General features: G+C 39.3%; 3 protein-coding genes, 2 long non-coding RNA genes, 2 other non-coding genes and 2 pseudogenes across 21 annotated transcripts; 3 read left to right on the top strand and 6 right to left on the bottom strand.

Moving 5' to 3' along the window:
• Positions 1-15,994: 15,994 nt before the first annotated feature.
• LGALS3 (galectin 3) lies at positions 15,995-33,730 on the top strand. The gene is made up of 6 exons (XM_042943304.1): positions 15,995-16,082; positions 23,103-23,124; positions 24,811-25,218; positions 27,285-27,373; positions 30,376-30,541; positions 33,518-33,730. Exons 2-6 carry the CDS (start codon positions 23,107-23,109, stop codon positions 33,671-33,673), a joined length of 837 nt encoding a protein of 278 aa, XP_042799238.1. The 5' UTR covers positions 15,995-16,082; positions 23,103-23,106; the 3' UTR covers positions 33,674-33,730.
• Positions 33,731-37,286: 3,556 nt separating this feature from the next.
• On the bottom strand, positions 37,287-77,385 carry DLGAP5 (DLG associated protein 5). Of its 4 annotated transcripts, none has more exons than XM_042943306.1 (19): positions 77,246-77,385; positions 75,602-75,840; positions 70,292-70,476; positions 68,400-68,462; positions 66,578-66,662; positions 66,364-66,483; positions 65,541-65,611; positions 63,706-63,980; positions 62,443-62,570; positions 61,970-62,093; positions 59,009-59,094; positions 58,084-58,244; positions 52,748-52,840; positions 48,258-48,474; positions 43,939-44,131; positions 42,150-42,201; positions 41,321-41,567; positions 40,038-40,087; positions 37,287-37,722 (listed from the first exon to the last, which is right to left on the bottom strand). In XM_042943306.1, the coding sequence occupies exons 2-19, from the start codon at positions 75,837-75,839 to the stop codon at positions 37,615-37,617; spliced, it is 2,496 nt and encodes an 831-aa protein (XP_042799240.1). In that variant the 5' UTR covers position 75,840; positions 77,246-77,385; the 3' UTR covers positions 37,287-37,614. The 4 variants fall into 4 exon arrangements, with proteins under 4 accessions (XP_042799240.1, XP_042799239.1, XP_042799242.1 ...); XM_042943305.1 differs by having other exon boundaries at positions 37,288-37,755; XM_042943307.1 differs by having other exon boundaries at positions 37,685-37,751.
• LOC122222740 lies at positions 56,815-71,244 on the top strand. 2 transcript variants are annotated; one of them, XR_006203833.1, is made up of 5 exons: positions 56,815-56,876; positions 59,424-59,489; positions 61,953-62,113; positions 62,349-62,412; positions 70,819-71,244. It is a non-coding gene; the product is annotated as an uncharacterized LOC122222740 (long non-coding RNA). The 2 variants fall into 2 exon arrangements; XR_006203834.1 differs by lacking the exon at positions 70,819-71,244 and adding an exon at positions 64,742-65,026.
• LOC122223279 lies at positions 66,976-67,082 on the bottom strand. The gene has a single exon (XR_006204164.1). It is a non-coding gene; the product is annotated as a U6 spliceosomal RNA (small nuclear RNA).
• A 14,611-nt stretch (positions 77,386-91,996) lies between the features above and the next one.
• Positions 91,997-148,253, bottom strand: LOC122222739. The gene is made up of 4 exons (XR_006203832.1): positions 148,062-148,253; positions 137,524-137,579; positions 111,740-111,818; positions 91,997-92,661 (listed from the first exon to the last, which is right to left on the bottom strand). It is a non-coding gene; the product is annotated as an uncharacterized LOC122222739 (long non-coding RNA).
• Positions 118,103-118,187, bottom strand: TRNAQ-UUG. The gene has a single exon. It is a non-coding gene; the product is annotated as a tRNA-Gln (tRNA).
• LOC122222737 lies at positions 139,835-141,296 on the bottom strand (annotated as a pseudogene).
• FBXO34 (F-box protein 34) lies at positions 147,524-235,336 on the top strand. Of its 11 annotated transcripts, none has more exons than XM_042943312.1 (3): positions 147,616-147,691; positions 203,963-204,044; positions 232,061-235,336. In XM_042943312.1, exon 3 carries the CDS (start codon positions 232,071-232,073, stop codon positions 234,207-234,209), a length of 2,139 nt encoding a protein of 712 aa, XP_042799246.1. In that variant the 5' UTR covers positions 147,616-147,691; positions 203,963-204,044; positions 232,061-232,070; the 3' UTR covers positions 234,210-235,336. The 11 variants fall into 11 exon arrangements, with proteins under 11 accessions (XP_042799243.1, XP_042799246.1, XP_042799245.1 ...); XM_042943311.1 differs by lacking the exon at positions 147,616-147,691 and adding an exon at positions 148,390-148,464; XM_042943313.1 differs by lacking the exon at positions 147,616-147,691 and adding an exon at positions 180,287-180,719.
• On the bottom strand, positions 174,614-175,639 carry LOC122222738 (annotated as a pseudogene).
• Positions 235,337-241,598: the final 6,262 nt, after the last annotated feature.

Below are 241,598 nucleotides of genomic sequence, written 5' to 3' on the forward strand. Positions count from 1 at the left end.
ACAAGAAGGGATTTCCCCAGAGATACTCTTGCTTGGGCACATAACAAACGACTCTAAACCCACTGAGCGAGTAATAGGAGGTGCCCTGATGTCCAAACACAGAAGCACATGATTTGATTTCCACTGTGATAATATGGGGGAACTGCCAGCACCAGCTTTTAAAAAACATCCAAAGAGGGGCACCTGGGTGGCTCAGTGGGTTGAATGTCAGACTTTGGCTCAGGTCATGATCTCATGGTTCATGATTTCATGGTTCATGAGTTAGAGCCCCATGACGGGCTTTGTGTCAACAGCTCAGAGCCTGGAGCCTGCTTTGGATTTGGTGTCTCCCTCTCTTTGCCCCTCCGCCACTTACTCTCTGTCTCTCTCTCTCTCTCAAAAAACAAAAAAAAAAAAACAGCCAGAGACCTAACCCAAAGCATTGACACATCTTTTCTATAGGGTATTGGCTTTGGGGAACAATGGTCAAGGAACCCATTTCTTTGGACTCTGCTTCTTCTCCAGCTTTGGGAGGACTGAAGCTGGAGGCCTCTGTAAGGCCAACTGACCTCTGAGTCAAAACTTTGTTGGGTTTTCCTTACTCAAACTTGTCCTCTAAGAATTTCATACCCGTTTCAAGAGAATAAAGGAGTTAGCACTCAACCATACAATCCCCATAAGGAACAGGGGTTCTATCCCTTCTAGAAGTGGGAAGTCTGAGGCCCTAGGGCCTGCTCTGTGTCCTTGAGGTGCCACTGATTCCTGTCCCAGAATTCACTGACGTTTGAAAATATAAAGAGGTGGTGAGGAACAGGCAGTGACACAGTTAGAGAGAGCTGTCTAAAATAACTCGGGAGCCTGGAAATGATTGATGTATTAAAGTGTCTACCCTTCAGAAAAAGCAGATAAGCAGATGAGAAAGAGCAGAAGCAATAACATAGAATTTACAGTATCATTAAAGGAATAAAAATATTTTTTCATATCAATCTCATCTTAATTATAAAGAGGCACAAATTGATGATGTCACTGCCACTATTGTGTTTTTTGGCAAACAGCTATATAATTGTTTCCTCACAGGCTATGGCAAAGGGAAAACATTAAAAAAAATTTTTTTTTAATCCCAAGGGGAAAAAAGACACAAGCAGAAGGAACATTTTTTTCCCCAGACTTGACCATACTTATATTTTAAAAAGTAGTGCTTCTCTAAGCGTATTTCTTCTAGAAAGCTTCTGCTGACCAGATAAATGCTAGAAAACTGAGCTGGTTACTCTGTATGTATCTTGGGTGTTACTTCTTACTGTTTGTTTTTGTTTTTGTTTCTTGAAAGAGAGAGACAGAGTGTGAGCAGACGAGGGGCAGAGAGAGAGGGAGTCACAGATTCTGAAGCAGGCTCCAGGCTCAGAGCTGTCAGCACAGAGCCCAACATGGGGCTGAACTCACAAGCCATGAGATCATGACCTGAGCTAAAGTTGGACCCTCAACCAACTGAGCCACTGAGGTGCCCCTTGTTAGTTCTGGAAATGAGAAAATTATAAAGAAAGTACCACCTCCATCACTAATTACTGATGTCACAAATCCTCCCACGACTTTGTGTATTTCTTAAAGGAAATAATGACCGTTGCCTTCCCTCTCTTTCTTTACCTTTAAAAGTAAAAATTCTAGGGGCACCTGGGTGGCTCAGTCAGTTAAGCATCTGCCTTTGGCTCAGGTCATGATTTCATGGTTCGTGAGTTCAAGCTCCGTATCAGGTTCTCTGCTGCAGCATGGAGCCCACTTCGGACCACTTCAAAAAAATAAATAAACTTTGAAAAAAAAAAAAAAGAGTGATAATTCTGGTATAGCTTTTATATGAATTCTGCTGAATTCATTTATCACCAGCTAAAAATGATTTTCTCCAACCCCTACTACCAAGAACATTAGTCCAGTGACTCCTTCCTTCAGGTCTAAGAAGAAGCAATGTCATGCAGCCATTTATTCACTCTATGGAGCGCATATTTATTCAGTGGCTGGTGTTTTACTGGGCCCTGAGGATAAAATAGTGACCAAAAGAGAGCCTTGGACTCGTGGTAAGAATCACACCAATAAATGTAAAATTACACTCTGTGATAAATGTCTGTTGTTTCCAAGAATTCCTCCTTGTTCTTAGTTCTTAATTAATCTCTTCTTGCTTCTGTGTGTACCTGCTGCCTCCCCTCTTCAACTTCTATCTCCTCCTATTCACTTGATCCTTCCTGCTCATGCTCTGGTTTACACCCTTAACCCCGCCTTCAGAGCTCTTGACAGAGTAGTTTTATATTCCTCACCTTCTTTTCAGCCACTGAACGACATAAGTTGTTCCTACTTGGTTCCTACCAAACCCATACTACTGAAAATGCTCTCTCAAGATGGGCACCAAGGATCTCCCCATTACCAAATCCTCACTGCAACTTTCAACATTGCTCTTGACCTCTCCTCAGTGTCTAACACCCCTGACTACCTCCATCTGTTAATGTTCTTTCCCTATCAGACAGTGCACTCTTCTTTCTCCTTACAATGCTGAGGGATTGGGGTTCCCAGGGTTCTATCCTTAGCCCTCCTCCCTTCTATTCATTCTGGGAGATGGCATTCACTTTCCACACCTCAATGACACTTTCTCTTCCTTCCTTCCTTCCTTCCTTCCTTCCTTCCTTCCTTCCTTTCATTCTTTCTTCCTCTCTTTCTCTCTTTCTTGTGTGAGAGAGAATCTTAGGGAGGCACCACACCCCTCAAGGAGTATTTGAGTATCTCAGATTTGAGATCTGAGTATCTACAAAACAAAGCTCATGGTTTTCCCTCCTAACCTGTTTCTCCTTTGTTCTCTGTCTGAACAAATAACATCACTTTCCATTCAGGCACCCAAGTCAGAAGCCTGAAAGTTATCTGTGACTCTCCTCTTTTCCTCATTCAGGCATTCCATGTGCCATTGAGTCCTATTAGAGTTCACACCTGAAATGTCCCTTCCAACAAAGGATGGCAAATAGGTTTCATGTAATATACTGGCTCTGATCAATTAGTAGTTGCTACTACTATGTTGAGAGCGCTGTGTTGGGAAGGATTCTGAGGCAGCTTCTGATCTCACCAGCATCTGACCTCAGTTCCTGGCTTCGCTGTGGGTGGTGGTATACATGCCAGGTATTCGCCATCCAGCTCTAAAACTTCTTTGGTAAACAAATGGAGATAACCTCTTCCTTCTCCCATTGCCACTGCTCTGGATGGTCTCTCGGAGTTTTACAATAGTCTCTTATGTCTCTTTGTCCCTTTCGGCCCCTCTTTCCCCTGATTCATCATTCATCCAGCCTGTGCTTTATCCCTCTAAAACAAAGATATATCTAATCATGTCTGTTTAAAAAGGGTCCCCATGGGGCACCTGGCTGGTTCATTTGGTTAAGCATCCAACTCTTGGTTTCAGTCAGGTCATGATCTCATGGTTCGTGAGTTTGAGCCCCGCATCCGACTCTGTGCTGGCAGTGCGAGGCCTGCTTGGGATTCTCTCTCTCTCTCTCTCTCTCTCTCTCTCTCTGCCCCTCCCCCTCTCACTCTTTCTCTCTCAAAATAAATAAATAAACTTAAAAAAATAATAAAGCATAGGCATTAATGGCCATTCAGAATCTGACTAGAGCGCACCCACCTCCCCCTACACTTCCCTGAGCTCTCTCGGGCAGCACAGAATAGCACCACGGTTCACAGCATGGACTCAAACCCCACATCAGCCACTTCTTAGTTGTATGACTCTCAGCAAGTTATTTGACTTTGTGAGCCTCAGTTTCCTTATTAGCAAAATGGAGGAAAATAGGGTTGTTGTGAGGATGAAAGGAGTTAAGTGATAGAAAGTGCCTGGCAGACCTCTGGTGCACAATAAACCAACGTAAGTGTTCTCTCCCATTGCCCGCATGGGCACACTTGGCCCTCACTGGATCTGGTCGGGCTGTTTCCATTGGTCCTCCCCCATCTTTCTGCACTTCCTGGAAGAATACCTTGTCCCTTGCTCCATCCTCCTATAGCACGCACCCTGTTCCGCTGCTCCAGCAGTCATTACACTGTACCGTAGTTATGTATGTGGGTGTCTGACCCAACAGTTGGGACTTCCCTGAGGGCAGGAAACATGTCTTACCTGTGTGTCCTCTACAGGAGACAGGTTATGCCTAACTGATGACGTGATGAACAAGTTGGCAGCGGAGGCAGGATGAGCAGTGGGTAGTGATAATGGTTATAGTTGAAACTGTTGTTTATCTGGAAGGGAGGTAATAAATAACAGTTAATCTCCTGGAATGCTATACCAGTAGTGGGTAGACTTTTCTTGCTTTTATATGAAGACATCAAGAGGAATCAATCCCTCAGCTCTTTTTCTTTGCCCCCAGGAAGGGCTTTTACTAACTTCAAGGTTATAATGCCCACTCTCATCTCTATAAACATGAACTGTACTTTTCATGGCCTAATTCCTACCCCACCTTCAGTTCAATGCTAGATGTAGAGCAAACAGAAGCTTCTTATTGAATTGTAAGACCCTTGACATCTACTCCTGATTGGATCATGGGCAGGTAGCTCTGAGTGTCCCATGATCAGAGTTATTACAGCTAATGATAATAAGGGATTTGGAGAGGTTTGATTTACAACTTGGATTAGAAGGAATTAGCCTTCCCCTGAGAAATACCTATCACCATTTTCTGCCTCATGCTCTGATATGATTTAAAATGTGATTTTGTGGGCAACAGACTTCCACAGTTTATAGTAAACAGTCAGCTGTAACTAGGTGCCTCTAAGCTTCTCTTCAAGGCTCATGACCTTGATTCTGTCCTTGTGCATTCAGAGTACATGGCATGCCCTACAAAGTTTCAGAAAGGGGAAAATCCTCCTTCACATTCTCCTATTTTCTACACAAACCAGATCTCCCCAGTTCATTCCACAGAGATATTTATGGTTGCTGACTAGCAAATGCATTGAAAATATGCACAGCACGTTGCCAATGGATCTCCGCAAGAGCCTGTCAGTCCTGCTCTGCCCGACCTGCCACCACCCTGCGATGTCCAGAGTTCTGTTTGCACTGAGAGCTCTGGGGCTCCAGGGAGGCGATGCCTATCAACAGGGTCAGATGCACTTTCCAGCTGGCCTCCTCACCTCTGCTTTCCCCAACCTGGCAGACTAGTGGGTTGGAGAGGTTGCAGTCAGTGTGTTTGGACTGCTTCAGCTTCAGTAAAGGCCCATATATGCTTTATATGGGAAATCCATATAAAGCAAGCAATGTATTTTTTTGTGAGGGAAAGCATGATTTGTGGGGGAGAGAGGAGGAAAGAATCTGTTGAGGGATGCGTGGGAAGCAGAATATAGCACGATGGAGGCCAGAACTCCTGGGGATTTGTTAGGGATGAAGACCAGAAAATTGTGGATCTGAGCAAGCCTGAGCTGACAGTGGACAGGCTGCCTAGCAGAGAAAGTGCAACCCAAGGCCAAGTTCCCAGAAAAGTCTTCCCAATAGTAGAGTGTCTCCCATGCCCCTGGGTGGGCAGTGTGCATTCAAGTGAAGACATCCTGGAATAGGAATCAAACAGCAGTAGCTATGGCGACATCACCAGAAGCCAGTTCTCTCCAGTGCAACTCTAGAGCAGCACACAAGGAGGATGCAGGCTTCCACAATCAATGCAGACTCTCCGGGGAGTTCCCTGAGGGCCTACATTCTGTGTTAGGGTGTGACTTGGTGGCTTGTGACAGAAACCCGTTCCAGGAAGCCCAAGAAGAAAAAAGGATTTTAAAAGCCATGGGGTGTGGGGTGGTGGCAAGAGTAACATATAAAATCCAAATGCAGAAATGAGACTAGCCCTTTGAAAAGGCCTGGAACCAGGAGTTGAAGTACTTTCTTGTCTCACAGCCACACGTACCAAGTGACTGATGGTCTCTCAGGGGCTGAAATCCCAGCTCCCAGGTGAGAAACTCCAAGTGCTCAGCTTGTTTCAATAGTTCACTCCTGATTCTATCAACTCTGGCTCGGGTGAGAGGTCATGAGGTGCTAACATAGCTGCTGGGAGCCGCCCTGTGAGTATGGCAAGGAGAGGGCTTCCAGGGCAGGAGACGTGCAATAGATATCTATTCCAGCCATTGTCTCCGTTGCGTTGTCCCCTCTTTCCTCTGATCTTTACATGGCTGCCCCCTTCTTGTTATCTCAGCTCAAACATGACCTCCTTGGAGGAATGTTCCTTGACCACACCAACTAAAATAACAATTGTCCTCTCCCCGTTCCTTCCCATTCGCTCTCTGTTGTGGGCTGAAGTGTGTCTCCCCAAATTCTGTATGTTGAAATCCTAACCCTCGGTGCCTCAGAATGACTGTATTTGGAGATAAGGTCTTTAAGGAGGTAATTAAGTTAAAATTAGGTCATTAAGGTGGGCCTTACTCCAATAAGAGTGGTATCCTTATAAGAGGAAATTTGGACAAAGACATATACAGAGGAAAGAACACGTGAGGACACAGGGAGGAGACAGCTATCTAGAAGTCAGGGACAGAGGCCTTTCAGAAGAAACCAACCCTGTAGACACCTTGATCTCAGACTTACAGCCTCTAAAATTGTGGGAAGATGAATCTGTTATTTGAGCCTCCCCATCCGGGAGAGCTGCCTCTCCTAGGGCTCTTGCCTTTGCATCATGGTCCTAAAATCTCTGTACCTGTATAAATCAGCCAACCTATTGTCTGAGGATTAATACTGGGCTTCTCCCTGATTTCAAACAGCACAGTGATCTGTACATAGAAGTTACTCCTTGATGTTTTTAATGATTTTATTAGACTGCTTTTTTTTTTTTTTTTTTTAGGGAGAGAGAGAGCCAGGGAGAGGTGCAGAGGAAAGAGAGAGACAGAGAGAGAGAGAGAGACAGAGAGAGAGAGAGAGAGAGAGAGAGAGAGAATCCCAAGCAGACTCCACACTCAGCCTGGAGCCAGATGCAGGGCTCCATCCCTCAACCCTGGGATCACCACATGAGCTAAAATCAAGAGTTGGACACTCAACTGACTGAGCCACCCAGATGCCCCTAGATTGCATTTTACACTTATCTTGGAAGAGTTTGTAAAGGCTTCAGGTTGGGTACTAATGAGTCCTTTTTACTGCATGTATAGAAGTTATAAATTCCCTGGGCACACCTTGATCACAGCAAAATCCTTCTGTTAGTTTTAAGAAGCATTAAATTGGCACCGAAGGGGACATGTGAGTAAGGAGGTGAAGCCAAAAGCATGTCTGATCCCACCATTAGATGTAAGCCCGCTAAGTAGTGAGGCATGAGCTTTATCTATCTCTGAAATGACTCAAGATAACCAGAAAGAAAGGCAAGAGGGTGACTCATCCCTTGTCTCTATAACAACTCTTTTGGCTATCCCAGCAGCTAACCCCTTAAGGGAAGTGGTGCGTTGCTGTTGCTGGGCCACAGGCCTCATGACTCAAAGTCTTAAGACTTATGTGTTTACTCATTTTCTTAAAGAGACAAAGGCCATTCCTGTGGGTAACTCTTTTTTAATGTCCATTAGTTAGTCATTTACTATGGATGACCCATTCAAGTAAATTGGCTGCCAGATTCCCTCTTCAGAGAAAGGATTATATTTTCATAACTAATTCCTAGCCACACAGTGATTCATCCCCAACACACAGTAACTTCTCTGTGCAAGCCTAAAGACAAGAGAATCTCATATATAGGGAACCATCTGTGAAGGATGCTGTATTGGAGTGAGTCTTATAATCAAGGAGGAAGAGCTAGCAGGCCCTTGTGGCCAGGGTCAGGTAAGTGAGAGGGAGAGTGCTGGGAGGGACAGTCCAAGTTAAACTCTAAATTTGAATGTTTGCTTCCTCCAATTTCCTTCTTAGCAATACAGTTTTATATACATCACATATCCATTGTTCTTGGACATCATAGGATCCCAAGTAGCTCATATTATAAGTCTACTTGGGTTGCTTGACATAATTTCTAAGTTTATAAGAACCCTGAAACCCATCTTACATTTTTAAAATATTTATTTATTTATTCATTTATTTTATTTTATTTTATTTTATTTTATTTTATTTTATTTTATGAGAGAGAGAGAGAGAGAGAGAGTGCAAGCGGGGGAGGGGCAAGAGTGAGGGAGACACAGAATCCCAAGAAGGCTTCAGGCTCTGAGCTGTCAGCACAGAGCCCAATGCAGGGCTTTAAACCACGAACTGTGTGAACACGACCTGAGCTGAAGTCTGATGCTCAACTGACTGAGCCACCCAGGTGCCCCTAAAGGTTTTTTTTTTAATGTTTATTTATTTATTTTTGAGAGAGAGAGTGAGAGCAGGGGAGGGGCAGAGAGACAGAGAGGGAGACAGACAATCCAAAGCAGGCTCAGAGCTGTCAGAGCAGAGCCAGATGTGGAACTAGAACTCACAAACCATAAGATCATGACCTGAGCCAAAGTCGGATGCTTAACCAACTGAGCCACCCAGGTTCCCCAAACACATTTATTTTAAAAATTTAAAAATTATAGGGGTGCCTGGGTGGTTCAACCAGTTAAGCGTTTGACTCTTGATTTCAGTTCAGGTCATGATCTCACTGTCATGGGATCAAGCCCCGAGTTGGGCTCTGTGCTGAGTGGGGAGCCTGCCTCGGATTCTCTCTCTCTCCTCTGTCTCTGCCCCTCCCCAGCTATGCTCTCTCTCAAAAAATAATATAACATACAATTAAAATAAAATAAAATAAAATATTTTAAAATATCTTATTTTTGGAGTTATTTATAGATGTGTATATATATATATATATATATATATATATATATATATATATATACACACACACACTAAATATACCTGTATATCTGTATCTATATATTTTTTTGGTAAACTGTAATTTGGACTTTTCATTAATTTCCACCCTTCGATCCCATTGTATTCATGAGATTATACCACAATACCACATTTCCAATTTTCCATTTTGGTTTGCTGAGTGAAGTCATTACCCAAAACATAGAACATGTGTGACTGCATCACTAGTTTACATCATAACCACCAGCTGGCCAGTTCAAACCAGGCTTCCTTTGTCCCACCGAGGTTATTTATAAGCTCCCCATAGTCTTGTTCTTACATGAGCAGCCTCTCCCCTGCTCAGTTCTTCTGCTAAAGAAAGTAGTGTGCCACCCCCGTCAGTGGCAGTATCTGCCCCATCCCTTGGGAAAGGTCCATTATCTCCTTGAGAGAACTCTCAGTGACACTAGGAGAACCTAGTGAGAACCCTAATGTCTGTCCCAGGAATCTGCTCTGGAAATCCCTGAAGAGCCAGCACAGCCTAGGGTATATGCAGAAGGGGAAGGAATGGCTGCCTCCCAGGGGAGGACTGTTTCTTGTCTTGTCTTGGGCCTGATACAGCTTCTCTCAACGCTTTCTCAAAGACAGTCCATTCTTTCCTCCCTGGGGCTCCAACCCCGCAAGAGAGGCTGGGCAGAGATTGGTTCCAATATCCTCTTCATTCTTTAGCACAAAACCCCTTCCTTCTCTAGCCCAAAACCCAAAAGCTCCAAGATATAGGTCAAGCACATACAGAGGCTTTCTCATACATACTATTAGCCAGACACAATCCAGTATGAGACAGGAAAACCATTCCTTAGAATTAAAACATGAATCCACAGAGCAACTCTCCTCCTTTGTTCTCTCAGAGATCATTTCACCTTGTGGTCAATTCCATTTCTGAATGACCCCTTCCAACTTTAAAATCTACCAACTTGGGGCGCCTGGGTGGCTCAGTCGGTTAAGCATCCGACTTCAGCTCAGGTCACGATCTTGCGGTCCGTGGGTTCGAGCCCCGCGTCGGGCTCTGGGCTGATGGCTCAGAGCCTGGAGCCTGCTTCCGATTCTGTGTCTCCCTCTCTCTCTGCCCCTCCCCCGTTCATGCTGTGTCTCTCTCTGTCTCAAAAATAAATAAACGTTAAAAAAATAATTTAAAAAAAAAATCTACCAACTTTTGGTGACATGTTCTTGGTAGTGTTTTTTTTTTCTTCTTTCCACATCTCTCTCCTTCATGTCCTCCCCCTCCTCTTTCCCTCTGTTCCCTTCCTTCCTTCCTTCCTTCCACTCTTTAGTTCTTTCTGTTGTGTTCTTTGCCTCAATTTATTGAATGGCAAATATCCTATTTCCAGACACTTATTTCTCAGACCCTGATGTACTTTCCACTTGATCTATGTTGTGATCTTGGTCATATTGAATACTCTGTGCCTCAGGTTTCTCATCTTTAAAATGGAGATAAAAATTACCAGTAAAGAAATTGAATCAGCAATCAAAAAACTCCCAACAAACAAAAGTCCAGGACCAGATGGCTTCACAGGTGAATTCTACCAAACATTTAAAGAATAGTTAATACCTATTCTTCTCAAAGAAGAATATTTCAAAAAATAGAAAAGGAAGAAAAACTTCCAAATTCATACTATGAAGCTAGCATTACCCTGGTACCAAAATCAAATAAAGACATTACAAAAAAAAAAAAAAAAAAAAAAGAAAAGAAAAGAAAAGAGAAAGAAAGAAAGAAAGAGAAAAAAGAAAAAAAAAGAACTACAGGCTAATATCCCTGAAGAACAGAGATGCAAAAATCTTCAACAAAATATTAGCAACCCAAATCCAACAATACATTAAAAAAATAATTCACTGAGATCAAGTGAGATTTATTCCTGGGTTATGAGTGAGGGTGGTTCAATATTCACAAATCAATCAAAGTGATACATCACATCAATAAGAGAAAGGACAAGAACCAAATGATCATTTCAATAGCTGCAAAGAAAGCATTTGAAAGTACAACATCCATTCATGATTAGAAACCCTCAACAAAGTAGGTTTAGAGGGAACACACCTCAACATAATAAAGGCTATATATGAAAAGCCCACAGCTAACATCATCCTCAGTGGGGAAAAACTGAGAACCTTTCCCCTAATGTCAGGAACAAGACAAGGATGTCCACTCTTAACACTTTTATTCAACATAGTACTGGAAGTCATCGCTATAGTAATCAGACAACAAAAAGAAAAGGCACCCAAATCAGTAAGGAAGAAGCGAAACGTTCACTATTGCAGATGACATGACACTATATATAGAAAACCTGAAAGACTCCACCAAAAAACTGCTAGAGCTGACAAATTCAGTAAAGTCACAGGATACAAAATCAATGTACAGAAATCTGTTGCATTTCTATATACCAATAATGAAGCAGCAGGAAAAGAAATTAAGAAAATAATCCCATTTACAATTACACCAAAAATAAGATATCTAGAAATAAACCTAATCAAAGAGGTGAAAGACCTGTACTCTGAAAACTATAAAACACTGATAAAAGAAATTGAAGATGACACAAAGAAATGGAAAGATACTCCATGCTCATGGATTGGAAAAACAAATATTGTTAAAATGTCTATACTACCCAAAGCAATCTACACATGTAATGTAATCCCTATCAGAATACCAACAGGGTTTTTCACAGAGCTAGAACAGAGTCTGAAAATTTGTATAGACCACAAAAAACCCTGAATAGTCAAAGGAACTTGAAAAAGCAAAACAAAGGTGAAGGCATCACAATTCTGGACTTCAAGTTGTATTACAAAACCATAGTAATGAAAACAGTATGGTGCTAGTACAAAAATAGATACATAGATCAATGGAACAGAATAGAAAGCCCAGAAAAGAACCCATAACGTGGTAAATTAACCTTCGACAAAGCAGGAAAGAATATACAATGGGAAAAAAGAATATCTCTTCATCAAATGGTTCTGGGGAAACTGGACAGCAACATGCAAAAGAATGAAACTGGACCACTTTCCTAAGCCATATACCAAAATGAACTCAAAATGTACTAAGACATAAATGTAAGACCTCAAACCATAAAAATTATGGAAGAGAACATCGGCAGTAACTTCTTTGACATCGACCACAGCAACTTCTTTCTGGATATGTCTCTGAGGCAATGGAAACAAAAGCAAAAAGAAACTATTGGAACAACATCAAAATAAAAAGCTTCTGCACAGCCAAGGAAACAATCAACAAAACTAAAAGGCAACCTACACAATGGGAGAAGATATCTGCATATGACATATCTGATAAAGAGCTAGTATATAAAATATATAAAGAATTTATAAAACTCAATGCTCCAAAAAACAAATAATCCAATTAAAAAATGGGCAGAAGGTAAGAATAATTTTCCAAAGAAGACATACAGACAGCTAACAGACACATGAAAAGATGCTCATCATCACTTATCATCAGGGAAATGCAAATCAAAATTATAACGTGATATCACCTCACACCTGTCAGTGTCCAGAGTGTTAACCATTACACCATGGAACGCCACTCACCTCACACCTGTCAGAATGGCTAAAATAAAAAACACAAGAAACAACAGGTGTTGGCGAGGATGTGGAGGAAAAGGAACCCTTTTGTACTGTTGGTGGGAATGCAAACCGGTGCAGCCACTCTGGAAAACAATATGGAGTTTCCTCAAAAAGTTAAAAATACAACTACCCTATGATCCAGCAATCACACTACTGAGTATTTATTCAAAGAATACAAAAGCACTTCAAAGGGATACATATACCCTGATGTTTACAGCTGCATTACTTATACTAGCCAAGATATGGAAACAGCCTAAGTGTCCATCAACTGATAAATGTATAAAGAAGATGTTTTACATATCACAGTGGAATATTATTCAGCTATAAAAAGGCATTAAAATCTTGCCATGTTGTAACAACATGGATGGAGCTAGACAGTATAATGCTAACTGGTATATAACAAATATCATATGATTTCACTCATGTGGAATTTAAGAAACAAAACAAATGAGCAAAGGGAAAAAGAGAGAGAGATAACCCAAGAAACAGACTTTAACTATAGAGACAAACTGATGGTTACCAGAGAGGAGGTAGGTGGGGGAATGGGTGAAATAAGGGATGGGAATTAAGGAGTGCACTTGTCCTGATCACCACAGGGAGATTTAAAAAACTTGGGAGGGGTGCCTGCATGGCTCAGTCGGTTGAGCGGTCACCTCAGGTCATGATCTCACGGTTTGTGAGATCGGGCCGCGCATCCAGCTCTGCAACTGACAGCATGGAGCCTGCTTGGGATTTTCTCTCTCTCTCCCTCTCTCTCTGCCCCTCCCCCACTCACTCTTTCTCTCCCAAAATAAAAAATAAACATTTTTAAAACCTTGGGAAAAACTAAATAAAAATAAATAAATAAATAAATAAATAAATAAATAAATAAAATGGGGACAAAAATTCCTGCTCCCATATATATATGTAAAGCACTAAGCATAGTACACAGCACATTATAAGTGCTCAGTGAATATTAGCTCTTATTACTCCTAACATTATTTTTTGATATACACATATGTTGTGAAATGATTACCACAGTAAAATTAGTTCACATATTCATCACCTCACACATTACCATTTTTTGTGTGTGTGGTGAGAACATTTAAGACTACTCTCTTAGCAACCATCAAATATGTGATCTAGTATTTTTTTTTTTTAATTTTTTTATTTTTGAGACAGAGAGAGACAGAGCATGAACAGGGGAGGGGCAGAGAGAGAGGGAGACACAGAATCTGAAACAGGCTCCAGGCTCTGAGCTGTCAGCACAGAGCCCAACGCGGGGCTCGAACTCACGGACCGCGAGATCATGACCTGAGCCGAAGTCAGATGCTTAACCGACTGAGCCACCCAGGCGCCCCTGTGATCTAGTATTTTTAACAATAGTCATCATGCCATACATTAAATTCCCAGAACTTATTCATCTTGTAACTAAAAGTTTTTACCCTTTGACCAACATCTCCCCATTTTCTCCCACACCCCTAGACCCTGGTAACCATCATTCTACTCAGTTTCTATGAGTTCTTTTAGATTCCATATATAAGTAAGATCATATGGTATTTGTTTATCTCTGCTTGGCTTCCTTCAGTTAGCATAATACCCTGAAGGTCCATCCATGTTGTTGAAATGGCAGGATTTCCTTCTTTCTCACAGCTGAATATTTCCGTGTGTGTGTGTGTGTGTGACATTTTTTTAATCCATTCTTCCATCAACAGACACTTAGGTTGTTTCCATGTCTTGACTGTTGTGAACAATGCTGCAATAAACATGGGAATGCAGATATCTCTTCAAGATAGTGATTTCATTTCCTACCCAGAAAGTAGGATTGCTGAATCATATGGTCATTCTATTTTTAATTTCTTGAGGAACCTCCATATTGTTTTCCATAATGGCTGTACCAATTTACATTCCAACCAACAATACACAAAGCGTTCCTTTGTTTGCACCCTTGCCCACACTTATCTCTTGTCCTTTTGATGATAGCCATTCTAACAGGTATGAAGTGATGCCCCATTGTGGTATGGACCTGCTTTTCCCTGATAATTAGTGATGCTGGGTGCCCTTTCAGGTACCTGTTGGTCAGATGTTTTCTTTGGAAAACTGTCTGGTTCAGGTCCTTTGCCCATTCTTTAAATAGGGTTATTTGTTTTTTGTTGTTGTTGTTTGTTTTTGTTATTGTTGTTTGCTATAGAGTTCTAGGAGATCCTTATATATTTTGAAGACTAACTCTTATCAGATACATAGTTTACAAATATTTTCTCTCATTTTGTAGGCTGTTTTTTCATTTACTGATTATTTCTTTTGCTGTGCAGCTTGCTAGTTTGATGTAGTCCCACTTGTTTATTTTTGCTTTTGTTGCTGGTACTTTGGAGTCTTACCCAAAAAAATATTGCCATAACCAATGTCAAGGAGCTTTTCCCTTGTTTCCTTCTAGGAATTTTGTTTTGAGGTCTTACAATTAAGTCTTTAATCCATTTTGAGTTGATTTTTGTTGAGTAGATATCAGAACTTTAAAAAATTCATCTTAGGCATCCTTAACCATTTCACTCAGCTATTATTCAGTGAAATGATACCAAATAAATACCTTTTCTCTTGCAAGAATCACTATTTGTTGTAAGAAGTTTTCTTAGAGTGGTAGCTTTATCCTATTCCTGCCTCTACCAAAGACTTTTGTGTTTAAACTGTTCCTCCTTCAGGGGCGCCTGGGTGTAACAGTCGGTTAAGCCGCTGACTTTGACACAGGTCATGATGTCAAGGTTCATGGACTCAAGCCCCACTTCAGGCTCTGCGCTGACAGCTCAGAGCCTGGAGCCTGCTTGGGATTCTCTGTCTCCCCCTCTCTCTGCCCCTCCCCCACTAATTCTTCTTCTGTCTCTCTCTCTCTCTCTCTCTCAAAAATGAGTAAATATTAAAAAAATAAAATAAAACGTTCCTCCTTCATCAGGATCGTGCCCAACCTTTGGAGAAACAAAGACTTTCTAGGAAGGCATTCATTATTTCATTCATTCATGAAAAAAATATTTAGGGAGAACTTATTACACACCAAACACTGGGTAAGATGTGGGGAGCAAACAAGCCAAAGTAATTTAGGGCCGTCAGAGCGAGGTGGGTACCCACCTCACAGTTCAGAAAGTGAATGAATGCAGGGCCAAGAACCGGGACCTCCGCCCGCGGCCCTCCCTCCCTCCCACCTATCTCACCCAGCACCTCAGAAAACTTGCCAGCGCCCTCCCAGTGACACGAGTCACCGTGCACTTCTAGGAAAGGCTTTGATAGTGAGAGAGGGTTTAGGGAAAATAAATGCAGAGAGGAGGAGAGTGTCCGCAATTCAGGCAGCAAATAAGCAAACATGGTTAAAACAAGCCAGCAAGCAAAGCGTTAAATAAGCATACTCTGAAAGCTTCGCAGACTCTGTCTTGGTCTGAGGAGTGACCAGGTGAATCTGGAGAGAGGGCGGTGAACGTGGCCACAATTCCAGGTCTCGAGGGGGGCGGGCGCAGGAGACCGACTGGAGGCTGCGGGGCTGGGGGTCTCTCCAGGTCAGGAGCCACTGCGGCGCCGGGTGTGCGGTGGGGCAGCGCCCGGCCCCACGGCAGGGAGAGGCCCGGGTGTGTGTGGGTGGAGGTCCCGCCCCGGGAGAGGCGGGCCGGCCGGGACTATTTGAGGCGCGGAGCCACCGCCCCGCCAGGGATCGTACCAGCTCGCCTGAAGTTGCCCCCCGCAGCAAGCTAACTAGGGAGCTCTGGGCTGTGGGGTGAGTGGCGGGGGCGCCTGGGGACGGGGGACGGGGACGGAACCTGCTGACGGCCCCGACGGGGCAGGGGCGAGAGCGCCCGCGCGGGGGTCGGGGGTCGGGGGCCGGGGGTCGGGGGCCGGGGGCCGCGGCTGGGCGCGGAGAGGCGGAGGGCCGCGGGCGGAGCTGGGGGAGCCGTCCTGGGCAGGGGCCGTAACCTGCGAGCCCTGGAAGGAGCGGTGTGCGACTCCGGGAAAGTTAGCGGCGCTTTGCACACACTCACGCACTTTGCTGGGCGGGCCCTGGGTGTGTCCGCGGACCACCCGCTGGGGCGCAGGTCACCCTCCGCAGAGACTGGGAGGCTCGACCACGGCGTCCCGCCTTCCCGCCGCGCGCCCGGGTTCCAGTTCGGGGTTAGGAAGCCGGTCCCCCTTCGCAGGAGGTGGGGAGCCTGCCCAGGGACTCTGGAGGCGGCTTCTGCGCCCCGGGACTGGGCTGCGCGGCCGCTGCATCTGGCTGTGGGGCGCTGGGGCTCTTCCAGCAGGCCTGGCGGCGGCAGGGGCTGCAGCGGCTCTCGGGGTGCTGATCCCTCAGAAAATGGTGATGCCCCGGGGCCTGAGTGGGCATGTGCCCGGCTTGGCGAAGACCGCACATCCTAAGCTTTTGCAAATCAGTGACTCATCCCTGCCCAGATTGGCTAGCTTGGGCATTAACATCCCGGATCTGTGCTGAGGACGTGTTGGGTGTGGCAGAATGGTAGCCCAAAAGTGCAGAGCTCCAGCTGGGGGCAGCTCTTAAGACATGTATGAAGATGTATTCTGAATTATCAGTTCCTTACATAAAAACACTAAGATGTGTCCATTCTGAGGAGTAGGACCTTAATGCCAGAGAGTCACATAGGGCACACGTAAGGTGAGACCCCCCCCCCCCCTTCAAGTTAGTGATTGCTAGTCCAGATACTGTGGAATGTTTGTAAAGTGACTCCTGGGAGATGGGTCTCTGGACAGTAAGGACAGGTGAACCGCAGTGACCCAATCTGTTTCTCGGATTCTGGGAAAGGAATGGAAAAAGTTCATCTGTGTTCTTTGGAAGATTGGAACTGCTTCCTAAATTCATAATGTTTGGGGGTTACACTTAGAATCAGCATGTTCTGGGGAAAAGTTTGATGATGGTTTTTGAATGTTTTGAGCTTAAAAGTGTTAGACGAATGCCTCACCACGTTACTTAAGTAGCAGAAGAGGGGGCACACTGCCTGATAGATTGACCCCCAAAGCTAGCTTTTTTTCAATGGAATAGGCAAGTCTCACTCTGTTCAGAGGTCTTTAATCAATATTTCACTGTGCTACAAATAATACATAAGTGCTTTACTTATTTATGTTTTTAATGTTTTACTTTTGAGAGAGAGAGAGAGAGCAAGTAGGGGAAGGACAGAGAGAGGGAGACACCGAATCCGAAGCAGGCTTCAGGCTCTGAGCTGTTGGCACAAAGCCCAGCATGGGGCTCTAACTCATGAACCATGAAATCCGGAACCATGAGATCATGACCTGAGCCCCAAGAGGTGCTTTAATATAAAGACTTTTTACTTATTGCTAGTGACGTCAAAAGGCCAGTATTGGTCTCTCCTATAACTTAGGTACCTATTTGCCTAGCATCTCATCAGCCAGACTTTAAATCTTTTTTTTTTTTAAGTTTGTTTGTTTATTTACTTATTTATTTAGAGATGGGGCGGGGGGAGGCATGAGTCAGGGAGGGGGCAGAGAGAGAGGTAGGGAATCTCAAGCAGGCTCTGTGCTGTCAGCTCAGGGCCTGATGTGGGGCTTGAACTCAGGAACTATGAGATAATGACCTGAGCTGAAGTCAGATGCTTAACCGGCTGAGCCAGCCAGGTGCCCCTAGACTCTAAATCTTAACTGCAACAGAGACTTATATTAATATGTTATAACTTGAGCATCTCATGTTGACCTTAAATAAGATTGGCTTATAAAGTTAATGTATCCGAGACTCATGGTAACTTATCTAAACCATAGCCTCTCTTTCCTGTGATAGTTTGGGAAACAGGCTCCTCCTGAGGACAGCTGAGTTAACATTTGGTATCTAGTTCCTGAACTGGTTCTTCTCATTAAATTCTGAGTGGTAAGCCTGCCAGAACAGTGCTTGCTATAAACTTCCAATTTGCTGCTGACTAAGTATCATGTGTTCTCTCTTGATTGATGTTCAGCTTTTCCATAGGGGGAAAAATCAGTAACTGAGAGGCGCAAGGTAACTTTAGCTTCCTTGATGCTGAGGAACTATGATAAGGAAATCCTAGTAAAGGACCAGTTTCCTTTATTCCAACTCAGCATCACCAAATTTGGCCTTGGAAAGTGGATTTTCCTCAAGCCCTGCTCCATGTTTCGGCAACTGCCTCCTGTATTCTTCGGAGAGGAGTGTGGGCAGTGCCTTGGGGTTCTGAGGAAATACATTCATGATCCACTTCTCTTTCAGCTCGTATAAAGGTCAAGGCCCTTTGTGAGCAGAAATTTCAGAAGTGCTCCCAGGAACCCTGACTACTGGACTAATTGCTAGGTGGGCCTAGAATAGCATAGTACAGTAGATAGCCACTCTTTATTAGAGGGTAAAGTACAATTAACAGCCAATTAAAATGGTCTGCATTATGACTCATGTTTAAATTCCTTATTCCAAAGCAACACTGAACTACCTCCTGTAGGTTTTTCCAAATATGAAGACCCAGGTAGTATTTCCTCAGTGTTTTGTTTTGTCTTTGATATAGTTTCTTTTCTGGAGCTTCTAAATTCTCTGATTCTGGGAATGGCAGGATAGAGTTCATATATCTATAGCATCTGTAGGGTGAGAAGTTTTTTTTTTTTTTTTTTTTTTTATTATCTCTTTATATAAACAATCCATCTAAAAAGAAAGAAAGAAAGAATTTTTCCAGGCAAGTAAGAAGACTTTTATCCAAATAGTTTTTTTTTTTTTTTTTAATTTCTATGGTTGCTAGATTTCAAAAAAGCATTGGTTATAAACTTTTTCAAAAAAGAGATCTGATGGTTAAGAATTAAAATAGCAAAACAGTGCATACCCAGTTTTTGGAAAAGTACACTTTATTGGTTTAAATATGGTTATAATTAGTAAAATGACTGTGCAAAATGGCATCGTTGTATTCAGTATTGGATACAGTGAGTGTTGGAGCTCACTGAATGAGTCACCCAGCTTTTTCTGACAAAAACATGATCGTTTTAAATTTGTTTATAATTTCAACATGTTATGTAGTCCTGAGTGAATAAGCCAGAGAATTAATTTCTAAGTGAAGTAATAAATTCTTTTTAAGGACTATATTTTAACATTTCAAAGAGTGAAGATTTTACATTAGTATAAAATGAGTTTGAATTAAGAGTGAGGGTCCTTGGACCCTTGGTTGTTGGCCTGCCAAGGACGGAATGACTTTAGGCCACCACATTAGCTCTCTAAGCCTCTGTTTCCTCACCTCTAGAGTGGGAATATTAACCTTCCCGTGAAAATCTTGTAAGATTATTATCAGAATGAAAATAGGAAAGGTATGGGAAAGTGCTTCATAAACCAAAAAGTACCACACTAATGCAGGATTTCATTATTCTAATGGGCTTGTCTAATGTGTCACAACACAATCCAAACTGTCACCCAAGGCTTTATGTGAAACGCAGTGGAAAGAAATTGAAATCTGCTTTGTTTCTCAAATTGTTTTGGTTGGAGATGGAAATAAGCTGAATATGCTCCAGCAGAGACTTTAGGAAGAAATGTTAAATTTTGGAAATGCTGTCTTTTTTTTTTGGAAATGCTGTCTTTAGTTTCTGGCTTTAATCAGCCTTTAAACACATGTTAGTTTGATAGGTGTTATATTAATAAGATACTTTATAAGGCCAATGGTACAGATTTAGCTAGTTTTTTTTTTTTTTAAGTTTATTTATTTATTTGTAGAGAGAGAGCAAGTGCGAGCAGGAGAGGGTCAGAGAGAGAGGGAGAGAGAGAATCCTAAGCAGGCCCCAGGTTGACTGTCAGCACAGAGCCAGATGTGGGCTCCATCCCACAAACCAGGAGATCATGACCTGAGCCGAGATCAAGAATCAGACGCTTAGCTGACTGAACCACCCAGGCACCCCCAGATTTAGCTGGTTTTAACTATTGAAAATAACTTTTTGGCTTTTACTGATCTGTATATCTACATTTCTGGAGGGATATACACACTAATCAGCTTAAAGTGTTTACTCAACCAGGCACAATTTTGCCCTCCCTCCCTTGCCCCCAGGATATTTGGTAATGTCTGAAGACATTTCTGGTTGTCACAATGGGGAGGGGGGGTATTGTGCTGCTGACATCTTGTATATTGAAGCCAAGAATGCTGTTCTACATCCTGTAATGTTCAGGGCAGCTCTGACTCTGACGGTGTATCTGACCTGAAACGTTAGTGGTGCTGAGGCTGTGAAAAAGCCTTTACCGAATGGGGATATTTAAGAGAAGTCAACAATATGTATAAAGTTATAAATATGGGTCTTTGGCATGTTGCCTAGGAATGGCAGAAAAGTTTGTGTGATCAAAGGAACTGAACTCTCTGCCCACCTTGAAGTTCAAGATTATTTCCTACTGCTGTCCAAAACGAGAGTCTTTGCTTTCTTAAGAAATATCCCTTCTAGGGCGCCTGGCTGGCTCAGTCAGTAGAGCATGCAGCCCTTGATCTCAGAATTGTGAGTTTGAGCCCCACTTTGGGTGTAGAGAGTCCTAAAAATAAAATCTTTAGGGGCATCTGGGTGACTCGGTCAGTAAACGTCCGACTTCAGCTCAGGTCATGATCTCACGGTCTGTGAGTTCGAGCCCTCTGTGCTGTAGCTCAGAGCCTGGAGGCTGTTTTGGATTCTGTGTCTCCCTCTCTGTGCCCCTCCCCTGCTCGCTCTCTCTCTCTCTCTCTCTCTCTCTCAAAAAACATTAAAAAAATAAAAATAAATAAAAAAAATTAAAAATAAGAGACATCCTTTTTTCCCCCTTTTCTGTAACAACTCTTCTCTCAAGTTCCTCTTGCGGTGGCAGCACACTTTTCTAAGCAGTGGTAGCCTTTTAAGGAAGGAACACCAGCAGAGGAGCACCTGACTTCTGCTTTAAAAGATCAAATGCCGGGCGCCTGGGTGGCTCAGTCGGTTAAGCGTCCGACTTCAGCTCAGGTCACGATCTCAAGGTCTGTGAGTTCGAGCCCCACATCGGGCTCTGGGCTGACGGCTCAGAGCCTGGAGCCTGTTTCCGATTCTGTGTCTCCTTCTCTCTGCCCCTCCCCCGTTCATGCTCTGTCTCTCTCTGTCTCAAAAATAAATAAACGTTAAAAAAAAAAAATAAAAGATCAAATGCTACAAGAAACACATGAATATAAGCCCTGGGAGCATCACTGTGACTTCCTAGCCAAACTGCCAGCAGTTTTCCACTTTAGAAGATGGACACGGTGATATGCTTAAACTGCTTCCAAATATGTTTGAGAATGCTGAGATTAAAAAGGAGATGTGCAGAAAAAATTAGTAGGAGGTAACATTTAACTGGGTATAAGTAACAGCAGAGTTTGATAAGGTATCTGGTATGTATAAATGAAGGACATTAAGTCCTAGGAGGGGCTCTGCCTTTTTTTTTTTTTTTAACCAAAAAGTGTAATATTTTACAATTTTAGGACATATCAATTAGGATCTCTTGGGGTAATGTCATTTCTTAAAATAATTTAGTAAATCTCACAAGTGAGCAACTCAAGGAAAAAGAGAGTCTGATTGTTTAAGGGCCAGGTCACTTTGGCAGATGATCCTGATCCGAGAAAACTCACCCAGGCCTCAGGAGTCCCAGGTTGTCCTCCTCCCCTCACTGCCAGAGCACCTGCAGCAGGGACAGGTGTGAAATATCTTCTATGGTTAGAGCCATGGCTCAGGGAGAGGAGCAGGAGAAAGCAGGAGTGATATGTCAAGGCCTCCCCTGGAGTCAGCTTTGGGCAAAGCCAACTCTGTTTGGTATCATACTACCCAAAAATATTTTCCTCCACATTGTCTGACTCTCCTCTCATCTCCTCTCCTCTTTTTTTTTTTTTTTTTTTTTTCCCACACCCTTGTTTGTTATACTGCTGGAGTTTCATTTGGAATAAAAAATCTCTTGAAATAAAAAAAGGAAGAAAGGGGGAAGAAAAGAGGCATCTTGTGCCTGCCTTTCATTTTCATTGCTCCACATCTGATCTCACCTCTCAAGGCTTAGCTCAAACAATACCACCTCTTCCCCTCTTAGAAGTAATAGTTCTACTTGAGATGCCCCATCACACAGTCTGGCTCACAGTATTGATCCCTTGTGATCCCTGCTGGCCTGTGAGCCCTTTGACCATACAGATCTTGGCCTATCCATCTTCAAACCCAGACAAGAGCCCACACAGTGCCTGACCCAGAGCAGGCATAAATATGTGCCATTGGAGGAATAAATGATTGGCAGTAGCTACACATAGGGGCACTGGTTTTCAAATCTCAGTAGAAATCAGTCAACTCTGCTTTCCTCCTAAAACCCTGAAGATGGCATGGGGGCTGATCTTGGGACCGGGAAGGGAGGTGGGTGATTACCCTTTGTAGGAGGCTGAACCCTTTGTAAGAGGTGGTGGAAAAAGCGCCCAGGAAGGAAGGTGTGGAGGATCACTGATGAACCAGGACTGTTTGTGTTTTTACCAAAGAAAGGGGCAGAACATTTTCTTCCTTGTTCTTCTCTCTCCTGTCTTGTAGGCCCCAGGATTCAGAACACAGGCTAGTATGATTAGAGTTTAAAGTTATGAATTAAATAGGGCTTGGTAATCTAGCTGCAGTGCATCCCTGCCCTTTGATGAGCTGTTTTGGTAGTTCCAACACCACTGATTTAGGCGTGTCTAGGGAATAAACTGGCTAGGGAATAAAATGCCTGCCTGTAGATTGTCTAGAACTGCCCAATGAACTATTTGTGATGTTGTGTTGATATGGAAACTGGTCAAATCTAGGATCAAATGATAACCTATCTTTTTTTTCCTCCTTTCAGGAAAATGGCAGACAGTTTTTCAGTAAGTGTTTTATGTTTATTTTCTTAATATATATTCCATGTAGGTTGAGGACTTTTTTTTTTTTCTTTACCACCAGACATTCCCTTCTAATTTTCTCACCATTTGCCTTCTGGCTTTAACTGCCCAATGAGGGCTTATTAGCTGAAGTCTTGTTTTTCCAGAAGCAGATTCAAGAAGAAAGGGAAGCAGATAGAGGCCTGAGACTCACTAATAGTAACTCCTTTACTGAAAAGCCTGGGGCAGAAGCAAGTGGATTTCATGCTCAGGAGCTGAGAAATAATATGAGCAATGGGAAGTGTGGTGCAGTCTGAGCATCCTAATTTCTGTGATTGTTTTTCTCACATCAGTTAGTATGTGCTTTTACATAGAGGAAGGCTAGCTCCTGACTTTGGCAAATTATGAATGGCAGCCCTCCATGCTCTGAAATGATGGAGGCAAGAATAAAGTGATACAGGAAATGTAGCAGCTGCGCAGACGTCCCATGAGGCAGAGAGGAAAAGAGATACCCTGGCTTCTCACTTCTTCCCACTCTTTAATCTCTTGCCAGTACTGCCCCTTAGCCAGACTCTGGAAGCCTGGCAAACACCATCTGCAGGGGTCAATTTCCCTGAGATCAGGGCAAGGGAAGGAAGAGGGATGGATTCGACCAGCACATTGGGAATATGGCAGGGCTGACTCTTTGCTATCAAACATGGAATTCACTGAACTATGGGAACTCAGGCCCACCACCCTGACCACCTGCTATAGGGCATCTTTTCATCTGAACCATGTAGTTGTTTGATTTTGATAAGCCATGATCATCAAAATGCAGATAAGGCAAGTACAGACCTGTATCAGACACCACTGTGCATGCCCATGCACCTATTGTGCCTGCCTGGGCCAGGCTTGTGGTTCTGCTAGAAATTAGAAATGGGACTAGGAGCCCTTTGAGAGCTGCTAAGAATGTAACTACCCCTTTCCAAAGTCCTCTTCTGGAATGGTCTTGTGAAATGGGATGGAGACTCTTATTAAGCTATCCTGGTTCTCTCCAAGGAAAAGTCTGTGCCATTGGATAGATGTGCTAACTTTACCACGTAGTTAATATATTGACCCACTATGGCCAAGAAAGTATAGCAATCATTATTAGAATAACAATCAATCAATAAAATGCATTCTTTATGGCAAGACGATTCATGTTGAGAACTGTAAATTGTTTTACTTTCCATTTTCTGTATGGCTCCCCTCCTCCCCAGACACTAATCAACCTGGAATCCCACTTACTTAATGGCATGATCGGGCCTTTTAAAAAAAACCTAAACTTTAAAATTTTTAAATAGTCCTAGATTTACAGAAAAATTGCAACGATAGTACAAAGAGTTCCAGTATACCCTACGCTCACTTTTCTCTATTGTTAATGTCTTACATTAGTATGGTACACTTGTTAGAAATAATGAACCAGTGCTGATACATTCTTACTAAAAAAAAAAAAAAAGAAAAAGAATAAAGTGATGAAGCATATGTAATCTCAAAGTCTCATTTTAGTCTTAGGAACTGCAGACTATTTAATAGGTGGAAAAAGTTTGGTTGATATGAATTTCATACCTTCACCATATCCCTCTACTTCTTAGATCACATATTCCTGTTTCCTGAAAATTCTGTTTTTGTGAATGTTTTTCCTGCTGTAATTGTTTACGTCTTTCTTTCCAGCTTAATGATGCTTTGTCTGGATCTGGAAACCCAAACCCTCAAGGATGGCCTGCCGCATGGGGAAACCAACCTGCTGGGGCAGGGGGCTACCCAGGGGCCGCCTATCCTGGTGCCTACCCTGGACAGGCACCTCCAGGCACCTACCCTGGACAGGCACCTCCAGGAGCCTACCCTGGACAGGCACCTCCAGGAGCCTACCCTGGACAGGCGCCTCCAGGAGCCTACCCTGGACAGGTGCCTCCAGGAGCCTACCCTGGCCCCACAGCACCTGCTTATCCTGCACCAACTGCACCAGGAGCCCACCCTGGGCAACCAAGTGGGCCTGGGGTCTACCCTCCTCCTGGACAGCCAAGTGCTCCTGGAGCCTACCCTGCTGCTGGCCCCTTTGGCGTCCCTGCTGGACTACTGGTAAGATGGAGTTAGTTGTTTCATATACTTGATTGTGATCAGGACAAAGCTAATGAAGAAAGAACACAACAATTGTCTGGAGCGTTGGTGCCATTACTTTGCTGTGCTGTGGCTGGGAGCTGGCTCTGCACACTGACATGCAAAGGGCTTCAGAGAGACCTGAAGCTTTAAATTCACTGGTTAGAGCCACTTTTCGAGGACCAGCCATGATGTATATCAGTCCAATAGAAAAAAAATAGTTATTTGTATTGCGTTTAGTATGCATACTGTTACTATAAAGAGAAGTCAGTGTATCTTTTGAAGACATTTGTAAAGCAGCTTTAATATAAATGAAGTCAAGATCATAGTAATGGGGGAACATTTTGGTTACTATTATTAATATACACTGAGTACATAACATGCACCAGCAGTGTGCTTCTATGTGAATGATTTCATTTAGCCCCATAACCACCCTAGAGGATATGTTATTATCCCTACTTTACACTTGAGGAAATGGGACAATAGTCATACAACTTGCTCAGGGTCATAGAGGGAATGTGTAGGGAAACCAAGGTAATGTGGTTTTGAAAAACCTTCTAAAGGTAATTTTGTGATCTAAGGATTGAATTTCCCTTTATGTTAAAACCCACTTTAGTAAATGAATTCTAAATGTAAAATCTAACTGTGGGGCTCCAGACACATCTCAGACACAGATCCTTCCCTTCCAGATGTATAGACTAGTTGGGGGATAACATACAGATGTGAGGCAAGTGTTTAGTAGTAGCATGGGACCAGACCCTTCCAGGACTATGTGGTTGCTGGCACAGGTAGCGTCTGACCTGCTTTTAGGTCACCTTAGAGGAGAGTGCAGAGAAGGTGTTGGGAGTGTGGGAGGCATTGAACAGGGCCTTGACCACAGTTAGTCATTTGTAGACAGATGGGGACGTGGAGGCTGTGGAAAGGAAGAGGCAGATGTGAGAGAGGTTACAAAAGAAGCCCAGGAGCTAGTGGTTAGGTCTTAGGAGTCAGAGATGACTGGGTTTTTGATAATGGACAACTATAGCACCGGCCAAGGGACAACCCCAAACAGGAAGTCGGGAATGAGACCTGATGGGGGATGGGGAAGAAGAGACAATTCCAGCTCACACCTGTTGGATATGAGGCATTGTAGCAAATTCAGGAGGAAGTATAAGGCCTGGAGAGAAAAGACTTGGGTGGTGGTTGAACCCAGGAGGAAGAAATTATGAAGGGAAAAGAGAAGAGCCAAGAGAGTTTTGGGAATATTTACAGCACCTTAAACATAGATGGTCAATAAATTTTTGTGGAAGAACTAGGGAATGTATTAAATAAAAAAGTGTTCATTTAATACATAAATTATCTGCCTTTAAAAAAAACTAAACTTTAAAATTTTAAAGTTCTAGATTTACAAAAAAATTGCAAAGGTAGTACAAAGAGTTCCTGTATACCCTACACCCACTTTCCTCTGTTGTTAACGTCTTAAATCAGTAAGTATCTGCTAAGTATCTGCCACATTCAAAGCACCCTGTTGACGTCATGTAAGTAGAATTTAGGAGAACTCACAAGTCCCCAAATGTGACACAATGTCTGCCCTCAGGGAGCAAAATAACCATGGTGAAGTACATTATGTGACAAAGGTCTTAAGAGTGGCACAAAGTTGTGTATCTAAAATTGATACAATTATATCTCAATAAAAATAATAAAAAAAGAAGAGTAGCTAGCAAAAAATGTTAGTGTTGATTGCAAGGTCTAGCTTAAGCCTTTCCAAAAAATAGTCCAAGTGAATGAATTATAGATTGGGATGTCTTAGTAATTACTGAGAAATACAGTGCTCCAAAGGGGAATATGTTCTGTCTTTGGCACCAATTAACTGATGGTTTTATTCTTGATTATTGCTTGTGCATGGAGGAAGCCTTATTTCTTCAGGCCCTGTGCAGGGTGGCCTGAGAGTCTGGAAAAATGGCTTAAATTAGGATTATATGTTATTCACATTCAGCAACACACTTTTCTTTCTTTCCCCAAGAAAATATGACTCTTTATTAACACATACGTGTTTTTTTTATCCCCAGACTGTGCCTTATGACCTGCCTTTGCCTGGAGGAGTCATGCCTCGCATGCTGATAACAATTCTGGGCACCGTAAAGCCCAATGCAAACAGGTAAAGAGCAAAATTAGCAACTCAAACATATTTGTCAATTGCCTCTTGAATAAAGAATGATCTATTTTGGATTTTAATGAAAATTCTAAAGCTACACATTTAGAATTCTATCCCATAGAATTGGGATTATCCCATAAGTCAGTGTATGTTCCCACCAAGGGACAAAGTGTCCCTCGCTCAATCTTGTTTTTCTCCCAGAACCACAAGGAAACAGTTCTCCTTTGTGAGCACAAAGAGAAAGAGCAGAAAACCCATTCAGAAAAAACTAGCTTTTCCCTCACAATGAGAGCCTTAGAATTTAAGGGAAGTAGAGCCTCAGTAATGTAATGCTTGGCCATCCCTCCACTCTGAGCCATATATTGTCTAAAAAACCAAGCATGCATTTCATGTCTAGATGCCCATCAAAAATTGGGGTGAGGAGCACCTGGGTGGCTCGGTCAGTTGGGTATCCAACTTTGGCTCAGGTCATGATCTCGCGGTTTGAATTCGAGCTCTGCGTTGGGCTGTGTGCTGACAGCTCAGACCTGGAGTCTGCTTCAGATTCTGTCTCCCTCTGCCTCTCCCCTGCTCACGCTTTCTCTCTCTGTCTCTCTCTCAAAAATAAACATTAAAACAATAAATAAATAAAAATGAAAAATTAGGGTCAAGACCACAAAGATCACACTGGATGTGATTTTGAGTTAGTGAGAGCTTGCGTATCATACCACTCTCTCCTCATACTTGTACAGATCACCCTGCAGTCGTGCATGGCACAGTGCAGTCTAAGATCTGGTGAGCTTCACTGCCATTTCCGCCTTCCTACTGGGCACATCAGGAGAGTCCCAGATTCCCATGGTGTCAGCCTGGTCTACAGATGTTAAGTGGCTGGATGGGGGAACACTAGTCTTCTGAGTAGACACTATTTACTTAAAGATTTGGAAAGAAGTTAAAGACTTCATCAAAATAAGTCAGCCTTTGCCATTGGAACTGGTTTGATGGAGGTGAGCTAGGATGGAGTAAGACTTTGAGCTAATTTAGGAAAATCCATGCTGATTTATGGCTGCCCTGGAATGCCTGGCTCTGGTTATCACCACTAGTTATTTACATGTAATATGAGCAGGTTAAGGATATCCTGAAGACATCCAGTATACCTGTCCCTGAGAGTGGTACCATTAAAGCTCCTGCAGCCATAAATTAATCTGTGTTTCTGGGTTTTGTAAACAGTGCACAAAAGGTACAAATTCAAGCTATGTATACAGGTATACAAGAATCCATAAGCAGCCTCTGTCTGTCACCTTGCTCCTCGTGGATTAATGGGAACCACCTTGTCTGTTACCAGGAATTGGACTCCGCCTCCAGCTTAATCATTTACATTCAGGTAGCTCATTTACTCTACCTCCAGCCAGTTTTCCCTGGTTCTGTGTGGTAGCCACTACCCTTTCCACCCAGCCTATACAGCTTCTCTAAACACAGTGCTTACCTGAACAATAAAGCTTGTCTCACAGCCAGTTATAAAACGTATATATCCTCTGCCTACGTCCTTATCCATCTTTCTTCCCCAAATACCACACAGAACCCAGCACACGTGATCCTGTGCGTATGGCACTCATGATTTGTGAATATCTGCCCTCCTTCCTCAGCCGCTATCACACAGAATCACACTGGTATGTTTGCCTTATTTAGGGTTATTGCATTAGAAACTTCAGCTCCAATAACACTAGAGATGTAGACAGAGCCTGTGGCAGATTAAAACTAATTTTGGTTGAAATGATTAAGAGGATAGTAAACAGAAAAAAAATGGTTGCTTGCTTCTGCAAAATCTGTGTGAGGAATTACATAAAAAAAAGAATGCTTAAGGTGGCAGAGATGGCAAGATCTTCCTTTTCACTGTAGAGAAAATACAGCCATTGGAATTTTTAGTCAAATACAAATTCTGTTGTCTATTTTGACCCTCTCCCTGTGAATTTAATATTGGAAGATACATTTGTGGTTGTATATGTCTGTTACTGGGTAAATGAAACAACCCAAGGAATCATTGTTAATAGGTCTAGAGTGTAGACCTTGCTTTAAAACAAGAATACCAGCTGATTCTGATGTTAGTACTCTAGGGAGCACACTTTGAGAAGCTGAGGGATAGAGTTAATACTCTAACAGTCCGAGGACTTGTGTTTGCATTAACAGCCAAGGAGAAGGAATAAGGTCAAAAAGTTAAGCCAGGACTTCCATTAATTCCACTTCACATCATGGAATGTTTAACACATTTATCGCCATGACCTCACAACTTAGCAACAGGATACCGAACATTATGTTGTCTCATTCTTGTTATTTTAGGACTTAGGTTTTTGGTTAACTATAAGGAAGGCAGGTATTCGATAGCTTTTATTTATTTGACTGGCCTGCCTTTCACAGGTATTAAAAGTAGCTTGGGAGGGCAGGGAAGAGGTAAGCATTATTATTTGCCATGTAAAGCATAAAGTGGCCCTAAACTTACATAAGGAAACCTTGAAGAGTTTTCATAGTAGAGGCAGTAAAGAGGGAATGATAGCTGAATGCAATGATGTGACCAAAGACAATGAGGTAAAACAATGGAACACATACTGCCTTACTTACTTTCAGATACTACAAGAGTACATCAAATACTTGGCCTAGTATACTTTCCAATTTGAAGCCATACTCTGGTTTATTTACTTCCTGTTTAGAAAATATCCCTGAATTTATAAACTGATTTGCTCTTTAGAAAATTGTATGTTCTTTGGGGCGCCTAGGTGGCTCAGTTGGTTGAGTGTCTGACTCTTGGTTTCTGCTCAGGTCATGATCTCAAGGTTCATAGGTTTGAGCCCTATGTCAGGCTCTGTGTTGACGGCACAGAGCCTGGAATTCTCATTGTCCTCTCCCCTTCTCATGCCCCCTCTCTCTCTGTGTGTCTCAAAAATAAATAAACATTAAAAAAACCCTATGTTCTTCACTTGATACATATGTACAACTTGAATCATTTTACTAATTCTGGTCTTTGGTTTAAACAGACTTGCTTTAGATTTCAAGAGAGGGAATGATGTTGCTTTCCACTTTAACCCACGCTTCAATGAGGACAACAAGAGAGTCATTGTTTGCAATACAAAGCTGGAGAATTTATGGGGAAAGGAAGAAAGACAATCAACTTTTCCATTTGAAAGTGGTAAACCATTCAAAGTAAGTTATTGCTACTATTATATATTGATAATGTATATTTTTCATGGGGAATCACTCTAAAACCACAATGCATTTGAACTGAATTTTTTATCAACTGTCCCGGGAGACCTAACTAGGACATATGCTCCTCATCTCAGGACCAGGCTCAGCAGGACTCGCACACTCCCCAACTCCATTCACGCATTTCACCATTGTCCCTGTTGCTACACCTTTGAGTTTAAGCTTTTCTGGAAATGAGAAAAATAGCGTCTTTAATAAAAAAGGCAGAAAGTCTTGATGGTACAGTTGGGCTGAGATTTAGTTCTTTAATACAGTGTAGTTGGCATAGCAATCAAAACTAATTTTGTTAAGTTCTAAAATTAATGCATGTTTGCTTTATGAAAAAATGTATAGGTTTTCAAATTAAAAAGTTCTCCATCGTTTCTCCTTTCCCCCAACCTCACAAAGGTTGCAACTTGGTCAGTAACTTTCTAGTATTTTCTATGACATACAACACACTATTTATCTACTTTATTTAAAAAAACTTTTATTTATTAAGTAATCTCTACCCCTGAACTCATGACCCTGAGATCAAGAGTCCCATGCTCTACTGCCTAAGCCAACCAGGCATCCCAACATACTTTTCATTTTTAAGCACTGCTGTAACAAAATATTAGGACCACAGTGTTGCGTTGAGAGTAGAGTGGTTTGTAGAGAGTCTACTAATAGCTAGACTGTAAACTCCTCAAGGGCAGGGTCTTATAAGGACCATATTCTATATTTGGTGGACATCTTTTCATAGTAGAACATTTTTACTTAGGGGCACTTAGATGGCTCAGTCAGTTAAGTGTCTGACTCTTGATCTCAGCTCAGGTCTTAATCTCAGGGTTGTGAGTTCAAGCCCTATGTTGGGCTCTGTGCTGTGGATGTGAAGCCTTCTTTAAAAAACAAAACAAAACAGAGGCTCCTGGGTGGCTCAGTCGGTTAAGTGTCTGCCTCTTGATTTTGGCTCAGGTTATGACCTCAAACTGGGCGTGGAACCTGCTTAAGATTCTCTCTCTTCTTCTCCCTCTGCCCCTCCCCTGCTCATGCTCTCTCACACGCTTTCTTTCAAAAACAAGCAAATAAAACATGGTTACGTAATAGTATTTCAACTGTTGAGATATGTGATAATTCAACAAGTACCCTATTGATAATTTGGAGTATGTAAATATTCTAAATGAATAAAACCTGGAAGGCTTGTTTTACTAAAATACTGTAGTAACTGTCCTTATCTTTGCTTCCTAGAAGAATAATTTTATTCCACGAGTGTACATATTTAAAATTTAGGTAAGATATTGCCAAAGTGCTGCTTCCAAAAGGATGTAAGGATAAATGTGCTCGCTACTAATTATTGGGAAGTGTTCCCACTGCTCTTGCCAGAACTGGTTGTTATCAATCTTCACGACATTTGCCACTTTACTAGAGGAGTTCTACTTTAGTATGTTTATTTATTTATTGAAGTACAGTTGACATACAGTGTTACGTTAATTTCAGGTATACAACATAGTGATCAACATCTCTATGTGTCATGCTGTGCTCACAAATGCAGCTACCATGTGTCACCATACAACACTATTACAGTACCATTGACTGTATTCCCTATGTTGCACCTTTTATCCCAGTGACTTATTCATCTCATAACTGGAAGCCTGTACCTCCCACTCCCCTTCAACCATGTTGCCCATCTCTGTATCCCTCTCCCCTCTGGCAACCACCAGTTTGTTTTCTGTATTTATGGGTCTGTTTCTGCTTTTTGTTCATTTGTTTCTTTCTTTGTTTTTTAGATTGCAATACATGAAATCATGGTATTTGTCTCTCTCTTTTTTTTTTTAATTTTCAACGTTTATTTATTTTTGAGAGAGAGAGAGGCAGCATGAGCAGGGGAGGGGCAGAGAGAGACAGAGACAGAAACCAAAGCAGTCTCCAGGCTCCAAGCTGCCAGCACAGGGCCCGACACGGGGCTCGAACTCCCGAACCGTGAGATCATGACCTGAGCTGAAGTCGGACACTTAACCGCCTGAGCCACCCAGGTGCCCCTGTCTGACTTATTGCATTTAGCATAATACACTCTAGGTCTGTCCGCATTGCTGCAAATAGCAAAATTTCATTCTTTTTAATGGCTGAGTAATATTCTATTGTATATATATACCACATCTTTATCTGTTCATCTATGGATACACACTTGTGTTGCTTCCATATCTTGGCTATTATAAATAATGCTGCAGTAAACATAGGGGTGCATCTATCTTCTCAAACTAGTGTTTTTCATTTTCTTTGGGTAAATACCCAGTAGTGAAATTACTGGATCATATAGTATTTCTGTCTTTAATGTTTTGAGGAACCTCCATAGTGTTTTCCATAGTGGCTGCACCAATTTACATTCCCATGCACAAGGGTTCCTTTTTCTACACATCCTCACCAACACTTGGTGTGTTTATATTTTTATTTTTAGGTGTTGGCCATACAAAAACTTTGTTTTTATGTAGGCACATTATTAAACTTTTCCTTTATAGCTTCACCTTTATCATTTTTTTCATTGTCTTTTGCTTAAATCTTTAAATATCTGGAGTCTATTTTGAAAAAAAAAAATTTTTTTTAACATTTATTTATTTTTGAGACAGAGAGAGACAGAGCATGAACGGGGGAGGGTCAGAGAGAGAGAGAGACACAGAATCTGAAACAGGCTCCAGGCTCTGAGCTGTCAGCACAGAGCCTGATGCGGGGCTCGAACTCACATACCGCAAGATCATGACCTGAGCCGAAGTCGGCCGCTTAACCGACTGAGCCACCCAGGCGCCCCTCTGGAGTCTATTTTGACTGCAAAGTCACTTCTTTGGACTTCAGTCAGTTCCACAGATGATCATACAGATGAACTAAGGGACATTCTGAGCTCAAGCCAGACTGGTTTTGACATAAATGAACATTTCTAACAGTTTCGTGTATGTGCCATTTCAGATACAAGTGCTGGTTGAATCTGACCACTTCAAGGTTGCGGTCAATGATGCTCACTTGTTGCAGTACAATCATCGGATGAAAAATCTCCACGAAATCAGCAAACTGGGAATTTCTGGTGACATAGATCTCACCAGTGCTTCACACACAATGATATAATCTTACAGGGGAAGTTTTAAAAAAATGAAATTGAATATAAACTCTTAGACATTTAAATCTCATGTTTACTGGCTGAAAAATTTTTCCTTTATTCATCAATGTCCTTCTTGTAAATCACTCATTTAATAAACATTCTAAGAGTTACCTGTCTTCATAGGTCATTTAATTGGGGCAATTCTTTTTTTTTTTTTTTTAAGATTTTTTTTTAAGTGATCTCTGCACGCAACATGGGGCTCAAACTCACAACCCTGAGATCAAGAGTCGCATGCTCCACTGGCTGAGCCAGCTAGGCATGGGGCAATTTATTCTTGATAATGCATAATGGACTCAGTGGAAAAGGAATATGTAGCAATATTAATACTGCATTAGAGTCTCCCAAAGTTTCCTATGCTTGCTAAAATAAGAAAATAGTATTTTAACCTCTGTGCGTTTCCATAAAAACCAGAAGATACTGCAAGGAAATCATTCTCCCACTCTCTTACTTAAGGAAATATATATTCAGAAAATAAGAAAAAAACAAAAAGTTTTTTTTGTTTTTTTTTTTTTTTTACTGTTAGCATTCTGGTGTATTTTTCATTCCTATTTTCTCTTTCTAAACTATACTTAGCTGTTTTCAAATATAGCTGTTTTGAAACCTTGCTGTAAGTTCTCTTGGTTTTTAGGAAATATTATATTTATAAAGGAAAAAAGCTCTTAATTGATCTATAATAAGCTTGAGAATTAATAGTTCCCATTGCCAACATTCTCAACCATGCCTTTCTGCCCTTCCTCATTATCAGCAAGCCCAAAGATTAACACAATTTCAAAACTAGGATGTAGTCATAGCACTTCAAAAGATCAAAATATTGTTTGGTCTATTGTTTCTATACTACCACCTCCTAGATATTTTATTATTACAAGGTGGGTTCCTCAGGAAGCAGAGATGAGAACACAATAGGTTTATGGCAGAGAATCTCACAATTAACAACTCGGGATGAGAAAGCACACAACTGGGCAGAAGAAGTTGGGCATCAATGCCTCAGCCCACCCTGCAGGGGTTCTGAAGCTGGGATGATCCTTTGGAGCTGTCAAGAGGACACTGATCAGTGAATAAATACAAGCCATCTGAGAAACAGTATGATCTTGGGTGAAGTGGCTGTCTTCACCTGAGGTAGTTTTCACACAGGGATGGTACCTGAAGCCTGTTTAGAAACACTTCTAGCAATTAAAGGAAAAAAATCTTTCAGTCCTGTGAGCAGCACATCACATCTTATTTGGAAAACTATGTTGGGGCACCTGGGTGGCTCAGTCAGTTAAGCATCCAACTCGATTTTGGCTCAGGTCATGATCTCACAGTTCATGAGTTCGAGCCCCTACATCGGGCTCTACACTGATAGCATGGATCCTGCTTGGAATTCTCTCTCTCCCCCTCTCTCTGCCCCTCCCGTGTGTTCTCTCTCAAAACAAACTTTAAAAAATAATTAAAAAAAAGAAAACTATGTTAATTCCTTACTCTAACATTCTGATCTTGACTATTCCACAGCTATGATTAAGTGGAAAAACTCGCTAAGTGGAAAAGCTATGGAAAAAAGAAGGGACTTGGTTTACACAAAATTACTGAAGTCCTGAGCGTTGGTTCCTTTGTCTATAAAATGGTAATACGTCTTTTGTAGGGTTACTGTGATTGTTGAATAAATATTGTTTGCAAAGGGGTTGTTATATAGTGGTAGGTCCTCAATAAATGGAAATTCCTTTTTTTTTTTCATTTTTGGAAAGATGTTTGTTCTAACCAGCTATATTCCTTCATTGTAACTTTAAGGATTTTCCTAATACCTCATAATTCTAGAGTCCAATAGCCCAAGAACACTGTCTAGTTGTAGGGCAAATTGATGGCTGCTACCCATCCATTCCCTTCTTCCTAATAGTCACAGTTTTATTCAGGTATAATCCTAGATAAAATAGGGAATCCTGATTAGGTAAAGACAATCCCTGGCTAAACTGCAAACGGAGATGTGGCATTAGATGGCCTAACCAGACTAAAGGAAAGAATATACATACTCTGATTACAACTGGCAGCCATTTTGTGACCCCAAAAGGACTCAGCCAAAGATAAGCTGACACCAAGGATAACAGAATGAACTATGAATAGAATGTTTGACTATCATTGAGTTGTTGATTGCAAAGTGTCTGGAATCACCCTGACAACTCATGAAAATAATAAACTTGCTTGTTGGGGCTCCTGGGTGGCTCAGTTTATTAAGCATCTGACTCTTGATTTCGGCTCAGGTCATGATCTCACAGCTATGAGATCAAGCCCCGCATTGGGCTCCACACTGGGCATGGAGCCTGCTTAAGATTCTCTCTCTCTCTCTCTCTCTCTCTCTCTCTCTCTCTCTCTGAAATAAACATTTAAAAATAAATAAACCTCCTTGTTATTAAATTAGTTTGAGTTCATTTTACTATTACTAAACAGCCAAAAGTTCTCTGAACAATAGTACATCTTACTAAATCTACAAAAAAAAAAATCATGTTTACTGCCATTGTTTTTATTCTCATCTGCTTCATTCTTGAGGGCAAATTATTTTATTGTTATGTTGCATATTGCTTTATATAGATTCTAAGTCTTTGGTTTACCTTGCACCAACCTCTTTTGCATGCTTATATGCCTGGGCCCTTAGAAAACATATGTTTCTTTGTTCTGCATGTCTTGCTTGAATTATTCATTAACTGGCTATTGGAGCCACTTTTCTCTTTGGTAAGACTAGGCATTCTAAGGACATTCTTCTAAGCCAACACCTCACATAGCCTAACCGTTCAAATGAACTTGATAATAAATACTATCTTTCCCACAAGCCTAACATACCTTTCTCTGATAACAGAAGTGGATGTGTTTCTTTTCTTTTTGAAAACCCCTAATATTACAAGTTTATCTATAAAGTTGCTGCTTGTTTGGCTAATGCCTCCAATCCTAACTTATTTAGAGGCAGAAATAACTGGAACCAGGTCTGATTACAAGCTTTAGCTACTATGACTCTTCTTGGTACTCTGTTATTCTCATGGCCCTGTTGTCAACAATCTTATAATGAAGAGTTTTATAAAAGAGAAAATATTTCAAACACATTAAGTGATTGATATAATTTTCTTCAAGGGAAGAAGGCACCTCCTTAAGTTGTCAGTCACATCAAGGGGAAAATGAAAACAAAAAGGGAAAGATTTAATGAGCCCCTCTAATAGTTTAAGCATTTGAAACTGCAGCATGTAAACTGACTTTAGATTCCAGAAAGCTCATTTAAAGAAATACAGTACACCCTGGAAAATCCAATATGCAAAGCTGTTTAACATCAACAATTTTTTTTTTTTTTTAACGTTTTATTTTTGAGACAGAGAGAGACAGAGCATGAATGGGGGAGGGTCAGAGAGAGGGAGACACAGAATCTGAAACAGGCTCCAGGCTCTGAGCTGTCAGCACAGAGCCCGACGCGGGGCTCAAACTCACAGACCGCGAGATCATGACCTGAGTCGAAGTCGGACGCTTAACCAACTGAGCCACCCAGGCGCCCCGGACATCAACAAATTTAAGAGTCCAAACTAAAAATAAAGTATAAAAAGATGCAAATATTTCTGTCAAAGTTTAATATTATATTTTGATTAAACTGAAGAATGTTCATAAGCTCTATGTTAGTACACTTAGCTTTAAGCTTATACATTTTAAACAAGAGAGGCGAGGTGATGTACATTTTTTATTCTGCATAGTTAATGTACAAAATATTCCCACTACCCTTGAAAAACACTATAGTATCTAAAACAAACTTTGATGAACACTGAATGTTAAAACATTTTATGACACTATATAAATTGAATAGAAGTGAACACAAATACATACTCTTTAATTTTTCAAAATGCTAAGAATATATCACAGCACTGATAATATGAAAAAAAAATATTTGGATTCATTTTTAAATTCAAAATTCTTCTGGATGTTCTTCACTGAGGGGCCTTAGAGGTGAAAAGGTAATCAAGTTACCACCAAAGGAAATGTGTCTGCCATGATCTGGATGTCTCCTCTCCACCTGAGTGAATGTATTATCACAGTTTAGGCCTGGCTGGAGAATAAATTCAAAGAAGTCACTACATCACGTCTTTCACCAATTAAGTCTTCAACAATGCAATTTAATAGGTTAATTAATAACATAAATAACACGTTTTGTATATAATAATACAATTATTACTAGCACAATGAATTTGCTACTTTCCAGTAGATCTAATTTCAATATATACTTTTTTAATTGAAAAGGTATATCAGGTATATATGTCTTAAAGGTGAGTAGTAATATGTAAATGTACTTCAGCAGTATATGTAGGATGAATAAAATTAAGGCCATATCTTAAGCCACTTACACAGATTCCACAAGTCCTAATCCATATAACTATACTTAATAGGCTTTTTACTAATGTGATCCTGCTAGAATTCGTTTCTTTTGTTCCCCCTTGAGCCCTATTTCAGGTTCAAGTGATGCTACAGACTAATAATCTGGGTCTAAAATACATAGGTGGACCTATAAAAATATAAAAAAAGTCTAAGTTCTAATATTTACGAAAGTGGAAAAGAATTCACAGGGAGACTAAATTATAAAGTACTAAGATTTGGGGCGCCTGGGTGGCTCAGTCGGTTAAGCATCTGACTTTGGCTCAGGTCATGATCTCGCGGTCCGTGAGTTCGAGCCCCACGTGGGGCTCTGTGTTGACAGCTCAGAGCCTGGAGCCTGTTTCAGATTCTGTGTCTCCCTCTTTCTCTCTCCTCCCCTGCTCATGCTCTGTCTCTCTCTTCTCAAAAATAAACGTTAAAAAATAAATAAATAAATAAAGTACTAAGATTTATCAACAAGATAATATAGAAGATAGATAACTGTGAAGCACTTTTAATCATAGTATTAGTACAAAATGAAATATTATGATACATTAATTTCCAGATTTAATTATAATATCATATATGTCAGAACCAAGCATTCGGAGTTCATATCTGGGAACAGGATTATATCAGATTTGTATAAATTGGCCTTATGCTGAAATCCCTGACTCTAAGATCAAGAAAGCACCGAGTATGGGCCATAATGATACACTTTATTCTGCTGAGACACAAGGCGGCACAGAAGCCTGAACATAAAGAGGGCATCTTTGAAAATAATGAAGGCCAACATATACAGAAGTCCTTAAGGAATTAGGGGCTTAAGGAAGCCAAGTATTTGCCAGGCTTCATGAGGTTAACAAAATTATTGTTCTTTTATCCTACATTTGCCTTAATGAATTTTTTATATTCTGAGATCAAAGATTAGCAAACCAAGACCATTTCCTGACCTATTTTAGCAGCTGGCCCTGGAAAATTTCAAGGTAAGGCTATAAACCAGGGTTGTCAACCTGGCTACACATTAGAATCACCTGATAATGGTCCTACTCCAGACTGCTGGAATAAAAATATCTGGGGGTAGGGCTGAAAACCAGTGCCATAAACACTTAGTAAGCAAGAAAGCACTCTTTCATTCATGCCAGTGACAGCATCATGAACATGAATCAGACAGCTCTGCCTAAAGAGGAATTTACAGTTCATAAGGGAAATAGATTCCCCAAATTATAATCTGTTTCAGGAATATAATATATTCATATTACACTATTAATAAGAGATTAAATGTGTGCATTGTACACCTATATCTATATATATAAATCAATAGGGGAGAGATGAGAGCTTTTCTAGGAAGGCTTCATAGAAGGGTCAAGGTTTAAACTAGATACAGAGGCAAGAGGTCAGCAAAAGTAAAGGCTGGGGAGCCTCTAAACAGAATACGACATAAATATAGTAATCTAAAAGAATTAAAATGAAAATAACCAATGATAACTGAAGGTAGGATAGACATTATCTTCCCAACTGTACATTTCTAAAGGCAGAAACCTTGCCTTATTTTTTCTTGCATCACTTAGAATTAGAATATGCTACATTTTAATTTTTTTTTTTTTTTTAACATTTATTTATTTTTGAGACAGAGAGAGACAGAGCATGAACAGGGGAGGGTCAGAGAGAGAGGGAGACACAGAATCGGAAACAGGCTCCAGGCTCTCAGCAGTCAGCACAGAGCCCGACGCGGGGCTCGAACTCACATACCGCGAGATCGTGACCTGAGCCGAAGTCGGACGCTTAACCGACTGAGCCACCCAGGCGCCCCTATATTTTAAAGTATATAAACATAGATAACAAATGGATTTCACAGTACATGCAACAAAAACATGGAAATTTTAAACCAACTTTGCACATATACTGAAAAGTGAGTAGTACCATTTTATAAAACAAATCTAGAATATAAAGGAATTTTTCAAATTAAGTTGGAAAACTTACCGAATCAAGAAGATGGCATTCAGTAGTGAGACTTTTAGTATCAAACAGTACTGAAAAACAAAAAATAATTTTTAACTTTTAAAGAATATCCTCACAGTCAAGGGTTAGAAATGGACAACACCTGAAAAAGACAAAAAGTTCCATATATGAAATGCTATAACAAAAACATAGGTCATCTTATGCTGTGGCATTTTTTTTTTCCTTAATGTTTATTTAATTTTGAGAGAGAGAGACAGAACTTGAGCAGGGGAATGGCAGAGAGAAAGGGAGACACAGAATCTGAAGCAGGCTCCAGGCTCTAAGCTGTCAGCACAGAGACCAACGCAGGCTCGAACCCACGAACCATGAGATCATGACCTGAGCTGAAGTCCGATGCTTAACCGACTGAGCCACCCAGGTGTCCCAGTGCTATGGCATTTTTAAAAATGTACTTGAATTTTTTAGTAAAATTCTTATCCTTAAATTCAGTATAAAGAGTCTTCTACAAACAAATCTCACGTTTGTGATATTAAAGGTACCACTGGGCGTCCAGGTTGGTGAATATCTGGAGATTTGGGGAGAGTGGTGCATTTGGAGGGTATAGAAGCTTTGTACCCTTTCCCCATACCTTGCCCTATGCATCTCTTTCACATGGCTATTCCTGAGTTACATCCTTTTATAATAAACAGGTAATAAACCAAAGTTTAGGGGATTAAAAAAAACAAGGTACCTGAAAGATGCTAGCTGGAGTACATTAAATGTCTGGCCAAGGTTATGTTTATTTTGCTTTAGGCCCCAGCCAGAAAAACACCATTGAGTAGCAGATGAAAACAGCAGGTGAAACTATCGCACATTATACTATAACAAAAATACAAGAGCCATTTCGTATTGCAGAACAATCATAACAAAGTAGATAGGAAAAAGGCAATACGGAAGAAAAATAGGGCATTCTGAAGAAAGGTTTGAGGATGTGCGTTGAAAAGGATGTGAAGTAAAACAGTAATAAACTTCAGGGAATTTCTCTGAGTCTGCACAAACAATGAAGACTGCAAATAGGTCTGATGCAAAATGCTACTTAGTTCCAACATGGATTAGTTTTTAATAGGTCTACTTCAAAAGGTTTGAGGTGTAGAGTGGGATTCTACAACACATACTAATTCTCATAAGGTATTTACTATGAATGTCCAGTTTTTCAACACTTATTCTTAGAAACTGGTACCCTGAAGTATTTACGATAATCTGTGTATTAGTCCAAATTCATTTATTTAACAAAGTGTCATCTAAATATATTTAAAAGACCTCACCTGACTGAGAAATTTTAGTTTCCTCTTCCTGTAAGATATTATTTTGTGATGCTGTATTTTTTTCAGGGCTGCTCATTAAAACATCCTGTGCTGTAACCGAAGAATTTAGTTCCATTCCTTCCACATCATCTGAAATTTCTTCCTTTTTGTTATCATTAATATCATCTCTCACTTCACCAGCAGGTAGAGGCAAACTCATTCTTTCACTGGGTAAACGATCCATCTCAAAGCTTATCTTGTTTGTACCCTGGAAGTAAAAAAATACTTTTACATTTAATTACCAAAAATTGGAACAAAAAGTTTTGTTGCTATTCAAAATAAAAACAGAAGAATGACATTTGGAACATAGGCTAAAGAACATTGTAAATCCCACTATGTTGCTTCTTGAACAATTAGTTCAAAGAATATTATAGCAACAGTATGATTGAAGGAAACTTTCTCAGCAAATGTCTATGATACTCCAATTTAGTGACTGGCAAACATTTTTTTGTGCAGGGCCAGATGATAAGTATGTTAGGCTTTGTGAACCACAGAATCTCTGCCACAACTACTCAACTCTACCGCTGTACTGTGAAAGTAGCCAGATATAATATGTAAGTATGGTTGGGTTATAATAAAACTTTATTTACAATAATAATTTTGATGGCAGTTAAAGAACACAAAATGGCACTATAGTTTCAAACAAGCCAAAGGTCTTTAAAACAAGAATTATCATTTTATATGACTGATTTAGATTTAGATTTCCAGAATGGAAATTCTGGGAGTGGTTTACGGAGTTACTATACATGATGACATAAACTGCTATCTACTACACTGGAATCGAACTTACATAATTTACTTCGATTAAATCTTGTAATCCAGGACACGGAGTATCTTCTATGCTGTTCCAAAAAAAAAGAAAAAAGCAGCACTGTAATCAGATAATTAAACACACTGCTATCTTTTTACTTGTGTTTTGATATTGTCCCTCATGAGTCAAAGATGGATCCGGTCCAAGATCAGACCTGGTCCAAATAGGCTAGTTGTGGACCACAGCTACAAGCACGATGGCCACAAAAACCAGAAAGCTCACAGCCGGTTACCATGCTGTTCAGTCCACCAGCAATCTTTTGAACCTCAGTCAAATCTAGAGCTACACACATACTAGAGAAAGGTTAGAATAAAGCCAACTCCTGGGAGTGTGGAAGCTACAACTCAGTTACCTATAGCTGGAGTTGGCCACATTCACTTGTTCGCTACAGCATAATATATTCCAATCTCAAAGTTCATAACTTGTATTCATTAGAAATATCTGTCTCAACCTCTTGCAAGTCATTTTTTAAAAAAAATATCCTATTTTTCCAGTTTTCAACTTCATGTTGCCTTCACCTCACAAAGTTGTTTATGTGTAAGTTGCTCTTTCAGGATTATTTTTGGGAATTAAGTAAAAGATTTTTTAAAGAGTATTTGTATTATCACTTAAATACAATTATGGACCTTCTCAGCACAAGATAATAAACTAGAGATATATAAAGCAAAGTAAGTTGCATTTAAGAAATGACAATAAATTTGTATTTTATAACCCAGATTTCTAGAATATTTAGTTCCCACAAAGGTTAAATATACCTTGCTTTATACTAAAAATTAGAAATCTTAAAATATGTTCCATGAAATATTTAAGAGCAAAAACTTTCATTTGTTTCCTCTACTTCAATTCGTAGGTGTTCTTTATTTTACTTTTTTGACAGCCTTCTCTGCTGTGATGGCTAAGTATTCAATGCTATCCCGTCTCCAGATTAATAATAAATCCAATAGTCCTCTCTTGGCTCCAGATGATAATTTTATTTCCTACTTACCTTAAAGTATCTTTTTTTCCTATCAGATTTCTGGTATCTTTATGTTCCACCAACAAGGACTATATAGATAATTTTGATGCATTTGTAGCAGAAAGAATACAGGGAGCATCCAATTTTACCAATTATAAGCTGAATTTGGGTAAGTTACTAACTTTTCAAGTTACTAACTTGAAAAATGGAGATCTAATACCTCACAGGGTTGTTTTGAGAATTAAATGAGATAATACATGTTAATAACCTAGAACCATGTCTAGCCCATAATTCTTCAGTACACATTAGCTCTCCCTTATTTATGCTCTGTTATCTGTCAAGATAGCAATCTCAAGGTACTTTCTATAGAAAGTACAAAAGTGCCTACCTCTCAAGGACCCTGTAGGGAGGCATCAAACACTGCTGTTTAGTAAATGATGAAAATGAAGCTAAGTGAGTTAACTTATCCCAAAGTTTCACAGCTAGTATGTATGCCATAGAGCTGGTTTTGAGCTCAGATTTATCAAGCACCAAAGCCACAATGTGTTTAACACCAAAGGACACTGTATTGTTTCCTTTCTTCTTAGTTCTGCAGAATTTATTCTACCCATCTAAATATAACCAATTACCGATCAGAAATTGTAAGCCTTAGTTCCCTCATTTAGGAAACAGAAGTATTTTCTATATGTCACAGGGTCATTGTGAAATCTAATAGAAAATACGGGTCTTGCATATTTTACCAGGTTAACAATCTGAAATGATATTTAATGTCAGCATCTGTTATAGTCTAGATAACAACACATGAAGGAATACCTGTTTTTAGGAGTAGTTGAAAGCAAAGTCTCCTTATCAACATGTCCACATGTGGTACTTGAAGGATCAGGATTCTGCGGTGACACAGTTTGTCTCAGAACGCCCATCTTAGACCTGTTCTCAGACACAGCTTTGCTGACAGACTTAGGTGTCCTAAGTCTTTGAGAAAGACGTTCAGAGGAGATAGAAAGTCCTAGAAGATGAAAGAAATCATCTCAATACCAAAAAGTTCCTTCATTCACTTTTCATTACAACAAGGAAGACAGTGCAAGTTCTTCCTATTACCCTACCAACTAGCCTCCTTCTCCAGTAAAATGTCTGTTAAAGACAAATGCCTGGGACTTTCAGTTAAAGATAGTATTGAACACACACATTAGATTCTGTTTCCTCTTGACATCCCACTACTTGACGCAGAAACAGAGATCATCTTAAAAGGCAGAATGTCACAAGGACAAAGAATCTTTTTTTTTTTTTAAACTCAGTGGCTTTTTAAACCTGAAATACAATTTTCCAGGACAAAGGGAACTAAAAGAGAGACAACAATAGTCAGAAAAATTCAGAAGCTGTAATGTAGATGAGTGAGTAGGATATTACTTACTAGACCCAAGAAAATAAATCCTAAGTCACAGCCAGGAAAGAGGAGAATCAACCCAATTTATACCATAACACGCCTCAAAACAACTGGTGGCCTCAAGCATCTCTGAAAGCAGAGATGAAAATGGAGCTAAAAACAGGAAAAACAAAGTCAGTTTAAAGAACAAGTGGAATCCTTTCCTGATTCTGCACAGGTAGTCAACATGCTCCTTGCCACCACCCAAACCAGAAAAAGAGAGGGTTATTTCCTGAAAAAGGTGGAACAGAAGGTCTCTGAGTTAGGGGATACCAAGTAAGGTTGAGATGGGGAGGGGACTATGTGGAAAAAGGGGATCTGGTGAGTATTTACAAACTATTGAGACATTCAGTTTTTTCCTCCCACCTGGCCCCTGAAAGGCTGGTAGCCAGAATTCTATCTTCTAGGCAGCAGACTGAAAGAATCTTCTCTGGGGAATCTGACTAGCACATGAGAACAGACTTCAATATAGTGATGTGTAGGGTCCCAGTGTTATGGTACAGCTAAATCACATGACAGTAAAGACCACATCACCCAAGTACTGCTGTGCAGAGACCCACTCTTAACCACAAGCAGGCAGTCAATGATCGCCAGACACCCAAGGAAAGCCTCTAATATAAGAGATGGAAACCAAAACCAAACAGACAACGAGCACCTGGGTGGCTCAGTCGGTTAAGCACCCGACTTTGGTTCAGGTCATGATCTTGTAGCTGGTAGGTTCCAGTCCCACATCGGGCTCTGTGCTGACAGCTCAGAGTCTGGAGCCTGCTTCAGATTCTGTGTCTCCCTTTCTGCCCCTCCCCTGCTCACACTGCTTCTCTCTTTCTCTCTAAAAAATAAATCATAAAAAAAAAAACCCAAAACCAAAACCAAAAACAAAAGAAAACACCCCAAACAGACAAAAGTATCTTGGAACAAATACTGACTCTACAGGGGAATGAAAACATAAAAGCTACCATTAACATCCTCAGAAAGGTAAGACAATACACTTACCAAACCAGTACAGAATGTTATAAAATGGAACATTCCGAGAATGAGAAAGAGCTCTTGGGAATTTAAACCATGAGAGGAAAACAAGACAAAACAAAGCATACCACCATGAGAGCCAATATGAAAGTTGAGGAAATCCGGGAAGTAGAAAATGGCAAGTACAGGAAAAATTATAAAAATAGCCTATTTCCCAGGAAAAAAATAAAAATAGGTATTTCTGAAAGAAAGATCCAAGATAACCAAGGAGAGTAAATCATAGGAACAATTCAAGAAAAAAAAAAATCTGTATCTTGTTCAGAGAGAGGGCTTCAAACAACTCAAGATTCCAAGACTCGTAAGAACTAAAAGTGGTTGTCCCTAGGGAGAAACAAATGGGATGAGAGGGGCTTTTGGGGGGGACTTCTGTTCTGTAACAGGCCTCATATGAACTAAGGGCTCTGTAAATAAAACTCAATTTTAACAAGATAGTGTTGGGCCATGAACCTTAACCTCCCCAGTCAGAAGTGCCACACTGGGTCCATGAAAGAACAGACAGTGATGAGTTCATAGTAATGGAAACTAGTAGGATCCTCAGGAAGTTAGTGGCAAGGAGCCACGTTACTAGCAGGAGGCAATTCCTGGGTGGAAGTGAAGCTGCTTAGAGTAAAGCAAACAAGCCAGACTACACCAGGTATGATACCTAAATTGACAGGAAGATTATAATATACTTGCGGTGATAAATTTACATTTTAATGTAAATATCAGATAACAGCTCAAGCTTATTTTCAGAAAACTTCCCAGTAGACACAGTTAAATAGGGAAAAAAACATCCCTTCAGCTGATTAGTACTTGAAGAGGACTTGGACCCTTTCTCCCTGAAAACAAACATCTATGGGCACCTGGGTGGCTCAGTCAGTTAAGCATCCAACTCTTGATTTCAGCTCAGGTCATGATCTCAGGGTTGTGAAACTGAGCCTCATGTAGGGCTCTGCACTGACAGTGAGGGGCCGGCTTGGGATTCTCTCTCTCTCTCTCTCTCTCTCTCTCTCTGCCCCTCCCCTGCTCTCTCTCTCTCTCTCTTTCAAAATAAACAAACATTAAAACAAACATCTAGCACCTAAAGCAGTGATACAAGTTTCTACTGAGATTTACAGATTACTTCAGCTATGACCTCTCGTTACACGATGTATATATAAATAATTTCAATCTAGATATATAAATTCAATCTAATAAAGATAGCCTATGGGGCGATTGGGTGGCTCAATTGGTTGAGCAACAGACTCTTGATTTAGGCTCAGGTCATGATCTCACAGCTAGTGAGTTTGAGCCCTGCATCTGGCTCTGTGCTAACAGCGCAGAGCCTGCTTGGGATTCTCTCTCATTCTCTCTCTCCCTCCTGTGCTCACACACTCTGTCTGTTTCTCAAAATAAAGAAACTTACAGAAGACCATAGGGGAGGGGAAGGAAAAAAAAAAATTAGGGAGAGAGCCAAACCATAAGAGACTCTTAAAAACTGAGAATAAACTGAGGGATGATGGGGGGTGGGAGGGAGGGGTGGGTGGTGATGGGCATTGAGGAAGGCACCTGTTGGGATGAGCACTGGGTGTTGTATGGAAACCAATTTGACAGTAAATTTCATATTAAAAAAAAAAAGTTTAAAGATAGCCTATGAAAAATAGCTATTGGGGGTGCCTGGGTGGTTCAGTCCATTGAGTGACTGACTTTGGCTCAGGTCATGATCTCACAGTTCATGAGTTCAAGCCACACTGTCAGTGTGGAGCCTGCCTGGGATTCTCTCTCTCTCCCCCTCTTTCTGCCCCTCCCCCACTCACATGAGCATGCTTTCTCTCTCTAATAAATAAAAAACTTAAAAAAAAAATAGCTATTAAAAATTGTAAAAGAGGGGCGCCTGGGTGGCGCAGTCGGTTAAGCGTCCAACTTCAGCCAGGTCACGATCTCGCGGTCCGTGACTTCGAGCCCCGCGTCAGGCTCTGGGCTGATGGCTCGGAGCCTGGAGCCTGTTTCCGATTCTGTGTCTCCCTCTCTCTCTGCCCCTCCCCCGTTCATACTCTGTCTCTCTCTGTCCCAAAAATTAAAAAAAAAAAAAAAAAAAAAAAATTGTAAAAGAAAATCATAAGATCAGAGTTAGAAATCAGTTAGAAAATCATAAGAATGGTTTCCTAAAGTATTAAAAGCTGGTTTCACTGGAATGCTTTTAAATTAGGAAATTAGTACATTTATTGTATTTCATAAAATCTGAGCAAAAGTTTTAATACAAATGAAAATTAAACCAAACCCACTTTCCAATGACGCACACACAGTTGTGCTTCATTTTAAAGCACAACTAAAGAAGTGTGATGATTTGATGCCTAAGATGCTTTGCATCTTAAATTCTAATCCAACTACCCTGAAGAAAATCACCTAACTTCTCATGTTTTTATCATGTCCCTTACCGCTTGGGATCCTGTGACCTACCCCACAGGATTGTGGGGTTAAGTGGCAATAACTGATGTGAAATCACTTAGGAAACACAAAATCCATTTTAGAAGATTGGTCACACTTAAAGTAATCTAATCATACACATCACAATGTGCCTTGCATGGGTTTGTGAGAGCATAGTCTATCTTCCAGACCCACAGAGAGTTTATAGGCCTTCATGTGAAAGCTACTTTATACCTCTTATACAAGCTCCCATCTAACCCAAATATTTCTCTCAAGGAGTCTTAGCAAAAAATCTAACCTGAGAAGGATTTAACGGGACTTTCAATTCTGAAAAATCCAGCATCAAACACTATTGTATCAACTTCCTTTGGCATTACAGAGGCCGCTGCCTCCACATGTTCTTCCTTCTTCATTCTCTCTCTCATTGCATTTTTTATGGCAGCTAGGCGATTTCTAGCTGCAATTCTTCCATCATCCTCTTTGGATTTACTTGCTACACCTGAGACAACTTTTTTCTGCAAAGAGAAATTATGACATTTATTAAAGCTACTCATTATCATCTTACAAGAAAAACAAAGCATGCATAGCTATTTAACACATTTGGGGTGCCTGGGTGGCTCAGTCGGTTGAGCGTCGGACTCTTGATTTCGGCTCTGGTGCCAGGGGTCAAAAGGTAAAGGACAAAGTCCCTGCTCTCGAGGAGTTCACAGCTTAAGGGAAGGGCTCGATGTGGACATTAAAAAGAATAAATGTCATGATACAGACAAAATCAGACAACTGTAAGAGAATACCAGGCTATCACCTAAATCAATCCTAAGAGTCATCCAGAAAGGCTTATAGGAAGTAGCACTGAGTTGGAATCACAGTTAGCCAGGCTACAAGACCAGGCGAAGAAAGGGCTGGAACGTGCAAAAAATAGCATGTTTGCAAAGCCAGAAGTGAAAGAAAGCATAGCAGAGCTGGGAGGTAACAACAGATAGATTTTAAAATCCCTTGCATGTAACCATTTTAAAGAGCCACATTTATACAGAGGACAAAGAAATAGAGTTTATCCATGACTTTTAATTTTTTTTTCTTTTTTAACGTTTATTTATTTTTGAGACAGAGAGAGACAGAGCATGAATGGGGGAGGGGCAGAGAGAGAGGGAGACACAGAATGGGAAGCAGGCTCCAGGCTCTGAGCCATCAGCCCAGAGCCCGACGCGGGGCTCGAACTCACGGACCGTGAGATCGTGACCTGAGCTGAAGTCAGATGCTTAACCGACTGAACCACCCAGGCGCCCCATATCCATGACTTTTAATCAGGAGATTAACGTTATCGGCTTTGTGTTTCGAAAGGTCATTCTGGGGGCGCCTGGGTGGCGCAGTCGGTTAAGCGTCCGACTTCAGCCAGGTCACGATCTCGCGGTCCGTGAGTTCGAGCCCCGCGTCAGGCTCTGGGCTGATGGCTCAGAGCCTGGAGCCTGTTTCAGATTCTGTGTCTCCCTCTCTCTGCCCCTCCCCCGTTCATGCTCTGTCTGTCTCTCTCTGTCCCCAAAAAAATAAATAAAAAACGTTGAAAAAAAAAAAAAAGAAAAAAAAAAAAAAAAGAAAGGTCATTCTGTCTATAGCCTGGAGAATGGAGGACTGACTGGAGGTTACAAGTCAGTTAGGAAGGAGACTATTGCACTGATACTGGGTAAAGATGATAGTAATTAGATTAAGGAGGAGAAATGGAAAAGCCATGAATGGCTTCAAGAGATATGTTAAGGGGGAGAACTGAGAGGACTTAGCAATCTGTTGGATGTGTGGAGAGTAGAGATGGTGAAATAGAGAAAAGACTAAAGAAGATACCTCAGACACCTAGTGGGAATATCATTCTCTGAGACAGAAATATCGATGTGTGTGCAGATGACTTCAGTTTGGGATTTTTTTTTTTTTTTAATCGTTTTAATGTTTATTTTTGAGAGAGAGAGACACACACAGAGTGCAAATGGGGGAGGGGCAGAGAGAGAGGCACAGAATCTGAAGCAGGCTGCAGGCTCTGAGCCGTCAGCACAGAGCCCGATGTGGGGCTCAAACCCATGAACCGTGAGATCATGATCTGAGCTGAAGTTGGACGCTTAAGTGACTGAATCACCCAGGTGCCCCGAGGCATACTGATTTTAAGTTTTATGGAGTCAGGATATATAGAGGTAGAGCTTAGCAGTACATGTGTTTTGAAATACAGATTTGGGACTCATCACAGGATGGGGAAGATTGCACAGAAAAAATGTGGAAGGAAAGAAGAGAGTTGAGGTAGGAATAAGGGTATCACAAACATTTAAGGGATAAATGGAAAAACAAACATACAAACATGACTGAAAATGGGCACAGAGACAGGAGGAAAAATTAGAATATAATTTCAAGAAAGAGGGAATCAACTGTATTTAATCCTGCAGAAGGATTAGATTTTATAATTAAGTAAGTGTCTAATAACTCAGCAACTAGAGAATCAATACCCCTGGTGATAACTGTTCTAGAGGCATCAAGAAGGGTGAAGTTGACTTGCAGTGAGTTGGAGAGATAAGTGAGGACCAAAACAGTAACCGCAGAGTACAGACAACTTTTCCAGGAAACTTGTCTGTGATTCGGAGATGGGAACATCACAGGTTTAAGGGTTTTTTTAATGTAAGCGAAGCTAAGACCCTCAAACATGTCTAAAAGCTGATGGAAAAAGAGAGAGGAAGAGAGGGAAAAAAAGGCTAATTGATGGAATGACAGATCGATGAATAAGAGGGAAGAGGATCAAAGTATAGGTATTAATTTTACTTTATTTGTTTGATAATCTTAATAGTAGCCTCTAAAATAGAGTAAGAGGAGAGAGACACCTGGTGATAAGGGACAGAATTACAAGGCTCTGATATAACGCTATCTGCAGCACTGATGATGTTCATGTTTCCAGGACTGAGTACTCAATAAGAAATATCCATGGTAGCTTCAAGTTGTCCCAGTATTCTTCACTGTTTAGCAGATTTGAAATTCATTCAATTAATTTAGTCACTGTCCTCAGCGTCCTTGTCATGAGACTTCATTAGTCAAATAATTTGGTAATAAATTCTTTCAAATTCTTATTTATTTACTTTTGAGAGAGACAGAGAGAGCATGTACACATGTGCGAATACAAGCAGGGGAGGGGCAGAGAGAAAGGGAGAGAGAGTCCCAAGCAGGTTCCACACTCAGCTCGGAGTCTGACGGGACTTGATCTCATGACCATGAGATTGTGACCTGAGCTGAAATCAAGGGTTGGACACTTAACAGACTAAGCCATCCAGGTACCCCTGTAACAGGTTCTTTTAATACTCTACTATCTTAAGTCCCTAAGATAGGATTTAAAACAGACATTTTATTTGGGTTACATAAGAATAAAGTACTAAACTAGAAACCTAATTCTATCACCAAAGGTATTCTTCTAAAATATAAAGAGGGGTGCCTGGATAGCTCAGTTGGTTAAGCACATCTGACTCTTAATTTCGGCTCAGGTCATGATCTCATGGTGGTGAGATCGAGCCCCTCGTTGGGCTCTGCACTGGGCATACAGCCTGCTTGAAATTCTCTCTCTCCCTCTCTCTCCCTGCCCCTCCCCCGCTTGTGCACATGTGCATGCGCACACTCTCTCTCAAAAAAAATACAACTAAGTAAAAATAAAATATAAAGAAACACTGGCAATGCTCTAAGGTGGTTTGAGAAGTATCTATTTGACCAGAAACTCTGAGTTCAAAACATTACTAGAAAAAAAAAGTACTACAAATAGAGAAGAATGGAATCTTTCATGTTAACAAAGCAAATTTTAGAGAAAATAGGAAAATTTACAAGATAAAGCATAGGGAAGAAGACAGACATTCTAAAGAGCCATTGTCCCTCTTTCCTATTTAAAAACTATTTCATTTTGAAATAGAGCACACAAAAGAATATATAAAAACAAAGAGGTGGCATAGCCTACTGATTAAGAACATGGATTCTGGAAAGAGAAGCCTGGCCGTGAAACATAGCTCCACATTTGGCAAGTGATTTAATCTTTCTGGACGTGAGGTTTCTCAACTGTAGCTTGGGGAGAACAGAGCCTACTTCACAGGACTGTTGTGATGATTAAATGAGCTTATACACATTAAATACATAGAACAATACTTGGCACACACTAAGCATTATATCAATTATGTAGTACTCCTGTTATTATTAGAACAAAATGGATGTTTTACAACAAAATGTACAGTTTGAAGTGTAAAACAAACATGCAGGGGTGCCTGAATGGCTCATTCAGTTGAGTGGCCAACTCTTGATTTCAGCTCAGGTCATGATCTCACAGTATGTGGGTTTGAGCCCCGCATCTGGCTCTGTGCTGACAGAAAGGAGCTTGCCTGGGATTCTCTCTCCTTCTCTCTTTGCCCCTTCCCCAATCATGCTGTCTTGCTCTCTCTCTCTAAATAACAAATAAACTTTAAAAATATATTTAAAACAAACAAACATGCATATACCCACTATTTGGTAACTTAGAAGCCCTTTGCGTGTCCCCATTCAATTACAGCCCCTACCTCCTGCCCTCCAGAAAGAATTTAGTGTTTAGCTGAATTTAAGATCTGGCTGATTTAGAATTTAGCTGAATTTCATTGCTTCTTCAAAGGCAATCCAGACGTTGTATGTAATATATGGAACTTTACTGGTAAAAAGATGAAAAATCTGAAGCTAAATGTTTTTAAAGCTGAAAAATAAACATTCATTAAAGTAGAAGAATCTATGTTAGAAATTTGGATATAAAACCCACACACTTACCCGAAAGACTTTTTTGTTTGTATTATTATTGTTCTGCCATCCAGATTCCTCAAGTTTAGTCAAATTGTTGAATTTTTGGTTTACATCTTCTATCTGTTAGTAAATAAAGCACATGTTTATCAGATTAATCCTAACTTTATTAAAATGAAAAACCAGTGAACTGAAGCTTCAAAAAAATTGAGAATGGTGAGTTGGACTGATGGCATATAAAATTAGACAAAGCCATCCTCAATTTAGTATTCAAATTAAGAATTCTTATGGTAAAATTATTTGTGCTTTGACAAACTTCCAAAATCTACAGAAAAGATGTCAAATATGAAGAACCCTCCTAATTTATTTTTGACCATTAAAATGTAGGAGGGATATCCTAGATGTTTGTTTCCTAAACTATACAATGTGAACACGATATGTCTTTTTCTTTTTTTTTTTTTAAACACAATGTCTTTTGCAAATACTTTCAGTCTGTGGCTTGCCTTCTCATTCTCTTGACAGAATCTTATTTTAAAAGATACATGTAATATACCTACTAGCAGGATAAGAATGTATGATCCTTATCCTTCTGGTATGGTCCTCATCTCAACTAGTTATCTAAAGTGGCGCCTTCTGTGCACCACTTTAGGGAAGATCAAAACAAGCCTTCCCGCATTCCAGTCAAGGCTTACGTTCTTACGTTAACCTCCATGGGGCCTAGAAAATGTAGCCCCAAGAGAGGTCATTGTATAGGCGTGGACAAGATGCAGGGTCAAAGATGGAGTCAGTGTTGTCAGTGTATGATGCCTATCTTTCTGGTACTTCCAGTCTCTTCCAAAGAGGAAACCATTGTTAATAATTTAGTAAACATGCTTCAAACCCCCTATTATGCATTTATACACATGTATACTCTCAATTTCTCTCTCCTGAAAAAATGTAAATGTCAAAAAGATCAGGATTACACTATGACCAACTGATGTTCAACAATGTGTCAATGTAATCCAATGAGGAAAGGATAGTCTTTTCAACAACAGTGCTGGGGAAATTGGATATACACACAAAAAAAGATGAATTAAAGTCTTACCTATATCATACACAAAAATGAACTCCAAATGAATCATATACCTAACTGTAGAGCTAGAACTACACTTTTAGAAAAAAACATAAGAAAATCTTTGTGAGCTGACATTTGGCAAAAAAAGAGTTCTTAGACATGGTGTCAAAAATCACAACATAGAAGAAAAAAGTTGATAAGTTGAATATCATCAAAATTAAAAACATTTACACTTCAAAAGACACCATTAAGAAAATTAAGACAAGCTACAAAGTGGGGGAAAATATTTGCAAATAATATTTCTGATAAAAGACTTGTCTTCAGAATATACAAACAGTTAGAACTCAATAACAAAAAGACAAACCCAATTTAAAATGGCCAAAAGATTTGAATAGAAATTTCACCAAAGAAGACATTTAAATGGCTAACAAACACATGAAAAGATAATTATCATAATTCATTAGGGAAATGCAAATCAAAACTACAACAAATACTTCGTACCCACTAGGATGGTTCCACTAGACAGACAGTAACAATACTAGTCAGGATGTGGAGACATAGGAAAACTCATACATTGTTGGCAGGAAAGTAAAATATTACAATCACTTTGGCAAACAGTATGGCAGTTTCTTAAAACTCAAACGTAAATTTACTATATGACCCAGCAATATCTAGATATTTACCTCAAGAGAAATGAAAACTTATGTCCACACTAAGATTTGTATGTGAATATTCAAAGAAGATATTCATAATCACCAAAGTAGAAACAATCCAAGTGTCCTTCAACTGGTGAATAGAGAATGGTGTATTTACCCAAAGAACTACTACTCAGCAATGAAAAGGAACAAAGTACAGATACATCGCACAACGTGCAAGAACCTCAAAAACGTCATGCTAAGTGAAAGAAGCCACATATGAGAGACTACATATGGTATTATTTTACTTAATATGAAGTGTCCAGAAAAGGCAAATCTACGGAGTAAGTTGCTTGGGGCTGGGAGTGGGAATGGGGATTCACTTGCATACAGGAAAGAAAGGTCTTTTAATGCTGAAAATATTCTACACTTGGATTGTGGTGACGGTTGCACAACTCTGCAAATTTACTGAAAATCATTGAACTGTGCATTCAGAACTGGTAAGTTTTATGATATTAAACTTCAGAAAAGCTCTTAAAGGAAAAAAAAAAAAAAAAAAGGTCCCAGAAGGCAACTTGAAGAGGCTCCCAATGGCCAAAGCTGGGAAATGAGTATCAATAGATACTAAATATAAACAATATAAACACATCAAATACCTCAAATCTATCAATTATTAATATTAAAAAACAAAATTGGTTACCATTGAATGATGCTAGTGAAACTCATTATCAAAACTGGAAAATATGTAAAAACTGGTCATAAAGCAATACTTAACATCACCATGACTACCTCAACACTATTCACGTCAGGGCCATACAGCAATGGACATTATCTTTCCTTCACTTTTTCTCTACTCTGAATACTGTTTTTGCTTTTCATTTGCTTGGTTTTTATGTATCTATCATCAATTCACCTCTAAATTTTATAAAAACCTCCTCTGAATACAATTTAAAAAGCAAACAGGGGCGCCTTTGTGGCTTGGTCAGTTGAGCATCTGACTCTGGATTTCAGCTCAGGTCATGATCCCAGGGTCACGTGATGGAGCCCCGCTCAGCCTGGAGCCTGCTTGGGATTCTCTCAATTTCTCCCTCTGCCCCTCTCCCACTTGTCTTTTTTCACTCTCTCTAAAAATAAAAAATAAGTGAAAAAGCTAGCAAACAAATCAGGTATTATATATTTAGCTCAATCTCACACAGACCAATCTCACAGGGACCAGGTCCTCCTGCTCTAATCTCAACCACTGCTTCGTAAACTACACACCTCACCACAACTCAGCCCCAATTCCCTTACCCCTTTCTGACACTCAGTCCCACCTCCTCTCATTTCTTGGTTTACTCCATCATTTTTGTGAGGTACATTCTCACTTGGTTTTATAAGAAAGAGAACATGGGAGGTAAAATTTGAGACTGTGTGTGTCTAAAAAGTGCCTTTTCACCCTCACATATGATTGGTTGGGTACAAAACTCCAAGTTGGAACTTATTTTCCGTCAGAAGTTTGAGGGCATTGTTTTCTCAGCTTTCAGTGTTGCTGTTGAGAAATCCAAGGCTATTCTGATTCTTGATCCTTTGTATAAGACTTGTTTTCTCTCTCTGGAAGTTTCTAGATTTTTCTCTTCATCCCTAAAGTTGTACAATCATATTTAATAATGTGCATTGGTGTGGGCTTACTCTGATTCACAATGCTAGACACTCAATGGCTCCCTTCGATCTGGAATTCAGGTCCTCCAGTTTGGGAAAAAAATTTCAACTATTTCATTGGTTATTTCCTCTCCATTATTTTTTCTGTTCCCTTTTTCTGGAATTCCTATTATTTAGATATTATACTTCCTAGACCAGCCCACTTAATCTTCTTATCTACTTCTTATCTTATTCAATCTCTGCTACTTTACATCTCTCTCTTTGCTCTATTTTATGGGAGATCTTAACTTCATATTCCATCTTTGTACTGAATCTTACATTTCTGCTCTCACAGTGTTTAACTTCAAAGAATAATTTTTGTTGTTCTCTGAATGTTTTTTTAATAGCTGTTCTTAATAGACAGATGAAACATCTGTTCCCTTTGAGAATATTAACACTTGCATGTAAAAGTTCTTTTCTGGGGTGCCTGGGTGGCTCAGTCAGGTAAGCGGCCGACTTCGGCTCAAGTCATGATCTCAAGGTTTGTGAGTTCAAGCCCCGCGTTGGGCTCTGTGCTGACAGCTAAGAGCCTGGAGTCTGCTTCAGATTCTGTGTCTCCCTCTCTCTCTGCCCTTCCCCTGCTTGTGTCCAGTCTTTCTGTCTCTCTCAAAACAAATAAACATTAAAAAAAAAAAAAGTTATTTTCTCCTTGTATTATCTTCATTTTCTTCATCCAAAAAGTTTTCTTCCTGAGAAGAAACTTGCTTTTGACTTTTTTTTTCTTTTTTTCAGATTCAAGGCTGTCCTCAAATGTCTAATGACTTTTGGCTACTGGTTCCTGAAATAATATTTTGTATGTACATCTATAAAATAAGTCAAGAAGCTAGAAAGTGTCATCTCCTCCCATGCTTTTCCTGATCTTCCTAGTGATTCCCTCCACTATAGCACTTTGTACATTAGATTAGAATTATATCCTGTGTCTGACTCACTAATAAACTACAAGCTTCTCTGGGAGAGAGAATGTGCCTTATTTTTCAACTTCTGGTATAATGCCTGGCACACAGTTAGAACTCAATAACTGCTAGATGATCTGAATTAGTAAGGACTAGAGTTGCTCATTTTTCTAAAGTGCAGAATCATTACAGTCTAAACAACATTCCAAACTATCCAGAAATCATCCTGACAACACAAGGAAGAAGTAGACATCATTTATAAAATTTAGACAGTACTTTAATTTTTTTTTCATGTTTATTTATTTTTGAGAGAGAGAGAGAGGGAGCACACATGAGTGAACACGAGCGGGGGAGGGGCAGAGAGAGTGGGAGACACAGAATCCGGAGCAGGCTCCAGGGTCTGAGCTGTTAGCACAGAGCCTGACGCAGGGCTTGAACCCACAAACTGCAAGATCATGATCTGAGCTGAAGTCGGCTGACTCAGTTAACTGACTGAGCCACCTAGGTCCCTCTAGACAGTACTTTACAGTTTATAAAGATGCTGTCTGATATCTCATTTAACATTATTGATACCTAAAAAGCAGTTCCATTACCCCCATTTAATTATTGTTAACCTCTTTTTTTTAGTGTTTATTCACTTTTGAGATACAGAAAGACAGAGCACAAGTGGGGAAGGGCCAGAAAGAGAGGGAGACACAGAATCCGAAGCAGGCTCCAGGCACCAAGCTGTCAGCACAGAGCCCAATGTGGGGTTTGAACTCACAAACTGTGAGATCATGACCTGAGCTGAAATCAGATGCTTAACCGACTAAGCTACCCAGGCGCCCCAACCTCATTTTTTAATCTCATTTTTTTTAATGTTTATTTTATTTTTGAGAAAGAGAGCACAAGCAAGGGAGGGGCAGAGACAGAGGGGGAGAGAGGATCCGAAGCAGGCTCTGTGCTAACAGCAGAGGAGCCCGATGCGGGGCTTGAACTCATGAACCATGAGATCATGACCTGAGCCAAAATAGGAGGCTCAACTGACTGAGCCACCCAGGTGTCCCAACCTCATTTTCAAAAAGATCAGGCTCAGAGTTAATATAATGAAAATGCTTGACCACGTACCTGAAAACTAACCATATCCCAAAATCCATCCAGATCTGTACAGGTCGTCTCCTTCTCACCTCGTTTGTATTCACAATTGTCCACCAGCCCTTCAAACTGCTTGAACCTTTCCTTCATAAGGAGTCTTGTTTGCCCAACTGCTGTGCGAATAAGATCTTTAGCTAGAGGAAAGATGAGGTTTTTAAAAGTTAAAAGACAAAAAAAAAAAAAAACTAGACCTATATTGTCAGCCTACCAATTGATAAGGCCTCACCATAAATTTCAAAATTTTTAACTTAGTGCAAAACAAAAAATAGAACTGCAAAACTGTCCTAAAAATACTGAGCATTAACTGCCTGCTTTAATTCCTGCTAAAAATCAGCAATATTCATTCTCATACACACCGCTGCACAATAAATGGCATTTTACCTCTATTTGTATTTAATAAGAATTCAGCCTCAAACAACTCATCACACAACAGTATCCACGAAGGGCTTCACATTGACAGAACACAAATGACTTTTTTCTAAACAGCTTCCCCAAATAAGTCAAATTAAGGAATTTTTCTGAAAATCTGTGCCATATTGATTTAGGTAGTGATTTCCATATTGATTATTGATTTGGGATTATTTTCATTCAGAAAATATTTTTGTTTAATTAAACAATACCAGTTACAGAGGTCACTCATAGTTACATAAAAAATATCTAATAAGCAAATGTCTAATTTTCAGGAATAATCAATATTCCAATTCCTTGTATCTCTTAAGTCATGTACCAATTTAGCACAGAGATATTAGCAAATGTATGTTGAGATATAAAAAATTCCTGTTTTGAATAACAATGTAACTATGAAGTTGGACACTAGATCTTTATGTTTCAGATAAATGTATAACTATATTTAAAAACACAAAACTAAAACATAAAAAAAATATAAACGTTCCCTCACCATCATCTGGAATGTCCAATTCAAGCTTCCTGTCCCACTCCAAGCAGTGCGAAGTTAATTTCTCAGTTTCTGACTGAAGAATATTTCTAAAATTATGATATACATTTGTTTTACAAATGTTTCTCATACTAATATCTAAGTATTTGCATTATGACACACATAACATTAGAAAGGTGTAAAAGATAGGCACGATGTTAATTTTTCAGCATTGATGCTGATTTTATGAATTGTGATATATTAAATCCATAAATACAAGTTGATACCCTATGTTCATCTTTCTATACCTAGAACTTATGCAAATGGGTTAGTGCCAAGAGCCCACTTTTCACCCTACACTATTATTTCCAACTTCTTCTGTTCTTATTTTTCAGAGACTTCACAGAAATAATCAGATGTTCTTTATCTCTGTTATTAGTTCTCTGTTATTGCCCATGGAATGAAGACCAACTCAACTCTCAAGAGCAAGCTGAAGCCAAACACTGTAAGTATGGAATTACAGTTATAAGGCCCTACAGGTTCTCTGTAATTAGTAGGCTTTGCTTGCCTCTCCAAAGGCAGTGGTTCTCAACAGGGGTCAATTTTGTATCCACCCCCCCCCCCCACCCCGCCCTCCCTGGACATATTTGACACTGTCTAGAGGCATTTTTGTCATGAACTGGAGGGGCACTACTGGCCAAGGATGTTACCAAACAATCTGGAATGCAGAAGATGGTCCCCATGAGAATTATCTAGTCTAAAATGTCAATAGTGCCAAGGTTAAGAAACTGGCCTAAGGTGATCGTAATCTGTTTCTTTATAAAAAGCATCCTAGCAGGAGAAACTGAGGATAGTTTTTGTTTCCTAGAAGAAAAACTTAGCTGTTTATATCTAATAGCATGACAGAGAATGACTTAATTTATGAGAAAGGAGACCTGGCTTAGATCTGATGTTATTAAGTTGGGTAAATTGCTCATTGTCTCAATGTCTCACAGTTGAAAACACAACGGATTAGCTAAATCTCTAAAATTCATTACAGTTCTAAAATCTCAAGCTCTAAAAATAATTGAAGTGGCTTTCAAACACATAAAAAGAAACTTGTTAATAGTAGAATAAACATTAAAACTGCAGCAAGATAGTATCTTACCTACTTATCTATTTGATTGGCAAAGCTCAAAAAATTGTTAATCTTATGTTGAAAAAGGTATGAGAATGTCCTTGCTACATTTACTCAAGAAAAACAGCATCGGGGTGCCTGGGTGGCTCAGTCGGTTGGGCGTCCGACTTCAGCTCAGGTCATGATCTTGCACTTCATGGGTTCAAGCCCTGCATCAGGCTCTGTGCTGACAGCTCAGAGCCTGGAGCCTGCTTCGGATTCTGTGTCTCCCTCTCTCTCTGCCCCTCCACTGCTCATGCTCTGTCTCAAAAATAAATAAAACATTAAAAAAAAAGAAAAACAGCATGTACATAAGCATGTTGTGCTCATGCCTGCGTGTGGATAATTTGGAAAATCTGAATACTGACTGGATATTTTATGACATTAATTATCATTATTACATTAAGCACAATAAATATTGCGGTTAATGTTAACATGAGTTTTCAACTTTGAAAAATACCTACAGAAATATTAATGGGTGAAGTGATATGATTATTTGGGATTTTCTTAAAACATCTTGAGTCAGAAGTATATGTAAATATGAAACAAGATTGACCCTGAGTGATGAGTACAAGGGAGTTCAGTGTACTGTTCCCTGTACTTTCATATGTTTTAAATTTTCCACAATAAGAAGTTTAAAAAAAAAAAAAAAGAAGAGCATGTAATTATTTCCTGTGTGATGTGGAATGTTGGGGCCTTTCTCCAAATGCAGTCCACTGATTTGTTTCCAAGGCCTGTTAAGTGACATGGTTGAGTTTCCCCAAAAGGATGTTAATTTTCACTCTTCACAGATGGAAAAACATAATCCTACTTCATGACTTAGTAGGCCAAAGAGCTTCCTACCATCTCCCACTAACCTTCCTTTGTAAAATAAAGGTTAACTCAGTTTCTTTGTCGAGGGTGTAAACAGTATGAGAAAATAGGAATTCCCATAACTTGCTGAAAGGAATGTAAATTGAGGTTGTTATATATTTTCACATGAGAGAATTGGAATGCATACAAGGTTGTTCCTTGCAGCCTTGATTGTATTAGTAATGGACTGACTTCAGTGTAAATAATGAGCAACAGCAATTTACTATTAAGTAAATAGTGGTACATCACATACTGGATACTATATGGTCATTAAACACACACACACACACACACACACAAACACATACACAAACACACACAAACAACACGAGTGAGCTCTTTAAGTATTAAAATGGAATGTCTCCCACAATGAACATTAAATGAAAGCAGAATAGTAAACTACTGTGTATATTAAAAGTGGGAAAAAATATATATGCTTGTCTACGTATATGTTATCTATCTCTCTGAAAGTTTTCATAAAACATGAGTAACACTGGCCTCCATGGAAGATTAACCATGGGGTTAGGAGACAGTTGAGAAAGGGCTTCTCACTTGTACCTTTTTCTACCTTTTGAACTAGGAACCACATGAATTAAAGTACCAGCTACTGAAAACATAATTAAAAAAAAAATTTTTTTTTGTTTATTTACTTTTGAGAGAAAGACAGAGTGTGAGTGGGGGAAAGACAGAGAGAGAAGGAGAGACAGAATCTGAATCAGGCTCCAGGCTCTGAGCTGTGCCCACAGAGCCAAATGTGGGACTTGAACTCACAGACCATGAGATCTTGACCTGAGCTGAAGTCGGATGCTTAACTGACTGAGCCACCCAGGACGCCCCATAATTAAAATTTAAAAGATAAATAAAAATCACTAAGAGTTTAATTCATCTATTATATAAAGGCTAAAATAGTTTAATTTGGGTTTTAAATATCTAGACATTAATGCAAACATTTTACACTAGGAACAAAATGGACAAACCTGAAATATGGCACATCATGTTGTGGCTGAGATACCTGATCTTCATTTATTTCAAGTGACGGGACTTCTTTTGTTGGGAGGCCATTTGAATTTTTAGTAGTTTCATCTTTATTTAAGACATGTTCTACAAAGAAAACACCACAGGTAAATTTCAAAGCAGCAGTTTTTCTAAAATGCCATCCCCTACAAAAGACAAAATTTTAGAATCCTTCAATTTTTTCTTTGTTGAACTTTAACATTTTATTTCTGCTTCAATGATTTCATTTATCACATCTCCTCTAAAGTGTCTTGACATTTTCATCTCTTCAAATTTGCATTTCCCCCCTTCTCTCAGTCTGCATTCCTCATTCCAATTCTCTGTCTGGATGTCTTTCCCCAGGTTTCCCATCTCTTCTGAGTCTGTGTGGCTCTAAACAAATCTCTGATAAATCATAGTCCGGAGGGTAAGTAAAAATTTAATTAAAATACCATACCTTTATTCCAAACTGTGAGAGAACCCAAAGGACACTGCAGTTTATTTGAATCTTGATGTACTATCTTCGTAGAGGAAGTTTTACACTTTTGGGCCAGAATTTCTTTTGTTGGTTCTTGAGTCTTAGCACTAAAAGCAATAGCAAAAATACACTTTATGAAGCATGAATCCTATATATCTAATTGAAGTATTTCAAAATTACATTGCTTTTTAAAAACCTGGGATAAAATAAAAATATTTATTTTTATTTTCTTTTAAATATTTATTTTTGAGAGAGCACAGCATGAGCGGGGCAGAGAGAGGGTGACAGAGGATACAAAACAGAGTCTGCAGTGATAGCAGCAAGCCCCATGTGGGCTCGAACTCACTGACCACAAACTCATGACCTGAGTTGAAATCAGACGCTCAACCTACTGAGCCACCCAAGTGCCCTGAAATATGTTTATTTTTAAAACAATAGGTCCATTCTGGAGCAGAAAAATTTAAACACCTATGTAGTGGGAATGTTCATATTCACTAATTATAATGAGATCTAAATACTTTGAAGATCTCTTAATGGAATAAACACTTAGCAGTCTTGCTGCTGCCGGGCAGTTTCTAGTAAATCTGCCAACAGCCAGTCTGCAAAACAATCCTGTCTTTTCTTTTAAAGAGTCCAACTGATCCCTCTCCCTGCTCCACTTTGCAAGTTAATCAGTTTTTCTAAAGTGTACTCAGCAAAAGAACACAAACCAAAGCCCATGTCTGAGCTACAGTATTATAGCAACTTTTTTTTTTTAAATGTTTATTTTTGACAGAGAGAGAGAGAGAGAGAGCATGAGCATGGGAGGGGCAGAGAGAAAGGGAGACACAGAATCTGAAGCAGGCTCCAGGCTCTGAGCTGTCAGCACAGCCTGATGCAGGGCTTGAACTCACAAACCACAAGATCATGACCCGAGCCGAAGTCAGACACTTAACTGACTGAGCCACTCAGGTACCCCGGCAACTTCTTCTAAAAATTTATTTCCAAGTGTTATAACAAAGTCACTTATTAAAAGCAATGAAACATAAATTGTACTAGGAAGATAAGGTTAATAACAATGCACAGGAAATATCAAAACTGTCAAATAGATTATTGTAGCCTTCTGAAGAATTTTTTAGCCAAATTTTAATGAGTTATAATTAAATTAACTAAATAATAACTTTTAAAAAGCACAAGCCAAATCTAAGAAAGGCATTTGTTACCATCTTAGCAAGGAATTCATTATTAACATTACATTCTTACATTTCTGTTTCTAAAGGGGTCCAGGTATAACTGGGTGTCAAGAAAGCATTGGCACTTCTGGGAGTCATAGGTGTTACTTGATAGGTCCTCAGACCATCCAATGGCTGAAACATAAAATCTTGAGGTGCGAAGGAATTCTTTCCTTTCATTTTTGCAGTATTTGTCTTAGGTAAGTTTTCCAGTTTTGATAAGACTCCATCTGGATCCATTCCATTTGTTGTACTGGTTTGTGAATCCAAAGTATTTTCTTTACTATCAAGTTTAAAAGAAATGACCTAGTTGTAAGTAAACAGAATAGAGTGAGAATTGCTCTTCTGGGATATATTTGACCAATTTTTACAGGCTGAAAATGTGACAGTTGAGATCTATGTCCCACATACATAATTTAAGAGACGACAAAAACAAATACAATGAAATGTATATAAGGAATCAGAAGACCAGCTATACTAAACCAATGCTAAGATCCAGAAAGAGGGAGAACCAATCCTCATTATAGGAATAAATAATAGGTTTTAGGTATTACAACAAATTAAAATATATGAAAACTAAAATGGAAAAATTACTCACCTAACAAATACAGATCTCTTTTTACTTTGATTATGATGATAATTACAATAGTTTGAGAATCAGAAATCCAACGTTTATTAAATGACTACTACTGTCAAGTACCAAATCATTTCTGTAAATAACCTTGATTATAAATAACCTTGTCATATGAGCAAAATTATTTTTTAAGATTACACAATAAGATGAACCATATAAAATGTGAAGTATATCTTATTTTTCAAGTCAATGTAATTACTTGTTTTTTAATAGAGATGTAATTGACATGTAACATTGTATTAGTTTCAAGTGTATAACATGATTCAATATTTGTATATATTGTGAAAATGATCACCACAGTAAGTCTAGTTAACATGTATCACTATAGTTACAGAATTTTTTGGTGATGAGAACTTTTAAGATCTACTCTAAGCAACTTTCAAATATGCAATACAATATTATTAACTATAGTCATCATGTGATATATCCCCAGGACTTATTTCAACCTGGACAAGAATTTAAGGGTGATACTATCTCTGAGGCCAACATGGAAGTGAAAGTAAAAACCTAGTGATAATCCTTAAAGAGGAAATCAATCTTAAGGGAAGAACATGAGGTCCAGCTGCTTACTCGTGAAGATTCACCCTATACTGTCTTCCTGGAGGATCCAGATTTGATTTTTTAGTAAAATCTAGCCAGGTTTTTTACAGCTTGGCAAAACTTTTATTTTTAAGGTTAAGGAATTATAATGTGGCTTATAAACCAAGGAACTGGGCCCTCAAATTGGTGAATCTTTTTTGAAGACTCTACTAGACTCTATGCTAGATGCTATCAGAAATGTTAGGTTATTTAATTCTTAAAACTACTCCAAGTAAGTATTGCATGTTAGAGATGGGAAAACAAATTCATAACTTGTCCAAAGTTATCTAGCTAATTGGAAGCAGAGACAATATTCAAACTCACACCTAAATGAATCCAAAGTCAATACATTTCACCCTACTACATCTTATCGCTTAGTCAAATCTCATGTGAAGGTTTCTGTCAACTAATGTTATTGTATTTCTCTATCTCCTGTTAACCAAATTATCCTTTCTCTAGCTTATAAAGCTCTGAGGATATAATACCTGAAAGACAACAATATATCCTCTTCATGCTTCTTTATGGTTCAAGATGTTTTAACACACATGTAGGTTAATTCTCTTGAAGCAGCTCTGTATGCTTAATTTCAGCTTTATGCAAGTGGCAATGAGATTTTCAAAGTATCTAGGAATAAACAGATGTTTATACTCTACCTTTTCAGGTTTTGTTTCTATATTTTTGGCAGGTCTTCCTTGATTTGGTGCCTTTCTCTCTATTTCATGATCTAAAATAAAAGTGAAATAAAACAACCATTTTGATTAGATAGAAAATGCTACTTTAAAAGCACTAGGTAATTTGGAAAAGGAAAAAAGGCAGCAATAGGAATATATATCTTAAAGGATTTTTTGATTAAGTCATATTATAAAATGAGATAAAAACAGATGAAATTTCCTGCCAAGTAAAGGCCATCTGTTTTCAAAACCAAGTGTTAAGGTATTTTACTTTACCTTTTGGCTCTGAATATCAAGTACATATTTATTATAGAAAATTAGGAAAATAAAGAAAAGCACAAACACAACAAAATTAAAAATAATCTACGAATACATTACTCAATAACAATCATTAGTGTCACTTTAGTGTATGTTTTTCCAGTTTTACCCTACATTCACATATTCACATACATATTTTAGGATTGTGATCATAGTGTTCAGAATCTGACCTGTTTTTCTTTGCCCACTCAATATATCACGTTCTTTCACAACACTGTCCTTAAATATTTACATTGTATTCCACCAAATGGATGGGCTGTAATTTATTTGGGCCATTAAATGTTCACTTTGAAGCACTGCTTACACCAATTCAGGTACTTCCACCTTTGAGTACCCACAGAATGCTACCTGGATGCTGAGGCATCGAACCTACCTTTAGGAACTGGAATCTCCTATTTCCTCCTCTCCTGCTCAGAGAAGTACATGATGATTTTTAAAATTGAACACAAAAAACCTCAAAGACCAAAACACTCTAGGTCATTCTTACCATTAGCTCTTGTGACTGGCTTTCTTGTTGTAGTAGATGAGACTGTTCTGGCATTCTGCTTTGCTGCTTGAGTGGCTGATCGAGTCATTCTCACCGATGTGGTCGTTACAGGCTGTACGGCTGTGGGAAAAAATAATCAAATCAAATGCTTTTTGTAATCATTAAATTACTGTTGTGGCAACATCAGAGCTTATAGTAACTGCTAAATTCCTACCTTTTCTCTCTTTGTCCAACACTTTTCTTTCAGAAGTTTGTCTTTGACCAGGTCGAATTGCTCGAACATCACTCCCATTATCAATCTATTAAAGAGATTAAGGTGCTATGTGATTTAATTGCATAATGAATCAAATCACCACATTTTTCCCCGAGGGGTTTTCAAGTTATTTTATTAATCCAACCGTAGAGACACCCCCCCATCTCTGCCACCCTCACTTTCTTCTGAAATGTTGTGGAGTGAGAAGAGAAGGATTGAGCAGACCCACTCCCTGAGGAGCCACTTCCAAAAGGTGGAAATAGGGGTGGGGGGAAGACATCACAAAAATAGCAACAGATAAAAGAGGGGCAACAGAAGCACAAGCACAACAGAAAGCCAAGGCAGTGGCGGATGGGGGGAGGAATATGGGATGCTTCAGGAACGTGTGTGTCATCCTTGCACAGGGGCCATGCTAATCTTCTCTGTATCGTTCCAATTTTAGTGTATGTGCGGCTGAAGCAAGCACTCAGTTGCCACATTTTTTATCTATCAATTGACCCCCTCAGCTGAAATCTTACTATTATAAAATGACCTGGCCAAAAAAAAAAAAAAATCACTTCTCCAAATAAAATGAGATGAAGAAAAAAGTTTTCCATGATATAGACTTCTTTATAGGCCTTTTTAGAATCCTAGACTTTAGAAAATGCTAATAACCTAAGCTATGAAAAATAGCTGACTATAATCTTCTGAGAATCCTTAAATAGGCTAGGCATGTTTTCACTTCAAGACCTTGAATTATGTCTAGAAAATTCTTCTCCTGGATAGAAAGCTCTTTCCCATAGTTCACTCTTCCATTCCTTATAAGACTTCAGTCAAAATGCCACCATGTCAGCGAGGCCCTGCTTGACTGCCCCAATCAAAATTCTGCCTGACACCCACTCCAGTACTCCCCTTCTCCCTTCACTTTTTATCCCCTCCATAATACTGATGACCATCTGACATACTATATACCTATTTTTTTACTGCCTAGTTCACATGTAAGCTCAATGAAAACAAGAAATTTTATTTTGTTCACTACTATGCCCTAGAGACTAGAGAAACATGGTAGTGACTCAAACATTCCTGAATACATGAAATTCAGCTTCCTCACCTGATGAAGAGGCATATTATTTCCCTCCTTGCCCACTTCACTTTATTTTAGCAATCTTCCTAGTAACTTTATCCATAATCATGTTTTGAAGGCCCATAAGTTTATCATACCCACCCTATATGCTTTATATCCCTATCTACATTTGGTGATGATGTGGAATGCATAACAGAAGCCCAGTAAACAAAAGAGTGTGACACAAAGTTTGGCATACATCTAATAAGGGATGTTGGACACAGATATTTTAAGTATTTCCTTAGTAACCAGCCAAGATGGCTTTATGTCACCAAAGCACTAATATTGATTTTTGTACTATTAACTCTAGCAAATCAATCACTACACTTAAAGGTGATAATAGACAGGAGTGCCTGGGTGGCTTGGTAGGCTGAGTGTCCGACTTTGGTTCAAGATCCTGATCTCACAGTTCGTAATTTCGAGCCCCATGTAGGGCTCTGTGCTGACAGCTCAGAGCCCAGAGCCTGCTTTGGATTCTGTGTTTCCTCTCTCTGCCCCTCCCCTGCTTGCACTTTGTCTCTCTCTCTCTCAAATAAATAATAAAACATTAAAAAAAAAACTAAAAAAAAAAAAAAGAAAAAGAAAAAAGTGATATTAGATAAAAAAATGGATTTACTTACTCTGAGAAAAAAGTACAATTTGTCATATTAGTAACAATTATCTACTAACAATCAACTATACCTTAGTCTGCTCCATTTGGTCTTTGGCCTTTGACCTTGTAATCCGTACAGAAGATGGAACAGCCTTAAAACAGTCAAAGAAAATAAAGTTAAAAAGTGAACCGGCAAAATTTAATTTCATGTCTCTTTATAAAACAAAGTTTCCATTTTAAGGTTAAATTTTAACTTTAATCATTTATGGCAAAAAGATACTTGCCAACTTTACTACTTTTTCTGGTTCTGGCTTGATTTAAATTACATTTAAGTTAATCACTTCAAAACTTATATTTCTCAGTGAGCTGAAAGAAGAAATTTCAAGCCATATTTTCCAGGTATTTGAATCCTCATTAATATGATTAGTTGGACATATTTAGAAGGGGTAAATGAACAGACTTAAGTATTAGGATTTTTTGTTTGCTGTTTTATGAAAAGATACCACAGAGCTTACTCTAATAGCTTTAACAGTTTGTCTTCAAGTCTCATGATTATGCATTTCTCCATTGTCAATAAGAAAAATGAGACCTAATCACAAAATGTGGGAAAAAAAAAAATCTAGCATGAGAAAGACTGACTAAAAAGTGATATTTGTCAACTCTGTAAAATTTCTTAAGAAGCATAATAAGAATTCTTCCCTAGATAAGAAGTCATTTTCTTCTGTAATCTCAGTGAAAATCTAGTGCTAAAGAAATTAGGCTTTTCTCTAGATTGCATGGAGAAGAGAATTCAACAATGGCTATCTAAATAAAAAAAACAATTATTGGCGAGTCTTATTGTTTAGCACCATGATGGGTCTCCTCTTGTTCCCCCTACATACATACATATATATATATATATATATATATATATACACACATACATATATGTATATGTACATATATATAATTTTTTAAGTGTTTATTTTAATTCTAGTAGAGTTAACATACAGTGTTATATTAGTTTCAGGTGTATAATATAGTGATTCAATGATTTGATACAACACCCAGTGTTGATACAACACCCAGTGATCATCACAAGTGACTCCTTAATCCCCATCACCTATTTCACCCATCCCCCTCCCCTTTGATAACCATCAGTTTGTTCTCTATAGTTAAGAGTCTGTATCTTGGTTTAGTCTTTTTTTTCCCCCTATATTTGTTTCCCCTACGTATATTTTTAACATTTTTAATAGTTGTCTATAGCTTAGACCAATGATTGGTATCCTACATATCTCAAAAAGCCAGCTTAAATCTAACCCCTTCCAAGGTCTTCTTTGACATTCCTCCAAACATAAATAATCTCTCCCTCCTCTAATATACAGAATATATTTATATCTTTTCAATTTGAACTCTATTGTATTAACTTCAGTCTCTTCCACCTTATTCTAAGGTCATATACAGATAATAATCATAGATCGGTTAAAAAAAAATCAATGGGATGCACGAAGCCCAGAAAAATAGGCAATGTCTTGGGCCTTTATATTATTTAATTCTTATCTAAATCAGGAATGAGTATACGGTTTGAGATCTTTTATACATATGTTTAAAACAGCAAATCACCAGTGACTATCTAATTTATAAATCCCACTGCTCCTGTTCAAACTTTATTCTTCTTGACTCATTGACCATTTTCTTTAGATCACACCTCCTTGAGCTTCTATCCCCCGTTTCAGTGCTCCAGCTACTCAGACCAGTCCTTCTCAGCCTATCATTGGAAACGGACTTCTGCCCACTTGTTTTTCCTATCTCAAAAACCTATAGCAACATCAAGAGACCTGATTTTCATCTTCTGAGTTACTATTATGTCATTCCTACCTCATGTCAACTAAATGAATAAAGAGAGTAAGGGGAAATGGTTATTTTAGTTCTTTAAGCTCTTACAGATAATTCCAGTTAAAAGGAACTATTCCTCTATATCAAATTATGATAGTAAATTTACCTTTTTTGGCTCTGTACCCTGGTTTGATAACAGAAAACAAGGCATATCGGGTCTATAAAGGCCTACTTTAAATACTCCTCGTTTAGCTTTCTCTCTCTGCTCTTTCAATTTCTGAAGTTGCTTTTCTTCTTTGTATTTCTGGAGCATTTGCTTTCGTTGATCACCTAGAGCAGTTTTTGTTGACCCTAGACAGAAGAAACCCACAGTATATAAAACATTTCAGATAAAAAGTTAGGCAAATGTCTGACTTCTAACTTCAACTTTGTTAAGAAATGCTTTTAGTAACTTTTGTTCATTTCTTAGAACTCTAACCACAAGTTATTTCAACCTCTATTCTTTTAAAAATTCCTATTTCTTTTGCTTTTGCTTGTTCAAATATCTATTAACTGCTTGCTACATATTGGGTGTTTATTACTTCACTTTTGAATTAATGAACTCATCTGATAGCCAACCTCCAAGCTAACCCCAAGGATTCTCACCTTCTGATAATGATGTCCATGTGTCCTATTCCTTTCCACACTGAATAGGGCTGACTTGGATAACCAACAAAGTACAGTGAAATGATGGAGTGTGACTCCCAAGACTAGGTCATTAATGACACTGCTGTTTGCCTTGCCTTATCTTGGATCACTTGCTCTGGAGGAAGCCAGCGGCCTTGTGGAATCTTAAAGAGACTCGAGTAGCCCTATGGAGGTGTCTACATGACAAAGTTCTAAGGCCTCCTGCCAAAAGCCAGCATCAACTTGCCAGTCATGTGGGTGAGTTATCTGGGGAGCAGATCCCTCTAGTCTCAGTCAAGCATGTAGATACATCCCCAGATGACATCTTGAGTGCAACCTCCAGAACCACCTGCTTAAGCTGCACCCAAATTCCTGAACCACAAATATTGTGTGAAATAATAAATGTTTATTGTCTTAAGCCACCAAGTGTTGGGTTAACTCAGACCCCAATATTAGGGCTACCCGTCAGTTTCTTTAGTTCAACTTGGGTTTCCACCTACATACTCTGTTTGTTTTAACTGGTTTGGGAAATATAAGGGGCTATGTGCAAGACAGTCTTAGGCAGAGAATTTCTGCCCTTGAGAAGCTCATAGTATATTGGAGAAATAAACAGTTTCAGTCTGGTTTAGCATGATATAAATAAGAGACTGCACACAATAGAGAATTAGTATAAACCTCCCCCCCTGGGGAGATCAGGAAAGGTTCCTGAGAAAAGAGAATACCTGAAAAAGGTTCTGAAGAATGAGCATGTTTGTCCGCTGGGTAAGGGCTAAAAGTAATTCAGAAAGGGGCTCAGTCGGTTGGGTGTCTAACAGTTTTGTGAGTTTGAGCCCCGCATCGGGCTCTGTGCTGACAGCTCAGAGCCTGGAGCCTGCTTTGGATTCTGTGCCTCCCTATTTCTCTGCCCCACCCCTGCTTGTGCTCTTGTCTGTCTCTCAAAAATGAATAAATGTTAGGGGCGCCTGGGTGGCTCAGTCTGTTGAGCATCCGACTATGGCTCAGGTCATGATCTCACGGTCTGTGGGTTCAAGCCCCACGTCGGGCTCTGTGCTGTCAGCATGGAGCCTGGAGCCTGCTTCGGATTCTGTGTCTCCCTCTCTCTCTGTCCCTCCCCAGCTCATGCTCTGTCTCTGTCAAAAATAAATAAACATTAAAAAAAAAATGAATAAATGTTAAAAAAAATTTTTTTTAATAATTCAGGTGGATAACTGCACAGCTAAGCAAATTTACTAAAAAAAAAGAAGTATTTTAAATGGGTATTTAAATGTATTTAAAATGGGTAGGTTTTTTTATGCTATGTAAATTATACCTCAATAAAGTTGTTCAAAATAATAGTAAGAAGAAGAAGCTGCCAGAGGACAGAATATGCAAAAGTACACATGATGAAATGGTTAGTCAACAAAACCTCTGTATTCTCAACTTCTTCTCTAAAAGTTTCTTTCATCTCTTGATCAAATTGAAACCTGGCTCCCCGCTGAAGACAGCTTCCCCAGTTGTCCTTTCACGTGGTTGACTTTTTTCTCTCACCCTGGTGGTATCACTGAGGTGTCCTCATTGTTGCTTCCCAATGATTTCCTCCTCCTCACCAAAAGATCCCACCTTTACATTTCATGTCATCAGATCATACTATCCAGTACCCCAGTTTGTCATCTATAGGCCCTCCAGGCTTCCTCTCATTCATTAAAGGCTATAGCTCCTAGCTCACTGTCACTGTCTCCATCACTATCCCTGTATAAATCTTGATGACGTCTCCAATAGCCTGGCTTCTCAATTCTTAGGCTTTCTTTTCTCCAGTGTTCGCCCAATGGTCACATCCATACAGGTATTTCAACCTTTCTCATGTCATGACACACATAACAAGTAACATTTACACACCACACTGGAGCAAACAAACTGCTTATGACCAAACACAACCAGACTAAGAAAGGGTCTGACCAACCCAGGGCCTTCCAGAAACATCAATATTTTGTCACTCCTGTATTCATTCGTGTGACAATTGGCACCCTACTTCTTATGCCATTGTCTTCTTGAAAAAAGCTAGTCAGCTGTCCTACAGAATGTCCTGCACTGTGTATTTGTTTGCTTTCTCATGTTTTTTTACGCATTCCTCTAGCCTTCGTGTTTTCTATAAACTGGAAATTAAATATAAGGTGTTTGTTGTTGTTGTTTTTTTTTTTTTTTAGTTTATTTATTTAGAGAGAGAGAGTGAAGGAGGGGCAGAGAGAGAGGAAGAGAGAGAGAATCCCACGCAGGCTCCACATCATCAGCACAGAGCCTAATGTGGGGCTCGGGCCCACAAACCACAGGATCATGACCTGAGCTGAAATTAAGAGTCAGACACTTAACCGACTGAGTCACCCAAGCAACTCCTCGAAGGTTTTGATTAGATTCAAGTTAAACTTTTAGGGCAAGAATATGTCCTGAATGGTGCCGCCCTTCTCTGAACCCACTCCAATCTGGCTTTCACTCCATCAAAACTCCCCATCAAGATTAGTGACCTCTCATAATAGCAAAGTTTGAAATCTCATGTCAACTATTGTTTGACCTAACAAGCAGCACTGACATAGTCTCTCCCTGATATGCTCGTTTCACTTGGTTTCCAGAATACTACACTCTTCTTGTTGTCCTCCTGCTCTACTTTGCATTGCTCTCCAGTTCTGTGCCAGTTTCCCCTTGTGTCCTCACCCTCTAAATGTTGGAGTGCTGACCCCTCTTCTCTCCTTTTTCCATACCCAAACTCTGGATAATCACATCCAGTCTAATGTCTCCCAACACGGAATATCAGTTGACAATTCCTGAATTTATATCTCAGTGCAGACTTCTCCCCTGAACTCATCTTATATGCAACTACCTTTTCATCAGGTCCACTTACATGTCTAATAACTTTCTTCAATTGGACATGTCCCAAACTGAACTCTTAACCTTATCATTCCCCCCACCCTAAAACTGTTCCTCCCTCGGTCTTTTACAATTTAGTAAATGGCCACTCCATACTTTCAGGTGCTCAAGCCAAAAACCTTGGAATCAATCTTTCTTTATCAACCCTACATCCAATCCATTAGAAAATTCTATTGGTTCAACTTTCTAAGTCTATCCAGAATGCAACCACCAATCTATAATGCTACCACTTTGATCAGGCATCACCTCTCAACTAAATTATTGCAATGGTGTCCTACTTCGTTTTCCTGAGGCTATACTTGTCAGCCTACAATCTATTATTGACATAGCAGCCAAAGCGATGCTTTTGAAACATAAATCAGATTTATATAAACACTCATTAAGCCATTAATGGCTTCTCATTTCACCCAGAGTAAAAGCCAAAGTCCCTATGGTGTCCCCTCAGGGCTCCAGAGGGATGGGAGTTACCCCTTATTCATTCTTCTCTAGCCATGCTAGCACACTTGCTTTCTCTGCAACACACTCACTCACTGCTAACTCTAGGCCTTTGCAGATGGAAAATAAACCAAAGACATTTTAATAGTATTCTGACAGGGTTAGACTTTGATTTGAGATCTGAGTCAAGGAACAGAGCATATGAGGGAGCGAGAGTAGAAGCAAGGAGATGACTTAGGAGGCATAACATCACTGCTTCTCAGACCAAAAAATGTCTAGTTCCTCCTTAAAAAGCCATTTTCTATCATTCTATGACCCAGTTTTCATTTCCTTCCAACTCCTAAGAGATGTTGTTCTTTATTTTCTCCCCTTCAACTACCAGCCCATTTCCTCAGATCAGTTCTTCTCAAAAATAAAAACAAAACCCTATAACACTTTTGTCCAACTCTTTTCTCTTACTTGCCTTTGGAATCACAAAAATGATAAATCCAGAAAAAACCTTTTAGCCCAACCCTCTCTTTTACAGAATCAATTAAGCTCGAATATGTAGAGTATCTTATAAGTGCCACATATTACACTGCTCCTGGAAAATCTTCAAATGAAGCAGTGAACAGTTAAACAACTTGGCATCTCATTTCCTTCTCTACAAAACTTCTCAAAAGACTTTATGTCTTTCTGTCATTTCTTCAGCATTTATCCCTGCTTTACTTCACTGTCATTCAGCTTCTGGGGCCTGCTATATAAATGCAACTAAATTGGAGTCCAGTGACTCCTTGCCTCCTAAGACACTCTATTTTTATTATTTTTATCTTTTGTTGAGATCATTCCTTTCTTCTTTAATTGGTTTTTTCCTTCCTAGTGACCCCAAGCCCTTTTGGCAAACTGCAAGGGCAAATTCTTTGCTCTTCTGAGAAATGTTCCCATTGGTAAAGTATCCTTATTTCATGGATTCTTTAATCACTTCTTTAAGTTTATTTATTTATTTTGAGAGTGTGTGTGCATGTGAGCAGGGGAGGGGCAGAGAGAGAGGGAGAGAGAATCCCGAGCGGGCTCCGCGGGGCTTGAACTCACAAACTGTTGAGATCATGACCTGAGCCAAAATCAAGAGTCTGACGCATAACCGACTGAACTACCCAGGAGCTCCAGTTCTATTTTTAATGTCCTATATCAATTTATCTTGTCAATAGTTACCTTACCAAGCTCCAAAAGTAAGAACTTTAAAAAAAAAAAAAAAAGTAAGAACTTTAGGATTCCTATAAGGCAATATATTACAGTATTATAATACTCCATAGGTGAATGGTTTTAGCCTAGCCAGGGGCATTCACAGCCTTTACCTTTAACAGACAGTATTACCAAATTACTTAGAATGGTGTTTCAAAACTCCATTGCTGTGGTCAGCATTTTTTTAACCTCAGGTATTAAACCAAATTTTTTTCACTCTTCAAAGCATTTAAAGTTACAATAGACCTTTACTTACTTGGCTTGACATTGGCCTTTTCTGGAACAAGATTTCGACATGTCTCATCTAATTCAAGAAGAACTCTACTTTCCAAGGTTGGAATGTTGACATCTTTCAAACCAAAGTGTCTATTTCTTTCATATTCCTTATGTCTGTTTTCTTTTTGAGACAGTGATTTCCTATGAGCAATTTTAGTTCTAATCATGTCGATACTTAAATCCTTTCTGTGTCGACTGGCAAAATGTGATGAAGACATCCTATCAAAGAGAGAGAACAACTTCCATGGATTTTCACTTTAGTATTTAAAAAAATCAAGATTTCAGTTCACCCCCTGTCCTGCCCCAGAGCCTTTGAAAAGAAAAATAAGACACAAAATGGAATAAGTAGGTGACATTGAAGAGAGGGAAGGAGGTTGTCGAAAGATAAAAAACACCAACTTATTTTGGAGTTCTAAATAGGAACTTGCTTGACAGATGAAGTGAGGCCCAGGAAGCTACAGTCCAGTATATAAACCAGAGGCATTAGGAAGTTCAAAGAGTTATAAGCACACTACACTCTTCAACAAGATTAACTAAGAGAGTCTGCTGGAAAACTCCAGTTAAAGGGAAAATCTGCATGAGAAATGCACCAATTAAAATGTTAATGCATTTAAAGCAATCAACAGAGTTTAAAAATGAGAATGCATCTGACCTGGGTGCCAATAAAATTCCTTTTTAAGGGCCCAGGGGAAGTGATAAAAGACTGCTTTTCTTTCTTCCTAAGTAAACCCTAAACCCACAGTGGGGCTTGAACTCCTGATCCCGAGATCAAAAGTTGCAGGCTCTACCAACTGAGCCAGCCAGGCAACCCAGGATTGTGTTTTTCATCATAAATCCTCCTTGGAGTGCCAGGCTGGCTCAGTCGGTGGATCCCGTGCCTCTTAATCTCGGGGTTGTGAGTTCGAGTCCCACACTAGGTTTAGAGATTACTTTAAAATAAAATTTAAAAAACAAACAAACCCTCCTCTACTATTTGATTTGCCCTCTCCTGCCACGTATTAGTTATTTTAAAATACAGCATAGCACTATACACAGCAGAGAGAGAAAAGTAGGGGGGGAGAGGGGGAAAGAACACTAAAGGTGTATTTAATAATTACCTAAATTCTAAAAGGTAGTATTATCGTCAATATACAGATGAGGTAAATTAACTGCCGCGTCAACTGGAGCTGGCATCCCAGGTCAGGCAGCCTGGTTTCTCACACGTCTAAGCGCTGTTCTTTGACTTACTGGAGTTTCTTTCAGCTTGAAAGTCTAGAAATGCCTTAGTCTTGCTTGCCTACAGGTTCTCAACCGGGTTTTTTTTTTCGGTTGTCACGGGATCTGAGAAGCGCTACTGGAATTTAAAGTCGGGGCCAACAATACTCAGCAATACCTACTAAGTACTGTCCCGCCCCAAAGGCTAATTACGCTCCGGTGGTGAAACGCTGGCTACTACACAGGTCAAGGCAACAAATATTTACTCTCTTGGAGGCCTGCGTCATCAGCTACGGGAAGGATGTGTAATACGGTGCTAGAGGAGACTCCCCTGAGCTGTGTCCAGTCCACAACCGCGGTCCCCCCACCCTTCCAGACCTACAACGAAGCAGGCCAACGCCCTCCCTCCAGCTCCCCAGCACCCTCCTACCTGAGGCAGGTTCTGGCGTAAAACCTCAATCGAACTAAAAGTAAAGGAACCCTCCAGGTCTGAAAGACCACTGCCGCCTCCGAAGCAGGAACGCCTACCACCCAGACCTCCGCAAAATTCAAACATCCCGCAGAAAGCTTCTGATTGGAGGGGTTTTAACCAACACTTCCGGAGAAGTGCCCGCCCCTTCCCCTCGATGAGGCTTGCGATTGGTTCGCTCCTTGCGATATTTGAATTGATTGAAAGGTGAGCTGACGGTTTAAAGAATGGGTGTGAGGCGAGTTAATGGGCGGGTCTGCAATTGGTGAGGAGTGGAGTAATCCAGGCTCTGGGACTGGGCCCCGCGGCGCGAGTAACCAGCGGAGGTGGTGACCCTGCGCCGGGCAGGTCCACGTTGCTCCCAGGGTCCTCGGGTATCCAAGGAAGGACAGTGGCACTCGGAGGAGAAGGGGCTTAGAGTTTGCAGGGCTTTTTAATGTCCCTATTTAGTCACAAAAATCCAGCAGAGTTTATTGGAATGTTTTCCTCAACGTTTCGAAGGAAGGACTTAACACAACAAATTTCTGCTAACGTTGTTTAGTGTCTTTTCAAGGTTGCCAGTCTTTTTTATACCCCTCGCCCCCCCCCCCTTTTTTTGAAGTGAGATTTAAATACAGTGGAAAACGTAGTTTTTTAAGTGTAGCCTGGATGAGTTCTGCTAAATATAAACAGCTGTGTAAACACCACCCAAGCGTTCTTTCAAAAGCCAGATTCAAATCTCCCACCTTTTAGACAACCACTCTGATTTCTAACATCATAAAAACAAAGGTGGTAGGTACTTTCAGATGTGCCTTCTTCCTCACATTTTTAAGATCCATCCCTACTGTTGTGTGAATCAGCATTTAGTTGTTTTTATTGCTAAAAAGTATTCCATTGTATACAATCAAGTCTTGTACAACATGAGTTTGAACGGCGTGGGTCCACTTATATATAGATTTTTTATTTATTAAATATGGTACAGTGCTGTAAATGTATTTTCTCTTCCTTCCATAACATTTTATTTTCTCTAGCTTACTTTTTTGTAAGAATATAGTACATAATACCTATACAAAAGATGTTAGGGGCGCCTGGGTGGCTCAGTCAGTTGAGCCTGGGACTCTTGATTTTGGCTCGAGTCATGATCCCAGGGTCATGTGATTGAGCCTTGTGTGGGGCTCCATGCTGAGTATGAAGCCTGCTTATGATTCTCTCTCTTCCCCTCTGCCCCTCTCCCCGATCACGCACTCTCGCTCTAAAAAATCCACAACATATATATGTATATATACACATGTATATGTGTAGACATGTATATATATATATATATATATATATATATATATATATATATACACATGTATATGTGTAGACATGTGTGTATATATATATACACATGTATATGTGTAGACATGTATATAATAAAAGATGTTAAATCAACTGTTTATGTTATTGGTAAGCATCAGCTGTAAGCAATTAGTAAAGTGTTGCGAGAATCAGAAGTTCTACTTGGATTTTCTGCTGTGAGGGGGTTGGCACCCCCAACCCTCTGTAGTTCAAGGATCAAGTGTACTTTGTTTATCCATTCAACGGCTGATGGACATTTGGATTTTTTCCCAGTTTTTATTAATTATGAATAAAGTTGCTATAAACATTCTTAAAATTAACAAGCAGTTTTCCAAAGTGGTTGGATCGTTTTACACTCCCACTAGTGATGTATAAAATTCCAGTTATTCCACATGCTTGCTAGCATTTGGAGTGATCACTGTTTAATTTTAATCCCTCTAGTGGTTGTGAAATGGTATTTAGTCTTAATTTTGTAGTTCCCCAATGTCTATTAATGATGAGCATCTTTTCATGTGCTTATTGACTATTTTTAGATCTTGTGAAATGACTTTTGCCTATATTTTTTAAATTGGGGGTTATCTTTTTAAATTTGGTTGTCTTTTTTTAAATTTTTTTTTAACGTTTATTTATTTTTGAGACAGAGAGAGAGCATGAACGGGGGAGGGTCAGAGAGAGAGGGAGACACAGAATCTGAAACAGGCTCCAGGCTCTGAGCGGTCAGCACAGAGCCCGACGTGGGGCTCGAACTCACGGACCGCAAGATCATGACCTGAGCTGAAGTCGGACGCTTAACCAACTGAGCCACCCAGGCGCCCCAAATTTGGTTGTCTTTTAAGTATTCATTTGTAGGACTTCTATCTCTTCTGGATACAAGTCCTTTGTTATATATATGTATTTTGGGTATATTCTTCTGGGCTGTTGGTTGACTTTTTAAAAATAGTAAACTTTTAGAACAATTTTAGATTAACAGAAAAATTACAAAAATAGTAGAGTGAGTTACCATATGCCCCCACATCCATTTCTCCCTGTTACATTAGTATGGTACATTTGTTACAATTGCAGTGATAATGATACATTATTATTAACTGAAGTACATACTTTATTCTTTGGTTTTATCCACTGATCATTTTCTGCTCCAGGATACCACATTGCATTTAGTCATCAAAAGTTGCATTATGCTCCTTAGACTATAACAGTTTCTCAGAACTTTCTTCTAAACTTGACAATTGTGAGGCGTATTAATAAGGTATTTTGTAGAATGTCCCTCAACTGGAATTTGTCTGATGTTTTCCCCATAATTAGACTGGGGTTATGCGTTCTTGGGAGGAAGACCATAGAGGTGAAGTGATATTGTCATTATATCACATCAAGAGTACATAATATCAACATGATTTTTTGCTGCTAATGTTAAGCTTAATCACTTGGTTGAGGTAGTATTTGTCAGGATTCGCCACTATAAAATTACTATTTCCCCCTTTTCCAGATTGTTCTCTTTGGAAGGAAGTAACTATGGGCAGCCCACACTTAAGAAGAAGTGGGAAGTTATGTTTCATATTATTCGGGATGGTTTACATGGGAGCTTTGTCTCTTCTCCATTATTTATTTATTCAATCATTTATATCAGGATTCATGGATATTTATTTTATACTTTAGATCATACATTAATACTACTTTATTTTTTTGCTCAAATTGTTCTAACTTTGGCCATTGGTAGCCCTTTCAGTTTGTTCCTCTGTCATTTTCACAATCTCCATGATTGAGAGTTTATGTTGTTGTTCATTTGTTTATTTTTGTCTATTTATTTTGGTACTTACTTTCTGGCTCTATAAGACGCTCTGGACATAACATACATTGTATTTTCCCTGACCCACTACTAGGACCAGCCATTTCTCTAAAGAACCCTGGTTCCTTTTATTGGACAATGGTACCAGAAACCAAGATCTGGATATTAAGTGTGCTCCTTGCTACTGGAGAGTCTCTCAGCTGACAGAGTGAAGAAATATACCTGTTTCTATACTAAGATATGTATATACATATCTATAAATATTTCTGTATGTAACCATCTGTATCTATATTAAATTAATCATGGGTTCATGCTGACATCTCCAACTATAATCCATTACCACATGGATCATTCTAGCATCCTCCCATTGCTTATCTGTAACCTCCCAATCCAAGAACAGAAAACTTAACTCTATTGGTTGCTTTTTCATTTTATTCATAGCATCATTGGTGAGTAGAACGTTTTAAATATGATGACGTCTAATTTGTGATTTTTTTTCTTTTATTTTCAGTGCTTTGTTTCTTTAAGAAATACTTGCCTACCACAAGGTCATGAAGTTATTCTCCTGTGTTTTCTTATAGAAATTTGGTAGTTTTAGCTCTTATGTTTAGGTCTGTGATCTCCCTAGAATTAATTTTTGTGTGATGTCTCCAATTTTTTCTCACCTTTCTCACTAGTCCAGCATCACATATAAATGAGACGTGTAAGTGTGGCTGTTAGTGAGAAGAGTTCCCTCTGCAAACCCTCAAGTAATTTTCTGAGTTAACTAAAACTGTAGTACTTTGGTGCATTAAGAAATATATAACAAAACATAACATACAGGAGGGACACAACATTGCATGTGCAATCTGTTTAGCAACAAGGCTGAAATTGGCAATCTTAGTGAAAATAATTTCAGCTGAAAAACTGTGGCAGGAAACCATACTGGAATGAATTGAAGCTTCACTGGGAATTACTGAAACACAGGCAGAGAGTATAAGTGAAAAATCAGTTTTTAGTGATGAAAGGACTTTGAAGATTAATGACTTGTGTTAGATCCCACAGCTAATTAAGTAGCAGAGTCAGAATATATGGCTTATTTCAATGTTGATTTGAGAATGGAAAAGCACATAGGCTTTGGACTCAAATAGATGGGGTTTAAAATTGCAGCTTCACATTGGGCAAGTTCTCTGACTCTCCATTTCCTTATCTACCTCTTAGGAATGTTGGGAAGATTAAATAAAATAATTAGTTCCAGTTCTGCTTCCTACCAAGATGCTGACAAAGCAAAATTGCTGGCTCTCTCCTCCAAGATCAACCTCAAAGCCACAGAGGAGGAAAATATGCCAAGGTACCTAGTAAACACCAAATACCAAGGAAATAGAAATTTGGGGGGCAATGTGGATCTTCTGAACTGGTGTTTATGAGAAGATGGATATAGCTTGGGGCAGAAGACAGTGGAGGATAAAATAGGAAATTATTAGAGTTTGGCTTCACTTCTCCTCTGCCATGCTCTTGGGACAAAATGAGCCTGCTCTTATATAGCAGCAAATAAGATCTCTTGGAGATACCTAGAGAAAAATAAAAACAGATATTTGAAAGTGAGAAAATATATTAGAAATATTTGTTGCTGTTTAAAAACTGCTAAGAAGAAAAGAAAGGGAACATATATTCACAATAACCTAGGATGAAAGTCTCTAGATAATATCAAGATATGGAAGATGAGAGTAAAGAGAAAACAGGGATAAGAGGCTGTACTAAAATTCTCATCTAATAAGGGGCTTTTACATATGGTACTTTTGTAAAAGTAGGACACAGAAAATGGGATAAACTGAAATTACAAATTAAAATGATAGAAAAAGTTATAAATGTATCAAAAATTACAGTAAGTATAAATGGAATAAACTCACCAGTCAGAAGATAGATTGGATTTTAAAGATCCAGGGGCACCTGGGTGGCTCGGTCGGTTAAGCGTCCGACTTCGGCTCAGGTCATGATCTCACGGTCCGTGAGTTTGAGCCCCGCGTCGGGCTCTGTGCTGACAGCTCAGAGCCTGGAGCCTGTTTCAGATTCTGTGTCTCCCTCTCTCTGCCCCTCCCCTGCTCATGCTCTGTCTCTCTCTGTCTCAAAAATAAATAAACGTTAAAAAAAATAAATAAATAAATAAAAAAAAATAAAGATCCAAATACGTGCTGTTTGTAAGATATATACCCAAAGCACATGGATACAGAGTGAAAAATAAAGGAATGGTGTATATTATGTCAGGCAAATACTAACCAAAAAGAAAGCTGATGAACTGTTAGGGATGGATACAGTCACAGTGTCATGACAAAAGGTTCTGTTCACCAAGGTAGAGCAATTTGAAATACGTATACATCTGATAAAATAGATTCACAATGGATGAAGTAAAAGTTTATAGAACTACAGAAAAAACTGATAAACCCACTTTATTGTAAGTGATTCAACACACCTCTGTCATTATTGATAGACCAAACAGACAAAATATTAGCAAGGATATGTGGAAGATCTGATCAAAATAATTCACAAACTTCACCAAATGAACAAGGAACAATCAGAGAATACGTATTTGTCTCAAGTACACATGGAACAGTTACAAATGATCACATACTAGGCCATGAAGAAAACTTCAACAAACTTCAAAGAATAGATATCCTATAAAGTTAGAGCAAAAAGTAAACTAAAAAATTCCTGTTAAATAACTTGTTTTGGGGCACCTGACTGGCTCAGTCCATACAGCATGCAACTCTTGATCTTGGGGTTGTAAGTTTGAGCCCCATATTGGGTGTAGAGGTTACTTAAAAATAGAATCTTTAGGGGCACCTGGGTGACTCAGTCAGTTGAGCATCCAACTTGGTTTCCACTCATGTGGTGTGCGAATAGCATGGAGCCTACTTGGGATTCTCTCTCTCTCTCTCTCTCTGCCCCTCACTTTCTCTCTTTTTCAAAATAAATAAACTTAAAAAAATAAAATATTAAAAAATAACCCTTGGTTTAAGAAGAACTTATGATGGAGGGTAGAAAAAAAGAAAATGCTTAGGGTAGAAAAAAGAAAATGCTTAGGGTAGAAAAAAAGAAAATCTCAAAATTAATAAGCTATGTGTTCCTCTTAGGAAACTAGAAAGAAAACAACAAAGCCAAAGAAAATAGAAGGAAACAGGGGCATCTGGCCAGCTCAGAGAAACATGAGACTCTTGGTCTTGAGGTCATGAGTTTGAGACCTATGTTGGTTGTAGAGGTTACTAAAGGAAAATAAATAAACTTAAAAGGAAAAGAGAAAATATGGGGCACCTGGGTGGCTCAGTCAGTTAAATGTCCGGCTTTGGCTCAGGTCATGATCTTTCAGTCCGTGAGTTTGAGCTTCACGTTGGGCTCTGTGCTGACAGCTCAGAGCCTGGAGCCTCCTTTGGATTCTGTATCTCTTTCTCTCTCTGCCCCTCCCTACTTACTCTCTCTCTTTCAAAAATAAATAAACATTAAAAAAGAAAATAGAAATAATGAAAGAAAAAATGAAAGCAATGAAAAAGAAGGCAAAGGTACAATAAGAAAATCAACACCATTAAAAAAAATCAACATAGTTAAAACTTGATTCTTTGTAAAAATTAGCATAGATAAAACTTAATACAATTGATTTAAAAAAGACACACAAATAATGTCATGAATAATAATATACAAAAGGGACTATACCAGTTACCTACTGCTGTGTAACAAATTATCCCAAAGTTTGTATCATAAAACAATATCCGCTTTATTTGCTCTTGAGTCAGTGGTTCAGGAATTTGGACAAATATCAGTGGGACAGTTCACCTCTGCTTCATGTCTGTGGTTTCAGTTATATTTCTTAAATGTTTTCCATTGCACAGAGGTAAGGGTAGAGAAGTATGGGTGGTATCTCCAGTGGTCTGAGGAAGTAGCCCAGAGTGGTGTATCACATTCTAAAGTTAGTCAAACTCCCATGGTTTTCCTTAAAAGTCATCTTGAAGCATTTTTCTTCATAAAATGTGAAGTCCATATGGAATTTATTTTAATATTAAAGTGGTGTGTTACTCTTGAAATTTTCAGCAAATGTAGATACCCCAGGAGGAAGCCCCATAATTTTCCTGTGATTAGGTGGATGAGATGTTTATCTTTGGGCAAATGATACCTGAACCTTGATGGTTCTGAACCTTCGTTTTCCCATATACAAATCATGGGAGTATTAATGTCTCTCTACATACACACTGGACAGAGTTGTGTTGAAAGTGAAATGGAAATAATGCATGTGAGAGGTGCCTGGGTGGCTCAGTCAGTTGGGTACCTGACTCTCAATCTCAGCTTAGGTCTTGATCTCAGGGTCATGGAGTCAAGTCCACATTGGGCCCTATGCTGGGCATGGAACCTACTTAAAAAAAAAAATGTATGTGAAAATGTTCTGAAAACTCTAAAGTTCTATATAGATAAAACCTGCTTTTGTTGTGAAAGTATTTTTAATTGGCAAAAAAAAAAAAAAAGAGTGATGTTTGTAAAATTACAATCTGTTTACACTATATTCACAAAATGAGTAGGTGGGCTCTTCTGATACAGTGTCTTTGGGAGATCTATGTTTTTTAAGAGTGGGGCACCTGGGTGGCTCAGTCAGTTAAGCATCCGACTTCAGCTCAGGTCATGATCTCGCGGTCCATGGGTTCAAGCCCCACGTTGGGCTCTGTGTTGACAGCTCAGAGCTTGAAGCCTGCTTGGGATTCTGTGTCTCCCTCTCTCTGCCCCTCCCCCACTCACGCTGTCTCTGTCTGTCTCTCAAAAATGATTTAATGTTAAAAAAAATTAAGAGTGATTGTCTGAGGGTAATTATTCCTTTTAACAAATTCGTAAACCATGCTAGTAGTTTCAACAAATGAGATAGGGATAGAAGGGAATAGAACATCTGGAACAAAATGAGTAGTTGGATTTATATGAAATTTTATTTATCTGTGTTCTATTTAAGCATTTCTAGGTTAAACTGCATAAATTGGCAAAGATACCTCAGTTAGTTGAGATTTTTACCATCAGAGGGACACCATCTTCCCAGTTAAAGAAATATTTTTAAGTTAATAAGTACAAGTTTGCAAATTATTGTTCTTTCTATAAACTTTAACTGTGTAACATTTATGATGCATTTTAAATTAAAATAATGATGACTTAAAATCAGAATGATATCTCAGTATTAAAAATTAATGAATCAGCAGTTTTTGTAATTTCAGAAATCCTGAAATAAAAAACTGTCAAGAAAAAGGCTTTAGAAAAGAGGTCATGGTGTCACTTAAAAATATATCAAAATTCCAAAAATAAAATAAATTAAAATAAAATAAAAAATATGTCAAAATTCCATTACTATATATTTTAGGGTAAATGAATACACATATACAGAAGAAAGAATTCTATAAATAAATTGGTGATTTTCTTCTATGTGGCAGGAAATCATGCCAAGATCATATTTATAACAATGAATTCAGGTGTGTAAATGGGGAATTACTTTCACATAGCTGATGACACTGTAAATTAATATAATCTTTTTAGAAAGTACTTGGACAGTATGTGCTAAGAACCATAAAAACTTCAGAGCCTTTTGACCCCAAAATGCCATATCTGATGATTTATCACAAAATCATATGCTTAAAGATGTTCAGCAGTTTCCAATGAAAAACTGTAAGCAATTTAAATGTCAACAATGGGAGAATGGTTTAGTAAACAGTCTAATATGTTTGATGGCATAACATGCAATCACTAAAAACATAACTATGAAAGCCAAACATCACAGAAAAATGCATGTGACGTAGCGTTAGTGTTAATGAAATGTACAACGCTTGTTCACTGTTGAAAAACTGGACAGGAATATAGCAAAATTATGGCCATTTTAAAGAGGAGATGGAGAAGATTTTTTTCTTTCCTCTTTTCTTCAAAATGTTTAATAGCAAGATGCTGTTTCTTTACAATTACAAATGTGTTAAATTATTTTCACAATGTCAATCTTAAGAAAGATCAGAGACTATATTTTAGACATGTTCAGTGGTTATTTGGAGGCTTGGAGAGGATAAGATCTCAATGTGTTGATATAGTTTGGAAAGTGGAGCATGTGTTCCTCCACTCCACTTGCATACTATTTTTAATACCATAAAAGGGTATTGATCAAATGGTAAAGAGTTGCAGTGTAGGAGTATTGATCAAGTGGTAAAGAGTGGTAGTGTAGGAGTCCTGACAGCAATAACTCCGTCTTTGGCCCTCCATCTTGTCCATGCCCTGAAATGACCTCCCTCAGGCCTTTGTGTTCCAGGTCCCTGGGGGTAATGTAAGCCCTGACCACAAGGCTGGAAGTCTTGTTCTGATCTTCCCTAAACTGGCACACAAAAGGTGCCACTTTAGGTAACTATCCTGTGACCTCACCACCGTGCCCTTCTCTCTATAAACGCTGGGGATTAAGGTCAGGACTGGACAGAGAATAACTGAGTGGAGCTTGGATCATTTGCCCACTGGATTCCACCTCACCCCCACCCCAACCCCCATCTGTAAGTTACCCTGGATGAAAGTCTAAACTGGATGGAATGGCTTGCATCATTTTTCAGTCTCAAAGTAACTTCCTGGAGACTGGAGGATACTTCCTGGAGTTTGGAGGATATTTTACTGTCCTTGCTCCACCTTCTAACAGGGAGGATGGCGGGGAGGAGCTCGACAACCCGCAATTAACCACATTGTAGCATTAATTTGTATTTATTTACCTTAAAAAATTGGTTATAGATGGGGCACCTGGGTGGCTCAGTCAGTTAAGCATCCAACTTCGGCTCAGCTCATGATCTCATGGTTCGTGAGTTCAAGCCCCATGTCAGGCTCTATGCAGACAGCTCAGAGCCTGAAGCCTGCTTCAGATTTTGTGTCTCCCTCTCTCTCTACCCTCCCCTGTTCATACTCTTTCTCTCTCGCTCTCAAAAATAAACATTAAAAAAATTTTTTTAAATAAACATTAAAAAGTCATGTATAGAACCCACCAAATTTAGATAATTGGTTATCTTTTAAATATTCTTGTAAAATTTAATTCAACATTCATTGAGCCCTAAATACTAAGTACTGTATTTAAGCATTGCGTACAACATAAATGAGTAAGATACAGTTCTTGCCTTCAAATAGTTCTTCCAGTGGTGAAGAACTTGTAAACACCTTGTAACAAATCCAGAGGAACTATGGTGATCCCATGCAGCATTAATCAAGTTTTTTAGCTAAGCAATCACTTAATCAGCTAAACATCAATTGCTTAGTGAGTGTTGCTGCTAATGACTAAACTAAACTTAGTGAGATTTTAATGCACACCAATAACCTTTGAACATTGTGCTATTCTGAGTATTTTATATTTTTTAATGTCTATTTATTTATTTTGAGAGAGAAAGAGTACGTGTGTACTAGCAGTGGAGGGGCAGAGAGAGAGGGAGAGAAAATCCCAAGCAGACTCCACGCTGGGGCTCCATCCCAAGAACCTTGAGACTGGGAACTGAGCCAAAATCAAGAGTCGGTCACTTAACCGATTGAGCCACCCAGGCGCCCCTATTATCAGTCTTTTAAATCAGAGTAGTTCTTAGGGGTGTCTGGGTGGCTCAGTCAGTTGAGTGGTTGAGCCTCCAACTTTGGCTCAGGTCATGATCTCATGGTTCATGAGTTCAAGCCCCGCACTGAGCTCATTGCTGTCAGTACCAAGCCTGCTTCAGATCTTCTGTCCCCCTCTCTCTCTGCTCCTCCCTCGCTTGTGTTCTCTCAAAAATATATAAAATGTTAAAAAAATCATGGTTAGGGGCTCCTGGGTGGCTCAGTCAGTTAAGCATCTGACTTCAGCTCAGGTCATGATATCACGGTTCGTGAGTTCAAGCCCTGTCGGGCTCTGTACTGACAGCTCAGAGCCTAGAGCCTGCCTCGGGTTCTGTGTCTTCCTCTCTCTCTGCCCCTCCCCTGCTCAGTCTCTCTCCTTCAAAAATAAATAAATGTTAAAAAAATTGTAAAATCATAGTTCTTTCATATTTTATAATAAACATTTTTAAAAATTTTTTTAACGTTTTTATTTATTTTTGAGACAGAGAGAGGCAGAGCATGAACGGGGGAGGGGAAGAGAGAGAGGGAGACACAGAATCAGAAGCAGGCTCCAGGCTCTGAGCCATCAGCCCAGAGCCCAGCGCGGGGCTCGAACTCACGGACCGCGAAATCATGACCTGAGCCGAAGTCGGCCGCCCAACCGACTGAGCCACCCAGGCGCCCCATAAACATTTTTTTTTAAATGAGTACAGTCTCAATTGGATACTGGTGAACTGTCCTCCATAAAAATCTCAAAACCATTCTTCCAAGAAGAAGATTTTGCTGCTCCATGGAGCAATAGCTTTATCAATGAGGCCTTTAAAGATATTTACATTATGGGGTGCCTAGGTGGCTCAGTCAGGTAAGCAACCGACTGTTGGTTTCAGTTCAGGTCACGATCCCATGGTTCATAGGTTCAAGCTCCACATCAGATTCTGCACTTCCAGTGGGGGATTCTCTTTCTCGCTTTCAAAATAAATAAATAAATAACCTTAAAAAAATAAAATCTTTAAAAGAATTTACATTAAAAAAAGAAAGATGGGAAAGTACTATCAAAGTAATGAAAATTTTTCAAAAGCAGAATCCAGAACTATAGAGTTTTAATCCAGTTTTGGAAAATAAAATATCTATACTTAATTATAACGATTGCTCTTGGTTAATAAGCTCTTTCTATGCTGCAGTCACTGCTTTGAAAGTGCTTTACCCATTTAATCCTCACAAGAACCTTATGAGGTAGCTAGGGTTAGGAAACTGAGAAACAGAGGAGTAAGTCATTTGCCTTGAAGTAACCTCCCCCAGGTCACACAGAGAAAGTGGACAAAGAAAAAGTATTTGAAGGAAATGCCAGAATTCTAGATCCAGAGGTAGTTTTCATTTTCTTCTTTGCTTACATATTTTCCTAATTTTTCTGCAGTGAGCCTAAATCAGTTTGTAATATAAAATTGTTTAAAAATAAGATATTCAAGTTTTACAGTCAATAGAATTGCAATAGTAAATGGAGCGCTGCAAGCCAATGTATTTCAGTGAACATGCAAAGAGCATTTGTATTGACTATTTGATAGTTTCTTATAGTTTAAATGGGAACATGAAATGATGTCAGAATATTCCTTTCAGTGACCTTAAAATCCTTAGGCTTGCATTTGGAGCCCGTTTCACACGCACCCCCCACCCCCACCCCATACACACACCATGGGAACACATGCTATATAAAATGTAACTTTACACAAAACTTCTTCAGGGTAAATCTAATACATTTTAATATAATCCTGACCTAAAACAGAGCACTGCAGGGTCAGCAGTCTGCTACTGTAACTGGTTTTTTACTCCAAGTCCCCACTTTAAAGCCACCCTACTGGTCCATCTTAAAGGGATAGCCCTTCTTAATGTCTTGACTACTTGACTACAAATTTGAATCCACACCTCTCTGACTTCAGTGTTTATGCTCTTTCTAGAATACCATGTTGTCTCTCAAAAAGATCATACCAATGCTTTTCTTTGGCTTCTCATATTCTGAAAATTAAAGATGTTCATGCAATATTGAAGTAAATGTCAGGGTACACCTCAGAAAACATGCCAATTGAAATGATTTACCAATGATTCCTATTTAGTGAAAGATAGAACTGAAACATGAATGTGGGTCTACTTTTCCCCCTGTTAAGTCATCATGAGTTACAAACATACCTGATCTCTGAGGCCTTATCCTAACAGACTGAGGTAGACAGGAAGGCTGCCCCTAATCTGGCAAAAGTCTTTAATGCTGACTCAGGGTACTTCTAATTATTTCTATCCCAGGGACCCTGAAGTGTATCTTATTGTAATGGTATCCAATTTCAGGAAGAGCTTTGAAAAACTTCTTCATAATTCCTTTATGCTCTTAGTGATATACCTGGAAGTAGGAGAGAATGCTTCTGGTTCACAATGATGAAGGAATCCCTGCTAAGGGGGGAAAACAGGGCTGATCAGCAGCCCTGAGCTTCATTTTAAGGTGGCTAAGCCTGCCCTGCAGCTGAAGAGAAAAACTGGAATCTAAGAAAATAAGAGTTAATTTAGTGTGGCAGAGAATTTGTGGTTTCCAAAAAAGGAGGGAGTAGTGTGGGGTCTCCGGATTGGGTGGGGACCACCAAATGTGGGATGACTCGATGTAGTGGAGGCTGGTGGCAAGGGCAGTGAAAGAATTTACAGAAGGCAGAACAAAGGAGTTAGAAGTTTATTGAACACACTGCAAGGGAGCAGCAGGCAGGACGACAAAGCAGAGACTGTCTGCCAAGAGGCAGTGTGTGTGAGGGGGAGCTGTAGTTAAAAGAGGCAGGTGAGATGGGGTGCCTGGGTGGCACAGTCGGTTAAGCAGCGGACTCTAGGCTTAGGTCGCGATCTCACAGTGCTTAGGATCCTGTCTCTCATTCTCTTCTGCCCCTTCCCCGTTTGTGCTCGCGCACATGCTCTCTCTCTCTCTCTCTCTCTCTCAAAATAAATAAACATTAAAAATTTTAAAAATAAAAAGAGGAAGGTAAGGAAGTATGGGAACATACGGAATTCTCCTTTTTTGATAACGGTGTCCATGTAAGTAACCCATTGGTCAGCTAGGGCTTATGGCTGTTTTGAGGTGGGTCACTTAATGGCCCTGTTGGCATTCAGCCTGGTGGTCACTGTGGGCCCTTCTACCTTAGTCAGGTTTCCATTGCTCAAGTTGGTTGCCTACAAGTGGCCTCTAAAAATAGGGAGAAAAAAGAGCTAAGGATAATTTTGAACCTGTAAAATCTGCTTTTGTTAGTTACTGTCAAGGGCATGGTAATGAGAAATCTTATTCTCTAAAATCCCAGACCTGAGCTGTCCAAAGTGGTTGCCACCAGCCACATGCAGCTTTTGCACACCTGAACTGGTAACTAGGGTGACTAAGAAATGAATTTTTAATTTTACTTAATCTCGAGTAGTTTAAATTTAAATTTGCGAATTCATACTTCATCCAATTATTAGAAAGCTGTTAGATATGTTTGTAACAACTTGGGTATATGGATATGCTTTCCAACTATAAATTTTATGGCATCTAAATACAGATCAAGCTTTCCAATGAAAATCTAAAGTCCAAATTGAGAGCTGCTATCCTGGACTCAAGAGATGAGGTACAAAAAAGAAAAATATCTAATATTCTGTGTTGAAATATTTCAGATAAATTGTGGATATATTGAGTTAAAACCTATTACTAACATTAATTTCACCTGTTTCTTTTTTAATGTGGCTATTAGAAAAGTTTAAATTGCATGTGTGACTTGCATTACATTTCTATTTGAAGATGCTGTCATATTATAAATATGATATGTTGCCATTTGAAATATCAGTGAGAATGGTATGTCTCATTCCCACTCAGGAGATCTGAGCCCTGGGGTGCCTGGATGGCTCAGTCAGTTAAGTGTCTGACTTACTTTTGGCTCAAGTGATGATCTCACAGTTCATGAATTTGAGCCCTGCCTTAGGCTCTGTGCTTATAGTGTGGAGCCTGCTTAGAATTCTCTCCCTCTCCCTCTGCCCCTCTCCTGCTCTCTCTCATTCAACAAAAATAAATATAGTTAAAAAAAAAAAAATCTGAGTTCTGTGGGTTACTTGAACCCAGGGAAGCAGCCTCAGTTTCCAACCAAGAGCTTCAGATAAGAGGTTTTTAAATTGTAGTTTAAAAGGAAACAGGTAATCAGGATAGAATATTCCTAACAGAACTTCAAAAATGCTTCCAACGGAAGGCCAAGGCCATGTAAACAATGTTTCTCCTCTGGCTATCAAGCCCCTGTCCTTTGGAGTGGTTACTGAGTTTTTTGTTTTTTGTTTTTTTAACCAGTGATATGCATTGTTCTGCTTTGTTCCTGTTGCCTCCAGAACAAAGATTACAGAGAAACCTCAGTTGCTAAACTGTCCCTGCTTCATGACATCACACATTCAGAGCTGATCCCCACTTATCCTGTTCCCTCTTCAGAATTCATCAACACCAGGCTCCAACACTAAGGTAAGCTCCTCCCAAGTGTCTTGTGCCCAGACATCCCAGGGTCCAGGAGAGGCCTTATGCTCCTCTTGTAGTAGCAGCAGGTAAATACACCAAACTTTAAGTACAAGTGTGTTTCTGGTGGTCTTCATCTGATGGGCTTTATCTTGACATGGAGTCTTGAAATCTTGAAATTGATTACATAAAGGAGCAAGACAAATCGTTCATTGATTCCAGAGAAATCTATAATGTAAAGGGTAGAAAGCAGTTTTAGAGTCCAACCAACAAGGCTCTAGTCCTGGAGCTGCTCAGTTTCTGTTCTCAAACTTCATTAATGTGGGTAATAATCAAAACATCTATTTCATAAGGTGGTAAGAATGTAATGAAATACCCTACCTAGAAAGCTTGGCATAGCTGCTGGCATACAGTGAGCACTTTATTAAAAAAAAAAAAATTTTTTTTAAAGGTTTGCTTATTTCTGAGAGAGACAGTGCAAGCGGAGGAGGGACAGAGAAAGAGGGAAACACAGAATCTTAGGCAGGCTCTAGGCTCTAAGCTGTCAGCACAGAGCCCAACATGGGGCTTGAACCCACAAACTGTGAGATCATGACTTGAGCCAAAGTCAGTCACTTAACCGCTTAACTGACACCCAGGCACCCCTAGTGAGCACTTTTTTTTTTTTTTTAACATTTATTTTTGAGACAGAGAGAGACAGAGCACGAATGGGGGAGGGTCAGAGAGAGGGAGACACAGAATCTGAAACAGGCTCCAGGCTCTGAGCTGTCAGCACAGAGCCCGACGCGGGGCTTGAACTCACGGACCGCGAGATCATGACCTGAGCCGAAGTCGGCTGCCCAACCGACTGAGCCACCCAGGCGCCCCAATAATAGTTTTTATACAACAAATAATAGTTTAAAAATTCTTGTGAATAGCTCAATCTAACTATATGTCCCTGAAGATCTAATTAAATGTTAAAAGCTTCAGTTATTAAAAAAAAAACATATCTGTAAAACCCACTTCTTTCTTTAAAAGAAAATGTTTTACTTGCTGCATAATTTATTGTATTTTATATATGTTATAGATTACAAATTAACCATTTTCTTCTTCTTAGCTAGGTAAGCTATTTTTAATTTTCCCATTATACATAATCCTTTAATTAACATATTTTAAAATGTCAAGTTTTATTCAAGCTTTTCTTTTATATCACAACATTCCCCCCCTCCCCTTATTTCCCTAGTCTTTACAATGGGGGAAACAGTGATATAATTTTTCAAAACTGTTTTTAAAACTGACATAAGTAAAAATACTTGTTAAACAATGCAAAATGTATGCATTTACACCACCACCTGTCACTCCTCGCCACTGCCACTTCCTTGTGAGTGTGATCCCTTTCAGTGTTACCACATTTCTGGTTATTTCCTGGGAGAGAATCCCAGTGGGGGAATTACTGAGTATCAAGGGCTCCAATAATTTAGAAATTATAGAAACATTAAAGGAAATCATTTGTGGAAAAATAGAAAAATTGAAATACATAGATGTACAATGAGAAACATTTGCACAAAAGAAGATAAAGATAAAGATAAAAGTAATGGAGTGGTGAAATGTTTGCAATTAATGTGTCAGATAGACATTTGGTATCTAAAAGGGGACTGATAATAAATTTCTGTGGACAATAACTAGCATCCAGTAAGTAAGTAACTATTTTACAGAAGTAAATGAGAGCTAGGGGTAAAGGAATTTGCCCAGTTCCTGAAGGGATTTACACTCTGATGCCTGTGCTAAGTCTATATTCTTAATGACTATAATATATACTTTCTTGTATTCAGGACTAATGTGTATTTGTTACATGAAGTTGAGATTTCATGACTAAATATGTAATGTGATTTATATTGATAGAGAGTATATATAGGAACTGTGATTGAACTTAACAGAATGCTGGAATAGATTATTAGAAATGGTTTTACTGGATGAATTTTTCTGTGACTCTGAAAATGAAATGTTGGGTGATTTCTTCTTTTGAAAGACTCCATGCTCATTAACCCTGCCTTGTCACCCTCGTTAATTTTTGTTAGTGTTTCATTCTAGTTGTTTCCCAAGTGTTTCTTTTTGGGTAAATTATTTGTGCATCTGTATAAAACTAAGGAGACTTGTTTGTTTTGTTTTTTGGGAGAGAGAGAGAGAGAATGGGGAGGGGCAGAGAGAGAGGGAGAGAGAATCCCAAGCAGGCTCTGTGCTGACAGCAATGAGAGGCTCAAACTCACAGACCCCGAGATCATGACCTGATCCAAAATCGGACACTTAAATGACTGAGCCACCCAGATGCCCTGAGAATATTACTCTTCTTTCTACTTCCACGTCCCAATTTTTCTCAGCTATATTAATGTGCCTGAGTAATACTGTATAATATTAACTTGTTTTTTTCCCTTTTCCATTTCTCCATTTAAGCAAGTTATGGGCTCTGAATGTTATCACTTCAGGGGAGGCATAGGACAGAGAGGAAAGCAGACTTAACCTGTAAAATTTTTCCTGGCTTTTATTTTCCATAAGCTTAAACTCATTGAGTTGCATAGGATTTGAGAAAGGGAGCTTGATGACTTAACAGAAAGAAGAGGTGGGAGAGGCTTCTCCCTGAGATTTCATGAAGGTGGTAGTGAGAAGCTGTGTGAGACTCAAACACTGCTCCATGGTGGAGCCCTGGGAGGGTGGCATCAGATATATAGGAAAGGCAGGACACTGGCACAAGCTTCTCAACCTCAGCTAGGACTCCCATACCACATGTGGGACCCCAAAAGAGCAGGGATCTGCTGCATGGGAAACAACCATTTGTTGAGGCTCTGAGTTACCTGAGTACAGATTACTGATGACTAGAGTGTCCCCCTTCTCTCTGAGGCTTTGGTAACTGTGTCTTTTGGGACCCAGGGGAGAGAAATCTCAAAAATGTTTGTTTACATTTCCCATCAAGCAGGTCTTAGAGGGAAGGTGGGGGGAATAAAGAGGATATTCCCCAGAGGCAGACATTGAATTGAAGTGTAGGAAATAAAGTGTTATTTCTTACATACTTGAATTTGTTGGCTGAGGTTTATACTCTGCCACGTGATTTTTAAATTGTTAAGGCTTATGACATTCACATGCTACTCTGTAATATGTCTCCTGTACTTTGCACATTGTTTGATACCCCAAAATGAAGCCAATGAACCGTATGTATGATGTTATAATTACATACGTATTATTAACTATAAGCCAAATATTGTGATTGGACTAATTTAGAAGGAAACCAAATCCTATGACATTAAAACTTTGCTGCTTAAATCTTTCCTTCCTTTTTTTCTGGTTCTACTTAGTTGATATCATTATTGTATAACCTGATGCCTTGGATTCCTATTTTTGTGCTGAAGGATTTCCTCTCGTAATTTTTCAGGTAGGGAGTATCAATGGTAGATGTTTTATTCCCAGATGTCTTTATTTTGTCCTCATGCTTAATTAACAATAAAGCTAATTTTTTTTAAAAAAAATCTTCCTTTAGACCTGTAAGACATTACTTCACTTTCTTCTATATTCTTACTTTTTGTCCACTTTCTATAACAGATTAAGGGAAGTAAATTAAAGTCTCTATCCTCTAGCATGTTTCTATTTTGCCTTGTATCTGCTATAGTTTTTGCTTTATGACTATTGGTGCTATGTTATTTGGTGTATAGATTTTATATTTTCATTGTGAATTCTGCCTTTTTTATTATGAAATATCTTGTTTAATGCTTTTTTGTTACAAATTATTAAGTTACTGCAAGTCTTAAGTTACTGCAAGTCCTTTAAGTTTTCTTAAAGGAAACATTGTTAAGAAACTACACTGAAAGTTGTTCTACAGCCAACTTCTCTCTGAATTTGCTGATACTGAGCCTGAATCTTATCTGAGGCTTCTTAGAAGCTGACTGGCCTTTGGCCTAAGATGCAATTTCTTCTCTATTGATTTTTTTTTTTTTCAGGAAATTCAAATGCGTTTGCTTTCTATTTTCCAAGTAGTTCTGGTACACTGATGGCACACTAATTGTTTTCTACTGATATGGTTTTTTGAAAACGATCTGTCTTGGAATTTCAGTGGGGGAGGAGGTAGGGTACAGGATGAATCATGTGTCACAGTCTACAACTTGACCTGGAATCTTTCCTATAACAAAATCTTAATAAGCTCCATATTTATAGGAATGAAACCTTGTTTGGTGTCCATCCATTTTCTTCTTCTCTCTCTTACTCTTCAACATGCATTGGATGCTGAAATCATTTGATCATCTAATTTATCATCTTTACACTTTCCCTTAATATTTATTAAAATCTTCAGTGCTGGAATTCTCTTTTCTCCCTCCCATAATGAAAATGTTGGAAAGACCTATCTGGATGATGTATATCTAGTGCATTCAAAAATTCCAGGTGTATATTTTTTGATATATTAATGTTAGGTAGCCATTTTAAAATGGCATAATTCCAAACAGATTTACAGCAACTTGTAGTCAGAATATAGTACAATAATAAAACATATATCAGTATGTCCAAAGGTTTGAATAAATTTCTTGCATGTAATTTTATTCTTTTTTTGACTGAAAATGACACTTTTATTTCCCCTAGGAACAAGCTTCTCCTAAAAGGAAATTGTTAAGCTCTAGATCACAGTTTCCCAGTTGTGCTTGAAGGGACCTGGCTGTGTGTGACTAAGTGTTAAAATGAGTAATACCAAGAGTGAGGGTCTAGGGATTCAGAGACAGCTGCCCAGTAGATTCCATGGGAGAACACAGGGTCTAGAGCCTTGGACTGAACCTTTAGAGGGAAAAGACACAGAAGGACAGAAGGAAGACAAAAAGAGTACACAGGCCATATGAGGGTAGAGAGGTGACGATTTCCAAGGTTTTAAATTCAGTTCAATTGGTACAGCGTCATCACCCAAGTGCAGCCATGGCCATCTGTACAATGAACAGGCACACCTCCCAGACAGTGTGGGTTCCGTTCCAGACCACAGGCACATCCCTTCTTGGAAATTGGCGAGAGGCAAAGCATAGGAGTCAGTAGAAACAGACTACAGGGTGTGGCTAGAGACAGAAACTCTGAGCCCTGTTCTCCGTCATGCCAGGACAAGGACCAGTTCAGATCAAGCTCTTGTAAATGAACAACCGGAGCAGCAGCAATCTCCTGACAGGAGCATCCAGGGCAGGTGTTCCTCATCTTTCTATCCTAGAGCTGTGCTATCCAGGGGACTGTCATTTTATTCTTTTTTTTTAAGTATCACTTTATTTATTTGTTTGTTGTTTGTTTTAGAGAGAAAGAGGATGCAAGTGAGCAAGGGGGAGAGAGAGAGAGAGAGAGAGAGAGAGAGAGAGAGAGAGAGAAGTGGGGCTCGTGTTTACCTGAAGCATGTTCACACCAAGCGGGGCTCGAGCTCACCCGATGTGGGACTTGAACTCACAAACTGAGAGATCATGACCTGAGCTGAAGTCAGATGCTTAATGACTGAGCCACCCAGGCGCCCCCTGTAACTTTATCCTTATAGTTTTTATACATTACCAGCTTCAAGGCATTTGACAGCTAGAAGGCTAATAATATTTGCAATAAGTCATTTTTTCTTAATATGCTAAATATTCAAGCAGAAATTTATACACTCAATTTAACTGTAAATATACGTGATGTCATTATCTATATAATCTTAAATCCTCCTTTTGGAAGATAAATCTTTTTTTCTTTTTTAATAGAGACATTAGCTCACCTATTTTAATTGTTAGCCCCATCAGAATCTGTGTAATCACTTTCATTTTAGAAATCTAATTGCTTGAGTCCTTTCAAGGAATCAAGTAGCAGTATGGAGGCTCACCACGTGGTGGCAGCCGAAAGCCCAGAAACCAACAGCCTAAGTCCTGGATGAAGCATGTGTCCAAAAATTTATGTACAGCTGTCTTGTAGGACTGTAAGACAGTCATATTAAAAGGCTACTGGAAACGTTCTATATCTTTATCTGGGTAGTGGTTACATAGGTATATACATATGTAGAAATTCATCAAGCTATATATTTAAGATCAGTGCATTTTACTATATTTATACCTCAATACAAAATTTAAGTGACTATAAATGAGAACCATTTTATATAAGCCACCTTCAAATTGGTCCTAGTGTTGAACACAACAAAAAGTTTCAGAGGGAATACTAGGTATTAGAAATCTCCCCAAATAGTATGAAACTATTTTATGATAGTTGTTTTAGCTTATTACAATAAATTTAAAGGATCCTAAAATTGTCAATTTAAGTTAAGACTGCGTCATCAACAAGAAAGCAGTAGCATGGGTGGATAAATCATGGGCATAATCACATTTGAAACACTATAGAGCAATGAGAATTAAGGAAGCATAGCTATGTGGATAAATCTCACAAGCACAATGTTGGGTGAAAGAAACAAGTTGCAAAGATCACTGATATACACTTTTTTTTAATGTTTGTTTATTTTGAGAGAGAAACAGCGCACAAGCACATGTGTGCATGAGTGGGGGAGGGGCATAGAGAGGGGGAAAGAGAGAATTCTAAGCGGGGTTCATGAACCATGAGATCATGACCTGCGCTGAAATCAAGAGGTGGACTCTCAACCAACTGAGCCACCCAGGTGTCTCTGATATATACATTTTTATATTAAGCTCAAAAACAGTCAAAATATATTGTTTATAGATGTGCACATAGGTGGCAAGCCTAAAGAAACACCAGAGATTGATTATAAAAGTCAGGATAGTGGTTACCCTTGAGAGGAGGGAGGAGGATGCCAGCAGAGGAGAGGAACACAGATTACTTCTAAGGTACTGGCATTGCTCTGCCATATTTCTTAACCTGGGTGGTAATTACACAGGAGTTTACTTTGTACTTGCTCTTTAAGTGTAAAAGAGGTAGATTAAAAAGTGAAAATCCTAGTATCCAAAGTCTATAAAGAATGTATCAAATTTAACATCCAAAAAACAAATAACCCAGTTAAGAAACGGGTGGAAGACATGAATAGACACTTTTCCAAAGAAGATATCCAGATGGCTAACAGACACATGAAAAGATGCTCCACTTCACTCATCATCAGGGAAACACAAATCAAAACCACAATGAGATCCACTTCACACCTGTCAGAATGGCTGAAATGAACAACATAGGAAACAACAGGTAATTGGTGAGGATATGGAGAAAAGGGAACCTTCTTATACTGTAGGGGGGAATGCAAACTGGTGCAGCCACTCTGGAAAACAGTATGGAGGTTCCTCAAGAAACTAAAAATAGAACTACCCTACGACCCAGCAATTGTACTACTAGGTATTTACCCAAAGGATACAAAAATATATATTCAAAGGGTTACATCCACCTCAATGTTTATAGCAGCACTATCAACAATAGCCAAACTATGGAGAGAGCCCAAACGTCCCTCAGCTGATGAATGGATAAAGAAGATGTGGTATATATACAATGGAATATTACTCAGCCATCAAAAGAGTGAAATCTTGCCATTTGCAATGATGTGGATGGAGCTAGGATGTATTATGCTAAGCAAAATACATCAATCAGAGAAAGACAAATATCATGTGATTTCACTCATATGTGGAATTTAAGAAACAAAACAGATGAACATAGGGGAAGGGGGAGAAAAGAGAAGAGAGGGAAACAAACCACAAGAGACTCTTTTTTGTTTATTTATTTATTTTGAGAGAGACAGAGACAGCACTAGTAGGGGAGGGACAGAGAGAGAGAGAGAGAGAGAGAGAGAGAGAGAGACAAAGAGAGAATCCCAACCAGGCTCCACACTGTCAGTGAAGAGCCCGATGCAGGACTCGACCCTACGAAACTGTAAGATCATGACCTGAGCTGAAACCAAGAGTCCAATGCTTAACCGACTCAGCCACCCAGGAGTCCCATGAGACTCTTAATGATAGAGAACAAACTGAGGACTGATGAAGGGATGTGGGTGGGAGAAGGGCTAAATGGTGATGGGTATTAAGGAGGACACTTATTGTGATGAGCACTGGGTGTTGTATGTAAGTGATGAATCACTGAATTCTACTCCTGAAACCAATGTTGCACTGTATGTTAACTGAAATCCAAATTTAAAAAAAGGGGGGAAAAGTGAAAATCCAATAATCAGTATTTTATAGTGCAGGAAGCCCAGCAGTTTACCCTTTAGCAAACTGGAAGTAATCACAGGCACCTTTTATTATGTGTGGGGTTGCCAGATTTAGCAAATAAAAACAAGAAACTACAGCAAATAAAAATAAGAAACTATAGCCATAAAAATACAGGATGCTTACATAAGTGTGAATTTCTGATAATGAATAATTTTTTAGTATAAGTTATCCCCACTTCTGGTCCCATGCAATATCTGGGACATACTCATGCTGAAAAATAATTCATTGTTTATCTGAAATTACATGTAACTGAGTATCCTGTATTTTGTCTGACAGACCTAATTATGTGGCAAATTGCACAGGCAGAAGCAGTTCTCAGTGGCCCAGTGAGTGGAGGTCAAAGGAAGGGAAGAGGAGGAAGAAGTAGTTTTTTTAATTAATTAAGCAATTATTATTTATTTATTTTTATTTTTTAGAAGTCTTAAACTAGCCTGACCCTAAACTCCTATTTAAAGAACAGAGTAATTAAATTTGATGAGTTTACCCATTATTGCAATAGTTCAGGTAATGAATCCACATCATGTGTCAAATAATTTCTATCAACAAAAAACAGTATCAGCAAATGTTTAAAAGAGCCATCAGTGTTTTTCTTAGAAATTGTTTATCTCTCACTGCATCAGTCTTTCTTCTGATAACTTTAGATAAAGATATTGTGAAAGATGACTGATGCTGATTCTGTGGCTGTTTTTCTAGTTAATAGTCAATGATTAGGAGTGAAGTTGCAAGGTAGGTTGTTTTGTTTTCAATGTTTGTTGTTTGTTTGCTTTGAGACAGAGAGAGAGACAGCATGTGTGAGGGGAGGGAGAAGCAGAGAGAGAGGACAGAGAGCAGGCTTTTTGCTATCAGCGTGGAGCCTGATGTGGGGATACCACAAACCGTGAGATCATGACCTGAGCCAAAATCAAGACGCTTAACCTGACTGAGCCACCCAGGCGCCCCTGTTTTGTTTTGTTTTTATTCTACAAATATTGTAACAGCTTCCCACGTGCCAGGAAACCATCTTAGACTCAAAGAATGGAATGATGAATGACACAGATATAGTCCCTTCCTATGAAGCTCAAAGTCTAGGTCCTACGGGATGGCAGATAGATAGATAGGTAGATAGATAGATAGATAGATAGATTATATGCACTTGGTAAAACTTTATCCAGCAATAGTGGATATCTGCTGTTTGCTGCCCAGCATTCCTCTTTATTAGGGGAAATCATCCAGATCCCATTCTATCTTATATGGTTTGGGTAGAATTGACCCCAAGCCAATTGCCATGAATGACAATGCTTGATTCAAGGATGGGCATATAATCCAATTAGAATTGACGATCCTTAAAATCCTGTAAGTAAAGGTTTCTGGAAAAGAGAAGCATTCACTCTTGCCTTTGCTAACAGCCACCATGTTGCTAACTTTAGGGGAGCCATCCAGATGATCAGGCCATCAGGTATACATTCCCAGAGGGCAGTATTCACATGCACAAAAGATGAAGTCAACACCAGAAAAACCATCGTGGTGCATTGTGGAGCCTTGATTCAAGATAGGCCTGAAACTCCCCACAGATTTTTCAGTTAAATGTAGCCAGTAAATTCATTCACTTCTTAGGACAGTTTGAGTTTCCGTTCCGTCATTTGTAGCAACTAGTCCTTAACTGATGCAGTGAAAGACTAAGAGGAAATAAAGGTTTCTTTCCCATTCCCAACCTCCAGTATCATCCCCTAGAGATAATTGCTGTTATATATCTTTCAGACATTTGTTTGCACATATACGTATAATGTATGCCTTTTAATGCAAGTAGGATTTTATTGTACATAGGGTTCCACCACATGGTTTTTGTAAACCTATGTTGTATTGTGGACATCTTCATTTGTCGATGTATAATATTCTGCAAGTTGGATGTATCATCAGTTTAATCTATCTTCCACTGGTGGAAATTTATTTTTTTCCTCAATTTATGTATATATATATTATATATATAATATATATATATATATATAATATATATATATACATACATACATACATATATATATACTTATACACACACATACATACACACACACACATATATAAAGCTTTGTGCATATATGTAACTGTATCCAAGGAAAAATCCTAGGAATGAAATTGTTCTTCTAAAGAGAATGTACATTTAAAAATTTTCCCCTCAGAATGATTATACCAATTCATACTTTTCTCAGAAACACCTGAGAATGTTTCTCCTCATCATTGCTAACAGTATTTTGTCAAATTTAAGACATTCTGCCAGTATGATAGTGAAAAGTAGTATTGTTTTCTTGATTTGCATTTATTCCATGAGTATATACACATAGAGATCCATACATGTTTAGGCTCTTTTATGCATTTGTTAACTATCGTCCTATAAATTCCCCATTTCACATCCTTTTTCTGTTTTTTTTTTATTTGAGTCATTTGTTTACCTCATTGATTTGTTTTATATATTAAGAAAATAGATCCTTTTATCATAGGTGTTTTAAATTAAAATTTTCTTTAGTGTTTATTTATTTTTTGAGAGAGATAGAGTGTGAATGAGGGAGGTGCAAAGAGAGAGGGAGACACAGAATCTGAAGCAGGCTCCAGGCTTTGAGCTGTCAGCACAGAGCCCGACACAGGGCTTGAACTCATGAGCTGTGAGATCATGACCTAAGCCAACGGCCGCTTAACTGACTGAGCCACCCAGGCACCCCATCATACATGTTTTAAATATATTTTTCCCAAGATTGTTGTTTGTGCTTTAACATTACTTTATTTCTTTACTTCTTTTTTTTTTTTCTTAAGTATAACATTTCAAGCATACAGGAAACAGGAAAGAATTATATAATGGAGTACCTACGTGCCCACTATCCTGTTTTAAAATGTTACCATTTTGCAATATTTGCCTCACCTTTTTTTTTTCTTTAAAAAAATAAGATGTTACAGATTAATTGAAGCTTCTTTTATATTTCCACTGATCTGGTTCCTGTCCATCTCTCTCCAGAGATAATCACTGCCCTGAAGGCAACGTGCATGTTTTTGGAGACTATATATCTTAAAAAAACCCTTGCATGCACCAAAGGTTTAAATATTTTCTTGTCTCTCAGAAAAAAAAAAGACAGCAATAACAATTGATTGTTAATAGTTGTTCTCAAGTGTTACTAGAATTTGCAGACATCTTTCTAAGAGACATTAATTTCACATTATTGCAATAAGAAGGCTTGCAAAGATCCCATGAGAAGCTGTTCACAAACTGTGCCAGCCTTCTGATTAATGTTGCTAATAAAACAGAGAAGAATCTGCCCATCAAAGTCGCCTCAAATGAGGTCACTGAGTTATGACAGGATATATTTACTATAATTTATTTTTACCCCAGAAGAGGTTATTTTTAAAAAGGCTGTAATCCCTCTTTCTGCTCATTTTGGAACAGACATTAGTTGGGGTCAAAGCCCTTGTGTCTGTTTCCATAAAAGGTGAGCTTGTGGGGGTTGGGTGTGTTCAGATCTGCTTGGACATATGAAAAATGAAGAAATTTCATAAGTGGAGTGATGAAATCAATATGGTTTTGTTTGAACATTGTTGCAGAAAGAATTAAAAGACACTTTAAAAATCTTTGAATAACCTCTAGTCTTTTGATATTCTGAAACATATCTTCATTGCTTATTTTTAAAAGAATCCAAGTTAAACTTAGCCTAAACAAGGGAGTCACCTATGATTTTGACAAGCACTTTAAACGGTATACTTCTGGGGCACCTGGGTAGCTCAGTCAGTTAAACGGCCGACTCTTGATTTCAGCTCAGGTCATGATCTCACAGTTCATGGTTTCAAGCCCTACTTTGGGATTCTCTCTCTCTGCCCTCTCCCCCACTCATGCTCATTCTCTCTCTCTCAAAATAATTTTGTAAAATTGTAAGGTTTATATCAATTGCATGATGCTGTACATATCATTCTGCAATTTGCCATGGTTGTTCCATGATGACTTCCAAATTTATCCATGATGATACATATAGATTGAATTTTTCATTTTAACTACTGAATTCTATTCCCTTTCATGAATTTATCTCTCTATTTTATAATTTTTTTAATGGTTTATTTATTTTTGAGAGAGACAGAGTGCAAGTAGGGGAGGGGCAGAGAGAGAGGGAGACACAGAATCTGAAGCAGGCTCCAGGCTTTGAGCTGTCAGCAAAGAGCCCAGTGTGGGGCTTGAACCCACGAACTGTAAGATCATGACCTGAGCCAAAGTGGGACACTTAAGCAACTGAGCCACCCAGGCGTCCCGTCTTTCTATTTTAAAATCAATGAACATGTAGATTATTCCGTTTTTCTTCTAGTAAAAATAATGCTGCATTTGAACATATCTCCTTGTGCACATGGCTGAGAATTTCTCTAGTGTATCTAAGAGGGACCCTGCTGGGCTCTGAGTCCTGCATACCTCCTAATTGAATATTGCCAAATTTCTCTTCAGAATGGTTGTATCATATAGTTTATACTTTTCCCAGCAGTAGATGAAGGTTCCTCTCATGAGGACTCTCATATCCTTTCTGTCTCTGGCATTTTTGTTTTAGAGTTGTACGAATTTGATAATAGTCTAATTTATCAAACACGTAGGCCTTATGACCTATGTGGTGTGTGTGTATGTTGTCATGTTTAGAGGGTTTTTTTTGTTATGTTTAGTTTGGCAGTAAAGGGTTATTGCAAATACCGTTTTGCTGTTAATTGTGTCTCCCAATGATGAAACTGAAAAAGAATAGTGCTAATAGTCCAGAAATCTGGTAATCCTGCAGCATGATTCTATCTGGATTATACAACTTTGCCTGGCTAACAGTAAAGTTATGTAAATTCAGAAAATTGTGATTGGGAAACTGTGCTAACCACTGTTCATTGAGAGGTTTTTGCTCACTGCACAGAGCTGAGTTATGTAATGCAGTATTATTAACTGTATCAGGTCCTGGGTGAATAGTTAATCTGGAGGGTTCCAGGACTAATGTTTCTTTTCCCCAATCTTCCGTGTCCTACTTCTTCTGAAAAGTGTTCACTTTCTCTTCCTTACGATCAAATCTTAAAGTTTCAGGAAAGTCCTAGATGTAACAAAGTTCAGGCTAAAAATTTTTGCTGTGTAAGCTTATCCGGGGCATTAAACTTTCTTATACCATCCTAGCTAAAAATAAACTAAAACTCCAAACCAGGAGGATAACCAGATGTGACATCTGCTGAGCCGTCCTGTATAAATAAGCAATAAATTACAGAGTGAACAAGGAATTTGGCAGGTGTGGTAAATCGGGAATGGCTTTTTGACATAAACTGATATTTTTACTTCTGGAACAATCAGAAGCATTTTCTTATTTTACACATTCAGTCTTTTTAAAATAAAACATATTGTTTCATAACGGTATAAAATCTAACAACAGTTTATGATACTATCTCTGGGTGGGTGGGGACTTTTTTCTTTCACCATCTAAATGTCCCTAAACGGAGAATTCTTGCCTCAAGATGTACATTCTACCAAATTATATGCGAAAAATTTTTGAAAAGAGCCCAACTAGTTTAAGAAAGTTTACCTTCTGCATAAGCAAAGTTATTTTGTTTTTAATACTTCATGGTTTTTAGAGGGTGGTCAAGTTTATCCCCTTTGGCCCACACCTGGGTTTTTAATAAGAGTTTAAAGAAAACAAATAAGTCCTCACTCAAGACACATGGAAAGACATCCCTAGTTTACATAGCCTTCTCAGACTCTTATGGTGAAGTATTCATAGTCCTATTCTCCCCACAGTAAACTCCAAGGTGCTCTTGGAGACAATTGTGTTGCAATATCTCCCACTAATTGTTACCTTTGGTTATTTAATTATTGGAGCTCACTGTTTCATAAATCTGTGCCTGCTATTCACCTTCCATCTGACTCCCTGATTCCTGACTCCTACCTTCTAGGTCAGCTCTCAGGTGAAGTGGGTAGATCAGACCCAAAGACAGAAATGGCTGCTGCTTTCGATGACAGAGATGCTGGGTTTAGAGCAGCTGCTTGGGAAGCAGGGATTTGTTCTGAGCAAGAAGGCCAAAGTTTCTCAAGGCCACTACTGTCACAGCCTGGGAATAACATTCTATGGGGCATGTAGTTGGTTTCAAGATTGATTTTAAAACTCTTTTTTTCTGAATGTTCAGACTCCATCATTAATAGCTGTTAACAGACATTGTCTTTTGTCCCCTTTATTGCATTCTTACAGAACTAGTCATTCTAAAGAGAGAGCGTGAGAGAAAGAGAGAGAGGGGGAGCACAGCATGAGTGGTGGAGAGGCAGAGAGAGAGAGAGAATCCCAGCAGGCTCCACACTGTCAGCTCATGGAACCCAACACAGGGCTTGATCTCACGAACCGTGAGATCATGACCTAAGCCAAAATCAAGAGTTGGATGCTTAACCAACTGAGCCACCCAGACCCCTAAAAATCTTTGTAGAGGAGATGCAGTTACCTGTAGTTATTCATTCAGTTGCTAAGTGACTACTACCATAAAATACTGCTTTGTGAGTAGTAAAGCCTAGACCAAAGATCTAGATATGAAGAGCAATTAGTATATTAAGGTCTCTTGTTTGTAGTTCCTACTAGATGCTAAATGGTTAATTTATTAGCTTAAGAAAGATGCTTCACTGCATTATAACTGTCAAGGAGTGAAAATATTGGGGCGCCTGGGTGGCTCAGTCGGTTGAGTGTCCGACTTCAGCTCAGGTCACGATCTCATGGTTCGTGAGTTCGAGCCCCGCGTCAGGCTCTGGGCTGATGGCTCAGAGCCTGAAGCCTGCTTCCGATTCTGTGTCTCCCTCTCTCTCTGCCCCTCCCCCGTTCATGCTCTGTCTCTCTCTGTCTCAAAAATAAATAAACATTAAAAAAAAAAAAAAAGGAGTGAAAATATTGGCTAGAAGCATTGGCTGAAGCTATGTGCCTGCCGTGAAGTCTTCTATATATGAAGTATAAATATCACATCATATATCATATCATATCATATCATATCATATCATATCATATCGGCATAAGGCCCTTTAGGAAGTCATTAGGGATCAAAGACAAAAACCACTTAATACAACAACATATGTATTAAGATACAAGTTAATTACTTGTCCCTGTTTCCGATGTTACCACGAGTAATTTTTCTTCTCAGTGCATATTAACTATATTTTGAAGGAAAAGGTGTGTAACATAACCTTTGAGTCCCGAGAAGAGCAATTTCAGTCAATACATTCAATGTCTTAAGCTGCTTGTATTATCATCTTCAGTGATAATACAGAAAAAAGTTGATACAGCCTCTCTTTCACAGCTGGAACTTATAAATCAATCCTGTTCAGGAGTATGCATCTCTCCGCACTCACTAATAAACTTACAGCAGCTCATGCTTGGTATTAATCTCTTCCTAATTAGAGAAGCACACGTTACAAATTTATCATTCTGAAGGAGAGCAAAAGTGTTTAATCTGTTTCTCTGGTCCTTTCTGCTTTACTGTCCATTAAGCAACGCATGTTGATTATACAGCTTGTTATCCAGAGTAAGGACGGGGTGATAGAATAACATGGGATTTGGAGGAACATGGATTTGAGTCTGGGCCTGTAAGTAGCTGTGTAACTTCTGGTACTTTACCTAACCTCTCTGAGCCTCACATTCTTCATCTGTAAATAGAACCATTCAAGTTACCTCACAAGGGCGTTGTGATGATTAAATGAGTGATACGTGGGACAAGCACCACAAAAATGTCCTTTAAAACCTTTTATTTATTAAAAATTTCAAGCGTATTCAAAGATTGAGAGAAAAGGTAGGACCCTCATTACCTACCACTCAGCATCAGCAATCACCCACTCGTGGTCAATTCTGCTCATCTATACTCCACTTGGTGTCCCCCACCCCCAAAAGCAATAGTGAAATTCCAGGTATCAATATTATTTCCATCCTTAAATATTTAAGTACATGTCTCTAAAATGTAATTTTTAAAAAGTTTTTTATAACTTCCCTGTTCGATATGGCAGCCACTGGCCACATGTGACTAAGTTTAAACATAAATTCATTACAAGTAAATAAAATAAAAAATTCATTTCCTCAGTTGCAAATAGCCACACGGAGAGTGCAGATATAGAACCTTTCCACCACTGCACACAGTATTATGGACATTATTGATCTACAAGTCTCTTTCCCCTCTGTTTTATTCTTTGAAATTTAATTGTTGGGAAAAAAACCAAGTCATTTGTCTTATAGAATGTCCCACACTCTGGATTTTTTAAAATTGAATTTCCATGGTGTCATTTAACATGTTCCATGGTGCTCTGTATATAATTGATGGTTAGAGCTAGTGACTGAAAAGCTGTTCACCTGTTTTGTGAGCTCTAGTTCCACTGGATGACCTTGAGCACATAATTTGACCTATGTGACTATCAGTTCTCTCATATATAAAATGGGAACAGGAGCAGTACTTATACCTTAGGGCTCTTGTGAAGATTAAATAAGATAATTAATATAAAGTGCTCAGGCTGGTGCATGGCACATAGTGTGGATTAAATATATATTATTTATTACTTATGTTATTCTACTTGTATATGAATCAGTGATTCTCAAATATTGGTTCCAATATGGTCCAAAGAAAAGCTGTATTTGTAACAAGTTCTTGATGATTCTCATGAAGTTGTGGTTTTAAAAAACTGATGGCTTTGTGCTATGTCAACTTGACTAGGCTGAACTTCGGTCCCAAGAATTTTCTTTCTAGTATGCTTCCTGTTAGAGGGGATGACAAGTGATCCCCTCTTGCCAGAATTGGAGAAGGGAAGGGAGGCAGCAGCCACTTTGTAGCATGCAAACATCTTCTCCCACTTATTCAATCAAACATAATTTAGGTGCTATTATGAAGAGATTTTTGTAGTTGTAATTAAAATCCCTAATTAGTTGACCTTAAATTAATCAAAAGGGAGACTGTCCTGGGTAGCCCTGACTTAAATTAATTGGAAGGTTGTTGTAAGAAGGCTTAGTCCGGGGCACCTGGGTAGCTCAGTCAGTTGAGTGTGTGACTTCAGCTCAGGTCATGATAGCACGATTTGTGAGCTGGAGCCCCGCGTCAGACTCTGGGCTGACAGCTCAGAGCCTGGAACCTGCTTGGGATTCTGTGTCTCCCTCTCTCTCTGCCCCTCCCCTGCTCATTTTCTCTCTCTCTCAAAAATAAACATTAAAAAAAAAAAAAAAAAAGAGGGCTTAGTCCAGGCTCAGTCAGCTTCACTGGTGAATTCTATCAAACATTTAAAGACAAATTAATACTGTTTTTGCACAAGCTCTTCTAAAATATGGAAGAGGAGGGAACACTTTGCAACTTATTCTATAAGGCCAGTGTTAGCATGCCAAAAACAAAGACATCACAAGAAAGTTAGAAAACAATATATCTAATGAATATAGATATAAAAGTTCTAACAAAATACTAACAAACTCAATCTAGCAACGTAAAAAAAGAATTATACACTATGACCAAGAGAGCTTTCTCCCAGAAATGCAAGGTTGGTTTAATACATGAAATGCACATATTAATAGAATAAAGGGCCAAACCACATAATTATTTTCATAAATGCAGGAAAAGCATTTGATAGAATTCACTGATTTATCATAAAAGCAACCAATAAACCAGGAATAGAAAGGAACTTCCTCAACCTAGTAGAGGACATCTACAGAAAACTTTCTCTGGGGAACTCACACTTTCCTTTGTTCTTCCATTTGAAATATTATGCTTATACCTGGTTCTTTGTGGGGAGGTCTGGGATAGCCCAGTGTCTGGGTCTGACAGGTGAGACTATCTTCTAAGTGGGCTTCAGTTTTAAGAAGTCCTCTTGCTCACAGCTATATGCCATATTATCTACTGTAGTCTTTATTAATAATAAAGGTGATACTTCTCTGGGCACCTGGCTGGCTCAGTTGGTGGCAAGTGAGACTCTTGATCTCAGGGTTGTGAGTTCAAGTCCCATATTGAGCATAGAGTTTATTTATATAAATAAACAAACAAACAAACAAACAAACAAACAAACACATTTTTAAAAAAGGTGATGCTTTGATTCCTGTCAGTCCCTAATACTTTATACTCTGTATTCTCAGTTGATTCAGAATCAGGGCATGAGAGACAGATGATGGTTGTTGGCCGCCTCAAAGACTCCAGCATGAGGCAATAGAAGGAATAATTTTAAAAAGTTTTAGACATGCACAATAGTAATCCCTATAGTAATGATTAGAATCCTAGACTTATTTCAAAAGTTGGAAAGACTGCTAGAGATCATTTTGCAGCTAGCTTCTAACCCCTGGAGATTAAGTAATGTGTACAAGACTATCCAGTCATCTAGTAACATATCAGAACTAGAACCCAAATTTTCTTTCAGCCTGCCACACTTTCCACCACACCCTGTTGCTTCCTTTATATGCTGAGATAAAAAATGTTTTATCATCTGCTTCTCTGAAGATTAGAATTTTGTCATTGCTGCTATAAAGAAATAAATGCAATTATGTTAAATAATTTCCCTGTAGTAATAGGGCTTATCAGAGGTAGCACTGGAAATGAAAAATACTACTCTAATTTTAGTTCAAGGCTGTGCTGATGAGATCATTTTTTTTTTTTCTGTCAAAATGCCAAACTGAAATAAATGGGAGAGTGGTACATAGTGGAAACACAATCGCTGTGGCAGGGTCTTTAGTTCATATGTTAATTCAACTGATGATCTCTGGTTCCTTTCCTAGCATGATGTCATGGTATGTTATGGTATTAAAATTTCCTCCTGAAAGAATAGAAGGAAATAAGTAGAATGGGGTGTTAACTGCCTAACTCTAAAACCTGTGATCTTAATTAACCATGATGTTTACTGCCTCTCCAAATCTGTAAGGTGCACAGGCAAATGTTTAGACAATAAAATGAAAGTTGAGGTGAATTTCTAAATGCAATTAATTTATGTTATTCATAAAAATAATAGAACTTAGTACTTGGCTATTACAGCTCTCTTTAAGTAATGTCCTTGCAGATCTATTGGTGGAAATGCAGTAATGTTAAAAATCCACGTTAAACCACCAAGATAACAGCAGATGCTCTTTGTTAGTCAGGCCATTACTGTTTGATTTTCTACAAAATCTACAAATGAATTTGACTTTGATTTGCTACAAAGAGATCTTTAATCTTACCTGATTTCCATGCTGAGAAGTCATTCATTCATCAAGTAGTTCTTGAGAATCTTCTGTGTCTCAGGCATTGTTATAGGCACTGCGGGTAGAGTTATAAATAGAACTCTAGTGCATGATCTCATTGAGCAGAGGGTATTATAAAATTTTTTTAAATTTATTTATTTTTGAAGGAGAGAGAAACAGAGAGCGAGCAGGGGAGAGGCAGAGAGAGACAGGGGAAGGTGAGGAGGGGAGACACAGAATCTGAAGCAGGCTCCAGGCTCTGAGCTGTCAGCACAGAGCCCAACGCGGGACTCAAACCCACAAACCACGAGATTGTGACCTGAGCCCAAGTCAGACGCTTAACCGACTGAACCACCCAGGCACCTCTGGGCAGAGGATATTATAAAGCAATAAACAAAATAACATCCCTTATTTGCTGCTGTTAGAGATAGGCGTAACTCTACTCAATAAAAACAATGGTCAAATAAGTTTGGGAAATAATGTAACTATAGTCTCTTCTTAGTGCTTGAAATTATACAAACTTATTAAAGTCCCAAAGGTATTAGACATAAAAGCATCTGTTTAACTCTATTTCTCTGACTTATTTGACCATTTAAACTTTTTTTTTCATTTTTGAGAAAGCACTTATTAACTTCTTGTAGAATTAATATTCCAAAGAAACCAGTTTTAGAAAATACCGAACTGTAAGAGCTCTTTGTGTTGTTTTGGTTTTATAAATGTTCTATGATTCTCTTATCAGTTGTAGTTCTTATTTTTTTAAGTTATTTATTTATTATTTATTTTTGAGAAAGAGAGTGAGCAGGGGAAGAGCAGAGAGGGAGAATCTCAAGCAGGCTCTGTGCTGACAGTGCAGTGGCAGGGGCAGGGGGTGGTTAGAACTCATGAAACTTTGAAATTGTGACGGGAGCCAAAATCAAGAGTCGGACGCTCAACTGACTGGGCCACCCAGGCACCCCGTTACTTATCATTTTATATGGTTACATTTTGGAAGGCATAAATGGACCTGCACTAGCTCAAATACATAATAGTAATAATCAACTATATTATAATAAGAGTCAATATATTGCACATACTTTTTTCTCACCATTTCCAGGTTGATTTATCTCTCTAAACCACTATAACTTTTTGAAACTTTTAAATTATAAAATAAATAGAAGCATATAGAAACAGAAAAGAAAACAAATATAGACCTTAGTGAATACTGTGGAATATCCTTGTAGCCACAACCCATGTCAAGAAACAACTTTCCCAGTCATCTCAGAAGCCTCCCCCGCCCCCCACATGCTCTATACAATTCATAGCCATTCCTCTTCCTCCAAAATGACTACTGTCAAAAAACAAACAAACACGGGCACCTGGGTGGCTCAGTTGAGCCTCTGACTGCTCAGGTCATGATCTCACGGTTCATGAGATCCACGTTGGGCTCTGTGCTGATAGCTCAGAGCCTGGAGCCTGCTTCGGATTCTGTGTCTCCCTCTCTCTTTCTCTGCCCCTCCCCCACTCATGCTGTGTGTCTCTCTCTCTCTCTCTGTCTCTCAAAAATAAACATTAAACCAACAAACCACTATCCTGACTCATAGCAATCACTCTCTTGCATTTCCTTACATTACAGTTTAGTCTCGCCTGTGAAAAGAAAACACCTTGTTACTTTTTTACATCTCTTTTAAGCTACAGGTTCTCCTCCACCCTTTCCTTTCCTCGTACTTTGTCTGTTGTAGAGCTCACTCTGACACATTTTGCTGATTGCACACTCCTGATGTAGTTTCACATGTTCCTGTGCCTTTTGTGTTTCCTAGAAATTGGCAGGTGGATCCAGAGGTTTCCTCAGGCTTAGATTCGTTTCCTTTGTGTTCTTTTTTCAGGAAGTCTGGTTTTCACTCATTCTTTTTTTCTTTTTAATGTTAGCAGCCATCGATACTCAATATTTAGATTTATTAATGGAAGCTTGCAAAAAGGTAATAATCTATCCCTACCATTTTGCTTTCATGAATTACTTTGAAAGATTGTATAATGAGATGCACCCCTTCATCTACTATTTGGTTATCCAATGAAACGGTTTATTATAGAAAAGGCAAGGAAAATGTTTGAGTTTTCTCTTTTATTTCCCCAGTAACAAATTGATTCCCTGTCATCTTTCAAAAATTAGATTTTTTAACTCTTATAATGAACTCATGGACTTAAACATATTAGAGGGATTTCAATCCATTGCAATTCTTATCATTATTGAAGCTCCAACTTTGGCTATGGGTACTCTTCAGATTGGCTCCTTGGACATGATCCTAATAGTTTGTTTTTTTTTTTTATGGATTTCTTAATAGCTAATATGTCAAGATATTCCATCTTCCCCTCCAGACCTCAATTCCTGGAATTAGCTGTTTGGCCAAGGACCCTTGATTTCTTTCAATGGGAAATATTTCAAGATGAGAATGTAGTTGCTGTTTCTAAGTCTCTTTAGTGGAAGTGTATCTATCTATCTATCATAGATATTTATATATATTTATATTATTTACATACAGAGATATGTATATAAATATATAGATATATATATTACCTGATGAGTTCATACTAGTATTTGTATTTTTTTAAGTTTACTTATTTATTTTGAGAGAGAGAGAGAGAGAGAGAGAGAGAGAGTGCATGAGCAGGGGAGGGGCAGAGAGAGAGGGAGAGACAGAGAATCCCAAGCAGGCACTGTCAACACAGAGCCCGACACAGGGCTCAAACCCATGAACCATGAGTTCATGACCTGAGCCGAAGTTAAGAGCTGGACACTTAAACAGCTAACCTACCCAGGTGCCTCTAGTATTTCTGTTTTAAATTCACAACTACAATGTTTTTACCTAACCTCTTTTGTGTTATATCTTTATCTCCTGTCTTTCACACCAAAAACCCTGTTTCTCAAGGTAACAGGGAGTGATAGAATATTCCATAATTCTATAATATTCCAGAATTACAGTACTAATACTACTACGGACTATTAATATTACTTATATCACCACCAATTAGTAAAAAAATTAAAATTTATATATGCTATCTCCATTCACCTCTCATTTTAAAAATCATTGGGGAGGGGCGCCTGGGTGGCTCAGTCGGTTAAGCGGCCGACTTCAGCTCGGGTCATGATCTCGCGGTCCGTGAGTTCGAGCCCCGCGTCGGGCTCTGTGCTGACGGCCTGGAGCCTGTTTTGGATTCTGTGTCTCCCTCTCTCTCTGCCCCTCCCCCGTTCATGCTCTGTCTCTCTCTGTCTCAAAGGTAAATAAACGTTAAAAAAAAAAATAAAAAAAAAATGATTGGGGAATATTTGTATCAAAGCATATATGATCTACACTGTGAGGTCATCTAGCCATTAGACACTATAGTCTCCCCCCTTTTTAACTGTTATTTTGTCTTAGTTCTACAAACAACTATATATCTAATAATCACCTCCTGTCCTTATTTAATATCTCTCTGGTCATTTTGATTGTCAGAAATTCTATTTGATTTCTTAGGAAGAACACATAGGAACAGTATTTTTTGAGATTTACCAAAAATAATTTGTGTGTACCTTTTACACTTGAAAGCCAATTTTGCAGGATATAAAGTGTTTGGCTAAGGGATGCCTGGGTGACTCAGTCAGTTAAGTGACTGACTTTGGCTCAGGTCACAATCTCACAGTTCCTTTCAAGCCGCACACCAGGCTCTGTGTTGGCAGCTTAGAGCCTGGAGCCTGCTTCCGATTCCGTGTCTCCCTCTCTCTCTGCTCCTCCCCCATTCACACTCTGTCTCTCAAAAGTGAATAAACATTAAAAAAAATTTTTTTTAATAAATAAAATGTTTGGCTAATATTTTATTTTTATGAATCTTGTAAAAACAGCCCATACTTAATTTTCTTCTGGCATAATGTGCTGCTGTTGACAGTTTGGTGACAACCTAATTATCCCTCCTTTATAAGTCACATACTCTTTTTGCCTTGTTTCCAAACATTCTATTTTCTTTAAAGTCTAGTAATTTTAGTAGAATATACCTTGGCATTGGTTGTTCTGATCAATATTCTCAGATACTTAAAGTGCTATTTTGATATGGAATTTTAAGTCTTTTTTTATTTCAGAAAACTTGTCTTGAAGTATTTGTTTTGTTCTTTCTGTTGGTTTTCTTCTTTGGACTCCCTTTGTCTATATGCTGATCTTCTTTGGCTATCATGCATATTGACAACTTTTGAATCTCTTTTATTTAAAAATTATTATTATTATTTTAGTTTTAAAACTGTTCTTTTCATCTTTTGTTCCTTATAAGGCATTTTTTTGTCGATGTGCGTATGTATGTGTGTGTGTGAGTGTGTGTTTTGCTCTTGTTTCTTCTAGTTTAGTATTTATTTCTAAAATGATTTTTTCTTTTCAAATTCTCCTTTGAGAATTATTACCTAACTTATGAATTTTTCTAATTCTAATTTATATTGTTTTCTCATGTCTTGTATTATTTCTTTATTAAAGTTAATTTTTTAATAATTTTTATAAGTTTTAAAAAAATGTTTATTTATTTATTTTGAGAGAGAGAGAGAGCATGAGCAGGGGAGGGACAGAGAAAGAGAGAGAAAGGGAGAGAGAGAATCCCAAGCAGGCTGTGCAGCACCAGCACAGAGCCCTACATGGGGCTCGAACTCAAAAACCAAAAGATCATGACCTGAGCTGAAATGAAGACTCAGATGCTTAGCCCACTGAGCCACTCAGATGCCCTTCATTTTTAAATAGTGTAGTTTTTATCTGTTTCTTGAGTACATCTTTCCAGTATGCTTTTGTTTCTTTGTAGGGGTGTCATTCTACTCCTTATTCTTTCTTACTTACTTACTTATTTATTTAAGAGAGTGTGTGAGCAGAAAAGAGGGAGAGGGAGAGGAAGAGAGGTCAACGACCCTGGGATCATGACCTGAGCCAAACTCAAGAGTCAAATGCTCAAGTGACTGAGCCACCCAGGCGCCCCTCTTTTTTGTATGTATGTATATATTTATGTATGTATGTATGTATGTATGTATGTAGTAACTTTGGGATTTGACCTTGATACCTTTCTAGTGCTTGCTCTTAAGTAAAATCAGTTTTCCTCAAATTTTTAAAGTAAGCTTAGTTCAAATAGCTTTTTTTTTTTTAAAACTTGACAGTGTTTCATGTTTTTGTGTAATGTTTTAAAAAAATGACTGTTTGCTTTCTGAGATTTTCTGACCCTGTTTCCCTCAATCACTTTTTCCCCCTCAGCCACTTTTTTAAAAAGTTTATTTATTTATTTATTTATTTATTTAGAGTGGGGGGTGGGGAAAGGCAGAGAGAGAGGGAGAGAGAATCCCAAGCAGGCTCTGCACTGTCAGCACAGAACCTGACTCGGGGCTTAATCCCCTGAACAGTAAGATTATGGCCTGAGCCGAAATCAAGAGTCAGATGCTTATCTGACTGAGTCCCCAGGCCCCCCCTGCTAGCTACTTTTGATCTGGATCTTCTCTTTACTTCTGTGTTTTTCCTGCTCTGATCAATTTTTATTCCATAGTCAGTGGTTTCTCTCAGAGCTATGTCCTGGAAGGGAGCTTTGGCTGGTCAGTATTGAGAATTCATAGGTGCAAGACTGTTTCTACCCCTTGGGGTCTTACCAGGGCCCCCTTGCACTTATCTGTTATTGGAACGGGCAAAACCTGTCCCAGATTCAGTTGTCATTCTCAGATTGACCCACTGTGCTTTCTAGTAAATATCTGTTTCTTTTGGGGGTTCTTCTGTTCTCAGGTCCATCAAATAACCCATTGATACCCTCTTTTCTCTCTTGCATAAACTCTAATATCATGGCCTGTGGTTGTTAGTGATTTTCCTCCACCTGCCTGTATTTTGTGGGGTTTTTTAATGTTTATTTATTTTTGAGAGTGAGAGAGACAGAGCGCGAGCAGGGGAGGGGCAGAGACAGAGGGAGACACAGAATCTGAAGTAGGCTCCAGGCCCTGAGCTGTTAGCACAGAGCCTGACATGGGGCTCAAACTCACAAACCATGAAATCATGACCTGAGCCAAAGTCAAATGCTTAACCGACTGAGCCACCCAGGTGCCCCTGTATTTTGTGGTTTGTGAGGATAACTTACCATCTTATTTTGTTGTAAATATTATCCTATGGGTTTTTTATTTTACTTTCCAATTTCTTTGTTTATATGTAGGGATTTGAGAAGACCCAAACACTATGCTGTCACTTTTAGATGCTGACTATAACCTTCAATGGATTGAAATTTGATTAAAAAAATTTTTTTTTAATGTTTATTTATTTTTGAGAGAGACACAAAATGCAAACAGGGGAGGGGCAGAGAGAGAAAGAGACACAGAATCTGAAGCAGGCCCCAGGCTCTGAGCTGTCATCACAGAGCCCGACATGGGGTTCGAACCCATGAACCATGAAATCATGACCTGAGCCAAAGTCAGACACTCAACCGACTGAGCCACCCAGGCATCCCTGAAATTTGATTATTTTTATATTATACATTATGTTTTTTCAAAACAGCTGTTCTAAAAATAATTTCAACCTTACAGAAAATTACGAGAACAATACAAAGCATTTTAGTTTACCCTTTACTCAGATTCTCTAATTGGTTGTTAACATTTTACCATATTTGTCTTATCATTTTCTTTTTCTCTCTCAATTATTTTGTATAGTACATGGTAAAACCTGGTAAAACCATTAAAATCAAGAAATTAGGGGTACCTGGATGGCTCAGCCTGTTGAGTGTCTGTCTGACTCTTGATTTTGGCTCCGTTCATGATCCCAGGGTCATAAGTTCAAGCCCCACCTCAGGCTCTACATGAGCATGGAGGCTGCTTAAGATTCTCAATCTGTCTCTCTCTCTCCCTCCCTCCCTCCCTCCCTCCCTCCCTCCCTCCCTCCCTCTCTCCCTCTGCCCCTCTTCTCTGCTTGAGTGTGTGCATGCCCTCTCTCTTTAAAATTAAAAAAAAAAAGGAATTAAAAATGTTACAATACTACCATTCAATCCATTGGCTGCATTCAAATTTCACTAATAATATACCATATAATCACTCTTTCCTTTCTAATGCAGGATCCAATAGGAGATCATGTGTTGTATTTAGTTGTCGTATCTCTATTCTCTTTGGAGCAGTTCCTCAGTTTTGTCATGTCTTTCATGACATTGACTTTTTTTTGGAAGATAATAGGCTAATTACTTTATAGAGTATCCTCAATTTGAGTTTGTTTTATACTTATTATGATTAGATTCAGGTGATTCATCTTTTGGAAGGGATATCATGGACATGATGCTATGTTCTTCTCAATGTATCATCAAGAAGCAAATTAACAAATATTAATTTGTCCCATTTCTATCAGTGTTGACTTTCATCACTTTTTAAGGTGTAAAATTCATTGTAAAATGAATAAGTACCTTGTACTTATTAATCAATAAGTTACTAATATGTATTTTGTAGAGAGCTACTTTGATAGTATGTAAACATCTTATTTCTCATTACATTTTCACTCAAAGTTTTAGTGTCCATTGTTGGTTCCTCCCTGAATCAATTATTACTGTAATGGTTGACAAATGGTGATATTCTAAGTGCATCATTTGTTCTACAGTTATTAGTTGGCATTGTACTATATGGTAAAACTTTTTGTTCTTATTCATTCATTCATTCATTCATTCACATATATTTATGTCCAGATGGATTCATGGATTCCTGTCTTATTCAATTGGCCACAATTTGTTGCTATTCTTTTTTATTTTATGTTTAAGTTGCCTCAGATTTAGCTAATGGGAGTTCTTCAATCTGGCTCTTGACCTTCTAACATATCCTCATCATTCTTTGAGTACTCCCTTACTTTCATACTCAACAGGATGTTCCAGGAACGTATTGTACTTTCCCTGTGCCAGTTCTGAATTCAACCATTTCTCCAAGGAATTTTGTATCCTTTTAGTGGAGAATGATATTCAGAAGTCACCATCTGGTTGTAAGTGTGCTCATTGCTACTAGGGGATCACTTCTTTTGGGTCTAGTTTTCTCCCTTTCCCTGTTGGTAATTGACAGTGAGAAGTCTGGCTCTCATTATCTCAATATACTTACTTCATCTGCCTATATGTAACCAATCTCCTGACCTAATTGCAGATCAAGGTATCTACCCCCATTGAAGCCACTGTGTAGTAGAAATGAGGACATGCCCAATCGGCCAGCCCCATTGCTCTTCTCATTATAACTTATGAATTATATCATACAATTCAGATGAGATACTTTTTTTCTTAATACATTCCTATTCTTTATGCAAAAAAGAGTATATATGAAATTTGAGGCTCCATGTATATAATTTATTGTAATTTTAAAAAATCAATTTTACTCTAGAAATTAATCCCATAAATATTATAACTGAAATTTTTATGTGAAATTTCTATCTTTGTGAGTTTGTTGTGGCACAATGTTCTCATTTGCTCAGCTGCTTTCTGAATGCACATCTAACAATTTGATAAGAGACCTGCCTAGCAGGGGAAAAGAAATAGTAAGAATTTTTAAAAATTCAATTAACCACAAAAATCAGTTATTGTGTTAAAAAAGTGATCTTAAAAAGCTAGCGAAAGTCTCACATCTCATTTTTAACTCAATAAATGTGTTTCTACAATACTAACCATGTTATTGTAAGCTTTGTTATAATTAATAAGTTTTATCTGAATGAGCGTTATTACTCATGAAGCACTTAACTATTATCTCAGTTCATCTTTTTTCAGCTCTTCGAAGTAGTTGATATCATCTCCATTGCACAGATAAGATTGCAGGCTTATCAAGGTTATGCAACTTGTTGATGATTGTCCAACTATTAGATGGCAAAAATGGGGTGTAAACACAGTTATTTTAGTGCACAATCTATTGTTTCCTTTTCACCATTTCACTCCTCTGAGTTGGGAGTTTTTCCCTCATCTCACCCCTGTCCTATTTGCCAGATTACACATGGATAACTGCTTTCCCAAATAATTCATTAGCCATGTAACCTGAGTTACATAATGTAACAACTGAATGACTGATCATGTAACCTGAATGACTGATCATTCAGTCAACTCTTAACAGATCTCATTTCTTCAGAGTAGTGGAGAGTGCTTTTCCCAATATTTATTTTCCCCTCATTCCATAGTAATAGAATGGTTAGCCAGGAAAATGGTCACCCAGAATAAAGTTCATTCTTGCTTCAAATGTATCTCTTTGCCCCTTCTTATTTGTTACTCCCTCCATCTTGCTGCCTGGAGCAGAGATCCTCCCTTGGATAATGAAAATTAGGGCTGCATCCTAGAAATGTCACCAGGGTGGCAAGCTAGAAGTAGAGTCCTGGGTCCCAAGGACTTTATGGATCAGAGCTGCTGTACCAATCCTGTACTGCCAAGTTCCAGAGACAGAGAAAGAACTTCTACCTTGTTTAAGCCATTGATATTTTGACTTGCTCAATTATATCCTAATGTATACATCCAGTACCCATCTGCAAAATTCTAGTTATTTACTCAACATTCATTTAAGCTTTTCCTATTATGAAGCAGCCTGGTGGCTGAGTGAGATTGCCCACACACCCCAAATATAGATGGTGCCTTGACTGATTTAAGGCTAGTCTGGGTAATTTCAACATGCGGGACTGATTGGTTCAGTCATGAGTGCCCAAACCAACCACTTATGGCATTCCCTTATGGCCCCAGTGGTTGTTTCAGGTATTATAAAATAATGTGAGGCTTGAGAGAGGCTCCCTCTCCCCAGAGATGTGACCCTGGATATAAAGTATATTGCTTTAGAGAAACCAGGCTGAAGATACAGCTGGCTTTTGGAGGAAGGTAGAATCAAGAAAATTACAAGGAAATGGTGCTTTCCCTCAGATTGGACCAACCCAAAAGCCTGACCAACTTGTGGTCTTCTCAGGAAAGTGAGCCAAAAAATTTCTTGTTGTATATTTAGAGCTAATTTGAATTGGGTTTTCTGTTAATTACATCCAAAGACCTCTTAACTGATATACCTTTCAGTGGCTTCAGTATTATATCAATACCCAATAATGCAGATCAACATTTCTAAAGAAGTATTTTTGATAGGAAGCCCTAATTTAACAAAGCTTTTTCACACTGTTTAACACTGTTGCTTTATTTTCTTACTTTATTTTCAAAGTCTTTGAAGGATAATCTCAGAAAGGCTGAAGAGTATGATTAAAATTTGAAAGTATAGTTTATCATTTCTGGAAACACTCTGTTTTTCTTATGTTGTGTCATTCCTGTATTTATTTGCCAATTTCTCAGGTTACTTTTGTACTGGCTTGTTTCCTTTCCTCTATTTTCTCCTCTAGCCCTTGAAGGTAGGCATGTCTTAAAACTCGGTCAAAAAGCATAAGAGACTGTTAAAAACTGAGAACAAACTGAGGGTTGATGGGGGGTGGGAGGGAGGGCAGGGTGGGTGATGGGTATTGAGGAGGGCACCTTTTGGGATGAGCACTGGGTGTTGTATGGAAACCAATTTGACAGTAAATTTCATATATTAAAAAAAATAAAAAAATAAAAAAAATAAAAAATAAATAAAAAATAAAAATAAAAAAAAATAAATAAATAAAAAATAAAAAATAAAACTCGGTCAAGATGGTACTGTAGTTGTCCCCAAGCAGTCTTACCACTTAGAGGCAGGTCAAGTTCACACAGTCTGAAGGAATATACAAAGCAACCTTTTACTTCTAGCATTGGAGATACAGGAGTGACTCCTCTGTTTTCTTCTATCAGTTTCTGCTCCCCAGATTCTCTCCCTGGTACCAGACCTCAACCTCTCCTTCCCCTACCTCCTTGTCAGAGAAGCCTCCTCCCCTGAAACTACAGAGTTTTGTTTTATTTGGTTTTAATCTCCCTTTCTCCTGGCTCTGGGAACCCATTGCTTCCTGTGCCAATTGTCAGTCTTTTGACCTAATCAGGTTTCTTGCCAGATGGGATTGGGGTTTCCAACCCCAGAGGCTCCAGATGGAAAGAGGAAAAAGAGGCCTTCTTAGTGGCCTGCCTTCAGGTTGTGGTGTCTGTATAATAATTAGATCGTTCAGGGTCCTTGATTTAATATGAAGTCTTTCTCAGAGGTGCTTCTCACTCTCCCGACTTCAAATAGTCACCTTCCCAATTCATGTCTTGGAGCCCTCTCTTTGGATCTCATGCCTCCGTTTCTTCCTTCACCAGGAGGCATGGTAGCCACCTAAATGCAGTGTACCTAAAACCAGACTAATCCTTCATCTGAAATTAGCTTTTTCTCAGAAGCCTTTCTATTTTTTTTTCATATGAGGTATAGTTGATGCACAATGTTAATTAGCTTCAGATGTACAACACAGTGATTCTACCATATGTTGTGCTGTGGTCACCATGGGTGTAGCTGCCAGCGGTCACCATGCAACAGTATTACAGCACTATTGACTGTATTCCCTATGCTGTACCTTCCATCCCCGACATTCTCTCAGCCTCTTAATTTCAAAACTTTGAAGTTGTCCTTATCTGCTACTTTCTAGTGCATTTACCCTACAACCAAATTGTAATTTCATCCCTTGTGATGTATTCAAGGAACACTACCCTGGCACAGATCTTCACAATTTCATATCTGGATGACTACACTTAATGTTCTAACTTGTCATCCTGTCTCTAACCCTCCAGTCTGCTTTATGTGTGAATCCTGAAATATTGCCTTTCTAAGAATCTTTAAAGACTCCTTTAAACCTTTATTCCCAGTATTCAGGCCTCCCAGATTGGTTCTTTACTCAGCTCTCCAAACCCATCTCCCTCCACTTGCTTACATCAATCAGCAAAGTGGTACACTCATTTCTTCCAATGGCCATGTTCCCATCTTCTTTGCTCATATCCTTCCCTTTCTGAAATGGCCTCTTCCTTCTTACCCATTGTTTAATCCCATTTCTCCCTTAAGGCTATGCTCAAGTTCTGCTTCCTCAAAGAAGTAGTTGCTGAGCTGGTGTATGGAGGTCCCCTTTCCACTCTTTCTTTCTTTCTTTCTTTCTCTCTCTCTCTCTCTCTCTCTCTCTCTCTCTTTCTTTTTCTTTCTTTCTTTCTTTCTTTCTTTCTTTCTTTCTTTCTTTCTTTCTTTCTTTCTTTCTTTCTTTCTTTCCTGGAGTCAGATGTGTATCAGGCCAGCCTAACAGAGGACATCCAGCCTTCAGCCAGTGCAGGAAATGCCTGCAAGATGTTTGACCTTATCCCTGAACAATCTAATTATTATACAGACACCACAACCTGAAGGCAGGCCACTAAGAAGGCCTCTTTTTCCTCTTTCCATCTGGAGCCTCTGGGGTTGGAAACCCCAATCCCATCTGGCAAGAAACCTGATTAGGTCAAAAGACTGACAATTGGCACAGGAAGCAATGGGTTCCCAGAGCCAGGAGAAAGGGAGATTAAAACCAAATAAAACAAAACTCTGTAGTTTCAGGGGAGGAGGCTTCTCTGACAAGGAGGTAGGGGAAGGAGAGGTTGAGGTCTGGTACCAGGGAGAGAATCTGGGGAGCAGAAACTGATAGAAGAAAACAGAGGAGTCACTCCTGTATCTCCAATGCTAGAAGTAAAAGGTTGCTTTGTATATTCTTTCAGACTGTGTGAACTTGACCTGCCTCTAAGTGGTAAGACTGCTTGGGGACAACTATAGTACCATCTTCTCCTTTCTAGAATGTGAATACAATGTATCAGAGCGCTGGCTGGAAATAAAAGGCATACTCAATGGGTTTAACTGAAGAGTTTAAAAAGGGACTGGTTTGGGGCAACTGGGTGGCTCAGTCAGTTAAATGTTCAACTTTGGCTCAGGTTATAATCTCGCGGTTTGTGAGTCTGAGCCCCGTGTCGGGCTCTGTGCTGACAGCTCAGAGCCTGGAGCCTGCTTTGGATTCTGTGTCTCCCAATCTCTCTGTCCCCTCCCCTGCTCATGCTCTTTCTCTCTCTCAAAAATAAATAAACATTACCATTTTTTTTAAACAAGGACTGTTTTCAGAGGGGTGGACAGGGTTAAGGGACGAAACAAAGGCTAGATTGACAATAGCTGTTAAAACCATAGGTCTGAAGAAGCAAGGAAAGTGAGCAGTGTCAACAGAGACCTGAGGAAGAGACACTACCCAGCAGTAGCTATGGCCATGGAGTAACACAGCCCTGCCAGAACAACACAGGATGGTAGGGAATGAATTCCCATATCTCTCCCTTACTCCCATTATTAGAAGTACTGCTTCTCTTTGGCCATTCCCAGCGGAAAGCCATAGGGTAAGGGAATACAGAGCATGCATTCCGTGGGGGCCATCTTTCTAAGGCACAGAAAGCAGGACAGAGAAGAGCAGACAATATATCTGTGGTGAGGAGACAGACCCAAAATACCTAGCACATTGGAATTATAACTGTTTGTCCTCTGTTCTGAATCCCATAACTTTTGCTGCTTATTTCAATTTTTGACAAACATCTCCTGAGTGCTTTCCAAAAGTACTTTGGGATGATAATCAAACGTGGGTCCCTTTAAGAGCTCAAATCTGGTGGACAAGCACTGGACACTTAGAATTTGCCATACTTTTGGTGGGTGCTTTCGATTGCACATTTTCAGATTGCAGGTGCAGATATGTGTTCAGATCCTTTTCTTATGATGTGAGATTTATATCAGTTTCCATATACAACTAGAATGTTGGTCCAGATACTGTGGCAAATCTAGTGACAACTCAATGGCTTTTGCAAGAATTATCTCTGAATCACGTAGTTGTGGCTCTTTGTTCTCTACTCTTGTCATTCTCCATTCTTGTAACCCTGCTTTCTCTGTTAACTGTTGACCTCTCTGTGTGTCTCACTCTCAGATTCCCTGAGAAGATTAAATTGTGCCAGCTTGTCCCTCTCTGTCCCTATTAAAACGAGTCCTTCTATAAGCCACTTCAAAGGGTAACTTTTTATTATGTTTAGTCTATAGATGAAGCACTAACGCCTGAGTAGCCAGGTCACATGACATAAGTATGGCACCTGTAATTATGTCATTAATGGCTGTCCAAAATCTTCTGAACATTCTCTCCCCATAATCCTAGTTATTCATGGTGGAAATCCTGTCTTTTTCACATAGAACCATTTCCCTTCCTCAGATTTCCTTCTTGTTGGGGTGCAGAAATGCGTTGTAGATTCTGTTCATCAGACTTAAGACTTTGTTGCAGGGGCACCTGGGTGGCTCAGTGGGTTAAGCATCAGACTCTTGGTTTTGGCTCAGGTCATGATCTCATGGTTCATGCGATCAAGCGTCATTTCAGGCTCCGCACTGACAGGGCAGAGCACTCTCTCTTTCTCAAAATAAACGAATAAACTTTTTTTTTTTAAACTGTTTCAAAATGGAGGGGAAGAGGGCAAGGGTAGGGTATGCATTTTGCTGGTGCAGATCCTGGCAAAGATAGTGTGGTTCTGGAGCTGGTGGAGTGAGCGAGAAACAGAAGTAGAAATGAGCATTCACTTCTGCCTTTACTCTGTATCCAAGTTCCAAATGGCCTTTAGCCTCCCTGAAGATGAAGCCTTTATACAAAGAAAAGGTCATCAAGACAGTTGTGGACATCTAACAGCCAAGGCAAACTTTTTAAAATGCAAAGGCTTTCTTGTGCCTCTGCCATTGCCAAAGGAAGACATGACCTGGCTTTCCTGCTGTTCTGGGAGGAAGATGAGAGATGGGTAGGGAGAGCCCAGTGCACAGCTGGGTCCAATCTACATCAGCCAATTCCCAGCTGACCCTAAGATACATTGAGCTAGTCTAGCCCATCCCAGCCTGCATCAGTGGACCCCAAAACACAGGAGCAAGTCTAAGCAAGCTCAGCAGTGTCCAGATCAGCCAACCCCTAGGTAACCAGCTGAGATCAGCAGAGCTGCATATCTCCTCCCTGTTAAAATCAGCCTGGGCTGCCTGGGTGGCTCAGTTGGTTGACCATCTGACTCTTGATTTCAGATCAGGTCGTGATCTCGAAGTTCATCAGATCAAGCCCTGTGTTGGACTCTGTGCTGAGCATGGAGCCTATTGTATTCTTTCTTCTCCCTCTGCCCTTCTCCCCAGCTTGCACACCCTCTTTCTCTCTCTCTCCCTAAAAAATAAAAAGAAATCATTAAAAATATGACTATGAATACAAATACATCATTTCCCATAGCAATCCATGAGTATCTGGGTCTGGTGTGCTGTTTCCTGCCTGTGCTGCCACCACTTGGCACAGTGGACCAATGTGACACAGAGAATCATGGCTATCACTTTGCCCCCTTCAGAATGCCAACACTTTGCTGGTTACCTCAGACTGAAGGGGATACCAGTAAGCATCCAGCCCAGAACCAAATGGTTGCTGGCAATAGGCACAGACCTCAGTGGAGGTGGGGAAGGGGAGACTGTAAGACCTTGGCCAACAACTTTCCCTTTCTTGAGTAAAATTTTATTCTGAGGCCCTGGAGGCCTCGTCTTGCCCACAAAGGTCACGGAAAACTCCCCATTCTCAGCTCCCCTCCTGAGTTTATATTTGGCTGGCCTTTTAAAGTGTATGTGTGTTGGGAAGGAAGGTGCTAAAGGGGTTATAAAGGGCCCCACAATGGGTTTCAACTTACTTTTCTAATTTACCTTTGAAAACTAAGGAAGAAGCAAGTGGTATTTTCAGTCTTCACATTTCAAGACTGTACAGTCTACTTGTAAGCAAAGAAAGCATTATTTTCTTTTTTTAATGTTTTTTAATTTTTAAAAAATATTTATTTTTGAGAGAGAGAGAGCCACTGAGCATGAGTGGGGGAGGGGCAGAGAGAGAGGGGGAGACATAGAATTTGAAGCAGTCTCCAGGCTCTGAGCTGTCAGCACAGAGCCTGACATGGGGCTCAAACTCACGAACTGTGAGATCATGACCTGAGCCGGAGTTGGTCGCTTAACCGACTGAGCCATCTAGGCACCCTAGAAAGCATGATTTTCAAACTATTTCCAGCACATAGTGCTGAAATGTTTGATGGCGCAGAAGCCCTTCAGGGTGCAGCTGTTCAGAATGAGGATGATTAGGGGATGTTGGAATACTGGGCCATGTGTGTGACAATCTCCTCAATGTAGAGCCTAGTCCTTGAGCCATATAGGGGATCCAAGCCTTGTCCAGCTGAATGAGCAGCTCAATCTTGTTGACAATCTGTTGGGGGAAGGGAGTGTATTGAGTGAAGGGACGAATAGGTGGAGCACAGAAGATTCTTAGAGCAATGAGACTATTTTGCATATATTACAATGGCGGATACATATTATTATACTTTGTCAAAACCCACAGAACTACAACACCAAGAGTGAACCCTAATGTAAACTGTGGACTCTGGGTGATGATGTGACAATGTAGGTTCCCCACTTGGAATAAGTGTATTAATTTGGTGTCCAATGTTAATAATGAGAGGGTTGTATATATGTGAGAACATGTTTTAGGGAGTTTTCTGTACTTTCTGCTCAATTTTGCTGTGAACCTAAAACTGATCTAAAAAATAAAGTTCATTAATTAAAAAAATATATTAAACCTATTGAAAAGTTGCAAGTACAGTGCAGATAACATTTTATCCTGAACTATTTGGGAGTAAGTTGCCAACCTGATGCCCATCACCCCCAGATACTTTAGAGGGTGTATGTAGGACATTCTTCTACATAGTCCTAATATAATCATAAAAATCGGGAAATTGACATTGATACTACTACCTAATCCTGAGACCCCATGAAATTTCATCAATTGCTCCAGTAATATCCTTTATAACAAAATAAAGGATACAATTCAGGAAAAGAAGAAAAAAGAATTTAAAGGCCTTGAATCAATTTTAATGGGTGTCATATCTGAGGAAAAATAATCAGAAATATGAAAACTGGAGACCATTAATAAAGAGCTGAAAATTTCCAACTCTTTTCTTGGGCTTAAAGATTCTGAGAAAAGAATGAAAAGAAAAGAAAGCTAAATGTTTAAAACAAGTTGAGCTGATGATTGACATTATAAGAAAGATTCAGTCTTCAGAAGATGCATCAAAACACATAAAGGTGCAAGTAGCTACAACGAAAACAGCCTTCAATATACATGACAGGAGTGAAAATCAATTTCAGAAGCACTAAAAGATGCTTTGAATGAGAGTTCTGATGTTCAGGAAAGCATAAAGCTGTACTCACAAAAAACTGAAGAGAAGAGTGGCCAGATGAATCCAACAAAAAGAAAACATTAGAAAATGCTCAAGTGCACATGGGGCAACTTCTAAATGGTAGAGAATGTCAGAGCAAGACTCTAGCGAGCATGTGCTGAAGATGGGAGATGGGGCTGCCCTTCTTGGAAAACCCAGCGCAGATGGTGGGAACTTGGACCTGGATGTAGTGACTACATTAGAAAATGACCACCTCTTAGAAGATGAACAAAAGGAGTTTTGAAGAAATGGATTGAAACAGCTGAATTAAATACTTATTTAAATCTCTCAGGGGTGCCTGAGTGACTCAGTTGGTTGAATGTTTGACTTCGGCTCAGGTCATGATCTCACAATTTGTGAGTTCGAGCCCTATGTCAGGCTCTGTGCTGACAGCTCAGATCCTGGAACCTGCTTTGAATTCTGTCTCTCCCTCTTCTCTGCCCCTCTCCCACTCGTGCTCTGTCTCTCTCTCTCTCTCAAAAACAAATAAACATTAAAAACATTAAAAAATAAAACAAAATAAAATCTCTCAATGAGGGGTGCCTGAGTGGCTCAGTCGGTTAAGCGTCCAACTTCAGCTCAGGTCATGATCTCATGGTTTGTGGGTTCAAGTCCCGCATCAGGCTCTCTGCTTACAGCTCAGAGTCTGGAGCCTGCTTCAGATTCTGTGTCTCCCTCTCTCTCTGCCGCTCCCCTGCTCATGCTCTGTCTGTCTTGCTGTCTGTCTCTCAAAAAAAAAGAATCACTGCTATAGGGCCATGGATAGGTTGGCTAACTGGCTCTTGGGGATGAGGGTGGATTATTCCAGGGAGCTATCTATTCCAGCTGACTATCTATTGTGTGGTGTAAATACTCCCACCAAGGCCAATTTTAAGTTACTAATGTGGAGCTAATGGGGAGAAATGTGCATAATCAGCTCTCAGGAGCTCCCGAGGGCCATTCCAACACCACCTTTAGGGGTTCTTGACCAGGAAGTTACACCAAGGGGTAAGAAAGCAATATATTATATCTCAGGCTTTTTACATACCACAGATTCAATTCCTCAGAGACTATAAGGAAAACCTAACATTAATGATCTACCATTTCATCAGCTTTTGCTTGTTCCACTCTGTTTTTAAAGTTTTTTAAAGTTTATTTTATTATTTATTTTGAGAGAGAAAGAGAGAGAGAGTGAGAGGAGCAGAGAGAGAGAGGGAGAGAGAGAGAGAATCCCATGCTGGCAGCGCAGAGCCCCATGTGGGGCTTGAACCCACTAACCATGAGATCATCATGTGAGCCAAAACTGAGAGTTAGAGGTTTAAAGTTCCTGAGTCACCCGAGTACCCCAACTCTGTTTTTGAAACTAAAATTTATTTTAAAATATCAGTCTTATATAGGATTATTCTTGTTTTCCATTTTCCTAATAATATTTGAAATTAGCTCCTTTTTGAAATAAAAAATTTTCTGAGGCATATCAGTCTTATAACTAGAGTAAATTCAGTCTTTGGTATATAGAAATAAACTTTGAGTTTCAAATGTCTCCGGTTGTGACCACTGTCACAATAGTACATATTATGGGGGAGTGTTAAACAGAAACAACTGATCCTGACATCATCTAGAAATAGAAGAAAAGGAAAAAATTCACTTGTGAAAGTCATTTTTAAATAAAATGCATTTATGGGGTGCCTGGGTGGCTCAGTCAGTTAAGCATCAGACTCTCGGTATCAGCTCAGGTCAGGTTTGTGGAAGCAAGTCCTATGTCGGGCTCTGTGCTGACAGTGTGGAGCCTGCTTGAGATTCTCTCTCTCCCTCTCTCTCTGCTCCTCCCCTGAACATGCACTCTCTCTCAAAATAAATAAATAAACTTTAACTAAACTATACTCTCCCTTGAATTATAATCCTTTAGAGCTTATATTTAAGCAACTGTATAATCACTTAACAGATAAAGCAGAGAAGCTAAATAAGAGAAAATTCAAAATCACGTTATAAGAGAGATTTAAAAAAATGCTGTTTCTGGATCAATAGAAGAGACTTGTTAAATAGCAATACAAAATATAATACACTACCTAGAAATCATATAAGATGGAAACAATTTGCTAATAAGATTCATACTTTTGTAGTGTGCATTTAGAAAACCTGTCTAAGAATTATACTCCTATTAAGTTTCTGTTTGAGCTACTGTATAATCAACTAAACAATAAAACCAAAGGAGGAAAAAAATTCATTTTAAAAGACAAAAACCTCATGTGTTCCTGACTTATTTTAATGAACTTATTAATAAAAACAAAAATACTGAAATACTAACTATGCAATTAATTTTCAAGATTCACATTTTAAAAATCTATCGTTGTAAAACATTATCCTAAGAATGTATAATCCTATTAAGGTTCCATTTGAGCCATTGCATAATCACTTAAAAGAAAAAAATCTAGGGGTGCCTGGGTGGCTCAGTTGGTTGAACATCCGACTTCAGCTCAGGTCATGATTTCACGGTTTGTGGGTTCGAGCCCTGCATCAGGCTCTGTGCTGACAGCTTGCTCAGAGCCTGCAGCCTGCTTCAGATTCTGTGTCTCCTTCTCTCTCTCTGCCCCTTCCCTGCTCATGCTCTGTCTCTCCCTGTGTCTCAAAAATAAATAAATGTTAAAAAAATTTTTTTAATCTAATTTGCTTTAGTAGAGTGAAAAAAAGTAATCAGCAGTAGTCTTGGATCTTCAGAAGTGGACTCATGGAAAGCGGGATTGATCATTTCAGAAGGTGATTCATGTTGCCTTCATGCTATGTGGACAAGAGACTGAGTCTGGCCTTGGTGCAGACACTTTTTGTGGCCAGCAAAGGATGTGCTGGGTCGGGAAGTCCCCAGGAGGAGGGTGGAAGTGATTCCTGATGACCTTCAGCCTCACCTTCCAAAATAAGGGGAAAATAGGGGACCTCCCTAGGAATTTCCCTCTGTCTCCTTTGCAATATCCGAACCCTGACAGGAGGATGAGGGGGAAACTGTCTAGGTCAGAGGCTCCCAGTTCAGGTGGGATGTTGAACAAAAAAAAGATCCTGAACCTGTGTCAGTGTGAACAGCACCAGTACGAGTTCTGTCTTGCTCCTGGAGGGGGTCTGTATGGATGGAATTGGCCTGATGAAGGGACCCCTTTTCTGGAATCCTGACCTCGTGGGAGTATCATCTTGTCCACATAGGACATTTGACTCTGGATGCCCACATCACAGATGATCCTTTTTCCTCAGGAGTCTGGCCATCCAGAGGATTCCCTAGTGATCCTCTCAGGCCTCTGCCAATGATCTCATTTGGAATGTAAGGAAAATAAGGATCTTTCCCCAAATGTCTCAATGCATGTATTTTCTCTTCTTAAATTATCAAGATTTATCTCAGCCAACAGAACTCCCAGCAACGATTATCATGAGCCTTTCTTTCATGGGGAAATAAACTAGCTTTGATAATAATCAGAAATTCTTTTGAATTTTTCTGGAAGAATTTTTGTTTCTATTTTATAGGTGTTCCACTCTTCACACACATGGGTGATCTTCACATCTGCTTTAAAAAGGCTCTCCTCTTGGGGTGCTTGACAGGCTCAGCTGATGGAGGGTATGATTCTTGATCTCAGGGTTGTGAGTTCAAGCCCCATGTTGGGTATAGAGCCTACTTAAAAAAAAATTTAAATATATATTTTAAAAAGGTTCTCCTCTATCTTTGCAGGGTAAATTCTCTCCATATCGGCTATTTAGCGGAAATTAATTTCTTTTTCTTGATACAACTCAGAAAGAAATTTCTGCCAGAGCTTTGACCTTTCCCTTTAAGTGTTTTTTTCTAAAGGCAATGACACTCACTTGGAGACTTCTAATATGATCTTTAAATGCATCAATTATCTTCTTCAGTTAATTTAGTGGATATTTGAGGGGGGAGTTCCTTGAGAGATTTTTAATGTTTATTTTATTTTTGAGAGAGAGAGAGAGAGAGAGAGAGAGAGACAGAGCATGAGCAGAGGATGGGCAGAGAGAGAGGGAGACACAGAATCTGAAGCAGGCTCCAGGCCCTGAGCTGTCAGCACAAAGCCCAACGTGGGGCTCTAACCCATGAACTGTGAGATCATGACCTGAGTCAAAGTCGGACACTTAACCAACTAAGCCACCTAGGCACCCCGGAGGTGATTCTTAACCTTCCTTGTGCATCAGAATCACAAATGCCTGGGCTCTTGCTCCCAGAGATTCTGATTTAGTTAGTTGGGGTGATACCTGACATCCTACTTTTCAAAGCTTTTTAATGTGTAGCCAAGGTTCGGAACCACTAAACTTTAATCAGACTTTGATCTGTTTATTGTGAAACAGACCTTTAGGTATTACCTTAATAATTATTTAAGGAAAAACAAACCGACCTCATCAAGTCCTGAATTCTTATCCTCTGGGACCTCTCTCCCTGAGGCAAGTAAAAACAGTATGGGAAAAGATTGCCATACACAGAGACTGCCTTACACAGAGCTACGGGCATTTCACAGCTGGAAATCCCTCCTGAGTATACTTGGCTGTTATTCACTCTCCTTACCATTGGGTATCTAATAATTATCATAGAATGGTTTCTTTATGTTGGATGCTGCTTTAGACATAGGTCTCTGGTACTAACTTGTTTTAAATAAATGGTTCCCTTTTTTTTCCCCACAAGATTTTAAACCCTAGGCAAAATAAAACATTTTAATTGTTATTCAGCTTTTTGTTTAGAGCTTTGCTGAGTAAACAGAGTAACAATATGTTTGGAATTTATTTTGTGTGAAGCATAGGGGTCAAAGAATTGGGTACTTGGTAGGGTGGCCATAGACAGTGGCTTTGCCACAGCTCCATTAAAGACACATAATGGAATCATGTGGGTTTCTCCTTATATATGCCTTGGATGCTAGGAGCCTCTGTGCTTCATCATTCAGTGGTACTGCTCTGTAATAGGTTAGCCATATGTTTCTGTGCTTTCTTTGTGTTCAGTTCTGGAGAGTGTGGAACCAACTAAAAACTCATTAATGTAATTTAATAATTTTAAGATTAACATAATTTACCTTTGACGGCAGTGTACAAATTGCAGTCCAGTCCAGGATAAGGCCCAATGGGTTAACTTAAGACACCAAGCTCTCTAGAGAGAACCTATAAGTCATTTCACTTTTGAGAGGGTATTGAGGAAAACGTGAGCCTTTGGAAAGGCCAGCAAGATTCACTCTTTCCAGCCACAAAGACTAGTTCACTGCTTGGGGAAGGACCACAGAGCTCTGACCATTGAAGGGGGCCATTCGCTTTAAATTAGTTCCACTTATTAAAATTGACAAGTTTGGCAGTTCAAATATCATTGCACTTAATGAAAAAAAATTTCCCTCTGAATATTTTGACGTAGTAAATGAAATTGTTCTCACAGATCATTCATCTATTCTCTGATTCAATAAATCCGTAGTATGTGGCCTTAAGGAGCTCACAGAGGGAGAAGGCAAGCTCTATTAATAAATTACATTAAAATGTCTAAAGTGCAATAGAAAAAGTGGAACAAGGCACCATGAGATCATACATGATAGGGATGATTAATTTTGTTTACTTATAGGGAAGAAGTCATAGGGGCGATGATATTGTAGTAGGTGGATAATATGTTTGTGTGAACCATGGCTTGCCTTTTCTCTGGACAGCTTGATAGCAATGGTGGAAACGTAAAAAATGAAAATTACCAATTTCATTCATTTTATGCTTTGTATAGCCTTTGAAGAAAGAGAGGCTTAGCCAATAATTTTGAAGCTTGAAACACATTTTTTTTTTCCTGTGATGTCCCAACAGGGCCTCTGTTATCCGAGCACAACTTCCTCCTCAAAGCAGGAAACTGGGAATCAGATATGACAACATACAGAATAACACATATGTAAAAACATACTTAGGATGTTTTTGAGAAGTATTTAATGAACTTAAGAACAGGACTGTTACCACACATATCAATCACACATTGGTTTTATTCAGAGTGGAGGTTTACAGCTTTGCTGTTACTACAAGTGTAAAAAAAGATAACTGCATGGTGCCATGCAAAAGTAGCCTTGGAGTAGCAAAGAATGAAGATGACTCAGAAAGGGATAGGATTCTAGGATGCCTGGGTGGCTCAGCCAGTTGAGTGTCTGACTCATGCTCGGGTCATAATCTCATGGTTTATTGGTTCAAGCCCCACGTCAGGCTCTGTGCTGGCAGTGCAGAGCCTGCTTGGGATTCATTCTCTCTCTCTCTCTCTCTGCCTCTCCCCTGCTCATGCTCCCTTTCTCTCTCAAAATAAGTAAACATTAAAAAAAGAAGAAGAAGAAAGGATTCAAATCTACATTCAGTACACAGAGACTTCAGTGATAGTATGTGTGGCTCAAGGGGAGTCTTACCAAGAGGAGTCTTCTCTTTAGCTAGTGGTGACTGTAAAAGTCAAGCTGTTTGGTAAGAAAGTCAAGAAATATGGGAGGTTATAGTAGGGGAAGAGACCAAAGAGGGAAGGAAAGCATACAGAAACTTAGGGAAGTTCAGCAACAGTAAAGGTAACAGATGGCAAAAGCCATGGGAGCAATGGAGCCTTAAGGAGCATGTAATCTTAGTGTGAAAATGCTGGCTCTGGAGTAGCTCTGGACAAGCAGGAACACTCACATGCCCCTTCCTTTTATAAGGCCATTACTCTACCACTTTGAAAACACACTTTGGCTCTATTGGAGGGACATCTAGGAAAAGGACAAAACAGGCTCAATTAACTTTAATAATATGTGTATGTATTACTCTTCAGATCTTGCTGAAGGTGTCTTGCTGAAGGCACACACAAAAAATTACACATAGCTCAGCAGTCTCAGAAAGAGGCAAGAAGGTGTGGTGAGAAATCAGTGGGCTTCTATTAGAGTAACAGTTAACTGTGGAGAGGTGTGACAGAACCCATACAGTGGGCATTCAAAAGAAGCCAAACCACTGTATACGTTTCCAAGGAAAATCTGGTTCGAGTATACTATTTAATTGATAAAACAAATGATTTTTTCAAGGAAATGCTGGTAGCTGAGCTCTGTACTTTTTGAAAAGTGTCTTTGATATTTCAAACAAGAGTAGGTATTAAAAGCATAGCTATACTTGGTAGAAAATGTCAGCAAATCCTAAAACTGCAGAATAAGTTGGTGGCTTTTTTAAAGAACTCATTTCTGAGCAAAATCTCTCCCTTGGACCATTTTAGCAAGCTGATGTAACTAGGTTATTTTAGCCAGGCAGTCTCTTTTTTCCTATAGCAGGTGCATGTGAATTAGGTGTGTAGAACTTAGGAAGAGTAAGGACAGACTGGCTAGTCTTTTGCATACAGGCTCCCTCAAATTAAATTTCAATGATTGGAAAATGTCATTTTCTTAAAGAGTTCAAAATGTCACATGAGTTTCTATTCCTTTATATAAAGAATACAAACTCATGCATTAACAAAGATTCTGTTCCCACCAATTTTTATCAACTTCTGATATCATTAGTTTAAGATTATTCTGGGAGCATAGCAAAACAAAATTATTTTATTATCAGACTATTGTTGAGCTTGCTACCAAACAAGTAGGTTAGTGTCTTCACCTTTCCATTTTATTTCCTATACAACCTCCCCAAATCTATCTATCTATCTATCTATCTATCTATCTATCTATCTATCTATAGATATGCAAATACATATGAAAAAAATATAGGGGCACCTGGGTGGCTCAGTTGGTTGAGTGTCCGACATTGGCTCAGGTCATGATCTCACAGCTTGTGGGTTCGAACCCCGTGTCGGACTCTGTGCTGACAGCTTGGAGCCTGGAGCCTGCTTTGGATTCTGGGTCTCCCTCTCTCTCGGCCCCCTTACCCACTTGCATTCTGCCTCTGTCCCTCTCAAAAATAAACATTAAAAAAAATATATATATATATATGAAAATGGATATTTATATTTGTATGAAGATATTTTCAGATACTTTCTAATGTTTTTAGAAAGTCCTATGAAATAAATAACTTAAGTAGTAATAGAATTGATTATCTCATATAACAAGAAGGCTCAAGGTTAAGTCAGAGGTGTAATGATGACATCAAAGATGCAGCTTACTTCTACCTTTTTGCTTGGCCATCCTCTTATGCTCTCTTCAGCTAACAACTGTCATGATCCCAAGACTGCAATCACAGTACCAGACACCATGTACAAATGCAATGACATCTAGCCGTGGTAGGGACTGTTTCTTTTTGTATGTTTCTCTTTCATTGTTTGTAAATATGGTTCTACTTAGGAAAGTAATGCATTTCAACAGACAATGAATATCTTCCTTTAATGGTAAGAAAAAGCCTTTCCAGAAGTATCTTAGTAGATTTCCCATTGTATTTTATTAGCTAGATTTGCATCACAGACCCATGCTTGAATACATCACTGACCAAGGAGATTGGGACCACACTGATTACCTTAGAGCAACATCTCTTGACCTTGGTACTATTGGTGTTTTGGAAGAAATAATTCTTTGTCTGGAGGGACTAGTGAACTGTACATTGTAGAATGTTGACCAGCATCTCTCGTTTCTCCCTACTAGATGCCAATAGCACTTCTCCCAAGATGTGACAATCAACAATGTCTCCAGACACTGCTGAATATACCCTGGGAAACACAGTCAATCAATCACCCCACTGAGAACCACTGACTTAGGTCAATGATAACTTACTCCATGGGTCTGGGCTCACCAACCCTGAAGCACAAAGAAGGTCTGAGATCAGGATTCTGTTAACAAGGAAGAAAAAGGAAATTGTTATTTGAGAGGCAGTCAGTGGATAGGGAGCCCCATTCCCTCACCCCCCGATTTTTTCTTGTCATTTTTCAACAAACAGATCAGGGACTTACTGAAAATATGAAAGATATAAAAATGAGTTATCTGATATTACTCAAAGAATGCTAGTTCCTGTCTAAATGCCAAGTGGATAATATAAATATCCTTATAGCCAATTGGTAATCTAGAAAATATAACCAGGGATAATTTGTGTTGAAGCACCAAAATTATGATTGGTTTGTTGGTTGTATTCTACAGGATTTAGATGTTCCTACTTTTGTCATGTTCTTGCAGCATTACCTAAGATTCTGCCATAACTCAGGTCCTATATCTAATGTTTAAGACTTTCTACTCTTATAATTTTTATTTGTCATCCATTGGTGATCAACACTTGCATCTTGGATTAAATCATTTGGTACGAAAAAGTGTGAATGTTTAAATTAATTCTAAAGCCATCTATTGAGGATCTTTTGTGTGCCAGGCATAAATACTATGAAGGAAAGTGACAAGACTGAAATACTGCATTAGAGAGTTAGAGACAAAGCTCTTTGAGGAAGTAACATTTCAGCCAAGACAAGGGGGAGAATGGAGATAGATTGAGGAAGGGGACCTGTCTGATTATATAATGGGCTGTAGGAAGGAGTTCTGATTTTATGGTAAGATCAGGAAGAAGAATGGACTTGGGAATGGTGTGTGTGTGTGTGTGTGTGTGTGTGTGTGTGTGTGTGTGTGATGAACTGCTTCCCTTTTGCCTGTTGTGGTTTTGTACTTGGAATGTAGCATGATTTTCAGCTGAGTTTTACTCCTTCTGTGCTATAATAATTTGTGGGATATGCAAACCTTTATTCTCCTTTTGTGATTTTTTTTCCCTTTCCATTTCTTAAGGCAGCATTGCTACTTGGCTTCTAGTCTCTCCAGCACAACTTAGGCCTCCTGGGTCTCTAAGAAGCCCCAACCTCTGGCTTTAAACCTGATGTTCCCACATGAGTGTCTTCAGGATCTAGGTCTATGGCCTTTTTTGGACCATTCCTTTTCATCTTACTCCATTGGCTGTGGAGAGAACATCTCCTGGGGAAAATCCCACTAGGAAAATTCTTCTGGGAACAGTAAGATCCCTCTATTTTTTTCTGCCTCACTTCCAAAAACCTCTTCATGACTGTAGGAATTAAACCATTCTTAATATAGATCACTGCTGCCCTTGCAGAAAAATATTTCTAGGATTTAAAAAGAAATCATTGAACCATTACTTAATGAGTAACTTCTGAGTGTTAGGCACAGGGCTTGGCATTAGGATATAGTAATGAATAAAGCTTACTCTCCATTCTTTTGAAGTGCTCCTCTGCAGGGGGTTATAATACATAAAAAAGTAGGCACCCTGGTGGCTCAGTTGATTGAGCATCTGACTCTTGATTTCGGCTCAGGTCATGATACCAGGGTTATAGGATTGAGCCCTGCGTCCAGCTCTGCACCAAGCGTGGAGTCTGCTTAAAATTCTTTCTCTCCCTCTGTCCCTCTGCCCTTCTCCCTAGGTAGCGTGTGCTCTCTCTCTCTCTCCCTCTCTCAAAACTAACAAACAAACAAACAAATAAAGTGATGACTGTTACAAAATTTTGTGAAAGGATGAGTAGGGAAGTTCTGGTTTGAAGAGGCTTTAGCCACCTCCCATGTCACCCTAAATGAAAATAAAATCTAAGTAAAAACTGGACTTGCTAGGCAAAAAGTTCCCCAGTGTACTTCCCTTTTCCTCCAAAGTCCCTCCTAAACATAAATTCTGGCATCTCCAGTGCTCTGTGGAGACTTTAAGCCAATACTTAAGATTGTGTCAGGGTTAACCAGTTGCAGAGAAGGGAGAGGAACCTTCTAGGCTGAGGGATGAGTAGACCCAAAGGCCCTGAGATGGAACAGAGATTGCCTGACTTGATAGAGGAGCTAACGAAATGCTTTCATTGTTTCCTGCTGAACTTCAGTACTTGGATTCCATGGAATACATAGATATTTTATTTTATTTTATTTAGTTGTTTTTTTTTTTTTTTTTTTTTTTTTTTTTTTTTTTTTTTTTTTTGAGAAGGGGCTTGCTTTATTGGGGAGAGAGCAACCAACAGATGAAGGCAGTCTGGTGGGCATGCTACACATCATGCTCAAAAAGAGCACAGGAGATTCTGCTAAGAAAGATCAACTGGAACATGGGTTCCTCTGGGCAACTCCCCCAACCTCATCCCTCTGAGGAATTGGGATACTCCCAACCACTTCCTTGAAGGCAAATGTGTTCACTACAGATAGAGCCCCTTAGGGGTGCCTTCTTGTTTTTTATAAAGAACATCTTCTTTAGATTTTTTTGAAGTCTTCATTTGTTACTTTCATTCTACGTTCTCTCAAGGCCATCAGACCAGCTTCTGTACAGATTGCCTTGATGTCAGCCCCAGAGAGGTCATCTTTAGCCATGATCAAGTCGTCCAGGGTTACATCATTGGCCAGCATCATCCTGCTTGTGTGGATCTGAAAGATGCGCTTCTTAGTCTTTTCATCGGGCAGGGGGAACTCAATTTTCCAGTCGATGCAGCCTGGTCTGATAAGGGCTGGATCCAAAGTTTCTATTCAGTTTGTGGCCATGATAACTTTCATGTCACCCCTTGAATCAAATCCTTCTACTGGTTCAACCAACCCAACATTGTTCATTGAATTTCTCTCTTACCCCTGCAATTTGAGTCGTATATTTTTGTTCCAATGGCATCAATTTCATCAATAAATATGATGGATTGTGCATGTTCTTCTGCAACTTGAAACAATTCCCGAACGAGTTTGGGTCCATCACCTAGGTACTTCTGAATAAGTTCAGAGCCAACCACTCTTAACAAAGTGGCTGAGATTTGGTTTGCTACTGCTTTGGCTAATAAGGTTTTACCTGTGCCAGGTGGACCATAGAGAATGACCCTCTTTGGGAGCTTTATACCCATCTCTTCATAACATTCAGGATGAGTGAGAGGAAGCTCCACAGATTCCTTAATTTCCTGGATTCGGTTGTCCAACCCCCCAATATCAGCATAGGTTTCCTGGGAGGCCTTTTCTACCTTCTACCTCCTAGGGGGGCCATGGGCCAAGGGACCCACGTCATCCATGAGCACACCTATGATGGTATGCACCTTGTGGTTGAGCAGGACTGAGCAGCCTGGTTCCAGCAGATCCTTGTCTACAAAGGAAAGAACGCTGGTGTAGTGTTTTAAGCCCACAGATGCAGACACTATGGCATGATTGTCATCAACGATCTCTTCAAACATTCTTACCAACATTGGGGTCCCCCTCAGATCATCCACCTTTGACCTTCCCCCCCTCTTGCTTTTCTTCTAAAGTCTTCATTTGTTTCTGATTTCTAATGAATTCATTCTTCATGAGAAGATGGTCTAACTTCAGTAATTTTAAGCGACGCTGAGTGTGAGGTGTCACCAGTGACAGCTTGCTGGCAGCATTTGGTCCCTTTGTTTTCTTCTTTTCTCCACTCTAGTTGGTACTTTTTTTTCTTGTCCTTGTCATCCTTTCTTGCCCCTCCAGGGCCCTGACCACCGCTCTGACTTTGACCCAGCTTGCCTTGGCAGCTTGAACCACCACTACTGGAAGTCCTACATAGACATTTTAAATAGAGGAGCATCAGGAATGGACATTGTTGCTTAGGTTTAGACTTCTAGTAAAAAGGCAAACATTAAGAAGGGACTTGGAAACCATTATGGCCTGGTATTAAATCTACCCAAGTGTTAAATATGATAATCAGAATGTGAAGAGTTTGGGAGGGATTGCCTCTTTTATGTGCATCAATAAGTGGGATACATATGGGGTGCCTGGGTGGCTCAGTTGGTTAAGCATCTGACTTGGGCTCAGGTCATAATCTCACGGTTCATGAATTCGAGTCCTGCATTGGGTAAGCTCAAGCCCCACTTCAGGTGAGCCCTGCTTCTCTCTCTCTACCCCTCATGGGATCCTCTCCTCTCCTCTCTTTCTCCCTCCCTCTCTCTCTCTCTCTATCCTCACTCACTTGCACCCTGTCTCTCTCTCTCAAAAAAAAAAGTAGGATACATATGGAAATTGTTTTGGACCATTGGGTTGGTGTTGTAGAAACCATCATCTGAAAGGTCAAAGGGCACTGAAAACAGTGTGAGCTTCTAAGGATAATATACAGGGAAAGGAGATCTCGGGATCTTGACTGGGTTTTGCCATGGCATTTCACTGGAGGAGGCTGTCAGTCATCACCCTGCATTTCTTTTATTCCCTTGTATAAGCATGCAAGTCACCATAAAGTCAGTGAATCTAAAGGACTTTTTTGAAGATATTAAAATTATTTAAAAAAATTATCTGTGTAACTATCAATATATCCTTTATTCCACCTCTCTTCCCCCCAACCCCCGTGAAGAGAGTCTCTTGGTTTTTAGCTTTCAGCAGATTTTTGTGGTGCCACAGATCCAAGAAAAGGATAAGAACTATGATTTTCTGATTTTAATACTTATTCGGCTTTATGTCCCTCACAACCCACATCTCAGTTGTGAGATATACTCATATCTGTTGGAGGTTTACTGACTTTCTCCTTCTGTTCCTCTTTAGTTTTGTTCTTCTATTTATGATGAATGAAGTTATTTCTCATGGCCGAGTAGCCTCTGCCCAGCCTCCCATCGCCACCGTCATACTACATACATGTGTTGGGGCTCAGGGCTTCCAATGACTTTTTCTAGACCTCTTGAAGTGTGTGCCTTTAACTTGGTAAACTTGAAAGCTTTTTCACTTTTTTTTTCTTTTTAAAAAATTTTTTAATTTAATTTTTTAAATTTACATCCAAGTTAGCATATAGTGTAACAATGGTTTCAGGAGTAGATTCCTTAATGTCCCTTACCCATTTAGCCTATTCCCCCCCACCACAACCCCTCCAGTAACCCTCTGTTCTCCATATTTAAGAGTCTCTTATGTTTCGTCCCCCTCCCTGTTTTTATATTATTTTAGCTTTCCTTCCCTGTGTTCATCTGTTCTGTGTCTTAAAGTCCTCGTATGAGTGAAGTCATATGATATTTGTCTTTCTCTAATTTCGCTTAGCATAATACCCTCCAGTTCCATCCACATAGTTGCAAATAGCAAGATTTCATTCTTTCTGATTGCCGAGTAATAGTCCGTTGTGTATATATATATATATACCACATCTTCTTTATCCATTCATCCATCAATGGACATTTGGGCTCTTTCCATACTTTGGCTATTGTTGATAGTGCTGCTATAAACATTGGGGTGCATGTGCCCCTTCAAAACAGCATACTTGTATCCCTTGGATAAATACCTAGTAGTGCAATTGCTGGGTTGTAGGGTAGTTCTATTTTTAATTTTTTGAGGAATCTCCATCCTGTTTTCCAGAGTGGCTGCACCAGTTTGCATTCCCACCAGCAGTGCAAAAGAGATCCTCTTTCTCTGCATCCTTGCCAACATCTGTTGTTGCCTGAGTTGCTAATATTAGTCATTCTGACAGGTGTGAGGTGGTATCTCCTTGTGGTTTTGATTTGTATTTCCCTGCTGATGAGTGATCTTGAGCATTTTTTCATGTGTTGGCTGGCTATATGGATGTCTTCTTTGGAGAAGTGTCTATTCATGTCTTTTGCCCATTTCTTCACTGGAGTATTTGTTTTTTGGGTGTTGAGTTTGATGAGTTCTTTACAGATTTTGGATGCTAACCCTTTATCTGATATATCGTTTGCAAATATATTCTCCTATTCTATCAGTTGCCTTTTAGTTTTGCTGATTGCTTCCTTTGCTGTGCAGCAGCTTTTTATTTTGATGAGGTCCCAATAGTTCATTTTTGCTTTTGTTTCCCTTGCCTCTGGAGACGTATTAAGAAGTTGCTGTGGCCAGGATCAAAGAGGTTTTTGCCTGCTTTCTCCTTGAGGATTCTGATGGCTTTCTGTCTTACATTTAGGTCTTTTATCCATTTTGAGTTTATTTTTGTGTGTGGTGTAAGAAAGTGGTCCAGGTTCATTTTTCTGCATGTTACTGCCCAGTTTTCCCAGCAGCACTTGCTGAAGAGACTGTCTTTGTTCCATTCTTTCCTGCTTTGTCAAAGATTAATTGACCATACGTTTGTGGGTCCATTTCTGGGTTCTCTATTCTGTTCCATTGATCTGAGTGTCTGTTTTTGTGCCACACTTCTTTTTTCTTATTTAAGCTTCATAATAATAGTTAGTAGGGAAAGACATTTTCACACCCAGTGACCTAGTTCTGCAGTAAGGATGAGCCTAGATGCAGTCTACTGGACCCTTTCTCTTGCTTTCCTTTTCATTGCAGTGGAGGATGTAGGTTAAGGATCAAGAGTTTAGGGTGTGGAGGAAAATGAGATGGTATTTTTCCTTTGGAGGTAGGAGTGAGCTTATTAAGGAATAAGTGGAAGGTTCTTAGATTTTATTCTGAGCAGAGGAGTAATGAAACCATGTCTATACAAACGATTGTTTGATTCAGTATGTTTGCTGGTTTGAGATGATTAAGTTTTTTACGTTTCTTTTTAAATGTCTATTTTTGAAAGAGAGAGAGAGAGAGAGACAGAGCATGAGTCGGGGAGGGGCAGAGAGAGAGGGCGAGACAGAATTTGAAGCAGGCTCCAGGCTCTGCACTGTCAGCACAGAGCTTGACACGGGGTTCAAACCCATGAACTGTGAGATCATGACCTGAGCCGAAGTTGGACACTAAACCAACTGAGCCACCCAGGCACCCATGAAATGATTGTTTAGTCATTGATGGAATAACCAAGGTTGTATACTGTATATATTTAAGACTTTGCTGTTGCTGTGCCATCTCAGGCCACCTTAATCTTGCTCCTCTTTCAGCTCCTTCTCAGTCCTGCGGCCTCACTGTGCTACACTGATGCCTTTTTGGGGAGTGCCCTCCTCAGAACCTGTTACAGGGTCTATAGCCTAATACACTGCACTGGCTCCAGTGGCTTTGTTTTGTGGGGATCATTCCCACTGTGTACATGGAGAAATAGAATCAAGGGAAAGACTTGCCTCAAATGGTTTCACCGCCTCCTCACCGTATTTCTCTTAAAGTAGTGCCATTCAAAGTGTGGCCCACTGGCCAGCTTTAGAACTAGTCTGCCATAAGAACAGAAATGGACAGAAAGAGTTTTAGAAAATTTACTAGCAATTTGATAGAGTGCTTTTATGTGTGCTGAGTTTAATAATGAGAATTTAGGCTTTTGTCTTTTTTAATTTTAAATTTCTTGTTTTCTAGTTTTATTGTATTTTACAAAACCATCAGTTTACAATGTACTAAGGAAAAAAGCAGTTTGAGAAACATTGAATTAGACCACCTAGACTCTAATGGGACTTTTGACAATGAAGATGTGCTTTCCACATGGAAACCATTGTCATTTCAGTTTAATGATATCTCTGTTGTGCTTTGTAGTTACAATGTCTTTAACTTATCTGAAATTCCCCAAACAATACAGTGATATGGTGAAAATGCTAGAGTCTTTGCTAAGTTTGGCTCTATACCACCGGTGCAATCCTGGTCAAGTGGTTTAAGTCTTCAAACCTTAGTTTCCTCATCTGTAATAACAATAGTACTCACCTCACAGAGGTGTTTTTCTGATTAAATGAAAGAATGTATGTGATATACAGAATAGTGACTGGATCAAACACTGTAAATGCAATAAATGTTGGATATTAATGAACTGCAGTAAACACTATTATAAAATGGAGATCATGCTTATCTACCATCATGAGAAAAGTACAGATTAACATGGTTATAATTATTCACTAAACATTTAAGCAATATCAAGTGCAAGATCTTTTAATGGATACTAGGATATAATCCTTGTACTCTAGCAGTTTAGAATCTAGCAGAGGTATAAAATACACACATGTGAGATGTGTGTGGAGTAAAATAAAGGCTGTAAGGAAAGAGGAAAAAATGGGGGGAATCCATTTTTTTGATTCCTGTAAGGAATCAAGAGGTTTTAAAGAGGACAGTGTTTGAGATGAACCTGAAAGGATGGATTGAAGTTTTACAACTTTGAGTCAAATATGACACAGAGAAGTTTCAAATGATCATGATATATTGAGCTAATACCAATCAGATATTAAATCAGACAGTTTGATGTCAATATGTACAGTATGATTCTCTTCCCAATTTATAAAAATATTTGTTTATTTTGAGAGAGAGAAAGAGTGCATGAATGCAAGCAGGGGAGGGGGAGAAAGAGAGAGAGAGAGAGAGAGAGAGAGAGAGAGAGAGAGAGAAAATTCCAAGCAGGCTCCACACTGTCAGCACAGAGCCTGACATAGGGCTTGATCCCATGAACTGTTGAGATCATGACCTGAACAAAAATCAAGACTCAGATGCTTAACCGACTGAACCACCCAGGTGCTCCTGCCCCCATTTTTATTAAAATTATGTATATAGATAAAGGGCTAGATGGAGAAGTTAAGTGATTATTTCTTGGTGGTGATATCATGGGAAATATTTATTTTCCTTATTCTTTTAATTTTTTTGTTACTTTTTGGTATTTAAGATTTCATAATATGCATTTTACCAGAGTAGCTTTATAATTGGATAAGCTACTTTTTAAAGGGCTGGCTAAAATCAAAGCTGCTAAATTAAGTATAACTTGGTATTACCTTTAAAAAATTAAAAAAATTTTTAATGTTTATTTTTTTGAGACAGAGAGAGACAGAGCGTAAGCAGGGAAGGGGCAGAGAGAGAGAGGGAGACCCAGAATCCGAAGCAGGCTCTAGGCTCCGAACTGTACAGAGCCTCTCAGGTGGAACTCAGGAGCCATGAGATCATGACCTGAGCCAAAGTTGACACTTAACTGAGCCACCCAGGCACCCCTAAAAACTCATTTTGGCAGTTTGTATTAGTAACTATAAATGTGTTGATACACTTTCACCTAGTGGTTCCATTTCATGGTATTTATCTTTAAGAATCTACATTCATGAGAATGTCCTGTGAGTTCTTTGTAATGGTAAGAAGAGAAGGGAATACGTCGAAGAATGGAAAATTAATTCAGTAAATTTTCCATGTCTACTTAAATAGAATTTAGCTGTTAAAATACTTATGAAGTGTATGAAATATGAAAAATACAAATACACATGAAAAAAGAGGACCCAAAACTGTGGGTACTCTATGATCATAGCATTGTAAAATAAGTATGCATGGGACAAAAAGTCTAAAGGAAAATACACCAGATGCTGAGAGTGGCTGTGTTTGTGTGAAGTTTTCTTTATTGTCCTCATGTTTTATAATACAGTTAAAACTATTTTTACAATAAAATCGATCATCATTTTAAAGCCTGGGTATGAAAAGTTTCCTTACTGGCACTCTGATTTCAAAGTACTAAATAAATTAATAAAGTATTAAAAACCTATTCTGTATTTCTTTGCAGTTCCTTAAACTTCTACAGACCACATTTTGAGATTGTTAACCTTGAAAGTTTATGTGTAGATAGATAGGTATTCCTGCCATGATTTGCATGGAAACGGATGATAGAAGGGACTCTCTTTTTACAAATGCGAATTCTGAAAATCCAGTCTTCCAAGCTGGTAGCAGAATCAAAATTGGAACCCAAGTCTAATAGTAACTAATACCGTTTGTAGCTCCAGCCATGAGTGCTGATAAACTGGTCAAGTCTACGGACTGAACACTGGCGTTTCTACCATTCTGGCTAGCTAGCCTGAGGGTTTGATTCCTTTCGCTACAGCTCGTACTCCAGCTTTCACTCTTTCCCACCACTTGGGGGCTCGCAGATTCTTCACCCTTTTTAAGTTCCCCACTTTTCCCTTTCCCAGCGTCCGAAGTACCGCAGAATACCCGGCAGGGGTCGCTGCAACCCCCTGGTACCGCAGCCCCTCCCCTGGCCAACCGTCGATTGGGCCGGCGCGTGACGTCACTCCGTTTTAGCCAAACAAATGGGTTTCGGGGCGAGCGTTGGGCTCCGCCGCGCCGTGCTGGGCGCTCGGTCCGCCTCAGCGGTGGGGAGTGAGCCAGGCCTCCTGCTGCCGCCGCATCGGGGTGTGCAGCCCCGGGCCAGGCCCCGACCGGGGCAGGAGCGCAGGTGGGTCCGGGCCGCGGTGGGGCATGGCGTGAGGGTAGCGCGGTCGGGGTCTGGCGGCTGCGGCCACCGTGGCCGCTCCCCGCCCCCTCCCGCCGCCTGCCAGCGCTCCCGGGGAGCGGGGCGGGTGGGGGCGGGGGCGCAGCCCGCGGGTCCCGGGCTCGCAGCGCGTCCGGCGCGTCTGGGGCAGGGGCCCCGCGGCCCGCGCCTCCTCCTGGGCCGGCCTCAGCTAGTGCACGGGCCGGGCGCTGAGCGCCCCCGCGGGCCGCGGAAGGTCGGGCGGGCCGGCGGGTGGCAGCCGGGTCCCCGGTCCGGGCTAGAGCTCAGGAGATCACAGTTAGGCCGTAAGGAGGCACTGGACCGGCTCTCTCACCTCCGGGACCCGCGGCCGGTGAGGAAGTCAGGCCCTGGGCGGGAGTCGCCTCGCCTGGTCGCGCCCGCTGGGCTCGGCCACCCTGTCCTTTCCGTCCCGGCGCAGGTGAGCTGACGCCTCCCCTTAACCTTCCTCTGGGACCGGGCAGGACTGGGGCTCAGAAGCTTCTGTCGCCTCTGGGCAGGCGCAAGTCTACTGCGGGTCGGCCCTAGTCAGCGATGAAGTCACAGTGCTCTGGGTCCTCGTGTCTGTGACGTCAGGGGTTTCCAAGAGATGGGCTATGATGTCACTGCAGACCCCGCGGGGATCTTGGCGCGCGGGAGGGCGGGGAAGACCAGGAGGGGAGAAAAAGGAAGTTCAGTCTTTTATCAACGCCTGGAATTGCAGCGGATTTGAATAGAAAGTGGTTCGATATCAGCATTTCACAATTTTAATAGTTGTCAAGTTCTTTAACTTCATTTTAAACAAGCATTGTTAGTACAGTTCGACAAGACACATTTGATTTAGAAAAGTCTAAATCAGGAGGTTGGGGGAGGTTGAGTGTTTAATGTGAATGCCTTTTAGGAAGCTGAACTCATAGTTTGATGCTTTGTGATTGGAATTGCTGAAGAAATAGAACCAACTGGAGTGCTGATAATTCAGTTTGCCTTACTCTTTTTTTTGCTACCCAGTTATGAAATCAAATACGGTATCTGCTTCTTCGCAGTTTTGCTAGAGAGTGGCCAGAAAGGCGGACCTTAAATGAACTTTTTCTGTTGTAAAGGGGTGGAGGGGTAAGGCGGGAGGTTTGAATTAATCCAATATTCTTTTTAAACAATAATTACCTGAAGATTTAATTTATTTAGGTTGTTCTTGTCTTGTACTGTCATGGATAATTGAGGGCTTCCTGTGGTTTTAACTCACCAACAAGCTGTTTTCTTGCTTTCCCACTAAAACTGGGCTATGACAATAACCCAGGACTGCTTGTCTGGACAGGTAACTAAAATTTTGTCTGTATTACTTTCAAATATGAAACTACAGAATTTATATATATATATATTTTTTTTAATATATTTTTTTAATTTAAATTTTTTTTTTTTTTTTTTTTTTTTTTTTTTTTTTTTTTTTTTTGAGAGAGAGAGAGAGTGTGAGCAGGGGAGGGGCAGAGAGGATCCCCAGCAGGCTCGGAGTTGTCATTGTGGGGCCAGATGTGGGGCTTCAACTCAAACCATGGCATCATGACCTGAGCTGAAATCAAGAGTCAGACACTTAACTGACTGAGGCACCCCTAGAATTTTTTTAAAGCGCCTTTGTGAATGTTGTTTTTCTTCGAAAGCTTTCAAAAGAGATCAGGCCAGAAAAGAAGCTAGTCACTTGCCATTACTGACCCTCGTCAGATATTTTAGCATATCAATATAATTTTTTCCTCTCTATAGGATCATTTAAATAGAATCTAGTTTGAAAAATAGTTGCCTTAAGATTGAAGTATGATTACAATATAGGGTCTTCAGCTGGAAGCTTGGGTAGGAGTCCTCAGTCCTTCCTCATTGACCTTGATTTGTAATGGTAATTTTTTTGTCTTGTTGTTAATAGTTCCTCTTCTCCATTTGCCTCTAAAGGTGATTGATAGGTATTGTCTCTCTGAATTTTGCATCAACATGTAGATGGACATTATACTGTGTACATTAACACAGTAAATGAAAGCAAACATTTACCCTCCTTAATTACTGTTGCATTTGACTGGAAGTTCACAAAAGAAGGCTTTCTTACAAATTCCTTTTTGGTCCTCACCATACCTTGGAAATCTGACAGAGTTATGTGTGGTACTGAAAATTGTTTGTTTGTTTGTTTTCTTTTAAGAGGTTAGTAATTATATGGTGATAATGTTGATTGAAGGCTCTAAGGACAGAATTTGAGCCTTTGGATCCTCAAGACTGATAGGTACCGAGTTAACATGAAACTGCTGATATTGAGGGTTTTAGTCAACCTACTCTAAGATGAAAGGATCGTGGCAAGATAGTATATGATGAAATTGAAGGAGGTTCAGAAGGACACTTGTACAGGTCTTTTGCAGGTAGCCTTTCAAGGGCAGGCTATGTGGCTCTGTGTAAATTAAGTGTATCGTACTTGTATATCTGGGAAGGGATGGGAGTCAAACTAAATGTGAATTGAAAGACATATAAATGATGATGATACAGTAATCTCTTCCTGGCAGTGCTTTTTTCCCCTCTGTTGTGTTTAGTAGTTATGATTTTTTTTTCCTAATGGAACATGAGAATAGGTGGAGAATAATATCTTTAAGTGTATTCTAATGTGATTGAGGAACAATGACAGGTATAAAAAAGCCAGCTTATGTGTATAGTTGTATAACTATTTAGCAAGCCATAACTCTTCTGAAACATTTTTACAGCTTGTTTCTACCTTTGGCAGGATGTTTTTCTACCCAGGCCTTGAAGTTTTGGGTCTAGGAAGTAGCTTTTACTTCTTATAAATGGACATTTATTTTAGATTGCGTTTAAAATATTTTGTTATCTTCTTCAGTTACTGCATTTGAAGGGACTAAGTTGACCACTCATTAATGATTATGGCATCTTTCTGACAGCTAAAGCAAATATGAAGAAATCAAAGTGCTGTATTTTATGAATTTTCCGAATTCTTTGGGTATGTTTATTGGATCATTTCTATTAACAGGTAGAATTTAAATTCTTGTACAAAATTTCTACTTTATTTTCTAAACTTAAATTTATGCTCAGTTTAACTTGGAGAGTTTTGATATTCTAGTAAGCCTTAGTCTTGTTTAATATTTGCTGGGGGAGAACATACTAATCATTAGAGACATCATTTCGTGTAATCTTCCAAAATTTGCAGCTGTTTAGAACCAGATACTTGAGCGAGGCTACTATGGTATAATGAATGCCTTCCTTGTTAGGTCATGTGTGACAAAGGCAAAATTCAGCAAGTGCATGATTTACAGTCCTTTGGAAGCAACAACAACAACAAAAAAAAGAGATTAACTCCAAATGCATTAAGGTCATCTGGAAATTGAATTCCTGTCAGTCTTTATCTTTGCATAATTTAACTTCTCTGTAGTTCATGTTTATGGTATGTTGAAGCTGATGAACATACTATATTATCTAGGAAAGTACTAATAATTAGAGTGTAAGTGTTTCTTAATGTTAGCTGAAAGAATTTATCAACCTTTAATTTCCAACAACATCTTCTAGTTAGCTCTCGACAGAGGAGACTCTGGATCTTCTCCTTTTAAATATTCAACTTCTGGGGCACCTGGGTGGCTCAGTTGGTCCAGCATCTGACTTCAGCTCAGGTCATGATCTCACAGTTTGTGAGTTCGAGCCCCGCGTTGGGCTCTGTGCTGACAGCTCAGAGCCTGGAGCCTGCTTTGGATTCTGTCTCCTTCTGTCTCTGCCCCTCCCCACTTGTGCTCTCTCTGTCTCTCAAAAATAAATAAATGAAAAAAAATTTTTAATATTCACCCGCAGAATCCTAGCACATACATTTCCTACTCTGTTTAGTTTAAATATGAAACTAAACATTAGTATGTGTGATTAAATATTACTAAATTTATTATAAGGCATGGGTTTCATTCATCCAACAGACATTTTTTGAGTACCTCAGCTAGGGACTGTGACATGCAGATGAATTGTCCTTGCTACAAGGATCCTTGACCTTTGTTTTAATATTTCCTTGCCATGGAGGCCCATGGGTAGGTGGAGCCAGAATTGGACCAAGAGGGCGAACCAGTTATGTTATGCCAGGTTGGCCAGAGGTCTTATCTAAAAGTCAGTTTAAAGAGGTATTTAGAAACTCAGGTGAAAAGAATGGGGAATAGATTATGATACTCGCAAAGGGTCTAGACTCCACAGATTTGGATTACTCTAAAATGAGTGGAGCTTAGCAAGTGAGCACTTTCTTTGAGTCAAGAACAAGTGCTGAAGGCCAGAACTAGCCTGTGTAGGCAGTCTAAAATTAGAGGCAGAGTGAAGAGGTAGAATCCAGATATCCCGCTCTCACAGGCATTGTGTGTACCTTTTTCCACTCTAAGGTTATTCCTTTTCTTTCTTATTTCCTTCCCCTCCCCTCCCTCCCTCCCTCCTTTCCTTCTTTCCTTCCTTCCTTGTTCCTTTTCTTAAATTGACAAACTCACAGCCTTCATTTCCACTTTTGTTTTCTTTCCCTGCCATTTTATTATGGAAAATTTTAGTCACAGAAAAGTCGCAAGAATTGTTTGCTGAACAACTGAATACCCAAGTACCTGCAAACCTAGATTCTGTAATTTATATTTTGCCTTATATACTTATCTATCTATCCAACCTACCATCCCTCTCTCTTCCTGTATTCATTCATCAATTTATCTTATATTTTGTTGTGTTTCAAAGTAACTATATTTTACTCCTAAATACTTCAGTGTGCCCATCATGAACTATTTGTTTACTTGGTTTTTAGGTGGAACTTATATACAGTAAATTGTACAGATCTTACGTATACCATACCCTTAGTTTGGGCAAATTCATACATCTTTGTAACCTATAACCCTGACAAGATAGAACATTACTGGGGCGCCTGGGTGGCTCAGTCAGTTGAGTGTCCGACTTCGGCTCAGGTAGTGATCTCACGGTTCCAGGGTTTGAGCCCGCGTTGGGCTTTGTGCTGATAGCTTGGAGCCTGGAGCTTGCTTCGGATTCTGTGTCTGCCTCTCTCTCTGTCCCTCCTCCACTCATGTTCTGTCTCTCTCTGAAAAGTAAATAAACATTAAGAAAAAAAAAAAAATAGAACATTACCATCACTATAAGAAGTTCCTTCATGTACCTTCCAAGTCAATTTAATTAACTTTTTAATCTTCTGCAGTCTTATTTCCACCAGTTTCTTCTGAAAATACCCGTTCAAAGGGCTAGCTTTGTTAGCACACTTGAGTAGCATTGTGCTAGGTGTTCAGAATGTAAAGAAGAACACAGCTCCTACTCTCTTTAAGCTTATAATTTAGTTTGGGTTATAGTCAGGTGTCCAAAAAGAGATAAATGTTATATGAATTAAGAGGAGGCAAATGGGACTGCCAGAGAAAGCTTCCTAGGTGTGAGTCTTGAATTGGACCTTTGTTTTGGGATCCAGAGAAGAGTTGTGTGTGTGTTTTGTTTTGTTTTGTTTTTAATTTAAATAGACTGATTAGAAATTAGAAGTTATTGTATTAAACAACACTAGCAGAGAACGGTGGTTTGGACCCAATTTTGGAGTGAGTATAAACATTATTCTATATCCAGTGATAATTTTTGAAGAAGGAAGGAATATAAAAAACATTAAATTCTTCTCTTGTTTGTCATATCTGGTACTTAATTGTGTCGATGATTTCTTCATTTTTTGAGGCCTCTCCTTTCTTGGTTCTTTGCCTATCTCTGATTCTCAGTTTTGCTGGCAATTCTTTCTCTTCCAGATTTAAACTATTGAGAGCTCTGTCTTGACTCTTTATTGTGCTCCTTGTTATCTGGCCCTTAGCTCTTTGGGCTTCTCAATTATAATTCTTTCCAGGTCCTTGCTACATCTGTATCCATAAGCTGTTAACCCTTGTTAGGTTTCTAACTGCTAATAGTATGCTGCTTTTTATGTGTCCCTCTTTACTTTGTACTTGTTCAAGAGTCTGTAGCAAGAGCATTTGTTCTAAGTAGTTGTAGCACATGGGATTTATTAGGAAAGAAAGATGTACACTTGGGCTGAATGAATAGAGTAGATGAGCTTCTAGGAACAAACCTCAGAACGACACTGCAGAATTTGCCTGCTAAGGGGGCTACTGCCAGTGTGGACTGTGCTGTTGAATCAGAAAGCTGCTGCCACCGTACTTACCTTTAAAAAAAGAAGGAGTAGGAGAAGGAGAAGTAGTAGTAGTGGTTTACCTTCCTTGGGCAGAACTACCATTGATGTTACTTTCTGCTCCCATGTCTTATGTAGGTGTGTCTGCTCTTAGGTCAAATGTGAGACCTTAATTTAAAGGGCATCTAGAAAATGTCATTTTTAGTTCAGCCTCTGAAAAACAGGAAGGTGAGGATGGGTTGGAATGAGTAGTGACATTCACTTTGTGAAAAACTAAACTCCTTTTCCATAGATTCCCTCAGTGTAACAAAGCAAAGTCTTTTCAGATTTTGCTATTTCTGTGCAAAGACCATGGGTATTGTTCTAGTTTCCTGAGATGGAAACTACTGCTCTCAATTGTACCAGATTTTTATGTTCTGGGTATAACAAAAAACTGACTCAAATTTACTAGCTCATAATATTGAAAAGTTCAAAGGTGAAGCTTGATCCACTTGTACTTATGTGATCAGAACCTCATCTTTCTCTTTTTTCCGTTATTTAATGAGCTCTGCTTCTGATGTGTTGGTCCCTTTGTGGTCCCAGCATGTTTGTCAGCAGCTCAAGCTCTAGGTGCTAATGCCATCAAATCCAGAGAGGAAGGGTGAGTGTTTCAGCAGAGGCTGTAGGGCCTGACCTTTGTTCCTTCATCCAACCCTTTGGCAGTCTGAAGCCTACAGGACCCCTTTTTTGGGTTATTTATTTATTTTCATTGTAATTGTTACAAAAATGTTTATTTTTGAGAGACAGAGCAAGTGGGGGAGGGGCACAGAGACGGGGACAGAGGATCCAAAGCAGGCTCTGTGCTGACAGCAGCTAGCCTAATGTCGGGCTCGAGCTCACAAACTGTGAGATCATGACCTGAGCCAAAGTTGGACCCTCCACCAGCTGAGCCACCCAGGCGCCCCTTAAATTTTTTTTGAAAAAAAGAGTAATAGTATTTCACTGGTGACCCTCAAGGCAGGCCGATCCCACCCCACCTTGGGGAGAAGAGGGGGGCACCAGTTGTCTTCCACTTATTTTACATCTCTCGTGTCACTTCACCATGCCAGACTAGGGTCAAGCTCAACAGGGTCTTCTTTCCCCATTCTCTATGCTGTGGTTTCCCCATTCTCTATGCTGTGGTTATAGTTATTCCTGCTGTTGTACTCAGGCTTCACTGAATTTCTCCACTTTGACATTTGGAGTACTGGGCAGAAATCACATTGCATCAAAGGCTGGGGGCCTTTGTGATATTTTTTTTAATGTTTATTTATTTTTGAGAGAGAGAGAGAGAGAGACAGAGTGCGAGTGGCAGAGGAGCAGAGAGAGGAGGGAGAATTTGAAGCAGGCTCCATGTTCTGAGCTGTCAGCACAGAGCCCAATGAGGGGTTCAGACTCACAAACCGTGAGATCATGACCTGAGCCAAAGTCAGACACTCAGCTTACTGAGCCCACCCAGGCAGGAGTCCAGGGCCTTTGTGATTATTTTAAAATAAAATATATAGGTCTACAAAGAGAAGCAATTGTATTAAAATACCATTATCAAAATACTTTTTAAAAATTATAAGATAGAATTGCTTCTTTGTTAAATAATAAGATTTAGTATGGGTCTAATAATTTCCAAGTAGTGATAAACATTGGCATTATTTATAAGTGCAAGCAGTGATAATGTGATATGAAACTATCTGTGATTTCTGCTGGTGACAGAGTGACTGGTATTACAGAATATTGTGGTCTTTTGACTGAATTCACAAAAGGGCATGCTAAATGTCAGTTAAATTAAGTTCAGTAAAATTAAAGATATCTTCTCCCCCTCATCTTAGCTTCTAGACAGCCTGAGTTCTATACCCAAACTTTTTGGGGCATCTGTGTGCTTCAGCTTAAGAACTATAGCTTGAAGAGAGTTTCTCTTCCCAGGAGCCCCAGCAGATAGATGTCTTCATGTATCTCATTGACTTTGGGTCATATTGACATTTCTGAACCAACTACTAAGGCCAGAAATATTTGGTAACTAGTTTAGCCAGCCTGAACCTACCCCTGGAGCTGAGGTTAGGTTCATTCCTACCTAAACAGCATGATGGCTTAGCTTTTTTTTTTTTTTTTCCCTGAGGGAAAGTCAGGGGCCACAGGGTGCTGAATAGCAAATAGTAGATGTCCAATATGTCATCCTTAATTCATCCCCTCTCCTTTGCTCCCGTAGTCCATCAGTCATCACATTTTAGTGAATTTTTCATTTGGATTTGTCTTTCCCTGATCAAAGTCTCTGTTAACATCCTGGCCTCCAAATTGGAGCATATGGGATAGTCCATTGGGTTGCAAAAAGAAAAGTATTAGAACTTATAGTTATTTTTGCATACTTTTAGTATTTTTGTGTATGTTTTACACTGTATGTAAAATAAAGAAGTTCAGTAGTACATGCACGTATGTAAAATATAGAAGTATGTACGTATTTTTATTAAAAATTGTTTTTAATGTTTATTTTTGAAGGAGAGCCAGAGCATAAGAGGAGGGAGGGGCAGAGAGAGAGGGAGACACAGAATCGGAAGCAAGCTCCAGGCTCTGAGCTGTCAGCACAGAGCCTGGTGTGGAACTGGAACTCACTGACTGTGAGATCATGACCTGAGCCGAAGTTGGACGCTCAACTGACTGAGCCACCCAGGCTCCCCTAGAAGTATATACATATTTATGTGGGTACATGTTAAAATTGTTTCAAATCATGGGAATGGGAGGGTCAGAAAAGTTGAGATAACCATAGAGCAGTGCCTTTTAGTAGAAATTTAATGTGAGCTGTATGTAATTTAAAATTTTCTAGTTCACCACATTAAAAAAGGTAAAAGCATCTGAAAATAATTTTCGTATGTTATTTAACATAATATGTCCTAAACACCATGATTTCAACATGTAATCAATATAAAAATTAATGAGATAGTTTGCATTCTTTTTTTCATGTCAAGTCTGAAATTCGATGTTCATTTTACATGTAAATCTCATCTCAGTTCAGACTGGTGATTTCAGATGCTCATTAACCACATGTGGCTAGTGGCTTCTATAGTGGATAGCACAGATCTAAACCAATTATTCTCGGTTTAGATTTCTATAACTGTCTCTGTAGTTTTCATAAATCCATTATTCTCTTCAGTTTTTTTGTACACTTGCTGGGTCAATTGAACAAAAACCCCACTGGGATGTTACTTTCCTGCATCACATTTAACAGCTTTTTAAAAATTTTCCTTTTATTTTTTTGAGAGTGTGTGTGCAAGCAGGGGAGGGGCAGAGGGAGAAGGAGGGAGAGAATCTTTTTTTTTTTTTAATTTTTTATTATTTATTTATTTATTTTTTTCAACGTTTTTTATTTATTTTTGGGACAGAGAGAGACAGAGCATGAACGGGGGAGGGGCAGAGAGAGAGGGAGACACAGAATCGGAAACAGGCTCCAGGCTCCGAGCCATCAGCCCAGAGCCTGACGCGGGGCTCGAACTCACGGACCGCGAGATCGGGACCTGGCTGAAGTCGGACGCTTAACCGACTGCGCCACCCAGGCGCCCCGAGGAGGGAGAGAATCTTAAGCACGCTTCACGCCCAGTGCGTATCTGATGAGGCTCAATCCCATGAGTCTGGGATCATGACCTGAGTCAAAATCAAGAGTCGGATGTTCAACTGACTGAGCCACCCAGGCACCCCTTAGCTTTTAAGACTTTCCCTAAGATAGTCTGTCCTATCTTTCTTCCTCACATGTTTCTAGGACTGCCTGGAACAAACCTGGGGTTCAATTAGGTAGTTTCCTCAGCTTTGCCTTCCCTTTCTATTTCTTCAGATGTAATCATTCATTATGAGGAGTCTGTTCCCATAAAACCTCCTTGGACTCTCCAATCCCTCTGCAGTTTATTTTCCGAACTCCCACTGTGTATATTGAGTACTCAGCCACTTAGCACTTTAGCACTTCATCATATACTGTTGTTTACTGTTCTCTAATTGTTTCCTGTGTGTCATTAGGTTTATCTCCCTTAGTAAATGCTAAGCTTCATATCTTATGTCTCTAAATTGTAGATACATAAAGACCTATCTTCCCCCCCCCCCCCCATCTTTAAGGATATACCTGGGCTATTTAAATTTATAGCTTTAAATTTTTTGAAATTCTGTTTTGTTTTCTACTCTGCTGGTTAACTTAGACACCTAGCAGATTCAGTGGTAGGAGTTTGTGTATTGAAATGTTTATTTGGTTCTTGAAAATGAAAGAATTTAATTTGATTTATAAAGTAGTGTACTTGAAGCTGTAAGATCATTCTTGGAACTATAGTAAGGAATTATTGATTAGCTAGAGTTTCTGAAGATGAAATTTGAGTTTGATTAGGAAGTCTCAAAGGACACATTTGCTCTATTGTCCAGGAACCAAGAGTGGCAAACTTGTTTTCCTAAGTAGGACAAGAGATCTTATTTCAAGTTCAGTCATCAGGATTATTCTCTGGAGGTTCTCGGCACTTTTTACACACTAGTCACTTTAGCTCTAGGGGATTGGTTTCTCTAGTGGAGCAGTCTTTTAGATGAAGAGCTTTTCTGCCATCCATAATGTTTTAGCTCATTTGGATTACTACAAAGAGGACTACGAAAATGGATCCTGAAAATATGTCTGAAGAAGATCATACGGCTTTATGCTTTAGGAATCCTATCTTTCATTTGATATTTTCTTGCCTGTGTGATATTTAACACATTGTATGGTTATCTTGATAAAATAGCTATATACCAACATTTTTAACTTGTGGAATTTCAAGGCCTCCTTATTACTATTCATTTACTAAAAAACTTGCAGTATGTTTTAGATGCCAGGCATTAAGCTAAGTGCGTTAGTTAACTTCTGTTACTTTTTCTGTTGGCACTATTTTACAAATCTTCTATATAATCTTTGGCAAGTAGTGGTCTTCAAGAATATATTTTGTCTTACTGTTTAACACCTTGTGGGTTTTTCTTTCCCTTTTTGGCAAATATCATTAAATAAGATTGTTTTTGTTTGGATATTTATTTACTAAAATAAATATCTATATTTTAAATATTTATTTTGTGAGAGAGAGGCAGAGAGAGGGAGAGAGAATCCCTAGCTGGCCCTAGGCTGTCAGCACAAAGCCCAAAGTGGGACTTAATCTTACAAACTGTGAGATCATGACCTGAGCCAAAATCAGTTAACCTATTGAGCCCTAAAATATATTAACTTCTGGAAGTTCACATTTTTCTTTTATTATCAGGAGGTTGTAAGTTTTCCTGAAATTAAAACATAACTTTACATTCTAGTTGCATATATTTGTAAGACTGCATAGTATAAAATATTTTTATAATTTTTATACTTTGATAATGTTTATTTAACATTAAAAAAAAACTGTCTTAAATTTTTTTTTTTTACATGTATTTATTTTTGAGAGACAGAGCACACGTGGGGAGGGGCAGAGAGAGAAGGAGACAGAATCGAAAGCAGGCTCCAGGCTCTGAGTTTGTCAGCCAGAGCCCGATGCGGGGCCCGAACTCACAAACCGTGAGATCATGATCTGAGCCGAAGTCGGACGTTCAACGAACTGAGCCACCCAGGCGCCCCGTTAAAAAACAAACAAACAAAAAAAACCTTCTTAATTGGCTTCTTCAATAAATCCAGCAGTTATTAATCTTTGTTTCCTGTAGAATCAGGTAAAAATTTATTACGTTGTTTATACCATGAAAAAAGTAACAGGATTAACATATGCAAATTTTAAGTGTTGAGAAAAGAAAACCACGGAAGGTCAGTTTGATAAATTTCTCAGAAATCTTCATTTTATTTCAGTTTATAATCTGATTCACAGACTTTCATAGTTACTATTTGTAACTGTTTATAATCTATACTTCCCTAGCAAGAAAGAACCTTTTGTATGATTCTTTCAGCTAATCTGAGAAAAAGCCTGTTGGCCTTTTTTGATTTAGCTAGCTGCTTTTGTTTGTTCTTAATGAAAGCAGATAATGAGAAATTAAAAGATAAATAATATGTTTCTAGCAGTAGAATGCCCCCAATGCTTCTCTTTTTGGTTAAAATGGTTTCTTGTCTTTTTTCCTTGAAAGAAGAGTTCTCTGCACTGTCCTTACCTTTTCCCCCCTTTCACCATTTTCTTTTGTCATGTTTGTGTCTAGTGGTTTTTGGGTAATTAGTCCAGTGAGAGATCATGTTGAAACTAAAGTCAATATAAGTCTTCAAATCATTAAAATTTGCATATATGAAAATTTCAAAAAATTTAAGTAGAATATTTAGTAGGATTAAAGAACATTTATTTTTTGGGTAGGTAATGTGTTCATGGTTCAAAATGCAAAAGGTGTAAAAAGTGAGTTTTCTCTTCCCCTGTCTGTTGGGCACACTTTTCCTCTCACTGGAGGCAACAATTCTATTCTCCCTACTTTTTAAAAAAATGCAAGTGTATCCTACATGCTACCATATTGACTTTTACTTGATTTTTGTCCTATACATATTGTTATATGAAGAGTGTATTATTAGTGATAGAACTAAACTATCAGTGGGTTAACGAACAAAGTTCTCTTATAAAAATTCAGGTAGTTGGTCTAGGGCTGGTATAGCATTCGTGGTATTTCTCTCTCTGTTTTGTTTGGAGGCATAATGAATACAGTAAATTGCACAGACATTAAACAGTTTGATGAGTTTTAACAATTGTATATAACAAACCCTGCGGTTAAGAGAGCCCTCTAGTCTGGTCCTTATTCCTTCCCCCACTCCTTGGTTCTTTCCATACTATTACTGCTCCACTGTTGCCTAGTGTGCTCACTGAGCTAGTTGAATCTCCAGCCATTGCAGCCCATTCCACACCGCAGGATGCAAGAAGGGATGAAGGTTACATGCCAGCCTTTTTACAGGAAGATTTCTAGAGCTGCCGCTTCGCAACATTTTTAATGTTTCATTAGCCATACCCATAAATAAAGGCGTTTCTTGTTTTACTACCCTTCATTTTATTGCACTTTGCAGATTTTGCATTTTTTACAAATTGAATGTTTGTGGCAACTTGGTGCCATTTTTCCAACAGTGTTTGATCAGTTTGTGTGTTTGTGTCACATTTTGGTAATTTTTCCATATTTCAGACTTTTTCATTATTATATTTGGGTGATTTGTGATGAGTGATCTTTGATGTAATTGTTTTGGGGTGCCATGAACTGTGCCCGTGTAAGATGGTGAAAGTAATAAATGTGTGTTCTGGCTGCTCCACTGACCAACCGTTCTTCTGTTTCTCCCTCTCCTCGGGCCTCCCTGTTGCCTGAGACACAATATTGAAATTAGGCCAGTTAATAACCTTACAGTGACCTCATAGTGTTCCGAGTGAAAGGAAGAGTTGCACATCTCTCACTTTTAAATCAAAAGCTAGAAATGATTAAGCTTAGTGAAAAAGGAATGTCCAGAGCTGAGACAGACGGAAAACTAGGCTTCTTGTGCCACACAGCCAAGATTTGAATGCAGAGGAAAAGTTCTTGAGGAAATTAAAAGTGTTAACTCTAGGGAACATATGAATGGTGAGAAAAAGCAAAACAGCCTTATTATAATAGCTGATATGAAGATAGTTAGTGGTCCGGACAGATCAAACCACCTGCAACATTCCCTTAAGCCAAAGCCCAATCCAGAGCAAGGTCCTCACTTCAATTCTTTGAAGGCTGAAAGAGGTGACAAAATTGCAGAAGAAAAGTTTGAAACTAGCTGAGGTTGGTTAGTGAGGTTTAAAAAGCCACCTTGATAATCTAAAAGTGAGAAGTAAAGTAAAGCAACAACTGCTGATGTAGAAGCTGTAGTAAGTTACCCAGAACATGGAGGTAAGATGATTAATGAAGGCTACACTCAATAACACATTTTCAATGTAAATGAAATAGCTTTATAGTGGAAGAAGATGCCTTTTAGGACTTTCATAGCTAAAGAGAAGTCCATGCCTGGCTTCAAGTCTTCAAAGGACAGGCTGACTCTCTTGTTAGGGGCTAATTCTAATGATGATTTTAAATAGAAGCCAGTGCTCATTTACCATTCCAAAAATCCTGGGTCCTATGCTCTATACATGGAACAAAAAAGCCTGGATAATAGCAGATCTGTTTACAACATGGTTTACCAAATATTTTCAGTCTACTAGTGAGTGAGACCTACTGCTCAGATATTAAAATATCACAGCTGTGATGGGGATGTACTATGAGATTAATGTTTTCATGACTGCTAATACAACATCCATTCTGTGGCCCATGGATCAAGGAGCCATTTCTATTTTCAAGTCTTTATTTTTATTTATTTATGGGTTTTTTTTTTTTTTTCAAGTCTTTGTATTTAAGAGATCCATTTTGTAAGGCTGTAGCTGCCATAGATAGTGATTCCTCTGATGGATTTGGGCAAAGTAAAATTGAAAACCTTCTGGAAAGAAGCCACCATTCTAGATGCTATTAAGAACATTTGTGATTCCTGGGAAGAAGTCAGGATATCAACATTAACAGGAATCTAGAAGAAGTTGATTCTAACCCTCATGGATAACTTTGAGGGTTCAAGACTTCAGTGGAGAAAGTAACTGCAGAGGTAGCAGAAACAGCGAGAGAACTAGAATTAGAAGTACAGCCCGAAGATGGGACTGAACTGCTGCAATCTCAGGATAAAACTTGAATAGGTGAAGAGTCGCTTATTATACATGAGAAAAGAAAGTGGTTTCTTGGAGTGGAATTGACTTCTGGTGAAGATGTGAAGATTGTTGAAATGACAACAAACGGTTTAGAATATTATGTAAACTTAGTTGATAAAACAGCAGTAGGTTTTGAGAGGATTGACTCCAATTTGTAAAGGAGTTCAAGCAGCATGCTCCTTTGTAAAAGGAAGAGTCAGTATGGCAAACTTCATTGTTGTCTTATTTTAAGAAATTGCCTGATCAGAAGTATCCTGATCAGTCAGCAGCCATCAATGTAGAGGTTAAGACCCTCTGCCAGCAAAGAAGATTAAGACTCGCTGAAAGCTCGGATGATGGTTAGCATTTTTTAGAAATAAAGTATTTTTAAATTAAGGTATGTACAATGCTTTTGCATACTTAATAGACTACACCATAGCATAAACTTAACTTTTATATGCACTAGAAAAGCAAAAAATTCATTTGACTTGCTTTATTTTGGCATTTGCTTTATTGCGGTGGTCTGGAACTGAACTGCACTATCTCCCAGTATCACATACTTCACAGTAAACTGACAGGAAGACAAGCGAGTAATGTGTTTTTCAGGAGTTTCTCTCTTAAATGTAGAATAGGGCACAAGGTTAAAATGCTTTTTTTTTTTTTTTTCCTTTTATTTTCTCTTGTACATTCCTTAACATGTAGAAACTTAAATCTTAAAGTACCCTTTAACTTAATTGGGGAAAAAGAAAGTAATCAACAAATCTATTCCATTTAGTTCCTTTTCTATAATAAAAATTTCTTGTGTTTCTCTTAACTTTCTGAGCTTCTTTTTTCTCCCCAAAGGTGGTTTATTTTAAGAGAGAGAGAGCCATGCACGTGTGTGCACATGTGTGCATGGGGGAGGGGTAGAGAGAATCCCAAGCAGGCTCTGCACTGGCAGCGCAGAGCCAGATATGGGGCTTGAACTCAGGAACTGTGAGATCATGCTGAGCCAAAACCAAGAGTTGGATGCTTAACCACCTGAGCCACCCAGGTGCTCCAACTTTCTATGCTTTTATTCTCCATTTGCTATGTGGGCTCAGATAAATTATATAAATATATTCTACTAACTTGTAATTTTTTTATAGAATAATATTTTTAAAATAGGTTTTTAACTCTATAAAATAAGCTTTTGGTGGGAACTTCAGGAAAAAATTTCATAGTAATTTTCCATACAACCAGGTGGTATTATGAGCTGCACTTACTTTTGAAGTAGGAAATAACATTAGAAAAAAGGATGTATACATATGTTTTCCCAAACCACATGATGATGTCTTGGAGAGCAGAGCCCTCTTTCTTAGCTATCATGGCACAGACCATTGAACCTTGCACTTGGTAGATCATTTTTTTTTTTTTTTTTGAATTGAAGTGAATCTTGGGAAAGTGGTAGAAAAATGATTAGACTGTCAGTAGCAATGTGTTAGTCCTTCAAGGGCAGTGGGGAGAAGCTATTAGTATAATGTCATGGTTAGTACTTTTGAAATTATCATCTATTTAGGTAAAGAAACTTAAAGGGCCAATGTCTATGCTCTAAAGATAGAGACTTTAAGATTTAGTATGGTATCCTCCCATTTTATCTCGAGGTCAAGTTGTTGTTGTCGTTGTTGTTTTAAGCAATGAAGCTCTGATAAGCCAAAGAACAGGAAAACAAAAATATTCCCTATACTTGTAGTTGTAGTCCTCCTCGGGCCCCTTCCTGAGGTCTTCATAATTTGGAATAGAAAGTGGTGCCTGCCATGTTCCTTCCTGTGTCCTTAGCACGAAAGCAGTGCCTAGCACATAGTTGGTGTTCAGTTCAGTAAACATTTGTTGAATGAAAATTTATAAATTGATTTCTTTTTTAAAATTTAAATCCAAGCTAGCATACAGTGTAATAATGATTTCAGGAATAGATAAATTGATTTCTTTCATTTGATTTTGCTAGCACAGATTGTCTGGGCAGAGAGGGAGATACTGTTGAGGGACCAAATAGCAATAGCTGACATTTTTGCTTATGGTTAGGTAGTGGTGATGGTGTTAATCAGGTAGGCTTATGTTAGGATTTGCATTGGCCTTTCCCTGTGCCTAGAACACTATTAGGTAAATCTTCATGCCTAACTTACTACCCACCTCCTCCGAATCTCTTATATATCACCTTCTTAAGCCTGTACTGATCACTGTTAAGTATATTTTTTGAAATTTAATTCTTTTGAAGTTTGTTTTGAGAGAGAGAGTGTGTGTGTATGTGTGAGCAGGATAGGGGGGAGAGAGAGGAAGAGAGAGAGAATCCCAAGCAGTCTCCACACTGTCAGCACGGAGCCTGATGCGAGGCTGGAACTCAAGAAACATGAGTTCGTGACCTGAGCCGAAATCAAGAGTCGGTCAGTTAACCAACTGACCTACCCAGGTGCCCCTGACCACTGTTTAAAATGGTAACTGCTTCTCTCTCCCTGTACTTCCAAGTTTCCTTATCTTAGTCTGTTTTTTTCCCATAACAACTACCTCCTTGAAACATATACTGTATAATTTACTTATGATTATTATTTACTGTCTCACCACCAGTGGTAGTTCCTTTAGGGGCTTTGACTATTTGTCCGCTGTGTTCTACATGACTCATAAATGCTCAGCAAGCATTTGAGAGAGTATGCACACGAGTAGGAGAGGTGCAGAGGGAGGGAGAGAGAGAATCTTAAACAGGCTCCACGCTCAGCACAGAGGCTGATGTCGGGCTCCATCTCATCCTGAGATCGTGACCTGAGCCGAAATCAAGAGTCAGACACTCAATGGACGCTAGCCACCCAGGCACCCCAATTTTTATGTTAAAAATTTATATTTGAAAGTACTGTCTTCATTATTTAAAAAGTTTTGCTTTTGGAGACCACTGTGTGCCATTGTGCTACCAAGGCAAACCTGTGCAAGGTTTAAGGACTATATTCTCGGTGTAAAAGGGACTGAGTTTTGGTTTTGCTGAAATGCATCATCTGCTTCAAACCTCTAGCATCTTTTTGGTGAAGTTGTCGTAGCCTTCAGTGCTGGTTTGGTTAATGAGAAAGAGTCTAGGTTTGAGTGAGTTCCGCTGTGTGCTGATGGAACATTTATTTCCTACTGGAGGTGGTTTTCCACAAAGGGAGGAATGACAATAGCAATAGCTTCCTTCCTTCCTTTTGACTAGGCTCTATACTAAACATTTTATGTATATTTTCTTTTCTAATCTTTATTAAAACCCTATAAGGAATGTATTCTTGTCCCTTTTTTCTCACAAAAAACTTAAGAGGTCTTAGAGGTTAAACAGGCAGTTTGCTTAGCCAGCAAGTGTGTACAAGCTGGAATTTAATTCTGAGCAGTGTGACCTATAGAGGAATTTCACTGCACAAAATGTCTCCCTACTTAAGAGCACCTAGAAGTGAAAAAGAAATGAGAAACAGCGTAGTGGAACTCTGATGTCACAGAGACCTTTATCTTTTTATTTGCTCCAGCTTCGCATGACTTAAGTTGATTGAATGAGGCCACTGCGATTGAAACAGTAATGTTATGTTAAAGTTAAGCAATGCAATTTAAATAAAGTACATTTTAAATAGAACCAGAGCTAGCTCCTAACCAGATCTTCTATTACTTAGACTTAGTTTAGCTCAAGAACAATTTAGCTTATCTCTGGAGCAGAATTTGTATGATCTTCCTTCATTTTCCCTAAAAATTAGATACAGTGGGATGGCAAAAATTATAATGTGGCTGCATTGAAAGTATAGTTTAGTATAGGTATAGAGGGGTAGAGAGTGGGTAGGTTTTGTTGTTTTGGATTTAAGAGAAAAGCTTTTCTAGATCCTAGAATATGTATATAATTATACCAGTGTAAATAGTCATCCCCTGTGTACCACACAAAATCATTTGTAATTTCAGATTTTGATTAGAAAATTCTTATTCTTTAATGTGAGTTACTTTTTAACCTTAATTAGCTGTTTGTGTATTTTTGTCTGTAAGATGATGTGTTTTATTTCCCCTGCCGTAAAAATACTTCTGCTCTGTCTTAAGGAGCCTCATACCTGGGTATTTCCAGTATTATAAATTAATTTTTAATTTAAGTTTTAAAACCATGGTGGTTTATGGGGAGTGTATTAGAACCTATACTTGCAGGAAATCATGCTTACGGATACATACTTATATGCTGAACCCAGTAATGTTCTTATGATAGGAAGGGTTGTAGGATAGTATTGTGTACATAGCTAGTAGAATCATTTTATTTAAAAAAAATTCTCCAGGGGCACCTGGGTGGCTCAGTTGGTTGAGTGTTGGACTTTGGCTCAGGTCACAATCTCATGTTTCATGGGTTTGAGCCCAGAATCGGGCTCCATGCTGACAGTATGGAGCCTGCCTGGAATTCTCTCTCTTACCCTCTCTACCCTTCCCCCACTCATTCATTTTCTCTCTCTGTCTCTGTCTCTGTCTCTCTCTCAAGGAAAAAAAAAAATTCTCCAGAGTAAGACATAGGTACTTATTTTGGAGATACATTGAGACTTTTCTGGCCTGAAATGATCATTGGTGAGAGTTGTGTCCCTTTTGGGTTTCTAGAACTGTGGTGAGAACATCATATTGAATGAGGTCCTTTTCTTGACACTCCCATTCAATTTTAGTGGGATGAAATACTGAAAAAAGCTTTTTCTTAATCCTTCTTTTTCCCCTTTTGAAGTAGCCAGCAAAGGGTTTTTTCTCAAATGCATGTTCATGGTGAGGGAAAAATGTGATGGTTCAGGAGAGTTTATGATGAAAGCACTAGTTCCTTTTCCCACCCCTCCCCACCTCAGTTCCCTTTTCAGGGAAACCACAACAGTTGTTTCTGGTGGATTCTTTTAGTTTACTTCTTTCATTTCTTGGTTTCCTAATTTTAAGCATTATCTATTGATTTTCTGCTTTGATAGTCAAGGTTTAACTCTTATTTACCAACTGTCAAGAATTATAAGGGATCTGAGATTTGACCTTACTTGAAGCTAACAAGTTAGCCTGCCAGTTTTGTGGATGCTGGTGGAAGGCTCAGTTAGAGATAAAGTACAGTTTATTACTCATAGCAGTAGCAGTAGCCAGAGTAGCAGCATTCATTTGTGTCAGTGTCCTAAGCCTCAATTCCCACAGGGCACTGCAGACAGGGCCACATAATACCTGTTTGCATAGTAGGTTTTGTTACTGGAGAAAACTCTGAGCTTAGAGATTTCAAATATTTTATAATGGGGAGTAAGTGTGCCTGGCCTTTGCTCCAGAGGGAGATAGTAAGCATGTCTGCTTTTTGTTCTTGAAGAAAAGACTTTATATCTTGCAAGGTCATTTGCTGTATGAACATCTTTGAAAATAACAGTCCAGAACAAAGAGCAGACAGTGTCTTGCCTGAAAGACCTAGAGACCCATTACAAATTATTTCTTCACACCACTACCCCATTCCCCATCTTCTTTCTGCTGTAGTTCTGCCATTATTTTTAGCTCTCTGGTCATCTTGGTAAATACTATGTATTTATTTTTATTTCACTAACAATAGATGGTGTCTTTTGACTTCCTGCTCTGAAAGAGGAGTATATAAGATAGGAATCCTTGTAAGTGTTAGAAAACTAGTTCAACCATAACTTAAGTGGAAAAGAAAATTGGTTCGAAGAACTGAGAGTCTGAGGAGGATAGAGTAGGACAGGATCCACATGCTCAATCCTTGCTTTGAAGAGTTGCTCTCTTGCTGTTATCAGTCTGATTTCCTCCTTTTAGCTTTATTTTCAGGATCCTTCACACCCTGCCACCCCCCCACCCCCACCCCGCCACCCATTCTAGGCTGTGTGTTTATTTCCAAACAAGTTATGGCAAGGTGGAGAGAATAGACTGGTATAGTTAACAGCCTGGTCACATGCACACTCTTAGAGATGGGTATGGGGTCAACCCTATATGAAACACATGTGTTAGGGGTCTGAAGAAGGTAATTCTCCAAAGATAAAACAGGATGCCATTACCTCCCCATATCAGAATTCTCATTTGTATTCTTTTTTGGGGGGCATTTTTTGCTTTTATAGCTTCCTATGAAACAGTTAAGTTACACTTTTTAAAGATAATATCAAATTTCTAGTATCTCCCTTTTTCATAGTTAGCTTCCTTGATGCCCTCTATCTTCCTGCTCCATTCTGTGAGCTTTATTTAGAACTGCTGCCCAACTGACATCCTGTGACTTGCCTTCATTATGCTCCTGTTTCCCATATATTCCTCTTTCTTGAATTATTGCTTTGTTTTGCTAGTGTACATACTAAGGTAAGATGTGTGGGAGGTAAATTTTGAGTGATTCCGTGTCTGGAAGGGTTTTTATTTTGTTCTTAAACTGGAATGTTAGTGTGGCTGGGAATGGAATTCTAGGTTTGAACATCATTTTCTGTCACATTTTTAAAGGCATTGCTCAACTATTAGTATCCTTCATTATTGATGAGAATTCCTAGGCCAGTTTGATTCTTGGTTCCTTTGTAGATGAGCTGCCTTTTCTCTGAAAGCTTTTAGTATCTTTTTGATCTTGTCTGAAATTTTCCAATGATATGTCTTGATGTTGGTCTCTATTGATTTGAGCACTGAGTGGGCCCTATTGTAAGACTTCTATAAATCTATTAACTTAATCATCTTTTGGGGAAAACATATTTTTTTGGAAACTTTCTCCAATTTTTTTTCTTTTCATTCTGGAATTCTTTTTTTTTTGTTTAATTTTTTATTGAAGGATAGTTGACACACAATGTTACTAGTTTCAAGTGTAGAACATAGTGATTCACCATCTCTATATGTTACACTGTGCTCTCCACCAGTGTACTTACCATCTGTCACTCTCCAGTGCTGTTATAATACATACCACTGACTGTATTCCCTGTTCTTTCTGGAATTCTTCTAATCAAATGCTGATCTCCTGGACTGATGCTGTGGGTCCTTTGGTAATTTTTTGTCTCTGTTTTTGTCTATTTTCTAGATTTCATCTTCACAACTTCAAACTTTATATTGCCTTTTTATTTATTTATTTTAAAGTTTATTTTGAGAGAGAGAGAGAGCATGAGCAGGGGAGGGGCAGAGAGAGAGGGAGAATCCCAAGTAGGCTCTGTGCTATTAGCGCAGAGCCCAACATGGGGCTCAGTCTCATGATCCTGAGATAGTGACCTGAGCTGAAACCAAGAATTGGATGCTTAACTGACTGAGCCACCCAGGCGCCTCCTCTATATTGCCTCTTTAAATTGATATTTTATTTCCAAGAGTCTTTCTCATTCTTTTTTGCTTTTTCACGGCATCGTGTTTTGCTTTATGGATGCAATATCTTGACTGTTTCTGAAGATCTTAATTACAAGGCTTTTGACAAGATCTGTTCTGTTTTATGAATTCTCTTTCTTCCTTTGTCACATTTCTTTAACTTTTGTTTTCTTGTCTCTTTCAAGTTACAGATGTTTGATTCTGATTTAACCAATCAAATGGAAGAATGAAACCGTATAAAATTGATTTTGGGGGTGCCTAGATGGCTCAGTTGGTTAAGTGTCTGACTCTTGGTTTTGGCTCAGGTCATGATCTCACAGTCTGAGATCGAGCCCGGAACTCTGCACTGGGCATGGAGCCTACTTAAGATTCTGTCTCTCCCTCTGCTCCTCTCCTGCATGTGCTCTCTCACGCTCTCAAAATAATAATAATAATAATAATAATAATAATAATAATAAATAAAATAAAATTGATTGGGATCTCTGCCTAGACAAGGTCTGTCAACTGGTGAGCTTTGCATTAAGGTGAGCAGTTTGGGGAGGCCCCATTATTCTTGGTCAGTGGTGCTAATGCCTTTAATAGCTGCTGTTCTCTTCAGACAGTTTAATTTCATTAAAGAAGGATCTTCTAGTTTTAAATGTTTTTAATATTGTAAAATTTCAAAGATAATGAGGATTATGAAAAGAGCCAATGATATAGGGTCTAGAAGTGTTCAAGTAATCATCTTTCCTGCGTTTTAGAGTGAAAAGTTTGAAGGTATAGAGTAGTATAGTAGAGAACAGCCCAGACGTTAAGAGCCAGAGGGCTCGTGTTCAAATCTGGTTCTGCCACTGAGTTACACTTAGGTCACTTACAAGTTACTTAGCCTTTCAGTGCCTGCCCACTTTTCTCATCTGTAATATTTAGATAATAATACTCACCTATTAGGGTTGTTATGAGGATTTAGTTAAAAGTACATACTAGATACTTGGCATATGATAAATTCTCAGAAGGTGTTAATTTTTTTTCTCTCTTTGCCAATAATAATTATGCAATTTAGATATGGTGATGATTGCCCACAGCAGAGATTTTGGTACGATTAGGTAACTTTAGATTGTGTTTTTCTCTTTAGAACCTCAAAAAACATTTGGTGTCATTACTTGAAGTGCTGAAATGTGTATGTGCAAATGTTTTCATAAAAGTCTTTGAAAGGTTCTCCTCCCCCACCTCCAAAGGATCTTACTAAAGATAACTTGATAAGAAAAGTAGTCTTGGAGCACAGCCAGAAAACTAGGAATGAAAAAATACTATTTCCATTCCCAGAAACCTCTGTACAATCAGAATCATATGTGCTCAGGATGTTAGGGAAGCTTTGTTCCCATGCAAAACACACTGACAGTCCTACTTCTTGGATTTCAGAAAATGTTGAAAGTGTCTTTATAAATCGATGTCTAGGGCAGGACTGGCAGGAGGAAATAGTTCTTGAAAGAATTTTTTTTTTCTTCTAGTACACCCCCATTATGTTGGAACACTGTGAGACTTTCCTCACCACACTCTTCTGACTATTTGTGAAATTCAGGTGAATTATATAAAACTCTTGTGTGGTTGTTCCTATCTCCCTACCCTCTCCAAACTTGACCCTTATTTGAACTAGGGGGTTTTAGTTTGAATTATTGATCTTGTTTTTTGTTTTTGTTTTTGTTTTTTCCTCTCCCACATAGTGGAGGAAGTCCTTGGAATCTATTATTGTTTCTGTTATTATTATTTACTTTTTGAAATGCAGATGCACACAAAAGTAGTCAGTGAGCTCCTGTATATCAGTTAGTTTCAACATTTTGCCATAGTTGTTTATTCTTGTCCCCATTTAAAAACAATTTTTAAACCAAATTCTAGACATTGTGTCATTTTAGTGCTGAATGTATCAATATGTGTTTTTTAAAGGGACATTTTTGGGTACCTAGGTGGCTCAGTCGGTGAAGCGTCCAACTTCAGCTCAGGTCACGATCTCACAGCTTGTGGGTTTAAGTCCCACATCGGGCTCTGTGTTGACAGCTCAGAGCCTGGCGCCTGCTTTGAATTCTGTGTCTCCCCCTCTCTCTGCCCGTCCCATGCTCATGCTCTGTCTCTCAATAATAAATAAAGGTTAAAAAAAATTTTTTTTAAAGGGACATTCTCCCCCATAACCACAGGGCCATTGTTTTACCTAACAAAATTAACAGATTGCTCTGTTGCCTAGCTTTTGAATTTTACTCTCCATATTAGTATCATCAAATTCCTTTACTTTGTCTAAAACCCAGATATATTCAGGTAGTGGTATCATTTTTAAAGGACCTGTTTTTCTTCATTTACATGAAAATAATTTGTATTTTCCAAGTGCTTTGATTTTAATTTACAGAAAGTTTCAAGCACATAAAAATAGATGAAATCCATGTAATAACCCCCCATGTACCTACCACCCAGCTTTGACAGTTATGAACTCAGTGTTCAATTTTCTTTCATCTGTTCTTCCACTTTCTTCCTCTGGGGTTATTTTCAGACAAATCACAGATGTCATTTCATTTGTAGTCTAGTGTATCTTTAAAGGATAAGGACTCTTTAAAATATATGTATATATATATATATTAAAAAATGTATATGTATTTATCCCCCAAGCCTTGATATCATCAAATATCCATTGTTCAAATTTCCAGTTGTCTCACATGTCCTAGTTTATTATATTTATTTATTTTTCAAATGTTACAGTTTTTTTAAAGCTTACACAAAGGCAATTTATTAACAGAAGACAATAATTTGGGAATCCTGCTCATAGACCGCAACCACAATGACCCCTATTCTTGTGGGTGCTATTGGAGGGGATAGGGGTGACATTCTCAATCCTCCTGATCTTCATTCCTGAGTGGGCAAGGGCTCTGAGGACTGACTGGGCCTAGGTTCAGGGGTCTTGGTTCTATTTCCTCCTGTGGCCTGGAGTTTGATGTGGAGTACAGTGATGCTCAGCTCCTTGCACCCTCTGGGCTACATGCTGGGTAGTCAACAAGGCAGCATAGGGAGAGGATGCATCTTGGTCAGCCTCACCTTCATCCCACCAGTCACCTGGCAGATTGTTGCCTTGACAGATTGGTGACTTGGACAAATGTGTCACTGAGACATGTAAAGATGTGGTAGACAGCAAACGCATTTTCTCCTTCAGCTACCTGAGGTCCAAGGCTAATGACCTATTCTTCCTTCTTTTCTTTCCCCTTGCAAGGAGCCTTTTCTGAGTGTCTCCTCCATACTTTGACACTGGAAAGCTCAATGTCCTAGTTTTTATCAGGATCCACATAAGGTCACGAACTTCCAGCTGGTTGGTAATGACTTTTTAAATCCTTTTTAGTTTAGAGCTTCCCCCTCACTACCTCTTTTTTATCCCTCTTCTGGTAATTTCTTTATTAAAGAAACCAGGTTTTTGGTCCTTTAGAGTTTCCAAGTCTGGATTTTAATGATTATATCCCTGTGGTTGATAACATGTTCTTATGTCTTGTTCTCTCTAGTAAACTGTTACTATCACTGTTGAGCATACTAAATATTCTTGTAATTCTGAAGATACAAAGGTTATTATTTTGTAAATTTTAGAATTGATTTAAATTCTATACAGGTATATAATGCCAGTTACCATTTAAGGTGTGGCCTTTTCTTTTTGGTGAAACAGTATTTTAAAAAAATATTTTAATCCCCCCTCCATATTTTATTTATTTTGAGAGAGAGTGTGAGCGAGTGGGGGAGGGGCAGAGAGAGAAGGAGAGAGAGAGAATCCCAAGCAGGCTCTGTGCTGTCAGCACAGAGCCCAACATGGGGCTTTGATCCCACACACCGTGAGATCATGACCTGACCCAAAATCAGAGACGCTGAACCGGCTGAGCTATCTGGGCACTCCAGTGAAACAGTATTTGTAAAGTGAGTTGATAGCTAATTAGAAGTTGTAAGCCAGATTCCTTGGCATTGCAGTGGACTACTCTTCACATAATGAAAAGCAGCCCTGTCAGGGCAACATTAAAAAGAATTTTATTGATGTTACGCAGTATCTAGTACACTTAGCTTTATCTTCTGAAATACATAGGTAGTGGAATTCCATTGTATCCTCATGTAAAATGAAGGCTGTATCAGTGGCCTTTGGTGGGTCTTGAGTGAGAAAGCACCTAGCACAGTGCCAAGTATGGAAGAGACATTTGAATGTTCATTTCCTTTTCTGTAAGCATGGTCATAATTGTGAGATTCTTCTGTCTTCATTAGAAAGTTTTAGGTAAAAGGCTGGTGGCCAGGAAAACCATACCTAGTCTAAAGGGTTAGTTTGGGCCAAGAACAGGTCTGTCAGAGTGAGCCAGGGTGCACAGTCTTAGAACAGGTTATGGAATAGATGGTCAGAACAGATGAGTCATGTCACACATACCGTGTTCCACTGTTCTCCCTTTCCCCTCAACCCATGTTCCACCGTTCCCCTTTCCCCACCGACCTCTGTGGTTGCTGTCTGACAGATAGTACAGCAGAAGATGGGCATTAGGTCAGTCCTAGTACAAGAAAAACAGTGATTGGACCACTAGGAAGACAGAGCAGCAGAGGTGGCCATAGGGAACTAGGGACCAGGCAAACAGACTGGCCGAAAGATGTAGGTATAGCTCCAGCAGCAAGGAAGGACAAGGTGGTTGCAGAGTAATGTGCAGAAAGTCTAATGAGAACAACCATGAAGGACCATTTCTCTCCTCCTCTTCCCCCTCCCCTTCCCCTCTCCCTCCCCTTCCTCCTCCTCCTCCTCCTCCTCCTCCTCCTCCTCCTCCTCCTCCTCCTCCTCCTTCTTTCTTGCAGTTTCTGGTTTCTTAAATGACAGTTTCTTTCATGAGGCCTTAAAATAGTTTACTGGTAAGAGTATTTCAGCTAAGCTTCTAGGTTTGAATAACAGAACATCCAAATGGAGATGACTTTTGGAATTCTTTTTATCAGCTAGAATCAGACATTTGGACCATCTAGTACACTTAGCTTCTGCTTGCTCCTGCTTGGTTGTGTAGGAAATTTATATGATGTTAGGCTAGCTAATAGTATAGACATTAAATTTATTTATTTTGCAGTTTTATACCTTTATTTGACAGCATTTAGTTCTTACCCACGTTAATTGCCTGTAGATTTTGGAGAGTGGTGACAGGTGCATAGGTAACCAATGTATACAGCTTGTTTGGTGAATTTTTATCCTTGTTACGTTTTCTGGTCAACCGCGCACATATGTGGTATGGAACATTTCGTATGCCTTTTGCCCAGAAAGCTTTGTTGAACCTGGTGTCCATGTGCACATCTCTTTCATGGCAAATTTCCAGATGTCTTTGAGTACCCGAGGGGCACTCTTCTTGAAACCCACTCCATGGATGTGCTTGTGAATGTTGATGGTGTATTCTTTGGTTACTACCTTGTTGATAGCCAAACAGCCCTTCTTTTTTGCCACCCTTCTTTGCAGTAGTCATTCTGCCAGGTCCTGGTTGCAAAAAAACAAACAAAAACAAAACAAAAAACAAAAAAAACAAGAATAGTATAGAAATTTATACACCCTTGCTCACATCAAGTGATTGTCATCTCTTGTTTGGGGGAAAGTATAGGGATAGAGGAATCTCCTCAAGGAAACTCCCTTTAGTAGTTATTTTTCTCATAGCTAGCAGCTAATCTGAGTACTCTGACTAGAATAGGCTTAATAATTATAAAGTAGTGCTAAGTTACTTATTAGCTATGGGAAACAAATTGTATGGTATTTCCTGGGTTTAAAGAAGAATTGATTAAAGGCTAAGAAATTGGTTTTCCTTCTTTGGGAAGGTCCTTTCTAAATCTAACTAGTCTTTGGGCACATACATCAAAGTGTAAGGGACTTGCCTGTGATTTGAACTACATCTATATCTCTTTCTGGTGAATAAAAGAAGTAGCAAAGAAGCTAAGTGTCAGAGCTTGTAAAGAGATTCTGGGGCAAGTTTGCTCCTAATGTTCCTTAATTTAAGCAAGATGGTTTCATGTTTCTTTTCTGGAATAAACTATGAAAACAAATATGTTGAGCATACTGGAGCAGAGTAGAGTAGGAGAAACAGTCAAGGACATTGTACATTCATTGACTGGGGTAGAAAGTACCCACAGTGGCCTATGTTATTCTGATACAATAGAACAACCTAGATAAATAGATAAATTTTTTTTTTATATAATCAAGTTTACTCATTATTTTTGAGAGAGAGAGCGAGCGCACAAGCAGGGAAGGGGCACAGAGAGAGAGAGGGAGACACAGAATCTGAAGCGGGCTTCCAGGCTCTGAGCTGTCAGCACAGAGCCCAACGTGAGGCTCTAACTCACAAACCGCGAGCGAGATCATGACCTGAGCCGAAATCAGATGCTTAACGGACTGAGCCCCGATAAAATGTTTTAATATGCGTTAATTTCTAGGACTCTACAGAACTCACGTTTTAAGCATAGGCTATTCTTTCTTTCAGTAAAATGTTAAATGCCACCTATGTCTTAACACCATTACAAGAACTGACCAAGTTGTTGAAAAATGATTACATAAGAGTGAGCACTAATTTTGGTTTGCTTTGAACAAAGTAGACAGGACCATTCTGTCTAATTATATTATCGAGTGGGTACTCTGCTAAGGGATCTGATCCTCACCACAACTCTGAAGTATCAGACTCAGAAGTAGTGACTCACCCAATGTCATAGAGCGAAGAAAAAATGGCTACTCTTAGAGTAGAATCCAGGCTTTGCAGGAATTGAGGTGATATTTTGCTTAACCATTGGGGGGGGGTGTCTTTTGTGTAAATTACTATATTTAAATAGTCTGTGACATCATAATTTACTGTTTTTACTAAATATCACAAATTAGGATTCGATAACTGGTTACTCCCCCCACCCTGGCCCTCCCATGGAGCTAAATTAGGATTGGAGCTTCCAATTTCATAGGTGGTAGCCTGTGGGGAGCTGTTGGGAAGGGAAGAACTTGGATCCTGTTATCTATTTCCATAGTTATAAATTTTTTGGAATTTTTGAAGCCACGAGAACTTTTTTTTTTAATCCCCTTAATTTCCTTCTTCCTCATCTTGCTTCCATTTCCTGCCCCCAAATAAAAATAATCACATTTGTAAAAGAGGGCAAAGGGTGTTGAGAACCAGCAGGTTTAGGCAGATGTTAAGTGTAAAGGGCAGGAAGCCATGTTTACTAGGCCAGGTAACTGCCTGAGAAGAGATGTGCCCTTAGAGAAGAGTCTGGGTACAAGGGTGGTAAAGACAGAGACAATTTCAGTTTCCCTTGAAGACTGTCATTCATATGGGTCCTGTGGGGCTGATGTAAAGGAGTTATTTCATTGGACCTGTTGGAAGGCTCTTGTTCTGTGTCCAAGTGGGTGAGAAGTATTTTTTTTTTCTTTTAAATTATGTGAGGGGTCTGTTGAGCACATTGGAGCAGAGTGGAGTATAATAGTCAAGGGCATTGTACATTCATTGCCTGGAGCAGAAGGCACCCACATTGGCCTGGGTTATTCTGATATGATAGAATGCCACTCGTTGGATGTAACAGAGGAGAACAACAAAAGCAGAACAATGATCAGTTTTTTAAATTTCTGTAGTTTGTTAGGAGATCTGTGTATAATAGTAAATTTATTCACAAGTGAATTAACTAGCAGGTTTTTGCTTGGTTGCTATTGCAACTATCACAGTTCCTTTCCCTACTGGGAATCCAGGTGGACTCTTGAGAAAGGTTCTTGGTTTTGTCACCTGGCTTGGTGACCTGCCGAAAACCACGTGAGATGTGCTTTATGTACCCTCATGAACTTGTGACCTTGAGTGTACCAGGGTCTAATACTATGATGGTATTAAATAAACTTCCTTTTGCATTTAGATTTTGAGGTTGGAAAAGCACTCTATGCCTTCCTTTGGTAAAAGTCTCTGAAGTTGAACAGTCTTTGTTGGTGGAATGCCTTTTCTGCCACTGGAGAGGTTCAGGCTGTGTGACCCCTTAGAGAATGGGTTATAAAAAGGACTCAAAAGTCATACTGGAAATAGGTAACCTTTAGATTATATACACATTTTGTTCATTTTTAAAATGTAAAAGTTAAAGATTTTCCTAAATCTAGAAAAGTAAAACTGGAAAAAAGATTTTAAATTTCTTTTTTCTTTACTCTTCACCCACATTATTAGGTTTTCATAGCTCTAATCAGTATCTGTGTTTCCCTCCTATTTGGAAATATGCTTACTTCATACATAACAGGTATCGTTCTTTAAAACAAAGGGGGGGTTTCAAACTTTCTCTGCTTTCCACAGTCCAAATACCTTTATGACTGTATCATAAATGTAAATAAAGCTTATCTTCAGTAATTGCATTTCTGGAAACAGCTTTAAGTCCTTCTCCACTTACCAGGCAGTCAGGTTTCGGAAAGGATGTTTTTTTGTTTTTGTTTTTTAAATGTGTTTATAGGGGCACCTGGGTGACTCATTTGGTTAAGCATCTGACTTTGGCTCAGGTCATGATCTCACGGGTTGGTGAGTTTGAGCCCCGCGTTGGGCTCTGTGCTGACAGCTCAGAGCCTGGAGCCTGCTTCGAATTCTGTGTCTCCCTCTCTCGCTGCCATTCCCCCGTTCATGCTGTCTCTCTCTCTCTCAAAAATAAATATTAAAAAAAAATAAATAAATGTTTATATACTCTAGTGGTATTTGCATACACATTTTATTTTTAAAATATGTAACTTATTTCATTTGTAAGACAAATTAATTTGTTCAGCTAAAGCAAACAACCAACCAAATAAAACCAACCGTTGTCCTTTATTTTAGTTGCAATTTTTGGCAGCTTTTATTCCTTGGTTTTCTGACATATTCCAGGCTATTTTCTAGTTGTCCTGTTGTGCTCAGGTTTTAAGAAACTGGCCATCAGGGGGTGAAAATGGCAGAATTCTGTATCCTTAAATGAACGTACTAACTCAGCATTTGCCCATTTCTGCATGTCTTGTCAAGAAAAAGTAGATTTGCTAACATCATTGGACAGGAGACACAAAGCATTATACTTTGGAAGATAGCGGCTATTTTAAATCTTCATCATTCTCTTTTGAAAATACTCAAAATACAAAATAACACTAAAGAGGAGAGGTGCAAGTTTTTTTTGATATCACTACAGAGTTGGATGTCTCATTTGCAAACTGTGTCATATAATGGGCTTCTCTTTGTTAGCTTGTTTGAATATATTCGTGTCTCTTTTTTTCCATTTATGGCCCACCAGTGTCTCTGTGAATGGCTGTATGAACAACCGACCTCACTCACTGGTCTGTGTTGTCTTATCCATTGGCCAAATTTCAACCATGATTCCAGTGATGTACCTATTTAACAATTTTACTATTCCCTTTAGGAATCACTATAAAGATCTATACCCAAAGGATATTTGGCAACAGTAGGAATATGACTTTGATCCTAAGTTTTATAAATTTACATTAGAGAGACTTATAAACAATTTTTTGTTTTCATTGGATAAATATTAAAAAAAATTTTTTTTTAAGTTTATTTATTTTGGGAGGGAGGAGGGGCAGAGAGAGAGAATTCCAAGCAGGTTCCACACTGTCAGTGCAGAGCCCGACATGGGGTGTAAACTCCCAACCCGCAAGATCATGACCTGAGCTGAAATCAAGAGTTGGACTTAACCAACTGAGCCACCCAGGGGCCCCTGATGTTTTCATTTTACTTTAGAGACAGGGAGAGTGAGAGAGTGCGCACAAACTGGAGAGGGGCAGAGGGGGAAAGAGAGAATCCTAAGAAGGCTCCTTGCTCATGGAGGAACCTGATGCTGGGCTCAGTTTAAGGACTGTGAAATCATGACCTGAGCTGAAATTAGGAGCTGGTTGCTCAACCCACTCAACCACCCAGGTGCCCTTGTTTTCATTTGTTTCTTGTTATTAGGAACTTAAAGTGTTGATTCATTCGGAAAAGACCTCAGATGAGATGAAATTTGAAGTGTTTATAAAGATAGTTACCCGTTTGGGGTGGCTAGGTGGCTCAGTTAGGTAAGTGTCCGACTCTTGATTTTGGCTCAGGTCATGATCTCACATTTTGTGCGTTTGAGCCCCATGCCGGCCTCTGCGCTGACAGTGTGGAGCCTGCTTGGGATTCTCTCCCTCTCTCCGTCTCTCTCTGCTCCTCCCCAGATCATGTATGTTGTCTCTCTCTCTCAAAATAAACATTAAAAAAAAATAAAAGCAAACTTACCTGTTTTGAGTGCTCACAGCATTTTTTGCTAAGCATTTTACATGCATATGTGTTAAGGACGCAAGATTTTTGTTGTCATATTATTAGACCTACAAGCGAGGTATTCTTTAAAAAAAAAAAAAACCCAAAACTTCCAGGGAGGTTCTAATCAACTAAAGTTGAGAACAGTTGCTTTAGGAAGATTAACAGATACCTGGGACACCTGGCTGGCTCGGTTGGAAGAGGGTGCAACTCTTGATCTCAGGTTTGTGACTTCAAGCCCCACATTGGGTATAGAGATTTCTAAAATAAATAAACTTCAAAAAAAAAAGGGGGGGGGTGGGGAGGATCCACAGATACTTGGCTTGGGTCTCTGGGTGGCTGGTTAAGTTTCTTGGAGAGAAACTATGGAAAGGGGCTTAGTGTGTAAGTGTCCGGTTGGGTTGGCAGTTGGAAATAGGATCTGAAGCCCAGAGGCAGTTGGGTTCTAGAGATGAAGTATGGGAGAATTATTGGCAGCTGGATGGTATTCAGGGTTATAGGGTTAGGTAAACTTGCTCTGGGAGAGCTTGCATGATGAAGAAAAGATGCAGAATCCTAGGGAACCTTGAAATGTTTTGAGTGGACAGAAAGGAGTAAGAGAACAGATACATAGGTGTTCAACGAAGAAACAGGAACAGCAGAGGAGTGTGTGGTATTTCAGAGGCCAAGAGAGAAGATAGGATCAGATTACAGAGAACAGAGGTGCCTGGCATATGGTGAGTGCTCAATAAATACTTGTTGCAAGTAGAATTTAAGTTTCCAGTGGATTATCAGTTAGGAGATTGCTTGGTAAAAATTTAATTGGCAGTAGTATTTTTCCTACCTTACTCCTAGGCTTGTCTTGTTCCCCTTTGTAAGTTCCTTATTCTCTGCTTTAACAGAGTTTTATAGGGCTTTGCTATAGGCCATTGTTCTCCCAAGTGTGGTTCCCCAGACCAGAAGCGTCAACATCACCTGGGAACTTGTTAGAAGTGAAAATCCTCAGGCCCTACCCAGATCTACTGAATCAGAAGCTCTGGGGATGGGACCCATTCGTCTATGTTTTGACAAACCTTCCATGTGATTGTGATGCTTGCTCAAATTTGAAAACCAATGTCTTAAGACTTTTTCTCTGTGCTTTCTACTTAGGTGTTTAGTTTTTTTTTGTTTTTGTTTTTGTTTCTGTTTTTTTTTTTTTTTTAATCATGGCTTCAATTACCATGTATGTGCCAAAACTTCCAAATTTACCTCTTCGATCCGTTCTTCTGAGGACCAGGTCCACAGATCTAATTGTGTGTTATTCATTTTGATTTGGATGTCTCTCAGTTCCTCCAGCTCAATTTGTCCAAAATTGAACTCAGAATTTTTCTCCCAGCCATCTTTTCTGGGACTCTATAGTAGACACTTTTATCCATGTGGATGTTCATGCTAGAAACTTAAGCTTGATTCACTTTCTTACACAAACACTAACAAGTTCTAAGTATATTCCACTCTGTTGGTTTAGGACACACACACACACACACACACACACACACACACACACGTACCAAACAAACAAAATGGCGATAATGAGTAAGTGTCCCCCCAAGTTAATTGAGAGACAGTCTTTTAGGAAGTGTCAATTCTCAGAACTGCTAGTGAGTGATCAGCCTGCCTTGCTGAGTATGATTCCAGAGTTTAAAGGTTAATAAGTATTATAAAACATGGTTTCTAAACTCCAGTACTTCATCTTGTGTTCAACCAAAAGAACTTGTGTATAAATGTATAACATAATCTGGTTACTGTTACCGGAGAGAATATACAAAGCTATGTCTGTTGTAGTCCATAGACAGGTTGTGAAGTGTAGCTAGGATGTTTTGGTTGAAGTCATGATAGCACCACTTGCTGTGACCATGGGCAAGTTAACTTTTCCTTCACTATGCCTCAGTTTCCTTAACTGTAAAATTGGAGATAATAACCATCCATACTTCAGAGCTATTAGGATTAATTATACAGTATTTAAGACTTTGTAAGCGGTGCCTGGCATATAGGTAAAGGTTCAATAATGTAAGCTATATTATTACTATCTCTTCCACCTTGTCACTCTAGTCCATCCCTTCTTGAATTCTGTTGGCTACTAGTAGCTATTCAATTCAGACATACCATGCACTTGGATGCTTTAAAAATGCTTATGCATCCAGGTCTTCATTTAACCCTCCTCTGATTCCCCAGTTTAGGTTAAGGTTCCTTTTATATGTTTCCTTAATACCCTGTACTTTTTCACAGTACTTTGTAAACATTATTATTACGTTTTTAGTAATAGCTTTATTGAAATAGAATTCATATACCACACGGTTAACTCATTTAAAGTGTGCAGTTCAGTGCTATCCACAGAATTATGTAACCATCACCAAAATCAATTTTAGAGCATTTGATTCAAGTCGTAAGAGTACCACTTGCTATCATGAAGATAGCAGAAAGGGTCTCTGTACCCAGTAGGGGTCGTTTCACATACCCTCTACTCCTCCCAGAAAATCTGCTTTCTGTCTGTCAAGAGTTGCTTTTCTGGACATTTCATATAAATAGAACCATGTGTGTGATCTTTTGTGTTTGTTTTCTTTCATTTTGCATAATGTTTTCAAGGTTCATCCATGTTCTAGTACATACCAGTAAGTCATTTCTTTTTATGGTTGAATAGTATTCCCTTGTATGGATATACACAGTTTGTTTATTTGTTCATCAATTGATGGACATTTAGGTTGTTTCCACTTTCTGGCTGTTAGGAATAATGGTATTGTGAACATCCATGTACAGGTTTTTATGTGGACGTATGTTTTCATTTCTTGAATTTATACATCTTTAAGAGTGAAATTGCTGGGTCGTATGGTAACTCTATGTTTAACCTTTTGAAAAACTGCCAAATTGTTTTCCAATGCTCCTGTATACTTTTTACATTTCTAATACCAGTATATGAAGATTCCAATTTATCCATGTCCTTGCTAACATTTATTTTCACTTTTCAATTCTTGCCATTCTGGGGGGGTGTGAAGTAATCTCATTGTGGTTTTGATTTGCATTTTCCTGATAGCTAATGATGTTGGGCATTTATTCATGTGTTTATTAGTAGTATATCTTTGGAGAAATTATTTATTTCCTTTCCCCAGTATTTAATTGGGTTGTCTTTGTATTACTGGGTTACAAGAATTCATTATATCTTCTAGATACAGATTCCTTATCAGATACATAATTTGCAAGTATTTTCTCCCATTGTGGGAGGTTGTGTTTTTCACTTTCTTGATAGTTAAAATTTAACATTTTAAATTTGGTGGAGTCTGTTTTTTCTTCTGTTGCTTGTACTTTTGGTGTCATATGTAAGAAACCATTGCCTAATTCAAGAAGATTCATTGCCCAGTTTCTTCCAAGAGTTTTACATAGTTAGTTTTAGTTCTTACTCGTTACGTAACTATTTTTCTGTCTTCTCTGTTAGAATGTCAGCACCATAGGAGGACTAGGATGGTGTTTGTCTTATTTATTTGTCCTTTGGGTCTCATTTAAGGCTTGGGAAATACTAAGTGTTCAGTGATGATTGTTCATGATTTTGGAAAGACCAACTTTGAGGAGCTATTATCAAAATGCATTAAACACCTAACTTGAAACAGTCTAGTTTTTTGTTTTTTCTTTTAAAGCTAGGAACTGAAATATTTTGTTAATGTTGCCAGGAGCTGAATTAATACTGAACATTAGGTTTTAGGTAAATAAGTGTGTTAATTATAATTGCCTTACTTAGTTCTCAGAACTTGCTTGTTGGTAACATTACAAAACTGGACTTCATAGCTGAGTATTTTATGCATTTGCTTTTAGACTTTTAGAATTTTTACTCTGTTCTCCATCTTTGATTCTTAAAAGAATAAAGCAATGAACAAGTCCCATATTTCTAAACCTCTGTATGTCCTTGTGATAAACAAATTTTATGCCACTTTCCAGGAATCTGATACCACCCTCAGTAGGTGTTGGAAGGTATAGAACCTCTTTTCTGGTTATTTCCACAGTAAGGAGGAGGATTTTGTGAGGTTTTCCTAACAAATGATGTTCTCCTTCCTGTAATACTAGGTTTGGAGTTAAGGTGGCATCTGAAATGAGGGTTTGTTTTTTTTTTTTTAATTTTTTTTTCAACGTTTTTTATTGATTTTTGGGACAGAGAGAGACAGAGCATGAACGGGGGAGGGGCAGAGAGAGAGGGAGACACAGAATCGGAAACAGGCTCCAGGCTCCGAGCCATCAGCCCAGAGCCTGACGCGGGGCTCGAACTCACGGACCGCGAGATCGTGACCTGGCTGAAGTCGGACGCTTAACCGACTGCGCCACCCAGGCGCCCCTGAAATGAGGGTTTTGACGTATATGAAATTCAACTACTGTGACTTCCCTGAATAACATAGACTTTGTCTCTGTAAAATTGGAGCTTAATCTTTTGAGGAGAATTGGCATTTTGAGAATGAGTGATTTTGTACCTGACTAGGGGTCAGTTTTTTGTTTTTGTTTTTTAATGGATTGATGCTATAAAGTAATTTTAATGTGAGAAGTACCACATACTAGTACAATAATCAAATTTAGGTATCTTGATAGATTTCAGACAGAACCTGGAGGAAAATTTTTAGGATGAAGCTAAATCATGGAGGGAAATATCACCTCATTTAATATTTGGGTTTAAGAAGCCCTCAGTAACGGGTATTTATAAAGAATGTGTAGGTATTTGCATATATTAAACAAATTAGAATTTTACATCAGAAAAATAATCTGATTCTCAAGGGAAAGAATAGTATTTGGATTTATTGCTTAGTTACAGTGACTTGTCTGCTGCTAAAGTGATGATATTGTTTAATATGAGAGAGGTATATGTCTCAATTCTGATGAAATTACCTTTAGGTGTGTGTTTATGTTTGTGAATTTAATTTTTACGATGGTAACCTCATTCTATCATGAAAAACTTAAAAAAATCTGCTAGCCTTGAGTGCTGTATTTTTTATGTTGGGAATAGCAGATTATTTCTAATGCTTGAAGCACCAGCCCCTGTCTTATAAACAGCATCACTGTCTTTCTTGTCCATGAAAATATCTTTCAGAATATGTAAGTTTGGGTACTAATTAGACATAATCTTAAGTCATTTGTAGTGGGGGGAAACTTTCAATGAATTCTTCCATATTTCAGGCTTCCCGTACTCACCTACCACTTTATTTTATTGTGAACTTGAATAATTTTCTTTTTGAATGATTTTTTTTCTTTGATCCATAGCAGTTAATTGCAAAACAAAAGCAACAAACAAAATATGCCAAACTGCAGCTTCCACAAATGTCAAGAGAATAGCAGAGTTCCTGTACTTCAAAGTTGTGAGGGTGGGTGAGGTGTGGGGGTTTGATTGAAATGAAGGGTTGATTAGTCTTCTATGTTCTATTCAGTTTTCTTTTGACCTTTAAGTAGGTCACAAATACAGAAAACAGAATTTTCTCATTTATATTTTATTTTGTTTTAAAAATAATTTACTAGTATAATTTAGAATAGGTTTGCAGCACTGTACATGTTTTTATTATTTATTATTTATTCCCCCCCCCCCCCCCCCCCCACCCAGAGAGGGGCAGGGAGTGTTACACAGTTCGGTTTTTAGAGATGAAGAGGAAAATAGAAGCTAGTTCAAAAATTTGACTTGGGCAGTTTTTTGGGAATGCCATTTTGAAACATGAGATATACCTCTGTTTTGTTTTTTTGTAGTGCTTTCTTACCTCATTCTTACCCTAAATTGCCGGATAAGTTTAAATGTATGGCCTCAGAAATTAAGGAGTGCACTTGTTGTGATGAGCACAGGGTGATGTATGGAACTATTGAATTACTATATTGTATACCAAAACTAATGTAACACTATTGTGTTAACTAACTGTAATTAAAATACAAACTTAAGAAAATGGAAAAATATGGCCTCACTCTTAAATAATGATAAAATTATTTTGTCTAAAATCACTGTAAATTGCAAATAATTTAGAGGCCGACCCATTTTTATTGTAATCATCTTTCTAGGTTTGGAGCTGTGTGAGACTGGTTTGCTTTTCAAAATATATTTATGAGGTTTATTACAAAATATGGGTTTTACCTACTTGGTTTTTGTTCTTTGTGGCAAAAATGATGTTGAATGGTTCTTGGCACACTAAGGCTGTATCTGAGGAAGTGCCCAAGAAGAGCTTAAATCCTTGGGATTCTTTTAAAAATAGCTCATCTGAGAAGACACTCCCCTTTCAGTTTAGTGTGAGCAGTAGACATCTCTCACACTAGCTATTAATTGATATAAAATATAAATTCTAATTAATGCATTAGAATTGCATCTGGAAAGAAGGTTTCAAAAATATGAGTTTTATTTTTTTATTTTTTTTATTTTTTATTTTTTCTAAAATATGAGTTTTAAAAACAACCTATGAAAAATGTTTCATAAAAATTTTCACTGAATAGGATTTCTCCCAGGCCTGAATTTTAGACCCCATTTTTCCTCTACTACACTTCATACACTACTGTGTACTGTGTGTATGTGTAAGGCCGTGTTGGTGTGGTTATAAAGTCATAGCCTTATTAAATGTCTTTTTTATACTTCTTCCGATTTTGCCTTGAAGTCCGTTAATAAAGCATGAAGTAATGTAATTAATGTAGATTGAATAAAATATCGACAAGCCACAATGACAGATAAAGTGCCACATTTTAAACCTGTGTAAGAACAGTGGAGTACTCCTACAAACCAAGTTTTATGTTGCTATTTGTTGCCTGCAGTGAATTTCTACTTCTATTAAATATTTGTGAAACACATGGTTTTCTGTAGAGTTGCAGTGTTATATTTAAAGGTTTCCACTTAGTTGTTTCTACACAGCATCCTTTTGAAAGTTATAACGTTGCATCTAGTATCCAGCACATATTTTAAGTTTATGGATTATGCAAGGAAATAATAAACATCTTTGTGTTTAAAAACAGGCCATATTTAGGTCTTACTAAATGGAACCTTCCTCCCCGAGTGCTTTTCAGATAATAAAAAATTTTTATTGTGTAAAGAAGGAAGAGAATTTAGCATCTGCATTAGGATCATTTTTTCCTATATCCTATTAGCTAATTCCAAGATTGTTTAATATGGTATCCACCCATTTCATTTGGCCACAACTTTTGCTCTCATGAAAGTAAGACTGATTGTTCTGAATTGCTGTGTGTATGTGCTTTGGCACAGCATGAAGGTACCCTTAATAACATTGCCATTGTCTTTAAAACAGCTTGCAGTTATGACTACAAATAAAAGGGTGCGACAGGAGGGCATGGCAGATAATGGCTCATTTTTCCGCCCCTAGTGTTTAACAGATCTGCTTTGTTCTATGAGCCTTTTGTGTTCCCTTGGACTACCTACTGTATTTTCTGTTCCTAGTCAACTAAAATGTTTGCAAATTTGTCACTATAACTTTGACATGTCTACAGTCAACCACCTGATTTCTTTTTGTGGAGGAAAAGAAAACAATTTTTGTGGAAAGAAGTTTAGTGGCCTTACCTCTATTGGCATTTATTTTTTCACTTGCATGTTTAAGTGCTTACATGTTTAAATTGTGTGACTCTTGTCCTCCAAATGTTTGTTTACTATTGTCTGTTTAAAAATTTGGGAATGGTCTTTAGTTTTAATCTTCTTCCTTTTTTCAGTGCACAGTAATACAATCTTTATTGTGTAATTTATTTTTAAACAAGTATTTTCTATGGAAAGAATTGCTGGCTATTTGAGTGGCTCTGTTTTAGATTGCTGAGAGATTCTATTCTGACCATTAAAGGAGGATATTATTTCTGCGGTCCTTATTCCTATTTTATTTTATTTTTTTGAGAGAGAGAGAGAGAGAGAGAGAGAGAGAGAGCGTGAGTGCGAGTGCGCACGGGGCATGGGCAGAGGGAGGGAGAGAGACACTCTTAAGCATGCTCCGCGCCCAGCGCGGAGCCTGACGCAGACTAGGGGCTCCATCTCACGACTGTGAGATCTTGATCTGAGCTGAAATCGGGGATCAGGATGCTAACCAACTGAGCCACCCAGTGCCCCCATCTTATTTTAAATAACTGTATCAAGTGATGAAGGAGGAGAAAACAAATGTTCTCACTGCTTTACAAGGTTATCTTCTATTCCTCATTGACCCCTTTAAGAGAAGGACTGACACTTAATGTCCTTCTTGGCAATCACATATGGTTGTTAGCATTTATTCCTATCTTACTGATTCAGAAATGGAGGACCAGAGAAAACAAGTATTTTACCTAGGATTGCAGACATATATCTTATAGTAGTGTGACTCTAAAGCCAATACTTTCTGTACTAAGCATATCATTTTCTACTTGAAGTGGCTTATTTTTAGGGTCAGTTTATCCTTTGGGAGATACAGTTAGCAGCATAAAATAAATAGTTAATGTGTTAAATAAGTCAGAATTCAACGATACTTAAGGTATACCAAGGAGCAAGGATAACTTGTCTTTGATGTTTTACGGAGTTCATTGATAAATAGCCTTACCTTTAAAAGTACTGCTGTAGTACTTTAACATGGAATTTTAAATATGATTTTCACGTTAAGGTTCTTCCATATTTGGGTTATCATCTTCATTTTACAGATGCTGAAACTGAGTTGCAAGCTTGAGGTAAGTGCTAAGTATTGCTAGATGTGAAGTTCAGGTTTTCAAAAGAAAACAGTAGTTTACTATACATAAAGAGAACCCAGTGATTTGCAGTCAAGATACTTCAGGTGAGCTATACCATCAATTCTTCCTTAGTTCCCTTATCTTTAAAAAGAAGAGATGAACTAAGTGATCTCTAATCCCTCTTTAATGATGCAGATCTCTGTTTCAGAATGATTACATTTTAAAAGCTTCAGGGGTCCATGAATTTAAATGGGAAAATGTTAGATTCTTGTTTTCACTAATCTCTAACTGAAATTTAACATTTGCTTCAAACCACAGCAAATTAGCAAGCAGTCCCTGTGACTTTGTGGAATCACAGGTTTTTTTAATTTAATTTTTTTAAGTTTATTTATTTCTTTTGAGAGAAACAGAGACTGTGCATGTGAGGGAGGGGCAGAGGGGGGGGGGAGAGAGAGAGAGAGAGAGAGAGAAAGAGAAAGAAAGAGAAAGAGAGAAAGAGAAAGAGAATATCTGTCAGCGTGGTGCCCGATGTGGGGCTCTAACTCAGGAGCCGCAAGATCGTGACCTGAGGTGAAAGCAAAAATCAGACGCTTAACTGACTGAGTCACCCAGGCGCCCCTGGAATCAAAGATATTTTTATGTCACATTGCAGTTGTTGCAGATATCGTGAAGATACCATTTATGTTGGTCATAATTTGGAAATTATGGTAGTTAATAGCTTGTCATTGAAGCTTGTTATTTTATATATTACAAACGTAAAAAGTGCATTTAATACTAATGAGTTTTCAAAAAATATTTTGGTAACAGTATTTTAACATAATTGGTTTTCGTTGTGTGTATGGTTTTGTTTTAAAAAATATTCTGAGAGTTTACAGTTTTCACGTACTCCAAGGAAATTTAAGGCACAAAAAAGGTTAAATTCCCGTTCTCCTCAGTGGCTGCAAAAGGGGCCCAGGTTGCTTCTGGTTGATGTGAAAGAACTTCTGGGTACTACTTTTTGGGGGGCTGTGAGTGGATGGAGAGTCATCTCTGTATCACTCTCAGGTTTCCAGAATGATGGATTATGATTATGTGACTTTTTACTAATGCTGAGGAAGTGAGATATAACCAAAATGGCAATAATAGAAATAAATTTATGATCATCTCTATTTTGGATATGCTTTTCTGCAAGAATTAAGTTTCTAAGTGGTTGTTCCATTTGAGGGATTGTAGGAAAAGAGCTCTTATTTGAGGTTATCTGCTGTTGATATTCTAAGCCAGGAGGACTAGCTTGCCAAGAACAAAAGTTACCCACACAGCACATGTACTGCACAGAATATTTCTGAAGTAGATCAGTTGGAAGGCTGTATTACCTTAAAAACATTAGGATTAGGATATTTACTGTTGAGTTTGTGTGTGTGTGTGTGTGTGTGTGTGTGTGTATTTGTGTGTGTGAGTGTGTATTTTGTTTGCCTTGTTCGTTTGTTTTGCTTGCTTGGCTCGTAGTAATTTCTGTATTAATTAGTTATGAGGAAGGAAATAGTAGGAAATTCTTCATATTGGTAAGAGTTAGGAATATTCACAACACTCAATAGTTTAATTGGAACACAAAGCCTGTGGGATTGTGTCCTGTGGTGAGTCTGTTATTCCATTTGTGATGCATTTATCTTTGGATTGGGTAGGGTGGGATATGCATTCTCGAAGTTACAATAAGTTTCCAGATCCTTATCAGTCAGTATTAGGAGTGACTGTTTTTAATAGTGATAATGAGGCAGCTATTCCCAGGAGGAGATTTAGTCACTGGCAAAATTGTCAGAACCCTGAAATAGTTCAGGAAAACTCAGGATGGAAAAAGCAAGTTGTTTCAAAAACAAAACAAAAAACTCAAAGGCATTTTTTTGGAGGTTGAGATGGAGTGGCTGGAGGGGGCAAGAAACCAGATGAATTTCCCAAAGTCTGCAAGGTATCTAGAAGCCAGAAGAGATTAGTAGTATTTACCTAAAGCACTCTAGTGTGAACAAGAAGTTTTGAATGTCATAAGATTAAATTGGTTAACAGCCACTAATCTGGAATATTCTTGTGTACATTGGCAAAATTTAATTTGACTTTGAGAAAAAAAAATCTTCTGGTAGCAGCTTGTTTTGGTTGCCAGTTTGAGAAAAATTTGGTATGTTATGCCAGCGAGGCATTTTACTGGTGTTAGGGGTGTGTGTGTGGGGTGGGGGAACTCTTCATGATCCTACAGGCCATATTTGCATGCCAGAGTTTACTAATTAATAATGAAGACAATCTTTGCCATGATTAGGCGGGATGAAGATGAGAAATGTAGACCATGTCTTCAGGTATGTCTATCCTACCTTAATTTTAAGTGCAAAAGGAATCTTCTTTAGGTTAGGATTTTTTTTCATGGTTTTCTGCCTGTCAGCATAACAAGCTGTAAAACCTTGTTTAGTTTTCCTTAAATCCAGAAATGATTCTATACCAAATCCAAACAAACCAAATCACTCTTAGGGGAATAAGTGAAAACATGTGTAGCTAGCTGCCTTGGCTGGCCTACATATGTTTGCAGATTGGCTCAGTTCTCTGTGCTAAGCAGATCCCTTCTTAAACATCCTATGATGACCATGACCATCCTCATCATCCATTGTAGAGGTGAACAGAGGCTGTGACATTTATCTGAACTGTGTTTTGCAAACTCTGACCGTAATAACTTTTCTAGTTAGATACATAGCTGACAACTGATAGCTGACCTGACAGCTATTTAAATGCAGAATAAAAACAAATAAATGTTATACAGTTGTGTTAACATAATATATGCTATATTACAATTTCTGTGTACTGAAAGCTTTAAGTTTAGTTTTGGGAATAATAAAGATATGAAAAATTGAATTTGTTGCCCCCTTAAAGGCAAACTCTAGAGTTCATTATGTTTATGTGAATTTTTCAGAGTTAAATGGAAAGTCTCTTTATAGTGTTTTGAAAGAATGTAGGCATGGAGAGGGAAACCCAGTGTGAGATATGGAGACATTTGGTATAAACTGCTGAGGTAACTCCTGGAAGGTAAGCCGCCACCTTTTCCTGAGCTGGGCCAGATTGGGTATTATAGGACGTGGTAATATCCCTAACTAATAGTTGGAGTTATAGATGATTTTGAATATTGTAAGGTGATTACGTTTCTATTATACAAGTAATACATTTTTGTAGAAAATTTGGAAATACCACAACAAATAGAAGGAGAAAAATTTCTTGTTGACAAAACTTGTAAGCTTGAAAGAGGAATCATGAATTAAAACATCCTGAAGTTTTTCTGCTAGCTTTTTTCATGTTATGATTTTATGTTTTATCAAAGTGGTAAATGTGCATAAAGATTTAATAGCTCTGTAAGATTGTTTGGAAAAGCAACAGTTCTCCTCCCACTTCATCTCCTACTTCTCCCTCTCTAGAGGCAAACATTTTAATTTCTTATATCTGATTTTTTTTTGCATTTCTCTGTTCTCGTAGGGGAGGGAAAATTTTCTTCCTAATGCCCTTCTAGGTTCTGTAGCTGGGGCCCTGTAAATTGAACTGACAAAAGACAGATTAACAAGAGACAAGCATACAAATTTATTTAATAAAAGTTTTATGTGACACAGGAGGCTTCATAAAGAAATGAAGACCTGAAGAAATGGTTCAGTCTGAGTATTTTTATACTAGATAAAAAAAATTTTTTTTTGAGAGAGAGAGAGAGAGAGAGAGAGAGAGAGAGAGAGATGGAGATGGAGACCTAGAATCTGAAGCAGGCTGTCCAGGCTCTGAGCTGCCAGCACAGAGCCAGACGCGGGCCTCGAACTCACGAACTGCGAGATCATGACCTGAGCTGAAGTCGGACGCTTAACTGACTGAGCCTCCAGGTGCCCCTGCACTAGATTTGATGGAAGAGTGGAAAGTCATAGAAAAACATGATAGGACAAAAGAATATGCACTCAGGGTATTAAACTGGGGAAACTTGGCAAGGCCATTTCCTTTGACTTCTCTCTGTAACCCTCCATCTACACAGATAAAGATGTTCTTTTCCTGGTATAGAAAGGACATCTCTTACATGAAGGTCTTAGGACCTGCTTCCGGACAGAAGGGAAAGTCAGAAAGTCCTTCCGGCACCTTCCGGCACCGCAGGTTTTTTCAGTTTAAAATATTCAGTATACCAAGGCGCCTTATTTTGGGGTAGCAAGTTCTGAACACTCTCATTTTGTGTGTGTGTGTGTGTGTGTGTTTAAGTTTATTTTTGTGAGAGAGAGCGCGGGCACGTGTGTGAACAGGGAAGGAGCAGAGAGAGACAGAGAATCCGAAGCAGCCTCCTGCACACCATCAGCGTGAACTCATGAACCATGAGAACATGACCTGAGCCAAAGTCGAATGCTTAACCAACTAAGCCACCCAGCCACCCTTGAACACTGTCATTCTTTAAATTTTTTTTAATGTTTTAGTTTTGAGAGAGAGAGAGACAGAGTTTGAGCAGGGGAGGGACGGAGAGATGGGGAGACACAGAATCCGAAGCAGGCTCCAGGCTCCGAGCTGTCAGCATGGAGCCCGATGCAGGGCTCCAGCCCACGAACCTCAAGATCATGACCTGAGCTGAAGTCGAATGCTTAACTGACTGAGCCACCCAGTCGCCCCGAAACACTGTGGTTCTTAGCAGCGTGCTTATTATTCTGATTTCTTGATTTCTCAGCTTCAGGTAGTATCTCTTGATTTCCCATTATGGCAGATGAGGATTCAGTTCTTTCTCAACATCCACAGGTATCCTTTTTCTTCTCCGATCCTAGTGTAATTGTTCATAAATTTGCTTAGATTGGTATTCAGTATTTATACAGTTAAGACTGAACATGCTATTCACAGTTAAGCCATGGAGCAATCTATGAACACTTGTACTTTCCTGTACAACTTTTGGTTTTCCCTGAAATGTTTATTTTTCTTTGTTATTATTTACTTTAAACTTCTCTCTAATGTAGCTCAAATTGCAACTTGTTCATATTTCCTTTCAGGAAGTTCAGACAGTTAAGGTATTCTCTTAGTTTCCCTTATTCCTGAAGATGTGCTTCCATCTGGACTGATTGCCCACTTTTTTTTCTGCACAGCTCTTATCCTGGGACTTCCCTTCATCCATATCTTGAGGATGCTCCTTGCCTTTTTGTTTTGGATTTCTTGTTTTCTAGATCTCTTATTTCCCTGTTTCTTGCTTTATGCTTTTGTTTTGGCAGAAGGTATTCTGATACATTAGGTTCCTGATAATTTATGTGATTGGTTCTTTTCTTCGTTTCTGTGTTTGAAATTGCACAATAAGGTGCCTTAGTGTGAGTTTGGTTCCATTGAGTACTTGGCGAACCCTTTCAGTCTGGGAACTATTTTGTTGATGACTTTCCTTTTTTTACCTTTTTACTTCATGTAAGTAATCTCTATACCCAACGTGGGGCTCGAACTCACAACCCAGAGATCAATAATCCCAAGCTCTTCCAACTGAGCCATCCAGGTACCCTGACTTTCTCCCCCTCTTAGTTTTCTCTTAAACTCTTGATGCTCTGATATTGGACTTCCTGGACTGATCTTCCAATCTTCTTATGCTGTTCTAAGGAGTTTTTCATTTTAGCTATTGCATTTTTAATTACCAACAAGGCATGCTTTTGCTCACTTTCATTTTCTGACTCTTTTTAGTTTTATTTTGTTTTAACTTACTGTTCTTTGCGTGTTCTTTGCGTTGTTTTAACTTACTGTTCTTACTATGTTTGCAATATTTTCTCTTATGTTTCTGAATATATTCATGGTATCTTTTCCCCCAGAATTTTCTTTACCCTGCATAGTCTCTGTAAGGACTAGCTACATAATTTGCAGGGCCAAGTTCAGAGTGACAGTGTGCAGGGCCCCTTGTTAACATTTATTAGAGAATTTCAAGACAGCAACGGCAGAGCATTAAATCTAACACAGGGATCTTCTAAGTGCAGGGCACTGTGTGACTGCCTAGGTCACATGCCTGCAAAGCATGTGCTGTCTCTTCCAACTTGCTTTTTCTGTTTCATTTCTTTGTGCTAGAGAGGTCTAGCAATTCTTGGCTATTTGCTAATATTTAATAGTGGGATCCTAGAATTCTGATTGAAAGCTCTGCATGTGCAGTAGGACTTCTACAATTGTGAGCTTCACTGTGGGAAGATCTGGCTGGACAAATTTAGTTTGAGAATTTGTCATATAATGGCAAAATATAATTTTTCCTCTTAGACTAATTGTTAATATTCTCCAGAAAAGTTTTTTCTAATCTCCCTTGCCTGGAAGTGAAGGCCTGACTGTCAGCCTTTTGGGAAAGGGTATTAATAAAGAGGGCTGGGTCGATGACTAGTGTTAGCGCATCATAGACAGTAGTTAAAATTTTCAGGAACTTTGTGAGCCGTTTGCTAAATATGACAATTATTAAAGATTATGCAAACTTAGATGTTATATTAAAAAAATCAAATCAATAAATTCTAAAAACTCACTACCCCTGAATATTTTATTACATTTTGTCATTATGGATGCTCTTGATATTATTTACATCTAATCTGTATGGTGGAAATACTATTTAATGATAGGCTACCATGCATCCCGTCTAATCTCTGTGAACAGTGATATCATTTCTTAGCTTGAAGCAGCCATGGTAAGGGTATTTATACCACAAGAATTCAGCAGATATTACAGATAATTACCCTTGTCTCCACCTCTCCTTACCCCCAAGTTGTTAAACATTTATATTTACCAACACTCCATGGACAGAGATCTAGTACCTATGCTAACTGAAACTGCCTTCGCTTTACTTGGTGATTCCCTGGTCTGTATAACCGTCTGTTGTAACCTTCTTTCGATTATCTTCAGCTCTTTGCAAGAGAGGGAAGGGCATTTGTCTGGATCTGGAATTGCATTTCAGAAAGATATTCTGGGGCCCCCTGGGTGGCTCAGTTAGTTGAGTGTTCAACTCTTGATTTTGGCCCAGGTCATGATCTCATGGTTCATAAGATGGAGCCCTGTGTTGGGCTCTGTGTGCTGGCAGTGTGGGGCTTGCTTGGGATTCTCTCTCTCCCCTCTCTCTGCCTCTCCCCTGCTTGCTTGCACATGTGTGCTCTCCTCAAAGTAAGCTTTTTTAAAAAAAAAAAAAAAGTTTAGTTTTGGGGCATCTGGGTGGCTCAGTTGGTTAAGCTTCCGACTTTGGCTCAGGTCATGATTTCGTGGTTTGTGGGTTTGAGCCCCACGTTGGGCTCTGTGCTAACAGCTCAGAGTCTGGAGCCTGCGTCGGAGTCTGTGTCTCATTCTCTCTCTGCCCCTCCCCCACTTGTGCTGTCTTTCTCTGTCTCCCAAATATAAATAAATGTTAAAAAACAATCTTTATTTTTAAGAGAGAGAGAGAGAGAGAGAGAGAATGCAAGTGGGGGGAGGGGCAGAGAGAGGGGGAGACAGGATCTGAAGCAGGCTCCAAGCTGTCAGCACAGAGCCTGACACAGGGCTCAAACCCACAAAGTATGAGATCATGACCTGAGCCGAAGTCGGATGCTTAACTGAATGAGCCACCCAGGCACCCCATTTTTTTTTAAAAGAAAGATTTTCTGTTAACCCTTCCCATTTATTCTCTGCTGATACTTTTGGGGGAATGTTGTTCCCTGATGCTTACCTTAGGATTCAGTTTCCTTAAGTCTTTGAGTCCTCTACCCTTTAGCCATTTATATTTCATCTTTCCAGGTTTTGTGACTACAGTCTCCAGTTCTCTTCGTACCATTGGGTTTATGTGTTTAAAAAAAAAAAAAAAAATCTTAGTGTTTGGGGAAGGAGCAACAAATAGCTTTGTGTTTAGTCCACCATCCAGTATTATCCAGAAGTCTGGGATATAATTCTGGGAATAAATAGGTAGATAACCTTAGCAATTTAAGGGGGATCTGAATGGTCTTAGCCAACCCCTTACTGGTTTGCAAGTCATATAAATGCAGTCAGGAAATAATTCTGATTGTAGAATATTTTCCCTTTTCATAAAGTAGGTGTTGAATCATGACCTGTTGTTAGATTTTTATATGGATGTGTGGGGACGTAAGGAAACACATAATACAATTTCAGGTCACATAGTTTGGTTTGAGGTGAATTGGGATAGTACCTAATTGTCCCAGGTCTGTAGCAATTCCTGTTGTCCTTCACTGGCTGGGTCTGCTGATCTGGTCACCTCATCCACTCTGAAGCAGGCATTTATTGCTCCCTCATCTAGCGAGTCTTCCAATCTTCTGACTTTGTCTCCACTCTTAATCTCTTCTTCTCAAATACATTGTCCTTTCCCCCCATTAGATTTGATGTGATTGGGTTAGGTAGACCCTCTTTTTTCTTAATTTCATACCAGGCCACCTCACAGTCCACTAAATTCTCCCTTATCTATTGATGATTACCTTTTGGATAAGATCAGAGTAGGAAGGTTCTAGGATACCTGGATGGCAGCTCAAGTAAAAGCAATTGCCTGTGATGTCTCAGAATGGGGATGTGGGCCACTCTGGCATTTAAGAAATTCCTGGATTCCTCTATTGAGGAATGCATATATTTACATCTTTTTTTTTTTTTTAATCATTTTGTGAGGGTATCTGGGTGGCTCAGTTGATTAAGCATCTGACTTCAGCTCAAGTCATCATCTTACGGTTTGTGGGTTCAAGCCCTGCCGCATCAGGCTCTGTGCTGACAGCTCAGAGCCTGGAGCCCGCTTCGGATTCTGTGTCTGCCTCTCTCTGTGCCCCTTCCTGGCTCACACTCTGTCAATCTCTCAAAAATAAATATTAAAAAAATAATAATAAAAATAAAAGATTTTGTGGCTCAAGATAGTGACAGTATGGCTAAAAAGAATAAATATTTAATAAGATATAAAAGGAACAAATAAATATTTGACATTGCACATGTGAAATAGATTAGATGACCACATGAACTTTCTTGTTTGTTCACAGTTGTGAAGATGGTAATTATTTCTGTAAGATCCAGTGTACAGCAGTATCCAACTGCTAAAGTAAACATTTCTGCAAAAAGGGCTTCTGGAAACCACTGTTTATTGCTCCCTTTTCTAGTCTCTCCTTTCCTCACTGTCTTTTGTGTTTCAGTTAGAAGCTTGTATGTGCTAATGGCTTTTTCTTCTTGTTTGCTTTGTTTTTAAAAATCATTTGTAATTTCTGGTGAGCTGCTGTCTGGGAAGAAATTCTTCTCTTAGGATGGTTTGGGAGAATTAGGCCAGGTTTTTTCCATATGATTATGTGCTCAGGTCCAAAATTCAGACTCAGGAGAGTCTGGAAAGATTGTTTTTTTTTCTTTTCTGTGTTTTGAACTTTGTATTCACTTAAAAAAACTCTCATGAGTCTATTAAATCATCTTGAATCACACATTTAAAAGATCACCTTATGTGAAAACAATAGAATACTGTGAAATTGGGACTGTCTTATGATATCTAGGTCCTGTGACTGTCATTCTTAACCATACCCTTCCTCAGAAAGGGACTTGCATTTGCTTTGGTATTGCCCACATCATGCATTTACAATAGGAAATCTATACATGAGGGACCTTGTCAGCATGGTTTGGGAAGAATGATGGTAACATTATGATAGGTTTAAGGAAAGCTCACTCAGCCAGTTGGTTTTGTCAAGGTGACGGTGATTGCCTGCTGACCAGCAACCTCAGAAAAGCTCTTTTTCTCAGCCCTAGATCGTGAAGCAGAGCACTTAGCTTTAAAGTGGTGGTAAACCAGGAGCTGGTGCCACACCCCTCACATTTTGAAATGTCCTAAGCCAAATGGTAGCGTGAATTTTTTACCAAATTCATCAGCATTTTCTTTTTTCTGCCTCTTCACTTAGGGGACACTTAAAAAATAAGTTTTATGGTAAGAAAGTTTAAAAAATTTTTATGTATAGTCATGGTCTTTATTAAAACTTGGTAAAACAGGCTTACTGTTGAAATAGCAGATGGCTGTGATAAAATGGGAACATGTCTGTAAAAAGAAACCAGTGCAGATTAAATCATAATTATAAATATCTTTAATATGATTCATTAAGATGTTTTTCCTTTGGCCTGTTAATATTGTGTCCTCTTTTTATTCATCTCTTGACAAAACCAAAGAATTTTAAAAAGGACAGAAAATGAGTAAGGGTGACTTTGAAGTTCTTTTAGAGATTTTTTAGGACTTGGACTTTCCAAAGTCAAAGAATCTTGAACTTGTAAGAACAAGGCTGATGTTGCGTTTTTGTTTTTTTTCTTCAGTGACTTGCCAAAATATGGGTTATACTTACAAGGAATACCTGGTCCTTTTGTAATACAATGAATACCACAAGGATATTATTCACAGATGTCTTAAAATGGCAAAAGTTCTATATGCATCCCTCCCCTCCACCCCCGCACCACAAAGGAAGAAAGAAAGAAAAGAAAAGAAAGAAACAAACAATAGGTGTTTCCCTTATTTCCTTTGCACCATTGCCCAAAGTAGGTATATGACCTTTTGGAGAGACAACTTGCAACATTTTTAACTGGTGCCAGTGGTTAGCTCAGTGCCAAGCCCCAGGAGGTGTTTAACATTTGTTGAATGGAGAAATGAATCAATAACTATTTCCAAACTGGTACCTCTCCTATCCATTCTCTATAAAGGTACTCCAGGGATCCGTCAACAATGCTAAACCATCCATTCTACTTCCCCTTTAAAAATCCTTTAGTGTCCCTCAGCTACTTAAAGTTTGTCTCTCAGTAGTGCCTGTGTGGCTTACTTGGTTGAGCATCCGATTCTTGATGTCTACTCAGATCATGATCTCATGGTTTGTGAGTTCGAGCCCAGTGTTGGGCTCTGCTCTGACAGCGTGGAGCCTGCTTCGGATTCTCTGTCTCTCTCTTTGCCCCTCCCTACCTCAAAAATAAATAAACATTTTTTTAAGTTTCTTTTTTAAGTTTGCCTCTCAGACTTTTTTCCTTTTTAAATTGTTTTTGGTATTATAGAATTACTGTATATACTGTGGTCAGAAATTCAAACATTGAAAATATGATGCAGAAAAAAATGTCCCTGTCATCCCAAGCATAACCAGTTTTTCTGTATTTGCAAACTACACAGTCTTTTCAGTTTTGTTTCACACCAATGGTATTATACTAAAATACTGTCCCCTCTCTCCTCCATTTCCATTGGATTGCATGAAGTTTTTAATATCATGGAAATTACTCCTTTTTTGTATATTGCAAATAATATTCTTCCAATCTTTTGCTTATCTTTTAACCTTATTGTGTCTTTTCCCCAAATAGATATTTAGAATTTGTATTTAGCCAGATATGTCAGTATTTTGTGTATGTATGTATGTATGTATTTATAAAAAATGTTTATTTTTATTTTGAGAGAGAGAGAGACACACACAGTGTGAGTAGGAGAGGGGAAGAGAGAGGGGGGAGAGAGAATCCCAAGTAGGTTCCGTGTTGTCAGCACAGAGCCCAACGAGAGGCTTGATCCCATGAACCATGAGATCATGACCTGTGGAAATCAAGAGTCAGACATTCAACCAACTGAGCCACGCAGGCACCTCCCCTACTAAGATTTTAAAATCATTCTCTCATATTTGACAGCATTGGATTTTACATTTTATTCAATCTGTCACTTTTAAGTTTTTATAATGAAGTAGGCATCTACCTTTTCACTCAGATACCCAGTGAGTTTATTCAAACATCCTGCTTTAATCATTTAGGGTGTTGTTTTCTTGAACTACTTACTTGTTTCTGCTCTCTTGCCATACTGTTTTGATTACTGTAGTATTTTTGTATGTTTTGGGAACTTTATTTTTCCCACAACAAATCTTACTATTCTTTTTAAATTTAGATAAGAATTATATGCCATAAGATTTGCGTTTTAAAAGTATACAGTTCATTGGTGTTTAGTATAGTCACATAGTTGTGCAGCCATCACCTCTGATTCATTTTCATCACTCCCAAAAGAAACTCCATATCCATTAGCAGTTGCTTCCCATTTCTTTGCCCACCGAGTCCTGACCCCCCAACCCCCACCCCTAGGCCCTAGGCAACCGTTAATCTACTTTCGGTCTCTATAGGTTTGTCTGTTCTACAGATGGATCATAAAATATGTGACCTTTTGTGTCTGGATTCTTTTACTTACCATAATGTTTTCAAAGTTCATCCATGTTGTAGTACTGTTATAAGCACGCTGTGAAGGTACACACGTAAGTTGTATCTGTCTACAGTGTCCGCTCTATTCAGTCATAAAGCAGTGTTAACATAATTATAAAGCAGGTTCAGGATTCCAAACTCAGTGACATTTCACCACATGATTAACTTGGCTTCTTACACAGCAGAGCACAAGACAAGTCACACAACACACAAGATCACACAGGGGGTGGGAAATTAATGAACCAAATGAGGAGTCAGTCTGTGAGCGACCAGTTGAGATCAGGCCTAGGTCCTGTTCGGGTCAGCTCTCAGCACTTATTGCTTATTATGTTCAAGCAGTGAAGGATCTCACCTCTGTTCAGAGATCAGTTGGGCAGAGACTTCCAGCTGCAGCTGCCTTTTTAAAGTGGTCAAAGAGGGGTCAGTGTCTAAAGAGTCTGACAGCTGCAGAAATCCCCCCCCCCACCCTTTAAAAGGATTTAATCATTCTTGGGCCCCTGCAGACCTCCTCTGCTTCTTGTTATCACTTCTGGGGTGTCATTAACTGGTGCTGGTCTTGATGATATCTTGTAGCTGCAGCACCCTTAACAGTGTCACTGCTTGACAAAGGCCCTTGTTTGACCTGAGTGACTCCATCTTGCTCTCTACAAGTACTTGTACCAGTACTTCATTAATCCATTGTATGTATACACCGCCATTTGTTTATACATTCATCCACTAACGGACATCTCATTTGTTTGCACCTGTTTTAAATAGTGCTGCTATAAAATTTTGTGTACAAGTATTTGAGTATCTCTTTTCAGTTCTTTGGGGGTATATACCTAGGAATAGAGTTGCTGGGTCATGTGTTAATTATTTGTTTCATGTTTTTTTTTTGTTTGATTTAAATTTTTTTTTTTAACATTTTATTTATTTTTGAGATAGGGAGAGACAGAGCATGAACGGGGGAGGGTCAGAGAGAGAGGGAGACACAGAATCTGAAACAGGCTCCAGGCTCTGAGCTGTCAGCACAGAGCCAGACGCGGGGCTCGAACTCACGGACCGCGAGATCATGACCTGAGCTGAAGTCGGCCGCTTAACCGACTGAGCCGCCCAGGCGCCCCTGATTTTAAATTTTGATCTTGTATCTGGTAAGTTTTTGAGCTGTGAGACCAAGTAACTTTTAATTTGATTAGTAACATGAAAGCCCATAACATGTAGCTTGCAAGCAGTGACAGATTTTTGTCTCTTCCCTTTGAATATGTTAGTGGCATGTTTGTTTGTTTTTGTAATGTGATGGCTGGCATCTTTGTTTTATTCCTGAATATAGGAGGGGAATGTTTTAAATATTTTGATATTAAGTATGCTGTTTCATATAAATTTCTGTTTCCTTTCATTAAGGTCAAGTTTTCCTAGTTTGGTAAGAATTTTTTTGAAAATCAGGAATAGGTGCTGAGTATTCTTCCTTTTTTTTTTTTTTTTTAAATGTTTGTTTATTTTGAGAGAAAAAGAGAGCATGCACAAGCAGGGGAAGGATGGAGAGAGAGGAGAGAGAGATGCGGGGCTCAAACTCCCGAACCATGAGATCATGCCCCTGGGCCAGAAGCAAGAATCGAACACTTAGCTGACTGAGCCACCTAGGTGCCCCTGAGTGTGACTTTTAAGAATTTATTGAGATATAATTTCTTTCCTTTAACTGTTAGTGTTTCAGAAGCATTGTTCTTACCCTACTTGGTTGATACCTTGTTACTTGAGTGGATTTTTCTTCCCTTCCAGACTGTTGGTTTGTCACACATACACAAAACACACTAGCAGGAGACTAGTAGGAGACTAAATGCTGGTGAGAAAACTAATATATATTGTGTATGTGCGACCAATCTGAAAACCAGTCTAAGAACTCTATTTTGGAAAAGCTGTAGTGCCAGGTTCAACAATGATGCAGAGCTGTACGTGTTAGGATGTAGGTCAACATGTTTCTTTTCTTCAGTCCTCTTATTTCCTTCATTTTTTCCTGTAAACTAAACAATTTAAAATCTTGTTATTCAGAATACAGTAACACACTCCTTTAAGTGTTTATAAATATACTCCATAATTGGTTCTGCTGCTCCTCCCACCTTGTTCCTGATAAAAAAACAATGCTACAGAATGCTTTGAATTTCAGCAAGTGGCAAATTACCTCTGTTCACAGGGTGTTCATCACCATAGTAACAAGGAGCCAACTCGTTCTTGAAGTGGGGCAGGATGCTGGTCCATTGCTTTTCAGAAGGACCTAAGACAATCCAAATACTTTTGTAGACTAGACACCAGGCCTGCTTAAGGTGTGTCTAAACATCCTCAGTATACACAAGTCGCAGATGAAATAGTTTATAGAAGAAGTAAAATCCCTAGTTGAGGTTCTGTCACATCACAGAGACTCCAAAACAAACCCAGATGGACTTTACTTTCTGCCTAAGAATAACCAAATAGCTTCCTATTAAAAGCTCATCAATTCATAATCCCCCCACATTGAAGACAGCTGGTAGCGAAGGTCAGGAGGACGAGGGAATTGAATGAGGCAAAGGTAAAAAGTGATTTTTAGGTTTGGCCAAATAGTGTGGGTTTGGGTCACAGGTAATCTTTGGTTTAAATAGGCATGCTTAGATTTTGAAGTGCATGGTGTTAGATCTTGCTATGAGACGAGGTTGTTTGGAACCTAAATCTCAAGAGATTTTCCTTAAATGTGTTTAAAGCTGTATTTAAAGCTAAGTCCTGGGGAGAAGGTTGGTGGAAAGAGAAAAAGAATATATTAGGATTTGTTGTCTGAAATACCTACTATGATTTTAGAGGATGTCAACAATAAAACTGAATTTTCAGGTAGCTAGTAAAATATAGAGGACTATGTAATCTTTAAAAAAATTTTAATGTTTATTTATTTTTGAGAGAGAGAGAGAGAGAGAGCAGGAACAGGGCAAGGGCAGAGAGAGAGAGAGAGAGAGAGAGGGAGACACAGAATCTGAAGTGGGCTCCAGGCTGTGAGCTGTCAGCACAGAGCCCAATGTGGGGCTTGAACCATTTAACTGTGAGATCATGAGATCATGACCTGGGCTGAAGTCAGATGCTTAATTGACTGAGCCACCCAGGTGCCCCCCCAAGTGATGCCATTTTGGGCCTGTGGTTTTCTTTTTAACAAGGGTGTGGCACAGAAAAAAATATGATGAGCTTTTCTTTTTCCTTATAGGATTATACTGGTTGCTGAGTTTGAGAGTAGACCATATGGAGAGCAAGAATAGAATTCAAAGACTAATGGGAGACTAATGCAGGTGAGAAATTGTGGTTAGAACAGAGTATTAGCAGTGGAGGTGGTGAATGGCACAAGCTGACTCTTGAACAACATGGGTTTGAACTGCTTGGGTCCACTTACATGGATTTTTTTATAGTACAGTACTGTAGATGTATTTTCCTTATGCTTTTTTTCATATTTTCTTTTCTCTAGCTTTATTGTAGGAATGCAGAATATAATGCATGTAACATACAAAGTATGTGCTAAACAACTGTTTATGTTATCAGTAAGGCTTCCAGACAGTAGTAGGCTATTAAGTTTTGGGGGAGTCAGAACTTATAATTCGGATTTTTGACTGCATAGGGATGGGGAGGTGTCTGTGCCCCTAATCCCCGCTGTTGTTCAAGGGTCAGATGTAGTTGGATTCTGAGTATATTTTGAAGGTAGAGCCAATGGGAATTCCTGATGTGGTTTGTGAGGGAAAAAGGGGGTCAAGGATGACTCAAGGTTTTTGGCTTTGGAAATTGGAAAAATGGGTTTGTTGATTACTAAAATGGGGAAGATTTTGGGAGGGTGGTGGTGGAACGTGCACAGGGAGTCAGGATTTTGATTTTGGACATGTTGAGCTTGAGATGCTTGCTAGCTTATTAGACATCTAGGTGGAGATTTTGAATAGTCAGTGTATAAACCTGGAGTCCTGGAGACAGGTTTGGGTGGCCACTTGGTATAGCATGTAAGTTGAATTTAGAGCCATTAGACTTGGGTGGAGCACTTAGCCAGTTCCCAGTCTAGACTATCTGAGGAGCCTGGGATGTCTCCGTGAACTCACGCATGTTGCTGCAATGTATCTGAAAATTTCCAGGAAAACAGTACGGTTGGTGTGTATCCTTGACATGTTTTTTAAAAAAAAATTTTGCTAAAATGTTTGAGATGTGTGCTTGTGTTTTTTATATTTCTATACAGCTGGGATAAGCTGAGTGCAGTTTTGAATGTACATTCAGTGTTTCTCACAGTAGAAATCATACATAAGCAAACACAAAATTCACATTCTATTCAAGTTGTTCCCCAATATATCTGTCAATCCCATATAGCAGAATTGATTGTACTTAATTAAAAGTTCCTGGAGGTGGGGATGGGAGATTGAGGGGGTGGGGATAAGAATCTGCCATGAAAACTAGAGAATCATTGCTTGGAGGCCCAGGAAGGAGCTGAGGGAGATTTGAGAAAATGTCTTTGAAAAGCAGTTTATTTTGGGGGCTCCTGGGTGGCTCAGTCATTTGCACATCTGACTCTTTGAGTTTCAGCTTAGGTGTTGATTATAGGTCATGGGATTGAGCCCCACAAGAGAGGGAGAGAGAAAGAGAGAGTGCATGCATGAGTGAGGGAGAGGGGCAGAAGAGAGGGGGAGGAGAGAATCCCAAGCATGCTCCATGCCCAGGGCGGAGCCCAACTTGGGGTTCATCCCACCCTGATCCCATGCTGTGGGATCATAACCCAAGCCAAAATCAAGAGTTGGATGCTTAACAGACTGAGCCACCCAGGCGCCCCAGATTCTTCTCTTTGAAGGGAGTATACTATTCAGCTTTGAGATACGGAGACTCAGAAAATTAGGAAGAGCTGGGTAGTAATAGATGCAGTGAGACATCCTCAGAAGGAACTTTGTGGTTTAGTAAGTGAGCAGCTAGAGAGATTAGAACAGTTAAGGGAATTAGCTGAAGATCAGAAGAGTATGAATACCTAGGAAGTTAAAATCCATTTGGTTATATCAGCTGAAGAAAGTAACTAAAGTTGATTAGGCTTTAAGGAGGAGCTTAAAAAATTTTTAAGCCATGTTTGTTGTGCCTTTAGGAAAGTGTAGGTAAGGGTGCTGAATCTTCTTGTATTGAGCAAGTTCTTTGGTTCTTAAGGGGATTATAATCAGTTGTGGGTCAAAAACTGTAAGATTCATCATAGCTTGGATGAATTCTTTCTTAGGTTATTCTTCTTTCTTTGCTTTTTTTCATGTGTAACCCAAACCTTCTGGTTTAATAATGTTGATACCAGGAGAGGAAACAATATGAATGGAGAACTTAGGTATTCCAGTTTCTGAAATTGGAATTTTGATCTTCATTATGACTTAATAAATTTACGTGAATTTTTAGTATAAGCTAGCCTTTGGAACCCTGTCAGCTTAAGAATTGAATGATAAAAGTGTGTTTTCTGGTCCTCCATCAATGTATGAACACATGGGTAGGTGGTCATCTCGTGATTCTTTGATTCTCAGACTTTGTATTTCCCACAATAAGGAAGTTCTGTTCAAGAAACCAAATAAACATTACACTTTCTTTGTTTTTGTTTTGAGCATGAAATAACAGGATTGGGTGATTTTTTTTTTTTTAATTAAAAATTTTTAAGTTTATTTTGAGAGTGAGTGAGAGGCGGAAGGGCAGAGAGAGAAGGAGAGAATCCCAAGCAGGCTCTGTGCTGTCAGCACAGAGCCTGATTGTACAGCACAGAGCCCTGTGCGGGGCTTGAACCCATGAATCATGAGATCATGACCTGAGCTAAAACCAAGAACCAGACAATTAACCGACTGAGCCACCCAGACGCCCAGGAAGTTGGATGATCTTAAAGGATTTTTCTTGATACTTTTGAATCATTCTCTTTCTAAAATTTTAACTTTGTTAAAATTTATTATTATTGTTATGATTATGATTTTCTAGTAATCTCTATACCCAGTGTGGGGCTCGAACTCACAACCCCGAGATCAAAAGTTGCATGCTCTTCTGACTGAGCCAGCCAGGCAGCCCCTAAAATTTTAACTTTCTACTCAATATTATTTTGGAGAGTCAATGAATTTTGTTTCTGGATTTGTGGGATGTGGATAGAAATGTGATAGTGGGATAGAATTAAAACTTTTTTTTTAATAGAAGAAAGAAGAATAACCTAAGAAAGAATTCATCCAAGTTGTGATGAATCTTGATGTACAGTTTTTGACCCACAACTGATTATAATCCCCTTAAGAACCAAAGAACTTGCTCAATACAAGAAGATTCAGCACCCTTACCTACACTTTCCTAAAGGCACAACAAACATGGCTTAAAAATTTTTTAAGCTCCTCCTTAAAGCCTAATCAACTTTAGTTACTTTCTTCAGCTGATATAACCAAATGGATTTTAACTTCCTAGGTATTCATACTCTTCTGATCTTCAGCTAATTCCTTGTGCAACTTTTTTTTTAAGGGGTCTTTGGGAATTAAAGTAGTTGTTTAAGACCAAAAAGAAAACTTCACAATAATTTGTTTTTTTCTGATAAAATTTTCCTCTTGAGCCTTCCCATTGCCTATTTTTCTAGGTTCTTGCTAGGAAAAACGTTAATTTCAGTACTGCTTTTCTTTACCTTATGGCTGGCCTTTGTTTTCATGTTAAGTTCAAAGATCGTGTTTTTCCTGTTGGATTTGCCTGTTTTTTGTTCCTCTTCTGATGTTTCTCTTTTCCCCTTGCCATCTTCCCAAATGAGAACCTGTAGAAGGCATTTATCTGTAGTTTTGATTTGTGTGTTTCCTGTAATCGTGCAAGCAACTTACAGCTGAGTTGCCTCGGATAGCCATGACATCACTTTTCTCTTTATATCAAATTTAGTTTTAGTGATAAAAACTTAGGAAATACTATACACTTATGCTAACAGTGAGTGACCTAAATAATAATCTCTTGATTTTTATATTTCCTTTCCCTTATATTGTCTTAAACTCACTTTTAAGGCTTTTTATGTTTCCATAAATCTTCTAAAATTTGCTTCAAATCTAGGGTATTTCAGGAATGGTTTGTGCACAAAGCAGGATCAGATTCATTTCCTAAAAGACTTTGCTTTATGTGACATTGTGTTTCAATTATCCTGATGTTCGTATTCCATTTCTAGATTTGTCATAGAAAAGGGCACTCATATTCTTTCTAATGAGTTTTATTTACTAAAAAAAATTGTTTCATGATATGGTTGACTGTAAAATAGCTTTCCAAAATCTTATGCTTTAGATATATTTTTTATATATGATATATATGCTCCATACTTCCTTTTCTTTCCATAAAGACCTTTCATGTACCATATGCTTTATTAGTCTGCTTCCCAGCTAGAATGTATATCTGATGAAGACGAATACTTTTATATTTAGCTCACTGCTGTATCACTAATCTTTGGAAGAGTGCCTGGTACATAGTAGATGCTTAGTAAATACTGAGTGAAGAAAAGATCTAGTTGGTACCTTCGCTCACAAACTGTGAGATTTGAATAGGAGTAATGATTGCTTGAATGTTCAAATTAGAGGCTGGAAATTATTTTATACTTGTGAAACGGAAGAAAATTCCCAAAGGTAGGAAAGGCCTGGTCTCTTTAGGCCCCCCCACAGGATAGTTGCAATTTATTGTTTTTTAATTTTTTTAATTAGGACTCTATACCCAACATGAAGCTTGACCTCACATCCTGAGAACAAGAGTCTCATATTCTAAGGAATGAGCCAGCCAGGTGTCCCAGTAGTTGCAATTTGAGTGTAATGCTAGTGTTGCAGATTTAGATGAGAGTGGGTCCAAAAATCTCTACCATCTGTGTAGTTTTAATCAAATCTCTGTGGTATGCACTTATATTATAAATATATTAATAGTTTTTCCTGTGCTGCTCTCATCTTCTCTCGCACTAAATAATTTCTGGTCTGGAGTATTATTTTGTAAATTTGAGTAACATGTGAATCATCCAAAGGAAGAAATTCATTAAGACCCTTTTTTTTAAACTTTTTTTTTTTTTTAACGTTTATTTATTTTTGAGACAGAGAGAGACAGAGCATGAACGGGGGAGGGTCAGAGAGAGGGAGACACAGAATCCGAAACAGGCTCCAGGCTCTGAGCTGTCCGCACAGAGCCTGATGCGGGGCTCAAACTCACGGACTGTGAGATCATGACCTGAGCCGAAGTCGGCCGCTTAACCGACTGAGCCACCCAGGCGCCCCAAGACCCTTTAATATATATAGAACTAAAACATTTTTACGTTGCATTGTTATGTAGTTAAATATGTATGAACAAAACTAGTAAACCCTGTATGCTTCTAGTTCTTATACAACTATAAACTATTTAATATACTTTATACTTCATTAATATACTTTAATATGCTATTTAGTTTCATATTATTTTGATACTATTTTGAATAAAGTTTGAAAAACTAAATTGATGCTTACAGTATAAGTGCTGCCATTCACTCTGCAAATTCTGTTGTGTTTGTCACATTAAAAAAATTTTTTTTTTTTTAATGTTTATTTATTTTTGAGAGAGACAGAGACAGAATGCGAGTGGGTTGGGGCAGACAGAGAGGGAGACACAGAATCCGAAGCAGGCTCCAGGCTCTGAGCTGTCAGCACAGAGCCTGACGCGGGGCTGGAACTCACAAGCTGTGGGATCATGACTTGAACTAAAGTTAGATGCTCAATCAACTGAGCCCCCCAGGCGCCCCGTGTTTGTCACATTTTAAAGATACTGTGATAACTCATCTTCTCTACTTTTTTACATTTGAGCTGCTGCTGAAACCTTTGTTCATTGTTTAGCTTTCATTTTTCCTTCATTAAATCAGGGTTTCAGGCACCTTGGAGCATGTCTGTAGGTGTTCAATAATTATTTTCCACATGAATTCAGGAACTGAAGAACTTCCTATTTGATTATCCTTGGGTATTTAATATTTTTCTCACTTATACATCCCACTCAGAGTAGAAATAAGAATTATAGTAAATGTTATTCTCCTTGAGGGCGTTGTTATATGAAACACTGAATGACTGATGTAAAGGATCTGCCTCTGCATGAAATTAGGTCTAGCACTGTCACCTGTCTGTAAGATCCCAGGTAATGCAGGTTAGCTTCTGGTTTGCTTCTGGGTAATGTTTGGTTCTTTGCTAATCACTGTAGAAGGCTTCTTGGATACAAAGCTCTTTCTCAGATTGTCTTTTACTATGCTTTCTAAAAGTTGGAAATGTTTAATACATGATGGGACTAAGTGTCAGTTCCTGAAGTAACATATATTGTAAAGTGTTTTCATAAGGAGAACTTGGTGTACCTCTTTGTTTGAATCTTATTTTAAGAGAGAGAGAGAGAGAGAGAGAGAGAGAGAGAGAGAGAGAAGGGCTGAGGGAGAGAAAGAGAGAGAACTTCAAGCAGGCTCCATGCCCAGTGTGGAGCCTAAGGCAGGCCATGAGATCATGACCTGAGCCCAAACCAGTAGTCAGATCCTTAACCAGCTGAGCCACCCAGGTGCCCCTTAATCTTTTATAACTTAAAATGTAGTGTTTTGAGCTTGTAGTGTATCAGAAAATGTTGACCTTTGAAGTTATGGCTACATCCCTACTTGATCTTGAGCAGGTTTCAGTTTTTGAGCTTTTATCTCCTTTCGGCACAATGGTTGCAGACTTCAATACAAAAACATTAAGGTTATATATAGGTTTGTGGTGACATGAGCATGGGGGAATAGGCATATGGAGACTGGAGAGGAAAGAAAGAAGGAGCAGCTGATACCTTTGTACGCAACCAAGATGCAAATGATCTGAGGAACAGAAAGAGGGCAGATGAGATGTTTGCAAAAGTGCTTTGTAGATACAAAACATTTCCTACAGCTCAGGTGCTGGTATGTTTAGGGAAGATACTTGTTTTATTTTTCCAGTGGCTACAATTTATTAGCTTATAAGACCACCTTTCCTAGGGAGTAGGATCCTGCTTAGAGGCTGACAAGAATTAGACCCACAAGTCACAAATTCCAGCAGTTTGTGAATTATGATTGGTTACTTTATTGTACTAATGGTCTGTTTCTATAAGATTGGCAGTATGAGAGGAATAGGCTTATTGGTAGAAATTTGGGGGTGATGTAGTTTTGTATCATTTCTTAACTCTTAGTGTGTTTGGCTTTGCTGTTTGGTATGTACAGTTTTGCCACCTATTAACCCAGCAGTGAAATCTGATCTTGGTATCAGGTTCTCCTTTGTGGTTTGGCTTATTAAATTGAAGTACCTAAGGGTTCTGGGTGTGAACTCTGCATCTTTGTAATTGATTTAGAAAGAACCAGGGAAGTTAAGATTTTCTATTAAAGTAATTAATAAAGCATTGTGGCTTTGAAATAAATGTATATAACTGTTACACCAAAATGACCAAAACATGATAATAGGACCCAGTTTGTGTTTTTATTGCCCTTAAAGATGAAAGTATTTTTAAACTTCTTGGTGCCCTTTTCCTTTCTAGTTTGGGTGTGTAGGAGTCTGTTTATCAGAAATATTTTAGCACTGATGTTGGTTTGGCATTAAAAAAAAATCTATGTAAACATGACCCTGGACAGCTGTGTTTAATATAGTAAAGAACCATGGGGAGACTTTACAGTATTTCTTGTTGGGACTTCATGTCTGTATATTTTAGTATTTAAAGGATGTGGTTTGGGGCTTTGAAAAGGAGAAGGATGTTGCCTAACTCATAGCTGAATGTCTGCTTATCTAGATTGTTCTGTCGTGGAGGTTATTAGCAACGTGAAAGTTGTTTTTACTCTACTTAAACTGACAGTATTAAGTTGGAAAACTTTTGTGGAAGTTATTTGTTTGCACATGGCCGGTGAGTAGGATTTTCTTTAAAATCCGGCATTGCATAGAAATTTTTAGGTAAGTAGGGTGCTGGAAAAAAGTGGCTACTCAAGCCAAACTGTGTTTTGGCTTTGCAGAAAAGTAATGAAGATTAAAAGTGACCATGACCTGGAGAGCATCTCCACTTCTTCCACCTCCCATCACTGAGCTAGCAGTGCACTAGGTCAGGAAGTGGTGGGTGGAGTTGTTTAGTTGTATCAACTTCCTGGTCTGCCCAAGTATCGATTAGTCAGGCACTCCCATGTTCCATTTAAAAGATGGTTGCTGATCTTTTAAAAGAAAGATTTCCATTACATCCTTAGGTTTGACATTGATTCACTCTAATGAACACTTGCCAGGTGCAAGGAAGGCCCTGTGCTACATGCTCTGTGAGAGCTACAGAAAGGAGTATGATTACTTATAACTTTCAGTTTACAGTATAGTAGGGGAGAGGAAGACAAGATAGACCAAGGTAAGTGTCCCATGGGAGGCATATAGTAGCTATTCCTTAATACTGCTGGGTGAGGGTGGGGCAGTGGATGAGACCCGGGCAGGAGGGGTCCAGCTGGGTAAGCAGTTTCTGTAGTTGTACAATGTACTACAGTAGTAGTACAGTGAGTAAATGATAAAGATGGTAACAGGTAGGGAAGAAAGGTTAAACAGTCCCTGTGACGGTAAAAGGAAAGTATACAAGGAAGAACTAAGACAGGAGCTGTTAATCAGAAGCCTTGAGATTTCCCCTGAATTCTGTGCAGAATAGTTTGTGTGCATGCCCTGGCCTTTTTTCTTGGGCAGAGGACTTAGACTTTTCCTCAGATTCTGAAGTGTCCGCAGTTCAAGAAAGATTGAGAACCATTGTGTTATCAACTTTCGATGACAGAGGATATTGAGACTTTATAAGGAAGTCATGGGGTAAAACAGTTTTTCCTTGTGGGAGGTATTGGGGGGATTTGGGTACTGAGTTTATGAAGTTGTCTCTGGAGCAGGGCAGTGATTGCCTTGTCAAACTGGTTTTCCCACCCAGCAAGTCCGGTGGGTCCATTAGTAGATTGCGTGACAATGAAGAGTAGGTATTTTGAGTCAAAGGAGTTTATTAAGTATTATTTCCCCCTTTATTTGGAGGCCAGATTGATGAAGGTTTGAGAGACTGGGATGCTATTGCAGAATAGTTCCCGGCGTTTACTTTTCGTGGAGCTCTTTTTTTTTTTTTTTTAATTTTTTAAAATTTATTGTTTTTTAAATTTACATCCAAATTAATTAGCATATAGTGCAACAATGATTTCAGGAGTAGATTCCTTAGTGCTCCTTATCCATTTAGCCCATCCCCCCCTCCCACACCTCCTCCAGTAACCTTCTGTTTGTTCTCCATATTTATGAGTCTCTTATGTTTTGTCCCCCTCCCTGTTTTTATATTATTTTTGTTTCCCTTCCCTTATGTTCATCTGTTTTGTCTCTTAAAGCCCTCATATGAGTGAAGTCATATGATTTTTGTCTTTCTCTAATTTCACTCAGCATAATACCCTCCAGTTCCACCCACGTAGTTGCAAATGGCAAGATTTCATTCTTTTTGATTGCCGAGTAATACTCCATTGTATATATATACCATATCATCTTTATCCATTCATCCATCGATGGACATTTGGCCTCTTTCCATACTTTGGCTATTGCAGATAGTGCTGCTATAAACACAGGGGTGCATGTGTCCCTTTGAAACAGTACACCTGTATCCCTTGGATAAATACCTAGTAGTGCAAATGCTGGGTCGGAGGGTAGTTCTATTTTTAGTTTTTTGAGGAATCTCCATCCTGTTTTCCAGAGTGGCTGCACCAGCTTGCATTCCCATCATGGAGCTCTTCTTATGTGTAAAGTATTCTGTGCTTGATCTCATAGGGGGAATCTATAAAATACCATACAGGGTCCCTGCCCTTAAGGAGTAGATGGTATCTAATGCTTTCCTTTTGACTTTTTGTTCAGCCTGGATCTGTGTATGTTCAGTTAATCTTTGAGTCTTTGACCATTTCCTGGGCAAAAGAAACATTTCTTTTAAAATGAACTTGAACTGACTTTGGTTTGTGACTTAATTTTCCTTTTAAAGAATGGAGAACCACTGGGATTTGAGGGTTTAGGAAATAGCATCATTATTATACTGTACTTGTAATTAGGAAGGCCTGTACAGCTGATTTGGTGACTTCTGAGCAAATCCTTTGACTCTTCTATTTATTTTTATATCAATATGTGTGTATACACACACAGCTTTGTTTAAAAATGTTATAAAGCACATTTTAAAAAATGACCTGTCGGGGCACCTGGGTGGCTCAGTCAGTTAAGTGTCTGACTCTTGATTTTGGCTCAGGTCATGTTCTCATGGTTTCCTGAGTTGGAGCCCTGAGTCGTGCTCTGTGCATTAATCACATGGAACCTGCTTGGGATTCTCCCTCTCTCCATCTCTCTCTGCCTCTCCCCTGCTCATGCTCTCTCTCAAAATAAATACTTAAAAAAAAAAAGACCCATCATTTAATATTCTAAGATGAACTGCTTATATAACCAATTATTTAAAAATATTCATTACACTTTAATTGGTCAGTTTCCACATTTGTGAAATGTGAATAAATAATAATTGTATATATCTCATACAGTTGTCCTGAAGATGAAATTAATGTTTATATGTGCTTAATAAATATCAATGGCTATGTTGTTAATAATATTAATATTTTAATACTAATACTATCATTTCTCCCTTCCCCATGGGTGAATGTGGAGGGGGAGTATTGTTATAAAAGGATTTACAATGAGGTATCTTTAAATAGCAAAATTTCTTATGCATTTATTGAAATGTTTATATTTATCTTTAAAGTTATGAAAGTTAAGTGCACTTATCCATAAGGCAGGTTCAGTTATTAATAATTAGACTGCTCATTTAGGTCACAGAATGAGGGAATTGAAAGCCATATCTGTTTAATTAAGAAATGGATTGATTGATCTTGATCACTGTTGTCTTTTAGTTCTTTTTTATTTGATTCTGTTTTGGTCTCTCTTTTTTATATATTTTTTTGTTCTCTAATTTATTTCCTGTTCAATTTTTAGTAACTAGTGTGGAGTAGGGCAAGAAGAATTTATATTGGTTGGTGCCCGGTGTCTGAACCCGGAAAGAGTGACACATCAGATAGCCTGGGGCTTAGTGGAGAGGGACTTACAAAGAGTCCTGTGGAGCTGTTTTACCCAGGAACCACTGAACTGCACCACATTTTCCTCCAAATCAGACTGTATGCAGCTTCACCCTGTGTGTGTATAATGAACATTTCCAGGCTTATTCATCCATTGTTTTCCAAATGCTTCCAATTATTTCCCCTTTTTAAAAACCAGTAATTATGAGAAAATTCTGTTATGTACAAAAATGTAGAAATAGAGTTACGAACCTGCACTTAGCCATATCCAGCTTTAACAGTTTATCATCTCATGGCCAATCTTATTTGATCTATACTCCAAACCATTTCTTCTGTCCCGTATTGTTATGAAGGAAATCTCAACTATCATATCACTTACTCTAAAAAGATTTTAAGATGTATATCTAACAGATAAGGACTTAAAAATACATATATACACACATATATATTAATTTTTATAGTATGTCTATTTGACTCAGCATCCATTATATTTGGCTGGTTTCTTAAGGGTTTTTTGTTTGTTTGTTTTTTAAGTAGGCTCAACGCCCAACATGGTGCTTGAACTGGAGACCCTGACGTCAGAAGTCACATGCTCTAGTGACTGAGCCAGCAAGAGGCGCTCCTTGTTAAGTTTATTTTAATGGGATAGCCTCCCCGCCTATACACCCCACCCATCCCCAGTCTATCTGTCTTTCTAACTTGGAATTTGCTTGAAGAAACCAGCCTTATTTTGTTCTGTAGTGTAGTTTCCCTGCTAGATTTTACTGTTTGTATTCCTCAGATGTGTAATATATTTTTGTCTCCTGTGTTTTCTATAAATTGGTAGCTGGCTTTAAAGGACTGACCAGATTAGAATTTTTTTTTTTTTTAAATGCCTTCTTTTCCTCTCTCAGGAGCATGTGCTGTGTTTCAGGTTTGCCCAGATCCATTAATTCAGTAAAAGTTAGAAAATTGTAACATCTATTTCTATCATTCCTTCCATTTATTTTGAATCAAAACCTATCAGAAAATTTAAAAATTTTTTAAATAATTTTTTCAGAGATTGAGCATTTTTAAAAAAGTTTATTTATTTATTTTGAAAGAGAGAGAGCGTGCAGGGGAGGGACAGAAAGGGGGGGGGGGAGAGAATCCCAAGCAGACTTTGCACTGTCAGTGCCCTAGATCCCGACCTGTGGCTTGATCTCATGAACCGTGAGGTCATGACCTAAATTGAAACCAAGACTGAGCCACCCAGGTGCCCCCGAAATAAAATTCTAATTTAAGGCATTTAATGGCTTTAAGTGTATTTTATTTTGATTTTGTAGCAGTGATTAAAATATAGTACTGTACATAATTTGGTGTTGAGATGTGCTGTATACTCTATTGGGTAGCTGACTACTGCAGAGCAACTTTAGACCCATGTGTTTCATCTAGGTAGGAAGTTGTCTTAGAGTGCTTACCAGTAGTTTTTTCCCAGCTAGAGATAAGTATGAGGGGTGAATATGCATTCTAATGAGTGTGTACTTCCCTACTTGTATAATACTATAAATTGCTGTTTGTTTGTTTTTTTTAATTTTTTTTTTTCAACGTTTTTAAATTTATTTTTGGGACAGAGAGAGACAGAGCATGAACGGGGAAGGGGCAGAGAGAGAGGGAGACACAGAATCGGAAACAGGCTCCAGGCTCCGAGCCATCAGCCCAGAGCCTGACGCGGGGCTCGAACTCACGGACCGCGAGATCGTGACCTGGCTGAAGTCAGACGCTTAACCGACTGCGCCACCCAGGCGCCCCTATAAATTGCTGTTTTAAAGTTTTACCTACTTGTGTAATTTTTTTCTTTTTAATGAGCTTAGGCATTTAATTTTCTAAAACTGTTTCTGGGCTTGATTTGGAATCAGGAGCAATAAAGTCTAAAATATGTCTGCTTAGTACAGTTAGCTTTGGTATTACTTACTGAAGACCTTGGTTTTTAAATTGTGCAATTTTCTTTCTTATAACTGTAGAAGGGCGGCTTGGAAGGTAATCTGATTTTGTTCAGTTTTCCCATTTCACAGCTGTTATATTTTACATTTGAGAGTTATCAAGGAGTCTGGGGCTCACTTGGTGTCCTTAAGGACTTTTCAAATAGTCCCCTACTAATATTTATAATATGATAATATTTTTGTTTCTGGAAAGGATTTATTTAGGGAAAAAACCCAGTTTCTTCATTGGTATTTCGTTTAAAGCAAGCATCTGAAGCTGGTGCACTAGAAAGTAGTTGAAGACCTAGTGATTTTGCCAGGTCAGTGAAGCTCATAAGAATATCTGGTGAGTTTAATAGAGGAGCTTTTCTTCAGTAAATCAGAAAGCGACCAGATAATTAATTTCTTTCCCCTCATACATTGTACTGCCTTTCTTCTTACTCTTTTCAGCTCTTGTTCAAGCTCAGGGCTTTTGAGGTGAGCTGACTTCTCTCTTACTGCTCAGAGCCAAGAAGCTGAATTTATTCTTCAGATACATCTACAGTGGAATAAACCTGTTTTTCACTTTTCTGTGGGGGATTTTGTGTGTTCGCTTTACAGATGAACTTGGACTTTGGATCATATAAATGGACATAGAAGGGAAATTGAAGTACTAGACCAGGAAATGAAAATTCAAGGTTTTCAGCAGTTTGCCAGCTGGAGCTCCAGCAAGTTATTTTTGGGGTATCTCTTTAGAAATAATGGTACAAGAAATCTCGTTAATAAATAGTACTTTTATTTTCTGGGGCTCCATATTGCCACTTCGTATCGTGTTGGATCCAACACAAAACTATAGTGATCCATTTGAGCTGCTTGTACAGTAGATATGGATGTTACATTCTCAGCCTGTCTTCCACATTCAGGCTGTCTCTAGAATATAGCATCCATTCGAATTCAACAAATGATTTTTGAGTGAGGCTCCAGAGGCGCAGTGGTAAATCAGGCAGACAAGTGTTCCTATCCTTGGGAGTTTACACCTTAGTAAAATTGTCCACAGAGGTACGTCCCTAGGTGGAATAGTGAATTCAACAGAAGTTTCTCTTTTGCCCAATTGTCTGAACATATCCAAAGCTGTTTTTTGAGGGCAGTCAGGCATACAGAGAGAAGACGACAAGCCAGGTTTTGAAATTTCACAACATAATGTTATCTTTGTTGACTATGACTTTGGTGTGTAGAAAATAATGGATCTTCTGTCAGTAAACAAGAAACTTGTTAGTGATTTCTACCTCTTGTTATTTGTCTCTTTTTTATTCTAAGATTTTGTGCTGAATTGCAGTAGGTTTTCTTAGTTTAGACTTTCTGAAGTAATGTTTCTTCTCTCTTCACTCCTCTCCCCACCTTTAGTGTTGGCTAATAGGCTTAAAATTTATTCTAATATTATTTGGTTGATCAGTAGTTACTTCCAATCCTTTGGCAAGTAGCTAAATATAAACATGGTTACTGTATATCCTGTATTTTTCAAGATAATCTCAATTTCAAGTGTTTTGGTCCATTTTGGTATAGACTTAGTTTTTAATTTAGATATAAATGGTCCTTTAGGTCAGTGCTCTTTAACCTGAGTCCATGGATCCTGATGAGCTTTAGGGAGGTGGTTTGTGAATCTCCCGAAACAATAATCATGCCAGACTTTGTGGCTATGTGTCCTTTCCTCAGGGAGTGATGAAGTTTGGGGGTGGTGGTGGGGGGTCCGGAGCCAACGACCAAGAAAGAATTCTTGAAGACCTCTCTAGTGCAAAAAGATGATTTTATTAAAGCATGGGAACAGGACCTGTGGGCAGGAAGAGCTTCTGCACTGGGGTCATGACAGGTAACTCATTATATACCCTCAGGTTGGGAGGGGGTCAGGGATAGAGTAAGTCTCTAAGAAATTTTGGAAGCAAGGTTTCCAGGACCTTGAGGGGCTAGCTGTTGCTACGGAAATGCCATTTATTACCGTTTAGTAAAACCTCAGTCATGAGACCCTTCAGATGTTTATCAGGAGGCCGTAAGTTTGGAGCATGATTGCCAGCATATATTGTGGAGCAGTTGAGATAGAGGAAATAGACTTACAGGATCCTCAAGGTTGGGATAATGTTAAGCTAAACTTCTTTTGCCCCCAGCAAAGTGTCATCATTGAGACAGCTGGGCTCCTAGAGGGAGGTCACTGCTGGTTTCAAGGACTTGTCAGTGGGTTCTAGGCAGTAAGGGAATTTAATTTTTCATTTGCCTTAGTTTCCCACGTTACCGTGGCAAGCGCTTAAAGCCCTTTCCTTTGTTCTTGGGTAGCCAGGAGTGTCTGAGGACTATCACACTTATTCCACCTGGAAGGTGGGGTGGTGCCAGCCTGTATTTTGCCCTCAGCTTGCCCCATGCTCCCTCCTCAGGGAGCATCCATTTTCTTTCATCAGAATTTTAAAGGGCTTATAGTGGCTGCAAAAAAGGTTAATAATAACCATTGTATTTTGTACTAATGAGATTTTAATAGGAGTGATAACATTTTTCCCCTTCCAGACATGTTTTACAGAAGACAGTTGTCCAGGTGTTAATTATTTGGAGTAGTGAGCTCTTGAATGATTTGAAATGTTCTCTTAAATAAATATGGGTTGTATGGAGATCAAATCAGAATAGCTTTCTGGTTATTTTTATGATCTTAAAACATTAAGCTTTAACTCATGAATTCTTACATTTACCCCATTGTTAGGGGCTGAATTGCCTGCTGCTGCCCTTTGCATATGTTGAAGCGCTAATCCCCAGTGCCTGGGAATGTGACTGAATTCGGAGAGCTGGCATTTAAAGAGGTGATTAAGGGGTGCCTGGGTGGCTCAGTTGATTAAGCATCCAGACTCTGTGATTTCTGCTCAGGTCATGATCACATGGTTCATGAGACGGAGGCTCGCGTTAGGTTCCATGTGTTGACAGTGTGGAGCCTACTTGGGATTCTCTTTCTCCATCTCTCTCTGCCCTTCCCCCACTCATGCTCGCTCTCTCTCTCTCTCTCTCTTTCTGTCTCTCAAAATAAACTTAAAAACTAAAGAGGTTGATTAAGTTAAAAGAAGGTAGACAGGGTGGGCCCTAATTTAATCTGATTGGTGTCTTTAAAAGAAAGAATTCTGCACACAAGAGAAAGACACCAAAGGCATGTGTGTCCAGAGGAAAGATCCTGTGAGGACACCATGAGAAGGCAGCCTTCTGCAAGCCAAGGAGAAAGGCCTCAGAATAAAACAAACCCACCATCCCCTTGATCTTGGACTTTTAGACTCCAGACTTATGAAAAGTAACTTTTCTGTGTTTAAACCACACAGTTAGTGGTATTTTGTATGGTAGCTCTAGCAAACCGATATGCTGCTGATGAAGTAGTAGTTGAGTGTCAGTAAAAAGTATAGCAAGGGTAACTATTTCTCTTTGCCTCAAAGCATTTTTGGGGAAATGACGAAGTGTTGTGTATAGTTTCATGTAGTCTAGTACTGGAAAGAGATGGTAGGACCTCTGAAATCTAGATATATATTAATATTCCTATTCATATTGGTCTTACTCTTTATCATTTCATAGTTTTCCACTTGCCTATGGTTATATTTTATCTCATCTGTTCTCTACCATTTTTCTTTCTTTGAAACTAATTGTTGTAAATAAATAAGTCTGTTATAAATCAACACCAGAATAATATCTGTATGTATTGTCCTGTGTATTCTTCTGTATACAGTCATTCCAACCCAGCCTTATTCTCTGATAATATCATCTGTACTCAGGCCTGTGGCTCAGACTGTCATATTTGCATTAAATTTTTAAGTTTCTCTTTGCCAGAAATAAAATTTGAGTGATCTTAGTGATGTCTATCTTTGTTGCTAACTTGACTCAGTACATGGGAAACTTTTAAGTTTGTAAATGAGTGAAAAGCTAAAGGATCGGTGTAGATTTCTTAGGTTTGCCATGCGTTCACGAATTGTTAGTTTTGTTCATGCTGAAGTCTCAAGGTCTAGTCTGACACTGAAAGGGAAGTTAAGTATTTAATAAATGAATAGATTAATTTTAAGTTGGTTATCAAACTCAACATCCAAAATTTAACCCAAATTCTGTTTCCTGTCACAGTTAGACTTCTCAGTCTTTATTTATGACAATGAGATTAAGCTTACTGATGAAGTCTTCATCCATGTGTTCCTCATCGGTGCTCCCTCTTTTCATAATGTGCTAGGTAAGAGGATAGCCTCTGATTCCTGACTGTGCACACCCAGGCTTCTTGATGTGCTTGCTTGCGTGATCTTGGCAAGTTTTTTTAACCTCCCTCTGCTTTGGTTTTTTCACCTGCAATTAGGGTTAGTAAGAATATGCACTTAGGTTTTTTGGGGGTGGGGTGGTTGTGAGCTTTGAACAGTGCCTAGCACATAGTAAACATTTTAGAGCTATTATTATTCTAGAAGTGAAAACAGATTATTCTCTGCTTACTTCTTTGTTATTTTTTATCTCTAGGTCTACGTTGCTTGCTTTCTTTCCCTTTAAACAACACAACTTTTGCCCATAAAACTGGCATGATTTTCTTGGTAGTGCCAGGGTAAATTAGCACTACTTGGGGAGTGATTGAGCAAGATGTACCCAGTCATAAAAATACTCAAACTCTGACTCAGAAATTCCACTTCTGGGAATCTTCTAAGGACATACCTTTAAATATATAAGAGAATGCATGCATGAAAGTTGCATTAGAACCTCCAGGATTGGAGGGAATATTTATTAAATTCTGGCACTAATACATTAACAGTTTTGATGGGTTTCAAGACCATGTAATAACATGGACAGTACTTCTGATAAAAAGCATAACATTGTATATATAATATGATTACAACCATGTTAAGTAAATACATACATCTAGGAATTTCAGAAGATAGGACTTACATATAAGAGCTCTTTTAACCTCCGACTTGTTAAATTCTGCATTTATGTAAAGCTGGTTCTGAAGGCCCATAGTTTACCGTGTAAGTGAGAGGTCTCTATACCTTGTTTGTATACCATTGTCTTTCCTGTTTGGCTTTAGGAATTCCAGGGTTAGTCAAATTCTGCAGAATGGGATGGCCATGGGTTAGTCAAATTCTGCAGAATAGTGAAGACATACCCTCTGTACTCAAGGAAGTTTTATATGAGATTTAAGACAAGTACATAAGCCCTGGTTTGTGATTTTTCTCCAGTAATATGACAATTTGGGCTCCTTGGTGCCTGATGATTGATGGGTTTTTTTGGTAATATAGATTTCTCACATTTACTCCTTGGAAATACTCATTTTCTTTTAAAAAATTTTAAATATTTATTTTTGAGAGAGCAAGAGAGAGCATGAGCAGGGAAGGGAACAGAGGGAGACACAGAATCTGAAGCAGGCTCCAGGCTCTGAGCTGTCAGCATAGAACCCAATGTGGGGCTCGAACTCATGAACTATGAGATCATGACCTGAGCCGAAGTTGGACGCTTAAGTGACTGAGCCACTCAGGCACTCTGGAAATACTGTTTTAACTCCCAAGATTTATTTATTTTTACTTTCTTAAAGTTTACTTATTTATTTTAATAGAGCAAGCAGGGGAGGGGCAGAATCCAAACAGGCTCCTCACTGTCAGCACAAAGCCCCATGTGGGGCTCAAACTCGTGAACCGTGAGATCATGACCTGAGCTGAAACCAAGCATTGAACACTTAACTGACTGAGCCACCCAGGCACCCCTTAACTCCCAAGATTTGAATTGGCTTTGGTAAACTCAAAAAACAGGCTCCAGAACAGCAACCTCTCCGGTTTTGATTGACAATAAGCCTCATTTCTTTATAAGTGGTAATTCTTAAAGAATACTTTGAACAGCCATTGCATAGATTGCTACCTCAGTCTTGGTTCAACAGATCCTAGGGGATATGTGATAGAAGGAAGAGTAATTACTAAACAGCTGGGCACAGGACTGTGGCTCAGGCTTTATTTCTTTGGTAAATACCCTGGGTCCTATTTCTGAAGTAATTTCCCTACCCCTTCCACCCCTACCCAGGGTTGCTGACCAAAGTCTTCATTTGCCAGATCTTTTGTCTGCATTGATACAGCAAGCAAGCAAGCTGTTTTTGCTTGGTGCATTAATATTTGTTACTCTGAATTTTTACTTTTTTGCCTCTTTCTTCTTTCCTGTGAGGAATAACCTATTTTAAATTCAGGTACCTATAATGGGCCAGCCTGTGCCCAGCTAGCTGGTACTTTGCTCAAGATTGAGGCCCCATGCACGGCAGATGTGCAGTGTGGTATTGTATTTACACTCAGAATTTCATGCTATTCTCTGATTTTTCTTTTATTTTTTTACATTAGTTCTTTTTTTTTTTTTTTTTAACACTTATTTTTGAGAGAGTGAGCAAGTGGCGGAGGGCAGAGAGAGGGAGACAGGATCCGAAGCAGGCTCTATACTCAGTGCAAAGCCCACTGTGGAGCTTGAACTCACAAACCATGAGATCATGACATGAGCCAAAATCATGAGTCAGCTGCTTAACCAACTGAGCCACCCAGATGCCCCTGTTCTCTGATTTTTCATATCAAACATTATTTGGTACCTAATGGATTTTTGAGCTGTGTTTGTGGCTGACCTTGGCCTTAGAATGTTTAACAATTTATTCCCTAGGAAAGATGACATTTTTATGTTCCAGTTACATTTGGTCAAAGAGGTTATATGTTAAAGCTCTGATCAGTTCTTTGAAAGTACTGCATTACTCTTAAAGAAAATATTGCCTTAAAAATAATGTTAAATTGGGGCGCCTGGATGGCTCAGGTGGTTAAGCATTGAACTTTGGCTCAGGTCATGATCTCACAGTTAGTGAGTTCAACCCCTGCGTAAGGCTCTCTGCCATCAGCACAGAGCCCACTTCAGATCCACTGTCCCCACTCCCCTCTGTCCCTCCCCTGCTTGCGCACGTGCTCTCTTTCTGTTTCTCTCAAAATAAATAAGGAAACATTAAAAAAATATGTTAAGTTTATGGGGTGCCTGGGTGGCTCATTTGGGTAAGAGTCCAATTCTTGGTTTTGGCTTGGCTAATGATCTCCTGGTTTGTGAGTTCGAGCCCTGCATTAGGCTCTGCCTTGTCAGTGGGGATTGGGATTCTCTCTCTTCCTTTCTCTCTCTGTACCCCCTCACACCTGTGCTCTCTATCTCTCAAAATAAATAAATAAACTTTTAAAAATATGTTACATTTATATATGGAAGAATGCCTGGTTTCAAAGTGAAAAAAAAAAAAGCTTACTCAAGGAATGACATTTTGCTATGCGAGAGGATAGAAATTTTCTTTTCCTTTGTTTTCTTTAAGAAATATTAGAATAGGAAAAATAAGCAAGAGGGTTTTAACAGGAATGCTGAGTATCTGAAATTTATAGAGGCGAAATTTTCTTGGTAATGCTCAATGTACTTTTCAATATATATCAATGATTTTGGGGGGACTAAACTTTTTAAGTGTGTTTCGCTGGATTTTGATATTCTTTCTCGTGGGAACTACAAAACTGTAGATTTCTCATCAGTTTTAGGTAGCAATAAATTGTGATACGCCAGAGTTATGTGAGTGTTTAGCATTATGTCACAGGAACAATAGGAAAATACTTTGTAAACCATTGTTGACTGGATTAATTTAAACATGGTAAGTTTAACAAAACATAATACTTCAGTTTGTCTGTATCCCCAACTGTTATTTAATAATTCAAAATAGACTGAGCAAGTGTTCTTTCCTTTAGCCTCCTGTCCCCCTTCCTACCTAGTCCAAGAAAAGAGGGGGTAGAGGATCCATGTAAATTAATGACTAATTCAGTATTTTGCAGTACGCTGTAAAACTGTTAGGTGTTGCTTCAGTTGTGACCACAATGGAAAAGCAAAGTAGTGGCTACCCTTCCCAACTTGTAATACTCCTTTCAGTATGTTTTAGATACTTTATTGGCCCATCAAATTTATCATAAACTTTTATTTTGGGGAAGTTAGCTTTGTTTGGTCTTTAATCATGGTATAGAATCTATATTAGATAATCATGATGGAGCTGTGTGCTGTATTTATTTATTCATTCATTCATTCATTTATTTATTTATTTATTTAACATTTATTCATTTTTGAGGCAGAGAGAGACAGAGCATGAATGGGGGGAAGGTCAGAGAGAGAGGGAGACACAGAATCCGAAACAGGCTCCAGGCTCTGAGCTGTCAGCACAGAGCCCGACGCGGGGCTCGAACTCACGGACCGTGAATCATGACCTGAGCTGAAGTTGGACACCCAACTGACTGAGCCACCCAGGCGCTCCTATGTGCTGTATTTAAATAAGATTGTGAATTCTAAGAATGATGAAAGCCGTGAGCAGCGAATTCTGGAAAACTATGCATGTGCTTCCAAAGACTAGTCTCTGTATTACTCAGTATCTTTTAACCGACAGTAAAGGATTTTTCCATTAAGTTGTGTGCAATTAACAATCCAGCCCTCCTGAGGCAAAGGTTCAAGGTCCCATGAAATGGCTTTAGAGAATGTTCCTTGAAAGAAAGAAGTGAACTCCCTCCCCCAATATTTTGGAGCCCAGTTTGAGAACTACTGTCTTTTCTGATGTACAGTTTGTTTAGTTTATTTTTATTTATTTATTTATTTATTTATTTATTTATTTATTTATTTATATTTTGGTTAAGGCGTTCAGTGGGAGTTGGATGCATTCTGTCAGTGCTTAGAGGATTATGAAGGGAAGTACTATCTTCTGCCTCCACGTGTATTCACACCCTCCTAGTCTTGGCACTTTTTCTACTTTAACAGCCATGGAAGTAGTTTCTACATACTTATAGATTCGTATGGCTTTGTATGTGATGTGGTGTGTCTGCTTTAATTCATCACAGTTATGTGTAGAGGTTTTATGTGGCACTGAAGAAAAACTGACCTAGTTTGAGAGAGAAAAATCTCTTTGAATAGATGCTGTCAGAATTATTTAATCTCATTTGTGTCATAATTGGGCCTGTGTGTGTGTGTTTTAAAAAAAAAAAATACTTATTTATTTTTGAGAGAAAGAGAGGCAGAGAGATAGGGAGACACAGAATCTGAAGCAGTCTCCAGGCTTTGAGCTGTCAGCACAGAGCCTGACGCGGGGCTCGAACTCACAAACCATGAATGAGATATAATGACCTGAGCCGAAGTCATATGCTTAACTGACTGAGCCACCCAAGTGCCCCAAGTGTGTGTGTTTTTTTAATGCTAGGCACACTTTATCATTAAAAAAAAATATGTTTTTATTAAGTAGTCTCTATGCTCAGTGTGGGGCTCGAACTCACAACCCCAAGATCAAGAGTTGCATGCTCTATAGACTGAGACAGCCAGGCACCTCTGGGCCTAGGTTTTTTATTTTTGTTTGCTTTGAACAAGGAAAGTGCAGATCCAGGAGACTCTTAACCTAATTCTCATCCTAATGCTACCACTATCTCACTGTGGGGCTTCAAAAGTCATTACAGCTCCATTATTTCATTTGGAAAAAACAAAGACTTCATTATATATACATGTAATACTTTGCTGGAGTTGCTAGTCATTTCTGTAATGGTTCAGTGAAGAAGGTGGTTTTAAGATGTTCTCCGGAAGCTTTTACATTCTTTTTTTTTTTTTTTTTTTTTTGATTAAAAAAATTTTTTTTTAAAATTTTTGAGAGAGCGCGCACACACACACACACACACACAAGCACGCACGCGTGCGTGCGTAGGGGAGGGGCATAGAGAGAGGGAGGCACAGAATCTGAAGCAGGCTCCAGTCTCTGAGCTGTCAGCACTGAGCCTGATGAGAGGCTCAAACCCACCAGCCCACCAGCCGGGAGATAAAGACCTAAGCCTAAGCTTTTACATTCTTAAAGAAACAGTGAATTTATTTACTGTATACTTGAACTCCTCTAAAGGTATCATGGGAATGGTCTTTCAAGGATTAGTCTATTTTAATTCCTCTGGCCTTTTGTAAAGGAAGAAGAGCTTTTAACTATTCTAATAAAAGTGGACTCCTGGGGTGCCAGGGTGGCTCAGTCAGTTAAGCATCCGACTTCAGCTCAGGTCATGATCTCACAGCTTGTGGGTTCTAGCCCCACATCGGGCTCTATGCTGACAGCTCAAAGCCTGGAGCCTGCTTCGAATTCTGTGTCTTTTCTCTCTGCCCCTCCACTACTCACCCTCTGTCTCTCTCTCAAAAATAAATAAAAGTTAAAAAAAATTTTTTTTAAGTGGACTCCTTTTTGGAGTGCATTCCTGTACCTTTAACATAGCAGAAAGAAACTTAGGAAATGACTTATTTCCTAGTCTGTTTCGATAGGCAATGCCATACACTGAGTGACAAGTTAAAAAACAAGCATCTGTCTTTGATTTTAGGCCTCCTATTAGCACTAAGCCTATTATTAGCACAAAGAGAAATCTCATCCTTTTCCTCTATTCTGACCCCATATTGCCATTTGATTCCTCATTGATCAAATTCACTCCTCCATAGTCTAGAGTTAGTTACTATGACTCTTTCAACTTTGGGATTTATCCAAGCACTTTTTTTTTTCTAAACAAAGTTAAATTCTCTTCCATGGCTCTATTTTGGGATTGTACACTGTGTTTAAAGGTGAGGGTTTTTCCAGCTTTGTTTGAGCTGAAAACAGAAGTTAGAGTCTAAAAGGAATACTGGAATTATTTGAAAACAGAATTTTGGCTTTTGTTTGGAGGAAAGTTGTGCAAGTTTTAATTGATTCATTGTTATATGTCACTTTCTTCCTGGAAAGGATTAAGGTGGCAGGTATGTACAAAGACTTTATCACAGCCATGCTTTGTGAAGGAGTTGCTAAGGTTCACTTTGTCACCTTCCAGTTACTCCTTCACCATGAACTTCTGGCTCTGCCCTACTCACCCACTGTAGTTCTTACAACAGAGTCACCAAGGATCTCCATTGCTAACTGGACACAGTTATTCATTGACCTTGCCATAGGGTCTAAAAGTGACTGTTCTTTTATGAACATTCTTCCTGTTTATAATAGTAATATATGTAATATATATTCATTGTGAAATTTTGGAAAATGACATCTGTAATCTCCATCCAGAAAATGTTTTTCTCATTGAAATGGTTCTGTGGCAACTGCCTTGTTCCTTTCCTCCTATTTTTCTTGACCATACCTGTGTCAGTCTGCCTACTAGATATCTGTTTTACAGGCAACACTTTTTTAAAACCCAACTGTCTCTCTTCCCTGCTCCAAATCTGCTTAGCCACCTTTTTTCACCATCTCACTGTAAGGTACCACTGTTCATCCAGTTGATGAAGCCATAAGATGAGGACCCATCCTTGACACCTGTCCCTCAACCTCCATTTATAATCAGCAGCTAAAGTTCCTGTCTGTTGTTGCTTATTAATTAATTTACTTGTTGTCTCTCCACTCCCAGCACCTTAGCTAGACTGATTATTCTTAACCTACCTCAGTTTCCCAAAAGCATCATCTACTTTTGAACCTCTTAGGACTTGTGTATCTTCCTTTAGGGCTTAGCTTAGAAGGTCAGGGCTTCTCTGACCTATTTCTACACCCTCAAGACTGAGCTTGGTGCTTGTGGTTCCCTTATGTCCCTTCATACACCCCTTCCTTCTGTATGTTGTCCCCCTGCTTAGATTCTCTCAGCACCCATACTATCTTTATAAACACACATCATATTCCATTGTAATTGTTTATTGACTTCTCTGTCTCTGTAAGGGCAGTGACTATGTCTTATTCATAATTGCACTGGTAATATCCAGCCCAGAGTGTTTAGTAAATTTCTGATGATAAATGGATAGTAGGAAATGGGTGGTGGTTAGTGTGAAAAAAAAAAAATTAGAAGCTGTTATGTTAGTTTTAGGATTCTGGCTGCTTTAAAATTTGCATCTTAAGTGATGTGATTGGCCTTCTGTCTATCTGGTCCAGTAGTAATGGTTCTGTGCATAAGCTTCCAAAGTGTGAAGTATGGTAGGGCAAAGCAGGAATGAAGCTGATAACTTGGCTGGGTGGGCTCTACCTTGCATTCCATTGATAAAGAGGTTAGGCTTTCCTATATGTACCCGTAGTGGAGCAGAGATCAGATGGCTGCTGAAAGTAGGGCAGTTGTGCCAGAGATAAAGAGAAGAGCATTTTAGAGACTTGGTGGTTGGATATGGGGGTCAGGGAGGAGGAATCTTTAAGTGACTCAACTTTCTGGCTTGGTTGGCTAGGTACTTGCTGCTTTCATTAACTAGTTGTTTTGATTTTTTAGATTCTTTTTGACATCCAGATATATCTACTAAGCAGGCAATAGGATATGAAGTTTGGGAGAGCATGCCACTGGAGAGTCATCAGTATGTGGTTGTTAGAACTATAAGACAGCACTTAGATGTATAGCCTAAGATTAATAACGGTCTAGAAAAATAAGGAACTCTGAGGAACATGGACTTAAAAGGCTGGGGAAGAAGAGAAAAGAGCTGGGAAAAAGTATTGTCAAAGAAACTGAGGAGTTTGAGTTCTAGGGGAAATTTGGCAATAAAAGACCATTGGCCTGTTTTGTGCTTTAAATGGAATAACAACAAAATGGTTCTGTCTTTACCCAGCTGTTCAAATAGATGCTTCAGTGTGGACTGTCTGCAAGGCTTTTTTGGGCAGGTCCACTTCACCCCTCTTGGTGTCCCAGCACCCCAGCCCAAATCTGGGACCCCACTGATACTCGTACATCGGATCTAACACATGACCTTTAATCCCTTCCAAATTAAATCTAAAGGTTGAAAACAGATCTCAGAAATTCTGGATCTATTCCCAGAAATTCTGATTCATTGTACCCAGGGATCTTAATTTTTTACAAGGATATTTCTGAATGTCTATGGAACACTCGTGTAGGTAGGTGCTATAGCCCAGCATTTTATTTAATTGCAAGAGAGCAAGACTTTCTTATGGTGAACTTCAAAGTACAATTGTGATGAAGAGATTGGCAACCATGGAAACCTGGCTGAATCTTTCCACAGTGCCTGTGTTTGGGGGGGAGGGGTGGGGGTGGGAGGGAGGGAAAGCGCCACCATCTGGTGTAATCTGTTGGAGATGTAAAGTTTCTGCCTTTTGGGTTTTTGGGGGAGAGCTCCTGGTGCCCTGCATCATATCCTCGTGGTCTACCACTGATTTCAACGCAAATTCAGATTTCCGTAGTTTCTCACTTGATCTTACTACTCTTGCCACCACTCTTCTGTTTTCTGCCTCAGGACATTCAAACCCAGCAAAGGAAGGAGGTTGGTTAATATCCTGTGCCACCTTTAATTAGGGGACAAGAGCCCATGCCTCATCATTGTGCTTCCTCCAGGGGTCCCACAGACTTGTCCGCTACCCTCCAGCAGTCACCCTGATGATGTCGAATGGCTTTTCTCCTTCCTTGATTGTACCTTTCCTCACTTCTATTCCCTGGGATCATCTCCTATTTTAGTCCTGCTAAAGCCCTATTAGCAGTGTGTCACTTGAGTTGACTTTATAGGTTAATAAGTGCAAACAAAAGCCTTCTGTAACTACATTTAGTTTCTTCTTAATGTCCCTGTCTATCAATAATAGCACCTAAAATAATGTGTGTGGGAGGAAGGCGAAGAGAACATATTGTGCAATGCAGAATGGCACACACATTGCTGAAGTTTAAATTTATTCACACTCTGTAATGAGATCATTATGTGAGAATTTATTGGATTTTTCAGCAACCTCCATTTCTCTCCCTTCACTTAGAAGGACTGAAGGGAATTTGAAAAACCAGAAAATTGTTGACCAAGTTAGCACTAGATATACCTCTTTTTATTCATTTGTCATTTATTCATTTATCTATTTTATTCATATGTATTCATCTTGTTTTGAAGAATTCTGGGTGGGTCTGTTTATAAGACTAAATTATATAATATAATGATAGAAAGCTATTAAAAATGCTGTAATGCAGGAAGGGGGCACATCACAGATTTAGGATAGAAATTGCCAAAGATAGTCAAGAAACCATTCTGGTCTATTTCAGGATAATTTTGAAAAGGTACTTTGTCTTAAATGCAAGACTTCTCTTTACTTAGCTAGAAGATATTCATATTCCTGTTTCTTCTTTTAGCTGAGCCTAGACTCAAGGAATTAAGAGTTGAAAGGTGAATTTGTTCTGGATGATCACTTTTCATCCTTGACAATTAGAAGTAGTATCTGAAAGCAGTTATCATAGAGGCTGACACATTGCAGGCACTAAATGTTTTAAGGTAAATGATAAAGGTATATGTTGAGTTGCCAAACTATGTGTGTCTTAGACTGGTGTCCCCACGATTAAGAGTGGGGAAACTCTATTTGCCTAGCCGTGAGGGGCTCGTACCACCAACCTGTGACTGCAGACGTTTATTTTAGTTTGTAGGTTTATTTTGTAGGAGACCAGGCATCCCTACAAAACACTTTTTCTCAATACACAGTGTTCTGTGTAACAGTGGATATTTTGTTGTAAAATTGATGAGATCATTAGATAATTTAGTATTCCAACTCCTCAGTTAACATTTCAAGTCAGACCCAGAGAGGAAGTGACTTTTCCGAGGTACACTCACCATGTTTAGCTAGTTAATGATATAGCAACGACTAGAACACAGATCTCTGCATGTAATCCTCTTTCTAAGATGGCTCCCATCTCCAGCCCTGGTCAGGGGACAAAACAAGGCATTGTTTTTTCTGCAGTAGTTCAAAATGGTTTTTAGACTTAATAAGGATTATGTGTTCTGTGTTTGATTTAAGGTATGTGGAGAAAATTAACAGTTAAGAGCTTATACAAATAGATTATTTAGAAAGTCAGGACTAGTAGATGGGCAAAGTACATAAGCAAACAAGTGAAAAATTATAAACATCTATAAGTATTCAACAGTATGGGACCAGCTTAGAAAGCAGGTACAACATTTTGATAGACTGGTTTGCAACCAATAAAAAGCTGTGGTGACTTAGAAATCATATCAGTCTACTGGAGATTCTGGACTGTTCTTTATCCTTTCCTTTTATACTGTGCCTTATACTTGGAAGTCTTCAGTACTTTACATTAAAAAAATACATTTAAAGGACTAATTTCACATATAGAATGTTAACTAATGTCAGCTTCTGAAATTCACTGTCTATTCAGTCTGAAATTCTCCAGTTTATCTTCTGGCCTATATACCATGGAAAGTGGTTGTTTTGCTCTTGTTAGTCTTGATGTCACATTAAAAACTAGCTGAAATAAGAGTTGGTACGGTTAAGATTTAATGAACTGACACAGTGTTTCTGTTACTTGCTAGAACCATCTGAGTGTATGTTAAAAAACTTTTCTAAAAACAAAATTACCACCTTAATCAAATATGTCTTTCTTTCCTGTAGAGCCTCTGTTATGCACCTAAAGCCATACTGGAAACTCCAGAAGAAAGAGCGACCTCTGGAAATCAGCAGGGAAACTTTGAGAACTCCTATGAGCCACCACGAAGCTATAAATGATGAAAAATGCAAAGCTAGCTACATGAAACCAAGTGTCTTTCCTTCACCCTCTCTTGGTAAAGCATCATCTCGAAAGCCTCTTGGGATTCTTTCTCCAAATGTTCTGTGCAGTATGAGTGGGAAGAGTCCGATAGAGAGCAGCTTGAATGTTAAAACCAAGAAGAATGCACCGTCTGCAACAATCCACCAGGGTGAAGAAGGGGAAGGGCCGCTTGATATCTGGGCTGTTGTGAAACCGGGAAATACCAAGGAGAAAATTGCATTCTTTGCAGCCCACCAGTGTAGCAATAGGATAGGATCTATGAAAATAAAAAGCTCCTGGGATATTGATGGGAGAGCTACTAAAAGAAGGAAAAAATCAGGAGATCTTAAAAAAGCCAAGATACAGTTGGAAAGGATGAGGGAAGTCAACAGCAGGTGCTACCAGCCTGAGCCCTTTGCGTGTGGCATTGAGCACTGTTCTGTGCATTATGTGAGTGACAGTGGGGATGGCGTCTATGCCGGGAGGCCTCTGTCAGTCATACAGATGGTTGCCTTCCTCGAGCAAAGAGCCAGTGCCCTGCTAGCTACATGTACGAAAAACTGCACTAACTCACCTGCTGTGGTGAAGTTTCCTGGGCAATCCAGAAGTGTGCCCCCAGCCTCCGAGCCCTTTTCTGCCCCAGGAGCTTGTGAAGAATCCACGGAAAGGGGAAATTCTGAGGTTGGTGAACCACAGAGCGAGCCAGTCCGTGTCCTTGACATGGTAGCCAGGCTGGAGTCTGAGTGCCTGAAGCGGCAGAGCCAGCGTGAGCCTGGGAGCCTCTCGAGGAATAACAGCTTCCGTCGAAATGTGGGCCGCGTGTTGCTTGCAAATGGCACTCAGGCTAATGAAGGCAAAACAAACAAAGGGGCCTTGGAGGCACCAGACACTCAGGTGAATCCTGTGGGGTCTGTATCTGTGGACTGTGGCCCCTCAAGAGCTGACCATTGTTCTCCCAAGGGGGATGAGTCCTGGGACGGTGCTCCTCGGGGCTGTCCGTCGTTGCCAGCGAGTGTGAATTTCCTCATGGACAGTGCAGAATTTGAGCCAGATCAGCAAACTGCCCTGAAAAATGGCAATAAATATGATGTGGAGATGACAGAAGAACTTGTTGGGTCATCTTTTCCTGTTGGCACCTGCCCTCAAGCCATTGAATTGCCCACAGATGCTGTTGATTGTCTGAGTAGAGAGCTCGTGCCGCTTACTAGCCAAAATCCTGATCAGAGAAGAAAGGAATCTTTGTGCATTAGTATCACTGTGTCCAAGGTAGAGCAAGGCCAGCCTTCTAGTTTAAAGCCCTGTGAAGACCCACTTCCAGGGATGTTGTTTTTTTTGCCACCTGGTCAGCACCAGTCAGACTGTTCCCAGTTGAATGAAAGCACAAGGGAGTCTTCCGTTGCCGGCCACCTTCAGGATGCTGCTGAGGGTGACAGTACCACTGAGGAAAAAAGTGTTTCAGCTGATTCATTTGTCCTGCCAGCCTCTCCTGTGGAAAGTACATTACCGGTGCTTGAGGCATCCAGTTGGAAGAAGCAAGTGTCTCATGACTTTCTGGAGACCAGGTTTAAAATCCAGCAGCTTTTGGAGCCTCAGCAGTACATGGCTTTTCTGCCCCACCACCTCATGGTGAAAATCTTCAGGTTACTTCCCACCAAGAGCTTAGTGGCTCTTAAGTGTACCTGCTGCTATTTCAAGTTTATCATTGAATACTACAATATCAGGCCAGCAGATTCCCGCTGGGTGCGAGATCCACGATACAGAGAGGACCCTTGCAAGCAGTGCAAGAAAAAATACGTGAAAGGGGATGTGTCCCTGTGCCGGTGGCACCCCAAGCCCTATTGCCAGGCATTGCCCTACGGGCCAGGATACTGGATGTGCTGCCACCGGTCTCAGAAAGCCTTCCCTGGCTGTAAGCTGGGGCTTCATGACAATCACTGGGTCCCTGCGTGCCACAGCTTTAATAGGGCAATCCATAAGAAAGCGAAGGGGACTGAAACTGAAGAGGAATACTGAAGTCTACATGAGAGGTGACAGAAGGACTGGTTTTCTAGGATTGCAGAACCCCACCTAGAGCTGTAGAGCTACCATGCGAGTGAGTGTTGCCTCTCAGAGCCGTCACTGTAGGCGAATCCGTACGTATTCCATCAGGACTGCCATTGCTCAGGCAATTTTTAAACTCTTGCTTTACGAGCTGTACAAGGAAATCGGTCTCATTGTTTTATAGTGGCACCTCCCATTTGGTCCAGGGTGGTATCCCACGGTTTGATTCACTTGGCTGTGAATAACTATGCCTATTCTCCCAAATCAAATCCATCCTCAAACGACGAAGACTTGCCACCATCAAGGACATTCAGAAGAGTTCATTGCAGACTATGCAGGCGATCCCCAAAAAGGGGTTTCAGAAATGTTTTCAAGCACTGGCACCATATTTGAAATAAGTGAATAGTGTCCTCTGGAAAGAATAGCAGCACTCTCGGATGAAAAGTATGCTTACAAAGGAAAAGTCAGGCACCTTACCTTAGCCCTTGTATGCTTGATCTGTGAGATTGAGGTTTGTGGTTGGAGATGGATTTCATGCCCTGTGGTGTTTACAGTGTATATAATGGTTGTGTTTTCATAGGGCTGTGAAAGTGCACATTAAACCCGAGCGCCTTTACCTTAGATGAGTGCTTTTGACCCCTCTGTAAATAACACTATTAAATCCAGTTGTATAGCGCGGATAGCTGACTGAAGAGAATCCCCACAATGCAGCTAGGATAGTGTTGCGGCTACAATTGTGTGGGTTTTTGTTTTGTTTTGTTTTTTGTTTTTTTTTTGGTCTCATCTTAAATTTGTACATCCTGTATAAAATATGAATGTTTCCCAAATAAACTATGAATGTTTCCTGTATAATATATGAATGTTTCTGAGAAGAAACTCTAAATAGTTAAGAGGTTAACCTGTTGAAGATACCAAATAATGGTTTAACTGGACAACCTTAAAATTAGTATAGAGAAAAATCCTTTGTTATATTTTAGTGATCCATCAAGAATGAGAGAATATTATATAGTCAGATTATAACATTCTTGTCTACTTTACTCTTTCTGTCTGGTTATGAATTTTTTTTTTAACTTCAATAAAAACATGCATCTTAAATGGGACCTGAGTTTTGCAGATTTCTTTTCCTCCCTTTTTGAGGTAATATTGGAGAATTATGTTGTGAATTGAATCGTTAAGAGTTTAAGGTTTTTTTAGTTGTTAGGAGAAGCAGGGAGAGAAAATTGTTTTTCTGCCACGGAAAAGAGACCACCTTCACTTAACATTATGAACTTACATTTTTGCAACACTTGAACGCTTATTTTGAATTTGTTCTACCCAACACCCACCCACTGTATCTCCTGTTGGAGAAGGTATTATCTAGAATGTTCTCACCGCTTGTCTAGGCATAACTAATCGTTACTAAGTCAGTGAGGATACATTCAGGTCTATGGTCATGTAATGCTGGGTGCGGCTGGAAGGTATCAGACCCCAGAAAGCTCTGTGGAGGACCTAAAAACTAGTCTTAAAATCAGGCACCCACCAGAAACCCTTGTAACTGCTGTCACCTCCAGAGAGTGGCTGATGGGGAAGTGATTGAGTAAAGGCCTCCATGGCTCTGAAGGAGAGAGCTGTAAAGGTTGAGTAGGCTTTGGCTCAGTCAGCAAAGCAGAGTGGGACAGGACTGGAGCCAGGTGGAGCCAGGGTCACCTGTGGCTGAGGTGATGGGTGGGTGGCCCTGGAGCTGCTTCCACACTGGAATCTGCCTTGGCCTGTTCTGCCCCTTATCGGTAGGCAAGCTGCTCCTCTCCAAAGAGGCAGTACTAAAACTGAAAAGTGTCTCTCAATGCTGAATGAGTCTGTCCCTGGCAGGAAACGACAGTGACACCTCTGACACGCTAGGCCAGAGCCCGAGACTCACTGATGCGTCTGTGATACAGAGGACAAGGAGAGGCTGAGAGAGCTTCCCTTTCCTTGATGGGCTCTGTGCCCTTCCTCTGGTCTTGCCCCAGTGGAGGTATGCTGGAAATGCTTTTCAACCTGAGCGCCCTGGGCTGAAGTCTCCAGTGCTCGTCCTCCTCCCCTGGCCATCTCTTCATACCTTCCAGATTGCGTTGTCATGGCTTGTGATTTAGGATCAAAGCAGATCTGCACACACGGGATTTAGAGGACAGCTGGGTGTGTGGTAAGTGCCCAGAAAACGTAGCTCTCATTGTCGCTGGCTGTTGGTCCTCCATTTGCCCAGATGGACACGCAGGATAAATAAACCATTCTTTTGGTTGGTTTTCCCAAGTCAGCCATTCAGGATCTGGTTTTCACATGGGACGCAAAGCTGTACCTCAAGTTGACCGAGAGCAGAGGACAAGGTAAGAATACCCCAACCCCATCTTGGCATGTGATTCTTGGGGGCCTCAGAGATCACGGACGACCCCTTTTGAACTTTGTGGCAGGACCGAGTTCCCAGTGCTGTGTGAATGATGGGGGATTTTAGCAGGTTGCATCAGAGGCCACCCCCTCCCTGGTCTTGATTTAGAGGAGTGTAGCTTTCCCCTTAGGGGAAGGCACTGTGCTTCAGAGCCCCCTAGTGCCAAGCTGGAGGAAGCAGCCCACTTGAAATTTCTTGCCACAGTGCAGCACTAGCCACCTTCCTGCACTGCTCCAGAACCTTAGACTCCTAAGAAAGGGAAACAACAGTGTGGGCACCAGGACCCTAGCTTCCTCCACTGCCACGGGGACACAGATTGAGAAGACTTACACCTTTCAGCTTTTGCTCAGAGGCTCTGATGTGCCTGGCTTAGTTTTCCTCTCCCACCATTAGAAAGAAAAGTCAGAGAAATCTGGGAATCATCCCTGGGGCAGTTCAGCTCTTGTTCCCTGCCCAGTAGATGATGCCAGATAGCCAAGGCAGGAGTGAATTGGAAATGGGAAAGGGGCTAAGATAAAAAATTTGTATCCAGGCCTTATCAAAATGACTGGTATTAAAATGGCCATGTGAAGGAATCCTTCGAAACTGACCACATACCCTCCCTGCCTTAGCACACTGACAGCTCTGTGCCCTGGAGGTGCACATGACCCCACCCCATTCTGCCCACCTTATTGGGCTGGGTGCCTTTCAGCAAGCACCCTGTGTACATCTGCCACGTGTCCTGTTTTATGTATTGACCTTGCTCCCCCACCATGGGCTCATAGAGGGTAGTTTGGTCATGCCATCCCCTCAGTGCCTCACACACAGTACATGCTCCATAAAACGTTAATAATCCTCTCTAGGGACCACCTTAATGTGAGGTGCACTGGCAGGTTTTGATGGCTCTACGCCACACTAACTTTCCATCGAGTATGAGAAACCTGAAGTGGGGAGGATAAAGTGATCTAGGAGAATCAGAGCTGGTCCCATGGGGGGATTCTGGGTTAGGGATGCTCCTATAGCAGCCCTAGATTTGTGCTGGGTAACTCAGTTTTGCATTTGGTATGATCTGGGCTCTGTCATTGCAGGTGGCTCCTGACAGGCTGATTTGGGCCTTGGGGCTGCAGAAGGCTGTGTGCTGACAGTTTCACATGACCTAGGAGCACCCTTCCTGGGCTCTGTCCAGTTATCCCTTCCAACTTGGACTTGTCAGGGCCTCCCTGCCAACCTTTATGGACTGGCCTTGGATACTTTTTATTATGTGGGTATTCCCAGGCATTTTCCATGGTTTTCACTGCCTTCATTTCTTCTTCACTCAGCAGACTGGCTGTTTGTCCTTTCCTTTCCCCACAGCCTGTCTCAAAACCAGAACGAAGCCAGTCTGCACTAGACTTCTTGCTGTATAATAACTGATGTTCTGTAGTTCTTCTGGTCAGGTACCATGCTGCAGTGAAATGCATTCTCTGCTGTGCACAACACCTAGCAGTGGGGGAAGCTGATCATTTCTATCCCTGCTTTTCCCCTGTGTTCAAACAAGCTAGTGTTGCAATCTTTGTGAGTTGGTAAAAGTACCTCTGTGGGAAATGTGCAATCCCTTCTATTGACGTGTATGCCATTCCTAAGTTTGTGGCCATAGCCGATGTTTGCACAACCTCATGGAAGAGCAAACATCACTGTAGTCATGCTCCGGTGGGTAACTTCCAGTGTATTTATGCCTAAGCGAAACCACAGGCAGCACTCCTATTCCAGGTGGCTCATTTGACTGTGGTATTATTTTAGAGTAGAGCCACTAGTGTTGGTAGCTGGGAAGGGAGTCAGGAACAGAGAGGTGACAGTCTCTTACACTGCAACATCCCTTGTGAGAGGTGATATTCCTCTAAAAAGCAAAATGAAACCTACTTCCCTCAAAGCTCCCCCCTGCCCCATCCACTCTTTAACAGAGAAAAGACCTCAGGACAAATCAGTTCAGGGACCCTTTGTCTCAAATTGTCTTTGGATTAAGATGAGCTATTAAAAAGACGTTGAAAATTAGAAGGCTCTATTAAATGTTTGGCTTTTCTCTCTGGAATGATGAAACACAGCCCAGATTAGGTTCTAGAGTTAGCATTTAGGGGGAAAATGACATACAGCTGGAATTACTCTTGGAAATCCTTTGTGTCCATCACCCAGTAGACAGTGATGTATACCATGAACAGTGGTGAGAAATGTGTAAGGTACGAAAGAGGAGGTGCTCTTGCTGAGTGACCAGCTGTGTGCAGCAGAAACGGAGACTTGAGGAATTTGGCACATCCCATCTCCCAGTTAATCAGAGCAGTAACACCTGTGCTATTTAAATTACTTTCTGTCCCCTTTCTGTCCCCTCCCCCCTATCAAACAGTTGACTTACAAACTGGTGTTTTCAGGTCTCTATTAAGTAGTATGAAAAATACGATGTGGTTCTTCAAAAACCAAATTCAACCTAAGTTGCTTATCAGGAAGATGTAGAGCAAGGTTGTATTTGTGTCAGTTTCCCCCCCCCCCCCGCCCCCCCCCATCTAAGAGGTTAGATGCCCTATTTGCACAACTGGTGTTTGCAGGCCACCCGGAGGAGAGACGGAGCCAGGCCTGACCCATCGGCCTTCCTTATTCTGGGACTCAGCCGTTGGCCTTCACTGTGCTCTTACTCTTGAAGCCTCCTCTGTGTAGGCAGTTGAGCAGGATTCTCCTGCAGGGTGTGTGGCCTGCTGTCAACAGTTCTTCCACCACAGCCTTGCCAGGCCCTCCTGGGTAGGGATGGTGACGCAGCTGCCCCGGCACCCAGCTGGGACCTTTTCCCATTACCGCATTCTTTTCCACGGCCAGGAGTCTGGGCCTAAGACCCCTCAGTTTGTTCCAGTCTATACTCAAAAGATTCTTCATTGCACAGGGTCTCAACAAGAAACTGAGGGCACGTCCAAAATGAGTGAATTTGAGGAGGATTTATTATAAGGGTATGTGTGTGGGGCAAGTCTTCCCCAGTATTTTTGAGGCTCAGGGCAAGAATACAATATAGGACCCTTCTGCAGCCCCTCTCTGCACCCCCATCTTATGTTTTTGCATATTGATTCCATGTTGAAATAATATTTTGGGTATCTTGAATATAAAAATTGTACCTATTTTTACCATTTTAATGAGACTAACAATTTAAACTTACACGTACATACAGGTTACATTATTTCCACTGGACAGTGCTGATTCTGATTGAGTGGTGCTCAAGATCCTGCATTTTTAAAATACAGACATAACACAGAGACTCATTTATTATAATCCCATTAAAAATTTATTGGAGTATAGTTGACATATAGTGTTCTATTAGTTTCAGGTGTGCAACACAGTGACTCAGCAATTCTGTACATTACTCGGTGCTCATCACAGGTAAGTGTAGTCACCACCTGTCATATACAATGTTATTACAATATCATTGACTATATTCCCTATGCTGTACTTTTCCATCTGTGTGACTTGTAAGCTCTAAGCCCAATGTAGGGCTTGAACTCATGACCCCCAAGGTCAAGAGTTGCATGCTCTACTGAGCCAGCCAGGCATGCCCCCTGACTTATAACTGAAAGTTTGTACCTCTTAATCCACCTTCACCTGTCTCACCCATCCCCCCCATCCTCTTCCCCTCTGTCAATTACCAGCTTTCTGTACTTATGAGTCTGTTCACTTTTTTTAGATTCCACATAGAAGTGCAATCATGGTATTTGTCTTTCTCTGAATTATTCCATGTAACACATCTCTATGTTGTCACACAAGATCTTGTTTCTACATCTATGTTGTCACACAAGATCTTGTTTCTTTTTTTGTGGTTAATATTCCATTGTGCATATATACACATCTTTATCCATTCTTCTATCCATGGACACTTAGATTGCTTCCATATCTTGGCTATTACAAATAATGCTGCCGTAAACAGGGGTGCATATCTTTTTGAATTAGTGTTTTTTGTTTCTTTGGGTAAATAGCCAGTAGTGGAAATACTGTATTATGTGGTACTTATTTTTTGAGGAAACTCTCCACTGTTTTCGAGTGGTTATACCAATTTACATTCCTACCAACAGTGCTCCAGGGTTCCCTTTTCTTCACATCCTCACCAGTATTTACTTGTCTGATATTAACCATTTTGACTGGTGTGAGGTGGTATCTCATTGTGGTTTTGATTAGCATTTCCCTGATGATTAGTGACGTTGAGCTCCTTTTCATGTGTCTGTTGGCCCTCTCTATGTGTTCTTCAGAAAAATGTCTATTCAGGTCAGGATGTGGATTGGGGGTTTTTTGGTGTGAAATGCATAAAGTTTATATATTTTGGATAGTAACCCTTACTGGATACTTCATTTGCAAATATCCTCTTGAATTCAGTAGCTTGCCTGTATGTTTGTTAATGGTTTCCTTTGCTGTGCAAGAGCTTTATTTTGGGGTAGTCCCAAGAGTTCATATTTGGCTGAGGACACATATCCATAAATATGTTGCTAAAGCTGAAGTCCAAGAGATTACAGCATGTTTTCTTTTAGGAGTTTTATGCTTTCAAGTCTTACATGTAGGTCTTTAATCCATTCTTAGTTTTTTTGGTATATGGTATAAGAAAGTGTTCCAGTTTCCCCACCACCATTTAAGAGACTGTCTTTTCTCCATCGTGTATTTTTGCCTCCGTTATAGTATGTAGCTTAACTGACCATATAAATATGGGTCTATTTCTGGGCTCTCTACTCTGGTTTCATGGATCTATGTGTCTGTTTTTGTGCCAGTTCCATATGTGACTACTACAGCATCGTAGTATATCTTGAAACCTGGGTTTGTGACACCTCCAGCTTTGTTCTTTCTCAAGACTGCTTTCGCTATTCAAGGTCTTTTGTGGTTCCATATAAATTTTAGGATTATTTGTTGTATTTCTTTTTCAGGGCATTTTCTCACCAGATCCTTGGAATGGGATGCCGGTGGTGGCTTTCTCTCATTGAGCATCTCAT

This window comes from Panthera leo, chromosome B3 (genome assembly GCF_018350215.1).
Source record: "Panthera leo isolate Ple1 chromosome B3, P.leo_Ple1_pat1.1, whole genome shotgun sequence".
Taxonomy (NCBI): domain Eukaryota; kingdom Metazoa; phylum Chordata; class Mammalia; order Carnivora; family Felidae; genus Panthera; species Panthera leo.

Bases quoted from the DNA above. Each gene is read 5' to 3' on its own strand.
- DLGAP5 (XM_042943305.1), bottom strand. From the start codon at position 75,839: ATGTCTTCATCACATTTTGCCAGTCGACACAGAAAGGATTTAAGTATC. The intron at 62,571-63,705 runs GTAAGAATGTAA...TATTGCTTTTAG, and splicing joins ACCCCTTTAGAAACAGAAAT to TGCTAAGACTCAAGAACCAA. The intron at 59,095-61,969 runs GTTTGTCCATTT...TCATAATTTTAG, and splicing joins CATGATGTGCCATATTTCAG to AAATATTCTTCAGTCAGAAA.
- FBXO34 (XM_042943309.1), top strand. From the start codon at position 147,546: ATGGGTTTCGGGGCGAGCGTTGGGCTCCGCCGCGCCGTGCTGGGCGCT. The intron at 147,692-232,060 runs GTGGGTCCGGGC...TCTTTCCTGTAG, and splicing joins CGACCGGGGCAGGAGCGCAG to AGCCTCTGTTATGCACCTAA.
- LGALS3 (XM_042943304.1), top strand. The intron at 25,219-27,284 runs GTAAGATGGAGT...TTTTATCCCCAG, and splicing joins GCGTCCCTGCTGGACTACTG to ACTGTGCCTTATGACCTGCC. The intron at 27,374-30,375 runs GTAAAGAGCAAA...TGGTTTAAACAG, and splicing joins GTAAAGCCCAATGCAAACAG to ACTTGCTTTAGATTTCAAGA.